The sequence below is a fragment of the Mus musculus genome, chromosome 9, assembly GCF_000001635.26.
Source record: "Mus musculus strain C57BL/6J chromosome 9, GRCm38.p6 C57BL/6J".
Classification (NCBI taxonomy): Eukaryota; Metazoa; Chordata; class Mammalia; order Rodentia; family Muridae; genus Mus; species Mus musculus.
Window position 1 is genome coordinate 118,341,005 of NC_000075.6, and position 243,793 is coordinate 118,584,797.

General features: G+C 45.0%; 2 protein-coding genes, 6 long non-coding RNA genes and 2 pseudogenes across 40 annotated transcripts, besides 1 other annotated feature; 5 read left to right on the top strand and 5 right to left on the bottom strand.

Annotated features, from left to right (window-relative positions):
- The first annotated feature begins 3,027 nt into the window (after nt 1-3,027).
- Nucleotides 3,028-5,185, top strand: Gm33088. Its single transcript, XR_379980.1, has 2 exons — nt 3,028-3,506; nt 5,130-5,185. It is a non-coding gene; the product is annotated as a predicted gene, 33088 (long non-coding RNA).
- Nucleotides 5,186-61,012: 55,827 nt separating this feature from the next.
- On the bottom strand, nt 61,013-106,173 carry Platr11. The gene is made up of 8 exons (XR_001779318.2): nt 104,759-106,173; nt 104,484-104,550; nt 100,225-100,325; nt 97,977-98,103; nt 96,653-96,796; nt 63,726-63,822; nt 63,300-63,420; nt 61,013-63,159 (listed from the first exon to the last, which is right to left on the bottom strand). It is a non-coding gene; the product is annotated as a pluripotency associated transcript 11 (long non-coding RNA).
- Nucleotides 64,911-65,480: a transcriptional cis regulatory region, noted in NCBI's record as "promoter|chr9:118315038-118316175 (MGSCv37/mm9 assembly coordinates) targeted for CRISPR interference". NCBI's record gives its function as "positively regulates expression of Eomes and Platr11, and negatively regulates expression of Vill, in mouse ES cells" and the evidence as "EXISTENCE:mutant phenotype evidence [ECO:0000015][PMID:27783602, PMID:31784727]".
- On the top strand, nt 88,835-96,044 carry 4933432G23Rik (RIKEN cDNA 4933432G23 gene). The gene is made up of 5 exons (NR_040716.1): nt 88,835-89,046; nt 94,608-94,669; nt 94,954-95,133; nt 95,350-95,472; nt 95,785-96,044. It is a non-coding gene; the product is annotated as an RIKEN cDNA 4933432G23 gene (long non-coding RNA).
- Nucleotides 100,076-105,005, top strand: Gm33285. Of its 2 annotated transcripts, none has more exons than XR_379986.3 (3): nt 100,076-100,337; nt 100,832-100,962; nt 104,919-105,005. It is a non-coding gene; the product is annotated as a predicted gene, 33285 (long non-coding RNA). The 2 variants fall into 2 exon arrangements; XR_871337.2 differs by lacking the exon at nt 104,919-105,005 and adding an exon at nt 104,503-104,585.
- A 63-nt stretch (nt 106,174-106,236) lies between the features above and the next one.
- Gm33408 lies at nt 106,237-137,728 on the bottom strand. Of its 4 annotated transcripts, none has more exons than XR_871338.1 (5): nt 137,556-137,644; nt 122,092-122,200; nt 107,290-107,418; nt 106,657-106,736; nt 106,237-106,479 (listed from the first exon to the last, which is right to left on the bottom strand). It is a non-coding gene; the product is annotated as a predicted gene, 33408 (long non-coding RNA). The 4 variants fall into 4 exon arrangements; XR_003948267.1 differs by having other exon boundaries at nt 122,092-122,204; nt 137,556-137,641; XR_871341.1 differs by lacking the exons at nt 106,237-106,479; nt 106,657-106,736; nt 107,290-107,418 and adding an exon at nt 116,309-116,525.
- On the bottom strand, nt 125,939-126,060 carry Gm22479 (annotated as a pseudogene).
- On the top strand, nt 137,182-145,128 carry Eomes (eomesodermin). 3 transcript variants are annotated; one of them, XM_006511940.4, is made up of 6 exons: nt 137,182-138,542; nt 139,463-139,617; nt 140,261-140,382; nt 140,985-141,143; nt 141,229-141,290; nt 143,469-145,119. In XM_006511940.4, exons 1-6 carry the CDS (start codon nt 137,656-137,658, stop codon nt 143,527-143,529), a joined length of 1,446 nt encoding a protein of 481 aa, XP_006512003.1. In that variant the 5' UTR covers nt 137,182-137,655; the 3' UTR covers nt 143,530-145,119. The 3 variants fall into 3 exon arrangements, with proteins under 3 accessions (XP_006512003.1, NP_034266.2, NP_001158261.1); NM_010136.3 differs by having other exon boundaries at nt 137,185-138,542; nt 143,270-145,128; NM_001164789.1 differs by having other exon boundaries at nt 137,185-138,542; nt 143,327-145,128.
- A 111-nt stretch (nt 145,129-145,239) lies between these two features.
- On the bottom strand, nt 145,240-148,775 carry Gm33460. Of its 4 annotated transcripts, none has more exons than XR_871343.1 (5): nt 148,597-148,775; nt 148,080-148,274; nt 147,770-147,933; nt 146,166-146,337; nt 145,240-145,895 (listed from the first exon to the last, which is right to left on the bottom strand). It is a non-coding gene; the product is annotated as a predicted gene, 33460 (long non-coding RNA). The 4 variants fall into 4 exon arrangements; XR_871344.2 differs by having other exon boundaries at nt 145,727-145,822; XR_379990.2 differs by having other exon boundaries at nt 145,240-146,337.
- A 16,416-nt stretch (nt 148,776-165,191) lies between these two features.
- Golga4 (golgi autoantigen, golgin subfamily a, 4) lies at nt 165,192-241,515 on the top strand. Of its 24 annotated transcripts, XR_379875.4 has the most exons (28): nt 165,254-165,553; nt 173,176-173,265; nt 178,082-178,180; nt 181,514-181,579; nt 186,006-186,317; nt 189,270-189,317; nt 191,540-191,596; nt 193,603-193,701; nt 194,338-194,470; nt 195,755-195,939; nt 196,238-196,321; nt 197,873-198,020; nt 207,619-207,797; nt 210,828-210,959; nt 212,431-212,586; nt 214,569-218,779; nt 219,298-219,419; nt 219,738-219,868; nt 224,553-224,663; nt 225,955-225,975; nt 226,177-226,245; nt 227,960-228,035; nt 231,914-232,017; nt 235,219-235,352; nt 235,445-235,505; nt 236,138-236,224; nt 238,538-238,602; nt 240,845-241,515. XR_379875.4 is itself a non-coding variant. In XM_006512187.4 (26 exons), exons 1-25 carry the CDS (start codon nt 165,482-165,484, stop codon nt 238,565-238,567), a joined length of 6,822 nt encoding a protein of 2,273 aa, XP_006512250.1. In that variant the 5' UTR covers nt 165,192-165,481; the 3' UTR covers nt 238,568-238,602; nt 240,845-241,515. The 24 variants fall into 24 exon arrangements, 16 of the variants coding, with proteins under 16 accessions (XP_006512250.1, XP_017168962.1, XP_017168964.1 ...); XR_003947953.1 differs by having other exon boundaries at nt 235,445-236,224; XR_001778939.2 differs by lacking the exon at nt 235,445-235,505.
- Gm18935 (predicted gene, 18935) lies at nt 230,604-231,267 on the bottom strand (annotated as a pseudogene).
- Nucleotides 241,516-243,793: the final 2,278 nt, after the last annotated feature.

Below are 243,793 nucleotides of genomic sequence, written 5' to 3' on the forward strand. Positions count from 1 at the left end.
TGAGCCAGGGCTGCTCTTCGTAGTAAAGTTTAGACTAGAGGATGAGAACGTAGCTCAGTCTGTAGAGTGCTTGCCTAGTGTGCACAGGGACCTGAATGCCATCCCGGGCACCATGTAAGGCAGGTAGGTGTCTGTGTCGACTCGTGTGCTGACACATATCTGCCATCCCAGCGTTTGGGAAGGAGAGGCAGAAGAATCAAGAGTTTAAGATCATCCTACGGAGAGAGTTTGAGACCAGCGTGGACTATGTGAGACTCTGTCTCAAAAACAACCAAACTTAATGGGTCGCAGAACAAACCCAAAAGTCATAGTCTGGAAGAGACCGGCAGGAATGGGAGGAGGGTTAGGGGAGGTGGGAGGAGCGACAGAGGAATCAAAACGCAGTACACACACGCATGAAATTGTCAGAGGGCAAAACTAGCTGATGAAAACTTAAAACAGTAATTAAGTAAAGCTTCGAGTAAGATTGGTTGGTAGGGTGACAGGATGGGCTATCCTGCCTTGGTAAGGAGAAAGGAAAAGGATAAAGAACGAGAGCCCTACAGAGCCACTGCGCAGCTCCACTGCGCAGCTCTGCAGGACTCACCGCCCTGCCTGCCCCAGGTTCACTGTCTTTTCCTGGCATGGCCCAGGCTGTCTACGCTATACTCTTCCTGACAGCGTGGAGGTGGCTGTCCTGGTGCATACTGCACAGAAGAGACATTTCCCTGCACCTGCGCGTCTGTGGGTGCCTCCAGCCACATCCCGCAGTTGAACCATTGTAATGCGGCTGACCTTCCGCAGACACCATTCACTCAACGGACTCACTGGTCCATCAGACAGCACCCTGGTGACATTCTTCCCAGCCGCTGGCAACGGCCTTTAATTCATCTGGTATTTACCCAGGGTGAAGCCTCCTCTGGCTATAACACCTTTGTTGGTGTGAGCTGAGCCTGGTTTATCTTCTGCCCCCTCACCTTCAGGGTTTCACACCAATTTGTCAGCGCAGAACACTCTCTCCATCCATTTTCGGTTTGTGCTTTTGCCTTTATTGCTCTTTGGTCAGTTTCTATCTGCCCAGAACCTTGCTGCAGCATCTGGACATCAGTGTTTACGATTCTAGGTCTTTCTCCTGGACAACCTTTGTGCCAGAGTTAGCTTCAAGGCTTATAACAGGTCATCATGGCGAGCTGGTAACCAGACTTAGAAATCACAAGAAATTTTATACTAGAATCTTAAATAAATAAATCCCATGATATTTTCAAAATACTCCAAGATATATGACTATGTTTGCATCCTTTTCCATAAAAACCTTGGGATGAGTTCTTAGGAAAGAGATCATTGGTCACTGTCTCTAAAGGTAGATTTTGGAATCAAAGCAGGGCCAGTCTCTAGAAACAAGGCTGGGGCTGGGAGCATACGCTGCACTTGAAGAGGACCAGAATTTGGTTCCAAGCACCTACATTGGGTGGCTCACAACCACTTGTGACTCTGGTGCTGGGGGATTCTTCTGGTGTCTGAGGTCAACTCAAGTGCACAGCTTTACACTCAGACAGATGCACATAATTAAAATCTTTTTTTTTAATCACTGCATCTGAGACCCAATGGATTAGGAAGCCCCAGTAGTGTAGCACAAATGTCTCCTGACAACTATGAAGGGAGGGACTACAGAATAGAACATTGATTGCCACCTGCTTCTCCACCCACGCCAGATGGTAGCAGCTGGCTCTAGGTTCTCACAGGCTGCATGAAATGAGTCAGCTACCTGGAGTCTTCCTACCTACGAAGAATCCTGGGAAATGACCATTTTTACTGTGACCCACAAAACGCAGTGAGACAGAATTTTAAGTTTTACTTGACCATGTCTAACACATAGACACATGCACACACACTGAGTGTGTCTAACACGTAGACACATGTACACACACTGAGTGTGTCCACACGTAGACACATGTACACACACTGAGTGTGTCTAACACATAGACACATGCACACACACTGAGTGTGTCTAACACGTAGACACATGCACACACACTGAGTGTGTCCACACGTAGACACATGTACACACATTGAGTGTGTCTAACACGTAGACACATGCACACACACTGAGTGTGTCCAGAGAGATGAGCCAAGGCTCAGCTGCCTCAAAGTATTTGCCATGTAAATATGGACCAGAATTTGATCCCAGAACATACCATAAAGAGAGCTGGGCACATTGGTACGCATTTGTAGTCCTAGGACTGTAGCACCAGTACCAGTTAGCTCCCTGGGGCTTGCTGGATAGCCAGGCTAGTCTACTTGCAAGTTCCAGAACACTGAAAGACCCTGTCTCAAAAATCAAGGTGGGTGGAACTTGAGTAACAAAGCCTGAGTCCAACCTCACACACACACACACACACACACACACACACACACACACATGCACACACACATGCACACACACATGCATGCACACACACGCACACACACTACATTGAACACCCCTAACACACTGAACATCATCACTCAGCAATAGGCCCACTGCATAGACCTTGCTGTACAGCCAACTGGAAGCTGGGTTCACTGCTACTATCAAGGATCTACTACTTTAAAAAATGGCCATCATTCAAAGTATGGATTCTATCGTCATGAGGTTCAAATCTGTAAGACAAGATGTCGTCCACGAAGGACAAGCTGAAGATCCTTCCTCCGATCTCTTTGAAGCCTAGAAACCTTCCTGCTTCAAAGCCTGCGATGTTCCGTTGGCCCCAGCGTCTGCTGCCTTCACACTGGCACCTGTCTTTGGAAACTTAGAGGAAGGCGGGAACAGGCAGGAAATTGTTTGGGAATAGCAGATCTTTTTCATAGTTTGTATTCAATACTATTGGTTTTGGAATTATAAGAACAAAATGCCACAGGTAGAGGTGTGTGTGTGTGTGTGTGTTTGTGTGCTCCACCTTGAGTGACTGTTGCCCACTATTAATAGATGTGGGGAAAGCACGTCGTGACTAAGCACCATCACTCACTCCACTGTGCAGTTTCAATGTGTAACTGAGTTACCCTCAGCTTTGGGCTGTTCGAGGAGGATGACCAGACCAGCAGACCACACCCCCTGCTTCACTTGAACATTAACTCGGGCATTATTTTCTCTTTCTCGTGGTTTTTCCAAATCTTCAGTTCTTTGAAGAGGTTAAGTGGGGCCCTGCTGAACCTCCCAGAATGCTCGACCTTATTCAGCAGCTGGAAGGCAGTCCAGAGTCCTTGGAGGTTTGTTCTCACCACACCATGATAGCTGGCGCTTTCTGCCTCCTCCTTCAGATGAGCTGTGGGGACTGGATGCCGATCTATGGAAATGGCTTTCTGTGAGCAGCATCTGTCTCCCCAGACAAGTCCTGGGGCTGTGCTGGCACGCTGGCCCACGGAGCGCCCTCAGCCTTGCAACTGTTTGCCTTCGCTCCAGCTGTTACTTCCCGGAGGAAAGCAACCTTTTCCAATCCAGCTCTCAGAATGAACGCCTTAAACTCTTCTCTCCACACTAGTTGTCAGTGGTAAGTTTATGTCCTTAATGTGGCGGGAATAGGGCTGCCAACACTTGCATTCTGAACCAATCCAGTGTAGAATATACTTCTGAAAGTATAAGAAGACTCGCTGCAAACCAGATTGGGTTTGCTGGGGCAGGGCCGAAGCATCAGATTTTCAAAATATGCAGGCGATTTGGTTCTGCAACCACAACTGAAAAACCCGGTAAGCAACTACAGTATGCAACTTGTCCATGTTTGCCCAGGAGTTTCCCGATCTTGAAACTGGAAAGTCTTGGTGAAAGTGAAGAGTACACGGGAAGGCTTGGGAGGTAGCTTGGTTGGCAGAGTTCTGGTCTTGCAAGAGTAGGGATCTGACGTCAATCCCCAGAACCCATTAAAAAAAAAAAAAAAAAGTCCAGGCATGGCATCACAGGCCTGCAATCTCAGTACTGATAAGGCAGAGACCGGCAGGTCGCTAGAGCGCACTAGCCAGCCAACTCTTCCTCATTGGTGAGCTGCTGGCCAGAGAGAGACCCTATGTCAACAAACACGGTGAGAAATACACCTGAGACTGTTCTCTGGTCTCTACATCCATGCATATACATATGCATACTATACTCCCAGAGATGAACACACACACAGGAGTACATACAGATATAAGCCTACAGACACGCTTACACACACACACACACACATTGGGCTAACTGGGAGAAGACAGGAAACCAGCTGCAGGAGGCAAGGAACACCTGTATGGGGATGGCATAGAGGGAAAAAAATGAATGATCTGTAATTCATATAATAAATATATAATATATAATATATATAAAGATGCCCTGAGAAAAACAATTAATTTGTATACTAGGCTAAAACAGTTTAAATACCCTGAGGGTCTCATGTCCCAGATTAGCCAGAAGAGCTGAGCACCCTAGTCTCTTAGCCTCCTGGAGAAGACCTGAGTCACTCCAGACTTGTAACCATTGTGAAGAAACAGCCCTCCGGCCCGAGCCTCCTAGCTTAAAGCATTAGTGCAGACACTCTTCAGCCCCTGTGGGACTAGAGATTGTATCTCTTAGACCAATCTGACTCTGCCCTGTCATTGTGGGAATCATCAAACGGCCCAAGAGGGCACAGACAGACAAATGGCGGTGTTGAGATCATTGTGTGGGTCGGGAGGATGCCCTGCTCCAGTGCCTGGCTGGGTTCAACGCCAGCTGCCCTGGTAAGACTCCTGGATGTTCACATCACAACCACAGGCTGAGAGCAGAGCCTAGAACCACCTGCTGGCCACATGCTCCCTTCAATGAGTGCATTTTATGGGCTTTTGTTTATTTTGAACCACTATCACCTATGTAAAATTTATTTGGAAAAAAAACGAATTAATTTGCTCAGGTTCTAGCTCCTGGGACTGGGTCTTTCACGTGCCTGACTGTGTATTCCCTCTCCCTGACCCTCTCCCTCCCCCTCTCCAATTCTAGAATGGGCCCAGGGATCTGTATGTGCCAGTGATCTTCAGGCACCACTAAGATCCACTATATTTATAGATATTTTTCCTACATGTGATTTTTTCCACATTTCATGTTTCTGCAAGTAAACATGAATGCTATACTCAATGTATCTATTTTATATGGTTATGTTCTTCTCTCTCCCCAGGCTGCCCCGTAATTCCTCGCTTGTCATATGCTGAATAAAGAAAATAATATCTAGGAGTTCAAAGTATTCCTTATGATCTAACCACCACCTCTGTGAAGAAGACTGGCGCAGAGATGATGAAGAAGTTCTGCCCACTGGTTTGGTTGCTCCTGGGCTCATAGCTAAGCCCCTCTCTTAGACCTTACAGGCTCATCTGCTCACAGTGGGCCTGGCTCTTCTCCATCAACCAACAACCAAGAGAACACTACACAGGTCTGATGGAGGCATATCCTCAACTGAGGTTCCATCCACCCAGATGACTCTAGTTTGTAACAAGTCAGCAAACGCCTATTGGGACAGCATCCTAGCTGCAGAATGTAATGTCTGTAGACACTGCTGCAAGTGAGAAAAGGAACTGAGGCCCCGAAACCTGGGGACTCCCAGAGGAGGAGTTTCCTGTCTAACATGGAGTTATTTGTCTTACACTCTTTGGGCCATAAACTTTCATCACACAATCCATACAAAAGTTGCAAGAGACAGCCGGCTCCTTGTTCAAACTCATCAGTCTGAGCTTGACAGAAACAACTCGCCCATCTGGAGCTGGAGGAAGAGGAATGAACAGATTTTTAAAATAATTATTCATAAGATGTCAGCTCTCATAACACTGTTTCTTGATTATCTGCCGACCTGAGGGGTCTTGCTCTGCTCCCAGAATAATGTGTGACACACTGGCATCCTGCTGGTCAGTGGTGACAAGATATTCTGGGGGTTGGAGGGGGCCTGTCAGGCAGGGCGGCCTGAGTGTCCTTTGTCTATAGTCCACGGGGAGGTTTGTTCAGTATATATCTGGGGCAGGAGGAGCTGTGTATGTAGACAAATGCCTTGAAAGTTAAGGGTCTAAGATCCTCAGTACCAGGTCCTGGAGAATAGGAGGCAGACAGTAAATAATGGTTCAATGGAATACATGGGTTCTCTTGGTGAAGTGATTTAGACATCACATAGGAAGTAGAGATTAAAACCAAATAGCTCAGAAAGAGGCATGATAGTGCATGCCTGTAATTCCAGAACTACAAAAGCCAAATCATTACTTTGACGTGGTACCAGTGCCTTTTGGTCTCTTTGGTTATTTAAATAACTTTACCCAAGAATTGTATGGCAAAGTTTATTGCTCAAGAACTGCAAGACAAATAACTCTGTGTGAGACATGTAACTCCTGTCTCCCCTGAGAGATCCTCACAGAGCCACTGGGCCTCAGTTCTTTTTTTCTTTTTTCAAAATCAACTATAGATACACTTAGTTAAAATCCAGTAGGTTATCCTACCACAAAACTCAATACCAACAGACACACTATGGAAAAAAGAAATTGCCCCCCAAAATTCTAGGAGGAATCCTAGAGGAGGCCAAGCATTTCCTTTTTACCCCCAGTTATTTGTGGGATAGTGTCCTGTTTGGTTTTACGAACTGACATCACTTGGTCTAATGGCTTCGATGAGAAGTGTCCCCCACAGGCTCAGGAACTTGAACACTTGGTCTCCAGTTGGTGGCGCTCTTTGAGGACATTGGGAGATCTGAAGGAAGGAAATTATTGGAAGGCAGCTTTGAGGGAGGATAGTCTTGTCCCAATATCTATCTGTCTGTCTATCTATCTATCTATCTATCTATCTATCTATCTATCTATCTATCTCTTCCTTCCTCCCTCCCTCCCTCCCTCCTTCCCTCCCCCCTCTCCCTCTCTCTGCTTTGTTCTTGCAGTTAAAGATGTAATTGCTCAGCTTCCTGCTCCTGCTGCTGTGCCTCCCTGTCATGAGGGACTCTCATTCCTCTGAAACTGTAAACCAAAAGCAAAAATAAAAGCAAAAACAGCAAAAACAAAACAACAGCAAAAAAACAAAACAAAACAAAACAAAACAAAACAAACACTTTTCTTCCACAAATCCCTTTTGGTCGTGGTTTTCTATCACAGCCACAGAGAAGTAACTGATACACCTAGGAACGGAGAAACTCAACTGAAGAATTGTCTCCATTAGACTGCCCTGTAGCCATGTCTGTGAGCAGTGGTTCTGACAGGTGATATGGGAGGGCCCATTCCACTGTGGGCAGCACCATCCCTATGTAGGTCTGGACTACAAATAAGAATGCTTAAACATTGCCGTGCAGTGGTGGCGTACGCCTTTAATCCCAGCACTTGGGGGGCAGAGGCAGGCGGATTTCTGAGTTCGAGGCCAGCCTGGTCTACAGAGTGAGTTCCATGACAGCCAGGGCTATACAGAGAAACCAACAAAAAGAATGCTTAAGCATGAGCCAGTGAGTGAGCCAGTGACCTGTGTTCCTCTGTGGTTTCTGCTTCAGTGCCCGCCCTGACTTTCTTCAATGGCCTGTGACCTGGAAGTGTAAGCTGAAATCAACCTTTTGCTCCCCTAAGTTGCTTATGGTCATACAGCAACAAGAAAGCAAACTAGAACACATAGTGTGACCGTCTCAAGAACAAAAGGCAAAAAAGAAAAGGCATTGCAGAAATCAATTTTAAATCCTGCCCTGTTGATATCGTAGCTGCGTGATGCTGAGCAGGTCACCTAACTCTTCTGAGCTTATGATTTTAATCTTTAAAAAGGAACAACACTCATCTCAAGTGAGATAGCTCAATCAAAGCCCTCCCCTCAGGGTTTAGGGGCCCATGTGAAGATGAGGTGGAAAGATTTAAGAGCCCTTGGTGATTGGGGCCACCAAGGAAACAAGACCCTCCAGACAAGCGACTGACATACAGAACTCACAGAACCTGTGACAGCACAGATGGGGTAGAGACCAGCACCGCACCAAGAGGGAAGGTGAACGCAGATTCCCACCCCCACCCCCACCCCCAGAAGCTATCTCCAATCGATAACCACTGCAGATGAAACCTCAGTTCTCCCCAATGGAGTCTCACTGGATACACAAACCACACTTAAGAGCAGGCACCGTGCCCAGCAGTACATGGCCAACACAAAACAAACTCAATAGTATTTTTGGGAGGGTTTTTGTTTTGTCTCATAATGCTTTGTCTGGGCTTTTTTTTTTTTTAACCTTGCAGTTCTTTTGCTTATATATTATGGTTTCCAGCTTTGTGTTTTTATGAGATGTTTGCGTGTGTGAATGTATGTGTCTCTGAGTTTCTATATATTTCTGTGCTCTTTGGCTCTTTTTTTTATTTTCTGTTTATTTTGTCCTATTATGGTCTGTTTTTATTTTATTTTTGTAAATGCCTGCTGTGGGTTTGGTCTAATGCTGCTTGTGTTATGTTAATCTGGGTCCCTCAAGTTGCACAAGAATCCGCATGAATCCGCACATAGGCAAGTGAGACACTGAGGGTCCCTGCCCCCAGTTGGTAAATAAAGTTGCCAGCTGTCAGTGGCTGGACAGAAAGACAGAGGCAGGACTTTTAGGATTCCTGGGTGGCAAGGGACCAAGGAAGGAGAAAAAGAGAAAGATCCGCCATGCTAGGAGGAGAAGAGAGACACCACGCTTGCTTGGGAGGTGTGGGTCAGAGAGCATAGCAGCCACGTAGGAGCCGCGGGATCGTGGCCCAAGGAGGCTGCACAGCTGAGTCTAGGGCACTAAAGAGGGAATATACTTTTTAGTAAGTAATAACTCAGCAATATTGGACAGGGGTGGGTTAGCCACACAGAAATTAGAAAGTGGCCCAGCCGTTGAGCTGTTTTAAGCATATAAAAATATAAAGGCTCTGTGTGTGTGTGTGTGTGTGTGTGTGTGTGTGTGTGTGTGTGTTCAAGCACCTCATTTGTGAATCCAGAACATTGGGGTGGGTAGCCGCCGCCGCCACCACCACAGCCACCAAAGCTGCTGGAATCAATTGAGTAGATCAATTGGGTATTACGACAAATGCCTGTTTGTTTTCTAATGGGAGAGGGGAAGGAGGGGTGTGGATTTGGATAGGTGGGGAGGAGGGAAGGATCTGAGAATCAAACTCCAGTCCTCTGCAAGATCAGCAAGAGCTCCTAAGCCCTGAGCCATCTCTCCAGCTCTGGAATCTTAGCCAGGGCCAGGTACTTGACCACAGCAATGAGAAAGCAATGAACACACATATCCACGCCCCTAAGAACAGCTCTGACCGTGTGATGTGTGTTCTGTCTGCAGGCAACGTGTGACAAAGGCCCTAGGAAACTGGGAGAGAGGACAACTGCGGGGAGAGGAAACTGATCAGAATATGTTGTATAAAAAAAATATATATTTTCAAGAAAAAGAAAAAAAAGACCATAATGCCTTACAAGGACCAAATGTGGTATGGTAGGCAACACATCACTCCACAGGGATACATTCCAAACACTATTGAGTTCACTTTAAACATAAGATATTTAAGATTAAGTGATATTTTCTATCTTGGACTTCTATAGTTTTGTTGAGTATCATATTTTATGTGGTATGCATGCTTTTAGGGTGTGTGTGTGTGTGTGTGTGTGTGTGTGTGTGTGTGTGTGTGTGTGTGTGTAAGTGCCCTCAGAGGCCAGAAGAGGGCACCAGAGACTCTGAAGCTGGATCTATGGCTATTTTGAGTCCCCCCAGGTAGAAGCTGGAGCTACTCCTCTGGCCTCTGTGAGAGCAGTGTGTGGCCCTGCCCTGAGCTGCAGGCACACTCCTGCAGGTGTGAATTCTGCCACACTTCCCTGCCACAATAAACTACGAGCTGCCTCACACCCCAAGCCAGACCGAATGCTTCCCTTTATGCAACCTCTCATGAGGTATTGAGTGCTTTGCATCCTGGAGTTTCCTAAGGCCTTTGTCACACGTTGCCTGCAGACAGAACAAACACACATCACACGGTCGGAGCTGCTCTTAGGGGCGTGGATATGTGTGTTCATTACTTTCTCATTGCTGTGGCCAAGCACCAGGCCCTGGTTGAGACTCCAGAGCTGTAGAGATGGCTAGGAGCTTAGGACCACTTACTGATCTTGCAGAGGAGTGGAGTTTGGATCTCAGCCCTCACTACCACCTGTAACCACCTGTAACTGCAGCTCCAGGAGATCCAATGACCTCTTCTTGTCCCCTGCAGACAGACAGACAGACAGACAGACAGACAGACACACACACACACAAAATACATTTTAATTTTTAAAAATTAAAGGCCAATCTCTGTGATTGTTTCTGTCCTTCTTGGTTAGTTTCTGATATGTTCCCACCCAATAGGAATAGAATTGTGTCTTCCCCCAATGGCTGGTTTCATCCATACGCAGACCCTGAGAAAAACACATGTGATTTATTTGGGAGAAAATGCTAGGAAGCAATGATGGATTTGGGGAGTGACCTAGGGAAGCAAGGAAACCGTTACAGGGTGTGTTAGAGAGCCAGTTGTCACTGTACAAACCTGAGTCTCTGTTCCCCCTGGGCAATCCCTGGGAGATGACACAGGATACTCCTTCCCTGGCACGTCTTATCATGGGGGTTCAACAAAGAGGGAGCACCACTGCTACAAAGGAGCCTTGTGTAACAGTATCACCACTGCGATGACACCTGTCACACCTGTCACGTCTGCCCCGGAAAGCAGCCTGCTTGAGGAATGAGTGCTGTCCTGTCACCTTTGACATATTGTATTGGTTGGATGCAAGTCACATGTCATACACACACTCAAGGAAGACAACACACAAAGGAGTGAACTACAGGGGTTGGGGAGTCATCGGGGGTCCCCTTGGGGTCTCTTGGCTGCACCTCCACAGTGCACACTGGGCAAATATGCATTTGCTGCCCAGCCTTTGTATTGTCTATTATTATGTATATTATTATCATCTCAATAAACATAAACCAGAATGAAGTCTCATAACACACACCGCCATCCTGGGGTTAAGAAAACACGGACATGACAGTTCCGTGGTGACAACAGCCTTGTCAGGTCGCATTACCACATGCACTTAGCACGCATTTAACATAGTGAAATGTGATGTCCGCATCGCAGGCATACTAAGAGGATGCTTTTAATTTGGGTGTACAGGAGAGCTGTGCTGACGACTTTGACTGCTGGCTAGACTTGGGGCCGGGGTGTTATATTCCCCTTCATGTCTACTACCAGGAGGAAGGCTTTGTGCTCTCTCTATCCTAAACCTTCCAAGCTACTGTGTCCAAGGTAACAAAGACTACCATTAGACAATGGGCCCTTTCATTTCTGTCATACGAGATTCCAGGTAAGCTACAGAAGTAGAGATGCGGCCACATCCAGGTTCTGGGAGCTCTTAAGTGGCAACTGAAATTTGGATTTCCTAAAGAGCTGTGGAGTTAAAGAGCTCATAAAGGCTCCTAGGCAGTTCCTCCGTGATGTCTCCTGAAAGTGTGCTGCAAAATGCTCTCTGTGCAAGCAGCCATTGTTTCTCACCTCTGTGTCCACAGGACTGAAGGGTCTCTCACTTATGAAGTCAGACCATGAGAGTTTTGTGCTTGGGCATAACACTGTAAGACAGACACCACCCAGATGGGAGAGATGAGTAGAATCTAAAACTGAGGGATCGTTACCCAATCTCTGTGTCAGGGGTCAGCTCAAGGATGCTGCAGGCGACAGGGCCACAGAGGATTGGTTTTTGTTAGTACAACTAGCCAAACGATTTAACAGTGAACTGGCAAAAGTGAGTATCACTCTGGTGCTTGACTGTGAACCTAACTAAATTAAAGAACACCTAAAGCCAGGCATGGTGGTGCACACCTGTGATCCCAGCACTCGGCAGAGGCAGAGGCAGAGGCAGAGGCAGAGGCAGAGGCAGAGGCAGAGGCAGAGGCAGAGGCAGAGGCAGAGGCAGAGGCAGAGGCAGAGGCAGAGGCAGAGGCAGAGGCAGAGGCAGAGGCAGAGGCAGAGGCAGAGGCAGAGGCAGAGGCAGAGGCAGAGGCAGAGGCAGAGGCAGAGGCAGAGGCAGAGGCAGAGGCAGAGGCAGGCAGATCCCTGAGTTCAGGGCCAGCTTTACAAAGTGAGTTCCAGGACCCTGTCTCAAACAAACAAAAAAACAATTAATTGTCTAAAAGGAGCCCACCTTGAATTCACAGCCTACACCCGAACAGGCTGGTCCAGACATTCAAGCTAGCTGGACATAGCACACTGTTATGTCATAGAATTATGAAACTGCTACTTTTTTCTTGTTTTATTTCATTTTTAACATCTTATTTTAAGTACGTGTGTGTGTGTGTGTGTGTGTGTGTGTGTGAGAGAGAGAGAGAGAGAGGGAGAGAGAGAGAGAGAGAGAGAGATTGTGCACATGAATGTAGATGCCCTCTAGGGGCCTCAGAGGTCGAGTCCTCTATAAGTGCAGTATCCACTCACGGCCAATGAGTCATCTCTCCAGCCCCTTGATTTGGTTTGATTTCTTGCTATTCATCGGGTTTGGACGGTTTTTCTGGCTAAGTAACCGACCTGTTATCAGTAGCTGTGAGGCCATCCATTGATGTGACTCCAAGGACGACAGCCTTCCTCAGCAAAATCATGGGTTTGAATGTTACGTGGGGCTGTTTTACCATTACATTTTCATTGGATACACGCTTGAATGGAATTCAATTAGACAGAAATGCCATTAAAAACTGACAGTTTTAGCCGGGCAGTGGTGGTGCACGCCTTTAATCCCAGCACTTGGGAGGCAGAGGCAGGTGGATTTCTGAGTTCGAGGCCAGCCTGGTCTACAAAGTGAGTTCCAGGACAGCCAGGGCTATAAAGAAAAACCCTGTCTCGAAAAACCAAAAACAAACAAACAAAAAACTTGACAGTTTTTTTTTCAGTACATTCATAGGCACGAGGAAGAACGCTTACAACAAAATATGTAAACGGCTATTTCTTGACTTCAGCTGGCCCTGAGTTGAATTCTATTTCTGTTACATACCACATAGTACCAACCAATTTAAACTCTCTGAGACTCTGTTTCCCTATCAGGATTAGGACTTCCATAGTTATTGCAGGAATTAAATTAAACCATCCATTCAAAATGCTAAACAGGAAACAAATGTCGTGTTGTTGTTGTTGTTCTTGTTCTTGTTACTACTTCAAATAAGCTAGAGCCAGAGATCTAGACTAGAAGAACAATCATCCTTTAAGACTAATGAGGAGGTGATATATGATATAAATGTCCTGTGAGCTGCGTGGATACTTAAGTGTTGTTTCCTAATGAAAACAGAGAAGGGGGGTCTGGGTGGGGGATGGCTCAGTCAGCAAAGTATTTATGATACAATCATAAGGACCCGAATTCAATCTTCAGCCGAGCTGGTGAGTTCTAGGTTCTCATAAAATAAGTGTTGGCCTCTGACCTCCGCATGCACACATATAAACACCATGCACACACACAAGAAGTGATGCAGCTGAAATTAAGAAATGCACTCTCACTATTTCAATATATTCTATATTTTAACAGATACCGAACGGAAAAAAAAACGTTACAAGGTACACTATACTTCACATGTCCTTCTGAAAATGATTTGATGTGCCATGCTGTGCGCTCTCCGGTGGAATTCCCACGGATGCCAGAAGAGGGCATCAGATCCCCGGAGCTGGAGTTACAGGTAGTTTGAGCCACCTGACATGGTGCTAGGGTTTGAACTCAGGACCTCTGCAAAAGCAGCCCGCGCTCTACAAACTGCTGAGCTATCGTTCCAGACCCAACATTTCTTTCTTACATCTTTAAAACCTTAGTGAGACCAGGTGGTGGTGGCATACACTTTTAATCCCAGCACTCTGGAGGCAGAGACAGGTTGATCTCTGTGAGTTTGAGGCCAGTCTGGTCTATATGAGCTCCAGGACAGCCAGGGCTACACAGAAACCCTGTCTAAAAATAAAAATAAAAAAAAAAAACACTGCCACCGCCGCCACCACCACCATCATCATCATCGAGCCTGTGTAGGAGGAATGACTCAGCATGTCCTGACTGGCTCTTGAAGGGGTTCACACATGCGCAGCAATTATTTCTGCGTTTACTAATCCTCAAACTTGCCTGAAATCCAAAGACAAATGACAGCAGAGGGTGTGGCCAGACCAACCAATCAGATGGTGCCAACTACATGGCCTGAGAAGTCGTGGACCAATAAGGCACAGGTGGAGGGTATAAAGGCACTCCCAGCTCCGCGTCTCACCAGGCTTCTGGAGTCTGTGTTGTTGGTTCTGTATCTTCTTTCCCAGCACCCCTGAGGACCATCCTGAAGGACCGAGGGCTAGGGCAACAAGCTGAGTATGTCAGACCCAAGCCCTACCGCATTTAAGATGCTCAACAGCCTCATGTGTCCCGCAGTCACTATCTTAAGGGCTAATGATCCAATACAGGTTCATAGAGAACCATGTATTTCTGCTGAGAGTGGAAAATGTGTTTGTGGGGCATTAGCCAACAGCTCTCAAATTTCAGCAGGCATGAGAGTTACCTGGTGCTACGACTGCTGATTATAACTTGACAGGACTAAGGAGCTCCTGAAGATGTTTCTGGGCTCCACCTGAGAGGCTGTCATCTCCTGAGAGGACTAATTGAAATGGAGAACACACATCCTCCCCAGTGAGGGGCACATTCCAAAGGCTGGCTCAGCTATACAGATGGCCAAGAAAACAAGCCATATGCCTGCCCACCTCTGCTTCTTCCTGAGCCTCGGTGTCTGCCTGCCCGCCTCTGGGTCTTCCTAAGCCTCGGTGTCCGCAGCAGTTGTTACTGCCACGTCCTGCTGGCACCAACTTTGGCCTTCTCCTGTGGAGTGAGTACTAGTGGCTCTCTTGCTGAGTTTTTGTCTTTTACTTTTCATTGTAATGCTAAGTGTTGGTCTCCAAGATCTGGAGTCTTCAAGTAGCCTCTGGGATCCAGACCCCAAGTTAATTCTGATTGGTGAATAAAAATGCCAGCTGGGGAGAAGAGACATAGGTGGGGTTGAGTTTTTTCGTGGGCTTGGAGAGAGGAAACCATGAGGAGAGAGGGAAAGCAAAAAGGAGCAAGCTGCCACGGAAGAAAAAACACGCAAGAGAGAGGAGAGAGCAATGTGATAGTTGAGCCATAAATAACATGGCCCTGTGGGCTGGTCAGTTGGAGGTAAGAGCAGCCCGGACAGAACATAGAAGTTATTGGTAGGAAAGTGGATTCTATCAGCATGGAGGGTAGGCAGTTGCCTAGCTATTGTGCTGCCTAAGGCATATTAAAATATAAAGGCTGTGTGTATGACTTTCATCTGGGAACATGAACTATTGAGGCAGGAAGGAACCCTAATATTTTTTTAATTTTTAAAAGATTTATTTATTTATTTATAACAAATAAATTAATTAATTAATTAAACAATATTTAATGAATGTGAGTACACTGTTGCTGTCTTCAGACACACCAGAAGAGGGCATCAGACCTCATTACAGATGGTTGTGAGCGACCATGTGGTTGTTGGGATTTGAACTCAGGACCTCTAGAAGAGCAGTCAGTGCTCTTAACCACTGAGCCATCTCTCCAGCCCCCAGAAACCTAATATTTTTACTACAGGTCTCGAGGAATCTCCCAGGCTCTTGGTGCTAAACTGGGTCAGCCAAGGTATGGAGTCTAGTGTGCTCAGCTGCCGCCAAGCTCACAGCCCTTCCAGCATGCAGACAGCTCCTAATAGACTACTTAGCAGGAAGCCTGTACACCAATCTAACCTTACCCCCCTTTTCTAACATATGCTCATTCTATAGGTCTGTTATGGTCTAGAGAGCCCTAAGCAATGCACATGAAGAAATCACAAGTTCCATAGTTGTGTTCTTTTAGCGAGCACTGAGCTGTGCACAGAAAGGACAGAATAGAATTTGGGAGTTCTCAATCTCTGATCTGTGGGGCCTGGGTCAGGCCATGAGTGTCAATTTCCAACTGATGCTGATGTTCTTGAACCATGAACCACAGTTTCTGTTTTCTTGGTACCAAATCTGCCATTTTGCTTCACTACCAAATTTGCTGTTTTCAAACAGAAAAGACTAGATGTAGCTGTCTGGGCCAAAGAGACAAAAATGAAGAGTAATTTCTGTGACACTTCTTGCGCGCGCTCGACTGGCCAGGAAGAACGACGCTGCAACAGGATCCTTCTGCACACGTTTATTGGGAGAGCTTGATTGTAGAGGCGAAAAGACTTCGAGCCCAGAACTGGTGCTGCTTTTATAGGCCTAGGAGGGGCGTGTCTCACACCCGGATTGGTTATGCACTAAGCCTCATTTGCATGTTCCTCATCTGATTGGCTACTCTCTCTCAGTACCTTACAGAACCTCATTATCATACCTCATTTGCATGTCTCACATCTGATTGGTTATACTCTCAGTACCTTACAGAACCTCATTATCATGCCTGGGCCAGGCAGTGTCTTTGCAAAAAACTTTACTGCATATGTACACATTGGTTGTTTGTCCAATCTTATGCGTGGTGGCCAGCAGTAGTCAGTGCCACTCTGCAACGGCACATGTGGCTTCCCACAGACACTGACTAGTCCCTGCTTGTGCCGGCCTTACACACTTTGAGTTGACACCTCTGCTCTTGTGGTCTACTCTGCCTTGTTTCTCGTGTGGTAACTAGAAACTGAGCCTCGCCACAGCGGGGCGGGAGGTGGGGGGAACTCAGCACACTCTTATTTGTAAACCTACTGGTTTAGCACACCGTGCATCCTGGGCTCTCTTGCTTAAACAGCATAAGATCTAGTGGTACTATATGTCATAGTTACCTTGGGCTGTCAGCTTGGCAGCCCTGTGAAGACAGGATCTCAACTGAGAGACTGCCCTATCTGATTGGCCTAGGATGTTGCACTGAGTACTTAAGGCAGTTTGATGTCGTGATGTTGATGAACTTATTCATGATTTGTCCCAAGACCACCCTAGTCGACAAACGTCTTCCTTCACAGTCCATGTTAATTACCTCACATTTGGCTATAGGTATCACCTGTAGTTGGGCATTAGATTGTTTGTATAAACAGGCATCTTCAGGTCAATTCACAGGGCGGATAATCTTCATGACTTCCTCTTGACCATTGCGCAGTAATGTTAAAGGACGATGATGGAAACTGTGAATTAGTCTCATGTCCATACGGTGAGCTAGTATCTCCCATGTTGTTTCACTCCAACATGGTTCCAGTAATTCAACTGCTCTATGGCTCCCCTGCTTTACGGCTCACCACGAAGTTCCTGCATGATAGTCAGAGGCTTAGGAATTTTCCTATTCTGTTTGGCAGAATTCTTATGTAAAAAGTTTCTTTTCAAAAAAAAAATCTATCTGTGCTTTGTTCTAGACAACAAGCCTGTTTTATTTGAGATAGGTTCTGCTTTCTAAATTTAGTATTACAGATAGACTCCGTGGCCCAGGCCTGTAATCCCAGATGCTCAGGAGGCTAGGAGAGAGGGATCCCAAGTTCAAGTCTTGCTTGGGCTACAGCATCAGTTCAAGGCCAGCCTAGGCAAGGTTTTAAGACCTTGTCTCAACGTGTATGTGTATATATAACAACGTGTTATTATATATATAATAACAATAGGTCTCAGGATATAGCTCAGTTTCTACATGTAAGTTTAGGTCTCAGTAACTCAAATGTAATTGATCATTAATTATAAAATTACATAGCTGAAACAAGGTTAACAGAGAACTGAGTCACGTGCTATTTCTCAGGATTGGTCTTTTGTTTGGTTAACACAGGTCTCATTATGTAGCGCTAGCTATCGTGGAACTCCCAAGAATCCATCTGCTTCTACCTCCCAAGTGCTGGGATTCTTGAAGGCATGAGCCACCAGGCCTGGTTGATTCATAGCTTTAAAAAGGAATCCATTAACTTTAGGAAGGAGGAACTGGATCCACCTCGTATCCTGCTCCCTAGAAAGTGTGAGGTCAGGTTTACTCTTAGATTGTTTATTCCTGGCTTTCAGTGGCCCAACTAATTTTCTGTCACTTTACTATTTAGTAACTTCACATTTTTTAAAAAAGATTTATCTACTTATTTTTATGTATGTGAATACACTGTAGCTGTCTTCAGACACACCAGAAGAGGGCACTGGATCCCATTACAGATGGTTGTGAGCCACCATGTGGCTGCTGGGGATGGAACTCAGGACCTCTGGCAGAGTAGTCAGTGCTCTAACCACTGAGCCATCTCTCCAGCCCTGTTACATCACATTTTCATTTTTTCTGATCAAAATATATTTATTGCTTTCTTACCTTTCAAATACCTAGATAAAATGATTGTTTAGCACACAAACTTTAGATTTGTAATATTTTAAAAATTGAAAGTGTCTAATGAGCCATTAAACTTGGACAGCAATTGAAATTGTATAGCAAAACTTTCTTAGCAGCCAATAAACATTCCTGTGATCTCACCCGAAGATTATTTTGTGATGACAGTAAACAAGCATCGCTTACAGAATGACTCACAATATCTGAAAATATTATTCATCTTAAAGCGAAGCCCAGCATCATTTTGGTAAAACAAACGGGTAAGAGTTGGATTGCAAAACGCACCTGACAAGTTAGCTGACTCCATCCTGGGTGTTCTCTAACGAGCAAATAAATGCTACTGTTGCACCCACAGACTTGGTTGAATTTGTTACGATTCTCATGAGTCAAAGCAGAGTAACAGGCTCATCTCCTGCTACAAAGTCCCTCTGCTGGAGTGCTTAGAGGACTGTTACAAGTATCCAAATAAACTTACCATAAAAATGTAAAGGCACCTCCCAGGAAAGCAGAGTACAGTGTGAACTGCATCATTTGGATGGGGCTGCCCACATGACTCTACAGATACCTGAAGCACACGTGCGGCAGGCAGCCTTGAGGCATACCCATAGATCTGAAACCACTGCACTAGCAACACCAGAGACTGTTGATATCATTAAAAAACAAACTAACCCAGGCACACACCTTTAGTCCGGCAATCATGAGGCAGAGCAACTGGATTTCTGTGAGTTTCAGGACAGCCTGGGCTATGTAGTGAGGCTGTCTCAAAAAATAATAATGATAATAAAGTGATAATAAAGTAAATAAATAAAAACAAAATTTAAGATAGTATATTTGATCAGTTTTTTTTTTCCTTCAAGAGTTCCTCCATTGGCTTTGCTATTTTCTGAGAACATTATTTCTGTGTCTATCAGTATATAAAGTTGCCTTCCTCCTTAAGTTTATAGCAGAGCTCTACATTTTGCTACTTTTATATTGAGAAAGATACCTCTTCAGCTCCATCGTAGTGCATAATTCATAGTAGGAGGCCCCCTTTCCCTGAAAGCTACATCCATAGTCACCCTCCATGTGACATTCTGATTATATGCTTATATCATTTTTATTGATTTTGTCATGTCTATTCATTTATCCTGAACACATATTTTCACTAATTTATAGACGTAGAAGAAATTTTATAGGTACTTTGCTTTGGCTTCTTCATCACGAAGTATTTTCATTCTCTTTTGACAGAAGAGGAGCTTTGAAACGGGGCCTGGTGATATAATCTGAACTGGCCTAGGATTTACTCTGTAGCCAAGAATGCCTCCATGTTCCACCTCCCAAGTGCTGGGTTTACACTTGTGAACCACCATGGCCTGCCTCACATAATACCTTCAGCCACAGGATTTTTTTCAGATGTGCAGCATAGGGTTGGAAGATCCTGAAGGGGGAAGAGTAGAAGATGGAGCAGCCAGGGTTAAGTGGATGCTGTGGGGACACAGAGCGATATGGAGAAGTAAAAAAGAGAAACATCCTTTGCTTGTCTCTTAGATCTTGCAGTTGGACTTGACCTGGATACCCAACTATCTGCATAAGGAGACTGGAGCAGGAGATTCCTAGCAAACAGTCTATGGAGTTGAGTTCTTGAGCATCTTACCACCTGTCTTTTACTTAATCTGCTTTGCTTACATAAAGCCAGGAGTGCTGCGTTCATCTGCAGCCCCAGCATCTGGGAGGCAGGCAGAGACTCTGACAGGATGCCGGCATCTCAAGAGAATGGCCAAAAAGAAGAATCAACCCAGTAAAGTCTGAAAAGAAATTGAAAATGAAGATTTTACTGTTCTTCTGATTTCTCCTAAATCTGGTTTTTGCTTCACACTGCCCCCCACAGAAACCCTTCCTCCCACCGGCTTTTGTGAAGTGTCATGTATTCTTTTTACTAAACTGGAATTGAGATTCAAAGAAGCCTTTGATTTCAAAATTGAGAGGTTTCGGTTTGGTTTCATATTTAGGTTTGGTGGGTTATAGGAACTCAGAACAAAATGAAAGCCCTAGAGAGCTCCAGCCTCCATGTTCAGGACAGACAGGAGTGGCAGTCCTAGTTGCTCTAAATGAGAGTTACATAACCTGACTTACCTGCACGTGGGTGACGTCAGTGTCATGCCCTGACTTTAATAGAAACAAAAGAACAAGGGGGAAGAAGTTGTCATCTTCTCATGTAAGAGCTTCAGAAAGTCACTCCTAAAGAGACACTGGAGTTGGTAGGTATTGGCAGCTCTAGATAGAAATTACCAAGAACAAGATAAATACAAACCATGGACAGGGAGCTGGTGCCTCAACAGCCAGAATGCTATGGCAGCAGGCAATGTCCAAGCGGGAACCAAACCCTGAATCGGCCCACAGTCTTCCTTGACTTTATGTAGCTGCACTGGAAAGGGCTAGTGTCTGTTAAAACAAGGAGCTTGCTCAGTGATACCCACCTGATTTCTCTAAAAAGACGGCTTGACATCCCCGAGCAACGTCCTCAGGAGCCTCTAATGGCATCACTATCATGAACAGAATGGAACAGACTGATCGACTGAAGCCCAAACGCGGCTGGTCAGAGCAACCACAGACAAAAGGAGATGCAGGAAAACACCAACCGAGATGTGACCTGAAACACCACCGATCCTAAACACACAGAAAGCCCAGCCCACGGAACTAAACGTGTACAATCAACAAGGAGCTAAAGTCATACATGGTCAGACATTAAAGAGAAAAAGAATGTAAGAGGAGAGCTCAGATCTGCAGGCACATAAAACATTTTCACTGACTAGGAGTTGATGTTTCATAACGGGACTTTTCTTTTGAGAAAAGGTCTCATGTACCCCAGGCTAGTCTCCCATTTGCTATGTAACCAAGGCTAACCTTGAACTTTTAAAAAATTAATTCATTTATTTTTATTTTATATACACTGGTGTTCTCCCTGCACATAGATCTGTGTGAGGGCGTCAGAGCCCCCTGGAACTGGAGTATAGATAGCTGTGAGCTGCCATGTGGGCACTGGGGATTGAACCCAGGTCCTTTGGAAGAACAGCCACTTAACCACTTAACCATCCACCTTAACCTCTGAGCCATCTCTCCAGCTCCCTGAACTGCTATTCCTCCCTCATCCACACACAACCATGCCCAGTTTTATTTGGTACTGAGGAAGGAGCCAGGAATTCCTGCACACTAGGGAAGTATGACCCAATGTGAGCCACATCCCCAGTCAGTGGGACATTTCTATTTATAACCATACACATAGAATGAGTGGTACGTAATCTGAGTTACATGTGCATTGCTATGTTCTTAATCTCGGGAAGTTTTACATACCACTAAGCCGAGCAGAAAGGGAGAGCCATTCTAAATTGTGTATATAGTATATATACGACATATATACACTATATGTGCGCATATGTTTATACATTGTCTATATGTACATATGTGCACCTATACACATACATGGATATATAGTAACTTAAAGATGAAATGCAGGGAAATACGAGCTGGGGAGCTCGGAATCAGAGACTCAGTTGTCCTGCCTTCTGTCCCCATCTATCGGGTCCTGAAACCGCTCCACACCATTCACCTCCCCTGCCCAGCCACTCCAGGGAAGCCATCACTCCGAGGCAGTCCTCTTCCCTTTCTGAATGGTTCTGACTGTGAAGAGGGCTGATAGCTCAGGTGGGAAAGCATTTTCCCTGCAAACACGAAGACCTGAGGTGGATCCTTAGAACGCGTGTGAAAGTCAGGAGCTGCGGTGCACACTGGGGCTCGGCTCTCTGGCCAATCAGCCTCACCTAACCAGAGTCCTAGGTCCCAATCAAGAGCTTGTCTCAAAAAGGAAGGTGGGTGGCTCTGGAGGAATGACTGCTAAACTTGCCCTCTTGCCTTTGTGCCTGCATGCACAGGCACATGTGTGTATACACACACGCGCGCACACACACACACACACACACACACACACACACTATACTTCAGAATCTGACAGGTGACCAAATAAAACAGGCAACCACAGATCAAAACCAAACTGCCGGCTGGCTCTGCTGCTTCTCAGCTGTATGGACTTGGGGAAGCTACTTACTTATCTGGGCCTCCACTTCCTCCCTTATAAATGGTAACTACAGTCCCATATGAGCTCTGGCCTTTGAGACATCAGAATAGAGGTTAAGTGCTGGGGACCATGGACACCGATCCTGTACATTTCTTATTGTGTCGTTAGTCTCTCCTCATCTGCATGGACTTCCAGTTTGCCACTGCCAATCTTCCAGTGCCAATCTTACCCGACATCTCGCCATCTTGGCCGACGCCCTCTACCCCCAGGAAGCCACAGGTATGTAACATCAGACCCCTCTTAATCCCTCAGTCCTTTGGGACACAGAGTGCATCTGTCTGTGGGTTTGTCCATCCTGAGGAGGAGGAGGAAGAGAAGGAGGAGGAAGACGAGAAGGAAGAGGAGGAAGAAGAGGAGGAGGAAGAGGAGGAGGAAGAGAAGGAGGACAAAGAGGAGGAAGACAAAGAGGAGGAGGAGGTGGTGGTAGACCTAGGCCCACCTGAAAACTTGACCACACTTTTTTCTTCTTGTTTCATTTTTTGTTTTTTGAGACAGGGTGTCTCTGTGTACTGGATTTGACTTGTAGACCAGGCTGACCTTGAACCCACAGAGATCCACCTGCCTCTGTCTTCTGAGTGCTATGATTAAAGGCCTATGCCACTACCCTGGCTCTTGACACTACTTCCTCCTATGATATCCTTTCTTTCTTGGGGAGATTATGCCCAACACTACAAGCTGGTTATTAAAAGAACAAGGGGAGAGCCAGAGGGGTGACTCAGAGGCCAAACCGCTTACTGCTGGCTCTGTTAACCTTAGTTCAATCCCCAGGAACCACAAGAGTGGATGGAGAGAACTTGCCCTGCCAGCTGTCCTCTGACCTTCATACATGACTCTGGGTGTGTGCACCCCACCGCACACTAAATAAATGGAATTTAAAACTAAAAGAGGAAATTGTGAGTAACAAGAAGTAAAAGGAGAAAGATATCAGAACTGTGAGTTAAAGGGATTCAGCTCTATGTCAAAATTATCTTCTTTTTCTTCGTTTGTTTGTTTGTTTGTTTGTTTGTTTGTTTGAGGCAGGGTTTCTCTTCATGACAGTCCTGGCTGTCCTGAAACTTGCTTTGTAGACCAAGCTGGCCTCAAATTCAGAGAGATCTGCCTGCCTCTGCCTATGGATTTAAAGTGAGCACCAGGATTAAAGGCATGCACCACCACACCTGCAAAATTGTTTTCTTCATGGCTACTGCTATGCTCTGTCGTACTTGAGCTATGAGGTGTTTAAAGATGAAGGAGACTCAAGTCTTATCTCCTACCACTCAACTGCATCCAGCCCTGTCTACTCCCCCTTCCATTCTGTTTCCTGGACATTCAGAGACTATATTCTTGCATATTTTCTACCTGCCTTCCTGCTACGAATATACTGCTGTTCGGTCCCATCATGCCCTTACACATTCTGAAACATAAGGCTGACAGTGTCCTCTCACCTAAGACTTACACATAATCTTCAGGAGTCCAGGGAGAAGACTTAGTGGTTAAGAGCACTTGCTCTTTCAGAGGGCTGGTGTTGGATCCCCTGTACCCACGTGGCGGCTCACAACGTCCTCCCGTCCCAGGGGATCTGACATCCAAGGGCACCAGACACACACAGGGTGGTCAGATCTACACACATGCAAAATTCCCATACACAGAAGTTTTGCTTGTTTGAAAAAAAATATCTAGGATAAAATGTCAAACCCAGTGTAATGCTGAAAATGTCTATTTCCTTAATTCTGAAAACAATCTGTCGGGTATCTTTTATGATCTCAGCTTTGTAAATAAGTAAGTAAAGTTCCAGGATCTTAAACCATCACGACTAAAACCACAAATCTGGGGGAACCTGGATTCACATTGGCTTTCTTATCTCTAGGCCCATTTATTTTAATATTAATGAGATTAATGTTCTGGTTTCTTTAGTAAAGTTTTCATCTCAGAAAATGGAATGTTCTGGAATAAGACTACAGCTCCCCTCCCTATCATTATTAATATCACTGCAGAAAGTAGCAGCACCGTGGCCTGACTCACTCCTGTCACAGAGAAGGAAGGAGAAAAGAGAAGACACTCACCTGGGTGACCAAGCCTGTAAGTGAGCTGAGCCTTCGCTGCCCACTGGTGATAAAAGGCGAGCTTGGAGACAAGGTCTTCTGGCTCACTCGTAATGTTCCTGAGAAGAGCCAGCAGAAACCCTGGTCTTGTACATCCCCTATCAGCACACCGGAGCGAGGCAGACCCATCCACAGCAGACACACTGAAACCCTGTGGTGAGTATCCAAATGCCCCAGGCGACCTTGCATGTTTGAAAGTTTTCAAATCTGACAGTTGATCACGTCTGCAGAGCTCTATAGCTGAATGGCGGTTCACAGGCCAACCTCAGAAACACCAGCGTTGCTTATAACACTTCACCCATTTTCTTCCCCAAGTGGCTTCAGTAGCTAGTTGGACTTAATGTTTTCCTTCTTACTTTTCTTCAGAAACTCAAGGCTCTTTTTTGCCTTTTTTTGCCCATGAGTGCTTCACATAAACTTGAATTTTTTTTTCTCCCAACATCATTCCCTCCGTGGCAACTTCTATACTGACCAGTGAGCTTTGTGTGTACAGAAAATAAAGTCAATATCCTGTGTGTTCAATGAAGGAAAAAATGCAGAGCATTTTATCTTTGAAAATATTTTAAGTAGAAAAGAATGTTTTACTTCCAAAAGATAAAAATACTTCAGGGGTTTGTTTGTTTGTTTGTTCGTTTGGTTGCTTGGTTGGGTTTTTTGTTTTGTTTTGTTTTGTCTAGTTTTGTTTTGCACCATACCAGCCTGCCTTCACACCCCGTGTGGGTCTCCCAGTTACTAGATTTTAGCTACTAAACAAGCTGTACACATTTTGTTATATTTCAGCTTGTTTTGAGTCAGGGACTCATGTACCCCAGGTTGACCTTGAACTCCCTATATAGCCAAGATTAACCTTGAATTGCTTGCCTGCCTGCTTCCACTTCCCCAATATGCTGGATTACAGGTGGGTACCACCATTCTGGGCTGTTCTGAGTTAGTGACTTTCAGTGAGGGGTTTAAATGGACCTATAGTATTTAAATACTTAAAACGTTGTCTACAAAAGCCTTCAATCCCAACACTTGAGAGGCAGAGGCAGGAGGAAAGCTATGAACTCAAGGCTGTCCTGCTCTGTACAGTGAGTTCCAGGTCAGCCAGGGCTACATAGTGAAACCTTGTCTCAGAAGAACACAAATAAAACAAAATAAAGTCATTGATAGAAAAACCGCACCTGAATTAAAGGAAAGATATACTATGTTCTTAAACTGAAAGACAACACATTTAAGATGTCGTGAATGTGAGGTACAACTTCCATGCAATGCAGTGGGAACTCCCCCAACATATTAAGAACAATCAATACCCTGATTTAAAACCAGAGAAGTAAGATTACCAGATTGCGAAGCCTATGACAAAGCTTATTAACAGTCAATACAGACTGGGTTAGAGGTCTAAATATAAAACCCCAAACAAAGAACTTCTAGAAGAAAACAGCGGGGAAGCTTGTTGATACAAGTGTATGCAGTGGCTTCTTGAATATCATATAAAACTCAGACAACAGAAGTGCCACTAGACCGGTAACCTCTCATTAAACGGAAAAGCTTCTGCGGGGCCAAGAGCGTAATCCCTGAGAAGAGGCAGTATATGGAACGGGGAGAATTTTTCAAATCATACATCTCAGAAAAGGTTAACACTCAGCATGTATAAAGACACAGACAAGCCAACAATAAGAAAATAATCTAATTAGAATGGATGAAATATCTGAATAGTTGTTTCTCAAAAATGAAGGGGGCCTGGAGAGATGGCTCATTGGTTAAGAACACTAACTGCTCTTCCACAGGTCCTGAGTTCAGTTCCCAGCAACCACATGATGGCTCACAACCATCTGTAATGGGATCCAATGCCCTCTTCTGGTGTGTCTGAAGACAGCGACAGTGTACTCGTATACATAAAAATAAATAAATAAATCTTAAAAAAAAAAGGATGTGGAAAAGGAAGAGAGAAGAAGAGGGGGGATAAGAAGGGAAGAGAAGAGGAGAAGGAGCAGAAAGGGAGGGGAGAAGAGGGGGAAGGGGAAGCCACCATACAGATGGCCAACAGGAAGATAAGCACACGCCCAGCTTCATTAATCATCGGGGAAATGCCGATTACAACCACAGCAGCCCATCACCCACACTTGCTAGAATGGCTATTACTAAAAAGAACAAGATACAAGTCCCAGGGAGGGCGTGGAGAAGACAGAACTCTTGTAAATTAGCATTGCCATGGGGCCACAACATGAAAGGGTTTCTTTAAAACAAGCCCATTAAAACTTCTCTCTTATTTAACAGTACTGCTGCTAGGTCTACAGCCGAAGAAAATGAAGTATTCTCTGCACCCCAGTGCTGATTGCACACAATTCCCAGCAGGCCAGACGAGTCAACCGACATGCTCATCAGTGAATATGTGGGAGGAGAACACGGTATGGTATGCTTCCAGGCTGAATATCTTCAGCCTCAAAAATTAAGGAAATGCCATTTGCACCATATGGAAAGGCTGGAGGTCATTGTGTTAAGTGAAAGAAGCCAGACCCAGAAAGACAAACGTCCATAATTTCATTTCCAAATGAGATCACCAATAGCTACAGACCTCATAGGGCAGTGGATCTCAACCTTCTTTTTTTTTTTTTTTTTTAAAGATTTATTTATTTATTATATGTAAGTACACTGTAGCTGTCTTCAGACACACCAGAAGAGGGAGTCAGATCTCATTAGGGATGGTTGTGAGCCACCATGTGGTTGCTGGGATTTGAACTCAGGACCTTCAGAAGAACAGTCGGGTGCTCTTACCTGCTGAGCCATCTCACCAGCCCCGATCTCAATCTTCTTAATGCTGAGACCCTCAAATGCAGTTCCTCATGTTGTGGTGACCCCTCCCCCACAAAATTACATTCATTGCTACTTCACAACTGTAATTTTGCTACTGTTATGAATTGAAATGTAAATATCTGAGATGTAGGCTATCTGATATCTGACTCCTGTGAGAGAGTCATTCAACCCCCAAAGGGGTTGCAACCCACAGGTTGAGAGCCGCCATCTTAGAGGCAGAGTGGAATGGTGGTCACCAAAGCCTGTGGTGAGGTCTAGAGAGCTGTCATTCAAATGATGTAAAGCTTTAGCTATATAGAATAAATTTAAAGTCTCTGCTGTTTGACACAGCCAGCACACTGTTACTATCACAGCATACTGTGTCCTTGAGAACTGCTAAGAAAGTAAGGAGGGAGAGATAGCTCAGCAGCTAAGAACAATACTGCTCTTGCAGACGAGGCAAAGTTAGTTCTCAGCTCCCAAAGCAGACCTGCACTCTCGTGCACATACTGACACACAGACACACAGACATATATAAGTACAAGTTTAAAAAAAAAGAGTCAGCCGGCCAGTGGTGGTGCATACCTTTAATCCCAGCACTTGGGAGGCAGAGGCAGGTGTATTTCTGAGTTCGAGGCCAGCCTGGTCTACAGAGTGAGTTCCAGGACAGCTAGGGCTACATAGAGAAACCCTGACTCAGGAAAAAAAAAAAGGTCAGGCTTGGTGGCAGGCTTGGTGGCATGTGCCTTTAATCCCAGGACTCCAGAAATGGATCATTATGAGCTCAAGGCCAGCCTGGACTACATAGGGAGTCCCAGAGCAGCCAGAACTACACAGTAAGACCCTGTGTAGTCCAGCTTCCCTGGTCTATGAGGTCAGTAGCTATTGGCGATCCCATTTGTAAGAAAGGAAGGAAATTACAAAGAAAATGGAGTCATGTATTTTTACAACAAGAGATAATAAATATGTGCAATAATTCCTGGGTCAATTAACTCCACTTGGCCATTCCAAATCGTATCAATATCTTTCAAAACATTTTGTATATAAAACACATAATTTTGTCAATACAAAATGCATAACTTTAAAAGACCTACAATAAGGGGGCTGGAGAGATTGTTCAGTGGTTTAGAGAACTTCCTCCTTTTCTAGAGGAATGGAGTTTGGTTCCCAGCACCTACAAGAGGCAGCTCACCACCTGTAATTCCAGCCTCAGTATGACACTGTTCTCTGGCCTCCAAAGGCATCTTGAATACATTGTGTGGTTGTGCTCGCACGTGCACACACACAATAAAAAAAAAAAAAAGAAATGTGAATAAATTCATCTCAAAGCTGTGGAAGTCAATTAACTAAGGACAGGGATTTTTGGCCCATTCATTCCTCTTGAATACCCAGGGACTCACATGGCAGGCAACCAGAACACTTCTTCAATGGCTGGATACCATTAAAACCTTGAACATTTTCTCTACCAAGTTGAAAGAATGTTGGATGAGCTTTGACTCCATGCATGGGCAGGGGATAAAGAAGAAACTCAGACCTACAAGAAGTCACAGTTGGCAGCTGGAGAGGTGGCTCAGTGGTTAGGAGCACTGCCTGGTTTTGAAGAGGACTTGGGTTTAGTTTCCAGCATCCACATGCAGGCTCCCAGCTACCTTCAACTGCAGTTCCAGGGAAATGAAATGCCTCCTGGCTTCTGCAGGCGCCGAGCACCCGTATGGAACATAAATATACACACGGGTGAGACATTCATGCATGTATAATAAAAGAAACCATAAAAGATATAAATCCAGTTAGTAGAGAGCTAGCTTAGCATGCACCAGGCATGGTATGCAGGCCTGTAAGCTCGGAATTCAGTGGTTCATGCCTGTAAGCTCAGAATTTGAAAAGCCAAATCACGACGGTCAGAAGTCCAAGATGATGCTCGGCTTCAGAGTGAGTTAAAGACCAGGCTGAGCTACGGGAGACCTTGTCAAAATAAAATAAAATAATGTAGAGATTCTGAATTGAAGTAGAGCATAGGCTTGAATGAGCTCTTTATATAAGTCCTAAGACATTTATTATGTCCCCACTGTACCTCCAACATGTGGCTCAAAAATTGGGTATTACTAAACAAGAACTCACTGTCAGAAAACACAAGCCCTGTGCACTCTGATTTTCATGCTCCTTCAACAAATTGCTGGATTAACCTCAAAGCATTACAGTTAAAAAAAATAAAACCTTTTGTTTTAGTGGTCCTCTTTAATTAATATCCAAATTATTAGACTAAGCTATAGGCCACTGTCAATCTTGTAGGTAGAAATGGCTGAGTATTCATGATTTCTAACAGTCACACATTATTCAATTGCCTTCTGGTAAATTCATGACATTTGAGAACCTCTGTGTGTTTCTAACTCCTTGCCCTGCCGATCCTAGCCAGCTATGAAGCAATTTCATATCAGACCCAGTGCAATATCTTTAAGTGTCCCAACCATGAGGGAGGGAGGAGAGCCTTCCCACAATCCCTTTCCCACTGGACCCCTGCCCTGGTCCCTGCTTGCCAAATCCTTTACTGTGGTTTTCTGATGTGAGCTATTATCCACATAAGAGAGTCCCAGAGCCGGGCTGAGAGCGCACTCTCAGAGAGCGCCACCACAATTCCCAGAAGTGAAGGCTTAAGTCTTTGACCCTCCAAACTCCCTCTTTTTGTACTTAATCAACTGGCTAAATCCTCCCAAGTGACAAGAACGCACATTTTGTCGTCTGTGACTTGCTGAGGCTGAACACTCCTCATGATGGCAAAGCCTATGTATCAAGGATGAGTGATTTCTCACACTTAATCTGTTTCGGGTCCACTGGGCCCCAGAATCCAGACAGACACTTCCCACACTTCCTGCCTCTTTTCTCCCATTGGTGTCCATTATTTATAGGCCTTGGAGTGCACCTGGGGTTACTCCCCAACTGGGCTTAAACTTTTCAGCCACCCTCCAAGCCCCAGTCTCTGTAGTTGGATATTGATAAGAGAGAGAACAACTTCTACCCTGGTTGTCCTGTGACTGGACTATTTCTAAGAACCAGGCCAGTAGCTTAGGAAATGAACAAGAGCTAACAGCAGGCATTCTAAGTTTGGCTCTACATAGCCAAAGAAGCCATCAACATAGTGAAGAGGCAGCCTGCAGAACAGGAGACAAACCATTCCCAGCCATGCATTCAATGGGGGATCAATATCCAGAATATATAAAGAACTCAAAAGTTGAGTTGTTGAGAGATGACACAGTTGGTAAAGCTCTACATGCACTGCAGTCACATGTGTGCACACATGCGCATCACACACACACACACACCACAATTTAATATATATATATACAACCTCAGAAGTTCATGGTAGCTGTGGGAGGTGGGGGTGGGACATGGCATGGGTTTCCCATGCTGGGGTGGATAGCCCCTACCCCTTGCACATACAGGCACTCTAATTAGACTACAGTGTGATTTTTAAAAAAGACATGAAAAGGGAGATGCTATGGAAGGGTCTGGGGAGGGTTGGAGGGGAAATGAAAGCTTCATATGATCATAATACTTGTATGGAACTCTCAGAGTACATTTTAAAGCAATAATGATTCTAGGAGTTGGAAAGATGGTTCAGAAGTTAAAAGCACTGGCTGCTTTCGCAGAAGACCCACACTCAGGTTCTAACACCCACACGGTGACTCACAACCATCTTTAACTCCAGTTCCAGGAGACTGGACACCCTCTTCTGGCCACTGTGGGCACTGCATACACAAACGGACATATGCAGGCAAAATACCACATATAAAATAGACATTAAAAAGCCATTTTGAAAAGTAAACTAGTAATGATGATGATAAATAATGAGTAAATTAAACAACTAAAACACAAATAACCCAAACAATAAATGGATAAGTTAGCTGATGGTGCTATTCAATGAGGAAATAGTGTGTGTGTGTATATGTGTGTGTGTGTGTGTGTATAGATAGATATCTTGATATAAATGAACAAGAGCTGACAACACGCATTGTAAATTATATATATATATACACACACATGTGTGTATATGTATATGTGTATATATACATATATACATGTATACATATATATGTATATACACATATACATACACAATATCCTTAGCCATTAGAGAATGAAATTGAAAACACCACTGAGGTTGCTTCACACAGCAGCCAGAGTGGCAGTGGCTAAGGTAACAAACAACTAAAAAGACCAGTGCACATAAGGAGGTGCAGGGCCAGGTACTGCTGGTAGGAGAGCCCAGCTACTGCAGAGATCAGTATAGAAATCCCTAAAGGACTGAAAATGAGGCACTGTCTGAACCAGTCACACCAGTGCTGGGCTATGCCTGGGGGATGTGAGCCTGCCATGGGGCACCTGCACATCGACGCCTGCGGCAGGGTCACAAGAACCAAGCTATGGGAGCCCAAGAGGAACGAGGACATGGCTTTGGGGGCCAGAGAATGGAGCCAGAGCTCATCGTGCTTGGTCAGTCTTACGGACCGGCTAACGACGTGGAAAGGGAAATGGAACAGAATTGCAAATAGCTAAGAAGTACATTAAAGAGGTTCAGCATCTTTAGTCACCAGGAGATGCAAACCGAAGCTCCACCACATTGGAGTGCCAATAGCTCAGTTGGTTAGCTCAACATACGTATACAAGATTCCATCTCACTAAATCAGATGGCTATCTTCAGGAAAGCCCAACCCGCAAATGTCGGTGGACATGCAGAGAGATGGAAAGAACCCTTATACATCCATCTCAACTCTGCCCACGGGTCTTGGTACCCTGTGGGGGGCTGGGTGAGGGGGGCTCGAAGCCATTGTTGGAGAAGTCATATACTGGGCATAGAGTCTGCCTGCTTAGTGCGACCTGACTGAGCTCTGTGACTGCTAAGTGTGTTGGTTTCTTTGTGCACTGCTGGGACAAGACACCTGACAGAAGAAACATAAGGAAGAACGAGTTTGTTTGGGATTGTATTTTTGTGGGTACAGTCGGTCCTTCATGGAGGCAGGATGATGGGCAGCTGGTCACAGTGCATCTTCAATCCTATGTGCATCCCCCTCCCCCTGCACACCACCTCCAGGTTCCTTCCTTCTTCTAGTGAATTCCCCAATGCTTGCTTATTATCACGTGTGCACCATTACCCTCCTATTCCCCACCCCCACTAAGCTCTCTTCTCCACTCTCATGATCTCCAGGCTCACAGCCTGATGTCCTAAGCACCATCCATACAGTCAAGTTCATCTTGCCTATTCAAACCGACTACTTCTGGGTTCTGTGCTGTGGTCTGGCGATAGCATGAGAACAGGATAGGGCTCTTCCCCTGACTGACACAGAGTCATTCGTTCCTTACAGGATGGCTACTCAGTTCTGGTCCATGTCACTGGCAGTATATCAAAAACAAAAACAAAACAAAAATAAACAAACAAACAAAAAACTGACGGTGATTCTCCCTGTAGCCTGGGGGTGGTTATTAATGGTTAAAGTTTGGGTTTCTTTGTTTTAGCAGTCTTGGGAATTGAAACTCGGGTCTTCCACATATAAGGCAGGTGCTCGCGCACTGAGCTATCTCCACAACTATCTGTTTATGTGTTTGTTTCCTTGTTTATATTACGTATTTATTTCCCTTTATTTTAAGACAGAGTCTTACTAAATTGCCAAGACTGGCCTTGAATTTACTCTGTGGTCCTGGCAGGCCTTGAACTTGCTATCCTGTTCCCTAAACTCCTTGAACAGCTGGAGTTAGAGGCCTGCACTACCAACACCAGCATAAGTGGTTCTATTTAAAGACCCCACTCTTATTTACCTTCTTTCAGGCACCAAGACTCTCGTCCACCTCCTGAAGGAAAGCCTTCTCCAGTCCTTCTGCAGCCTGGGAGGGTCTCTCACAGATGGCTGGCATCTGTGGCACGAGTACTGCATACCCTTCAGTTATGGCGAGAACATCAACTCTCTAAACAGCTGGAGATGTGGGGAGAGACTGAAAGGCTGCTCAAGATGAGAACTCCGAGGATCTGTTCTTTGGTCTTCGTTTGTAGAGTGCACGGGGATCAAAAGCTCCACAGGGCTGACTAGCACGATAAACTGATCAGCGCAAACACTCACCGGACACCCGACACCAATGCTTCCACCAGCAAGACAGTGACAAGACCCTCCATTTTTAACTCTCGAACCGCAAATGTAGATCACTCGCCCTGGTGGATTCCCAAGCAGCGCACAGTCAATATTAAAAAGTAAACCAAAGTCCTGAGAAATTTGCCAAACTCTCCCAGCTGCGGAGCAGTGACTTGGGAGATGAGGGAGCTGTGGTCAGCTCTCAGTGTTCTCCTGCTCCAAACCCACCCATAAGTATCACCACAGCATCCACAGCCAGGAGCCCTGCAACCGTGCCTGTTCAAGGGCAGGCTAGGACCCCAAGACAGGGCTCAACTCTTGCCCCCTAACGTGGTCATTTTTCATTGTTTAAACCTGAGTCAAAGGTGGGCTGGAAGTAAGTCAGCCTTTCAGAGCAATTAGGCGTGTGATGCAGGCTGTGGCCTGCAGCCCCTGCAAAGGCTCTGAGTTTTCATCTGCTCATTTTTAAGTGGTTTAATTTTGCCTCTGATTGCCAGGTGCTAAAATATGAACCTTCACACTTGTGAGTCACCCAATTTAACCACGCTGTGGCTCTACCCTCCGAGAGTTTCCTAGGTGCGAACCCAACTGTGCCCTAGACCCACAAAAACATTTTAGTCAAGATTTCCAGGGTAAATTCTAGCCCACCCTTGTCAAAACCACAAGGCTCCCACCTCACCTCCCTGCAGCCGACCCAGAGCTTGTCATTGAGCTCTGATCCTGTGGCTCTAAGTTGACTGTGGGAACTCAGGCAAGTGACTTCACCTTCCTGAGCCTCAGTTTCTTTCTTAGTGAAGTGTGTGCTGAAAATAACTCAAAATTAAATGGTGTGTCCAAGGCCTGCCAATGACTGGGTGCTCTCCTCCCCTCTGTGAGTTCTAGGACAGCCAAGGCTACACAGAGAGACCCTGCCTCAAAAACAAAAACAAAAAGTTTGCAGTAGTAGTTAGAAAATTGAAATATGCACATCAGAAGTCATGAAAAGATATGAAATAGATAAATGGCGGATGAGCTTCCGTCCTAGGATGCAGGATGACATCTCATTCATCTTATCTACCTACCACCAGTGTGTGTTTACTGTCTGTGTGCTGTGATCACAAGTATGTGTCACATGATTACGTGGGGTGTGTGTGTGTGTGTGTGTGTGTGTGTGTGTGTGCGTGCGCGCGCGCGCGTGCACGTGTATAGAGGTCAGAGGACAGCCTCTTGTATCTTTCCTTAGGAATGCTGTTGACCTATTGTAGGCAGGGCTTCCTACTTGGCCTAGAATTTGCCAATTCAGCTGGGCTACTTGGCCAGGGAGCCCCAGACACCTGCCTGTCTCCTCCTTCCCCTCCAGGGATGGGAGGGGTGTGACTGGGGTGGAGGTAGGGGTGGGGGAGAGTTAAAGCACACGCTGCCACACATAGCATTTTGCACAGATTCTGGGAATAAGTTAGGTCCTTGTGCTTGCATGGCAAGAGCTTGCTGACTGCACTGTCTCCAGCCTCAGCCTACTGACTACACTGTCTCCAGCCTCTACGATGCCTTGTCTTATAAAGCATCCTTGATTTCAATGATGTAAAATGTGAAGAAAACATGGATGTTAGGTAAACATTGGTATGGAGTCAGTAAGCCGTGGGAAGGGCGTCCTGCAGAGACTGGAGGAAAATGGGAAAGTAGACGCATGAAGGCCTGTTCTGAGTTTCCCCTTTCCCTTTAAATTCTTCTATTTCATTCCTTTATTTATTTGAGGGTAGGGACAGGCACAATTGGGAAGGCCAGAGACAATTTTTAGGAGTCCATTATGTCCTCCCACCACATGGAACACAAGAGCCAAACCTTTTCATGCTTAGCAGCCTTTAACTGCTGAGTGTTCTTCCTCTTCCTCATCTTCTTCCTCCTCTTCCTCATCCTTCTCTTTTTTTTTCTCCTCCTCCTCCCCCTCCTCCTTCTCCTCCTCTTTCTTCTTCTTCTCCCACTTTTTCTTCTTTTTCTGCTTAGTGCAATCCACATCTTTTTTTTTTTTTAAATCTGTCAGCTATCCTGGAAAGAAGGCAGCTTTCAGGATGAACAATGAGCTATCTCATCACACCAGCTTCAGCCCTAACCACCCCAGGAACAACCCATTAGTCTAAGAAAGGTAGTTCCCTGGGTCCATTGGAATATCATTTGTGGGCTCACAAACTGAGGGGAAGGAACTCATAGTTAAATCTCCTGCCAGTCTTGGCTCCCTCCTCATAGATGTGTTGATGGACAGAAGCAGAAGGCTTGCAAAATCTCAATCCATCTTCTTTTGCTTGGTTCACCATGACTAGCAGTCCCACAGGCAGGGACTCCTACATCTCCTGAGACAGCCATATTCATTGTACACACCTAGCCATACTGGCTGTGGTCTTAGACTTTCCATGTGCCCAGTCTGCAACATCTCATCACCCTGTGTCATAGTCACTTAAAGAAACCAGAACTCTTTCTCTGTCTCAACCCAGAGATACAAATTATCTCTGCCAATTGTCTCTGGAGTTTCAGAAACACTATAGCTGAGGAGAAAGAACTTTTTAAAAATATGGATGACTAGACCAAAAGAGTTGAATGGCAAATGGCCAGGGTCTAATGTAGTGGCTGATACACTTGTTTACCAAATACATGCATAAGAGCAGGCAAGCTGGAGGAGGAAACAACACAAGCAACTTGACTTTCAAGCACCCCATTCAGGATTTTTCACAGTTGAAATTGGGAGAAACTTGGCTACTCTTCCTTTCACAGAGACATCAATGTCTATGAGTGCTTTGACCTTAGGTGCTCAGGTATTTAGAACTTAGGTGTGCTCACTCCTTTTGGAATCTTCTCCAAAGAATGAAGTTTTGAATATGGATTCACAGATGTAAATATGATGGAATGGGGTGTGGGGGATAAATGGATGGATGAAGGATGGCTAAAATAGGTGAATGATGATGGATGGACAGATGGATGGATAGATGATGGATTGATGAAGGATAGCTAAATGAATGAATGAATGAATGAATGATGGATGGATGGACAGATGGATGATGGATGGATAGATGGAAGGATGGATGATGGGTGGATGGATGGATTATGGATAGATGGATAGATGAATGAATGGATGATGGATGGATAGATAGGTAGATGATGGATGGATGGATGGATAATGGGTGGATAAATGGATGATGGATGGTGGATGATGGATAGATGGATAGATTGATAGATGAATGAATGGATGATGGATGGTGTATAGATGGATGGATGGGTAGAATGATGATGAATGGATGGATGGGTGATGGATGGTGGATGGATGGATGGATGATGGATTGATGGATGATGGATGATGGATGGATGGATGGATAGATAGATAGATAGATAGATAGATAGATAGATAGATAGATAGATAGATAGATGATGGATGGATACTTGAAAGATGCAAGTCTGCTTAGTGTTGTAGCACTATGGTACTCCTTTCACACGTCTAGGATGTGAATCCCACTGTCCAGGTCTCTGTACTATCTGACCTTTACAACATTCATTCTATGTCATGGCATAGAAGACTGTCATGCAACCTTTTGTTGGTCAAGTAGCCAGAAACAAGTCGAGCAGTGGAATTGGGAGCCAGGCAAAGTGCACTGCTGGATAAAACTCATGTAGGAGAAAATCACCTTGCCCCAAGAGTACCACAGATAGAAACCTGTAAATAGATAGCAGACATCTCTATAAGAAGTGGTGACTCAGAGCCAAAAACAACAGAGGTGTAGAGGGCAGCCAACAAATATATATCATAGTCCTAACTGAAGCTGTGTTCCTGCCTCTGGGCCACTTCAGATAAAGAGGTGTGATCCTAATCAATACCAGCTAGGCTATAATAGCTAGGCATTTAATCAAATGCTAATTTATATGTGCTGATGTGAATATACTTTTATACATGGTTAACATTCATAATCTATTGATTTCATCCAGGGGATTAATCTTTAATTGAGCCAGTAGGTTTCATCTAATCCACGAAGGCCATAAGAAAAGAACCTGGAAAAGAGAAAAAAAAAATTTTAAGTTGAAAGTTCCTTTAAAAAAGGGGGGGGGGATTTACTTATTTATTTTATGTATGTAAGTACACTGTCCCTGTCTTCAGACACCCCAGAAGAGGGCATCAGATCCCATTACAGATCCCATTATGAGCCACCATGTGGTTGCTGGGAATTGAACTCTGGACCTCTGGAAGAGCAGTCAGTGCTCTTAACTGCTAAGCCATCTCTCCAGCCAAAAAATCAGAAATTTTATCTCAATACTACCAAGTCAAGTCTTGAGTTTCAAGTCTGCTGACCTGCACTAGAGACTCCAAGCTTACCACACAGTAGAGTGTATTGGTGTAGTGGTGAGCATAGCTACTTTCCAAACTTGCCACACACATCATAACACATGGACCAACTTCCTAAAGTAAATCTCTAAATAAGCAAGAGCCCTGTGCATGCATATGTGCATAAGTATGTGTGTGTCATAAACACGTATACACACACACACATATATACACACACACACACACCCAAACAAACACTTGCACACAAGCACACAAGCACACTTCATACTGGAGGTTTCTCTGGAGAAATTTGATTGCTATGGGAAAATACATATTATTAGAAGCCAGTGTGCCATAACCCTCCATTTGATTGCTGTAGGAAAATACATAGCATTAAAAAGTATTTCATAATCTTCCTTTGTCAGTCACCACATCTCTAAGTGCTTACTCTATATTAAGCAGAATAGGCAGCTCAGTATGTGTGCACAGAAGAGAAAGGGAGCTGGAAGAGCTTGTGGGAGCGGCAGTTCTAGCAAGAGACTGAGCTGTGTGGAGCTAGCCCCCTACTGTAAGAGCTGCATTGCTTTAAGCTGGGTTCAGCCTCACTGAGTTATCAGAAATCTAACTTGCCTGTGGGAATTTTCGCTGAGTCACTACCAACCATAATAGTCCCTGGTGTCACCTCTGTCCCTTCCCATCCCTCAGTCATCGTGCCAAACACACGTGTGAAGACAGAATTTCTTTCATGCTTGCTGAATGTGGAGTCTGCCTGAGTTTAGTGCAGCAGATTGCCGAATCCTTTGCTTTCTGATTTGAAATGGCTGAAGCAGCAGATAGATTACCGGTTCCTCTGGAGCTTGTGAGGGAAGATCTGTTAACCCCTCAGGTCCTGGGAAGGCTAGCTACCTCAGGAGCATGCCTGCAAAGTCAGAGGATGTGAACCCCAGCACAAGTGCCCACTCCTCCCACAAAATCCATAAACAAACATTTTAATAATCAGCGCACTTTAGAAATCACTTCTTCCCGTGGACCTTGGCATGTTTCACTATGTTGGATAGTGAAATCCATGTAATGTGAGATTTACCATTTTAGTCTTTTTAGCTTTTAGCATGTTTTTTGAGGATTTCATACATGACTACTGTATTCATATCACTTCAAACCCTTGCTTTCCCCATTCAAGGTCCTTCTATGTGAACCCAGCTCCCTCTTGTTATTGACTTTTTAAATTGATATTGTTTTACACATACACTCTCAAATGGGTGTGTACATAGGTAGGTATGTATGTGTGTGCATGTATGTATGTGTATATATGTATGTATGTGTATGTATATATGTGTGTGTATATATATGTATTATGTATGTACATATGCATGTGTTTATGTATGTGTGTATGTATATGTATGCATGTGTGTATTATGTATGTATGCATGTGTGTATTTATGTATATGTGTGTATGTGTGTATGTATATGTATGCATGTGTGTATTATGTATGTATGTGTGAATTTATGTACATGTGTGTGTATAATGTATGTGTGTATGTGTGCATGTGTGTGTATGTATGTATGTATGTATGTATGTATACACCCTGCTGAGTCTATTCAGTGTTGCCCATCTGTATGTATGCTTAGAGCTGCAGAGAAGACTGGTTTCCCCTCTCTCGGTTGTCATTAGTTGCCTTTGGCTCTTCACTTAGGAGTGGGGTGCCATGAGATGTACCCCACATCACATCTGGTGGTGTGACTGTGCAGGTCTTGTGTAAGTAACCCTGTTTTTAAGATTTTATGGGCTCAGTTTCCTGTCTCATGTAGGAGACACTGTCTTATATGAGGCATTATCTTGCATCAGGTGTCCTGGTACTTTGGCCTCTAGACTAGTCCCATCCTCTCTCCTTTCCTAAGCCTTAGGTGTAGGGGTTGTGTTGTAGATATCCTTGGATTGAGCACCCCATGGTCTTTACGTTGCTCTCTGCATTTTAACTAGTGAGTTTCTGCGATGCTCTACCTCTCCTGCAAATAGAAGCTTCTTTGATCAGAGGGATACATACTTATCTGTGGGTTTAGCAATCAGTTCTTCAAATACAGTTAGCAGTTATTTTAATTCATCAAAGTAGCTGTAGCAGTCTCTCTTTTAGGTTCCATGATATTACAGCCAAGGGTAGTTGGCTTACAGTACCTGGTGTGAACTCCCTCCAATTAAAGTATGCATTCCTTGCAGGGCATGGCAGTGCACATCTTTAATCCCAGCACTTGAAAAGCAGAGACAGAGCAATCTCTGTCTAGTTCTAGGACAGCCACCATCTTTAAAACCCAAAATAAAATAGGGCAGCACACTCCAGTAGTGTTACTACTTCACCATACTATACAACTGTCACATCTACTCTAGAGCTTTATCCTCAGGCCCATAAGGTGGCCCATGCTGACTAAGCAGTTATTATTCAGTATCCAACCCCTGTGTCCCTGTACTCACAACTTTGATTTCTGCCTCTATGGATAGACATTTCATAGGACAGGATGTGCACTGTGCACCTGGCTTCTGTAATGTTGTCAGGGCTCATTTCAGCCTAGTGTGGTTCACTACAACACATTGTTTGATAGCTGATCACGATCCTGTGTGTTGGATGTTACATGTGTTGTTTTCAATTCACCGTCTGAATTCAACACTTAGATTGTCTTCTTCTTTAACCTGTCTCGAATAAAGCCTCTCTGAATACCTAGGTGTAGGGTCAGTGAGAGGATTCGGTGGGCGTATGTGGTGGCTCAGCTCTGTAGCCCCAGTGCTTCTCTCCAGGGAGGTGAGCCAGGAAAGGCAGGGCAAGGGGCCATGAGCAAGGCCACACAGGAGGAAGACCCTGCACAGATACAATGTAAGGGCAGATCCAACTCCTCAAAAGTGTCTGCTGACCTCTTCACAAGAGTCTACACACACACACACACACACACACACACACACACACACACACATACTGCAATAAATCTTTCTAAAACTAAGCTGTCACTTAATACTCATTTTCAGTTCTTCCGGACTCCCTGGTCATGTGGTAACCCTGTCACACTGTCTTGCATGGAGGCTGAGGCTACACATTCTCCATCTCCTCTCTCAGGATGTGATGGTTTGGACATCTTGTTACCATGAGTTACAGCCACCTTCTAGTACTAAGAGGTCTCATGAGGTTTCAACATCCAGTTCCCTAATGACCAGGAGTACCGGCCACCTTTCCTTGTGATTTGTGCCCGTGTGTATAACTTCGGAGATGGAAATGTATATCCAAGTCTTTTGCCAACTTATCATTTACTGTCCCCTTTATATTTGGCAGGGGTTGGGGAAACAGGGGTGCACATCACAGCCAAACCACAGCACTTTTCCTTACATTGGTTAATTCAATGTTCTGGGTCCTGAGTTCGGATCATTTGCGTGTTTCTAAGAATCTGTCTACTTCATGTGAATTTTCTACTCTGTTGTGCGCCAGCTCATATTTTCTGTTTGAGACATTTTTACTTCTGTAAGGTTGGTAGTAGTGCCCACTTTCGCTTCTGATGTTGAGTTGAGTCATCATTTCGTCTTCTTCTAAGACGAGCTTTTGCTCATCCTTTCTGAGGAGCAACTCTGGTTTTCTTTGTTGTTTTCCATTCCCGCTCCACTGATTTTCACTTACAGTTCTTTCTGCAAGCATTACTTACAGTCTGCCTTTCATCCTCTAGCTTGCTGATTCTCACCCTCCTAACACTGTGACCCTTTAATATAGTCTCATGTTATGGTGACCCACAACCACAACATTATTTTTGATGCTACTTTTGTTTATTAACTGTAATTTTGTTAGTTATGAATTGTAATGTAAATAGCTATGTTTCCCCATGGCCTTAGGTGAACCCTGTGAAAGGGTTGTTCAACCCCTAAAGGAGTCACGACCCACAGGTTGAGAAATGCTGCTGGCTCTTGGTTGTATAAAGTCAGGTTATGGTCTATCTTCCTTCTATTTTTTAAGGATTTATTTCATTTACGCATATGGATATTCAGCTTGTGTGCTTTTCTGTGCACTACTGGTCTTCCTGGCTTATTGAGGGTCATAAACTGCTGTGCAATTTCTGCAGATTGAACCCGGGTCCTCCACAGGAGCAAAAACTCCTAAACTGCTGAGTCATCTCTCCAGTGATTTGGTTCCTTCTGAAAAATTCTTACTTGTTCAAAGCCAGCCTGGTCTATAGAGTGAGTTCGAGGACAGCCAGGGCTACACACACACACACACACACACACACACACACACACACAAACAAACAAAAAGAAAAAAGTCTTACTTGTATGTGGTTGGTTATGTGTGAGTATGTGTATAAGTGTGTGGTATTCCAAAATGCAGTCACACAGAGGGGTCATCTCACTCACACATGTAAATGACTGATACTTTTTTCTCCTTTAGAAAAATGACTTTGTAAATCAGAAAAGAATAAAGAAGTCCAGATGCCTTAAGAGGGGAAGAAAGAGGCAACAAAGCATGTTGCTGTTGGTGAAATGGCCTATCATTTTTCTAAGTCTGTGCTACATAACGTATAGTTTATGAGCCAGGAGTGGTGGTGGTACACACTTTTAATTCCAGCAGAGGCTGAGACGGGTGGATCTCTGTGAGTTTAAGGCAAGCCTGATCTACAAATGGAGCTCAGGACACCTGGTGTACACAGAGAAACCCAATCTTGGAGAAAAAAAAAAAAAAAAACAAGCCAACCACTCCCCAAAGTATAGTTTATAGATCACAAGTTATTGGATTTTTCCTGTTATATAACAATAATATTTCCTCATGTTGTGGTGTAGCACTTTGCTATTTATAATCCATCATCACAAAAGCTCTCTCTCTCTCCCTCCCCTCTTTGTCCCTCTCCCTCCTCACCTCTCCTTAACCCTCTCCCCTCCCCGTCCCCCTCTTTTTTACTACAAATTCTCAATTAGCTCTGACTGGCCCTGAACTAAGGATGGCCTCAACTACTGAGACTGCAGACATGTTCCTGATTTATGGGGTTCTAGGGATCCAACCCAGGGTCTTGCTAAGCAGGCATTCTACTGAGTTACATACCCAGGCTATGTATTCCTCTTTAGCAAATTAGAAAATATTTTAGAGTTTTGCAGTTCTACACAGGCATGCACAATTTAAGCTGAGTCCATCTACAGTACATCTTAGAACTATATGCCTGGCAGGCCTTTATAGTTTGCAAGATGAAGTGACCTTTGAAAGTTCTAGTTAATGTCTAACAACTTCTACGTCTCCAAGATCTACTTAGAATGGCTCTAGTAATTTAAACATGGGCTACCAAGTTGATTTGGAATCTATCTGCTAAATAAGCCCCATATCCACTACCATATATGCTACTTCAGTTTATTATAACAAAATTCCCTCCCTCCTGCAGCTCAACAGCCTATTGTGTTCCTATGACATTACATTTTCTAAAGCCTACTGTTTTATACGTGGCTCTGGCTGACTGCCTGAGGAAGTGACTCCCGTGCTGAGAACTGTTGGGTTTAAAGCTTGGCTCTCTCCACAATGGAGTTACAGTCAGCCATAAAGAACACGAACCTGTCATTTTCAGGAAAGAGAGTGAAGTTAGAGATTGTCCTATGAAGTAGAATAAGCCAGACACAGAGAGACCAGCAGTGCAAATTTTCTCATTTGTATAAATACATAGTCCACATGTGCATGTGTGTACAAACTCCAATTTACAACATAATTCTTCTGCAACTCTGAGTATACACGAACATACAGACATATGTGTGTGTGTGCGTGTGTGTGTGCATGTGGTGAGGAAGAGGAAAATCAAAAGGAGACTGGGGGAAGGAAGGAGAGCAGGAGGAGGGAAAAATGGAGGAGACCGAGGCAGGCATATGAGGGTGAGTATGGTCAGGATATATCATGTGCTTGAAGGAATTCATCTTTAGGGAGACTCATCACTTCATATAAGAAACATTAGAATTAATTTTTTAATGTGGTTACAAACTGGCTTTCTCCAATACAGTCATGAGTGATTTGACTTCATCTCTGCATCTCTCTGAGCTGAGTCAGAGCCTCCCATCCATTAAGAGCAAGAGGAGACTTTGCAAGGTTACTGTGAACATCAGATGTGAAATATCTTAACTATCCAAAGCCTGCCACATCAGTCCTCAACAAATGGCGTTTTCATAATGATGCTTCCTGTCTCCTGGTGTTAGAGTTCCTTTATCCCTTTCAAAGCTGCCCTCAAAGCTTCCTTATCTTGTGTAATCTTCACAAGGGAGGCAGGCTACAGGTTATCTCTACAAGCTGAAGTGCCAGACAGCTAATAGGATGGATTCGAGATAATTAGTCCTTCTCTGTATGAAACAATCCTGTAGAGGGAAGAATATGAAGCAGTCATCTAAACTGGGGAAACAAAACAAAACAACCCAAACAGCACAGGGCTAGACGCAGCCATCCACTCTGGTCGAACTGCAACCAAAATGCCAGGAGGAGACAAAAGTCACAAGCAAACACTGTGCACACAGCAGCAGAAACGCTTGTCACTAAATGAAGAGCGCCGCTGTGTTTGGGTGTCAGTGTGATGGGTAAAGGTTTCTTCCTTTCCTCCATCTTTAATTTTAACTCCTTCCTCCGTGATTAGGTAAAACCTGTTATCCTAGAGATGAGACAGCATACACACATAGTCATATTGATGTAAAATGTCTGCTTTTCTGTGAATATATGTGATGGAATTTATTTTCTAAACAATAATGGGAAACCATCCAGATTTGGATATTCATCCTCCCATTGACAAGAGTAAACATCTCAGAGCTCAAGCCTAGCTTGGTGGCTCCATCTTCTCCTGACTCAGCACAGACAGGGTGTGCCTGTGAGGACTGACAGAGGTTATCATATTATGCTTTTACAAATCACGATGTCCGGGGTGTAGTGGCATCTGCCTTTTTTAGTTCCAGCACTTGGGAGGCAGAGCTACTCAGATCTCTGTGAGTTCAAGTCCAGCCTGGTCTTGACAGCCAGAGCTACTTAGTAACACCTTGCCCCTGTCATTCTGATTCCAATGTCCAGGTCTCACACTAGAGCAAATGAATCCATATCTCAAAGGATGAGGGTGGGCTGTATCAGTAGCAAGTCATACCCCTGTGTGCCAGACCTGAGAACGTTGCCCTGTACCACAGCTCTGGACCAGACTGAACCTGCATCTGGATACCGCTCAGCTTCCCAACAATGGCTTCTCTTGGGCCTGGAACCACACTTAGTTAACAAAGGTATGTAAAAGTTCATAAGCATTTTTTTCCCAAAAATGTCTTTAGGTTCCTGCTATTGAGACTCCAAAAGTTTGGAGAAGATTGCCTCGATTTTATTGTCTCTGCAGAGTTGCATAGATTCTGACTAGCTCGGAGCAATCTTCTGTGAGCCTTGTCACTGAGCCTGGTCAGTGTTCACTGATCCTATAGAAACTGGACTCTGGCTCCAAGTCAGGGTTCTCAGCCTGAGAACCTGGCCTCAGGTTCTGAACTCTAAATAAAGGTTTTGAGACAGGACACACCTATGTCAGGGATGTTATTCTCTCTCATTCTCTCTCTCTCTCTCTCTCTCTCTCTCTCTCTCTCTCTGTCTCTCTCTCTCTGTCTGTCTCTGTGTGTGTGTATGTGTGAGAGACAGAGAGACAGAGAGGAAAAGAAGAAGAAGGAGAAGGAGAAAGAAGAAGAAGAAGAAGAAGAAGAAGAAGAAGAAGAAGAAGAAGAAGAAGAAGAAGAAGAAGAAGAAGAAGAAGAAGTCAAAAGACAACTTTCAAGGATTGGTTTTCTCCTTCCACCTTATGGGTTCTAGAAGTCTAGCCCAGGTCCTCAGGCATGACAGCAAATGCCTTTAGCCACTAAGTCATCCTGATAGCCCCTTGGAGCTAGCATACCAACTGATTTCCACTTTCTGAGGATTTTAAAAACTTTTTATTAAAATATAATTACATCATTTTCTTCCTTTCCTTTCATCCCTCCTACCCCTCCTGTGTCTTCTCCTCCTCTTTCTCTTCATACTGATGGCCTCTTTTTATTACGATTATTGTTGTTACTGCTGTTGTGTTATATATATATGTATAGATAGATAGATAGATAGATATAGATATAGATATAGATATAGATATAGATATAGATATAGATATAGATATAGATATAGATATAGATATAGATATAGATATAGATATAGATATGTGTGTGTGTGTGTGTGTGTGCGTGCATAGAAATATAAATACGTCTGCTGAGTCCATTTACTGCTGCTTATATGTACATGGTTGCAGGGCTGACGGCTTGGTGCCGGATAAACAATTAGCAAGCTCATCCATGGGAGAGATGAGTTCTCCCTCTTGCCCAGCAGTCTTTGGTTGCCAGTTCTTCTGTCTAAGGTGGAGTCAGGGGAATTCTTGATACCATCTTCCAAATACTGTATACATCATATATCATGATGATTTAAGTCCAGCATGAAATCCAAGGACCTACATTTTGACAAGAACAGCCATCTCCCAGGTGGTTCTAATGCACAGCCTAATGGAGGCTCCTTTAAAGGATAGGGCTAGAGGCCGGCAACCTCTAGGATTTGGTTCCTAATTCTTCCACTAGATATTTCTTTCTTTTTTTTTTTAAGGTTTATTTATTTATTTATTACATGTAAGTACACTGTAGCTGTCTTCAGACAGTCCAGAAGAGGGAGTCAGATCTCATTACGGGTGGTTGTAAGCCACCATGTGGTTGCTGGGATTTGAACTTCGGACCTTCAGAAAAGCAGTCAGGTGCTCTTACCCAATGAGCCATCTCACCAGCCCCCACTAGATATTTCTATGTCCTCATTCATTCTTATTTGTTAACAATTAATCAATACCAGGATACTACCCTATGTCCATTCTAGTCTCTAGAGACTTAGCAGCAAGCAAAGTAGATGGTAAGCCCTTCCTTGGTGAAGTCTGCATTCAGGCATAGCACTGATGTAATAAGGGGAAATTAAGTAACAATGTACACAGAAGAGTCACAGCTGCAGCCGGGCCAGAGGAACTTCTACTGGGAAGATAACATTGGAATGAAGATTTGAAAGAAGCAGGTGGGATCTTCAGAGAGAGGAAGGAACACCTGAGGAGTGGGGGAGTCTGGGGAGGGAGGGGGACTGGAGGCACGAAGGCTCTGAAGTGAGAGCGTGCTTGGAGTGGAGCTAGTCTTTGAGATCTCTGTGATAAAATGCCTGACAGAAACAACTTAAGAAGTCAGCTTCGCTTGTGGTTTCAGAGGATCGCAGTTCACGGGGCAGGGAAAGTGAAGAGAAGAGGCTTCACCTATGGAGGTAGGAGCGCAATTGGCACACCACAGAGGCAGGGCAGAAGTCAGCGATTCTCATTCCTAGCGCTCTCCTTCCACCATCCTGCTTCCAAAAGAAAGGCCCCTCAGTCTTTAAAATAGTGCCACCTGAGGGGACCAAGCATTGAGAACACGAGACTATGGGGAGCTCAGAAAATGAGACTAAGTATTTCAGAGTCCTAATATTTGGTGCATTCAGAGTGATAAGATTAGCACAAGGTAGAAGGAACTGAGCAAGTCAGAGGGAGAATTCACACAGAATGTCCTAAGCCACCAAAGGATTCTGGGAAAGGACAGAGAGCTATTGCAGGGGTGGGGTGGGGTGGGGGCGGGGAATGGATATCATCTGACCTGTTTTGTGTTTTTAGGGGTTTCTGGGTTGCTACATTGATACAAACTGTCAGGTGAAGGCTGAAAAATGGAGACCAGATCAGAGACCTCTACAGCTGTACAAGTAGCAGGACACATGTCTCTGTACTCCAATGGCAGGGGTACAGGCAGTGATGTGTGTGTGTGTGTGTGTGTGTGTGTGTGTGTGTGTGTGTGTGTGTATACACATATATATGTGATTTATTGATGTATTTATTTAATGTGTGAAAGTACACCCACATGTCAGAAGAGGGTTGTGAGCCACCATGTGGTTGCTGGGAATTGAGCTCAGGACCTCAGAAAGAGCAGCCAGTGCTCTTAACCTCTGAGCCATCTCTCCGGCCCAGGAGGAATATATTTTGAATAAATTTGGAAAGTCAAGGAACACATGGTTTTCTAAAGGTTTGTGTTGTAAGACTAGGAAGTCAAAGATCTCCTGTAGTAAAAATTACTTCATTCATTAATTCATTTTATTTGTACTTAATTTATTCGTATCTTTTATCTTGTCTCATGAATAGGCATAGGGTCTTATGAACCTCAGACTGAGCTCTAAGTGGCCCTGTGACAGGAATTTTAGGATGCCAGGCATGTGTAACCACATTTGACTTAAGCAGTGCTGGAGATTAAACCTAAGATTGTGCATGGTCGGCAAACACGCTACCAATCAAACTACAGCCTTGGTTGATTCATCGTGCAAAGCCTTAGGTATATTGATAAACTCGATTCTGGTGACACAGGGACAGTAAATATTCACCTGAGTGTCAGGACAGCCAGAGCCATATGCTGGGTTACAATTCAGAGAAGTACTACTACTACACTGGACCCTTAGCAAATATGAAAGTGTATTTAGGTTACAGAGGTCCGTGGGGGTGAAATGCAAGGGACATGGAGTAGAAATACAGTCCAGGGAGGAGAGTGGGGACATCAGTCTGTTTCTATTGCTGCGAATTCCCCAAAAACTAAGATTCTTGTGTGTTTGTTTGTTTGTTTGTTTGTTTGTTTGTTTGATTTCCTTTTTGTGGACGGTGTGGTTAAGGTCAGGAATGCATAACCATGAAGTGTGAGGTCTCCCGCTAGGAAAGGTTTGGGGGTGCCTTTGAGGGCTAGGATGGTGTTGCTTTTCAAGGTGACATCGTTGCTGGGATTAGAAACCCCGCCTGTGGTGAGTTGCGACTCCTGGAAATTATCTGAGTAGTGATGAGTGGGGTTGGGAGAGGGATGTGCGGCGCAGCTAAAGGAGAGATGGGAAGGAATGCTGCCAAAGGTCCCGGAACAGATCGGACATTCCTATCTTCCCCCGTCATCGTTGCAGGAGCATCCAATGGCAGCCACTCCCGAGGCCGAAACCACAAAATAAAGAAACCACCCCAAACCAAATAACACAGTAGGCAACGTGAGGGAAATAGTGTAGTCCCATCCACGAGTGTCACAGATTCTCTTCCGCTGATGAGAAACCGTCGTGTGGCGCCTTGGATTTGGTTCCAGACGTGGCGTTCCTCGGAGGCGGCTTCCATTCTTCCGCGCCGACTTCCCCTAAGAGAAAGGAAGTAGCTTTCTTTTTGTTGAGAGGTCTTGAGTAAGTTGGGTCCAGGCGAATCTGTTTGAAGAAGTTTTATTCTGGAGAAATTAACGGGCAGCCATGCACAAGAAAAGAGACAAATTGTTCTTTTGCTTCCAAATAAATGGTTGTTTTTGTGACACTGCCTGAATTTAAATGGTCTTCAGTTTGACTGTGAAATTAACACCTCTTTGAGGTTAATGGTGGGGGTGGGGTGTCATTCACACCTCTTCCAAAGCTATTGTTTGTCTGGAATGCAGAGGGAGCAGCAGCAGGCAGGCCCCTTCCCTAACCTCCTCTCCGGCATTGACCAAAGCTGCCTTCTGGTCCCTAGAGCTCTCGCAGAGGCTCTGCCTCATCTCTAGTGTTTGAGTTCCACACAAGAGGTGTCTGTGCCCTGTGCTCACAAAGCCAGGAGCGGAGAGCCTAGCTTGACGTCCTGGCTAGTGGCTAAGTGCCTCTGGGAAATCTTCAGACTCTAGACCCATCCAAGTTGGATTTGAGGTCTTGTTATTGTTGTTTCTTAACTTTTGCTTTTTTTATTGACACGTTATTTCTTTGTACATGGTGTTGGGCTTCATAAGCCATGACTTTAAAATCATGTGTTTTAATTGATTCACTAGAGTCCCTCCCATTCGCTCCCCATCTCCCCATCCTCCTGTCTCCTTCCTATGTTTACCTTATTCCAGTCTGTTTTCATGTCCTGGGACAGACAGACAGACAGACACACATATACACACAGAGTCTCACACTTGTAGCACAGGCTGGCTTTGAACTCACACTTCTCAGCCTCTGGAGTTCTGGGATTACAGATGTGGATTGTTACACATGGCCTTATCCTGTGATTTTTTTTTTTTCCCAAGATTCCTTCCTTGACTAAAACTCTAGGAGTTTACAGACCCTAGAATCGATGCTTTCAACCTGGAGAGCCTTAAGCCCCACGTCCTGGTGCACTTCCTGTGAGGTAAGGTTAGGTCAGGCCATGAAACAATGGTAAACAAATGGTCTCTATGAGCAGTAGACTTGTAAAGTAACATTTTCTTCTGAGGGAAGTTCTGTGGAGTTGAACGTCATCAGCTGCAAAGGGGCCTACAGCATGCAGTGGGCTCTGTTTGTGTGTCACAGCACCCACCTTTGAAAGCTGATAGAGACTCACAGTAAGCAGAGGTTCAAGCTGTCACCAAGTGAATGCCCCTGTCCTTTGAAGACTCAAGAAAGGGCTATCAAGGCTACCATAGGGAGAGAAAGAAAGGGGGTAATATGCTGACGGCGCATTTTGTTGTAAAGATGATAGTATATGTTTATAACATAAAACTGATAGTTTATTTTTTCTCTGCTATCAGTGAAATAAACCAATTCAAACCAGATTAGATTAGATTAAAGGCGGGTTTATTGAGAAACTGCTCTCTGAGTTCACTGGCCTAAAGAATTGAAGCCAGAAGAGTCGCCATAGTTAGGGGGAGAGAAAGAGAGAAAGGGCCGGCTCTCAGAGAGAGAAGGAGAAGATGAGACCAAAATGTATCGATTATATAGGGAGGAGCCTCTGGGGGAAGGGCAGCCTAGTCCCTGGGCTGGGAAGTTCAGAGTTGGGATCTGGGGTATGCTGGGAAGGGACAGAGGAATGCTGGGAGACCCTGAAGGCCAGGTCTGCTATGATATGTAAAATGTGCACCTCAGTCCCTCGTCCTGGGGTCTTAAACCAAGCAAAAACTTAAGAAAGATATCAGACAACGAGAAGAAAATTAAGTAATCTATAAGATGCACATTTGAGCCGGGCGTGGTGGCACACACCTTTAGTTCCAGCACTCGGAAGGCAGAGGCAAGTGAATTTCTGAGTTCGAGGCCAGCCTGGTCTACAAAGTGAGTTCCAGGACAGCCAGGGCTACACAGAGAAACCCTGTCTCGAAGAAAAGAAAAAAACGCACATTTGACTTCCAAGGACTTGATTGCTCCTGTTCAGATATTTTTCCAGGAATATACTTTTTTGAAGAAAACATTCTGGGCCTGAGAGATGACTCAGCAGATACTGGCGCTTGTTGAGTCAGCTTGAAGGCCTCAGTTCCATCCTCAGAGCCTTGCAGAGGTGGAAGGACAGCGGGAGTCCGCTAGGCAGCGCTCTAACCTCTGCACTCAGGTCGAGGTACTTAAGCCTCCCCAGCATGCCCCCCCATCTCTCCCTCTCTCTCTCTCTCTCTCTATCTCTCTCTTGTACACTCACACACCCCACATGACCTTAGCAAATGCAACCAATCATAAAAATCAAGAAGTCATAGCCTTCAGACAATCTTTTATCCATTTCCTTCATCTACACACACACACACACACACACACACACGCACACCATAAATAAAAATCTACCCTGGATTTATAAATTCTTATTACACAACTTTGAGCGATTCTCATCTTTCTCCCTTTTGGTTTTAGATGTTTTTTTTTGCTTGTTTTTGTTTGTTCTTGAAACAGCCTGGTGTAATCCAGGTTAGGTTCTTTTTTCTTTTAAACAAAATTATTATTTATTTTATGTGAATGAGTATTTTGCCTGCATGTATGACTGCGCACCACATTCATGCCTGTGAAGGCCAGAAGAGGGTGTCAGAGCTCTTGGAACTGGAATTACAGGTGGTTAGAATCCATGGTGTGGCTGCTAGGGATTGGACTTGAGTCCTTTGGCAAAACAGTCAGCTTGCTTAACCTCTGAGCCATCTCTCCAGCCCCCGGGTCAGTCTCAAACTCAGACTCACTAGAAGTCGAGGCTAACCTTGAACTCCTGACCTTCCAAGCCTGCCAAGTTCTGGGTACATAGGTACAAGGCAACATTTCTGGCTTCTACATATCTACTGATAGAAACTTACCTGCAGTTAGTACCTTGTTACTTCATGTTGTGGACACATTTAATTTACTTATAACAAATTCCTTTGTGTCACTGTTGACAAGATGGGAGTGTCCCTCTTAGGTTGTTGGCACATGTTACAGGCCATTCCTTAAAGTCCACACTAATGTCATCTCTCCAACCCCAGGTGACTGACAGGTGAAACTTGGAGGGCTCCTGTGGCATTTCAAGCACAGAAAGTCTTTGAAAATACATCAAGGGTTTAAGAAGTGAAGTTGGTTGGTTGACTAATGCCTCACAAACTGCCTCAAAAATCTCAACGGTGACATTTATAAAGAGTAAATTTGGTGTTCTTATGATCTCTGGTAAAGAAGTGGGTGTCAATCAAATAGAAAGGGCTTTCCCTCTGGGGAGCCAAAAAACCACCTTTGACACATAACAGACTTCAGTTAGAAAGCTTAAAGCAACAATAAATTTGGCTTAATTAAATTACAGACAGATTTTTAAATAAGTAAATGTTACATCCTAGAACTTATTTATGTTACATTTTTGAGATAAGGTATCATCAGTGTGCGGTTCAGATGACCTTGAAGGACCTTCCTGGAGTCTCTTACGTGCTGGTGGATCATGCCCAATTTGAAATTCTTTGTTTTGTTTCGTTCTATGAGATTTCATTGACTAGGCCAATAGAGCTCCTGACTCTCTTCCCTCGGCTTGCCAAATGGCTGAGGGTAGTTACAGATGTATTCTTTTAAACCCCAGCTTTGAAAAATCTCATTTCTAACTCATGGAGCAAAAAGAGCTAGAAGCAGCCTAAATGTCCATCATTAGGGGAAAGATAATTTGATCATGCCTTAAGTGTGTGGTAGAATGTGACTCCGCAGATACAATCACAAGCTCTGTTTGCTTATCTGTTTTTTTGAAATGATGTCCCCTGTGTAGCTGGCCTGGCCTGGTTACTCTTTTGTCAACTGGAAACAAACTAGAGTCACCCAGGAGGAAGGACTGTTGATTGTGAGATCCCTTCCTAAGATTGCCCTGGGTGCATGTCTGTGGGACATTTTCTTGATTAATGATTGACATTTGAGGGCTCAGGCCACTGGGGGTGGGGCCATCCCCGAGGCAGGTGGTCCTGGATCATAGAAGCAAGCAAGCTTAGCAAACACTGCGAACAAGTCTGCAAGCCGTGTTCCTCCCTCCGAGGTCTGGTGTCTGCTTTGATTCTTGCCTCCAGCTTCCTGCCCTGCTTGAATTCCTCCCCTGGCTTTCCTCAGTGGTGAACTGTGAAATGGGTAAGCTGAGTTAACCCTTTTCTTCCTAAATTTACTACTGGTTGTGAAGTGTTTTATCACAGTAATGGAAAGCAAACTAATACACCAACATTCCACTTGATCATCCTGCCGCAGGCTCCCTAATGCTGGGGTTATAGGTGTATCACACACACACACACCACACACACCACACACATCACACACATCACCATAGATATACACATACATACACCACACACACACACACACACACACACAAGTAGAAAGGCTGCCAGGAGGGAAGAGGTCCAAGGAGAGAGGATGAGGTAAAAGAAAAGCCATGGAGTACCTGGGTCACAAAAGGAGAGACACCTGGGGAAAAAGAAGGTTATCAGCACGAGGGTTAGGGTAAACATGAAGTATAATGAAAGACATGTATCCCAGTGACGCACATTCTATATGAATGGTAACCAAAAATATTAGTAAAAAGATATGAAAATTTTAACATCGCTCGGGTTCATCATACGTAAACTATCTTCAAACCTTCTAGACTGTCCATGTCCCTCTGGAGGAAAGCTGCCATGAGATGCCATTGACTTTAAAAGGCATCTTATTTCAGAGACACAAGGATATGAAAGATGGGGGACGTCCTGTCTGTGTAAAGGCCGTGATGTAAAGGCCAAAGGCTCATCTGCTCATGCAAGGAGCAGCTGGCTATGTGGGTTTGGGATATAAAAGTTCCTAAACGTTTGTTTGTTTTTTGTTTTGTTTTTGTTTTTTGAGTTTTTGAGACAGGGTCCCTCTGTGTAGCCCTGGGTGTCCTGGACTTTAATAGACCAGGCTGGCCTCGAACTTCCTGAGATCTTCCTGCCTCTGCCTCCCAACCGCCCTGCCTGTCTGTAAACTTCTAAAAGCTGTTTTCAAAGGGGAAATCGATGAAGTATTGTAGGCATCCAGTCTCTGTATAATGTGTTAGTTTTCCTCTTACACAGCTCCGCCCCTGTCACAACTGTTATTGCCAGTACTCTGCAGGGGAATTAAGACATGGAGAAAGTCACGTTCTCAAAGCTCTGTTCAGAACCGCTTGACCTGTCATTTATACACTAACATTCATTCACAAAATACTTGCTGTCTGAGGTCCTCTCAGCTTAGAAGAGCAATCTCCAAGTCCTCAGTAGAAATACAATTCATGAGCCTAAGTCCTGGCTTTCTACCTCACCACATCTAGGTAGCGAGCTGTGAGTGAGCTCAGGTTATTCCAGCTTGCTGATCACTCGCTGGCCAGTCAGTGGCTGCTCTCCTGAGTTCGCTGTGAACCTCTTGTACTGGGTCAAAATGAAAACTAACCTGCTGGTCACATTTTCAATCTTCCCTTGGCTTAAACAAATGTTCATTGTTGGGGAAGTATTCAAAAAAAATGAGAGAGAAAGAAAGAGAGAGACAGAGGCAGAGACAGAGAGAGACAGAGAACTAACAAGCCTCACCAGACAAAATAAAGACCCTTAGTCACATCTTGATTTCAGAAAGGGAAATGTATTTGTATGAGCCTGCACCCTGGAATCTCAGGTAAAACGGCAACATTTTGCCTTAAATGTTCACTATCATAACGCGGGAGGTTATGTGAGATGTATTTACATGAAACTATGTATATCTGAAATTTACATTTTAACTATGCTTTTCTTCTCGAAATATAGTAAACCCAGGTAAAAGTTATCAGTGAAAGAAAACCAACAACCGAGGCTGTGAGAGGGCTCCTCTGACACTGCAGAGTCTACTGACTTGAGTTTGCTCCCTGGGATCCACAAGGTGAAAGGAAAGAACTCACTCACTCCAGAAGGTTGTCCTCTGACCTTCACACACACACACACACACACACACACAGAGAGAGAGAGAGAGAGAGAGAGAGAGAGATAGAGAGAGAGCGCTCTGCACGCCCCCACCCCAAATAAATGAATACTTTTTTTTTTTTAAAGAAAAAACAAAATGAACTGGAAGCTAAGTATGAGAACTAGAGAAGCGGCCAGAAGTGGTTACTAGAAAGGAGACAGCAAAGAAAGTCAGCAGCGCTCTGGAGCCGACACGGTCGAGAGCTAGAAGCTGTGCACAGTTGTTCTGTTACCTACTGGCACGGAGAGACCCATTTGAAACTGTGTCCGTTTTCAAACCACTGAGCAGTGAACTTTAGCCACAGCCACCAGATTTACCATTTGGGGGCCTGTCTGATCCATGTGTCGCCAAGGGTTTTCCTGGCCTCTGCAAGGGAAAGCCAACGCCCCCCCTCCCCCCCCCCCCCCCCCAGGGAGAGCCGTGCAGTGGACAGGTTGGAACCCTGGCTGCTGTCTCCTTCACTGGCTAAAGGATCTTGGGGTCATTTTTTAAGCGTGGATGTGTGTGTCCTATCAACGGAGCTGAGGATCCTCTCACTGCCTTGACAGTCTGGAAGCCTCTGTAGTCCTTGCCCGGGGTTGCGCCCCTTCTCTGTGGCAAGTTCAACATCATAAGCATCTAGAACCCCGGCAGAACCATAGTGCTCAAAAACACAAAGTCAAAAAGGCCTCTTCCTGTTCCTCTGTAGGTTACAAAAATAGAAGAAAGTGGGGTGCAGGGAGGCAGAAGAGGGGTGTCAAGCAGACATTCCTGGGTCTAAGGCCTCACACACTCCAGTCTCACACCTTCCCTGGGCTGTGTGGAGAGTTGCTGCTGTGTTCTAGGCCTGCTGCAAGGCCTGCAGGTTGAGGAAACTTCTCTCTGGTTTAGCTTGCTGTAGTTGTTGAGGTGAGAACTTAGTTACTGGGCTGCTTTCAACCAGATGTTTTCATCTCACTGGGTTTAAAGTTACTTTCACTTTTGTGAACATAACTGCTCTGGCTGGAGGCAAGCATTCAAGACACCCCACCCCACCCCCAACTCAGGGACCCTAGGAAAGGAGCCTTGGGTCGCTGCTAACTTACCAGGTGCAGGTGAAGTTGGGGAGGCAGTATGTCCCTACTTTTGAGTGTGTGTTGGGGGGTGGGGTGGGCAGTGTCATGGGTGTGCCAGAAAGTCAAGTCAATTGTTAATCCTTGTTTGTGAAACAGGGTCTCTCACAGCCTTAGAGCTTGACAGTTTATCTAGGCTGGCTGGTGGGAGAGCCCCACGAATCAGCCCTGGTGAATACATGGGGAACCATCATGCCTGGCTTTTAAATTTTTTATTGTGTTTGGAGTAAGTATGAGCATGGGCTCCCACGTGTCTCACACACCCGTGGAGGTCAGAGGACAACTCCCAAGAGTTAGTTTTCTATTTCCACGATGGGTTTCAGAGATCGAACCCAAACATGTGAGGCATGTGTTTGTAATCACTGAGCCATTTCTCGGGGCCTTCCATGTCTGGTTTTTTACAAAAAAAGGAGTTCCAGGGACTTATACTCAAGTGCTAACAAGGCAAGCACTTTACCAACCGAGCCCCATCGCCAGCTCCATTTACCTACTTGTCTCAGGAAGAAACTGAGACTGGGCTAGGTAGCAAGGACAAAGGTAGAGGTAAAAAAATAAAATAAAATAAAATAAAATAAAATAAAATAAAATAATAATAATAATAATAATAATAATAATAATAATAGAGAGAGATTGACAATTGACATTTAAAAAGTATGAAACCAACCGGCGGTAAATTGAAACGGAGAGGATATTAGCTCTCCAAAACTGCTCTCAGAGATTTGTGCTGCTTACAGATGTGAGGCGGAGGACCAGGAGCGACACCCAGGACCAGCAACAGAGGGAGCTCAGGCTTCCCTTAGAACCTGGCTCTGCACATTTCCTAGTGCTGAGGGCTTAGTGCATGGTGACCTCTCCTACCATGTGGGTCCCAAGGACACTCCTATAAGGAAGGACAGGCAGCCCCAGCCCGAGAAAACCTAGTGTGTTGAACAAAAGTTCAATGTGGCCCAAGAGCCTTCAGAGAGTAAGACTCAAGGAAAACTGCCTATTCCTGCGTCCACTTCCGTCCCCTGGAGAGGGGACCGGTGGCTCACGGTTCACACTCTCCAGGTACGGGTTCCAGGGAAAAGCCCTCCAGGACTGTCTTTCCAGATTCCTCCTGGCTTTCTTTCCAGTGAAGCAATCTTCCTTTGCTCCCGGGCATGGGAGGGTCCTGGGGAGTGGAACTTTATGGGCCAGGGAGAGAATGGGCCTAGGTTTTCAGGTAGAACAGTCCTGGCTCTTATGACTAGCCTTGGGGCATTGGAATTTGGTTTGTGGTTCACTGTTGGGGACCGAGAGGGTTGGGAGGAAATGAGATGGGAGAGAGCCTGAAAGGACTCCCTCCTGAGGCCGCACAGGGCCCGCAGGGTGCTGTTTCCTGAGTTCTTGTATAAGGTGTCATCAGAACCCAGTCAGTCTGGATAAGCAAGCAAGGCTCCTGGTCTTCCTCCGTCCGTTCGTCCGTCCGTCCGTCCGTCCGGTGACCTGTCTCGGTTGCAAAGGCCGCATTCCAACAAAGGGGAAGAAAGAGGAGACATCTTTATTCGCCGACATATGTTTTCATTTTAACTTTTTAAATTAAAATTTTAGTATTTCATACATGAATACTGTATTTACATTATTCCCATCCCTCCAACTCTCCTGTGCCCCTCACCAAGTCTCTTTTGAGCTCATGACTTCTATAATTAATACACACACACACTCACACAAACACATACCACTAAGCCCCATTCATTTAGCGTTACTGACCTACAGAGGATGCTAGAAGCAGTCCTTTGGACTGAGAGAGGATTGCTGGCATTATGTCTGTAAGGGAAGTTCTCCATTTATGAATGTAATGAAAAGAAAGCTGGGAGGTTAGAACCCAGGAGAGAGAGAGAGAGAGAGAGAGACAGACAGACAGACAGACAGACAGACAGACAGAGACAGAGACAGAGACAGAGACAGAGACAGAGAGAGAAACAGGAGTCTGACTGAGCAGAGCAAGGAAAAGCAGGCATGGTGGAGCTCACTTGGAACCCAGTGCTTGGGATGGACCAGCAGGGAAATGAAGAAGATCCTTGAAAATCAGAGATGCAAGAGCCCCCACAAGGTTAAGGAGCACAGCTCCGCGGTACAATGTTTGCCCAGCGTGCCTGAGGCCCTGGGTCTAAGGCCTCAGCTCTGTTACAAAAACAAAAGCCAGAAGACTAAGCATCTCAATAAAATTATAGACAGAACAGGGAATTGAAAAATTGCTTTTTAAATTTTCTTCATAATTAAACGCCGTATTGAGGTCGCTATCGAGAAGAAAGCACAGCTCCACTAAGCGCCATCTGCGTTATTTCTGAGTACTAGAACCAGAGGGGAAAATCCCAATGCTTCCAAAATGAAAAGCAAAAGTTAACACAGCCAAGGTTCAGAGCAGTAAAACTGCGGAGGGCGGGGGGAGGGGGGGGGTTTGGGGAGAGGAGGAAGGGGTGGTGGGGGGGAACATAACTGGAGAAATTTCTCAGTGAGCGAGCGTGGTTTCCAGTTTAGAATTCCCGGCCGGGAGAAACAGCTACAGGTCAGCAAAGGTGAAGGACACGTTTACAGATATCAGATCTTAAATCTCTTATTTCCCAAGTGCTTTCTCCCGGGCTGGGGGTGGGGCTGGGGGTGGGGAGGATGACCGGAGACCAGACTCGGGAGAAAAGCAGAGAAAGACCCGGAACTCCTCAACTGGGGTAGCCAGGATCCTAGCGCCCTGGCTGAGGACAGGCACGCTTGTTTGTTTTCTGTTCAGTTATCTGCGTCATTCATTGAACCATATAGTTTACAAGAGTTATTCTACGCTATCAGCCCCCTAGGCTGTATTCTTTTCCCCACTACTTCCTACACTCCCCTCGGTGCTGGGAATCAAACCCGGGCCTTGTACTCCCTAGGCAAACACTCTCCCACTCCGAATAGCCCTTCCTACCCTTAGGAAGCACCAGACTCATTTCCCGTTGGTCGTGGTCGCAGCCTCTTCAGCCTTGGCCTTCTCACAGTGAAACAACATGCTTATTCGGATTTTCTCCTACGTGTGTGTGTGTGTGTGTGTGTGTGTGTGTGTGTGTGTGTGTGTGTGTAAAATACTCTCTGTCATTCTTTGGGTGCCATGCACTATTTTATTTTATTTTATTTTATTTTGTTTTATTTTATAGACACGGTTTCTCACTAGCCTTGAATCCACCGCGTAAGCCCCAGGGACCTAGCTGCCTGTTTCCACCTCCCTAGCTCTGGGATTATAAGTATGCGCTCCCAGGCCAGAGTTCCTACATTACTTATTGATTTAGCAACTGAGTTCTGGAAATTGAACTCAGGTCCCCATGACTGCAATGTACTTTATAGGCTGAGCCATCTCCCCGGCCCTCAGTTTCCCAGTTTAGCCTTTTCCTGCTCTGGAACTTAGTGGTCAGCTTGGTCTCCATGACCTGGTCTCCATGGCCCTGCCAAGCACTAGTCCCTCACTCCTTAAACAGGCCCCTCTCTGAATCATGCAAGCAACTGCATAGTCTCAGTTTCCTCTGCACGGGCTTTTGATTCCTGACATTCAAGGTGGTTTTGTTTTGTTTTATACATCCTGGTGGTGGAGTCAATGGGTTTGAAGTAAGCCAAAGGCAGAGAAGTAAAAAATAAAATTGTTTATAATCAAGGTGTGCACACAAGTGTGTGAATAAGACTTTCAACAGGGACACAGGAGACCATGAAGGCTGTAGGACCCATCCAGAGAAAGCCATGATAAGCAGATTTATCAGGGCAGCACACATAAGAAATAAAAGTTCAAGATGAAAGAAGCCCAGCCTTTCCTACTTCACACACAAATTGGCAATTAGCCTAGCCCACCTTCCGCAGCAACCACAGAAGGGCTATGCCAGGCAAACAGGAAGTACCCGCCTCAGAAGCTTAAAAGCCCCCCATGGAAACTTGTAGTCTTTTATCTGCCCAAGGCCTCTCTCACCTTTGCAGGAACAGACCCCCTCCGAATTCTTTTCTCTGAAGGCTGACCAGATAGCTCCTGTGGAGACAGCTGGTCCTATCAACACTGTGTTCCTCAGCCTATAGGTAGGCATGAGGCCCACAGCTATGTGGTGGAAAATCTTCTCCCAGGATTTTTAAAGATCTTACAGATGGGTATAGGTGTTCAGGAAGCCCTCTGCTCTGATGTACTGACAACAGTGGGTACAGGGACGGACGGCCTGTCCCTGTTTCTTCTACCCAAGCACAGATGCTTGGAAAAGGGACCCAAATTCACTGCCTCACACTGCACAGGGCCTCACACACTGCACACTGCCTCACACTGCACATTGCCTCACACACTGCACACTGTCTCACACATTGTACACTGACTCACACTGAACACTGCCTCACACACTGCACACTGCCTTACACTGCATAGGGACACACACTGTACACTGCCTCACACTGCACATGGCACAGTGTCATATACCCTGCACACTGCTTTACACTGCACACTGCCTCACACATACTGCATACTGCCTTACACTGCATAGGGACACACACTGTACACTGCCTCACACTGCACACTGCCTCACACATACTGCACACTGCCTCACACACACTGCCCACTGCCTCACACACACTGCATACTGCCTCACACACACTGCACACTGCCTCACACACTGTATACCACCTCACATATACTGCTCACTGCTTTACACTGCATGCTGTTTCACATACACTGCCTCACACACACTGCACACATACATACCACACACATATACAAAATACATACATATGCACACTACACAAAAAAATAGGCACATATATATGCATGCATACATACATTCCCCCTTTAGCACACACATATAAATACCATACCACCCACCCATTTCCCAAATACATACATATGTGCATGTACACACACACATATGAAATCATACATAATCACATATCCATATCCATCCACACATATACAAGCCACATACACATAGCTTCACACACACATTTGTAAACCACTCCTCCTCACATCACACATGCTTACATATCATATACATATACATGCATATATACATACTACACATACATACACACACAAATATGAAAGTTTCTTTTGGTTCCTTGGGACAGGGTTTCTCTGTGTAGCCTTGGTTGTCCTGGAATTCACTCTGTAGACCAGAGTGGCCTCAGACTCAATGGTCGGCCTACCTCCGCCTCCCAAATGCTGGGATGATTAAAGATGTGTGCCACCACCCCTGCCTAAGTGACAAGGTTTTAGAGTTTCTAAATCCCTCTGGTTTTATAGGTATTGACTTCCATCCCTGTGACAACCATGAGCCATGAGTTCTGTCTCAGCTGCCAATCTGTCTTTTAGCAGTCACCTCATGCACTTGGGTATCAAGCGCTCAGAGGGTAGAGGGAAAGTCTTTCTACACAAGCTCCTGTGCCTAAGAAACAGAATTGACCGAGTATGTGAGGGGACACTGAGGATATCGGGAACAGCTAGCAGCCTCTGTCACAGTTGTCTACAAGATATCACTCCACAGAAGTTTCCCTGCCTCCCTAGGAGGAGGGACCATCAAAGAATAATGCAGCTTTTCTGTGCGTGGGCTCCATGCTACTTATTGCTACTTTATTGAACATATAAAGGCTTCTCATGTTTGAGGAGTTGGATTAAAGATGAAGCCAAAGGCCAGAGACCAGAGCAGGATTTAAAAAGCAGGGAGAGAAGGGAGGCAAGCCTGTGGATACAGAAATAGTACATCTTGTTTGTACATGCTTGGGTAGTGGGTGGGCTGAGGGCTAGCTAGGTGTTAGAATGGTCATTTTGTACTGGAAATAGCCCTTAAGAGGTACCAAAGAAGGCAGAGTTAGTCGCTCATGGAGATGCCAGAAGACCCTGAGCATACAGCTGTGGTTAAACAAGTTGCAGGTTATCTCTGGTGACATCTCCTGCCCTTCCCTTAAGCTCCTGCTTTATGTAGGCCAGCTTGGCATCCTTTCTCACTTTAGAATTTATCATCTCTTTAAGGAGGGATTTCAATATGCAGGATCACCAAGAAGCTACATATTAACACCCAGTCCATGACACTGGAGTCTCCCTGGCTCTTCAACAGTGGAGACACAGGAGATAAAGAAGAGGGAAGAAGGGGGATTGGGGGTGTTGTTAGCGCTGGAGAGAGATAATCTGTGGGTGCCTACCATGCTGTGATAACTTCTTCATCAGGACCATGTAGAACCTGTGTAAGCTGGACCTGCCTCTGCACTTCAAGGCCAGTGAAGGGGCATCCACACGCACTGTAAACAGAGAACTGAATGTTTGTCTAGAGCTGCCGACATTCTGAGCCCTGGGACTCAACATCCCTCACTATGGATAATCGTGGGGTCTTCAGAGTTCTCAGAGATCCTTGAACTGTGAAACAGAGGTGACTCTTAGTTGACTCACACTCGAGGGAGTCAATGCAGACTGTGTGGTTGGGTGTCTGACCCCCTTCTAGGACATCCAAAGTGTGAAGAGCCAAGTAGTACTTAATCGCTTAGTATCACGTTTTTCTGGTCCACCCTGGTTAGTCAATCAAGAAAGACGGAGTCCTCCTTAGTTTTAACTGTCAACTTGACACAACCTAGGAGCAGCCAAGAAGACAGTCTCATTTGTGGAACTGCCCAGATTAGGTTTGTCTGTGGGCATGCGTGTGGGGAATTGTCTTCATTTTTAATTGACGCGGGAAGACCCAGCCCTTTGCGGGTGGCGTCACTCCCTAGGCAGAGGCTCCTGAGCTGAATGAGACAGGAGAGAGCCAGATGCAGCATGGTGCACTCATGCCTCTCCGCTCTTGACTGTGGATATGGTGTGATCAGCAACTTGAGTTCTTGACTGGACTCCCCAGAAATAATGGACTGCAGTTGTGAAGTTGCCAAATAAACCCTTCATGTCCTGAGTTGTTGGGCTGGTGTGTTTAATTGACGCAACATAAATAAAGCCGGAAGAGATGAGATTTCTTTATGTTTTAAAGGCTGAACAGTGCTACTTTGTAGCTATGTATATGTGCTATATATACATGGAATCATGTGTATGCCATCTTTTTCTGCATTTCATCCATTGGTTACATGTCTTGCTGGTTTAGATACTGCGGCAGCGAATGTGGACTGGTACACTGATATCCTTTGGATAAATCTGTTGTCATAATATTGCCGGATGGATCATTTGGTTGGCTTTCTGATGCAGTAGGAGATACTCTTCCGAGAGTAGAGTGGTTAGACTAAGGTGGGAAGGCCCGCCCTGAATGTAAGCTCCACAGACTGAGACCTTGACCGAATACAAAGTAACAGTAGAGACAGTAATCAATGCCAGCATTCACATCTCACTGCTTCTGACTGTAGATGCTAGGTGAACCACCTCCTCGTGCTCCTGCAACCAAAGCTAGGGCGCCATTTATACCACCTTACCTCCCCTGTCAGCATAGCTTTTCACATTCCCTTCCTTAAGTTGCTCCGGTCAGAGGTTTTGTTCCAGGAGTGAGACAAGCACGAATGAGATCCATCACAATCCAGCAGTGGGAAGCAGAGGCTGCGGGTCAGATGTTTAAGGTTATCCTTGAGGTTCAGGTCACTCTGGAACACATGAGAGCCTCTCTCAAAAGAAAAAGGAGGTTGGGGGTAGGGGGAAGAGTCAATGAAGAAAACTAAGCCGTTCTTGCTTGTATCATCCTGTTCTCATGACCCCAGAGGCCCTCCTACCTTTTTTTAAAAGTAATTAAAATAATTTTAATAGTTAAATTCCTCTTAAATATACATAATATCTTCTGAAGCTAAAAGTAATATGCACTCAACCAGTTTTTAAAATCTATTTGGTGTATTAAACATCCCTCCTACCTTCTTCCTAGAGGGTCTCATCTTCCAGGAGCATCATAAGAAAGTCAGACAGAGCATCCATCCTCCAAAGCTACTGCAATCAGTACTCAATTCCTGCCTGAAACAAAACACTGTAACTAGTTTCTGCAAGTTCAGGATAAATAATGACACGCCGTCCTTCTCTTTACCACATGACTTGTACTAGCCTCTTGGAATTAAATAAGATTTCGGCCAGAAGTTTCCAAGGCAGAACTCCCAAGCAACAAGTTCCCTGAACAACCATCTGCTCCTGTCCAATGAGAGGCCCACATGGATGCTCTGGGATGCTCTCGATTTAGAACAAAGGACCTCAAGCTAGGCAGTTCAGCCCCACCTAAGATTGATTGACCACAAGCTGCAGCTCTTTTGAAAGTCACCGCTGAGAAAGTGGTAGCACTGGAGTGGGTGAGCAGAGGCCCTGAAGCTGCTTACCTCACACGCATGCCCATGGCAGCTCCCCAAACAAAAGGCCTCCAGCTACCCATGCTGTTTGCAAAGGCCTGTTAGCAAAGGCCTAGGAACTTTGGCTTGTCAGAATCTAGAAACTTCTTGATTTTTTAGCCGCACTTCCTAGACAAGCATGTTGCACTGAACCCTTTGATTCTCTCCCCATCTCTCTGGCTCTGACAAACAGCTACTTCAAAATAGCAACATGCAAAATCTATCTTAAACACACCAGTCAAGAGATTCAGAGCTAAGATTTTAAAAATTCGAGGCTGGCACTCTGCTGTTAAAAAAAGACAAGGCCTTGAAGGTGCCAGGGTGTGAGCTGGAGACAAAGTGTCAAGCCAGACTTTTAACTCCAGCCTTGCTACTTTTTGGCTTTTGTGGGCTCAGGTCAGACTCTGCCATCCTGGGGTGGCTGCTCTGTGGTTTCCTTCCGAGTTCCATAGAACTCGAAGAAACAAACACTGGCCGTATTTAAAGCAGGCCTTGGGTGACAGAGGCATGAGCTATTTATAGTTTAGAATCTTCATTTTAAAATGCGTCTTTAAAAGGAAAGTGGGATATGGTATTTAATGCTCTAGAAAGGGTCTTCACACTTAAAACATGAGCTATTACTTACTACACCAATCCATTGCTCATTCATTTGCAAAGGTTATACTTGCAAAGACATGATAGTATATGTTGCCGTGAACATTATTCGGGGGGGGGGGGGGTTCTACCCCACCTGAGATCATTTGGTTCCCAAATAAAAGCACTTAAAGCCTTAGAGCACTAGAGCTGGGCAGATACCAACCCTCTGTGCTATTTTGTCTACTTCCCTGTCGATAACCCAGAGATATCACTTGCCATGCTCTGCCTGGGCCGCTCTTTCTCTAGCAGGCCAGTCCTCATGTCCGTGAGCTCAGGATCTGCTTATGCCATAGTGACTTCTTCTGTCTCTTCCTTCGCGTTCTCTGCCTCGGACCCCAAGCCTGGGAACCGAGCTCCACCTACCTCTCTTCTGCTCAGCTATAGGCTGTAGGCATCTTTAATCAACCAATAGTTTTGGCTGTGGGCATCTTTATTCAGCAGATAGTTTTAAATTAAGGAGCAAGGTTTGCACAACAAAAGCTGGCATACGTGAGAATTCACTCATCTGCCAGTAGGCCTTGGGATACCTAATTTAGCATTACAATACAATACAATAGCAACAGACCAAACCCCAACTAGTACAGCTGAAAAGCTCGGTAGTAAGAGGTGGGGATTGGGGGAAGGCTATCTCTACTGTATGCTTTCTGAAGCAACTCCCTAAGTCTTCTTAGTTGCCTTCTCCTATAAAAGGGAGAGGAAAATAATTTCTACCTGATGAGCAGATGTTTCATATATCTACCAGAAGTGCTAAAGGGATGATGTAATCTATAAAGTGCTTGCCTATAAGCTTGAGGATCTGAGTTCAAATCCCCAGTCATCACATTAAAAAAACAAAGGCGGACATGATGGTACATGCCTATTATCTCAGTACTGGGAAGGTAGAGACAGGCAGGTTCCTGAGGCTCCACGGACAGCCAGCTTGGCCCAAGGGTGAGTTTCAGATCAGCGATGATCCTGTCTCCAAAAATAAAAGTAAGTAATGTTCTGCGGAAGACTCAAGATTGGCCTATAGCTTACACACACATGCATACCCATATACACTTGTGAACTCAAGTTCACACGCGCACACACACACACACACACAATTAAATGCCAACAAGGATTCTGGTACCTGGAGGATTTCTATAGACATTAAGTCCTTATTAAAGAGCAGTGGTTCCAGAAAGACATGCACATCAATGGGACAATGGGACAATGGAAAGAGTGCTTCTAGGACATGTGCAAGACCCTGGGCTCAAGCATCCTGAAAAAGTAGGCACAGTCCTGCATGCCTGTCACCCCAGCCTGTGGGAGACGGAGACAGGAGGGTCAGAAATCCAAGATCATTCTTGACTTACATAGGGAGTTCGAGGCTAGCTTGGGTTAGAGATAGCAGAGAAATGAAAGGGAAAGGAAAGGAAAGGAAAGGAGATGTCTTTCTTTGGTGGTAGAGTTAAATTATAAATGTAAGGAAAGGAAAACAAGAAACTAGAAGCCAGGATAATACGGTGACTTCTGAGGACAGAAGCTAGGCTGAGGTAGAGGAGCCAGGAGCATCTTAAGGGTGTGAATAGAAATGAAAGGGAGGGTGGGAGCCAGGCTGGTCTGTGCCAGAGCGCAGTGCAGTCATGAGGCTGCAAACCTGAGTGGAACGTAGGATCTGTTTCTCCTTATAAAGCAGACAGGCCCGCAGCTCAGCCTGGAAGCTTTCTTTCATGGACTCCTAGAGTCATGGAGTTTAGTTCCAGACTGGAGGTTGGGTTTGGGTTTTATTCTTGAGTGCTAATTCAGAGTCGGGGGGGCAGCAGGAATTCAGAGTCTGTTCTCACGAAACAATCCCTTAAGGACAACCCTGAATCCTGCTATAACCATGCATTTTCTCTTCAGAGCAAATTACACTGTGGTAAAGAAACAGGCTCAGTAAAAGGTCATAGAGAGAAGAAAGAGAAAGGTCTGTACCCTAAGCGTCTCATGGGAAAGAAGGGTAAGATGGACAATGGCCTCTAAGCCAAGCTCATTTTAGGGCAGATCTTAAACATGGAAGCAACTGCTTATTTTATTTTATTTTATTTTATTTTATTTTATTTTATTTTATTTTATTTTATTTTTGGTTTTGTTGAGAGAGGGTTTCTCTGTGCAGCCCTGGCTGTCCTAGAATTCACTCTGTAGACCAGGCAGGCCTTGAACTCACAGAGATCCACCTGCCTCTGCCTCCCGAGTGCTGAAACTAAAGATGTGTGTCACCACTACCCCGACTGAAAGCAACTGCTTTAACGAATGGTCACGATAGGATACCAGGGGCCACTCAGAGGAGGAACTGGTCAAGGGATCCAGGGAACTAAGAAGACTTTGAACATGGCCTTGAAGGGGTGAGTTTCTTGGTGGTTGGTGTGGGTAAGAATAAGGGAAGGGATCACTTCAGGCAGCCCCTGGAATGGGAACGCTTGGGTCTTGCAGCCTAGTTTGGTAGAACTTCGTAACAGTATATATGTTTTTATTGACCATATATCGTGTGCCAGACACAGTGCTGGGAATTTCCCTCCTAACTTTTCACAACAAAGGCAGGATCAGTATTTTTGTCTCCATCTTGAAGATGAGGTAGCAGGTTAAGAAAGTTGACCGAGGTCACGTCGTGGTTAGAAAGCGGTAAAATCCGAAGCTGGGTCACGGTGGTTATCTTCAGAGTCCACCGTGGGTTGATGTTCGTTTATTTCTTTGTTCCTTACTCCACTGTACGGCAGAGATGTTCATGGTTCCTTTTGTACTTTAATACATTCAAGCTATTTATTGATGTCTCTTGGAAAGCTTGCCATGTGGCACTGCAGTTCATTAGTCATGGCTTTCTGCTTCTCCCTGGCCCAACAACACCGCAAATGGGAAGAGAAGAGGAGACAAGCACAGGTTCTATGAGGTAGATACAGGCAAACTGCACAGTATTCACGAATGTAAATGCCATGGTGAAACCTACCACTTCTTATACACACTACTGATTAAAGGATAACTGTTTAAAAATAAGGACTTGAGCTGGAGGTGGGGGTGCACCCCTTTAATCCCAGCACTCAGGAGGCAGAGACAGGAGGCTCTCTGTGAGTTCAAGGCCAGTGTAGCCTACAAAGGGAACTCCAGAACACCCAGGGATACCCAAAGAAACTGTCTCAGAAAATCCAAAACCAAATAGATGATGATACGACGACGATGATGACGATGATGACGATGATGGCAGAGGTGGCAGCGGTGGCATGATAATAAAAATAAGCACTTGAGGTTGTTTGTAGAAACATGTACCTGGAGTTGAAGATGTCCCTCCCTGTAGTTGTAACACTAAGCAGATATTGCTCAACCAGGAACAGGCTATACCCTAAGGCTCTTCTCTATGACCAGAAAAGAGAATATCAGTTCAACGAACACTTAAAGATTTAGCCTCTTGATTATTACATCTCTGGGCTAACTAGTCACCCCGTAGTCACCATCCACAGTGTTGAAACTCAGTGTCTAGAAGTTGGAAGTCATCCACCCGCCTCGCGCACACCTCCATCTGTAGCTCAGTCATTTGAACCTCAGGGGTCTCATTCATCTCCTCCATGTCTCCCTAAATAGTTAATTTTTGAACTAGCTAAATGTCTTTCTGTGTGGGGCAACCGACATAGAGAAGAAAAAAGCATGCCCCGCTGACTGATCCCTGGAGGATATGCCAAGGGGAAGGAACATAAAATCCTGGCAAGGGTAAGATGTAAGGTCTTCTTGATGCATCAGCAGAGATGGTTTATCCTGGATGAGTTAGGAAAGGCAGGGTGTTTGGGGAGACTGGAGGGATGATTCACCAGTCAGAGCAGAGGACCAGAGTTCAGTTCCCAGCACACACATGGTTCCAGTTACACCTCCAGGCCCAGAGGATCCAGTGCCCTCTCCTGACTAGCAGGGACCAGGCGTACATGTAGTACACATACATATATGCTGGCAGATACTCATACACATAATATAAAATAAATTAACTAAACAAACAAACAAACAAAAAAACCTTCCTTTCATATAAAAATCAAGCAAAGATGAGGGGTGAGTCTCCCCATTGGCCTTAGATGGGAAGAAAGGAAACCTACATTTCTTTCCCTTGAGTGAATCTGTAAACCTTTCCTGGTCCTCTTTGAGGAAGAGGCCCAGTGACTGAGCAGGTCAGCATTTAGCAAATGCCAGCCCTGGTATATGGGACAGTGGACTATAGCCACGACAGTATACCTCCTTCTGTATCCCACATCTGTCTATCTTTCTTCCTTTCTTTCTTCCTTTCTTTCTTCCTTTCTTCCTTTCTTCCTTCCTTCCTTTCTTTCTTTCTTTCTTTCTTTCCTTCTTTCCTTTCTTTCTTCTTTCTTTCTTTCTTTCTTTCTTTCTTTCTTTCTTCCTTCCTTCCTTCCTTCCTTCCTTCCTTCTTTTGTTCTTTCTCTCTCTCTCCCTCCCTCCTTCCTTCCTACCTTCTTTCTTTTAAAGATTTGTTTATTTTATGTATCTGAGTACACTGTTGCTGTCTTCAAACACATCAGAAGAGAGCATCAGATCCCATTACAGAGAGTTGTAAACCACCATGTGCTTGCTAGGACCTCTGGAAGAGCAGTCAGTGCTCTTAATTGCTGAGCTCTGTCTCCAGGCCCCATCCACAGTTATTTTCAAGACACGTATTTGTTTTTACTTTTCTAATCACTGGTTGCTTAAAAGTTGCCATTTTGACAATCTTTATCTTTTTCTCTCTCTTAGATTTTATTAAACCTGAAATTGGGAATGAGCTAAATAAATAAACAAACACACATGATCAAATAAACCTTGTGTATTTTAGAGGTGATTTCACACAGATCCCCAGAAAGCCGATACACCACTCAGTTACAGAAGGGATGAAACTGTGGCCTGGTGCTCATCATAGTTGACTTGGGAGGAACTCACAGGACAATATGTAAAGCATGTGAAATTAAAAAAAAAAAAAAAAGTGGGTTGGGGAGATGGCTCAGTGGGTAAAACTCTTGCAGCACAAGCCCAGGGGCCTGAGTTCGGATCCCCAGAGCCCATGGTAACAATCTCTTCACAGGTGATTGTAGGTTGTGCCAAACTGAGTCAAAACCACCCAGCTCACTTGCCTTCCATTTTGTTGCTCCCTACTGGGGAGGCCTCAAGCTTTTGTCAATTTTTTTGTCCCTGGCTCCCATCGCTTCCTAGAGTAGAATAGGAATTACGGCAGTAGAAAAGGAGATATTAAAAATACCTTACATAACATTATTCAGACAAATGTGGCAACCATGTTTGCTGGTTCTACCTCTCTCTGCTGCCTCTCTCCTTTCTCTGCAGATGTAGAGTCTGGTCCCCTGTAAGGCCAATCTCTGTGTTGCTTTGAACCCAGGGATTTCCCATATGACCTCGGAGGCTATTTGACATCTGAACTTTTCGGCAATTGCTTGCTTGCTTGCTTGGCGTACCACGGCTTCTGGGGCTGCATCTTCTCGACTGAGACCACAGGTTTCAGCATCTCTGTGATGTAGGAGGCTTCTACTGGCCCTGGTGCACCCCAAAGTATAGGACACTCATTTGACAACTGGGGGGTTAGGAATGAAGCTCCCGGCTGAGATGTTGACAAAGTGTATATCTTGAAGCAAGTTCAGCCCTATGGTCCAGTACCCTAGACTGAGCTTGAACTCACTCATGATCTTCCTAGTTCCACCTCTCTAGTGTTGGAGTAAGGAACACGTTCCCCAACACCCAGCTCTAGAAAGTTATGACGACATAGATCTTTCTGATCACTAGGTCCACACTAAAATGCAACTAAACTAAAGGCCTCTCACACTAGAATCTGGATAAGTCCCCCCAGGGGGAAAAAATCAAGATAAGATAAACCCTTCCCAGCCCTGGTTACGTCAGAGATCTTTGCCCCTAACCCAGGGCCTTGACTCATCCAAGTGGCCGAGATAGCCTGCAATAGCACAAATTCAAGTCCACTGATCTCTGTCTCCATTCCTCTCCCTCTGCTGTCCTATAGCAGAAACCTGTATTTTCCTTCCATTTCACCTGCTTTGGAAAGATAGAATAAAACCTCCACCTGTTCTCAAAAACAAAACACAACAGATAACCCAAAGTGTGAAGCCAAGGCTATGTGAATAACTGCCTTGAGAGATGCACAGCCCATTTGGAGTGGAAATACGTGGGCTGGCTGACAGTGGGAGTTTCTCACCGTGGAGTGTTTTTACAGAGACGTTTGCAAAAGGGAAAAAGAGGAGGTGAAGTGTGGAGATGGGTCTGTGATTTCTCTAAACATCAGATTGCTAGTAATCTATGGAAATGCCACTTGCAAATATTGAAAACCCCCTTCTTAAAGTGTCCATGTTGATCTGATATGAAATGGTACCCATCGACATGTCAGTCACATGTGGGGAAAGATGGGTGCCGACTGTACAGGAAGGGAAAGTGATTCGGTCATGAAGGAATGCAGGATCATTTGAGATGTGTGATTGTCTACAATGGCAACAGGAAGGGGTTTGAGGGCTTCTGAGTTCATCGCTGATACTGGATCTTTGATTGGCAACAGTTGTAATGGGTCCTATTTTAGGATCTACTGAATCATTGGCATCCTACAGGCAGGTTAAGCATTATTTTTGGTGACATGTTGTAAATCAGACATGGAATTAGTTCAAGGTTTACAGTGAAGACCCTTACATGGCCTTTCTATTTGGCTTTGTTTTTGCATTGTTATCTGAGTATGCCAGAGGTCATCCTGACCCCTTGGTGTTAGTGAGATAACAAAACTTTGGTTTTTTTGACCTACTCCCTCATCTGAGGAGTTTTCCATTTGACTTTGCTTTGTGTGAGTGTTTGAGCACATGCAGCACAGCACATGTGTGGAGCTCAGAAGACAAACGGCGTGCCTGCTCCTCTCTTTCTACCATGTGGGTCCCAGGAATGGAACTCAAGTCATCATAATTAGGAGCAAGTACCCTGGCTCAATGAGTCACCTCGACAGCCCTTGTAAGGATTTTAAGGCATGATATACAACATCCAAAGCTGCCTTTCTTTTGGGGGAATTATGGATTAGATTCCCACTTCTGCTTTGTTCTTTTTCTGAAAACTCACACATTTGTATACTATGTTCTGGCACACATGCAAGCCCATGTGCTGTGCTAACAAAACAACATCTCAGAGGTCAGCGCACATCAGCAAGGTTTCTTTGGTTGAGAAAAAAATTCAATGACCCCTAAAGTCTACTGGCAGAGTTATATGTAAAATCCCTAATAAATGGGGTCAAGAAAGCAAAAGCAAGATATGTGTGTATGTATGTATGTCTATGTATGTTTGTATGGTTCCTGCGTGTATGCACATATGCCTATATCTGTGTGCCTGTGTACCTCTGTGCCTGTCTCTGTGTTGTGTCTATCTGTATCTGTGTGAGTGCACATGTGTATTTGTGTGTGTGTGTGTGTGTGTGTGTATTTGTGTGTATAAATTCGACAATTTTGGTCAGTCTTTTTTTTTTTAAAGGTTTATTTATTTATTTTATGTATATGAGTACACTATCATTCTCTTCAGACACCAGAACACTGGACCCCATTACGGATGGTTGTGAGCCACCATGTGGTTGCTAAGAATTGAACTCGGGACCTCTGGAAGAGCAGTCGATGCTCTTCACCACTGAGCCATCTCTCCAGCCCTTGGTCAACTCTTCTCATTGGCATCTGCCTCTCTTTGACTCCATCTTGGTACCTTTGGCCATGTCTCAGTTCCCCCTCAACATTCTCTCTCAAAGCATTTGACAGTTGAGAGCAGCTAGGGGAGGAGTCATCCTCCCTTAGGGGTGTGATCCCTGGTCGATTGAGCACACACTAGTGTGGCCTCACACCTATGCCTATGTGGGCAGCACTGGTTATATTCCATGGCAGCAGGGTGTGAGATTGGGAAGAGGCCATGGGAAGATCTAAGAAGTTAGAGAGGGAAGATAGAAATAAATATGATAGAATATGTTATGTGCATGTGTGATATTCTTAGAGAATAAAGAAAAAAGGAAAACTCTTCCTCAGAGATTAATACTGTGTAAATATGTTCCGGGCACCCTCGAGCGTGGTAGCCAAGCAAGGATTCTGTGAGGGCTGTGCCATGGCATAAGGGCTTTACCTCAGGCTTTATGAGCAACATTCTGTATGCACTGCAGATGATGGCTGTGGTTTGGAGTCCTCTACATATACTCCTGTTATACTTGGGTGTACATAGCTATGTTAGGGAGTACCAGGGACTGGAAGAAAGGAGAAGAAGGGAGGCACCGCAAACATACAGATGGATGGAACCACTGCAGACAGTGGGGCTCAGCCCTCTCTCATCAGAGACTGCACATAGCACAGTCATTCAACTAAGAACAAGGAACAGAGGTCCAAGCCTATGATCACAGCACTCAGAAGATGGAAACAGGGGGATCAGGAGTTCAAGATCATCTTCAACTACTCAGCCAGTTTGAGGCCAGCCTGGACTATAAGGAATTCCCTCTGAAGACGCCTCCATATGCTCAAGGAGAGAGAGAGAGAGAGAGAGAGAGAGAGAGAGAGAGAGGAGAGAGACTATGAAGAAGCAAGGAATCTGAGCAGTTATCTACTAAATCACATTCTTAGATGATTGAGGATCCACCCAGAATATGGAGACCAAAGCTCTCCCGTGAGGCCAGAAAACACACCAAGGCAGAAGTCATTAGAAGCCAAGGCAGAAGTCATTAGAAGCCCAGCTATGTGACAAGCTATCTGCAGCTGACTTCAGGGAAGTATGGGTGGGTCACCAAGGCAGGAATAAGGAAGGGGACAAAGACAACATCTTATCTCACACTCACTATGCTTATAGAAGTGTGTCTGTGTGTGTGTGTGTGTGTGTGTGTGTGTGTATGTATATGTATATATACACACACATGTGCACAGATATAATCCCTAACATAATTTAAAATCCATCAAAGGTGCCTACATGCCTGCAATCCCAGCATTTATGAGACAGAGACCTCTAAATTTTACTGAGTTCCAAGAAAGGATTGACAGTCAGAGACCAGTTTAAGCTCTACAGTGGCACTGTGAAAGACAGGAAGAAAGGAAGAAAGGAAGAAAGGAAGAAAGGAAGAAAGGAAGGAAGGAAGGAAGGAAGAAAGAAAGAAAGAAAGAAAGAAAGAAAGAAAGAAAGAAAGGAAGAAAGAAAGAAAGAAAGAGAAGCAAAGAAAGAAACAAAGACAGACAGAGGGGGAGAGACAAAGAAAGGAAAGAAAGAAAGAAAAAAGAAAGAAAGAGAAACAAAGAAAGAAACAAAGACAGACAGAGGTGGGAGAGACAGAGAAAGGAAAGAAAGAAAGGAAGAAAACAGAAAGAAAGAAAACAGAAAGAAAGGAAGAAAGAAAGAAAGAAAGAAAGAAAGAGAGAGACAGAGAAAGGAAGAAAAGAAGAAAGACAGGGAGAGACAGAAAGAAGAAAAAATAAGAAAGGAAGGAAGGAAGGAAGGAAGAAAGAAAGAAAGAAAGAAAGAAAGAAAGAAAGAAAGAAAGAAAGAAAGAAAGGGAAAGAGAAGGGTGTTAAGGAGAGGACGGGAAGAGGGGGAGAAAGAGAAAGAAGGTGAAGGTTGAACTTGACCCACTTAGTAATGAGTACCTACTGCAGTGCCTCCAGCTTCCTGCACTGGAATTATGGGAGTGAACAAGAGTCGTTGACCTGGAGCTGGCCAGAGAGGTGACTCAGCAAGTAACCTGTTCTAATGACTGAGTCCCATCCCTTAGACCTACATAGTGGAAGGAGAGAACTGGCCACTGTAAGCTGTCTCCTGGCTGGTGATCACACCAGGTGTACACAAAAGAAGGGAGGGAGGGAGACTCAGGGAAGAAGGGAAGCGAAACAAAGTTCAAATAAAAGAGTCCTTGGCCTCGTGGTGTTTACATTCTAGAACTACAAAGTACTACACAAACGGTGCTTGCTGTCTGTCCGGTGCTTGCTGTCTGTCCGCTGTCCCCTGGTCTTGCTTAGTCACTCACTCACGGATTTGTAGATTGATGCCTGAACTTTGAATCCACTTTGCTTAGTTTTTATATCCAAGAGTGATGACTCAGATTTGAGAAAAACTTCCAGCTGGTTCTTAGCTGGCAGATGGGACACGGGCCACTTTTTGAGCTGTTTCTTGCTGTCATTTATAGATTTGCAGGTACCTCAGCACAGAGATTAAATGTGGAGCGACTTGGTACCTCACTACACACTTGTGTCTCTCACCTCCCTTTCAGGCCCTTCACTGGGGACTCTGAGCCTCTACTTTGCTCTTTCTCTAGAGTTGTGTTCTTGTCAGCCTGGTAAGTGCTAGACCAACACTTGTCAAACTGACAAGAGTTGTCACTCTGAGAGTGACACCCTCCGATCCTGCCTAGTCACTCTTACGTATTTTGATTGCCTGTCACACAGACTTAACACTCAACAGACTCCCAGAAGATAGGCACTCCACCTCTTTCATAGCTGCCCTGGTCTGGCGTCAGCATGAGAGGGTTGGGTAACCCTATAGATAGAGGATGGCCTCAGCTTGGTAGAACAGCACAGGCTTACAGATGAGAAGCAGCTAACACGCTTACATCCTCATCCTCTCAAATGCTCAACTGGCTGGACCAGATCCACGTGGGTCTCCTTGCTACCTCTCTGAACAATCATAGAAGCATCCCATGGAGCCTGCACAGTCCACTCTTAACCCTTTGACTTCCCTTTGCACTATCTCACCTCTGTTCTCGTTCCCTTTGCTCCAGCCACATCAAGACTAGCACATTCTGAAATGTTCTAGCCACATATCCCCACAGCCCATCCATCCATCCGTTGCTTGTGTCACACCCGACAAGCCTTCCCCATCCCTCTACCTCGCAGAGCACTTCCTCTTCCGCTCACCCACCAGTGCCTGGTTCTCTGCTTTGCCACAGCATTATCACACCTTGGTTTTTCTCTTGCTTGGTTTTGTTTTTTCCTCCCCACTAGAACGTAGGCACTGGTACTCTGGCCAGTTCTAATCACTCTCACCAGCACCCAGGATAATGATGAGTTGGTGAAAGAGAGGCAGGATACTGGGAGTGTGTGTCTTAAACACACTGGACTTGAGAGATTTGAGGTGAACACTTATTAGCATGAGCTGTTCCCAAGATTCCTTTTTATACGTAAAAGGCAACCGTAAGTACAGTATGTGGCACCCACCTGCTTTTCGTTGGTTAAGTTCCATATACTAGAAGGCCAGATCCCAAAGTGTTCACAGGACTCATCTCCTGGTCACAGAATCACCAGAGATTCTAATTTTTTCCCCCATTGCCTGTACTTTCTAAATGTTTCATTTCCTCTATATTGACTATTTTTTCTTTGATTATTATGCAGTACTTGCCAAACTTATTACACAAAATACCATGCAAACTATCCTGAAAAGACAAGAGTCAATCGTCATGCAAGGCTTATGTGGGGAATTTTAAAAAACACTGGTAAGTGAAATTAAAAAAAAAATGAAGTGAAACCCGTTGTCAGTAGAGATGATTATAGCTGATGTAATAATAATGCTAAACACTAGTAGCTAGTTTTGGCAGTAGATAATTTAATTACAAAAAATAAAGGAGACGCTCTCCCTCTCCATTTCTTTATTAATGCAGCTCCCACACTGTGTGAGTAGGGCTACCCAGTACCTTGTCACACCAAACTCGACAGACTGTAGAATACAGAGTGTCGGGACTCCGTAGGAGACAGCCAACTTTGGGTTCTCTTAGCTGGGCATCTCCAGGGTAGCAACTCTGTAAGATAATACCATTGAGGCCATCTGTGGTCCCCAGGAGCCCCCAGCAAGCCTCATGGTAAAAGGCTGTGGGGTGCAGTATAGACCTAGAGTCTTTAGTGTTTGACCTGAGCCCTGTAGACTCTTCCCAGCTCAGGGAGGAGACTAGAGAGATCCTATCTCATTCTGATCTAAAACAGTTAGGCCAGGGCTCTGTACTGAAGATAGCCACCTAGAGGGTAGCTGAGAGTGCTGGGCCAGATCCTGAGAGCTCTTCTTCCAACCAATCTGTTGATAATAAATACTATTATCCAATGTAGATGGGACTTTCTAATTCACTGCTTGGAAATGCTATCACATTTAGTTTTCTTAACACAGCAATGTCAGTAATAGAGTTCTGTTCTCAAAGGCAGAGAATTGAGCACATCACATCACATACTTTACAACTCATGACCATCAAGACTATTTCAGTATTGAACTTAGGATCAGAACTCTACATGTGCACAGGGTATTGTCTCCTTTTTTCATGCTGAGTTGGAGGTGATACAGAAATGGGTAGATCTGAGAGTTGTTAAGGGGTGGCGTTGGGCATGAATATGATCAAGTTACATTTTATAGGAATCTCAAAAAAATTAGTAAAAACATGAAATTCTCAAAAAATAGAAAATGTATGTCGCTGAATCAAGATGCAAATTTTACTCACTCTACCAAGACCAGGGAGAAAGTATAAATTTCACTAATTGTACCAACATCAGGGGAACTGCAGTTAAAGTGGTTTGAGCCTAACTAGAAAGCCATCGGTGTTATATTTTTAGTTCATATCTTCTGATATAATCAGTAAGATGCTAGTTTTTAACAGATTAAAAGACACAAATGTTTTCCACTTTTTTGGTTCCTTTCCCCCTTTTTATAAATAATTCATCGTTGTTGACATCAACGGAACAGAAAAGGAATCACAAAAACATAGTTCTTACTTTGAAAGTTTTATTAATTTTTGAGAATTTTGGATATTTTGATTACATTTACCCCATCCTTCTACTCCTCCAGATTCGCCTTCATCCCTACCCACCCAACTTCGTATCCTCATCTTTAAGAAAGAGAAAAACGTGCTCAACTTGTGATGCCTGCATACTCCTGGGTGTGTGGCTTTCCCCTGCACTGTGGCCAACCTACCGCAGTCACACCCTTACAGAAAACTGACCTCTAACAGCAGCTAGGAACTAGCTCCTCTGTTAGGGGAAGGACTTCAGGCCATCTGTGCCCTCCATGTAGGAATTTGTCTGGCTTAAGCTTGTGCAGGCCTTGTGTGTGATGTCACACCTACTATGAGTTCATGTGTACAGCAGACAGGAAGGCTGGGTGGCATCAGGTACCAGACCCAAATGCATCATTTTCTTACCGTCTAGACACTCTCAATGGTGACCCACCGCCTTCATTTTCCTTCCTCTCTTCTTCTTTCATTTCTTTCTTTTTTTTTTTTTTCAAGTGAAGATACATCCATGCCCATTCAAGATTTGTGCAACTCATGCTGACCCTTAGGTCCAATTCACTTCATGGAGGAAAATATTTTTCCCACGGGATCTAGTAGTATTGACACATCAAGCTTGAGGATATTCAGATGCAAGGAAAGATCCACGCAGACGCAGCATCCTGCTGTGTCTGCCTTGTTTTCAGTCCCAACACCTTCTCTTAACGCTAAATCCCACATTTGTTTATTAAATTATTCAATGATAAATATATACATAGGATGCCTGCTAGACTGCAAGGGCTATCTAGGTATTAATGTATAACATTGGTTAATTACTAAGACAAGATACCTTACAAACATAAGAATAATGGGCAAAGTAGGAAAAACATATTTTGGATATGTTTGGATAGCAGTACATGCTAACTGAGGAACTGAAGCATATTTCAAAAATATCTTTAGAATCTAAAAATCTACAGGAGCATAAAGCAGAAGCCTTGAATACACAGAAAGCTTGGATATTTGTTGATGGGACTATAAACATTTTCCATCCCCTGAGACATTTCAAATGGCCTTAAAACTCTTTCCTTTGTCAAAGGAAGACTGGGGTTAATATTCTATGGTGGGAATAAGGTAGGATATGCTAAGGCATGCCTTTAATCCCAGCACTCAGGAGGCAGAGGAAGGCAGATCTCTGTGAGTTTGAGGCTATTCAGGACTACATAGCAACCTCCAGAGTCGCCACTGCCAAGTGGTGACACACTCTCTCAAAAAGGCTCAGCAGTTAAGAGCACAGGATGGTCTTCCACAGGACCCTGGTTCAGTTCCCAGCACCCACATGGCAGCTCACAATCATCTGTAAGTCTAGCTCCAGGAGATCTGATGCTGCTCTGATGTCTGGGATCCTGCACATAGCTGGTGCACATGCATTCTCTCAGGCACACGAACATACATATAAAATAAGACAAATATTTATACTTTTAAAAGCTATTCAATGAAATAACCCCAGCTGTGAAGGCCCCAACACAGAAATAAAAGTCAGGGCAGTGTGATAGCTCTCATTCCTGAACACAAATATCAACCCCACAGCAGTGGTTCCCAGGGATAGTGAAGGACATGAAATCCAGACAAAGGCTTAGAAGGGAGATTCTAGGAATAATTAATGAAATCAAAGGGGGCAGAAACAAACTCATAAAGCAATTCAAATAGACAGCTGAAGAAGAAGAAGAAGAAGAAGAAGAAGAAGAAGAAGAAGAAGAAGAAGAAGAAGAAGAAGAAGAAGAAGAAGAAGAAGAAGTTGTTGTTGAAGCTAGGCATAGTAGCACACACCTTTAACCCCAGCACTTGGGAGGCAGAGACAAACAGATCTCTGAGTTTGAGGCCAACCTGGTCTACATAATAAGTTCCAGGACAGCCAGAGCTACATAGTTAGACCCTGTCTCAAAACAAAACAAAAAAACTTAAAGGAAGGAAGGAGGGAGGGAGGAAGAAAGAAAGAGAATTTCAGTGCAGGGGTTAGTGAAATGGCTTAGTGGTTAAGAGCACTGGCCATTCCTCCAGAGGACCCAGGTTTGATTCCTAGAACCCACATGGTGGCTTACAACTGTCTGCAACTCCAATTCCAGAGGATCTGATGCCCTCTTCTGGTCCTCATGGGCACCAGACACATAAATGATAGACATGCATGCAAGCAAAACACCCACATCCATCATACATATAAAATAATAATATATCAAAAACACACAAGATAAATAAAGTCAGTACAGGAAATGACAATGTACAGGAGTACAATAAAGACATAGAAACACTAAAACTAACAATAAACATGAATTAAAAGTAGAATCTATTTCTTGGCCTCGAATCTGAACTTGTAACTGTAGTAGACGTGACATGATTCAGAGACAGGCTCTCCAAGGTCAGGGCAATCAGGGACTATCTGGTTTTCTTGGAAAGCTGGCTCTAAGAACCCAGCCTCCAGGGTGTGATAAGACCCATGGAGCCTCAGGACTTAAAGGCAAGCTTCAAGATGGCTTTGATTTCTCAACTCTCTTTCTTCACCTCCTCTCTCCCAGTGGTTGCAAATTTCTCACACTCTATATTAAGACTGTCTTCTATGGCTCCCGAGAACGCATAGTAGATGTGAAACCATCAGAAGCCACAGTGGCACCTCTAGCTGGCTTCCTAAACCATAGATCACAGACTTGAGTGTCTACTCTACACTTGGGCCCTAAGTCAGTTCCCCTACAAAGTCTATTCTTGAGTTCTGAGAGACATGTTCCTCTTTTTTATATATTCCTATTGTTATGTGTATTGTCCATACGTATGCTATGGGAGAGTCACATACCACAGCATGTCAGAGGTCAGGGGATAACTTTGTGCAATCTGTTCTCTCCTTCCTCCCTTTCATGGGTCTAAGAGATCAAACTTTTTGCCAGGCTTGTGTGACAATTGTCTTTACCCGCTGAGTCATCTTGCCCGCCCTAAGGCTCAGATTCCTAAGCACTTCAGATTAAGCAACTTCTTCAGCCCTTCCAAAGATTTTTACCAACGCCCTGTTCCTTGTGCTTTTCCACACTATGCACAAAAGTGTTTGGAACTGATTCTATTGCTGCACTAGAACCTGATTCAGTCTGCCAGGTGAACTCTCAAAATTCTTAGCACAACATGTAATTATAGGTTTTGTTATGGGGTAGTTTATTTCTGCCTGGGTTTCTGCTGTGTCTCTAGCACCTTGGATAGAGCCAGGTATGCAAAAAAAAAAAGGAGATTAATAAACATTTGCCAAGCCAACAACAGAATTTAGCACCTTCAACCATGTGGGTAATTCATTTGTCAACTAATCACAGAGATAATTAGATTCACACCTCAGTTACCTATCAGATCTTTAAACAATAACAAAATTGCAAAATATTTAAGAGGAATGCAGATATAGTTCTGACTCTAGTTGAATACAAACTGTCTAAAGGGGCTGAAAATGGACTCGGCAGTTAAGAGTGTCTGCTGCTCCTACAAAGAGCCTGAGTCTGGTTCCTAGCACCACATCGGGCTGCTCACGAACACCGGTAGCTCCAGCTCTGTGCTCCAGTCCTCTTTCCCTCCGCTGGCACCCAACCACACACACTTTTATCCACACATGCAGACAGGCACACCTAGAGGTCTAAGAGAGCTGATAACGCAATCTCACAGACTAATTCCCCTCTCAGCAAACCTGCCGGAGCTAATGCTGGTTCCTCGGGAGATCGCTCCTGCTCACTGGGGAAGGACTAGGACAGCCAGCTCAGTGGCTCCAGTTGGGCTGCAGTTAAATCAAAGGGGCGTTCTTGACCAACTTATTCTTAGTACAAAACTGGCAATTCTCTAAAGCCAGGACTGGAGAGTCAGCTCATCTGCTCTTTCAGAGGCCCTGGGTTGGATTCGCAGCTCACAATCATCTGTAACTCAGGCCCCAGAGGATGCCATGCCCTCCTCTGGTCCCTGCAGTGACTTTGTGCATCTATTGCACAGACAGATATGCAGGCAGACTGTTCAAACACACACAAAGTAAATCTTTATAAAGAAATGATTACTGTGGTAAGGATCTATGCAATAAGAAAGGTCTCTGCATCAAATGTGGGATTTGGAAGGGAGAGCAAGCAGATGCCATCTGCTCCCCAGGCTCAGGTTACTCCCTAGAACCAAATGCTTCTTTAAAAGCAACGGGTAAGTGCTCACGTCTGTCCAAGCACAGCAGTGCTTCCTAAGCAAGGGGCATGAAGCAGGCAGCACAGCAGGGGCCTGGGTGCTCTGGCTGATGCTCAGGCTCTGAACTACATAAACCTAGTAGATTGCATGAGCATGTGCATTGTGCACACATACACACACACACCATACCACACACACGCATACACATACCACACACATACAACACATCACACAGACATATACGTGTACACACACTTACCACATTGCACACATACCACACATACACCACACATATGCACATACACACAGGTGCACACACAAACACCACACACATATACATACCACACACACATGCTACATACAACATTACACACACACACACACACACACACACACACACACACACACACACACACACACACGCACACACGCACGCACGCAGGTGCGCGCACTGCATCCAGAACAACCTGAGAAGAAAAGCCTTTGACAAGTTTCTCCCTATTCTTCACCCATCACACTCTCCAGAATGCAGAAAATAACCGCAAAAGCAAACGTGAGATATCTGAACATCCGATTGTTTTCTATTTTTCTCTCTTTTCAAAATTCTGAGTTGTCCATTCGATTTATATTGAAAAAGTACATTTGTGATTTAAAAAAGAAAACGCTAGGCCAGTTTAAAGAGGAAAAAGCTAGCAAGCCTGCACACTGAATCTGTGAACTCCTCGTGTGTACAGAGTGAAGCCACGCAGAACGGAAGGTGGCCGTGCTGGTGGCCGTGCTGGCGCTGCCCCACTTGTTTCTCTCGAATGTGAGCTTGCAGGGCAAGTGTTAGAATGGCCGTCAACATTTCACACCTTTGTGCAAGATGATTTATGGGTACTTAATGAGGTCAAAGGGTGCCAGCAGAAGTTCAGTTTTAAAGAATGAGTTCACAGGGCCAGTGGCAAGCTGGGCAAGCACCCTCCACGGGGTTCCCAGGCCTTGGGGGCAGGGCCCTGAGGAAGGCGATGGATTTTCCATTTCTGCAGGACAACTAGTCTCTGGACTTCTTGAAAAGAACTAAGCATGACCTCACCAACCAAGGCAAGGAGATTTTCCCCAGTAGCCACTAGTCTCTACATCCCTTTTGGAAATAGCCTGACAACAATAATCTAGTAACTAATACTCACCATGATACCTCTTAAAACTGTGTGTGTGCCACGTGTGTGTGGATGCTTATGGTGGCCAGAGAAGGTCTGGGATCCCCTGGAGTTGCAGTTACAAAACAGTTGTGAGCACCGTGATAGGGGTGTTGGGGTGCGAACTTGGGTGCTCTGAAAGAGCAGTCCACTTGTGATCACGGAGCCATCTCCCCAGCCCATATACAGTAATGTCTTTGTGTGGAAATCTCCTATGATTGAATAATTAACAGAAGAAAATTGGAGCCAATATCAATGGAAACAAGAGGAAGCATTCGCTTCCCAAAGTTTTCTCTCTCTTTTTTTTCAGCAGACATAAATTGAGCTCCTACTGAATCCAGACTGTGAGCTCAGTGCTGGGAGGTGAAGGGTGACCCACACTTTCCTGGAGGTGCACTCCAGCGGAACTGGCAGGGGGAAATGAACTATCACCATTGTGGTCAAGGGTAGGAGGTATTCAGAGAAAGCTGCCAACCAGAAAATGTAGTTTTGTTTCAAGAACTGAGACCTGAAAGAGAAGGTAAGCCAAGACTAGGCCCTGTAGAGCCTTGACCTCCAGGAGGCATGGGTGGTTGAGGACGTTATAGACAAGGGTCACTAAACTGACAGGGTAGAGACTCCTGTTGAGATGCCCGTGAGGCAGGAAGAAGGAGGCAGCTTTAATGAAGTAGGAAACAGCTGGTCACAGCACCGCAGGCTGCGGTAGAGAGCCTTGAGTGAAGGCCCAGGTGAATTCAGAGCTGGCTCTGCTCTTGTGACCACAAGTGGACTGCTCCTGTGACCTATAGCACTGGGGAGATTCGGAGTCTCTCGGTACCCTCATTTCCAGCCTCCCATGAGGAAGAGCAGTATACAGACTCAGTTCTCTTGAAGCCTAAAGCTAAGGAAGTCATTATGGTTTGGGAAGTAGTGGCTGAAGGACCAGGAGGCCAGGGCCATCCAGACCCTCATAGGAAGTTCTGAGCCAGTCTAGACCATGTCTTGAAAATGGTTACAAGGTCCGAGGAGGTGGTTCAGTTGGTAAAGTCCTTGCCATGCAATCGTGAGGACCCAGAACCAGGAGGGTGGGGATGGGAGCACACTTGAAGCTTGCTGGTTCACCAGAGTATCCAATTAATAAATTTCAGGTTCAGTGAAAATGAAGGGTGATGCTTGAGGGCTTGATTACATAGGCTTTAAAAAAGAACTGATGCTACCCCAAGATGTTGATTTGGGGGTAAAGGTAAGAGGGTCATGAGTTCGACGTCATCCACAGCTACACGGTAAGTTCCAGAAGACCTTGGCGACAGGAGTGTCTGTCTCAAAAGTATCCCAAGGACTGGGGAGACCATGGAATGAACAGAGAAATAAGCAAACCTGAGAAGTATAGTGTCGAGGGAGGGGACCAAACTCAGAAAAAGGCAAGCAAACAGGTCACGTATTCCCCTGTATATATGCCCACTAGCGTAATATACTATATAATAATATATGCCACAATACATGTATTAGTGAACTGGTATAAGTGTAAGCTAGTATAACCTTTAGAAAGGAAGCTGAGAGGTGACAGCGGCCAGGCAGTGAAGAACAGAGAAAGGCAGGCAAAGGGGCAGGTGAGCTGGGGAAGGGATTCAAAGATGGTTTCTTCCAGTTTTTTTTTTTTTTAAAGGATATTAAACCATTTTGTATGGTTCAGACTATAGACATACACACACACACACACACACACACAAGTATTGAGTTACTGTTGGGTGGTGCCTTGGCCCTCCTGCACCTCATGTTGTGGTGGCCCCCAACCATAAATTTATTTTTGTTGCTAGTTCACAAGTATAATTTTGCTACTGTCATGATCGTATATAAATTTCATATATGCAGTATATCTGATATGCCAAAGCTGTGAAAGGTTTGTTTGACACCCCCTCTCAAGGGGTCTCAACCCAGAGGTTGAGAACAACTGCTCTAGTCCATTCTGGGATACAGAATGAGACTCAATATTTTGGGGTGGGGGAGCAAGGAGTTCAAGACAGAGTTTCTCTGTATAGCTCCAGAACTCCCTCTATAGAACAGGCTAGCCTCAAACTCAGATCTACCTGCCTGTGCCTCCTGAGCGCTAAGGTTGAAGGCATATTCCACCATGCCTATCTTGAAAAAAAGAAAAAAAGCATAGCCTCTGAGAGAGAGAAAAGCTTAGCCTGTTCTACAGAGGGAGTTCTAGGGCTACACAGAGAAACTCTACCCTGAACTCTCACCACCAAAAAAGACTGGGTCTCATTCTGTACCCAAGAATGGACTAGATTACATAGAAAACTAAGTCAAACTACACTGAAAAGCTTTACCCTGACCAGGCCTGCAGTCCCCTCCTAACAGGTAAGCTCCCACAGGGCCAACTCAGACTGATCCAACATGACCTAGCTGTCTACTGAATATGCTCCCAGCCCCCAGACGCACAGGACGTGGGTATTGTCCAGGTGGCTCTGCCACTAAGACCAAGTGTAAAGGAGATGACAGCTGACCAGAGGCTATAGACAGACCACACCCTCCTTGAAGGAGGATCTGGGGCATACACTCATGGTTGCCACAAAGACTGTAGTTCTAGCAAGTAAATATAACTGAAGCCCAAATAATGTCGATGCCTCAAAGCAAGTGCGCTCACAGTCAGCTGCCTCTGTGCTCAGCAGCATCCATTCAAGAGATTCTTGCTGTCTTTATTTTTATCATGTTTTTATTTCATTCATTCATTCACTCATCCATTCGTTTGTTTGTTTGTTTGTTTGTTTGGGGTTTTTTTGTTTTTTTTTTTATTTTTTTTTTTTTTTTTGTTTTTTTGGTTTTTCAAGACAGGGTTTCTCTGTATAGCCCTGGCTGTCCTGGAACTCACTTTGTAGACCAGGCTGGCCTCGAACTCAGAAATCCGCCTACCTCTGCCTCCCGAGTGCTGGGATTAAAGGCATGCACCACCACGCCCAGCCATTCATTTGTTTTTTAAGAATCTCCTGTAGTCCGGGCTGGCTTCAAATTCTATGTAGCTGAAGATGACCTTGAATTCTTGATCCCCCTGCCTCCACCTCCAGAGCGCTGGGATTCAGATGCTGGCTCTCCCTCAAGCCTATCTTAAGTCTCCACGCTTTGCTCATTTTGCACCAAGTTCTCAAACTCCTGTGCCTTCTCGTCCCTCATAGCTTCCCAGATCTCACCACCTTAAGGGATTATTACGATAATCATTTCACCCTCTGGTCCACTGCGCCTGGGAATATACAATAAAAATAACTTTATTTCTAGGCTTATCTTCTTTCTTTTGGAGCTTTCCCTGAGCCACTTCCTCCTGAGCCCTAGTGTACTACAGCAGCCTGCACATGCCATCTCCAACCCTGACTTCTAGTGTGGTCCATTTGCTATCTCCAAGACATCCTGTCTCCCCAGAAAATGGAGATAGTAACTTCCTGACATGTGAATTGAGATCTCTCCCCTCCCAAGTGCAGCTCAGGGTGTTTAGCAGTTTGAACTGGATGGAGCTGCGCTGAATCGAATGAAACGAGGTTTATCCTGTGTTGTTGGCTCTCCTAATGAAAAGCTAAGCGCTTAGACTAACAGGGAATTCTTTCACTTGAACTACTAAGCTAATTCAAATGCGCCATGAAAGGTACTGCAGTATAATCCTGCGCACAGACAGAAGAAAGACTCTGTTAAGACAGCTTTCAGATTTGCTCTCTCAGCCATGACTGCGCCACCCCAGAGAGCTCATTGGTAAAGAAGCTGAAGCTAGGGCTGGGGAGAAGGCTCAGTGGATGAGTTAGAACCTCAGCACTGAGTCAAAAGTCAGGCCTGGCTGTGCATGGCTGAGCCCCAGCATTGGGGAGCTGAGACTGGCAGTTCTGGGAGCTTGCTGGTCAATAAGTGTAGCTAAGGTGAGATCACCATTCTGTGAGAGACCCTGGACTCAAGGTCCTAAGTCAGAGATCAACAGAGGAAACCACCTGATGGTTTATTCTGGTCTCTACTCACTGGTGCTTGGGCATGCTTACATTCACATGTATAAACCATACACAGTAAAGAAATAGACAGAGATAGATAGATAGATAGATAGATAGATAGATAGATAGATAGATGAATGTATGGTGATGATAATGTTGATGGTGGTGATAGTGATGAAGAAGAAGAAGAAAGCTAGTTCAACTCAAATTCAGTTGGTGGGTGGAGCTTATTGCCAGCGGATAGTCATACGGGGATCAAGATCCTGTAGATAATGGGTAAGTTCTCTCCCTCCAGATCTAGTGGTCATCCAGGAAGCGTGAACAGCAGGTGAGTCGCTGAGGGGTATGAAGTACAGATACATTATGACCATGAACCAGGTAGAGGGAAGAAATGTGTTGAAATTGAAGTTGGGACAGGGCCAAAGCCCTTGAAGTACCTTGAAGAAGTTCAACCAAGAGCCTCAGGGAGATCACAAGTAGATGAGGTCGGACCAGTGGGGGGAGGTAGAGGAAGGACCTGCAGGGCTCTGTGTAAGTTGAGCCTTTATGCTGAGGACTTCAGGGAAGCCACTGAAGGGTAATACGCAACAGAGAGGCGCCATCAGGTCTGTGTTTGCTTCCTGCATGATGGCAGTGGGTATGTGTCTAAGGATGCCGAACGGACATAATACCTTTCTTTCCCAAGAAGGGAAACCAGACTTTAATATTGCTATTTTATGAATTACTTCAGGCAATCGATACATCACAGAAAGAACTGCTGTAATTCCTCACACATAAAATAGGAGGTGTGGACATTTCTAGAAAGAAGTCTCTTAAGAATGGGTTCAAAATCTAGGGTATAGGTACATGTGCGCACATGCGCACACACACCCTAGACATGAAAATGGAGAGGAAGAGAGGGAAGGAGAAGGACCAGAGGAAAGGGAGAAAAACCAGAAGGCAGAGGAATGTGAGCATAGAGTACATGATGTATTTATTTGATCAAATTGTCTTCATGAAATCATTGTTTGAACAACCAGTGTTTGTCACTTTGGAAAGCAAGCTAGGAATGACTTTCAAGACCCTTTAGTGTTTACCCAGGGTAAGATGTAAGGGTTGGCGAGATGGTAGGGTGGGTAAAGGAACATGTGGCCAGCCCTGACACCTCGAGTTCAATCCCTGGGATCCATGTGATGGAAGGAAAGAGATGACCCCCAAACATGTAAAGATGCCAATGAAACCCAAAGACACAGCAACATAAAAATCCCATAGCCACTTTTGTGTATATCCCTCTAGTTCATAAACTTGGAGAATTATACCAAAAAAAAAAAAACCTTAGAAATGATCTAGTCCAGCAGCTCTCAAGCATCCTGCCCTTGGGAGCTCTGATACTCTTAAAAATAGTTACTGAACTCACGGGGATTTGGGTTTTGTGTGTTACTGCTACTAAGGCAGATTTTGCATTGGAAAAGTTAAAGGCGAGAAAATTTGAAAGCAGCAGAATGGACAGTCACTGGTTCCTTTCCTTCGTGTCATATCTCATTATTATCTTCAAGAAAATCCCCCATACACCCTGAGGGTGAGAGAACGGTAATGTAATAATTTACATTATTATGAACAGTCTTGTCCTTGTGGGAGACATACACCCTCTAAGGAGATCAGGAAACCTCATGATTACTGGACCACATTCTGAGCATCTTTCATCTACTCCAGCCAGAATAGCAGGCCAAGACCCTGCATCCGGTTACATGGTTGCTGGAGGTGGGAGTTGGAGAGAGTCCCTGATGTTTAATATATCTGCCCATTGACAACATGGCTACCTGTTCTACAGTTCCTTCACATGGTGGAGTAAGATTGGTGGATTGCATTTCTTGGGATATAAAACATGATGCCCTGCGATCTCTGGTCTTTGGATACTGAGTGTCTTTGAAAGAACAAGAATGACCTTAGACTCTGACCTTTCTCTGTCCTTTCTTCAGGCCTCTGTCTCCTGAAAGGAGCCACTGACCCAGAGTTCTCCTCCCCAAGGCTAGTTGGAGGGGTTAAGACTCTCTCCCCTAAAGCAAGCCATAAAGCTGGGGCAGAAAGTCATTCCAGAAGGGTTCTGCCCCATCCCCGGGGGTAAGGAATGCTGCATAAAGAGGCCAAGAAGAATCTGAGCAGACAGGCCTTGCTGGGTTCCCCGCTGGTCTATCACCAACCGTGAATCTATACAGCTGTCCACTCTTCCTTCTTCCTCAAACGTAAGCACAAATGCATTCGTCCCAGGTAAAGAGTCTTCCTGTCTGAAAGCTTTTGCATTCCACTAAATGCTGATTAAATGATTCAAGATGTGAGTCTATACTTTGATACAGGAGGGTTGTTGAAGGCCCTTACTGTTGGTGTAGGAAGATATCTCACCTTTTGGTCTTCAGTGACAGAGTAACTACAAATTTGTACTGACTTACTTAATATTCACAGTTATCCAATAGTGGTGCTCTTGACCAGTCAGCATCTCCTAGAGTGGTTAGCCATCCTGCTTGGAGATGTCACAGTTTTAACACTGAGAATCCCATGGCCAGGGTACTCCCTCAGTGCTGGGCAAACCAGGAAAAATTGAGCACAGTACTGTCCCCTAGGACTGTGGAGCCTTCTGCATCCAAATAGTAGAAAATGAAAGAAATCAGAAAGCACATCTGCCTTAGTCAGGGTTTCTATTCCTGCACAAACATCATGACCAAGAAGCAAGTTGGAGAGGAAGGGGTTTATTCGGCTTACACTTCCATGCTGCTGTTCATCACCAAAGGAAGTCAGGACTGGAACTCAAGCAGGGCAGGGAGCAGGAGCTGATGCAGAGGCCATGGAGGGATGTTCCTTACTGGCTTGCTTCCCCTGGCTTACTCAGCCTGCTCTCTTATAGAACCCAAGACTACCAGCCCAGAGATGGCACCACCCACAAGGGGCCTTTCCCCCTTGATCACTAATTGAGAAAATGCCTTACAGTTGGATCTCATGGAGGCATTTCCTCAACTGAAGCTCCTGTCTCTGTGATAACTACAGCTGTGTCAAGTTGACACAAAACTAGCCAGTACAACATCTAACTCCTAAATCTTCAACTCCCCACCAAAAAAAAAAAAAAACCATCTCGTCTACTTACATGTTGTGATAGGTAGTAGCTATGTGGACGGGTGGAAGGGGGCTGGTTTGGGAAGAGTAGATAAACAGCTGGAGTCTTAGGAGGGAGGGAAGAATATACATACCTATTGAGTGGATTTTTGGATGATTTTTTTTAAACTTCTTTTAGATTTATTTATTTTATGTGTGTGAATATTTGTGGGTATGTATGTATGTATGTATGTATGTATGTATGTATGTATGTATGTGTACCACATGTAAGCAGTGCCTGCAAGATCAGAATTTGGCATCCAGTTGGCATGAGTTGAAGATGGTTATAAGCTTCTATGTGTGTACTGACTGGTTTTGTGTGTCAACTTGACACAGGCTGGAGTTATCACAGAGAAAGGAGCTTCAGTTGGGGAAATGCCTCCATGAGATCCAGCTGTAAAGCATTTTCTCAATTAGTGATCAAGGAGGAGGGCCCATTGTGGGTGGGGCCATCCCTGGGCTGGTGGTCTTGGGTTCTATAAGCGAGCAGGCTGAGCAAGCCAGGGAAAGCAAGCCAGTAAAGAACATCCCTCCATGGCCTCTGCATCAGCTCCTGCTTCCTGACCAGCTTGAGTTCCAGTCCCAAGTTCCTTTGGTGATGAACAGCAGTGTGGAAGTGTAAGCTGAATAAACCCTTTGCTCCCCAACTTGCTTCTGCAAGAGTTGTTGACACTGAGCCATCTCTTCAGTCCCAACTAACTCACATAGATATTGACATACTAATTAAATTAACTGTGAGGCTGGAGAGCCAGCTCAGTGGGTAATTGTGCTGGCTGTGCTTCTGGAGGTCCCAAGTTCCTTTCCTGGCACCCAGAGGATCTGATGTCCTCTTCTGGTCTCTGTGGGCACCTACACTTATGTGCACATTGCACAACACACACACACGGTTGAACTTATATTTACATTACTTTTGATCTAAGAAGCAGTGGCCAGAAGCCTAAATATTGAGGGTCGTAATGCTTAAAGGACACAATCTTCTTACATAGATGTGTAGAGAATTTTGGCTCATGCTTAGGCCTATCTTGTCTAAGAGAATCGGTTGCTTTAAAATGACTTTTTTTTTAAAAAAGACACTCTCTTTATGGTCTTTGTTGGAACTTTTTATTTGAAATAAAACTTGTCCAGAGCACATAAATAGAAAAAAAATGGCAGTTCTTTCTGTATGATTTGCTCACAGGGTCTCAAGAATTGTGTGTTTGGAAATATGTACTATATTGATAAATGAAATTAAAATGGAAGGTAAATAGGATTTACATAGTATATGTATCTAAATGGTATATATCTACACAGTGTAGGGTTGGGGTTTTTTTTTTTTTTTTTGACAACTTTCTGAGCCTGACACACCAAGTCACAATGAAATATAAATTTTGACAAAAGAAAGACTTGTGGCAAAAATTAGATTAGAATATTGTGTGTGGCGTCTTTAAGTGAGAAGGAGACTTTTACTACTGTCTGAAGCAATGGTGCTCTGACAGGATGCTGACTTAGGCGTGGGTTAACTGCTGCCTGAGGGTTTTTCAAAGGGGGAGTGAGATTTGGTTGATGGGGTTTTTTCTCTCTTATTTTTATGTTACAAAATAGTCAGAATTGAACAACAAACTCTCTAGAAAGTATAGGAGGAAAAAAGAAGAGAGAGAAAGAGAAGGGAGGGAGGGCAGATGGAAGGAAGGGATGAAGACAGACAACAAGGACTGCTCTCTTCGGTTCCTAAATAAATAAATAAATAAATAAATAATGCTTCTTTCAAAGACAACAACAAAAGCTGTCTCTTAACCTTTTCATGGCTCTGAGAAGTGAATAGAACTTGCAGACTTAAAGAGCAATTGGTATTCATTTATTTTATTTTTCAAAATCCACAAGAGAACAGCTCCTTTGATATTCTACTAAAACCACAGGTAAAAAAGAGGTGAAGGTTAGCCAGCCCAGCGGAGATCGGATAGACCTTCCTCAGCATTTAAAAGCCCCACAGGCAGCTCCTGGCTTCTAAAATGGAGATGGACCACCTCCAGTCGGGAGTCTGGCTTCCTCCCTAATTCTCACCAAACATTACCACCCAATCAATTGTGTATTCATCTCCCTAGCCCTTCTATATTGGGTTTAGCCATACAGACTTAGCCCCTTGTCTCCATGAGAAAAGAAACTGGCTCCCTGAAGGCATCCCCGGGTCCCTGAGCTGTTTGTAGATGTGCCCTGCCAAATGCCTTTCCTGAGTCCAGATGTCCCACACTGGAACTTGAGAGTTAAGGTCTGGGTATCACTGGGAATTCCTGTGGATGAGGTCTCTTCATGCTGAAATGGGCACAGACAGACAGACAGACAGACAGCAGGCTGGCTGTTGTCACCACTGGTAGCCACCTCGTGGGAATAGATACAGGGAGGTAGGACATGAAATTAAGTTCTTTGAGTCTCTAAAAGGATCTCAGAGCCTCACTGGCTACCTTCAAGATTGTTTTATAAAAGAGTTGAGAATAAAACATCTTTCACAAATAGAAGAAAATTGAGGTTTGGGCCATCGAGGTGACCCAGTAAATTAAAGTGCTTGCCACTCAGCCTTGTCACCCAAGTCCTGTCGCTGAGTTTTCACATGAAGGAAGAAAAGAACTGACTCTTGAAAGTTGACCTCTAACCTCCACAATCACGCAGTGACACACACAGGGGAGGGAGGTGGTATGTATGTATTATGTATGTATGTATGTATGTATGTATGTATGTATGTATGTATTTTAAAAGAAAATCAAGGCTTCTTGAGATCCCATCTCCATGAAGATCGGGATTCCAAGCATCTAATTCCCAGATCAATTGAGTAATGTGTGTTTGTTGATTGTCTGCAATGGGGACGCCTTCCACAAGCAATGGCAGTGTGCAGGGGGGCCTCTGCCTACATCACACTACATTTGCACAAAAATGACCCTGTATAACCCTACATAATAGACCACTCTTCAAAGAAGAAGTGGGGCTGAGGAGGCAGCACCCATTTTAGTAGGAACAGAAAAATCCGAAAGAAGCCAATCTGGTTTTGACCAATCACAAAGGTGTATATATAGTACTGCTAGGTTGCCTTCTGTGCCCCTCTCAGTGTTCAAAGCACAGTGATTTGAGAGATTAAATGCATGCCTTCCAACCAAAGGCAGGAACTTTCTAGTGAAATAAACTTTAAAGAGAGCTGGCTAGATCTCAGACCACCTTCCCTTTGGGACGTGCTGTAGAGACTAGCTTCTCTCTTACGGAGACCTTTCAGTTGTTGTGATGAAGAGTCCTAACAGTCATCTTGACTAAGACTCGACCTGGCCTTTTGCTGGGGTGGGGGAGAGAAAGGGACCACCCTCCCTCTCCTGGAGTTTCCTACTTTCATTTTAAGGGTAATGATTCCCAGAGCAACCACCCTATTTGGCTTTCACACTTCCCTCGGTTGAGGAAAAGAAGGAAAGGCCCTACTCTGCCCTCCAAAGCGGTAACAACCTGGGAGCAGATTTGGAAAGCTTCAAGCTCTATCTATGACTGCATCTATGGAATAAGAATGACCTGCCACCCTCCAGCACTGGACACCCTTCTCGTGAAGTTTTCTGACCCGATGTCCTTTCTCTGAGGCCACTAAGATGTCTCAGCTCTGTCTCTGTATCCCTTGCCTCCCTGCGGTCTTTAGAGTTTTGTCTCATGTCTACATCCCCAGCTCTTCATTAACACACAAAACTAGTAACACCCACACAATAGCTAGTTAAATCCACGATAAAAAAGACCATCAGGGCCTCAGCAAAAGCTTAGCCAGACAGTGGGATTCAGGCACTAATCAAACAATCAGACAGATTTGATGAGGAGTCACAGGGTACCTGACCAGGATGACCACAGAAAGGGAATGGTCTGGGACATGTAGGAACAGGCAAAGAATGAATCAACCTTGACTGTGGAAAAGAGAGAACATTAAGGCCCCACCCTTTTTTTTTTTAACCATGTAGCTGGTTAGGCAGTAGTATTTCGCCAGTGATGGAAAACTCTGAAGGCCAAATCTGAGTGACCACCATGGATGTGACTTGTTGTGTCGATTTGAGGCCACTCTAGGACACTCAACCAGATCTGTGAGCTGAGTGATACACTGGACACTCAGATCTCTTTGCCCATATAAGGATTAAATATTGCTATTTTGGACTCTTCACAATAAGCTGGGTCAGATAATATATAATAACCCCCCTCCTCTGCAGACACCACCAAGTAACATAAAATAATCATCAGAAAGCATTTTAGAAATCAGGCTACTTTCAGCAATTATATCCATCCATCCAGACACATGCCTGAATGATATCATGTGCTGAATAAATAGATATTGTAATTTTGTTATAAGAATATATAATTGACCTGAAAATACTGTCAGACACTTAGGTAATAATGTCTGTATGTGTGTGTGTGCTCATGTGTGTGTGTGTGTGCTCGTGTGTGTGTGTGTGTGTGTGTGTGTGTGTGTACATGGTGTCTGTGTACATGTGTGCATGTCTGTGTATATCTGTTTTTGTGTCTGTGTATATGGGTATTGAGTTTGAGTGCTGTGTTTGTGTACTAAATTATTTACTCAAGAAACATCCTGAAACACAATACATTTAAACATGAACATATGAATATCAATGTGCATGTATATAAGCCTGAGATATCCATATGTTGTATTTATCAGGAGCAGAGAGTGCTGGCGTTTCTGAGATGTGGGCAAGTTTTGATCGTATCCTTTAACCAGAGGTCAGTATCATTTACTTAATGATGGTTATCTTAAGCTTCCTTCATCAAATGCAGTATCAAGGCACCCCCACTCAACAGGACCCCTGCTCACCCATTCATAATCAGGTTGCTCTTTGCTAACAAACCCCAAGTGGTTTTCATGGGCAATGGGTTGACGGATCCTCCCTGACACATTGCACACAGGGAACATGCTCAACTCGGTCTTGCAGCCCTCGGGCAGTCAGGGATTGCAGGGGCCGTCATCCGTGCCTGCCAAGCACACAGGTACCTTTTTCTGTAACCAGGGGCAATGGGTTTGTAACTGAACATCAACACTAAACAGAAGTTTATGAAGTCACGAGTGTCCTTCTCAGTCTCTAGAGGGGTTCATCTATAACCTTAACACAGCATTGATGGCGGTGATGAAGGATCCTGCCCGTCCTCCCAGAGCATCGAGAGCTCTCATTCTGAGAATCAGGCGAAGTGTGAGTTAATAACAAAATTTTTATTTTCATCTTAATAGAAAAGCACAATGAAGAAGCAAAGCAGGGTATACACAGGCCAGTAATTATTTTGGCAGGATGAGTTTTGAATAAATTTTAAATTTTATTTGTCGTTCATATTGGAGCTCACTGGGTATATACTCCAGGCTAGCCTTCAATGAACAATTGTCTTTCATCTCACCCTTCCTCCCACCCCAGGGCTAGGACTACAGTGATTTGATTATTCCTGTATATACAATTTTCAAGCTCCGTGCCTAGAGCGTGCATGCAGTTGCTGCATTCCTTTGAGAAGACCCAGATTGTCAAGGGGAAACCTTTCTGGTATGCAGCTGCTTCCCAGAGTTGTCCCTGAGCCAGGAGGTGTGTGGTGAATGGTAGCCACCAGTGAGAGATGCCAGGGGAGGCAGAGCCACGAAAGTGAGCGTGCCGAGCAAAACTGGCAGACTAATTTCCACAGAAAAGGGAATGAAACATTTCCTAGGGGGAAGGTTAGGAAGAGTGAGGCAAGAGAGAAGTGGGAGGGACCTGAAGAATACAAACAGCGAGAGACAACTAGAAAAAGTCTTACTGTGACTTAGCAAGAAAAATCTCTTACTTTGTTACCTTTTAAATATTTTAAATTTTCATTATTAGGAGAGAGAGCAAGAACAACACACTTCGTGGAGGTCAGAGGACAACTTTGTGCAGTCAGTTTTTTGCCTTCTGATCCTATGTGAGCATCAGCCTTATCCTGCCAACAGCGTTACCCACTGAGCCACCTCGACTGCTAACTTGGGGACTTATTTCAGGGACTTATTATCTCTGTGCTTGATTTCATTGACTCTGGCCATCAGAATTTATGTCTGTCTGGGTTTTATGATTACAGGAGGAATAAAGGAAATAGGGTCACTGAGACCCCCACACATGTGATCAGAAGTCAAGTGTGATACCAAGAAAGTTTAGCTGCTGCAACATTTAATAGTATTTGTTAACAGCAGCTGGTAATTGTGGGCCATAGAAGATGGATGCCCCCAATCTGGGCTAAAGGTAACTTTACCTCTTTTGGCAATCAAGAAGGGACTCAGTGTAACTAAAACAGACAGGAATCTTACAAACTCCTTACCCTTCTTTCATTTATTTATTCAACAGCTTTGAGCAATATGTATAGAGACATATACATATATAAATATCCTTTGGTCATGGTTTAGATGTGAATTTTGGAGCCAGGCTGACTGATCCTGAATCCCTGTGTTAGCCTTTCCTAGTCAGGTGTCCTTGAATTCTCATCTCTAGAATGGTTGTTGAAAGGAGGCTCAAATAACGTTTGTACCTGAGTTTTGCCATATGTATGTGGCTGAAAAAAATGGTGGTCTATTGCTTTCAGCAAGAAATTACCTCCAAAACCTTCTACTGATAAAAGCCAAGGACACCACGACACACATTGCTTTTTCAAAACTGGGACCAAAACTGCTTCAGATTTTACTTGCATACACGTGAGTTCTAAAATACCTTTTATACTTACTTTTAAATATCTGTGTACCATCCAGCAAAGGCCACCCTGCAGCATCCACGAGTAGTCACAGGACAACTTGCAGGAGTTGGCTTTCCCTTTCCATCACATGGATCCGGGCATCAAACTCAAGTCATCAAGACTGGAAGCAAGTACCTGATTGTAGAATTGAAAATCAGAGCCGGGCGTGGTGGCGCATGCCTTTAATCCCAGCACTTGAGAGGCAGAGGCAGGCGGATTTCTGAGTTCGAGGCCAGCCTGGTCTACAAAGTGAGTTCCAGGACAGCCAGGGCTATACAGAGAAACCCTGTCTTGAAAAACCAAAAAAAAAAAAAAAAAAAAAAAAGAATTTAAAAGAATTGAAAATCAACCCAACTAAGAAACACACACACACACACACACACACACACACACACACACACACACACACACGTGCAGGCTGGAAAGATGGTTCAGTGATTAAGAGTAAAGATTGCTCTTTCAGAGATCCTAAGTTCTATGCTCAGCACCCATACAGCAGCTCACAACCATCTGTGACTCCTCTTCCAGGAGATCCAACATCTTCTTCTGGCCTCTGAGGACACCATTCACACAGACATATATGTGGGCAAAATATCTACCCACATAAAATGAGTAAATAATTGTAAATAAGAATAATAAAATAGTTTCAGATTTCTGAGCATTTGAGACTTCAGATGTGGGGAATAGGGGCATTCAACCTCTATGCTATTGTGGGCCATGTTTAAGGGGTTCTCTCTCTCTCTCTCTCTCTCTCTCTGTCTGTCTCTCTCTCTCTCTCTTCCTCTCAGAGCTTAGGGTCTGATGCTGGCCATCAAGTGGGGTTGGTCTACTTTATCATACACTCTACACAGTGCACTCTACTCTCTGATGGAAAGAGAAGCAACAGTGTTACTAGCCTTGAAATCAACAGAGTGAAGGAGCCATCCCTAGGGGCTGGGAGAAGGCTCCCTGGGGTATATTGTAAGCATGAGGACCTGAGTTCAAATCCCAGGACCCATGTAAAAGCCCTTGCAGTAGCATTACTTGTAATCCCAGCACTGAGGGAGGGCAGAGACAGATGACCTCTTGGGCTCACTGGCCAGCCAGTCTGGCTTTGATGAACTCTAGGTTCGTTGAGAGATTGCTGTCTCAGAAAACAATGAAAGAAGACATGTAACACCAACCTCTGGTCTGCACTACTGCACTAACATGGGTGAGCACACAGGCACACGCGCACATGCATATACCACACACACACGTATATACACACTCACACATGCACGTACTACACTTTCATGCACACACACAAAGAGGAACCACTGACCAAGATTAATACCTAGTACAGGTAGAATCTACATCGCACCCAGGAGAATCTTTAAAAAAAAAATGTGGAGTGCTTCCTGAATCTGCATGTCATCTTTGTGCAGTATCCGTGCAAGCTCTGTATCATATGACTTCGGTATCTATGTTGCAGAAGTGAGAACAGGGAATCATTTTAAACACACAAAACCAAAACAGACAGTGAAGAAATTAGGGGGATAGATGGTCAGTGGGGGCTGAAGAGATGGCTCCACAGTTAAGAGCACTGGCTAATCTTCCAGCAGACCGAGCCTCAGTTCCCAGCACCCACACAGCAGCTTACAACTGTCTGTAATTGCAGCTCCAGGGGATCCAAAACCCTCACCTCACACAGACATACAGACAGACAATACAGACTGACAAAATACCAATGTGTATAAAAACAATAAAAATAAAATCATTAAAAATAAAAGATTGTTAGTAGTAAGCTGGGTGGTAGTGGTGCACACTTTTAATCCCAGGATTTAGGAGTCAGAGGCCCAAGAATTTCTGAGTTTGAGGCCATCCTGGTCTACAAAGTGAGTTCCAGGACAGCCAGAGTTACTCAGAGAAACCCTGTCTTGAAACCCCAACCCCCCAAAAAAGATTGTCAGTGGTAGACATTTTTAATTATTCCTTAGTCTTGACTCCCAGACAGTCAATGCTTTAAGCAGCACATACCTGGGATTGTCTGACCTTTGCAGGCTTGGACAGGCTACCTGAGATACAGCAGCAAGCGAGCCAAGAAGATCATACTGAGGGCTGAATAGCATCACTTCATTTTCAATGAGTCAAGATGATGCCAATGGGTTGAGGACACGGCTCAGCTGCTAGAGTTTGTCTGGCTTCCAACAGGGCTCTGGGTTCAATTCCCAGTATTACAGTGGTCCTGCTTGATGCCTGAAATCCCAGGACTGAGGAACTAGAGGCAGGAGGCTCAAAGTCCTGGGTCATCCTTGACTACATAGCTAACTTGAGGCTAACCTGGGCTACTCAAGACAATGTCTCAAAGAGAGAGAGAGAGACAGAGAGAGAGAGAGACAGAGAGAGAGACAGAGACAGAGACAGAGAGAGAGAGAGAGAGAGAGAGAGAGAGAGGAGAAAAGAAAAGAAAAGAAAAGAAAAGAAAAGAAAAGAAAAGAGAAAGGAAAAGAAAAAAAGAAAAAGAGAAAGAAAGAAGAAGAAGAAGAAGAAGAAGAAGAAGAAGAAGAAGAAGAAGAAGAAGAAGAAGAAGAAGAAGAAGAAGAAGAAGAAGAAGAAGAAAAATGCCAAGGAAGTAGGGGCTGAGGTGTAGCTCAGCAGGGAAGCCCAAGCTTAGCATGAGAACAATGAGCTGAAGGCCTCTCTTGGGGATTAAAGGTGTGCGCCATCACTGCTGGGCCAGAGGCCTCTTTCAAAGATGATTGTTTCTCAGCCACTTATGCCTTCTAGAATCACACTTTTAAGTAGCCTGCTGTCACTAGGAGCTAACACTTTCATTTATTCTCTGACAATGTGTATCTGTCATATCTACCCCAACCCACCACCCCTCCCCCAATGTACCCTAACACACCCCTCCCACCTTCCCGTCTTCTCCTTTTGCGTGTATATAACTCCCTGAGTCCAGTTAGGACTAGAATGTCCACTGACCCGTGCAGACCATGTGCGCAGTGGTGCCTTGTGTCCGGAAGACGACATTTCACAGCCCAGCCCCCCTCAGATCTACAGGTTCTAACCTTTCCTTCCCTCTTCTGTGATGTTCCCTGAACCTCCGGGTGGGGGTGGGGTGAGGTGTAGCCGGTCCACTTACAAGTGAGCATTGAACAGTCATTTATTCTCAGCACACTGCCCAGTAAGCATGTTTTCTTACTGTGATGTCTTAATAAACTGGTTTATTTAAAACAAGTTCAGTCATAGATAAAACTTCTACATATCAACATAGGCAGGGTTAGATTTCAACCTCTCTTAGCTGGATCACTGATCAGATTTCTGTAGCTTTTATTTTTACATCCTTAAGCATAGAGCCTAGTCCTCTCCAGGATAAATAGTTTCCATGCTGGAATTTTCCATGAGGTTCTATTGTTTGTGACTTGGGTCTTCAGAACCTCATTCGCTCATTTTCTTCCAGTACGTACCCTGCACAGATATTTTATACTTAATAATTTTACATTCCAAGTCATTATTGTACTCAAGTTATTGGGCTGATACTTCCCTAGAATCTCCAAGACCCCATGTTGACACAGAACCGATCAATGGAATTCTCTCACTTGGGGTTCCTTGAAGTCCCCGTGCTGAGACGGCCACACGCCAGAGACACCAATGGAGAACATTTTCACATATTTTGTTTGCTTCCCATCCACCACCTCTCCTGCCAAAAGAGGTACGCTGTTTATTTGCCAAGTCATGGCGAGAAGAAATGGTAGAATTTAGAGCTATCCAAGGGGCTGGGAGATGGTTCGGTCAGTGAGAGAACTTATGCAAGCTGGAGGATCTGAGTTCAAATCCCAGGAACTGGTGTAAAGAGTCACGCTGAGACTCCAGCACTGGGCAAGAGGCCACAGAGAAGAAGATCTCTGGGGCTCACTGTCCCTAAGGCCAGCTTCAAAGGTAGAGAGCAGTGTGCTTGAGTATCCTCCTCTATGCTGGCTTCTGTGTATGCACACACGAGCATACCACGTACACACACACACACACACACACACACACACACACACACACACACACCTGGAGAGAAAAGGCATGGGAATGGGTACTAATAGCTTTGTCTGATAGTTATAACCCCCCAGACTGAATAAAAAATGCTGTAACTTAATCAACTTGATGAAGATTTAGTTAAAATATAAATAGTCCTATTATGGGTTCCTACTGTTCCAGACCAGCATTTATGTATGGAATATGACCTCGAGGTGACACCTCCTGAGATACTGAGGTGAAGGAACTAAAGAGTCAGGGTAAAACAGTGCATCACCAACCCTCAGCACACAGGGAGGACACCTGACTGTCAGGTAAGGAGTTGGGACCTTTTATGATAAATGTCAAAGGTTTGATGCTTACATAGGAGCCAGGTAAATTCTAGAAGAAAACTGGACTGTGCACTATATGAGAGAGCTGGAGATGGGTAGTGGAGAGCTGGGGGCTGCACAGGAAACTAGAATGCTAACAAACAGATCGCTCAGGCCTACTTCACCCCAAGTAAAACAGAATCCAATCAGATAGTAGGTTTTCACCATGTGTCTGAAAGAAGACATGCTTTCAGGATCTACTCATTTCCGTGTGTGTGTGTGTGTGTGTGTGTGTGTGTGTGTGTGTGTGTGTGAGAGAGTGTGTGTGTATGTATATGTTTATGTGTGTATATGTTCATGTGTGTATGTGTGTGCACATGTGTCCATATGTGTTTGTGCGTATGTGTGTGCATATGTGTGCACGTGAGTACATGTGTGTATTGAGTGTGGGTATATGGGTGTGTGCATGCATGTGTGTTATGTATGTGAGTTTGTATGGGTATATGCATGTGTGTGAGTGTGTGTGCATGTGTGTGCATGTGTGTGTGAGTGGGTATATGTATGAGTGTGTGGGAGAGTGTGTGTATAGGTGTGTGCATGTATGTATGAGTGTGTGTGCATGAGTGTATGTGAGTATATGTATTGTCTGTAAGTGTGTGTGCATCTGTGTGCATGTGTGTGTGAGTAGGTATGTGTATGAGTGTGTGGGAGAGTGTGTGTATGGGTATCTGCATGCAAGTATGAGTGTGTGTGCATGTGTGTGTGCATGAGTGTGTGTGTATGTATGCATGTTTGTGCATACATGTATGTGCACATGTGTGTGAATGGGTATGTGTATGAGTGGGGGGAGTGTGTGTATGGGTGTGTGCATACATATGTGTGCATATGTACATGAGTGTGTGTGTGTATGTGTGTACATATGTGTGCATTTTCGGGCATGCATGTGTGCATAAGTCTGTGAGTGTGTATGCATGTGTGCATGTGTGTATGCATGTGTGTAAGTGTGTGCATATGTGTGCATGTGTGTGTAGGTGCATTTGTATATGTAGCTGCAGGAATCCTGTCTCTGCTCCCCTCCAGTGCTGCGATTACAATGATTGCCACCACACTCAGCTTTTTTTAACCATGGTTTCTGGGGATCAAATTCAGGCCCTTGCAAGATGAGCATCTCTGTGCCATCCCATTTCTAGGCTTCTAGGCTTCTACTGCCGAGATTTTCTCAGTCGTTAGCCAGCAAACTAAAGCACGCTGACTCTGAGGCTCTCCCTAGCCAAACTTGTTCTCATTCTGATCTCTAACGTGGTTTTGGCAACGCTGCACCTTCCTTACAGTCTATTCTCTGGAAAATGATTATCACCATCTTTGCATTATTGAGTGCTGTGCTGTGGCACCTCCGTCACTGTGGGGCCTACCAGGGAAAGCTCGAGAAAGCGTTAACACGTGTTAAATGCAGACTTTCATGCCTGTCTCAGTGATCAGCCACAGACTCCAGTTAGTGAAGGAGGAAAAGGAAGGCGGGCAGGAGAGGAGAGAAAATATGCTTTCTAATGTCAGGAGACACCGATTTAATCTGTTCTATGTCCTTCTAATTGTGCGTCACCTTGGGGAAAAGACTTCATCTCTCTGGTCTGGGGCATTCGCAACTGGAGGATGATGGCAAACATTGCTGATCTCATAGAGATGTTTTTATGGCTCCCAGAGAGGATTCATTATAAGCTACTAATGTTCTTCCCTAGGAGCTCTGGGATTTTTGAGAAAGGAAGAGAGCCTCGCCTATTCAACATGGCTATCAGAACATGGGAAGGTTATAAATGCCATTAGATGTAACAAACTTTGAGTAACCAAGACACTGGGGGTTAAAATAGTAAGGACAGGGGCTGGAGAGATGGCTCAGCGGTTAAGAGCACTGACTGCTCTTCCAGAGGTGCTGAGTTCAATTCCCAGCAATCACATGGTGGCTCACAACCATCTGTAATGGGATCTGATGCTCTCTTCTAGTGTGTCTGAAGGCAGCTACAGTGTACTCATATACATAAAATAAATAAACAATTATTTTTTTAAAATTGCATTAAAAAAAATGTCCCGGACAATCCTTACCTATGACTAAGAGTCCCTGGCTAGTTGAGACACAATGCCTTCTCTGGGAGACTCTTGTGAAAAGTTTGGTGTTGATCTAGAACAGGGGTAACAAAGTGGGGGCCTATTGTTGGCCTGCCTATCTGACCTGCAGAAGTATTAAACTTACATTATTTTTCTCCTCAAAAATATGGCATCTGGGGACTAGCAAGATGGCTTAGTAGTGAAGAGCCTTTGCTACTCGTCAGAGAGAAGCCAAGTTTGGTTCCCAAGAATTCTATTGGATAGCTCATAGCTGACTACAAACCAAGCTCTAGGGAATTGTCTGGCCTCAACAGGCATTCACACACATGTCACACACACACACATACACTTTTTTTAAAATAGGAAATTGAAAATTTGCACTGACTAGAAACATAGCTCAGTGAGATGTTCACCCAGCACGTATAAGGCCCCATCTGACCAACAACTCAGTGAAATTTTTCATTTAAAAAAAAAATCCACATTCTTGAGTAGGCCATAATAAACCAGCACTGGAAATGCAGATCTCTGTGATTCCAGGCCAGCCTGGTCTACGTGGCTAATCCCCAGCCAGACAGAGACCCTGTCTCAAGAGAAAATTAAGATTTCCAGATTCCTGGAAACTTCTTTAAGATCTGGCAGCTGAGGACCCTGTTTCTGTATGAAACAGTCTGACAGCATTTTGGGCAGCCAGACTTTAGGTGTGTGCTCTGCCTCCTGCAGGCCCCTAGGGCTCCCTGTCTTCTCCCGCCACATGGCTCAACTGATTTTAAGATCATCACACTGAATGAACTCTGTAGGTCATTCTGGTGGGGGGTTGAGGGGGGGGGGGAATGGAGCCAGCGCTGCTGAGGGTGTGGATTCTGATAAGGCGGCAAGGACACACAGGGGATGTCTGCTGTCCTCTTGGAGCCCGAGAGCCTCCAGCCACATTCCTTTCCTCTTCTAATTGCCACACGCTGAGGTTTCACAATAAGGACATTAAGCTGTGCTGGATAGATGTTCCTGGCATGTGCTGTACGGAAGCGTTATCGCTCCTGGAAAGTCTCCACGTTTTAGAGAACCCAAAGGCCTGGTTCTCCTTCCAGAAACATCTTAGAAAGACACTTTGGAGATGAAATAGTGAAGGGTACCCAACCTCCAGGGAGACACCGGCTCTTTGCCCTTCCTGCCTCTCTGGGACAGGTTCAGTCTGAGCTTACAAAAGTGATAAGACCTCAGAACGCCTCACCAGAGAGACAGTGTGGAAACGGGCTTTGGGGCTCTGGATTGGTCTTGGTGACTGTTCATGTGGCCTTCAAGGCTTCCTCTCTAGCCAGCAATCTATACAAGTGAATTCAAACCATCAGGGCATTTGTCCTGTGTGCTGCGAGCAGATCCACTGGGGTGGGGGTACTCTGGATCGCACCTGGGGCCTGGCTACTTACTCCGAGTTCTTCACCTCAGCTTCCTGTCAGGCCCATGAATTCCTCGGGGAAGACTCAGATTCCTGTACTGGACACCCACACAAAGCCGTGAAGAGAGGCAAAGAACGCACATTGGGGCTGGGGTGGGAGGTGGGGATGGGGGGAGGAGAGCAGACATGGGTGAAGGAGAAAAGCTGGGGGCGGGGGGGGGGGGTTGGAATATGCCGTGGTGGTTAAATCGTTATCTTCTTTGAATTCTTTTAAAATAAATATAAAAAGACAAGTAATTTTCTCACCTAATTTGCTGGTGGAGCTGATAATTAAGTGTCGCCCGCCTGCATCACCAGAATGAGTTCGTGATATTTGCTGCAGTGGCTTTGCATATTTAAGGAGGGAAATGTTCTTTGTAGCACGGTAAAAATATCGTTTTTTTTTTTTTATGAAACTCTCCCTCAGGCGGTCCTGTAGCCTCCATTCCCTGTTTAAGGCCCTGTGAGACTCTGAGATAAGACAAGATTAACTTGACGCCTAAATGCTCTGTTGGTCCACTTTCTGGAGGAAAATCCTGGACTCGGGGATCTACAGAAATTCCAGCTGTTTCCAGAAAAATCTGTTCCCTGTGCATCTATGTGTGTCTCTCTTTCTAAATCCTTGGAGGTCAAATATTAATAGAGATAGAAGACAGCACAATGGTAAGGTGCTCCAGCAGCCTGTGTGGGAAGCCTAGAGCCCTGTGCACACACTGGGGTATGTTATTCAAGTTCCTGAGCCTGTCTCTTCCTCCCCAAACAGAAAGTATAGCTCACAGAGACTGGGTCAGGTTGCATTGAAATGATTGAATATAATCTAGAGAGAATCAGACAGCTGCAAAGAGTAGCTATGTGCTTGCTTACTTACCATCATCACCAATATCCTAGGTGAGCCCACAGTGGTGGCATGCCAGGATAACCAGAGGAAATCTTAAACAATATCACCACCAGTGGCTTTCACACTTAACCAAGAGGGGGCTCCCAAGTGTGTCCTGGTGAGCTCTCTTAAGGTCTCTGTGGATAAATGCTCAGAGAGGCCTGGGAAGCATGGTACTGGGCACTCTTTCACAAGTTGGAGGGAATAAGGGTTAGGACAGCAATGGTCCCTGGAGTACTCCCTTCAAAAGCAGTCTAAGGACCCAGCTCTTCCTCCCCGAAGCGTTTACTTTAAGTCTGACAAATGCCATGTTTATAGTGGTGGTTGCATGTAAGGGAGATATCTCTCAGTTCCCAGATTCTCTTTGTTTGTCTTCTGTTTTGTTTCTAAGATGGAAGGGCCTTATATCTCATGTGTCACCTTGAGCCTGCTGATGGCTCTGCCTCTACTGCATATGCCTGGGATCACATCCACTTTATGTAAGGCTGAAGAGTGAACCCAGAGCTCTGTGTATGGTGGGCTAGAGCTTTTAGTGAGATCTGCAGCCCAGCAAGCAGCTAATCTTGGACGTCGCTCTTTAGCAGTAATTCCCCTCTAGAGCAGGAATTTGATTCCAAGACAACATCTGGAGATACCTATTAAAGCACGGGAGGCAAGGAGCTGATTGCAAAAGGCATCTGGTACTTAGAGGCGAGAGGTACTGTTACCATCCTGAAATGCACAATGCCCCTAATAATTATCTTACCTCAGGTAGAAACAGAACCAAGGCTGAAGACTCTGCCTGCAGATAAGCCTATAAGATAGAGCTCCCCACCCCCACCCCACCCCCACCCCCACCCCACCCCACCCCCACTAAGGTCCTCAGGCTCCTCTGTGTGGTAGCACCCTCATCTGCACCCCTTCAAAACCTAAATGTTACTTAGCAGCCAGCGATGTTCACTGTTGGCTTGTCAGGCAGCCTTCAGGGCAGGAGACAATCTTTAACAGAAATCTCTTCCCTCTGCTGGGTTAGTCGCCTGCATTTCAGGATGTCTTAAAGGGTGACAGTGACTCAGTAGTTTGGAAGTGTCGAAGACCTTTTCCAGAATCCTACAGTGCACACCTCGAGTGCCTGATAAAAATGAAAAAGATGAGCAAATAGGGTGCAATTTGCACTGCTCTTCTGCGTTTGGAATACGGTAATCAACAATCGACGAGGGGGGAGGGCTGTTAAAGAGGTGGTGTGTGGACTCTCAACAAGTGGAGGTTTAACTGTTGGACAATTGGCTGATGTGCGTGGCCAGCCCACCTGCTGCTGTAGCTCTTCTTACGACTCAGTGGCTGTGCCGCCATTAGGAATCGCATGCTCCACGCTCAGCTCCAGGAACACTTTTAAAATACAAAAGGAATATGTGAGGGCTGGTGAGATGGCTCAGAGTGGGAGGGCACTGGCTGCTCAAGCTTAAGGGTATAAGTTCAAATCCCAAGCATTCATGTAAAAAACCAGGCATGGCCTCCTGTGTGCCCGGAACCTTGTAAGGAACAGTCACAGGCAGATGGTTAGGGCTTGCCGATTGCCACCGTAGCTCTGGGTTCAGAGAAACCCTGCCTCAAGGGAATACAGCAAAGAGAGATGGAGCAGAACACTCAGTGTTCTCCTTTGGATTCCACTCACACACACACACACACACTCATACACACACACACTCACACACACATACACACACACACACTCACACACACACTCACACACACGTATTCACTCTTACACACATGCACGTTAACATAGACATACATACACACAAATGAAATAAAATTTAAAATTTCAAAGGCTGTCTGAAAACTGTGAGCCGTATCATCAGTGCTAATGTAAATACCATGGAGGAGATTTGGGTCCAAATCTGGAAGGCTTAAGGGTATAAGTTCAAATTATATACTTAACTCTGTCCACATCTGCTTCCCTGAAACCTTCATTTTCACCAAACAATCCAGTGTTTCTTTTGCAGCTAGGAAAAAGGATGACTGTGACTCTGAGTCAACCATCAGCCAGGGGACATCTGCTCTGAGTCAGCTGCGGGGAAAGAGGAGACAAAAGAATCACTTGGAGTCGCCATCAAACAAAATGTATGTGGTGGTCTCCTCTGCTGCCCTGTTAAGACGCCGATGACGAGTACACAGCATATCCTTGTCTCTACTTTGATCAATCGGAGTTTTTGCTTGCTTTGAGCTTGTTCAAGGAGACCATGCCACCTCAGTGGTGAGCAAGGCCATGACATGAGACCTCTGCCAAGTCTGAAAGCCAATGCGCATGGTAGCGGGTCAAGTTGTCGGGTCCCCTCTGAGACTCCCTCTTCTCCCAAGAGAGAGTCACAGGAGTGTATGCCATTAATTGTATAGTCTTCCTCCCTTTCCCAGTTTGGAAAAGACTCATGGAAGCTTCCAGAAGCACTTCTCCATGGCTTCTTGACTTCTTCCTGTAGAATCTATCGCTGCTGCCATTTGTTTTACCTGTTTTGAGATGGACTCTCATGTAGCCCAGGCTAGTTTCACTTCTGATGCTCCCATCTCTACCTCTCAAGTGCCAAGTGCTACAGGTGTAGCTCATACAGTGTGCTGAGGACCCATCTAGGGCATTGTACATTCAAAGCAGGGTACCAAGAGGGCCTCACATCCACCCTTATTTAATAATCCTAGCATCCTGTATTAGTCAATCCTGTTCTGCTTCCTATCAGCAGTTACTGGTACTTAGAGTATTTCCTTGTGTACATTAGGTTCTCAGCAAATTTTTGTCAGTGGAAATAAAAGCATAAAATAATGGCTGAGGATAAAGGGGAAATATAAAAGATTATGGGAACCAAATTTACTGTAATAATTTTTCTTTTGATTTTGGTAACACCAACCCTACCACTTAAGCTGCCACACCCTTGAAATAAGTGACCCAAGTGTGTGCAGATATGTGTGTGTTACAAAAACAAAGGAGAAGCCACCTCTCTTAGCTTGTTGCTCAGCCACCCTCCCAGGTTCAGGGAGTCTGCAATTCATAAATGATCGTGGGGTTTGCTGCATAGGATGTTTGCTGCATGCGTGTCTGTGTGCTGGCTCAGAAGCCTTGGCGATCCACAAATTTCTGTCATGGGTCCTGCTGCTTATCCACTCTGACAACAATATGGTGAGATTTCCCTCCCTCTGGCCGAGGGCCACCATCGCCATCAGAGCACACTCAGACTTGGAGTAGATGCTATAGTAGGAGAAGTTCGGGATGACTCTCACTACTACAGAAAGATGCTTCCTCCCAGGACCGGGAGCTGGCTCAGGGGCAAAACAACTGTCTGACAAGCCTGAGAGCCTGCGTTTGAATCCTCAGCACCCACATAAAAAGTCAGGCAGATAGGGCAGGAAGACAGATTGGCAACAGCTAAAGGGCTTACTGTGTCCCTGTGACACCCTAAGTTTAATTACTGGAGCCTACAGAAAGATGGAAGGACAGAACCAACTCCATAAAGTTGTCCTCTGACCTCTACATGCTCGCAGGGCACACATATACACAAATAATAATTTTATTTTTAATTAGAAAAAACTCAGGTGCTTATAATATCAGCACTGTATCAAAGAGCCAGGCAGATCTTAAGAGCCCTCTCTGTCCAGCCCGCCTAGCTACAGAGCAACAAGCTTCCATCTGGGGAGAGACCTGATCTTAAAAAAACAACAGAGAATGATAAAGGCCAATGGTGTCCAGTTCTGGCCTCTGCATTGGCATGTATATGTACACACACACACACAGGACAGGAGTGTGCATTGGAGAGAGATACAGAGATAAAGACTGAGACAGACAGACAGAGATACAGAGATAGAGACTGAGACAGACAGACAGAAAGAGAAACAGAGAAACAGAGAAGGCCAATTCTTTGTTTTTCATTTTTTAATCTTTTATTTAAAGATTTTTCTCTTTTTGAGTGGATTAGTAAGATCACAGAGGATACAGGTGATGGAAGAGACCTTCCTTAAAATGGACAAGCCATGGAATATAGCTATTCACTTTTGCTGTAAACCCTAAAATTTAGTGACTTAAAACAAAGCCATTTCTTTACATCACATTTCTGTGGGTCAACCATCTGGATGGCTCTGGGCTGGGCAGTTACACCCCCCCCCATCCCTGTGTGTGTGTGTGTGTGTGTGTGTGTGTGTGTGTGTGTGTGTGTGTGTGTGTGAGAGAGAGAGAGAGAGAGAGAGAGACAGAGACAGAGACAGAGACAGAGACAGAGACAGAGACAGAGAGAGGCAGAGAGAGACAGAGAGAGAGAGCTATAATATAGTCCAGACTAGCTGGCTCAAGAAGATTTGTGGGTACTATTTCCTGTCTCCACTTCTTTTCTCTGCTCCAGGATTATAAAAGCACACCCCACAGTTTTAAGTGGGTTCCAGAGATTTGAACTTGTGTCCCTGCTTTTGCACAACAAGCCCTTTACTCTCTGAATCACTTCCCCAGAGCTGTCCATGCTTTTTAATCCACTCAACTGGTCTGTATCTCCCATATGAAGTCCTATAGGTTGCCCACTATGAATAGACTGACTATGATACAAATCTATGTTTCTTCTTGAGGTGCCACGGACACTGTCTGTCTCTGTCCAGCCTTATGAAATACTGCGCAGTGCCCAGTGACAGGACAGCTAGCTGAGAGTAGTCCTTACTCAAGGTTTGTTTCTGACAGAAACAGAAAGCAGGTTAATGACTGACATAAACATTGTGATTACTTTCAACTCTGATAGGCATCAGCGTCAGCGTGGTGTAAATGACTGGGTTAGAGCTATTTTTACTTTCATTAGACCCTTGTCAGAAAGCATGATTCTAGTAAGTGCCAAGTCCAAGCTCAGTTTTCAGCCTATTTAGGTTGCTAATATTCTTCAACCTGAAATATTCATGGTAATTTTTACAGTCAGATCAAGATACAAGGTATGCTTGGATGTCCTTTAAGTTAGAGAAACAATGTGTCAAAAGATGATATTAACTATATACAAGTAGATGGCTTTTCAGTGTTATAACCTTGTAACCTGTTGGATACCAGTAAGAAACAAGGTACAATTATTTTGACACTTTGTACAAAGGAAGAAACTAAAGCCTAGTAAGGATGAAAGGGGAGCATACTGTGTGAGGTCATTTCCTGTATCAAGTCTGATTTTGGCTGTACCCCACATAGGTCCTTAACAATCACTTTCCATATGGAGCAATCAGTTGTCATTCCTGTTCTCGCCCAGTCAGACTATGGAAAGCAGGCATCAGGAGTAAAGGGCTGTGGGTTGTATGAGGAGTTTATCATCGGTAAGATCAACAGGCAGTGGAAACCACGCCACAGTACAAGCCTTGTTTACTGCAACTTTAATTTTTAAATCACATTTATTCCCACCCACCCCCCTTTTTTGCTTTTTCTTTTTGGTTTTTGGTTTTTGTTTGCTATGTTTGTTTTTGGTTTTGGATTTTCAAGATAGGGTTCTCTGTTTTAGCCTTGACTGTCCTGGAACTCACTCTGTAGATGAGCCTGGCCTTAAACTCATGTAGATCTGCCTGCCTCTGTCTCCCCAAGTGTTGGGGTTAAAGGCATGTGACACCACTGCCCTGCACATTTATTCATTTATTATGGGGCTACACGTGCCACAGCATGCATGTGGAGGTCAGAGCTCAACTTGCTAAAGTCTACTATCTCCCACCACTGTGCAGGGCCAGGCTCAAGCCATTAAGCTTGGCAGCAAGCACTTTTACCCCTACCTCAACCCCTTTAGTGCACTATTGAAGGACACATTGTATATCCCTATTCTCAGGCTCTAATCAACAAGTGAACTTCCCAAGTCAGAGAGCAAGGAGGAACTTTACACAAAAAACTCTGGATCCGGTAAAAATTCAAAAGCGTGGTTTGCTTGTCTAACTTGTACTGAACATAGTACTCAATTACCACTTGCTTCCTCAAAAGGAGTAAGCTGTTTTGTTACTGATTATACCTGGAGCAGTGTCTGGACATGGAAGGTACTAAAGACACTGAGTGCTTAATTGATTAATTTGGCTAAGCAAGTAGATCCTGGCATGCTGGGTGGGCGAATGTGAGACTAAGTTAGATGGCGATTATGTATGAAGGTCTATAGCTGAGATCTCCCTACAAGATGACAGGGGAAAAGCCTACCATAGCCCCTATAACTAGGGCCCAAGCCTTACCCTGGGTGTGCCGCAGTCACGCATGTGAGTTATCTTCTTCCACCCACTGTGGAATCCTGAGGATTGATCTTGGATCATCAGGCTTGGATACAAGTTGTTTTACTCAGTGAATGATCTCACTAGCCCTGGACACTTCTTATACGTCCCTCTGGCCATTAAACATAAAAAACGAATGATTCTGGAAGATGCTTATATGAGGCCACAGAGCCATATCATAGAAGTCTAGTGGGTTAAAATAATTTATAAGCTATTCCCAGATCCCTAGCGTCTAACTCCCGTAAGAGACCGGCTGGTTAGTTCGCTTCCCGTCATACCTTTGCACCTATCACTGCGCCTCATCAGCCAGTCAAAAATATTGAAAGACGCGTCTGACTATCTGATGGGTTCCCCCTTGCCAATAGAATTATACTGAAGATCAACTCAAGGTCATAACCGTGGGAGAGCATGAAAAAGTCAAAGAAGGATTTAGAGGGGCATGACGTTTAGAACTGTAGCTTAGAAAAGTCATTTCAGTACCTGCGAGCTGGCTCAACAGGTAAAGAAGCTTGCTGCCAAGTCTGAGGACCTGAGCTTTGATCTCCAGAACTTACCATGCGAGAAGGGAAATAGTGCCCACAAGGTGTCTTCTGACCTCTACACATGCACTGTGCAGGAGTGCTCACACACACACACACACTCAAACAATATTTAAAAAAGAGAGAGAGAGAGAGAGAAAGAAGAAAAATAATTCTGGCAAATCAATAAAGCCCCTCTGTAGCTTTAATGTCTCCAAATCCCACGTTATGCAGCCACTTTAATCATGTTCGGTGTTTCCTTTTCTGATTAAGCTGGGAGAAAAGAAATCACAGGCCTGCATGCCCCTGTTTCTTCTATTTGCCAGCGTTTAAGACTGTACTAAGAACAGGGAGGCCAGATTTGAAGTCTCCGAGTTTCAATGATGAAAGAAGATAGGAAGATTTGGATACATTTCCTCCCGCTCCTTGGGCATCCTGAGCTCCTACTGTCCACGGACTCTCCTCAGCAGGTCTCAGTTCAGACTGTTGCCAGGAAGCATGTAAGGAGTCAGCGTGAGAGTGTCGGTGCCTGCTTGCAGACTGAAGTCGGAGGGGGCGCAGGCTTGTGTGGATGGCTCAGAACAGAAAGCAAGCGTTCTGGTGGGATGCAGCACCCTGGGGTCTGGGCAGATGGTGAGGTTTCTACTTTTAGTTATTAAAAGGGGGGTACATATTAATGTTTTACTTCTCAGGAAACAGTATTCTGGGTTTGTTCAAAGCGAAAGTGCCTGACACAGAAGCTTGAGGACCGGAGTTCAGATCCAAAGTTCCCACATGAAAATGACAGCCTGGTCCCTGCCCTGTAGCTCCTGTAGTGGCTGGCGCCTGGGTCGGGGGGTGGGGGGGGGTGGGGGGTGGGGGAGTCAGAGTCGAACAAATCTCGGAGGCGTGACAGTCAGTCTATCGAAAACGGCAAGTTCTATGGAGAGAGAGAGAGAGAGAGAGAGAGAGAGAGAGAGAGAGAGAGAGAGAGACCTTGTCCAAAAGTAAGGTACAGATGGCTCAGAAAGTAAAAACACCAAGGACTTGCACTCCACCCTGGGATCCCACGGTGGGCAGTGGGCAGAAGGAGAGACCAGCTCCTACAAGCAGCCTCTGACTTCACACATGCTCTGTGGCATGCAAGCACCCACACTCGCACATGTATCATACATAGGCACACACTAGATAAAACAGAAATTATTTTAAAATTTCCTAATAAGGAGGAAAGTGATTGCAAATAGCATCCTGACACTGACCACTGGCGCTCACCAGGTAAGAACTATGCCGTACCTATATGTGGGGCCGGTGGGGAGGACATTAAGAGAGAGCCAATGTTCTGCTGGAAATTTGACTCAGTACAAAAATTCTGTAGGTTAGAAAGGGGGAAAAAAATCAACCAAGAGACATAACTACATGCCTAAGACTTACACAAGAAGTCTATCAAGCTAGCACAAAACTCAGCGTGAATGAGAGAGGAGAAATCCCACCCCTAACTAAGAAGCTATTGGCAATTGATGGCTCTGGGCTCTGGGGAAAGGGACAATCCATTCTCTTCTGGGAGACAGTCTCTGACAGTCTACACATGCCCCAGTAGATGGTCCTGTGCACACACAGGCAGGGTTTAAGTGGATGACCCAATGGAATACACACACACACACACACACACACACACACACACACACATACACACATATATATTTTATATTATTGGGAGCAGGGCAGCTAGGGGCCTAATTGGAGGACCAGGATTTTGAAGGGTGGGTTTGACCCAAGCATGTTATATGAATTATGAAATTGTCAAACAAACAACAACAAAACCAAACTGCAAGTTAAGTGTTCTGGTTCCGGAGGCTAAAGAGCCCACAGTGGAGGCTGATACAGACTCCGAGTCCAGTGAAGCATGCTTTCTGATTTGTACAGACCTTCTGTTTAAACTCTTTTTATATCATTAATAGCCCCATTCCTGGGTACTCTACCTTCATAACCTTTTTATTTCCCAGAGACACCTCAGATACCCCAACAGTGGGAGCTGGGTTTTAGTAGAAGGACTGAGGGAGACGGAAACTTTCCATCTATCTCAGTAATTCTTATATTTGTAAAGGAGTCTGCTGGGACAATCATTTTCTGATATTTCTTCATCTGAAATCTGCCATAGGAAGAGCTAAACCACTGAGCTGAATTCCCCGTGGGAACACTGAATTCATTAGCTGAGTTCTGCCTTGGGAATAAGGAAGAGGATGCCAGGCAGAGTTCTTTATGCTAATACATAAGATGTATGTGGCTTTCTAATCATGAGACTGCTTAGCTATTCTGTGTTGTGTGTTTTAAGCCTATGGCGCAGCCATCTGAGAAATCTGCCATCTTTTCCCCCCTTAAATGGAAGAATTTTGGCTTCCCAGTCACATTAGGAAATTCATGACAACCTCTGCTGGGAAATTCACAGAAAGAAGACAAGCGGTTTGCCCTGGCAGAGAGCAGTCTCAACAACGACATGCCTTCAATGTGTTGTTTGTGTTTCTCTTCTTACAGCTTCCTCGCCCATACGGAGAGAACATATTTCCGTGCAAACTGAAATATGGTCATATCAACATTTGTCTGAGGCTCTGTCACAGCGCTTGCTCACTCTTGGCATTAGCAGCAGACTCCCCACGTTTACAGAGTCAGCTGTGCTCCTGGAGTCTTGTTGATTTTTGCAAAATGGTTTTATTGAACTGTCAATAGTGGAGCCTGTGGAGGCAGTCCCTTCATTTTCTCTCTTTCTTTCCTCCCCTTCTCAACAAGCTCGTGCTCACACATACATACATGCACTCACACCCACATAGACACACATGCACACACACTATATACATAGATATATGCACACATAGACACACACACATACACAATTCTACAAAAGAAGTTTTAAAACATGCCAACACAGTGTTTTTCCTTTGTTTTTATTTGTTTTCCATCTTATGTGTGAGTGTGGTGTGCTTGCGTGTGTACATGCGTGAGGAGTTGGTTCTCTCCCCCACCCCCACCATGTGGATCCAAGGCTGGAATCCACATTGTCAGGCTTGTGCTGCGGAATCAGCATGCTGTCCCAGTTCATTCATTTAAAGGAGAAAGAAGACAGAACCGGCTCTGGAGGGACGACACCCAAGATTGACCTCTGACCTCCACACAGAGCATACAAGTGAACCCACACCAGTCTAAGCACGAACACCAGCAGCAGCAGCATCAATGAAACATACTATAAGGCCAACTACCAAATGTGGGCACCTGAAGCTTAATCCTATTTAGGGCCAGCATAGAACCCTCATTTTCATGTTATCTCTAAGAATCTGCACATCAAACGCTGTCAGCGACTGGAAAAGACCTCTGCAGGAGGCACTGTGATACCCTGTCTGTCTGTCCGTCCAAAGGTAAGGCTGGTCCCAGTGAAAGCAGCCTTTCTTCAGTTTGTTTGGTCATTCTGAAATTTTTGAGAACTGCTTCTGCACAGGGTTTGAGGAAACAGGAAGTAACAGTAGGGCTACAGTTCTACACAGCTGAAGGAGGCAGTGGGGGCCAGGCATAGACCCGACCCACCATGTTGAAGGAAAGCTGGACCTGTCCCCCACTGTGGAGAGAAGATAAACTGCCAGACATCCTTCAGAAGGGAAGGGGGTGACTGCCTCCAGGAGGAGGGGAAGAAGGAAGGAGTCGGGAGGGGGGGGGGCGGGGAGGCTGATCTCAATAGTTCTGTGAACTATGTTCCCAGAGGCAGCTGGCTACAGCCACTAGAAGGGAGCAAAAAGTCAGGCTCTAGGCTTAAGCAGTTGCCATATAGAGATGGCTGCTGTCTCTCCAGTCCTGGAGCTAAAGTCCTGCGTGGACTGTAGCAGAGAGACACACTGCTTTGTGCAGAGGGTTGTTACTTAGAGCGCTGCAGAGAACAGACAAGGACTCGGTGCCCCGCCAGATTGCTTTGCCTTTGCTCTTAAAAGTGCTGGGTTTTGGCCGGAGGCTGTGCTCTTCTGCTCTAAGCAGGGTGAGAGAAAGTCTTCTCAGGAGCTGGGGGCACTGGAGAGCCTGGGGGGGGGGGCTGGGAGGGGGCCTGGGGGTGCGCCTCAAAGGATCAGGAGCCACAAGAGATGGACGTGTTCCAAGCAGCTTTAATAAACACAGAAGTTACACTCAGGATGCAGAGACAGGTGGATCTCTGTGAGTTCAAGACCAGCCTGGTCTACAGAGTAAGTTCTAGGATGGCCAAGGCTATACAAGAGAAACCCTGTCTCAAACTCCCCACCCCTCCCCAAATAACCAACCAAACAGAAATTAGCTGAAATCCACGAGTCAGTTCAGAGTGCAAAGATCATAGAATTGGTGACAAGCAAGATGGGAAGTGGCTGCTCTTGGCTTTTTTTGTGGAAGTTGAAGGCACCATGTTGCACACACTCAGTGAGCAATGCTCACCGTGCTGGGGAAAGAGGAAAGGGTGGTGAGAAAGGGGAGAAAAATCAGTTCCGCAGCCTCAGAACACCCACCTAGAAGGTCGGTCACGATCTGTGACAGTTAACGTTTGGGTTCACTGTGGCTGTGGCTATGAGGGTGCCCAGGGTACCACAGTGGTGTGCCATTAATTCCTCAGGGCGCGCTCTCCCTCTCTCCCTCTCTCCCTCTCTCCCTCTCCCCCTCTCCCCCTCTCCCCCTCTCCCCCTCTCCCCCTCTCCCCCTCTCCCCCTCTCCCCCTCTCCCCCTCTCCCCCTCTCCCCCTCTCCCCCCCTCCCCCCCTCCCCCCTCCCCCCTCCCCCCCTCCCTCCCTCCCTCCCTCCCTCCTCTCTGGAAGCGCACACACTAGCTCCCTGCCCTACCTCAGCTGTGCCCCCTCATAGAACCCACAGCCTCAAGGCTGGTTTGTGCGAGGAAGAGACCTGACCCTTTGATCTTTCCGGGGGGACAGTAGTGAGTCCCACCCCCCTCTGGGTGCCCAGCACCTCTTCCTGCCAGGAGAGGAAATCCCCACTGATCTTTATTTGTGCCCCCCTCCTAGGAAAAGAGGGCAAATGTTTTTACCATCACTCACTCCCTGAATTTCAAAAATAAGACCCTGATGACTTCAATGCTCTGCCGCAAATACAAGCAACAGACGAATTAACTTCCAGAGAAGCCCGGGCAGCCAACATCCTGGCTGATTCCCAACCCAGGCAGGTCGACGGGGAGGATGACCTACCACACTGATGGAGACACAGGATGAGGGTAAATTTCCATCTAAGACTCTTGAGCACAGACTAAATAGGTATCTAAATATATCCACATCTATTTATTTGTATTTTATTGTTTTCAAGTATTTAAAACAATGTGTAAAAAATAAATATAAAATAATTAAACTAACTATAAAGTGGATAGGAGAAATTAGACACAGCCTGGGTATTTCTCTGCCATCTTATTTGTTGTTTTTTTTTTTCTCCAAACTATAATGTAAATTATTTTTAAATTTTTAAATTACATTTTAGTGTGTGTGTGTGTGTGTGTGTGTGTGTGTGTGTGTGTGTGAACAGTGCCGTATCACATGCTTGGAGGTCAGAGGAGAGTTTACTAGAGTCCTTTCTTTCTTTCCACTGTGTGAGTCCCGAGATCAAACTCAGGTTGTCAGTTCGGTGGCAAGTGCCTTTTCTGCACTGAGCCATCTCACCACCCCCCCCATACAATGTAAATTCTATTAAGGGCAGAAATTCATCTATTATAATGCTGTTTGCCATAATTAAATAATAACAATGATCACTAATAATAAAATTGCTATAGTGGAAATAGCTTTGGCTTCAAACATGAGGAAAATGCACATGTGTGTGTGTGTGTGTGTATGTGTGCACACTCGTATACACGTATCTGTACACACTCATATCTATGCTTATCCTTTTCCAAAGACCCACGTGAGTCCCCCATATTCTACTTTATTCAGTGCATCCTCACTTGGAATATTTGTGTATGTTGACTTTAGTGGCATGATGTACTGAGTAATTAACTGTTCAGCTTCTCAGTGAAATGGAATCTTCCCTGGTAAGACAGGAATTGCTGCCCCACTCTGAGAGCAGATGATCCCGGCTTCCTCCTCCCTCTCCTGATGCCCCATATGAAATACTGAATGAGTTTCCATGGTGCAGAGCAAGAGGACTCCAGGCGGCTCTGGTTTCTGCTGTAGTTGGGACCACTTAGTTAACTCTCCCCGCCACCCGCCATGCTCTATAATTCTTCCACCGGCAGACGGATCAGCTATGGTGCATCTGTGGACTCCAGTGACACCGTGCAGTGTTCACAGAAAACAAGCATTCATAACCACTAGTCCTGCCTCTCTGATCGCATAAGAGCTACACTTATATGTGCATGGCATTTGTGTTGTGTCTACCTTATTCATCTTCCATTGTGTTTATTTCACACGTTCCTTCCAATATTTCTCTCATCATTATGGTTTGTATGTGCTCAGCCCAGGGACTGGCACTATTAGAAGGTGTGGCCCTGTTGGACTAGGTGTATCACTGTGGGTGTGGACTTTAAGACCCTCATCCTAGCTGCCTGGAAGTCAGTATTCCACTAGCAGCCTTCAGATGAAGATGTAGAACTCTCAGCTCCTCCTGCACCATGCCTGCCTGGATGCTGCCATGTACCTACCTTGATGATAATGGACTGAATATCTGAACCTGTAAGCCAGCCCCAATTAAATGTTGTCCTTATAAGACTTGCCTTGGTCATGGTGTCTGTCCACAGCAGTAAAATCCCTAACTAAGACACTTATCAACAAGAAGGGAGAGAACTGGGGAGTGGGACGATGGCTTACTTGGAAAGTGCTTGCTGTGCGGGCATGAGGACCTGAGTTTAATCCTCACAATCCATGTTAAAGCAGGTAGGTGTGGTGGTACATGTTCAGGAGGCAGAGACAAGAGGATAGTTGGGGCTTTACTGGTCAACCAGATTAACCTACTTGGAGAGCTCTAGGCCAGTGAGAAATTCTGATTCAAAACAAACAAACAAACAGAGACTGAAAAGCATCATCCAAGGCTGAATGCTGGCCTCCACATGTGTGTGTACACATGTATACTCATGCACATGCATGTGCACACCACACCCACAGTACACAAACATGCTCACACATACCAACACATCATAAACACAAAAACATGTACACATATACATGAAAGAAAATGGCCTGTGAGGTTGTCTCTTCCTGTCTTTGCTAGGAAATGGCTTAGGCAGCAGCAGCATGGGGTGCGAGCTCACAGGCCAGACGATGAATGAAGAATGACATTGAAAGACTCTTCACTCTGCATCAAGACCTGCATCTGTGTTTCCTAATGGCTGCAGTCATCATCTGACATTTGCTTTAAATAGGATCTTTAAGGGACATCAATATCACCCCATTGGGGGAAAACCTTCCACAGCTTCCTCCTTAAAGAAAGCCCCAACTGGGCGGTGGTGGTGCACTCCTTTAATCCCATCACTTGGGAGGCAGAGACAGGCGGATTTCTGAGTTTGAGGCCAGCCTGGTCTACAGAGTGAGTTCCAGGACAGCCAGGGCTATACAGAGAAACCCTGTCTCAAAAAACCAAAAAAATAAAATATAAAATAAAAATAATTAAAGAAAGAAAGGAAGGAAGGAAGGAAGGAAGGAAGGAAGGAAGGAAGAAAGAAAGAAAGAAAGAAAGAAAGAAAGAAAGAAAGAAAGAAAGAAAGAAAGAAAGAAAGAAAGTCCCAATCACTTGCCCTTCTCTGTAGGCAGCCGAAGCCTAAAATATGGCGCCAGGTTTTGGTTAAACCATGGCCATAAACAACCTTACTGCGCCTGCGTACTTGGCGCCAACCCCTCCCGAGTGGGTGCATGCTAATGAAGTGTCGACAGGCCGACCAATCCCAGGAGGACACATAGCCCTCCCCAGTGCTGGGGTGTATATAAGCAGTCCTCCCTGGGTGCCCGGGGTCCCTGCAGCATCGAGGCGTTCCTGTAATAAAGCTGTTGAGAAGAATCCAACCGTGTTGTGTCTTCCTTGCTGGACTAGGTGGGCGCGACACTCCTCAGTTTACCATTTGCATCTATTGAAGACACCAGGAGAATACTTTACAGGATTACGCATTATGTCTCTCCTTCCCAAGGTACGAAGGACGTAAGAGAGTTTGAGTTCATATCAGCAGGTTCTAATCCCTAACCCTCCCCAAAGCTCAGCTGAGCTGCAACGGGTGCCATTTTTAGTGCCCTGATTGCCGAGTGCATCTAAGAAGAGGACTCTTCCCTTTATTCCATCCCCTTAGCCACCAAGTGGACATGCAAACTCTCACCTATAGAATGCACATTGTGACATTCTTTTAAAACCAGCATCAGATAACAGAACAATTAAAAAGTTACTCGCCAGGAAACTGAAGCTGAGAATTCTAACAAGTGGCTTGTTGGTAGCAACCGTCCAGGCTGAAGTCTGGGACGCACTTACCACTTTCCCCCCCATCCTCTGAGGAGTGTCGCTCGGGAGGACAAAATGAGTGCAGCCCTCCTGGGTCTCCCTTTAAGAGTTTAAAAGCAACATATTGATTTTTGAGTTACCCTGCTTCAACTCAGCTTGGCTCTCATGATATTTTTATTCCCTTGTAGATTCTTAAGTCCATTTGTTGCCGATTTTAAAAAAGTAAATCACTGTGAGTCTGTGGTGTGCCCATGTACCATTTCTACACCTACGAATGTGGTCAGTTGACACCTTGAAGGTTTCCATGCAGCTCTAACTCCTAGTGACATTTCTTGCTGCAGCCCCAGTTTGTTCAAAGCAGATAAAGTGGATGGATTGATTTTAGTTGTATAAAAACCCTGATGAAATCTCTCTGTGGCCAGTCCCACAGTCTCTTGATGATTTAGAAAGGATTTACTTAAGGCACAAATGTGAGCCTTCTGCTCTTCCCCATTCTCCCTTTCTGCTGGGTCCATGGTGAATTTCCCGAGACTAGCAGATGAACAGAAGAAAACTCTTAGGGAAGCCGGGCTGGCTACAGAGCTCTTTGACAATGTGTGTTCAAAAGCACGAGGGCCCCGCTTCGTGTTGTCATGGGTATTCTCAGCACAGAGCCTTGCACTGGTCCAATTAGGGTTTTTAATTACAGGTGCTACTTTTTAAAAGGACCAGGGAGATGTTGAGTCAGGTTTGCAGCTCTGGCACCGCTGTGGAGGGCTAATAGCTCAGTGGTAGAGCTCTTGCTTAGCGTGCATGAAGCCCTTGGTTCAATCCATAGCATTGTTAGGGGTCAAAGGAGGAGGAGGAGGAGGAGGAGGAGGAGGAGGAGGAGGAAATGAGGCAAGACTGAGATGCTAAAATGGGGAGTACCTTAAGAATGATTGTGGGGAGAGAATGATTCATGACTATCTTATGGACTTTTCCATTATCCTATTTGATTAATAACCTACTTTCTTATTAGGACTAATTTCTAAGAAATACATGACTCTCATGATTAGTGTTCACAGAGTTTCCCTGTATGCAGAGATGGAATGGTTCTAGGTTATGGGTTTGCACCCCTCAGTTGTTTTTGTCAACCTGGCACAATCTTGAGTCATCTCCAGGAGCCTCAGTTCAGAAAACGCCTCCATCAGATCGGTGTGCGGAGAAATTGTCATCTTAATTAATGATTGATGTGGAGGGATCCAGTTCACTGTGGATGGTGCTACCCATGAGCAGGTGGTCCTGGGTAGTGTAAGAAATCAAACTGAGCAAACCATGAGGAGGGAGCCAGAAGGCAGCACCCTACCATGGCCACTGCTTCAGTTCCTGCCTCCACCTTCCTGCCTTGAGTTCCTGCCCCGCCCTCCCTTGATGGGAGACTATAAACGGTAAGGTGACATTAACCCTTTCCTTCCCAAGTTGCTTTCAGGCATGGTATTTATCACAGCAACTGAAAACAAATTAAGACAGGGATACAGCTTAGAATTTAGTTGTAGATATAAAGCATATGTCACATATGCTTATGGAAAAGGCAACCCTACATGAATTAGAAAAAAAAAAAATCTGAAGACATAGTACCTGTAGTCCCAACGCTGAGGAAGTCGATGCAGGGGGAGAATGAGAGGAGAAGGAGCTCAAGGGCCTCCTCAGCTTCGTAGTTCAAGGCCAGCCCGGGATATTCGAAACCCTGCCTCAAAAAGGAAATAGAGGAAAAAAAGAGTAAAAATCTCTCCAGGCGTGGTGGTGCACACCTTCAATCCCAGCCCTCAGGAGGCAGAAGCAAGTGGACCTCTGTGGGTTAGAGGCCAGTCTGGTCTTCATGGAAAGTTCCAAGCCAGCCAATACTATGTAGTGAGCCCCTATCTCAAAGTATAATAGTAATAGTGATAATAATAATAATAATACAGAGTAAGACATGATCTCAAAAAATAATCATTTTCAAAATAAATAAATGTCTAATACCAAACTGAAATGTGTTGCCACAAGAAAAAAAAATCTGAAGGTGATACTTTCTTTCTTTCTTTCTTTCTTTCTTTCTTTCTTTCTTTCTTTCTTTCTTTCTTTCCTTCTTTCTTTCAAAGGAAAACCAAAATATAAGCTTAAGCTAAACAGGGGAAACATTATAGGGAGAGAGGCTGTTAGAGGTCTGTGTGGGGAAATAAAGGGGAGAGGCTATTGGGGGGGGCATCAGAGGGAAGGGAGAGGGACCAAAATAGACAATGTACATGTATGAAATTATAAAATAACAAAATGCATTAATAAATTAAAAAAGAACAAACTGAACTGTTTTGGTCTTTCACCATAAACTAAATGACCACTTCTTCTACTAAGAGCAGTAACAGGGTCATGTTGTAAAATTTGTTCCAAAGAGAGGCTTTCAATGTCCTTGACTCTGGTGGGAAGACATGAGGAGGGTTGCCTCCTGCTGTAAGGCACAGGTAGCCAAGCAGCGCTCCCTTTCATGGTGACAAACAAGAAAATATTCTATTTCTCTCTCTCTCTCTCTCTCTCTCTCTTTCTCTCTCCACCCACCATCCCACACACATTATATACATACACACACACACACACACACACACACATATACACACACACAGACATGCACACACACTCATCTTTGAATGCTAGCACCCTGGCACATAGACAATGTTGTTGGTATTTCTGGGGCATCCTCAACTTGTTCCAAAAAGAAAGTGATTCATTTCTGCCCTTTAGGAACCAGGAATGGTTTTTACATTGTAAAGTCTTGGCAAAGGTTTCCTCTTCTCAATAGGCAGGGGGAGAAGGCTGCATTAGCTACCATCTGTCAATGATAAACCCTTCAAAACTGGGAATGACAACAAGCTAAAACATGTCGTGTAAATGTGAATAATCACTCATTCTGTGTATAGCCCTCTTAGGTAAGGCAGAGGCAACTCCACACTGCCTTCCTTCTTATTTCTTAGTGACGTTAAAATATTTCGTATCTTCTCATGTATCTTAGTCCTTTCCTGCTAGTTACTAAAATTAAAATGCTTTGACAAATGACTATTTCTGTTCCATTGATACGCGACTCAGCCATTAGGAAATGTCAATGTTAAATGTCAAGAAGTGAAACTAGTACTATAGATTATCATAAGACGTCTAATTAGCTTTATTAAGCAAAATCTCTGGGAAAATTAACACATCAGCATGTTTTAGCTGTAAACTACACAATTCTAACTGATTGTGGTTTAAAAGCCTAAATAGTGAGAGGCTCTGGGGGAACATACGGTCTCTGGTCAGAAAACGCCTTTACTTAGGTCTCCAAGTCTGTCACTGAAATGTACTCATTGTGCAATTTATCTCTGCCCTGGATGAAAATAGTCAGCTCATGTTAGTTCTCATAACTCTGAGGATAGATAGGTAGGCAGGTAGATGATAGGAAAACTGATACTAGATGATAGAGAGACAATGGATTGATAGATGATTGATAGATAGATAGATAGATAGATAGATAGATAGATAGATGAAAGATATGTATTAATAGATAGATTAGGTTGATGATAGACAGACAGACAGACAGACAGATAGATAGATAGAGATAGATGATAGATAGATAGATAAATAGATGATAGATTGAAGGTAGATGATAGATAGATAGATAGATAGATAGATAGATAGATTGATTGATTGATAGATTGATAGATAGTAGATAGGTGATGGCTATGTATTGATAGATTAGATTGATAATACTAGATAGAAAATAGATAGTAGATTGACAGATAGATGGAAGATAGATTGATGATAGATAAATTGATAGAAGATAGATAGATGATAGATTGATAAAAGGTCAATTGATTGATAGAAGATTGATTGATAGAAGATAGATGATAGGTTGATAGACAATAGATAGATGATAGATAGATAGATATGACAGATAGAAGATAGATAATAGGAAGATAATGAGATAGAGAAATATGCAGATAGATGATGGGTTGCATAAATTTAAAATTAGAAAACATAGTCAAGCTTCATAATTCACAATTAAATGTAATCATGACAGCTCAGAATGCCATTGTAAGTTAGAATTATCCCTTCTTAACTCTAGAAGCAGAGGCTAGAGAACTGTTTCAGCATATGGGTTCAAAGCGAGTCTGGGCAGCATAGCCATACCTCATCTCTGGAAAGACAAACACAATTACAGAAAGAAAAGGAAGCCCTCCCTGGATGCTAGAGGATGCTCTCTCAGAGCCAGAAAGCTGAGAAGTCCTGAGCCTGTTCAAGTCTCTTCTCCATCCCTTTAAGGGGCCAACGCAACAGGGAGAGGAAGAGTATGGTGACAGAGACAATAATCCTCGCCTGCCTGTCACTGTTCTCTGATGTCACTGGACTGAGTCAATGGGGAGAGCAGGTCATGCCCTCCAGACTTGTCACAGTGTGTTCAGAGACCCCATGGGGGCAATGTTACATCTATGAAACTAGGAAGCGCCTTCGCTCCCTTTGCCACCAGACTGTCAAAAGCTGCTTGAGTCAGTCTCTCTTGGGTGTAGCCCGTTGACCTTCTAGATCATTCCTCACATTGTATAAGATTTAAATTGGATCCAACCACGAAGATATTTTAGGCCTCTGTACTCTACAACCTGTCTCATCTTTGGTGTCTTAGTCCACTCAGGTATAACAACGTGCCACAGATTGGGGGTGGGAGGCATTTAAACATCAGAAGTTTATTTCTGGCAGTTCCAGAGCCTGAGAAGTCTAAGCTTCAGGTGTTGGAAGATGCAACATCTTGCACAGGCTAGTTCTTGTTAGATGATTTGGATACTGTCTTCCTGCTTCTCAGTGTGGTAGTAGGGACCAGTAGACTCCCTCGGACCTCCTTTTTGGGAGTATTTATCACATTCATGAAGGCTCATCTCTCATAATCTAACCACATTCCAATGGTGGCACCTCTTAGAGCCACCAGCTGGGGAGTTAAATTGTCTTCTTCTGGATTCTGCACACACATACACAGGCACACACATACATAAGCATCATACACACACACACACACACAGAGAGGCATACAATACACACATACCCATGCACTACATACAAGGAAGGGAGGGCAGTACATCTTTTTAATAAATTTTAAGTGGTTATTGTTTGAAATAATCAGATTTTTGACGCTAAGTTTAATTTTCTTCCCAGTGATCAAAAAACGAAACATTACTTCCTTAACTGTTTTGGTAAGAAAAGAGAAATTTGATGACTTCTTTTGGAGTCAGACTTGGTCTTAAACTTGTATTTTGTAGTCCAGGCTAACCCCACCCTTACAATTCTCCCGCATCAGCCTTCCACATGCTGGGTGACAGGCACATTGCACCAAGCTCAGCTTGAATATTTCTTTATAAAGGATTTCAACAATGATTTGTATAATGTTATCAAATATTTTAACAATACTACCCATTTTCATTATGCCATTACACAGACAACGCATATCTGTAAACATAAATATTAACTTAAATTCCAACATGTCAAAATTTTAATTAGCAATAATTGTACCTTGGATAACTCTCATTGGCTACAATACTGCCACCGTGCAAAGCTTCATTAAGTCAAAAGACAAATAATAAAGTGAGAGGAGATGTTTGCAATGCCCGACAAAATGCAGCTCTGTATTATAGCCAAGGACCTCTCAATAAACTTCAGTAGGATGGATGCTCATGAAGGTTCAGAAATGCAAACGAGGATCCCTTTGCCCCAGGACTAAGAGAGAAGTAATACTATAAACATGATATGAGAGATGGCTCAGAGGTGAAGACCATGCTGGCTGCACTTCCAGAGGACGCCATTCAATTCCCAGCACCCACATGGCAGCTCACAAGCCTCTCTGACTCCAGTTCAGGGGATGTGACCCACAGGATATAATACACAGACATACATGAAGACAAAGCACTCGTGCTACACATAAAATAATAATAAAAATAGCACTTCACATCGGAGTGAATAATACTTTTCCCGTGGCTATAAACAAACTCGTTGAAAATCCAAACTTAGACATTGTTATTATCATATGCTAATGGCATGAAGTAAGACGTTTCAATAGGGTGGCTCTATACAGGTGTTATTTATCTTGTTACTCTGAATGTGGAGGGAGGAAGATCAGGCGTCCAAGGTCATCTTTGACTGCATAATGAGCTGGAGGCCAGCCTGATCTACCTGAGGCCTTGTCTTAAAAATAAAAATAAATTAGTAAATAAGAAAATCCCTCTTTCTCATTCTTTTGTCAATACTAGATTACCAACAAATGCAGGCTGGGCCAGGAACTCTTTCAGGCTTTCTCCCGCAGTTACCTCCCCTTCCCCAGGTCAACTCTACCGACAGGCCTCCCCCATAAAACCCATAAACTTAACCCACCTTCAACTCCAATGCAAGTTATAATCTTTATTAAAAAAATAAAAGCAAAACCAAGTACCTGGGTCTCATCCACAGAAATTCTGTTTTAATTGTTCTTGAGTGGTCCCCAAGCACCGGGACTTTTAATAACTACAGATTATTTTAATAATATACAGCCTGTATATTACTATATTAATATTAATATTAATAATATTATATTAATAATATTACCCTGTTTGACTATGTTCTTCGGTTCTCTCATCGGTGGACTTGAAACTATTTGTAACTCCCACCAGCTTCCCCCAGGACCTGGGCCTGACCTTGCTACCATGCAGTATGCACTCTGGCACCCCACGATGGCCGGCACATACGCTACTCCATAGGTTAAAATGCATAGAGTGTTCCATCTCTCAAAAGGATTTGGGGTGGGATTTACAAATTTGCTGGCCTCTCCTAGGACCGGCTCACCACTTCAACCCCCAGCAGCCAAGCCCAGCGGGATGTTAATACTGTTAAAGGTCTCTTCCAGGCTCTCCGCTTTGATGTGAGCTGGGGCAGTTTGGGGGTGGGGGGTGCTGTCTAGCAGATAGCTCCTCCTCTACCAGCGTTGGGAGCTCAGGACCTAGTCCCAGACCTTGTTTACCAGCTTCTGGGGGTCTCAGAGGGTTTTCTCTTCTAAAGGGAAACTCCTACAGTGAGATCCGGGTGGGGATTCTGTGCGCTCTGGGCAAGTGGGGCGCAGCGCCTTGAGTAAGCTCTAAGCTGGCATCTCCGGGAGCTTCGCGCAGCATTCAGGATAGGACTACAACTTGGATGCGCAGCTGCACCCGGAGCTATCAAATCATCGAGCCAATACAGAATTTTGTTTAATTAAAAACGTTTACACACAACCTATTTTGATCATGTTCTTTCTCCTTCCGTTACTAAACCTTTAAAGCGCTTCTAATTACATGCTTAGATATGCAAACGCGCTGGCCTTCCCAAGCTCCAACTAGAAGATGTTTTTTTAAGTGAAAACTGACACAAGGTGCGGATAAAGCAATCGGATGGGTGGGGACAGTTCAGGCCCGCCCTTGTCCTGTATACAGGTAGCCTCAGAAAGGAAACACGATCGGAAATGATCCTGTTTGCCTAGGTTCTTGACACTGGGAAAAGCAGTGACCAGGCGACAAAAATGAAAGAGAAAAACAGAAAAAAGAAGAAGGGGGAGAGGAGGGGAAGAAGGAGAAAAGGGAAAAAAAGGAAGAAACTTCTGCCAAATATTGCCAAGAACATTTTAAGTATATATTAAATTTATGTTTAATTAACGTGTTACTACGTATAACATTGTATTTTTGTTAGCGTGTCCTCCTACTGTTGTGAACTCCAAGACGTCTAGTTACCATCTGCCATGGAGGCAGGAAAAACAAAACAAAAACAAAACCAAAAAAAAAACCACTTCACTGAGATAGTCAGGGTTCTGTTTCTCATGACTTTTCCAGCCAGATAATCTGAGCTAGGCGGGCGTTTGTGTAGGCATGGTAAAAGGCGTGCTCCAATATTGGTGTGTGGTCCAAGATGTAAGTCGTGGGTCTGGTCACCGTTCTGCACAGTGGACTTATGCGCTGGAAGCCCAAGGCTGTAATTAACCCACCGCCCCCATACCACACACTGCTGGCTCAGACGGGAGAAAGAGCTGGTTGTCCAACCCGGAGCCCTGCTAGTGCGGAAAGGAACTGGCTTAACAGCTTCTATGCCTCTGTGCTCTATGTGTGCTTCCCTGCATTTTGTGTGTGTGTGTGTGTGTGTGTGCGCGCGCGCGCGTGGGGAGGGGGTGGGGGGTGGGATTCATACCAACTGCAGAATCCCAGGAACAGGGCAAAGGACAGCCTCTGGTTTCCTGCTGTCAGATCAGGCTAAGAAACTGGAAGTGGCATCTCAAGATCCCCAAGCAAACCCTAGCCTAGGAGCAAGCCTTGGGGTCAGAGGTGGGGACCCCCATTTGGGAGAGTGAAGAGAGAAGGAACGTTGAGGAAGGGTGGGTCAGAGAGTGAGCTGGCTATTGCCTCCATACAGCACCCATTGCAAATGCCCCACAAAATATCTCCAGGCCTCCTCTAGTCCGTCCATCCGTCCTTCCTTCCTTCCTTCCTTCCTTCCTTCCTTCCTTCCCTCTCCTCCCTCTCTCTCTTTCTTTCTTTTCTCCTTCCTTCATTTCTTTCTTTTTTTGTGGGTTCCTTTGTTTCTGTTAAGGGCTTCAGAGTTTGAAGGAAAAGCAAAGATGTCTCCCTAGCTTCCGGTTCCACCTGGCCTTGCTACTCACAGGTTACACACCCTTCAGTTGGTCACATCATGTCACCTCCCCTCAGCTTCTTTACCCATGAAACAGAGTCTCTTGTGCATGAAATGATGAAGGTGTCTGACACAGGTAAAAGGAGAGACTTCATAGGAGAAGGTTTGCCAAGACCTTTGCCTAGTAGCTCCAGCTGGCTGAGCAGTCCCCTCATGATAGAGTTATTTCTACTTGGGATAAACTGGAGTTATAGGCCCATCATTGTTGTGTCACATCTGTAATCCAAGTATTTGAGGGGGCAGAGAGATATCTGGAGTCGCAGGCTAATCTGGGCTACATAGTGAGATCCTGACAAAATACACATACATACATACATACATACATACATACATACATACATACATACATACATACATAGCTATGGGTTGCAGATCTTCCCAAAGAATGGGCGGTGGGACTTGGGGATATAGCTTACTTGACAGAATGCTTGCCAGGATGCAGGAGACCCTGGATTCCATCCCAGTGCTATATCAAAATGGGGCCAGGGTGGCTACAAAATAAAGAGTGGGCACCGAATGTTGTCAGTTTGTTTTCTCCCAAAGCTACATCCCCATGTTCCCAAGCCCAAGGACTCACACTCCATGGCATTTCTGCCCATTTAACCCCTCCTCTGAGGCTCTCCCAGCCCAGACCTTGCAGACCTACTTTCTCTGCTGCCCTTTCCAGCTGTACACTGAGCACACAGGTTCCCCTCACGGGTCTAAGCAAGCATGATGGCTCATGTATGAAATGCAGTCAGTGACCACCAGGGACCTTATATCAAAGATGCTGCAGGGAGGCCGGGCACCTACAGTGGGCAGCTACACTGACTTTCTTTCTTGTGCATTTGGGAAGTCAGTCCCCCGCTGTGTGCAGAGTGCTCTGGGATGACCTGAGTGCTCCTTCCCTGTGTGTCTTTCCTCATCCCTGGGTGGATGCCTTCCCATGCACCTTTCCAGGCCCTACAGAGACTTCTGGCCACCCTGGCCATAAGTAGATCCGCGCTGCCCGTCTCCTTTTGAGGATGCTACCTCCAAGGTTCACAGGAACTCACAGGGAGGTGATCCAGTAGGAGAATTTTTGCACATCCTCTCCTGGGTTCATTCTGAAGCCAGCATTCACCCCAAGCTTCCCATTTCTCAACCTCTTCCAGGTCTGGCCTGTAACCAATAGGTGGAGAAGAAACCCTAATCTTAAGGCCCCATTTCCTGAAGTAAAGTCCCCGGTTTGGGTGGGGTGGGAGGAGGCCCTGGGAAAAACAGAATGCTAATGACCTTTTGAGTAGACGGAAGGCAATGCCAGGGTTTGGGCCCCAGACCATTGCCTCCCTTTGAAGTGCATCTTCCTAGCCTTGCTCCCTAGAGAGGTCTCAGAATTCCTGCCCTCCATCCCAGAAATGGAAGGGAGGGGCTAGACCAGCTGGGGATGCCCTTCTACACTTCAGAGTTACTCATGCTTCCTGTTGCCTTTGACCTCTCCCCGCCCCCCACCAGACTGGGGGTCCCTGGGAAGAAACAAACTGGGGCTTGATTAGTTTCACTTAGCCTCAGCTCCTGTCTTAGCAAGAAGGGGAAAAAGAAAAGAAAGGCTGGGTGTCTGTCTAATGGGAAATAACAGAGTCTTCCTTTGGGCTGTTGTTCTCACTGTGTGCTGTTTCTGCCTTATCAGTACAGGGGAATTGAGAGGTCCTTGGGGTCTTTAGGTTTCTTCGGTTTGGTTTGGTTTTTCAAGAAAGGGTTTCTCTGGTTGTCCTGGAACTCCCTCTGTAAACCAGACTGGCCTGATCTGCCTGCCTCTGCCTCAGGAGTCAGGAGTGCTGGGATTAAAGGCCAGCACTACCATGGGCCCAGTGAGGCGCTTGTGGATTATTTAAGGAGCTTCCTCAGAGCCACACATATCTGAAATGCTTTGTCTTAAGAGTCTAGAAAGGAAAAAAAGATTCAAGAACAATCTTTGCGTTTGTTGGGTTTTGGTTTTTGTTTTGTTTTTTCCCCTGTGAACTGGTTCGTGTTCTCTCTCTCTCTCTCTCTCTCTCTCTGTCTCTCTCTCTCTCTCTGTGTCTCTCTCTCTGTCTCTCTGTCTCTCTGTCTCTCTCTCTCTCTCTCTCTCTCTCTCTCTCTCTCTCTCTCTCTCTCTCTTCCTTGGTTATCTGAGGGCCGGGTATTTCTATCAAGTCTTTGCCTCCAACACAGACTTACCCTCTTTCCATTTCTAGCTCGGGGCCTGGATAAAGATTCTCTCTGCCCATGTCATTTGGAGCCTTGGTTCAATGGAACGGGAGTGGGTGGGTACCCAATGTGCAGAGGCATCCTGAGAACCTGTGCCAGGAGAGACTTGTGAAGGAGCATTTCCAAAGCTCTGCCTACTCTCCCAGTGATGGGCACTGGTATTTGTACCTGGAGACAAGATAGTGCTCTTAACAATCAACACTATAATAATTCCAGCAATATCTGCCCCCCCCCCTCTATTTTTCCTACAGGAAATATTAGCACTGAAATACATTTAAAAAAAAAAAGGGCATGCAGAAGCACATGTGTAGTCTTTGAGGGTAGAAAGGGTCTTTTAAAAATAGTTTTTATCTTTAAGTCTAAATAGGGTGCAAGTGTCACGCCTACTAATTTGGAAGGGTTTGTTTTCTTGTTCTAAGTACAAAAGTCCCCACCATAATCTCACTTGAGTCCTCCTGCTTACAGCAGAGGGCCTGGCTGGAGCTCTGCTAGTTATTCCAGTTCAGATGGAGTGGCTCTCTTTCCCTTGACAGGTGAGCACCAAGCAAGTGCCAGGCGGATCGAGGAAGCAGAGTAAGGGGGACATATGGGGTTCACACAGCTCCCCTACCTTAGGGTTGCAATAATCAACCAAACACTCAAACAATGCATTTGCTGAGAGCATTTTGGTTTTTCACCTCACATGGTTTCTCTTATTTGTGTGAATAAAAGCTCTCCTAAGTTGGGCGTGGTGGCGCACGCCTTTAATCCCAGCACTCAGAAGGCAGTGGCAGGCAGATTTCTGAGTTGGAGGCCAGCCTGGTCTACAGAGTGAGTTCCAGGACAGCCAGGGCTACACAGAGAAACCCTGTCTTGAAAAAAAAAAAAAAAAAGTTCTCCTAAAACAGGATGACGAGGGAAGATGTGATAACTGAGCAGCAACTAAATCTTGAAATTCACTTACAGTTAAAGAAAAGAACAGCTGGGCAGTGGTGGTGCACACCTTTAATCCCAGCACTGGGGAGGCGGAGGCAGAGACAGGCAGATTTCTGAGTTCCAGGCCAGCCTGGTCTACACAGTGATTTCCAGGATGGCCAGGGCTATACAGAGAAACCCTGTCTCAAAAAAAACCAAAACAAAACAAAAAAACCAAAATCAACAACAATACAAACTTTCATAAGAAATGTAAATGAAGATTATAGACCTCCTGTCAGAGATTCTTGACTATACTATACGATGCTAAATACTATAGTATATATGTTATATATACTATATGTGCTATATTTACTATATATAATATATACTATATATACTAGATACTATATATACTATATACAATATATAATATGATATATAGTAAGGGTAAGGTAAGGGTAATACATAGTGTATTATATACTATATATAGTATATATAGTATATGTAATATAGTATATAGACTATATGTACTATAAATATATACTACACCATACCATGCTATACCATAGGAAAAGTTATTTGTAAAAAGCAAATTTCAACATATGAGTTAACTTTCATTCCAGGAGTCTCCCTCCTCTTCATACCTCCACACAATTATACCAGCGAAGGTAACAATTTCACTTGCTTATTTTTGTTTGAAAAGGATAAGTGAATTTATCATAATCCTTTGCTGCACACAGTTGTAGGTCTGGAGATTTATTTATTTTTATTTTTAAAAATAAATATGATCACATCACTTTCTTCTCTCCCTTTCCTCCCTCTAACCCCACCCAGGTATCCCCCTCTCAAATTCATGGCCTCTGGCCTCCTTTTAATTATGTATGTATGTATGTATGTATGTATGTATGTATGTATGTATGTATATATGTATGCATGCATGCATATGTGTGTATGAAGATATATATACATATACATACATATATACATACATATATACATATGAGTGATCTACCTCAATATGTATACTAATGTTTTGTTTTTAAGCAAAGCTATCCATTTATATCAATGTCCCAATAGGAAAAACCTTAAATATATCCTCACAAAAGTGAAGTTGTCTGGGTGAGCTCTCGCAAGGATGGCTTGTCCTTGTTAAAATGTTTATTTTGTAGGACATTTTCTAGAAGGGAAAAAGGGGGATACGGAGAGGAAGGATGGGAGGAAGGAAGGAAGGAAGGAAGGAAGGAAGGAAGGAAGGCAGGGCAGGCAGGCAGGCAGGCAGGCAGGCAGGCAGGCAGGCAGGCCAGCTTGCAGTAGAGAAAGCTCCCTCTCCCTCTGGGAAACAGGGCAGAAGTAGCAGATCTGGCCATCAGAGAACAAAGGGCCAAACAGTGAACCTGAGATGGTGAAATAAAATGTAACATCAACAAAGAGAGGGCCATAGATAAATAGTAAAAGGACCAACTTGCCACAAAAAACCCATTGACATTTTTCCAGAGTCCAGGCAAAGTGCTGGTGACCCGTTAATGTTGGAATGTTTTCCTAGGGTTAAAAGGAGAGCATGCAGCAAGCCTGTTCAGAATTTACAAAGTGTTTGAATAACATGGACCATGTTTTGATAACACATTTTTAGTGAGGGTGAAAATAATAGAATTTATTGGGGCATTTATATGGGCCCCCTTGGTTGTCTGGGGGATGGGGAGTGGATGGGCTCTAACCTATATATCATTGCACTGATCTATAATTCTCCTTTGAAATTTATTTATGCCACGTGCACGTGCGCGCGCGCGCGCGTGTGTGTGTGTGTGTGTGTGAGTGAGTGTGTGTGTATGTTACACATGATATTGCTGTGGTCCCCAAAGCCTCTTAGTTTTACTTTTAACAAATTCAAGCATTGCTATGGGTTACCTATAAGAAGAAAAGACAAGAGACCACAGGCCAAGATGGTATCATCACCAAGATGTGATCTGGTGGTACAAAGTTGGTATTGTTTGGAACAAGTGCAAGGTCTTTAATATGCTCACACCTAGACTTGGCCTTGGCTTCCTTCAGCTTCCAGAGGTTCCTGCTTGCCCCATCTCAGGCTGCAAAGAGCTATTTGAATTAACCCAGCCACAGCTGGGGTCTGGTACTGCCAGGGATCTCCTCCCCACTGTTGATGTTTTTGTTCAATGTATCACTGTCCGTTAAGCCACGGAAAACCAGGCACCTTTCAATAAATGTCTCGCTTGGATTTCATGAAGCTTGGGGTGTAATTGAAATCAAACAGCATACAGCATGGAAGGTCCTGCTGTTTGTGCACCCAGGCTACAGGAGGTGCTGCCTGACATGTGCCCTCGCTTTGTTTTCTCTTCTTACTTCTGGAAAAGAGGTCTTGGATTTTAAAGTGTGCCTGAGACACCAGAAAACATTGATTTTTATCTCTCTTTCTCTATAAGTATTAATGAGCCAGGAAAAAAAAAAAAAGCCCATCCCAAGTAGAAAATCATAGATTTGTCCTCCACCGTGTTCCAGAACTTGGGACTAATGTAGTCCAGAAGTATCAGTAATAAAATGTAAGTTAATTAACATAAAATATTTGATTTTTTTGTCTCTATGAAGCTAGGAAAAATATGTTTAGTTGAAACGGTGCTTTTCACCATTTTAAAGGGAAAGTCTTCACGATCTGACAGTTACACTAATGCGTCCTAACAACACTAATGTTAACCCTAATAAACTTCCCATATCTCAAAAATCCCAGGTCCCAAAAGACTTTCCTAGCGCTCTTGTTTTTGATTCTTTTTGGATTTATCTTTATTTCTGTAAAATGTGTCAGAAATCGGATGAAAGTGTATTTACTGAGGTGGGGTTCCAGGAATCCGTTCAAATTCTAGTTACACAGATTGAATTACACCGAGTTAATAATTTGATGGCACTAGAAACGAACCTATGCGCCTTCCTTCATGAGCTTGCTCTAGGGGTAGGATAGAATGAACCCGATTCTGATGTGGTTAGGGAGACAGCTGGTCTGAGTTACTTGCGCCAGAGTGGGTCTGAACGGTGCCCGTTGCCTGTGTGGCACTGTGCCACGCCAGCGTTTCCCCGGTCTCTTCAAAGTATTTTGAAGGGACCTTACTTCTGGCTGTGTTATAATACAAAACTGACATATAACTTCAGTCACCCCATCTGCAGATAACGTGAGATTCAGTCTCACACCTACATCTCCCTCAGACATCCTGCAGCTCAGGGCCAGGCTAACGAAGACTCCAGGTTGAGTCCCCAGCGCAGTGAGGCCCTTTTCTTGGAACTCGCATCCCCCTTGTGGAATCCTCACGTTCAATATCTCGCACCCTTTGAGGGGAATAAAAATTAATCCCAAAGGCTTCGCTGCATCAAAACAAAACAAAAACATGCGGGACGGAGCCCGAGACCAAATCGGAGCTGGGATCTCTGGACTGATCGCGCAGGATGTCAGCCCGAGTTCTCTGAGCCAAAATTGACAAGGTTGTTGTTCCAAAACACTTGAAAAGCTTTGCGAGCGCCCAAGACCCACTACGCTATTCTATCAAAACCCCACACAGCATCCAAGTCCATGAAGGATCGCTCCACTCCCTAACACGGGCGTGCCCACGTTCGTGATTCGCGGGGTTTGGACCCAGGTTGGAAAGCTTCGCGCGGATCTGCTGCTGGCGTCTGAGCGCTTAGCAGATCCCGCGGCCACCTCATCTGTTCTCGGCAAAAGTTTCCCGTGTGATCGCATTGGGTTGGGGGAAGCAGAGTCCCTACATCTCGACCGGAAAATGCGCTCCTGGAGCGACTACTGCAGGCGTCCGTAATTGCTTATTAGAGGAGAATGTACAGGCTTCTCATCGTCAACGAAACGTGTTCCCCCTTCTGTAATAATAAAACAATAAAATATGACGGCCCCGTCCTTGACTGTTTGCGGAAACGCAGGGGGGAAAAACAGGCAGCTGGAGCAAAGGAGCTTAATTCAATATCAAACTGATTATTTCACTAATTATTCTGCCTTCTGTATTGTGCCGCAGAGAGGCGCAGGGAATCTTAACTGCACAGCTGCTAGGGAACCTTTGTGTCTTAGTGTCAGTCCCCACCAAAGATGTTGGCGAAAGCGGGGGCTGGGGGAGGTAGGAAACATCCAGTGTTTAGAAAAAACCGAGCAGAGGGAATTCTGAGTAATGAAAGTGACGGCCTCGGGGAAGCCGGTGTTTTAGCGCGGTTGTAATACTGAGTGTTTGGTTCGTCCGGTCAGGCTCATGTTGGGTCTTCAGAAGCCCACTTCAGAAGCTAGAAGCTGGAGTCTCTGATTCAGACGCGGAATCCTTTTGCCATCTCTGGAATCCCAAAAACTGAACGCGAGGTTTCTCTCCACCAAGTCTTTACGCTAAAAGATGGGACAGGACAAAAAGCGGTTCCTGTGTGCTGAAGGCCAGGAAGTCAGAAGGAGGGTGTGCGCAGAGACTTCGGGTCGCTCTCCAGCCCTCCCCTAGATTTGCACCCCCGGGGACCTGAGCCTTCCTGCGAGCAGGGAGCTTGTAAAGACGCCTTCACGGGCCTCTGGGACCTGCCAAACTAGACCCGAACTCAGGAATGATTCCTATGCCGTGGGTAGACCATGTTCGCAGACTTCAAACCCGTTTCTCCGGCGCCATAGAGCCACCGGGTACACCAGGATTGATTCTCAGTGGGATATAGTTCTCCCAAAGACGCTTAAAGAAACACCAAACCAGCAATAACAGCCAAATAAGCTAAGAGAAAATGAAACTCGCAGGCGACCCGATCCAATTAATAAATACTTAATTGAATTAGTGTCACCTCTAACAGCCAATAGCAAAGTCCCCTAGCCATGGGGCTGCGAAGCCCCTCCCTGGCCGCACATATATAAGCAGCCAACCACCGCTCACAAGTTTCCAAGCGGTCAAGTATGCCTAGAGTTTAGCAGAGCCAGCCGAGAGGAAATGGCTGGTTGCTAAATGGGAACTCAGAGCTAAGTCCTCTTCTTCCTTAGTGTGAGTGTAGGGGTCCTGAGAGGTTAGACAAGGAGGGAAGGAAGAAAAGAAGGAAGGAAGGAAGGAAGGAAGGAAGGAAGGAAGGAAGGAAGGAAGGAAGGAAGGAGAGAGACACCTACAACCCGGGGTTTGTTTTCTTGCGGAAGGAAAGGGGCACCTACAATCCCGAGTTTGTTCCCTTGAGGGAAGGACGCTAAATTGGGCGCGCGCTGAAGCCGCCCCGCAGGTCCGCAGGTGGGTAGCCTAGGCGAGGGAGGAAGGGGACATTACCTTCCCCTCGGAAGAGGGCGCTGGCTCCCCCAACTGGCCTTTATAACCAGGCCGCGGGAGGCGAGGAGGCAGCCGGTTGCCGTCTGCGATTCGCTAAAGCATGCAGTTGGGAGAGCAGCTCCTGGTGAGCTCGGTGAACCTGCCCGGCGCGCACTTCTACTCGCTGGAGAGTGCTCGCGGAGGAGGAGGAGGAGGAGGCGGAGGAGGAGGGGGAGGCGGAGGGAGCGTCAGCCTCCTCCCCGGTGCTGCCCCCTCGCCCCAGAGGCTGGACTTAGACAAAGCGTCCAAGAAGTTTCCGGGCAGTCTCCCGTGCCAGGCGGGGAGCGCAGAACCCGCAGGCGCCGGCGCGGGGGCCCCCGCGGCCATGCTCAGTGACGCGGACGCTGGGGACACCTTCGGGAGCACCTCGGCGGTGGCCAAGCCCGGGCCCCCGGACGGCCGCAAGGGCTCCCCGTGCGCGGAGGAGGAGCTGCCCTCCGCCGCCACCGCCGCGGCCACCGCGCGCTACTCCATGGACAGCCTGAGCTCCGAGCGCTACTACCTCCCGTCGCCGGGACCGCAGGGCTCCGAGCTCGCCGCGCCCTGCTCGCTCTTCCAGTACCCGGCGGCGGCCGGAGCAGCCCACGGACCCGTGTACCCCGCGTCCAATGGCGCGCGCTACCCCTACGGCTCCATGCTGCCCCCCGGTGGATTCCCCGCCGCCGTGTGCCCGCCCGCGAGGGCGCAGTTCGGCCCCGCTGCGGGTTCGGGGAGCGGCGCTGGTAGCAGCGGCGGTGGTGCCGGCGGTCCTGGCGCCTATCCCTACGGCCAGGGTTCTCCGCTCTACGGGCCATACGCCGGAACCTCAGCGGCCGGGTCTTGTGGAGGATTGGGGGGCCTAGGGGTGCCTGGCTCCGGCTTCCGCGCCCACGTCTACCTGTGCAACCGGCCCCTATGGCTCAAATTCCACCGGCACCAAACTGAGATGATCATCACCAAACAGGGCAGGTGAGTGCAGGGTGGAGGGACCCCAGGCGCCTGGTTGTCCGCACACTGCGGGCTCTGCTTAGGGTGTTTAAGTGGTACATCATATCTCCAAAGTCGTGTCCCTTACTTCCTAAGGCACACCTGTAGCTTGGGCTCCGAGCCCACGTTACTCTCCTCTCTAGTCACCTTCACCGGGATTGACTGGGAGGAGGAGGAGGCGGAGATGGAAATTTGGGAATGAACCCTTGAGGGCAGATCTACGTGACCCGCTGGCTCCTGGGTTTGCAGCAGGCGATTTGTGGGCTGCATAGCGAAAGAGGGCTAGCTGGAGCTGGCTGCGGCCTGCGCACAAGTGTTTGAAAAGAAGCTTTTTAAAGCTCCTTGGTTTGGTGGGGCTCTTCTGTAAGAAGAGCAGAAAGAAGTCGGTTTGAGCTGGTGACTAGGTAGACAGTTTTTGGAGCCAGATGTTTGGGGGAGGGGGCTCTGCTTGCGGGGAAGGGACCAGAAAGTTCAGGCACACCTTCAAATTGTCATCAGCTACTTCTTGAGGAAGTGAGGAGTGGATATTGGGAGACAGGGACCCAAAGAGGGCTCGTTGAGAGAGAGAGAGAGAGAGAGAGAGAGAGAGAGTGCAAGAAGGCGCGCTCCGGCCTAATGTTCTCAGTCACCTATGTCTTTAAAAATAATTTTAGACATTTCAGAAAGAAACCTAGTAGATACCTGAAAATAGATGGATGTCTCAGAAAAGAAGCACGCGAATTAGGGAAAATACTGATTTGGAGGCTGTTCCAAATAAATATGTCAATTTAAAACCATTTTCTTAGTTTCAGGCCGTAGTAGCCATTTTTGTTTGTTTGCTGTTTATTGCAGACCCCCCATGTGTCCGGGAGGGACCAGAGCCGCTACTTAAATAATTTCCTCTGGTTCTGTTCTTTGCACAGGCGCATGTTTCCTTTCTTGAGCTTCAACATAAACGGACTCAACCCCACCGCCCACTACAATGTTTTCGTGGAAGTGGTTCTGGCCGACCCTAACCACTGGCGCTTCCAGGGGGGCAAGTGGGTGACCTGCGGCAAAGCGGACAATAACATGCAGGGTGAGGAGAGAGGGGGCCTGGACCGGGAAGAGGTCGGAGCCTCAGTGTTGGACCGGCCACATTTAAATCAAGCATGTCACCCCAACCTGGGGCATGGGGATGTTAGCATGTGCTGCCTTCTGCTGCTGGGGAGAAATTTACTCCGTCCTTTTTCTTGTTTCTCATTATATATCAAACCTTGACCTTGACCCTATGAGGGCTATGTTTGAGAAATGAATAGCCAAGTGAAGTTCTGGGTTTGGGGAAAGTTCCTGGTAAATGATCCTGGCATTTTAGAATTCTCTTGAGAAAGCCCAGGCCACCTTTAACTTAATCTATAAAAGTTAAGGACTCGATGAGGCACTTCCCCTCCAGCTTAAGGTCTCAGACCAACAATCAAGAACCATCCTCTCTCCTCTCAACTCTGTTTTTTAAGTTTGGAGAGGCTGGTGATTGGAATACCATGATTAAGGAAGGCTGGATGCACCCTGGCCCGGGGGAGTGACTGGAGTCCCGCTGGGATCCACTGATTTCAGTCGACTGACCTCCCAGGAGGAGGTTGCTACAGCAAACCCAAGCCTAGCTAACAGACATCCTCTCCAACCTGCCTGGGTGAAGGCTGTCTCCTTTCATTTGCTTATGTTTCCTTTCCTTTTCCTCTTAGGCAATAAGATGTACGTTCACCCAGAATCTCCTAACACTGGCTCCCACTGGATGAGGCAGGAGATTTCCTTTGGGAAGTTAAAACTCACCAATAACAAAGGTGCAAACAACAACAACACACAGGTAGGGAGACTGGAAAAGCCTGTGTCTTCTGGTCGGGGTCTCTTGGACAGCTCATCCTTTTGTCACTGTGCTTAGCTAAGTATTTACAGTTGTGACTTTGCTCAATTTTAAATTTATGTATTTACCTGTGTCATTTGTACTTTCTTACTACTATGCATAGAAACATCAAATTTTAGGGGGGGACTTGGGGAGCCAAAAGGAAAGAGTATCTATCAAATACACAGACACTCTGTTTTTGTTTTGGTTGTTGTTTGTTTGTTTGTTTGTTTGTTTCTTATCTTGGGGAGTGGGTCTTGTATACCTAGCTCGGGCTGGCCTTGAACTGCTGACCCTCTTACTTCTCAGTCTCAGATGCTGCGGTTACAGATGTGCTCTGACATTCCAGAATCAGAGTTAGGACTTTAAGTCGAAATTGTTAATCCCGAGGATCTTAAATCTTAAAACAGAATCTTTAATAAAACCAAATAAACAAAGAAAATCCCCCTCAAAAACAAAAAAGAAAGCTGTAGTAGGGAGCAAACAGAAGTCCTGTCTCAAAATGTACAGTCTGTTAAAAATCTACTTTTGAGACCTATGAAAGTCTCTCTTTTCTCTATCCCCAGATGATAGTGTTGCAGTCTCTGCACAAATACCAACCGAGGCTGCACATCGTGGAAGTGACAGAGGACGGTGTGGAGGACTTGAATGAACCTTCCAAGACTCAGACCTTCACCTTCTCAGAGACACAGTTCATCGCTGTGACGGCCTACCAAAACACGGATGTGAGTGCCCCGTGAGCCACAGGAGCCTCTCAAGTTAGGTCTATTGAGATAAAGCACTCAGTTACTATTCTTCTCCCCTATCTAGATCACCCAGCTAAAGATCGACCATAACCCCTTCGCCAAAGGCTTCCGGGACAACTACGATTCGTAAGTACTGCTTTTCTTCGAGCACGGGTCATCTCCCTCTAAGAGACAAGAGTAAAAGACTCCAGGCTGCCTGCAACTTGCTGTGAAGTTGACGTGACCTTGAATTTAGGATCTTTCTGCCTCAGTCCCCCTAGCCCCGAGCTCACCAGCATGGGCTGCCACACCCAGGCTTTGTGTGAGCTAGACAATCATTTGGTCAATGGAGTTTCATCTTCGAGCCCATTTGCTGGGTCACCTTTAACAGGAAATGAGTCATCATCTCCCTGAGGACATATTTAGTATGACATTTTATATTTGGGATTTTTTTTTTCTTACCTGTTTTTCTGCTTAATTTTCTGAAACACACACACATGCTGGAGATTGAACTCAGGGCTTTGTATGTGCAAGACAAGCACTCTACCATTGAGCTATAGCCCTAGCCCTGTTTTTGCATATATTGGCCTCGAACATTCTTGCTTCAATTAAAAAAAAAAAAAAAAAAAAAACTGGTTTAGTTAAAGAATGTTTAAGACTTAAACATGAAGTTTTTTTTTCTTTTCTGCACTTAAGTAGGGATTTGAATTATTTTAGAATCTCCATTACTTATGTCCATTTGTTGTGATTATAAAAAGATAAAGAAATATAAGAATATATTCTATGGGGGTGTGGTGACGTGTGGGGGAAAGGGATGTCTCAGCAGGCTCATGTAGAGGCATCCCGGCACCCTGAGGGACCAGCCACAAGATGGAATAGTATAGAATAGAGTTTATTTAGGGCATGGGGAGGGAGGTTAAGAGGGTAGTAGAGGCAGAGAGAGGAAGAGAGTAGAGAAGTAGAGGCCGGCCATGACCACATGGAGAGAGGCAGGGAAGGGAATGGGGAGAGAGGAGGAACAAGTGAGCAAGAGGCAAGAGAGAGAGGAGGGGGCAAGGAGACCCTTTTACAGTGGGCCAGGCCTACCTGGCTGTTGCCAGGTAACTGTGGGGGCGGAGCTTAGACGGAATGCTAACCCCTTTCCCTTTTTACATTTATTTACCTATTTATTTATTTATTTTTTACTGTTTTGAGTCATTGTTTATCCATGTTGAGTCAGTGTGTAGCCCTGGCTGTCCTGGAACTCTCTCTGTAGACCAGGATGGCCTAGAACTCAGATCCACCTGCCTCTGCCCCCGAAAGCTGGGATCAAAGGTGGGTGCTGACACCTTCCAGCCCAATTTTTATTTTTTTAAAAAAGGTTTTATTTTTAATTATGTACATTTGTGTCTCTGTGTGGGTATGTGCATGTGGGTGCCAGTAGGCCAAAGGTTTCAGGTCCCTTAGAGCAGGAGTGACAGGTGGCTGTCAGTCAGCTGATGTGTGTGCTTCCAACCAAACTCTAGTCTTCCTCAAAAGCAGTTCTTGACCTTCCAGCTCCTGATCCAACTTTTAAAAAAGCATCACTAGCAGATTTTTTCCCCCTCCTTACGTGTCACAAGAGAAAAAAACCCCGAAAGGATACTGTTTTTCACAACATTTGACTCTCACGGCCCTGCATTCCGTCCGCCCCGTTGATTAGGGAGGGTTGTTCTAGTCCCTCGTGTTCGAAGACTGCTACAGTAGATTTTCCATATTTATTTATTTTGAGACAGGGTCTCATGTGATCAAACTCAAACCGGCTCTGTAGCTCCAATGACCTTTCACCTCTGACCTCCAGCTTCCACCTCCCCAGTACCGGGATTACAGGCCTCGGCCACCTCTGATTTATGTTGAGCTTCAGAGAGACACCCAGGCCTGTCTGTGTCAATGCTGTTGAGGCTCGCCTTCGACCCCATGATATAGCCACAGATCCCAGTTTCCCATAGGAAATATCTGACCCCTGGAGGAAGTGTCCTCTTAAGGGGTGGGGAATCCACTCTGTTCTCACAGTCGGCAGCACAACTCTCTAGCTTCTGGGAGGCAGCTTGTTTGGGGACAACGTGAGGGTTGTTTTTTATTTTTAAGTGTCTCTCTTTATATTGTAGCATGTACACGGCTTCAGAAAATGACAGGTTAACTCCATCTCCCACGGATTCCCCTAGATCCCATCAGATTGTCCCTGGAGGTCGGTACGGCGTTCAAAACTTCTTCCCGGAGCCCTTTGTCAACACTTTGCCTCAAGCCCGATATTATAACGGTGAGAGAACCGTGCCACAGACCAACGGCCTCCTCTCACCCCAACAGAGCGAAGAGGTGGCCAACCCTCCCCAGCGGTGGCTTGTCACGCCTGTCCAGCAACCTGTGACCAACAAGCTAGACATCGGTTCTTATGAATCTGAATATACTTCCAGTACCTTGCTCCCATATGGTATTAAGTCCTTGCCCCTGCAGACATCCCATGCCCTGGGGTATTACCCTGACCCGACCTTCCCTGCTATGGCAGGGTGGGGAGGCCGTGGCGCTTATCAGAGGAAGATGGCAGCTGGACTACCATGGACATCCAGAATGAGCCCACCTGTCTTCCCAGAAGATCAGCTTGCCAAGGAAAAAGTTAAAGAAGAGATTAGTTCCTCCTGGATAGAGACTCCCCCCTCCATCAAGTCTCTAGACTCCAGCGACTCCGGGGTGTACAACAGCGCTTGCAAGAGAAAGCGCCTGTCTCCCAGCACCCCCAGCAATGGAAACTCGCCCCCCATAAAGTGTGAGGACATTAACACTGAAGAGTACAGTAAAGACACCTCCAAAGGCATGGGGGCTTATTATGCTTTTTACACAAGTCCCTAGAGCATTATTTTAACCTTTAACCTTTCCAGATGGACCTGGTGGTGTTTTGTTGTGTTCTTTGCCTAGGTTACCAAAAAGACTTTTGCCTTCCACCTTTGATGTATCCTGTTTTGTGCAATTCTCTGAGAGAAGGCGCCAAAGCTTTGCCACGGCCGCAGGTAACTAAACTGAAGCAGACCTAGCATTGGTTTTAAAGTGACTGGAGGACGCAGGAGTGTTTTTAAAACTGAAAAGGTCGTTCAAGGTGCTGGATTGATTCATTTATGGGAAACGAGAAATGTTCAGAAAAAGCAGGCTATGAAGAACGAGTGCCCGGTGCTATTAAATGAATTTCAAAGACAAGAAAACATGACAGAAAAAAACAAAACAAAACAAACTTTGGCTCTTATTTCTACTCATAAATCTTTAAGCAAACAGCAGCCCAGAGGGTTAAAATATTTTTGCTTCGGGAAGAGAAGGGTTGGACCTTGAGTTAACAGTGGGCTCTTCACAGATATCTTCTGCCAGGGCCTATAGAGGCTGAGCCTGAGAGTCAAGCGGGGAAAACAAACAAACAAACAAACTGATGTTTAAGTGGCTAGCTAGTACTCACTGCCTTCAATTCCTTGCAGAATTTTGGAATAAACCATTTGTTGTAGGGCTGGCTCTGTGTGGCTGGGATGACCTGTAGAAGGCAGGAGGATCAGAAAGAAAGGGAGAAGTTAAGTGTACAATTGTATGTTTAGACACCTTAGAATATTCTGGAATATATTGTACAAATTCAACTGCCTAGGTATCAGATAAAAATAATGTAAATTTGGTGCTTTGGCGTTGTAAAGAATTTGCAAAACCACAACTGCAGTTAAGAGGAGGGATTCATATCTTGGAGATATTCTGTCCACTTCGCTAAGTACTCAGCTGCCTCCGTACTTGCTTCTACACACTTAAGGAAAAACCCTGCTTAATCCTCTTTCCTTGGTCATCCCCACTTCCCCCTTCAGTAAATGTGAAAAAAAAAATTGCAGTATGATGTCACAGTTCCTATAGGCTTTTTAGAGATTCTGAATTTTTATGTACAGTCATAAGTCATTTTTAATAAATGTGGTTCAATAAGGGACCAGGTATAGCTCTGTCTTCTGTACTATGGATTTTATTTATTTAACTGTTTCTTTCTGCCCCCTTTCCAGAGTGAACAGTCTCTCTCTCTCTGTCTCTGTCTCTGTCTCTCTCTCTCTCTCAGTCTCTCTCTCTCTCTCTCTCTCTCTCTCTCTCTCTCTCTCTCACATACACACACACACACACACACACACACCCCTTCCCCCTCCACAGAAGGCTCTATAATCTTTTAACTAGCTACTGATATCGTTGAGTGGTGAGCAGGGAGTGCTTCTGTTTATTTCCCCAACCCCACAGATGAACAGGATCTACTTCCTCGCCCCACTAGGAAGTGTGGACAGTGGGTGTTGGCTGGGGTTGGGGAAGGAGTGTTTGCCCTGGAGATGCAAGATTGTGCTCTGCAGGCTTAATCCTAGCTTCCTATCCTCCCCCCTGGCCCTTAGTCATTTAGTTCTTTTCCTGGGTTTACTTTAGGCGACCAGTTCGTAGACCCACGTAAGCGCCATGGGAACCCCCGTGGCCATTCGAGAGTTCCGGGTCCCTTAAGCACCGCAGCGGCGAGATGTTAGCGCACCCTATTGCGCCCATTTACGGTTTTCCGTGGATGTCCTCGCTCGCCTTACCCTCAGCTAAATTTCATCCAGGACTCAGGATTTGGGCGCGGCAGCCACAAAGAAGTATTCCATTTGTCTGGTACACTGCAGTTCTGCAAACAGCATCTGGACAGCGGTGCATCACGGTTTTAGTTATTAATCCCGGACGGGGAAGGGCACCCCAGGCCCTCACTGAATCCTAGGTGTGCGGAAGACTAAGCAGTTAGGGGAAGAGGGCTCTCCCCGCCCCCTGCCAGACGTCCCGCCGGGCTATCTGCAGACGGCTTAAAGCCCAGCTTGCAAACCCTTGAAGCCCCTTCTCATCCTGGGGTAAAGGTCTAGCTGGGAGGGTCATTTTAACTGCGGAGCGCGGAAATGCAGCTGCTAAGAGGATTAGCTGTGGGGAGGCAAGCAATCAGGCGGGCCCTCCTCCCCTTCTGCGCCCAATTAAGGTTGCCAGAAGATATACCTGAGCTGTGGACAGTCTTTCCCGTCCTCCAAACTTCTGGGACCAGAGCACCGCCACGAACTTGGGGGGCCCACAAACTCCGCATTTCCAAGACTCTTTGGCAAAGCCGCCCCGACTTTTCCCAGAATGCCAGGTGTGTGTAGTCTCTAGAGATTTGCTTTTTAATGTGTTCCTGTGGGCAGGGGATTTGGGAGAAAGACGTATAGTTGGCCCAACCTAGTCAGTACCAACTTACTGCACCCACGTCCAACGGTTGGTGTATCTGGAGTGTCAAATGATGCTCTGCTGTTTCTGTCTTAAAAAAAAGAAAAGAAGAAAAAAAAAAAAAGAAAGAAAGAAAATGCTAATCGCACGCCGGGATAAAGAGGACTCTGGCCCTAGTCTATTTCAAGTCTTGTATATTTTTGCACCGTACAGTAAAAAGAATCCGGTACTTGTGAAAAGTCCCTCACAGTGTTTAATAGAAACGTAAATGGCTGAGTGGCCCCAATTAACACCTTGTGATAAGGCATTCCTAAGATGGAGTGTCAGACACCAAATTGTGAAGAGATGTATCTAATTAATCCTCCTAGGATGACACCGATAAACAAGCCTCCATTTAAATAAAGATCAAGGTCTGGGAACCCGGCCGGCTTGTTTACACTCCCCACCCGGGCCCTGCGCGCTTTTGCGCGGGCACAGGGCCGTTCGCCGGCGCGAGGCTGAAAGAGCGGCTGGGGGTGAGTGGAGGAGTCTGCCGGGTCGCCCAAGTTCGCTTGTCCTCAGCTCTTGCTATAAACAAAAACATTCACTTAAACAGACAAACTGAACCGGACGAGTAAAACTCGGCACAAACCCAAAAAGATTCGTGGTTGGAAATATGTATTCGTCGCTAAACAGTCTGGTTTTCTAGATAAAAAGGAAAGGTATAAAAAAGCGCGTCAGCAATCCCCGTATTCCTTGTTTTACTTTGGGGGAAACTCGGACCAGGACCTCCCTCCCTCGCTCGCTCCCTCCCTCATCCCGGCGCAGGTTACTTCTCGGTGGATGCAGGTTTTCTATGCCTCGGTGCAAAGGTCAAGAATTACTGGGTGGAGGGTTGTGCCCCTGAGCGTGGGCGGGAGGATACTTCCGATACCTGGAAGGAAAACCGGGGAAGGCGGGAAGAACCCCAAAAGAGTTTGGGGTCCAAAGGGAAAGCTGCTGGTCAGTTGACCTTCATCTTGACCGGTGTTCCGGCTGCGGTTGGAGCGGGCTCACCGCTGTAATTTATGACTCAACCTCAAGGGGTGCTGATGCTCCAAATTTCCTGTTAGTCTGACCCTGTTTCCCTCCTTTCTAACTAAGCTTTAAAGCCGGAATGAAGAAGGCGGGAGGCTCAAACCCGAGTAGAGGGTGGGTGTGGGGGGAAGACATGCAACAGAGGCAGAGGGAGGGAAGGAGGGAGAAAGGGAGGGAGGGAGGAGGAGACAGAGAGAGAGACAGACAGAGAGAGAAAAAGAGAGGCAGAGAGGGAGAGAGAAGAGAGAGAGAGAGAGAGAGAGAGAGAGAGAGAGAGAGAGAGAGAGAGATCCCTGCAGGTGTCTTGGAAATGCTGGCGAATGGAAAAGTCCCAGATACTCTACCCACATTCTGCCGCCGGTAGGGACACTAACTTCCTGGCTTTAAAGTCCTGGCTGTTTACACTTTCGGACGTTGCTTCCACATGCTTCCTGGGACGCGCCTCCGATTGTCCTCCACTCCGCTGTGTTCAGATTTCAAAAATCACGCTTTCACCCGGTGGAGATTTCTAAACAACCAGACGAATTTTAAAATCGCACTTGAAAAGAACAAACAAACAAAAAGCAAAAAAACAAAACAAAAAACAAACAAACAAAACCCTATTGTTGCTGCACCCGAAGGAACCCCTCCACACTCCCAGCCACACCCTCATACCTCAAGTTTGGAATTTCAGACAACAGCTTGAGACTGACTTGAGAGGACCCGTCCTGCTGTGGTCCATGAGGCTAACCGGATCCCTTCCCGCCTGCGCAGACACCAGGCGGGCTCGCTCCGGGCTTGCATCAGGGCCGCCTGGGCGAGCCCAAGGTGGGCTTCATTTCTTCAGCGCTCAAGCTAAGCGATCACAGTCTGAAAGTGTGAAGTGGCAGACACCTTCTTTTCACTTTGCTTTTTTCTTCCTTCCTTCCTTTCTTTTTTTTTTTTTTTTTTTTTTTTTTTTTTTTTTTGAGACAGGGCCTCGAGCAGCCCTGCTTGTCTTTTAACTCGGCTGGGGCTTGGGGCGGGGTGGGGGGTTTAACTGAGGATGACTCTGAACCCTTCATCTTCCTGCTTCTCATTTTTTGAGACAGGTTCTCACACTAGGCTGGTCTCAAAGTCAAGGTCATCCCCCTCCTCACTTCCGGTATGCTGAGATTACAAGGGTGAGCCACCTCGGGGGAACCTCACACACCTCTTTGGTCCTGTGCATGGAGCACACTCATGCAGCTCTCCAAGAGAAAAGTTGGGTCCCCAGAGTACTCAGTGCCAGATGAAGCTCTGCCGCCGATGCCCGCCAGGGTAGCTGTTTATTTTAGGCAGCACTCACACCCCTAACCCTTTCAAACACCCAAAACGTGCGTTTACAAAGCCGGGTCTCGGGGTGTGGATGACTTCCCAAAGCTCCCTGCCTGGGCCGCTCTGCTTCCAGCCGCGGGTGCTCTCCGCCATCTGGTGGCCACAGCGAGTAACTCTCCCAGCTAAAAAACAAACCGATTTCTTCCCACTAGACAGAGGGCAAACCCCGTGTAGGTATCTTTGTTCATCCCAGCTTACAGTAGCTTACATGCTTCTTAGAATAGGGAAGGAGCCCGTGATTTAGACCCTTACACCAGTTTTCTTGGCTGCAATGTCTGCCGCTCAGGTTTGTTTCCTCATGCAAGGGTGACACGGAAGGGTTTGTCTGTAGCTAGGCTGGCCTCAGACTATTCTTGGACTGCCTCTGCTGCCTGAGTGCTGGGGTTAAAGGCAGGCATCACCGTGCCTGGGTTAAATTCCTAGTTTGTTTTACAGCAATGATCGTTATTGCATGTTAACTGAACATACTAGGGGACTTCACTAGTTCATTTCCAAACATACACTTCAGTCATGCCATCCTCCCAACTACATTTTATCCCCATCTCTCACCCACATACTCCTTCCCAAAGATCCCTGTACCATCCGGGTCATTTTCTTTGCTCCTAGTCCTAGTTCCTGCATGTGAGAAGAAACTTGAAACATTGTCTTTCTGTATCTGGTTTATTTTTCTCCAGACGATGACCTCTAGTTCCAACCCTGTAAATGGCACGCTTCCTTCTCCATGCCTGAGTAATTCCATGTTGTGTAAACACACCATATTTTCTTTATTAGCTAATCTGTTGATGGACACCTAAGCTGACCCACGGCTTGGCTACTGTCAGTAGAGCAGCAATAGCTGCAGGTGTACGTGTGTCTCTATTTTATATATCTCTAGTTTGAAAAAGGATTATTTTTTGTTTCTAAGTGCATGCCCCCACATACCCATGTATACTGTGTGCATGCCTAGAAGATAGCATCAGATCCCTGGGAGCTGCAGTTACAGGTGTTTGTGAGCCATCTGATATGGACACTGGGAACAGAACTGGGTTCTATGCCAAGAGCTGCAAGCACACTTAACCACTAAAGAAACTATTGCAGCTCCCCAGCTGCCTTAGTCAGGGTTTCTATTCCTGCACAAACATCATGACCAAGAAGCAAGTTGGGGAGGAAAGGGTTTATTCGGCTTACACTTCCATACTGCTGTTCATCACCAAGGAAGTCAGGACTGGAACTCAAGCAGGTCAGAAAGCAGGAGCCGATGCAGAGGCCATGGAAGGATGTTCTTTCCTGGCTTGCCTCCCCTGGCTTGCTCAGCCTGCTCTCTTATAGAACCCAAGACTAGCAGCCCAGAGATGGTCCCACCCACAAGGGGCCTTTCCCCCTTGATCACTAATTGAGAAAATGCCTTAGAGTTGGATCTCATGGAGGCATTTCCTCAACTGAAGCTCCTTTCTCTGTGATAACCCCAGCTGTGTCAAGTTGACACAAAACTAGCCAGTACACCAGCCAATGTAACTTTTTATGAATGTAAGATCATGTACAGTTAGACACCTTCTGAGTCCCTCTGCTTCAGAACTACTGTTATGAACATCGTATAAAGGGAAGTTACAAAGAAGAATCCCATTCTGGTGTTTGAAAACCTTATCATCCCACCCCACACCCTTTAATGCAGGCATGTCCCACTGCAGGAGCTCCCCACCTGCCTGGGTTTCAGAATTGCTTTAAGAAGCGTTTTCATAATGGAGTGTATTTACAACTTAGGCGCAAAGCAGAGAGTGACTGACAAACTGCATGGTAATCGGAAATTTTATCATCCCAATGTTTTCCCTTGAAAGCAGTCTTCTCTCAGGCTCTGAATCTTTTGGATATCTGTGTTTGATGGGTGCTCCTGTAAGCTTTCTTACAATCGTGCATATTTGCATCTCATGACTAGAGAGAGAATATGGGGGAAATAAAACTGTAAGCCTGGTACTTCCGAGCTTTAGCAATCCCAACGGCTCTTACAGATTTGTTTCTAACACGGAATGAACACTGGCTCCAAATGAACAGTATAGAGAAAGTGCCTATGATGGTTGGCTTTCATTGTCAGTTTGGTACAGTCTAGAATCACCTGGGAAGAAAGTCTCAGTGAGGGACATTAGGTTGGCCTGTGGGCAAGTCTGTGGGTGAAGTGTCTTTATTAAGCTTACCGATAAGAGACAACCCAGCCCATTGTGGGCAGCATCATTCCCTAGCAGCCGCCTCCCCTCCATCCCCCACAAAACTGTATGGGAGTAGAGAAACAGAGCTGAGCACAAGCAAGCAAGTGAACACCCATACATTTAGTTCTCTCTACTCTTGACAGTATGTGATGTGACCAGGCCACTCAAGCTCCTGCCCCTGTGACTTTTCCACAAGTAATGAACTATAACCTGGAGTTGTAAGCTACAATAAACTCTTTCTCCTGTAGAGAGAAAGATTCTGAGATAGAGCCAAGAGGGAGATTTGTCCCAGAAAATGTGAGGAGCTAGACACATGGTACCTGACCACAGGTAACCAGACTTGTGGCAGAATGTAGGCTAAAATAAGTGGGATATTTTAAGTTAGGTCTAGCCATAGAAGAGCCTAGCCATATGGCCAAAGTATATGTAAGTATGTTTTGAGTCTGAGTCTTATTTCTGGGAGCATGGGACTGGGAGAAAGAACTGGATCTAACTTCTACATTCTCCCTTGAATTGCTTTATGACAGGGTATTTTATCAGATATGTAACTACTACGATAGGCTCAATTCCCAACACCCACATGGCAGCTCACAGCCATCTGTATCTCTAGTACCAGGGGATCCAACACCTTCTTTTGGCCTCCCCAGGCACTAGGCAAGCACATGGCATATGCAGGCAAAACATAGTATTAAAAAAAATAAAATCAAGCCAGGAGTGGTAGGGCACACCTTAATCCTAGCACTCAGGAGGCTGAAGTAGATGGATCTCTGTGAGTTGGAGGCTAGCTGGTCTACATATCAGTTCCAAGCTATCCAGAGCTACGTAAGTCAGGCTCTGAAGAGACAGAGAAAGACAGATACACAGAGACAGAGAGAAACAAAAAGGGAGACAGAGATAGAGAAAGACAGAGACAGACACACACAGAAAGATGGAGAGAGAGAGACAGAAAGACAGAGACCGACACACAGAGAAAAAAGAGAGACAAATACACACACAGAAGCAGAGAGAAAGACAGACAGAGAAAAGACAGACATATAGACAGACACATACGCACGCACGCGCGCACACACACACACATACACACACACACACAGAGAGAGAGAGAGAGAGAGAGGACTGACTCAAGGTCTAGTGAGATGATCTACTGGGTAAAGAAACCTGCCATTTAAACCTAGCAACCTGAGTTCTAAGTTTACAGCTATTTACTCAGGGTATCAGATACAGTATCCCAGCTTGCTGCCTTTTAAGATTTATGAGGAGAGACCTGACATTATTCTGATAAGCTCGTTTTGTCTCTATCCTCTTGAGTTTTGATATTCTTTACTTAATTTTGGCATTTTACTCCCCTTTCCTCCCTCTTGGAATGGTGATGTATATCCTGTGCCATTGAATGTTGGAAGTATGTGATCTGCTTTTTCATTTTGATTTTACAGGGGGTTGCTGTTAAGAGATTGCGTTGAGTCTCAGAAGAAACTTTGAACTTTGGACTTTTAAACAGTGTTGATACTATTGTATGGTCACAAGCCTGTGGGGGCCACGGAGTAGAGTGTAGTTGTTTGACTAAAAATGGCCCTCATAAACCCATAGAGAGTGGCACTACTAGGAGGTGTGGCTTTGTTAGAGAAGGTGTCCCCTTGTTGTCTCCTAGGAGTGACACATAGGAAGTGTGTCAGTGGAGGTAGACTTTGAGGTTTTAGATGCTCAAGCCAAGCCTAATGTCACTTTTTCCTTGCTACCTGCCAATCAAGGTGTAAAGCTCTTAGCTCTCTCTCTAGCACCATGTTTGCCTGCATACTGCCATGCTTCCCACCATGACAATCATGGGCTTAAACCTCTGTACTGTAAGCCAGCCCCAATTAAATGCCTTCCTTTATAAGAGTGGCCATGGTCACAGTGTCTCTTCACAGCAGTAGAACCCTGACTAAGACCCCTGGCCTGGAACTCACAGAGGTCTGCCACCTCTGCCTAAGTGCTGGGACTGGAGGCACATACCACCACCCGAGTCAAACTGGTTCAGTTGACCATGTGCTGTTTATTTGAACTTCTAAGTGCTTCTACGTGTATGCCCGCGTCTTTCCCTCAATTTGGCAAATGCTTCTTGTAATCTCACTGAACAGTTTCTGACTTTCCATCCCACTCATCCTGAGATTTGACATCTTGATATGTGTCAGAATTATTTAAAACTGTGGTCAACCATTGATTTTTTTAAAAATTGTTATCCAAATGAAGTATTTCCTAACCTTAGTTATTCTGGTCTTTCAGGCTTTGTGGGGGATGTTTTTATTCTATGTGTGTGCTGCCTGTGTGTATGTACGCCATGTGTATGCAGTACCTATAGAGGCCAGAAGAGGGCGTCAGATTCCCCCTGGGGTTGTGAGCAGTTCTGAGCGACTGTGTGCTGAGAACTGAACGGAGCAAGGTCCTCTGTAAGAACACCCCGTATGCTTAACCTCTGAGCCATCTCTTTAACCTCCTGGCATTTTTCCTTTTGCTTGCTCTAGTCTGTCAGCCAAGCTCCAGACTGTGGCTGTCCTTCAGTTGAATGATACCCTCCCAGCCTCTCTGCTTTTGTTGTTTAGTTTCTAGCTGTTTCCTTTGGATGAGTGTTTGTCCGTCATTTTGCTTACTTTGTCTCTTCACTTCCTACTGAGCCCATAATACACTTATTTGAACCTGCTCACTCCGTTGATGTCGGTTGGTTTGAGACAGTGTATCTCTATGTAACCCTGGCTATCCTGGAACTCACTATGCAAACCAGGCTGGCCTCAAGCTCACAGAAATCTGCCTTGCTTCTTCTGGGATTAAAGGCTGCGCCCCCATGTCTGGCAACTGGCCATATTTTACAGTATGGATTAGAAGGGTTTCTCCTTTGTTTCAATCCATTTGCTATGTTGATGTTGATGGTTGAGGAATTGTGACCAATCCTTTTCACGTTGGCTTGATTTTTCTTATTGTTTGTTTTCTATGTGCTGTGACTTGAGCATCTGTTGGGATAGATCTATCTCCCCCCCCCCCCCGCCCCGCCCTCCCCCCACACTCTATTTAACATTTAAGAAAATGTTTACTTATGTATGTGTGTGGGCCTGTATCCCATTGGGCGGATGGAGGTCGGAGTGCAGTGTGTGGGAGTTGGTCTCTCCTCCTACAGTTTGAGTTCCGGAGTTCAAACTCAGGTCATCAGGTTTGGTAGCAAACACCTTTACCCACTGAGACACCTTGCTGGGTTTTTTCACCTATTAATTTTGTTTTATTTTATGAGGGTCTTCTTTTTACATTGTTTTATGTGTATGGCTGTTTTGACTGCATGGATATCTCTATACCTGTATATATGTTTGGTGCTATGGAGGACAGAAAAGCCTGGTGCCCACAGGGACCAGAAGAGGGAGTCAGATCTTCTGGAGCGGGAGTCACCATATGGGGAGTAGAAATTGAACCAGGGTCCTCTGGGAGAACAGCCAGTACACTTAGCCTCTAAGCCGTCTCTCCAGCCCCCTTGTGTGGGCCTTAATGGGTATTTGCCTCTTGGACTTACAATCCTCATTGTTATTTAGAGAGAAAAAAGACAGAAATGACAAAGACCATGATTTGACATCAATCTAGGTAGGGCCTTGTTGCCGACTCAGTAGGTAATGGTGCTTGCCATGAGAGCCTGACTACTCGAATAGGTGCCGTGATGCAGTGGCACACATCTGTGATCCCAGAGGAGATGGCAGGTAGAAGCTTGCAGGCCAGCTAGCCTGGGGTGTACAGCAACAGAAATGATGACGGGCCTGCCCCAACTAAGTGGAAGGCAAGATCTCTGACCTTTAGGCTAAAGAGATGGCTGGGGGTGGGGGTAGGGGCTTGTTAAGAGCATTGGCTCCTCTTCCAAAGGACCTGAACTCACATGGCAGCTCATAACTGTCTATAACTCCAGTTCCAGGGGATCTGACACCTTCACACACAGAAGACAGGCATGCAGGCAAAACACCAATATAAATAAATAAATAAATAAATACTCCTTTAAAAAAGGGATCTCTGACCTTCACACAAAGTTCTGTGACATAGGTACACCTCCTCCACACAAAATAAAGAACTGATTGTTTTTAAAATGCACCAGGAAGCACCTGGGTCTTTGTTATGTCCTTGTACAAATGGGTTGCATCACCACTCAGTCTAGAGGTTTGGTTTTCCAAAAACATAGATAACTAGCTCCCTCTAGTATGGGTGTTGCTCCTGGCTGATATGTGTAGATATTAGTGAACAAGGGGGCGGGGAAAGAGAAGGTGAACACTGGACAGATAGACAAGGCGCCTCAGGGGAAGGTGACCGGGAACAATGGCAGAATGATAACCTGTGAGCACTTTTCTGGGCATTTGATGTCAGTTTCCCTCCACAATAATGTCCTTTACCCTAAGGCAGAGGGTGAGAGGTATTTATGAACAGAGAAAGGTGAGGCAGCAGAGGGAGGTGGTCTTTCTGCCCAGAAGTGATACTCATTGGATGCTAGTCAGCACTATTATTGTCCAGTTGCCTGTTGTGTGTGTGTGTGTGTGTGTGTGTGTGTGTGTTTCAAAGTTGTACCACAACAGAAACATCTTTATCTTGGAACAGGTTGGGGACATTTTCTTTGGCTGCACCCAGAACCAGCCTGGGTTAGGCCAGCTGCTCAATTGTCACAGTAGGTGGTGGTTAGGGACTATTGTTAAATGTCAACCTTACGGTGCTGGGCTGTGGCCTCTGTTCCTGTTCCCTTGGGAGGACAAACAAGTCTCACACATAATAGGAAAAGATACTCTCTTTTTCTCCCAAGGACTGTTGGAGGCTGAAGCAGGTCAGGGCACTCTGAATAATGGACTTTCAAACGGAGAGCAGCGGAAACGTGAGATACCAGCTTGCTGAGTGTGCTTTCTGCAAGACGTCATGCCATGAAACCTAAGCCTCAAAGTGAAGAGTGCTTGTGTGTGTATGTGTGAGTGTAAATGCGTGTGTCAGAACACTGCATGCATGTCTCTGTGTGGATTAAGTTCCTCGTGATCCAGACAGAAGATTGCCCTGCACCTGAAGCAGGCAAATGCCAAAGCTGAGGGGACAGGGCTCACAGAAAGTTCTAGGAGGAAAGATGGCCATTGATTGGTCCAGGTATCTGTCAGTCTCTCTGGAAGCTGAATGTGAAACTGAGGTCTTTGGGTGGACCCACTGTGCAAGCTGACAGACTGGAGCCTGGGGTGTGGTCTGCTTGGTGGCTGTTTGGAGGAAGGAATGCTGAGGTGTAGTTTGTCCTGGGTGTGGAGAGGGTGGAGCAGTTGCCTTACAGGTGAGCAGAGTGACCCTATACTCTCCCCCACCATGATGACCTCAGTTACCGCGGGAACTACCAAAGGTAACTGATAGGAAGGTACACACTCCTCTGACTTTCCCAGAATGCATTGCCATTTCCCTCTTGGGTCCAAGTCAAGTCTGACTTTTACTAAAGCTACATAAGCTTGGATTTTCTCTGTCCTTAAAAACAAAACAAAACCACAATGAATTTAATTGTGTGTGTGTGTATTCGTGCGCGTACATGTGGGTATGTCCACCTATGTGCCTGGTGCCTTCGGAGGTCAGAACAGGCATTGAATCCCTTGAAACTGGAGTGACAGTGGGTTGTGAGCCACCATGTAGATTCTGGGGACCAAATTCTGGGTCCTCTGAATGAGCAGCCAGAGAGTCCCCTTTCCTGCTGAGTGAGCTAGACAGCCCCTCATTTACAGAAGTGTAGCACCTAAAAACTATCTTTAATATTAAAGGTCCTTTGGCATTGAAGAATCTATTTCCTATGATGAGGAAAGGTCAGGTTAGGAGTCATTTTTGTTTGTTTGTTTGTTTTGCGGTTTGTTGTTCCTAAGTTAAAAGGGCGACCCTTTAAACATCAATGGTAAAAAAAAAAAGTCTTCCTTTTCTCCTTTGAAAATAATTTAGGAGTCACTCCAGTATAGATGATTTTGAAAAGAAAACAAAGGAATTTAGAGGTTCTTTTGTTTGTCAAGGGTAACATTAACCTTTTCTGACTAAAGGACAGAGCCCAGTGGCAGATGCAAGAATACGGGACTTGAGGGGTTGGGGGGTGGGGTCCGGTCTGGGACAGAAGGCTGAGCCAAACTGGGAACGGGTACTGGAGAGGATCAGATAGTGACTCGGGGGCTGGTGGAGTGGTACAAGTTAAAAGGCGTTTTAAATAAACTTTCATTTTTAAATTTATTTTTGTATGTATGAGCATTTTGCCTGCATGTTCATGTGTGCACTATACAGTGCCTTCAGAGGCCGGAAGAGGGAGATCGAACTCCTGAAACTGGAGTTTCTAACCAGCTGTGAGCCACCAGGTGAATGCTGGGAATCAAACCTCCGCAGGAACAGCAAGGATTCTTTCTTAACCACTGAGCCATCTCTTCAGTCCTAAGACATTTTTAATAAGATTATTTGGAGTGAAATACTGTATTCGTTACCTATTCTCATTGCTCTGACAGAAGCAGGTTAAAGAGGAAAGAGTTTATTTTGGCTCACAGTGTAGGGACACAGTCTGTCACAGTTGTACTCGGAAGCAACTGGACCGCAGCATCCACAGAAAGCAGAGACTGACAAAGGCTGGCGTGCAGCCTGCTTTCTCCTTTTTAAGTCCACAAACCCAGCCCACAGGATTCCCACCCACATTCCTGGTGGGTTTCCCTCCTGTATTAAATCAGCATAGAAATGGCCCCACAAACACAGCCAGAGGCATGCCTCCTGTGAGATTCTAAGTCCCATCATGCTAGCAACCAAGGACTGTGCACTATACACTTTCAGCCATGCCTTTTTCCCAAAGACAGCCTAGGGTTTAGCAACGCTACACTCTACTGTGGAATATTCTGAGTCTGTTTCCTTTAGCAGATTCTGCCAAAGTTCTGAAATTCCCAATTCTGTTCCTATTCTGAGGTCAAGACAGGAAAAGGAGACTGTTTCTCCTGTTCAGCTCCCTGTTGGCAAAAGAAAAGAATTAAATTCTCATTATAAACATTCAAAACACGCAAAAACACACAAAACAAACACACAAGATAGAAATCACACTGCTTCAGTTGCCCTGTGTAATTACACCATCCAAGGTTGGCAGGTTTGACACTAATAGTACATAACTATGATTTTTCTCTAAGCATTTATGGATACACACACACTTATTATTTATTCAAAAATTAATTCAAGGGGTAAAATCATTTTTTCTATTTTCTTCAACATGTTAAAATAATTTTTGGAGGAGGTAAGGCATGCTTAGGGTATAAATTTAAAATATATGAGAGATATAAAAGTAATTACCATTACTGATCCTTCCAGCTGCCTAGTCTTTCAGCTGGGGGCAAACACTGTGAGTGGTTTCTTATTTATCTTTCCAGATATAGTCTTTAATATGTATGTTAAACCTTATAAAATTAATATTCTAAAGTAAAATCAAATTCTCTGAGGCTCATATATTTGTTGTGTGTACATACATATTTTGTTTTGTTTTGATTTTTGATTTTTTTTTTTTTTTTGAGACAGGGTTTCTCTGTATAGCCCTGGCTGTCCTGGAACTCACTTTGTAGACCAGGCTGGCCTCAAACTCAGAAAGCCACCACGCCCGGCTGACATTTTTATTTAAATAATGGTTTCACTATATATCAGTATATACATTCGTGTGTGTGTGTGTGTGTGTGTGTGTGTGTGTGTGTATGCTGGCATGACTAAGTATTCAACTCTGTGTGTGTGTATACGTACTGGCATCACTAAGTAGTAAACCTTGGGCCTTATGAATGTTAGACAAGTGTTCTACCACTGAGCTATAGCACCATCTCATTTAAAATATTTTTAATTGAAGTCGGGGGTTTTGCTGACTTGCTCAAGCTGGCCTTGAGTCATAATCCTTCTGCCTCAGTTCCCTAAGTATCTGGGGTTACCAGACCTGGCTTCTAGTCCTTTAAGACTGCTTTAGATTTTTCTGTCATCCTGGAGCTTGAACCCAGGGCCCAGAGCAGGTGAGGCAAGCTCTCTAGCCTAAGCTACTCCCCAGCCTTCTAAGACTATAACAATGTCATGTTTAGGAATCTTCTAAGACAACTTATAATCTTAATAATCACTTTGTTCTCTGAGGAACTTTGGGATGGTCATTATTTTAGAGTAAAAAAAATAAGTAAAAAAAAAAGTTAGGTAAAGCAGTGAGCGCCTCGAGTCCCAGCGGCTCTGGTGTCTCAGTTTTGTTTTGTTTTTTAAAGAAAGATGGAAAGAAAAGAAGAGAAAGAGGGAGGCAGTGGAGTTCAGGCACTTTCTTCTACCACAGGTAAAACGTAGCAAGCTTGTGGGCTCAGGCCTATCAGTCGCCTTCCTGTCGGTTTGGTTGACCTGTCAACATGGCCGTCCACTACACCTCTCTCTCTTTCTTAATGATTATATGTGTGTGTGTGTGTGTGCGTGCGTGTGTGTGTGTGTGTGTGTGTGTGTGCACCACATGTGCGCCTGGTGCCCCCCCAGAGGCCAGAGGCACTGGAACCAGAGTGACAGTCACCTCTCCAAACCCACACTCACTCTCTTTATAGAATCTAATGGCAACACAAAGCAAGCTTTTCTTTGTTTTTAAATCACACACCCAGAGTTTAAACATTTAAAAGAGTGAATCTGTGTGCTTTAAGGTCTGGATAGCAAGTATTTATAAAGGAACAGGGAATGCCCCTTCTTACCCCATTTCACTTCATCAACCCTGCTTAGCAAAAGACCGCCCCTTTCTCTTCCCTTCCCTTCCCTTCCCTTCCCTTCCCTTCCCTTCCCTTCCCTTCCCTTCCCTTCCCTTCCCTTCCCTTCCCTTCCCTCCCCTCCCCTCCCCTCCCCTCCCCTCCCCTCCCCTTCCCCTTCCCCTCCCCCCCTCCCCTTCCCCTTCCCCTTCCTTCCTCCCTCCCTCCCTTCCTTTTTTCCTTCCTTCCTTCCTTCCTTCCTTCCTTCCTTCCTTCCTTCCTTCTCTCCTTCTCTCCTTCCCTCCTTTGACACAGGGTTTGTCTGTGTAGCCTTGTCCGTCCTAGAACCCACTCTGTTGACCAGGATGGCCTCAGACTCAGAGATCGCCTGCCTCTGCCCCCTGAGAGCTGGGATTATGTGCACCATCACCGCCCTGCCAAAGACCTCATTCTTAAAATAAGACCTGCATCTCAGCTCTGTGGCGTGGATTTCCCCTTCAAATGGGTGTTATAACAGAATTTTTGAGTCATTAGCTTTGCATCTATTTCTGGAACATGCCATGTAACTAAATACCAACGTGTTAATAACTAAGTTGAATAGCTTAAAAACAAAAAGCAAACAAACAAAAAAACAGCCAGGTGTATCTCAAAAGAGACAAGAAAGTACTAAGCCTGGGAATCAGATAAATGACAAGAGGTGGCACCTGCTTACCAGCGGCCCCTCTCTCCCTTAACTCTGTGCCTATCATATGACATGATCACATAAGGTCCTTGCTTTTCCTAGTCTGTTCACGGTTGACCTACAATGGGAATTAATTTAAAAGTGAAGAGTAGGGGGAAAGAAATCCTCTAAAGAAAAGTTACTCCAGGCCTCCAGGTCCAGTCACCATCTAAGCTTAGACTCTGATGCAGAGGCCTGGCTCCTGAGGGAGCTTTTCCAAGGTGTTTGTTTTTGGCTTTTTGTTTTTGGTTTTTGAGGACAGAGTTTCTCTGTATAGCCCTGGCTGTCCTGGTACTCTGTAGACTAGGCTGTCTTTGAACTCAGAGATCCGCCTGCTTCTGCCTCCCGAGTGTTGGGACTAAAGTACCACGATATGCGAAAATGTCTATGAATGTTCAGATGAAAAACATTCTAACAGATAGAAATACCGACATTGTGATCTCCCGGTCTCTGTTGGTCTCTGTTAGCTACTCTAATAAACACTGGGTTATAGCCCAGTGTCTAGGGTAGTCCTCACCAGCATGGGTAAGGCCCTGGAGTCCATTCCCAGCACACACATGTGCGTGTGCACACACACGTGGTTTCTATCTTCCCTTCCTCTAATATACTTGTGTGTATATGATGTGGAATTTCTTCCCTGATGAGATAAAAGTGTTAGGGAACCTGGTATGTAAAGAAAATGCAGTCGACAAGCGTTTACATTTAAGGATACTTATCTGAATGCAGGATTAAATGCTGCAGCCCCCCCCCCCCAAAAAAAAAACCCTGCTAGATGGATGGGGAGAATGGAATGTCAGCCACTCAGGTTTTTTTGAGCAGAGTTGGCGAACTTGGAGAACTCAGTGTCACGGGGAGACTGGAGGCTGATGGGAAGGGACGCAGGGGTGATGTAAGCAGTCGTGTGGGTGTGGGCTTCACTGGCATGAAACTCAAGTTCAGTCACTGCCTCAATGGTGTGTGAGCTCCAAACTTTGTCTCTGTAACTCCTTGCATGGGTGTTTTGTTCCCACTTCTAAGGAGGGGCATAGTGTCCACACTTCAGTCTTCATTTTTCTTGAGTTTCATGTGTTTAGGAAATTGTATCTTATATCTTGGGTATCCTAGGTTTTGGGCTAATATCCACTTATCAGTGAGTACATATTGTGTGAGTTCCTTTGTGATTGGGTTACCTCACTCAGGATGATGCCCTCCAGGTCCATCCATTTGGCTAGGAATTTCATAAATTCATTCTTTTTAATAGCTGAGTAGTACTCCATTGTGTAGATGTACCACATTTTCTGTATCCATTCCTCTGTTGAGGGGCATCCATGTAGAGACTGCCATATCCAGGGATCCACCCCATAATCAGCATCCAAACGCTGACACCATTGCATACACTAGCAAGATTTTATCGAAAGGACCCAGATGTAGCTGTCTCTTGTGAGACTATGCCGGGGCCTAGCAAACACAGAAGTGGATGCTCACAGTCAGCTAATGGATGGATCACAGGGCTCCCAATGGAGGAGCTAGAGAAAGTACCCAAGGAGCTAAAGGGATCTGCAACCCTATAGGTGGAACAACATTATGAACTAACCAGTACCCCGGAGCTCTCGACTCTAGCTGCATATGTATCAAAAGATGGCCTAGTCGGCCATCACTGGAAAGAGAGGCCCATTGGACACGCAAACTTTATATGCCCCAGTACAGGGGAACTCCAGGGCCAAAAAGGGGGAGTGGGTGGGTAGGGGAGTGGGGGTGGGTGGGTATGGGGGACTTTTGGTATAGCATTGGAAATGTAAATGAGCTAAATACCTAATAAAAAATGGAAAAAAATGGTGTGTGAGCTATATGACCTTGGGTAAGATGTTTGACCTCTCTCTGAGTCTTGGGATTTATATTTTAATTTCGTTATTGCATTTACTTGTGTATGTGCTTTAGAAGTTCTCCTGTTGTTATTTTAAGATTTACATGGGTTTGTGTTTGCCTGCACAATGTGTATGTGTGCCAGCCATTTCCACAGTGTCAACTCTGTGGCTCCATGGGGAGGGGAGGGGAGGAGAGGGGAGAGCCTGCTGGCTTCTAGTGTCCTTTTCAACTTCTCTCTGCAGTGTTTTTACATCTTTCCTTGCAGGCATCTCTTGCTCTCTGATTGGCTCTCCTCCTAGGTGGCCTGTTTGTTTTGTTTTGCTTGGTTACTATAAAGGGAATCCTCTCCAGATTTCTTCCTCTTAAAGTTCACATCATTGGGATGTTGAAAACTACAGATTATTGATGTTCATTTTATATCCTATGGCTTGACTGTAAGTATTTATTTCTTCAATCTAAGAATTCAGATGAAGTCTTCAGGGTCTCTGAGATACTGGATCACATCTGTGAATAGGAAATGTTTGACTTCTTCCTTTTCTGTCCGGATCCCTTTTCTTTCTTTTCTCTTAGCGCCCCATGCTGCACTCCCAACTCTGCAGGACATGTTTCCTGCTCTCCTCCATTTAGAATAAATTTAGAGTTTAGATGTTTGTAGCGTGTAGCTTTAAGAGCTTTTGTTTTCCTGTGTGTGGGTATTTCGCCTGCATTTCTGATTGTGCACCACATGTATATCTGCTGTCCTCAGAGGTCAAAAGAGAGTCTTAGAGCCCCCAGAACTGGAGTTACAGATGGTTGTGAATCACCATGTGGTTTGGGTGCTGGGAACCAAACCAAGGTCCTATGCAAAAGCATCGAATGCTCTTATCTGATCTGTATTGTGTTGAGAAATTTTGTGCCTTTGTTCATCAGGGAACTTGGCATGCAGTGTTCTTTGTGTGTGTGTTCTTATCTAGTTTGGGCATTAGTGTAATACTAACGAGCTGTGCTCCTTCCAGGTTGTCGAGATTGCCAATTTCTGAAAAGTATGGTAGAGTTCAGCTGTGAGCCTGTTTAGTTCTGGGCTTTTCTTTGTTGGTGGACTCTGCTACTGTGTGTGAGGGAGAATTGTGGAGATCAGCCACATCTGGACAGCCCTCACATCTGGACAGCCCTCACATCTGGACAGACCTTGTTGGGCTACCCAGGCCACGGTCTGTCAGTCAGACTAATACATCCCATGTGTCTATATATCCACTCCATTGGCTCTGCTCCTTTAGAGAAAGAACTCTGACCCAAACACTGCCCATCTCTAGTTTTATTCATGTGGAATCACCCCATTGGTTATTTTTGCTAGAGTATTTCTGTTTGCTTGTTGTTCTTGTTTTTTTGTTTGCTTGTTTGCTTGTTTGTTTGACACGGTTTCTCTGTCTTAGCTTTGGCTGTCCTGGAATTCACTCTGTAGACCAGGCTGGCCTCAAACTTAAGAAATCCAAGTGCCTCTGCTTCCTTAGTGTTGGGATTAAAGTTGTGCACCACCACCACCGCCATCTGGTTAAAATGTAAGCTCTCATAACCTTTCCTGTAAGCAATTCTGTGGAGGCATTGTCTTGTTTAATGATTGATAGTGTGAGGGTCCAGCTTAATGTGGGTGGTTCTACCCCAGGTAGGTGGTGTTGGGTTGTATAAGAAAGCAAGCTGAGCGATCCACTGGGAACAGGACAGCAAGCACCACTCCCCCTTTGGCTCTGCTTCAGTTCTTGTCTCCAGCTTTCTGACTTGAATTCTTGCAGGCAAACTAAGACAAGGTAGTATATATGCCCAGAGACAGGACTCCTTCACTTAGGTTTTTGACTACGAATCTCCTCCTCTGGCATGTGACTGGCATTGGAAGTCTTGTGGGACTGAGGCCTAAACCTGTGGATCTGGTTTTCTCTGTCTCTCTGTCTCTCTCTCTGTCTCTGTCTGTCTCTGTCTGTCTCTGTCTGTCTCTGTCTGTCTCTGTCTCTGTCTCTGTCTCTGTCTCTCTCTCTCTCTCTCTGAGTCAGGGTGTCCCTATGTAACATAGGCCCATCTGGCCTGGAACTCGGAGATCACCTGGCCTCAGCCTCCCAGGTGCTGGGATTAAAGGTGTACACCCCCATGCACCAGTTCTTAATGTTCTGTTCAAAGAATCAGAACTGAATGGATGCCATCCAGGTAGTAGCTTGTGCAGAACCCAGAGTTTCGAGGTCATATGGGTCTTTGTGAGCAGAGGTTTCAGAAATATTCTATGTTGTGCAAGTGTAGGGGGTTCTCAGCAGATGGAAAAGTCTAGGTAGGGGAAGACAGCTCCTTTGGAGTGCAGCCACAGATATTAAGCACTAAAGGCAGATAATTCTGACTAGGCAGAAAATTGTGCACCTGTAGGCCTCAGCTATTCTGGAGGCAGGAAAATCACTTTAGTTAACAAATTCAAGGCCAGTCTGCCTAATTCAGCCAGACTATTTATGTTTGAGACAGGATCTCACTGTAGCTCAGACTGGCCTTAAATTCATATAGGCAAGAATGACCTTGAACTTCTCGTCCTACTGCTTCTACCTCTGGATGCTGGGATTACAGGTATACACCATCACACCCAGTTTATGCGATGCTGAGGCTAGAGCCAATCCTTCCTGCATATGCTAGGTAAACAAACGTTCTACACCCTCAGCCCCAGATTTTCTCTTTAAACCAACCAACCAACCAACCAATGAACCAATGAACCAACGAACCAACTAGCTGGCCAACCAGCGAACCAACTAGTCATCTATACCATCCAACCCACTATCCAAAAACCTTTCGAGAGAATTCTAAACGATCGTGCCACACGACACTGAATACACTTCTGCATTCCTAGCTCTATCCTCTCTCACCCCAGCCTTCTTCACTGTGGTGCTCAGTGGTGGGATGCTCCCTATTTGACAGCACAGCTCCAAGACTCCCGCTAGAGTCAGCGCAGACGCCACTGTGCACGCGCGTTCACCCGCACCGCCTCCATATTGTCCGCCGCGGCGCTCCGTAGCAAGCCCCTGGCAAGCTCCACGTCGACCGCGCAGGCGCCCGGGGCGCGTTCACCTGCTGCCGTTGTCGCCGCCGCCGCCGCCGCTGACGGGGCTGGATGGGGGGCCGAGGCCAGCCAGGGGCACCCAGAAAGAAGAGACGCGGCGGCGGCGACGCCGACACCCGCACGACGAGCGCCCCGAGGTGCCCGCCAGCTCCACAGGAAGGCGGCGAGGCCCGGGCCCGGCCGCCCCGCGGGTAGAGACGCTGCCGGCCCCTCGCCGCGCCATGTTCAAGAAGCTGAAGCAGAAGATCAGCGAGGAGCAGCAGCAGCTGCAGCAGGCGTTAGCCCCTGCTCAGGTACGTCGTCCCCCTGCGCCGAGGCCCGGGAAGCGGGCGAAAGTTCCCCATGACCTTTGACCTCCGCCCCAGGAACACCCCCCCCCCCCAAACCGTAGCCCTGGAAGGTTTGGGACCACCCAGCCGGTGTAGGAACCCTGGCCTGGTTTCTCCCAAAACTCCGTCCCTGTGCAGGGTGACGGGACCGGTCGGGACATTTGACTTCGGAGTTTCCCCTCTAAGGACCGACCCGGTCTGACAGATGGGTGCGATGGGTTCGGGTCCTGCGTGGGGAGCTTCTCTCGCCCGTCAGAGACCCTGACTCTAGAGTGGTGACGGGGGCGGGGCAACCCAGATCCTTTGTGATATGTGACCTCTGCCCTCTGCCCCATATATGACCAATGTCCTCTGGGTTCCCTGGACATCGCACCCGGAATGACCAGGTCCCTGTAAGTCTCCTGCTTCCAAACCCTGATCGAGGCAGAGAGTCGAGCCTGCCCGGGCCAGGCTGCTCGCAGGAGCCGAGGGCGGCGGTCCAGCGACCAAGCCTGTCACGAGTTAGTCACTTCGTGTAACTTGGGTGATGGCGGACAGGGCTCAGGGGCAGACACTGAACGGGACGGGCACCGAGCCTGTCAGCAACCGGGCTCTTGCATCTTTTCTGGAAGGTCGTTGCTTTTTAAGGGAGTATGGTTTCGGGCTGGGAAAAGGGGGCGTGTTCGTGTTAGAAACAAACTACCCCTCTCCAGCACTCAGGGTGTGAAGGACGGGAGGGGAGGGTTTCTGCTGAATCTCTCCCCAGTCTCCCTGAATATCAGTAGATTGAACACGAACGTCTTTTCTTTTATGGTTAGAAACCTGGAAAGCCCATGGCTCAAGAAAGGTCGTAGTTTGGCTAAGTGGGAAGCAGTTTGGGTGTTTAAATATAACGACCCAGCATTCTGTTTCTAGAAACATAGTCTGAGAAGATTTAGGATGCAAAAACATTTAGTTACACGATTTCTTTTTTCTTGTGTGCGCGCGTGGGCAGGTGGCAGCCAGAAGACAACCATGGTGTCGTCATTCCTCATCCCTCGGGCTTTATTCTTTTTATTTTACTATTTAAAAAAGATTTCTGGATTTCTTTATGTGAGTGTCTTGTCTGTCTGTATGTCTGTACACTGTGTGAGGCCAGAAGATAGTGTTGGATCCCAGGGAACTTGTCATGCATGGTTGAACCATTATGTGGGTTGGTCCTCTGCAAGAGCAACAATTGCTCTTAACCTCTGAGCCATTTCTCCAGCACACCCCCTGGCCTGGAACTCACCAAATAGGCTGGGCTCAATGGCCAGCAGGCCGAGGGAATCCACCTTTCTGCCTCCTGAGCACTGGGGTACAAGAGTGTGCCACCACAGCTGTCTTTTTTAACCTGGATTCTGAGATGGAAACTCAGGCAAGCATTTTACCATCTGAACTGTCTTGCTAGCCCTGGCGCTGTTTTAATGGTAGCACTCTGGGGCCAGTAAAGAATTGGCTGGATACATTCTTACCAGGGGGCTGATTATTATACAGCGCTAAAAAGAAACAACGTTGATTTGGATCTCTGCTCCACATTTATTTAGTAGTTAGTATAGATTACTTAGACCTCATAAACCTATGAGGTAAATATTATTCCTCCTATAGATGAAAATGTGATGAGACCCAAAGGCAACTGCTACATAGAATCAGAGCTGCAGGCAAATATTGTCTACATAGACTGAGAGATGCTACAAGAGACAAATTAAGTGCAGCATATGAATTGTGACCCACTTTTTATGGCAATAAGAAATGTATTTTTAGGAGTGAAGCACAGCAATCTTCCACTGTAGCACTATAGACCCTCCCACTCCAGACTCACCCCCAGGGAGTGAGGGAAGCTTCTGCTCTACACCGCAGCGCATCCTTCAGGCCTTTGGCCTTATCTGTGTACTTTGTCCTTATCCCCATCTTACTTTGTTATTGTTGCCCTGCCTGAAGCCTCATTGTTCGGGAGAGAAGCCTGATGTTCCTGCCACTGGCAGTGTAGAGAGAGACAGGAGAGCTCAGGGCTTGTGAGTTTCTGAGCTTGCCTCTTTATTTTTAAATAAAGATATTATATTTAAAGCTGGCTCATACCTTTTGCTTTAAGACCTGAGGCTTTCTAAGAATCTGGGATGAACGCTGCTTTGTTTCCATGGCAGCAGTACCTTGTGTGGGTCCTGGCGTTGCAGTACCTCAGCTCTGCTGAACTTGGTACCGCTTCTGCTTCTCGTTCATCTCCAGTCTTCTGAAAATTGCTTGAGACTTACTAACTCTGTGGAGGACGCCATATGTAGCTCATATGCCGTATTTAACTGGAAGCTGCCTTATTTTTGGATGGCTGAATTTCACATAGAAGAAGACCATCTTTAGGAGGTGAAGTATTTATACCATAAGAACGATGGTTCATTTCTGGAACAACCACTGTAGATTGCAAAATGACAAAGATGCTCGATTAAGGGCATGCTGAAAAGTTCCCACTAGTGATTGAAATGCAGATGTTGTGTGAAGACTAAGCCCATGGTAGGTAACCCTTCCTACTCTGGAATGTCAAGTTGATTCGCAGTGATTGGAGCAGTGTTGTAGTGAGGACAGGTCCAGTGGCCTGTCCCTGGCCTAGGTGTGTGTGTGGGGGGGAGGAGTTACTGAGCAGGTGTGCTGTATGTTGGTGCAAGCCAAAGCCACACCTGTTTCTTAAAGTGTATCTGCTTGGGCAGAACTTAAGGGGCAGGAGCTTAGTCAAAAGGCTCATGAGCATCCTGCTAGTGAGTCCATAGCTGCTATAAATTGCTCATGAGAAAACATTGAAAACCCCTCATTTTGATATTTCTCATACTTGTCTACAGCTCCAATAATTAGAGCAGTCCAGTTCCTAGTGGCAGGCTGTAATAGATGAGAGGACTTCCTGTAGTAACTAGCTGACCAAAAAATACTGTGAATGTTGCTTCCTTTTCTCTTAGAAAGCTGGGATTAGTTGATTTCAGAGTTACTAATTCACAGTAATTAAACTTCACTGATACTTAAAGAGATTTGAAAGTGTAGAATTGTACCTGTTTTTCTAACAATTTATTCTGGAGTGTTTGTGAGCCTTCCAGGTAATGCGGCCTCTAGTACAGTAAATTTAAAATAGCATATCCTACTAATATGAATATTCAAATTTTGTGTTTTTCCTATCTTTAAATCATGTTGTTCAACCTGGGATTAATACTTTTAATTCCTGTTTTTTTTTTAAACCATAGTTAAAAGTATGAAATACATTGAAGTATGTAGATTTGAGACTTGGTTGCCAGATAGAAGAACTTCAAGGTTACAGAGATAGATAGCATGGCACAGTGAAAGTAGTACTCCAGGTGGCTTGTGAGTTGGACCTGGAAGTCACACAGGTTAGAAGACAGAGACAATTAGAGGAGGGTCTCTAGGATCCACTCCTCAGTAAGCAGCTATTGCCAGTTGATAGCTGCAGGGGGGGGGGGGGGGATGGGCGCGGAGAGGGGAGCATCTGTGGAAGCTCTTATTTATGGTAGGCTTCTCACACTTTACTGGATGCCTCACACCGGTACTCAGACGGGCAGCACTGGTGAGCTTAGAGGGGGGTGGTCTGGGGAGGGGGAAATGGATGACGGATATGATCATGTTTCATTGTGTGTGTGTGTGTGTGTGTGTGTGAAGAATAGAAAAAAGAAAAGAAAAAGAAATTATGTCTCCTGCTACAGAATCTACGTACTGTGAAGACTGTGCGTGTAGCTCAGCCATCGGGTGATTGGCTAGATGTTGGACACCTGGGCTTGAGGCCTCTATACCCTGCACTAATTAAAACAAAAGATGGTAAAAGCTTTTGTTTTAGGGGTGTCTCTATGTGAATTGGGTGGAAATATGGTGACATTATTAATATTATTATTACTATTTTTACTGTGAGTCCAGAGAAGTTCGAGAGCTAGTCATCTAAAGTGAAGTGGTAAGGTGGACAGGGAGTTAGGAGGTCTGTGCTAACCTCGTTCTTGAAGTGTCTAACCTGGGCAGTCGTGTAAACATTCTACGCGTCTAATCGGATCAGGAAATTGGGTATGACTTTGTGTGCTCTTTGCACCTTTCAGATTGATTGTGAAGACCCAGAGTGAGAAACTGCAAGAAGCCATTCGTATTGGTCAACACTGTTTTCACTTAACAGGGCCTACAGGTGCTGCGCTGGGTGTTACGTTTGCCTCGCATGGCTGAGAAGGGTGCTCACAAGGTGCATGGCGTGCCTGTGGGGAAATACTGAGGAGGAGCCTCTGACAGGGAACGAAAAGCAAAGGGTAGGCACTGGCACTCAAAGCTTACCACCCGGAAGGTCCCTGCTTGTTTTCACATGCTGAGAAGAAGTCGCCGTGGCTATAGGGCTTCTTAGCCTAGCGACGGCATGGTTCTGTTGGTCAGAACCAGGTCTCTGTTCTAAGGCTGTCAAGGTGTGTCCAGGTTGTTTTCTGCCCTTCATGCCCATGTGCTTAGGGTAGAGTTCAGTCGGTGCTGGGGGCCTTGTCCGCTCTCTGGGCGATGCAGAGGTGGCGTTCAGCAGTTCTCGCTGTGTGTTCAGTAGGATTTTGTTTTTATTGAGCATAGCGAGAGCACAGGTCGCTAGCCTCGGTCTCCTTCCTGTAGACCAGGATTTGAAGGGCTTATGTAAGCAGTTAAACTTACTTGGGTAATTTTTTTTTTTTTTAAGTTTAGAGTAAACTCATTTTCAGCTAAGAATCATGCTTTCAGAACCCCATTTCCATCTATGGTAATACAGTTGTGAGAGTTATGTTATTCCTAGGGCAAGGGTCATGCGGGGCCTACCACACTAGGCTGGTTTTTCTTATACGAAGGTGAGGCTCTGGTCAGCTGATGATCAGCTGTCAGGCAGTGAAACGTGAGTGTGAGCCTGGAGAGCAGCACCAGTTTTCTTAGCAAATAACTTGCACCCCTCCCCCAACCCTCATGGAATCCAGGGCTTTGCCCATGTCAGGCAAGTGCTCTACCACTGAGCTGTGTCTTCAGCCCTTTAAATTCACGTGTCTCCAAGTGAGAGAGGCCATTAAAGATCCGGGTCCCCTGAGACCACTGCTTCTCCTGTGCTTCTCTTGTGGCTTCAGAGCACGGTCCGTGACTGGGCTGAATGTTGCCAGGCACTGGACTTTTCTGGGTGCTTCAGTGCTTATTCCTCATCTGTGTACACCTTTAACAGTTTCAATCACTTATTCCTCATCTGTGTACACCTTTAACAGTTTCAATCACTTTGTTTTGTGTTTATCCACAGTTGATGAGGCCTTCTGATTAGACTCATAGGAGGCGGAGATGTAAGGCCCATTTTAAAATTCACATTGAGATATACTTTCATGTGAGTAAAGGTCTCTCTAGGCATTTGGTCCTTTCTTGGCATTTGGGTATTTGGAGAGCTGAATTAATAACCCAAAGGTTTCTCAGACCTTATAGGATCACAGCCGGGAATTGGTTGGTCAGGAGGCATTTCCTCTAGTCAGTAGTAGTTTGTAACCACTCTTCTAACGTTTTATCACCTCAGTCCAGCGAGGGGCTCTTCCCTTCCCGTGGTGGCCGCTGCAGTCTCTCACTCAGCCTTTGCAGCCAGCTTGTTTGAGAATTGGCCCTAGATGTAAGAAGAGTTACAGATGTGAACTGTGTTGCCCCACACTTCACATGGATGCCAGGCCTCCGAAACTCAGGCCTCCATGCTTGTATAGCAGGCACCTTGCCCTTCAGTTTCCCTCGACTTGGATGAAAGCTGTCTGTGGAGTAAACAGAGTTTAGTGGCTACCATTTTCAAAACACACAGACTTCATTATGTGTAGGCTAGATGCCTAAGCCATTGATAAAGATTTATGGCACATTCGCCTATTTACCTATTTAAAAACTTTATGTCCTGGCTTATGTTGTCTTGTCTTGAATGGTAATGGATATCTTATCCCTTAAGGTGACTTGCATATAGCTGATTTTAGTGGATTGTATGCTGATTTTCAGGTCTATTTTAGAAGGGACATGTGTTAGAATTCAGTTTAGGCAAGAGGAAGAGGAATTTATTATAAATACTTGGTAGCTGATAGTTTCTCCAGGGCTCTGTAGCCTGGGCCAATTGCTACATCCTAGACTCTTAATAAAAATGTTGCAAATGTTCTCACCTGGCTCCAGCATGGCACCTCCCACTGCACTGCACCACTCCCTTGGCTGTTTCCAGGTCTGTCCCCATGCTTACTAAAGGGTGACCTTAAACTTTACATGTCTATTTTCTTACTTGTGACTCAGCCTCACGTGGGTGTGACTGATGATAGATCTCAGGTTCCCTGTTGCAGATAAAGGCAGGACTGAGCTAGTAAGTTTCAAGGGCTTTATGAGAGCTGTTTATTGAAGAAAGTTATTAACCATGGGTATGTAGATGTGTCCTTCTTGTCGTTTAAATTCACTCTCAGTTCTGCTTTTGACACAAACATTACTCCTGTTCAGAGATGAACTTTCCTACCTTTTCTAGCCTGGATGACCAACATGTGCCCTGATGTGAAGTGTAGCTTACATGTTTGTTTTTCTCTGTGTATATGCAGTGCTCGTTTGTGTGTATGTGTGTGCACTGTGCTTATGACTCAGCTCTACCCAGACAGGGACAGTGTTCACACACAGGTGACAGTTCCATTTGTCCACTTGTTGCTCAAGTGGATGACAGGTTTTTATTAATTGTTTTTCTCTGTAAAGCTGTGTAGATGTGGAAGTATAAGGAAGCAAGCGGTGAGTGAGGCCAGAGCTATTTGTTACAGTTCAGAGGGTCTTGATGCTTTGGTTTCATGCTTTCAGGACTGCTTTTAGCTCACAGTAGAGTAGACTTCAGACATCAGGTTTGGTATTTGTGTCTTTGTCAGTGTTGATGATTCTGGTAACTGGGCTAATAACATCTCAGTACCTAGCTGTGCTGTGGAAGTAGGTTCAGAGAAAGACTTCTAACTAGAAAGGTGGGCCCTGCTATTTAACTGTAAACTTCATAGTATTAAATGTTTCAGGGACTTTAAAGTTGAAATTGATAACCTTCTTGGTTTTTTTGTTTGTTTGTTTGTTTGTTTGGTTTTTGTTTTATTTTCAAGACAGGGTTTCTCTGTGTAGCCCTGGCTGTCCTAGAACTCAATCTGTAGACCAGGCTGGCCTCCAACTCAGAAATCCGCCTGCCTCTGCCTCCCAAGTGCTGGGATTAAAGGCGTGTGCCACCACTGCCCGGCAACCTTTTTGTTTTTAATGAACTTAAATTTTGAATCATTTTGTTTTATAGAAAAGTGACAAAGATAGTAGAGTTTTCATATTCTCTTCCCTGGGCTTCAGTTCCCCAATATTATATCATCCTAAATATAACCACACCCTTACCATGTGTTCTGCTAAAACATTCTGCTAAATTGATGGATGGTCCGGTCAAAGACCCAGTGACTAGTAGCTAAGTCTTGCAGTTGATTCTTCTGTGGTTATTCTTTCCTGCTCTTGTAATCTGTCCCTTTCCTGTTTTGAGTTCCTGGGCATGGAATGAGAAGAGAACCTCTCAGGGAATAGTATACTAGCCACTGCTGTCTTCTAATCTGTACAATCATTTTTCAATGTAGGCTTCCTCCAGCTCTTCAACACCAACAAGGACAAGAAGCAGGACATCTTCATTTACAGACCAGCTTGATGACGTGACACCCAACAGAGAGGTTAGTGCAGCGCTCTGATGTGCTCTCAGGGAGCTGAGCTGTGTGCTGGGTGGCATCCAGGGAAACAGTGTTGACGAGTCACTTACTTAATTTCTGTTTATTAATAATTCAACTGGTCTTTTTCTTTCTTTTTTTGTTTTTAAACACAAATAGCAGTTAGCTCTTGCAAACTGTTTCTTGGAGAAAATTAAAGAGGATAGGTGTGTTTATTTCGTATATGGAGCTATCAGAATAATTCAGTAATATTTTGTTCAACATAGCATCAAATGGAGAAAGGCCCTATATTTTTAAGCCGGTGGTTAGAAACTAGAAAGTAGCAACACATTACCTATAACAACTGACGTGAAATATTCATCTTTTTTGTATCTCTTTTCCTGTGAAGTATACTATAAATACGGGAGGTGTGAGGGGGACTGATGAGATCGCTCAGTCCAGAGCATTGGCTGCTTTTGCACTGGATCTTAGTATTTGTGTCTTTGTCCGAGTAGACTTAATTTTTTTCAAAATCTACTTTAATTTAGGGTTCTTAAACACTTCAACCTCCCTTCTAGCCCACCAACCAGAAGTAGGGGAGAAAGAAGGTTAATAGGAAAAGGTGGTTGTTGACCTGTTTAGAAGTAGTTCTTTGTGGCCATTCCACTCTTTGTCATCAGGATACCAGCAGTCCAGGTTCATAGTAAACACCAAATACAAACCAGTAGCCAAGCCGTGGCTCTGCTCGATCCAGCAGAAACAGCACAGGCCAATGGAAGTGGCCAGAATCTGCCGGAACACCATGAGAAGTTCTTTAGCGAGTTTCTCTCTACAAAGTGGAGACCAGCAAAGAAGCAGCAATGCAAGAGTATTCTCGCTCTGTTTGCGGGGTTCTGTTTATAGTCTTTCTAAACATCACGGGCCCTCTCAAGTGTCTGTTTTCAGCCAAACATCACATACCCTCTCACAAGATAGCATCCAGAAAAATATCACGTGTCATGACTGAGTTGTTAAGGAAACCAAAATTTCCACTTCAGTTTGGTTCCAAGCACTCACATGGGGACACACACTGTCATCACTCCAGTTTTAGGGGTTCTGACTCTCTAGAAGGCACTGCCAGAGAGTAATGGATCTGCTATCTGCAGTTACAGGTGTTCTTAACCACTCCTTTTCTAGCAGTTATTTTATTTTACATTTATGGTTTATGTCTCTGTGCCATATGTGTACCTGGTACTCATGGAAGTCAAGTATCAGGTCTCCTGGAACCGGAGTTAAGGATGATTGTGATGAGTCCACCACATGGGTGCCAGGAATCGAACGTGGGTCCTCTGAAGAGCAGCCTGTGCTCGTAGCCTCTGAGTCATCTCTGTCTATCTCCTCTTCCCCCACTCTTGACCCTAAAATACTTATTTATTTTTAGAGTCTGCTTGCATGCACGTAAGTGCATCATGTGTGGAAATTGCAGTTTGCTTATCTGTTGGGATGGTTGTCTCTTGTGAGCAGCTTTCTCTTGAGGGCTCAGTGCTCAGCAGCACTTCAGAAGGAGAGAAGAATTCGTTGTTATAGCAACAACTTGGAAGTAAAACAGATATGGAGGTTTAAAATCAACTAAAGATACCTACTATACCATTTGAGCCAGGATTTCTGAGACCGTCTAGGGCATCACAGAGACTCTACCTCAAAAACAAACAAACCAAAACAACTATATTTAAGTGTTTTTTTTTTTTTTTCTCTCTTAAGAGCAGGCGAGGCAAGTGTGTGTTATTTTCTTTGACTTTTTAGTGTGGGTGCTGGGCAGGACACATAACAAAGATGTAGGCTAAAGGGGGCATAAAATCATGTCCTTTGCAGAGGACTTACATATAGAAAGTTACAAGGATTCCAGTAAAAAACTATTAGAGCTAATAAATGAGTTTAGCAAGTAAATGCAGATAAGAAGTTAAATTACATTACATTTCCTTGGAATAGTAATTTTAAGACATCCCAAAGTGAATTCGAGGACAGAGGAAGGTGTTTGACAAAATCTGACTCTAGTTTATGATAGAAACAGAGTAGGAGAGGAAGGAACCTCGGTCACATGGTAACGGTTAAGTTACCCACAGCTTACCTCCAGAATGGGAAAAGACCTCATAGTAAAAATGTTTATCACTTTATCTGTTCTGTGGGTGTGGGGTGTATGTGTGCACATCAGAGTGTGCATGTGGAAGTCAGAAGACAACTTGGAGTCTAGTTCTCTCTTCCACAATGCAGGTCTAAGGGTTGAACTCAGGGGGCTCCCCTGCAAAGATAACTGCCCACTTGGCATCTGTAGTCTCACACAGTTCTTCCAAGTGTACTGAGGAGGGTCACGGTTTTATCTGTTAGCCTGTAGACTGTGACCCTTGTAATTAATTTTGGATGTTGCAGTTATGTGTCCTTGCTTCCTGCAGGACTCTGGTCTGACCACGGCACCATTTCTGGTGTGTGGCTTGAGTTGCCTTTGAAGATTCTCATGTGTTCAGAAGGGATGCTTGTCTGCAGTTGGCTCTTTTGCTTTTTGGTTTCTGATTTTGTTATCAGGATGCATTGACTTCATAGAACAGATTAGTACTCTCCTTTTGTACTTTTTGGAAACATTTGAGAAGAATTTGATCTGGCCTTGGGTAGTTGTAACTGCCTTCATTCCCCCCAGTATTTTTATGCATGGTTTGATTACTAATTTAATCTATAGCCTTTTCAGATTTATTCAGTTTTCTTTGTTTCTTCCTGTCAAATTTGAAAAGTTGTTTGCATTCCATCTAAATTATCTTATGTTAGCAGTAAGAGCCTCACTGTCTTGTTTTCTCTTCTACCTCAGCTAAGGGTTTGTTTCTTTTGTAACATTACCTCTCTGTTACACCTTCTGGTTTGGTGATGAGCATTTTCAGAGTAGGGATGGCAAGTAATGTTTGAAATCTTATTTTTCTCAAGTCTTAGGAACCTTGAGTGAACCCTCTTGCAGTCTTTATTGGATCATTTCTCTCCATCTTTTTACAACTTGGTGTTTCTGTTGGGGCTGGGGAAAGTCACATGAACTTGCTTTTGTTTGTAAAGATTGTGTGTGAAACAGAGCTGGCCTTGTAGACAGGAGAACCTAAACTGGGGTGTTGGATGTGAGCGACATGACTCAGTCAGTCTACCCACATCAGTCTCCTGCAGTTGTGCCATCTCAGACCCTTGTTCAGGCACGTATGTTCTGAGTAAGAACATACGCCTTTAGTTGGCCCTTCAGACATTAGTATGTGTGGTGTGACAGGGGTCACCAGCTTCTGAGGCCCTGAATTCCTTAGCACAGCTCCCCCACTATTCTTTGTGAGAGATGGCAATCAGATTTGTGAATAAAAATAATAAAACGAAATTTAAAAGTTTCTTGGAATTAGTGATGGTTTCTCAGGGAATTTCCGAGACGCCCTTGGCAAAGCTGCTGGCTGTAGAAGCAGGCCTGCTATGTAGAGCCTTCGCCTGGACAACGTGTGGTCCCATCATCCCTTCTTATGTGTCATAGACACAGACATAGAAAAAAAGATTTTACAGTGTTAACTGGCCAGACCCCCCCCCCCGCCCCCCCCCCCCCCCGGAGCTCCCGGGGACTGGACCACCAACTAAAGAATATGCATGGAGGGACCCATGGCTCTGGCTGCATAAGTGGCAGAAGATGGGCTTGTTGAACATCAGTTGGAGGAGTGGACCTTGGGCCTGAGGGTGTTCGATGCCCCAGTGTAGGGGAACACAAGGGGGCAGACAAAGTTGGGATGCCTGTGGTCGTCTGGCTAGCTGTCGCTTAGCTGGAATTGGCAAGCTCCAAGCTCTGAGCGAGATCCCGCTTCAGTAGATAGAGTGGAGAGCAGTCAGGAAAGACAACTGAGGTTAACATACACATGCAAAGGAATCACTGAACATAAAATTTGGTATATATCTAATTCATGATTATTGCTATTTTGATGTAATAGGTTCTGAAAGAAAAAGCACAAAAGAATGTGTATTAAAAGAACTATTCTTATAGATTTTATTTCAGAAGTTTCTTGTGTATGTACTTTTGATAAAAATGATTTTGCACATAAGTAATAATAAGGTTCTTTGTATGTGTTTTATCATTTCTGTATACTTCAGTGCTCTCTTTTGTACCTAAAGAATCCATTTTAGTATTTATGAAAGTTATCCTAAGTGTTTGTGTCATTTACATTTGTCGTTAAGCCACTTTTCCTGTGGTATGATTGACATTAAAGTTACCTGTACCTGGTATCCACAGTGAGTGGAGGATAGATGTGTGAAGTTGGCAGTGTTGGCTACAGTTATGCTCCATACCCATCACCTCCTGGTGTTTCCTCCTCTCATTATTTTGTCGTTGCTGCTGCTGCTGAGGAGGAGAGTGGTGTCTAGTAAAGAGTTAATGTAGTGTGTAAGCTATAGCCTCCTGGAACAGTTGGAGTGTGCAGTATTGTTGGCTGTGGCCATTGTTCTCTGTAGATCGTCAGAGCTTCTTTATCACACACTACTGACCCTCTGCACTTTTGTGCATTGTTTATGTTAGAATGGACTTTATGCCATGTTGCCAGATATATTGGGTGACAGGATGCCTGCTGTAGGCATCATATGTACATCAGTTAGCAAGTGGCTTCCAGGTTGGCCTTCGAAGTCCTAAACTCACTGTTCATCCCATTCCGGGTCTGTCCCAGCAGCTTACAGTTTCTTGGGGGAGGGTGACCGTCATGACGGTGGCTGTAGTATTGAGTGCTGTCGTGTTTTGCTTTGAGATCATGCTATGATTTGTATTTCATCATTTGTTTTGTTTTTGTGCCTCTGCTTGTTACACTGACTGAGACAGCTACTAGCCGGGATGGTAGCAGAGCCTGCCTTTCTCTCTGAATACACTATCTTTGCTTTGGATTCCTCCAAACAGCCCAAAACACAGACTGGCAGTGTGGTGAGTCCTTGCACCGCTTTCTGCATTCCCTTGTGGGGAATCTCCACGTTTGGGCAGCTGCAGCACGGAGTCTCATGTGGTTTCTCACTTACGCTCCCTCAGAGTGTCTTCAGTGTTGTGTTGCTAACCCTGCTCTAAAACCTCAGAGAACAAGTTGCTGAGTTTTGTGTCCGGTAACTAACTGCACTGCAGTAGCACTCCCCTTCCACTAACGTAATGTGGGCCTTCTTTACTTGTTAGAACTACCTACTGCTTACGTTTTGTCCCTTGGAAATGTTTGCTCATACTGGAAAAACCCAGTATACGTGGTTAGAAATCTGTTTTCCTGTTGGGAGGAATCCTAGAGTGTTTGAGACACGACTGACTTTTTTTTTTTTTTTTTTTTTTTTTTTTAAGGAAAATAATGTGTTGTGTAAATAAAAAATTAACAGCATTGCATAGATAGGTGAATTCTTTTATAGCATGTTCATTTCTTTATTTAGAAACTATAGGTAAGAAGTAAGCACAAAGTACATTGTGTTTTTAATTATTGTTTTTTTAAGAATGAAAGGAAACAGTTTTCTCTTTTAATGAATGAATTCATTTTAACTTTTTAAACTTAATTTTAACTTGATATATGTTTTATTTTGGGAAAGGAGACATTGTTTTCTATCTGGAGTATCTGGTAAACTGATGATTTAATAAATTAAAATGTGGCAGGATTCACTTTCTAAGGCTCGCTTGTGGTGCTCCCTTGGAGGATGGCTGAACGGGGTCTGCAGTTTCTCGAAGTGTTGAGAATTGGTTTAACTCGGTAGCTAGTGGAGAAAGCAGAACGTTTTTCTTCTTAAACCGAGTCCGTGTGAAGGCTTGGTGTACTTAGAGCCAGCAGTGCTCTTCAGGTCTAGTTTAAACTTGAGAGAAGGAAGCAGCTCAGGGGGAAGATGCGTTGTGAAGTGACATTTGGAAAGCTGGTTTCTCTGTGGCTCTGGCTACAAGGAACGCTGGCTGTTTACGGAGATTTGAAGCTGAGCCAGGAGTCTCAGCTGTCCAGACTGACAGGGAGATAGAGAAGCACAGGCTGTGTAGACTGCATTGAGGGAGATAGAGAGGCACAGGCTGTGTAGACTGCATTGAGGGGAGTGTAAACTTAAAAGGCACACTAACTTTTCACGAGTACAGACTATAAAATAATTTATTTTCAAGTCTTATCCGATTGTAAAAAATGCTGTAACGTAAGAAGGAGTACTTTAAACTATTTAGAATAAACTTCAGAAGACTAGAAAAACTACTCATATAAATTTTATGTTCATGATTAACAGTTTAAATCTCTCTGTGAGACAAAGGGAAGCCATAGGATAGTTATTTGTATAATATAAACATTTAGTGGGGATTAATTACAAGTTCATCAAGAGCTGAATTTCCTTAATTTACTTTTTTAAAGGTTTTAATTTATTTCCTGGGGATGGGCAGTATCTCTATTATTAGCCCTGGCTGTCTTTACTTGCTATGTAGACCATGCTGGCCTTGAACTTACAGAGATCCCCCTCTTTCCAAGTGCCAGGGTTAAAAGCACATGCCACCCTGCTGGGGCTTAATTTAGCTTTTAAAACATATTTCTCTCTTTAACTTAAACAAAACAGCTGTATCCTTAGTGCCCAGGAGCCAAAAAAAATGGTTATAGAAAGATTGAAAAAAGTATAATTGAGCAGATTGCAGATAAATGAAAACAACTTAACTGAAGACAAGTTTGGCAGAGAAGTGAAGCTGCAGAGTCCAGTCAGCCGAGCAGAGACAGTTGTCAGAGAATTCCCTCAGACAAAGCGCTGGTGACCTGGAGTGTCAGTATCAGATTGCAGTGAGTTCTTCCCACCTCTGGGGAGGAGGGCCCTGAGAGCTCTTATGCTGAAGGAATTCTAGGCTGGAACCAGCACTGGGTGTCAGCACAGGGCACAGGAGATTGTGGCCTGCCCTCTGGGAGCTGCTGCTTTAGTGTGGGGACAGAGATGCCCAGGTATATGTACAGCACAAAGGCATCTAAACGTTGGAGAAGAAAATATGTGGCATAGAGGGTGTTGACTCTGCAGGTGAGCCAGATGGGGATTGAAAGCTGAGCATGGAGCACAGCAGAAAGGAGGACTCTGTAGATAGTGGCAAAAATCTCAGGCTCTGCTGACTCAAGTTTACATGGTGTAGTAACCAGTGCTCCTTAGCTAAACTCTACATACTCAGCTTCCAACTTGCACACACATCCCCCACTTTGGACATTTTCAGGAACTTAAATCCTAAAGCTGGAGTGGTGGTGCTATGGAGTGGTGGTGCTATGGCAGGAGAGGGTCCTTTGAACTGAGGAGTTTTAAGACTAGCCTGGGCAGTTCAGCGAGGCCCTGTTTCATAAAACTAGAATACCGAAGAAATCCTTCATTTGTAAATATTTTGCTTTCTTTCCTGAAAATAAGGTTAAATCATATGGTACAATAAATTTATAATACCAAAGATTAACCTAGTTTATCTTGAGAAACTTGAGAATACGTTAGACAAGCATTCATTTCTCCTTTGATCTTCCCTTGGGCTACCTGTAAAGGCAGAGGAGGCTACCATGCCAGACTACAGAGGCCGTGACTCCTGCTGTGCATGCCTGGTGCAGTTCTGCTGTGATTTTCCCATGAGCCCCTTCTGTGGGTGATGAAAGGTAGAGCAGTGCTCAGGACAGAGCTCCGAAGCTCCGAGGTTCCTAGGGCGGCTCTGCAGTCGCAGCAGGAGGTAGCCAGTGAGCGGTCTTCCTTGGAGCACTCCGCTCACCAACACAAGGAAACAGAAAGCCAGTATGTGTGGAAGAAATTTTCACTAACATTTTTCTCAAAATGTTGACACTGGTTTCATTTAAGTTGCTGGCTTAAAGTGAATGAGGCATTTCAATTTTTAATTTATTTTTATTTTTTGTAACTTTGCCCAGATAATTTTAATTTGAATGGTTTTACTGCAGAGAGCAGTTGACATGACTTCTTTTTGGATAGTTTTCTATTTTAGTGAGCTTTGCTGATTGACTCCCTGTTAGTTTTTGTCATGGAAACTGAATTGGGAACATAAGGGCTTGCAGAGGTGTGTGATTAGCTTGAAATATATTTGCTACTCACTAATTTTTGCTATTGATTTCATGTTTAATTTAATAGCAAAGTGATTTTCTAAAATACTTAACCACACTACTTTTTGCCCTGCATGAAAATATTCTAATTAGCAATTACTAATTTTGTTCAGTAGATGCAAGTGTCTACTAGGTCTTACTAGTTTAACAGGTTTAAAACTTTAGTTTACTTTAGTTCACTTTTTAATGATGTTCTTTCTTGTCCTTAGAATGCATCAACTCAAGCAACAAAATCTCCAGATGGTGTCAGTAAAGATGAGTCGTCCCCCTCTCAGGTTGGTTGGTTACTTACACTACCAGGCCTTTCACAGAAGTGGCCTGTCGGTTGTTACTAGTGTGTGGCTGTCTGAAAGGGTGCTGTCAGATGCTAAGTGGCTAAAATCTTGCTCTGAGACCACATAGCATCTTTGCTCGGGTAAGACAGTTACTATTCCCATTTACAGATGCATGTTGCACAGGGACCCTTTTCCTATAACTTCCCCTCTCCGTCTGTTTAAAAACCACCCCTCCATGCCACTTCACAAACATAGGTTGGCCTTCAAGAAATCACATCTCTGTTCTAGCATGTTCTATCAGTAGAATGATAGCTATACCAAAAAGTCCCAGCCTGAGGATTTTCTTTTATAGTATCTGTTATCAGCTCTGCAGAGTCTCAGAGAATCTATTAAAGCAATACTAATCAAAAATTAAAAGTATGAAACTTTAATATCTATAGAAAAGTATGACATATTTACCCTACAAATAGACCTTTGTAATCAAGGCAGACAAAGTGGCTCAGCAGGTAAAGGTGCTTGCCACTAAGCCTGACTGAGTCTGATTCTTGGGACCCACTGGTGCAGGGAGGGAATTGGCTCCCCACAAATTGTCTTTTGACTTATGTGCTCTGTATCCTGATATGCATAAATGAATTTATAGATATAATAAAAAATTAAAAACAAAAAAATCCCATAACCAGAAATTAATGGTGCTCTAAAAGCCTTTAGCTCCGTCTGGTCCCTTACCTCATCCTCAGAGGTCACCACCGCTCTTTCTTTAGTACTACAAGTTAATTTGACCTTCATGTAAAGTGTTTGCTTGCCTGCCTGCCTGCCTGCCTGCCTGCCTGCCTGCTTCCTCACTTCTTTCCTTTTTTCCTCCCTCCCTCCCTCCTCCCTCCCTCCCTCCCTCCCTCCATTTCTTCCTTCCATTTAGACTTGCAGTTCTCAACTTGTGGGTCATGAACCCTTTGAGGAATCTAATGACCTTTTCTTGGGGTTTTGCATATCAGATATCCTGCATATCACATATTTACGTTATGTCTTATAACAGTAGCAAATTTACAGCTATGAAGTACCGATGAAATAATTTTATGGTTGGTGGTCACCACAATGTATTAACCGTATTAAAGGGTCTAAGCATTAGGAAGGTTGAGAACTGTGGGGCCATGGGTGTAGGGGAAGAGGGGGGAGGGAGAGAGCCGCATCTAGTGGACGCAGGACTGCCAGATGCTTTCCATGTGGCCCTAGATGGGCATCTGGCTGTGTGAAGCCACTGACCCCACACAGCGGGGAGTGGACAAGGGGCAGTCCCCGGTCCCAGGTTCTCAGTCTCTGGCATCCCACGATGGATACGACAGAGGAGCTGAGAACAGAATGGGGGTCCCGGGGCAGCACTCGGCCCCAGAGATATGGGAAGAGAGGGCAGGAGGGGAGGGGGGCACTGGGTGGTTCCCATGCAGGCAAGAGTCCTTAGTATGGTTTGTGGCTGCAGCGTAGCATGGCCTTCTGTCGGGAGATTATACACAGCTCTTTAGGAGAAAGCCCATCCCATTGTTCAAGCATGACGGGCCTTGATGGTCAGAGACAGTCTATGGTTTTAGAGCTTTATTGTAGAAAGGCAGGGAGAAAGAGAAGGTAGAAAGAGAGAGAGACCAGCCATGGCCAAGAGGAGAGAAGAGAGAGAAAAAAGGAGAGTTAGAGAGTAAGAAAGCTTAAGGCTTAGAAAGAGAGAAGTAAAAGCTTAGAGAGTAAGAGAGCGAGAGGGGCCAAACAGCCCCTCTTGTAGTGGGCTTGTTATCTTGCTGTTGCTAGGTAACTGTGGAGAGGAGTCTAGCCAGAAGGCCAGAAGCTTGGAAAGTTGTCTACGTGACTAATAGCCACATGCCCCTCCTGTGGGGGCTGTAGGAGCAGTAACTTCAATAGGAGCCAGGGGTCCAGGAGCCGTGATCGAATGCCTACCATTCCATGTAGGTGGAAATTACCACCCATTGGGTACCACCGGGGTTCAAGATCTCAACTCAGGCAGTGTGCGCATAGCCTATTGCCCCACAGAGAACCACTGCATTAGATAGTTGCACATCTCACCTTGGCTGGTCTAGAACTTACTGTGTAAGCCGGGCTGGTTTCAAACCAGCAGCTGCCTCCTGAGTACTGAACTTACAGTACGAGCCACCATGCCCAGCATGCCTGGCTTCTTCTGTTCATACTCTATGAGATTTATCTACAGTGTTGCTATAATTTCAAGTCTTTTTCATTGATTTCTCGTATTCCATTGGTGAACGTGATAGTTGGCTGATATTCCAATGGTGAACAAAACAATTAAAAAAAAAAAGAAGCCCTGATTAAGAGGCTAATCTGACTTGGTGCTCGTTTTGAATGGTCGTTTGCTGACCATTTACACGTGCCTGTTGGTGCAGGTGTAGGGATGGACTTGGTGGTTTGGAGAGGGTGCTTCTGTTTAGCTTCAACCACAGTTTGTGGTTGATCACTATAAATCACTCCCTGTCCTCATGCTGTGTATTACCATAGTTTTAATTAGCCATCTCCTGGTCAGGAAGTGTTTTGTACTTCAAGAAAACCTGGGTATGGTAGAAAAGAAGAAGGGAAGCTTGGATGTCAGGTGAAGGTAGTCTGCCTTAGGTGAGCTTAACTTCTCAACCCAGGTTAGATTATTACCTCCACAACCACCTCATGAAGAGGGTGCTGCTGGCTTTGTCTTACACAGACAGAGACAAACAGAAGGAGGTTGTGTCACTTAACCAAAGCCACCTACTTACTGTGGAAAAGCTCAGTCAGGTCCCATAGCCAAGACCCTTAGGTCTTCTAACTGTAAGAGGACTGCTCTGCAGGGAGCTACATCTAACACCGTGATGAGTCTCTTATTTCTGCATTTGCTTTTGTTTGTGATTGTGCCTCTTTATCTCCTGTCTCTTCATGCTAATTGTTGCTGCATGTTGTATTAACTTATTCATTCTCTATGGCCTTCATAGTAGTCATCATCATCTTCATCATTGTCATCGTCGTCATCATGTTTTCTGTCCCCATTTTACAGAGGAAGCAGGACTATAGAGCTGCTTGCTCGAGGTTCTATAGAACAACTACTGAGTTGTAGTGAGACTGACTCTCCCATTGAAGGGATGAGTCACTTAGTTCAGGGACTGAGATCGAGGGGGAGTGGGACACGCTTGGCCAACATGTGTAGGTCCTGTAGTACTCCCTAGCTCCAAGAACAAACAAACAAAGTTACTGCGGGTCGTAGTAGACACGGCGGATAAGATGACTAGGGTCTGCAGATGCAGGCTTTGGCTGTTCACTAGCTTCTGGAGACCCTACAAGGCCAACTGTCTTCAGTGTTTCTTCACATGTACTTTATATGTCTAGTCTAGGGTCTTTTGTAAGGATGCTGTATGCTAGGGAACTCAAGCAATTTTCACATGAGCCAGAGGTGACCCAAATAGAATTGCCAGTGAAAGCAGTTGTCAGAGGTTTTGTACAAGAAGTACTCCTCGTCCTTCTGTTCCTCCCTCCACCATAAGGGTAGAACTTGCACATCATGAAAACAAGCTAGAAAGTACAGAGTGACATAACACAAAACTAATTCCACCTCAAAGTCTGCCACACGAGGACACTCTTTACCTCTGCATGTGTCTGTCCTTCATGTCTTCTTCTGATGGCATGTGTGAAAATATACATACAAATTAAAAAGTATTTATAGACAAGTCAAATTGAGCTCATGGTGCATACTGCTTTCTAACTAGACCTTTTACGTTGAGCAGTGTATTGTGAACTTCTATATATCACCAGGTGTGTTCTCTGCTGTGAATATATGGGTGATTCTAGGGTGTACTGTTCCAAACAGCTTGAGTTCATAGGATGGAGCTCCAGCAGACCTGTGTATTACTGGTCCGCTCCACACCAGTTGCCTTCTAAACAGAACTGTCTGGTTAGTACATTACCCTCTCTCTCAGCCTGTATTCTGTCTCTTGAAAAGAGAATCTGGAATCATTAAATCCATGAGCTCACTAGTTAAAACAGACTTGAATTGAGCCTCACACTTCAGCCTGGATGCCCACACTTGAGGCACAATGTGTAATAAAGGATCTAACAAGTGCGTGGGTGGGTGGGACTCCACAGCAGCCCTGTAGGGTCAGCCTGATAAACATGCTTCCTTTTGTACAGATGGGCAGACTGAAGGGCAGCAACTTACTGAAGGCACTGTACTGCCAGGCGATGGCCCGAGAATCAGAGCCCAATTCTCTGACTCCAGGTCTAGACTTTTTACAGAAATTACTAGTGTTTTTCATTTTTCAGAAAACAGTGATTTGCGTGACTTATTTGGAATGCACATTGCATTTGTTTGTGTCTTTTCCAGACCTGTGCTGATGACAGGGCAGTAGGTGTCTGAGTGTGTATTTAACTCATGCTCTGTTGGCTTCTGTTACAGTCGGGTGACACACAGACTTTTGCGCAGAAGCTCCAGCTCCGAGTACCTTCCATGGAGTCTCTGTTTCGAAGTCCCATAAAGGAATCCCTGTTTCGGTCTTCTAAAGAGCCTTTGGTCCGGACGTCCTCCAGAGAGTCCTTGAACCAGCTTGACCTGGACTGTTCTGCTGCGGCCTTTGACCCCCCTTCTGATATGGAGAGCGAGGCTGAAGACGCACCATGGAACTCAGACGGTCTCAGCAGAGAGCAGCTGCTTCAGCGGCTGCGCAGAATGGAGCGAAGCCTAAGTAGCTACAGAGGGAAGTACTCCGAGGTAGGAGCGCGGTGGGTGTTGGCATACACAAAACGCGCCCCTTGGTCGTGTCCATAGCGCTGCATTGTTCTTACCCTGAGGCTGGCCCTGGCCCTGGTCACTGAGGGTGGATAGCTGGTGGCAGACCTAGCTCAGGTCTTTCTGTGGTCCACATCCCTTGCAGCAGATTGGCATTTTGGTTTTCACGTTCTCTGCTGTGTCTGTGGACACCTAGGTCAAAGGTCAGTCTTTGTTTTCTGTGTTCCCCATGCGACTCATCTCTGACTAGAGTAACTTTAGAAGTCAGACCGACTTCTCAGACAGTCATGGTTACGTAGTCTGATGTCCTCAGCGATTTGGCTCATTCTCATTGTACCAATATGTAAATTTAAAATTTTTATTTTCTTTCATGTGTCTGTATGTGCATGCATGAATACATGCCATAACACATGGGAGGAGAGGCTAGAGAAAGTCTCGTGGGAGCTGGTTCTCTCATTCTACCTTATAGACTTCAGGGATTAAGCTCACACAGGCAGTGCCCTCGGCCACAAATACCCTTGCCCACTGAGCCATTTGACCAGGCTTTTTTTTATTTTTTGGACATTTAATTTTTTGCCTAACATGAATCTTTACAAACCTTAATTTTTATTTTAATGTATGAGTGTTTTGCTTGTTTGTATGTGTGTGTGTGTGTATATATATATATATGTATATATGTATATATGTATATATGTATATATGTATATGTATGTATGTATATATGCACCACTTGTGTGATTGGGACTCTTGGAGATCAGAAGAAGACGTCAGATCCCCTGGAACTGGAGTTATGATATGTTCAATTGTGAGCTGCCATGTGGCTGTAAAGAATTGAACCGGGGTCCTCTGAAAGGTTAGGAGCAGCTCGGTGCTCTCGGCTGCTGAGCCGGCTCTCTGGCCTCCTGACACTGCTTTTAGTTCCTAGGTCACTGTCTGGGGTAAGTGAGGAAGCAATGGTGCCCTTTTGCTTTTGAAACAGAGTACTTTGGGAACTAAAAACACATGTTTTGCCTTTCTTGAGTCCCTTTCTGTCAAGTGCAGTTAAGAAATTCTCCTTCGGTTATCAGCTCTTTGTTATCAGTGGCTTTTGTTTGTGATGCTCAGTATGCATCATTTTATTTTGACATGGCTAGTAAATATTACATTCAATTTTAATGAATGTTGCACTTCAGGGTTAAGTGTAAAGTTAGTCCAGGTTTCGCTGTCCGTGTAGCTAGTTTACTGTCTACACTGCCCAAACCAAAAGGAAATGAAAACCTTGATGACATAGATAAATTGCCTTTTTATTAAAATTATAAATGGTGGCAAGCTAGAAAGGAATCCCATGAACTCTGGAGGTGTAAATGGGGCACTGAGACCAGGTCTCTCTCATAGCTGTGGAACTAGGTAAGTTTTCCCTCAATTTTTAAAAATTATTATTTCTAACTGCTAGTAATATGTTGATCATGGTCATAATTGTGATTGCTTATCTTTATGCTATGTTTATAGATTTATCCAGTTTTAGATCTGCATCTTGAGCAACAGGACAGTTAGCATTGATGTATGCCAGATGCTGTTTGCATTTAATTTTGTACCATCCTTATGAAGCGAGCGTAAATTTGCTTATTCTTGTAGAAAACAGACTGGGGGTCCATAGAGACTGAGTCACTTACTTAAGGCCACAGAGCAGTTGGCAGAGTCTGTTTGGTGCTCAGTTCCTCTGGGTGTCCCCCACTCCAGGCTACCTTAGGGTCAAACAGCTTCTCAGGAATAGGAGAGGTCCTAGCCCGGGCGGCCACTTTTCCTGGGGTGACGCGAAGCCAGGCCTAGGTGCCTCCTAACTCTTGTGCTGTTCTTCCTCACCCCCACTCTTTTTTCTGAGCCTGGAGTTAATAAGGCAGGTCTACTGGTCAGTAAGCAGAACTTGTTCCCAGATTCCGAGGTCTGTTCCTAGACTCCCGTCCCCTTACATTGCTAACTGCTTCTTGACTCTGTCACTAGCAGTGACATTTAGGAGCACAGATCACCTTTCCAGGGAAGGTGGAGCGGGGATTACTGGGCCGTGCTTCTCTCAGAGCTGCACTGCGCTCTGCTGACGTAGGTCCCAGTAGTGTGTTGAGTGTCACTGTTGGCTGTGAAAGGCTTACAGGGCTAAAAAGATGTGACTCAGCCTAGCAGTGGTGGCGCACACCTTTAGTCCCAGCTCTGGGAGGCAGAGGCAGGTGGATCTCTGAATTCAAGGACAGCCTAGTCTACAGAGTGAGTTTCAGGACAGCCAGGGCTACACAGAGAAACCCTGTCTCAAAAACAAAACAACCCAAAAAACAAACAAAAAAACTTCCAAAACAACAGCAACAACAAAGCTGCTACTCCATGACTTCATCAGAGTGTTCTTGAATGTTCATTCTGATTAGGGTTAGGGCTTGGATTCCTCATTTCTTTCTGTTAGTTATATATTTCTTTTATCAGATTTTCATTATTGTTTAATCTTGTAGCCCAAAACAAGTTACCTTGAGAGTTTTTAAAAACAGGTTCCTGTCTCTCCACCATGTTCCTCTGCTCTCCGTGAGTCTGTTTTGGGTCAGGCCCTGGAATGTGTTTCCAGCAAACACTTGCATAATGTTGGTTGCAGATGTAGTCAGTCTGTGACTCTGACAGATAGGTGCCCTTCCACCTCAGGCGAGTTGGCAGCAGTTCTCACCTTTAAATTGTGTGTTGAAATCTAAAGTGTGTGAAGATTCACTGGCTTACAGTCAGCTTCCATCCTCTATTCTAGATATGGACTTAGTGGGTTATTTCCTTTCCTTACGGATTGAGTTAGGTCAGTTGTCTATACAGGACTGTTCTGATTGGTTTTCCACCTTTATAAAGAGCAAGGTTTCAGCAGCAATTAGAATAGTGAGTTGTATGTATTGAGAAGTAACTAATCTTATCTCGGTGGTTGCTTTGTTTTAGCTCGTCACAGCGTTTCAGACTCTTCAGAGAGAGAAGAAAAAGCTTCAAGTGAGTGACTGACCGACCATCGCTGACTCATCCGTGCTTTAAGTCAGAGAAGCTCTCACGGATATTAACTTTCCCTCTTAACTAGTCTACGTAATTTCAGATCTTACCATTGCTAGAGGTTTGGTAAAGAGTAAGTGATGGAGACCCTGGAGATGGTTTCCGTGTTACATCCGTGTTTCCTTGAGTTCCAGGCCCCCACTGCAGAAGATTTTGATTTAGGATGTTTGCCTCTTTGAAGCACCTTTTCTGCCACTTTGGTCTGCAAGGGTGTGTGTGTGTGTGTGTGTGTGTGTGTGTGTGTGTGTGTGTGTGTGTGTGTGTGTGTGCGCGCGCGCGAGCTTGTGTATGTCAGTGTACAGACACACTCAGCTTTATGAGTATTTTCAGCTACTCGGTACTTGAGCCTGTTCCTTGGTACTAGGAGCCAGCTGCTGCTTCCTTTGGCCTTTGGATATAGCTTTACACAAAACTATAAAATCTCCAAGGAGTTTATTGACTCTGCTGGCAGCCCGGTCCCCTCAGCCCTTCTCTCCGGGAGCTCTGTGCTCCGAGCTAACCCTTCATGTGCCCTCTTGTCACTAGTGTTGTTGCTGCCACTTCAACTGTCTCCCCACTGGCAGCTCAGTGCTTGTGGCTAATGATAAAGATCACGAGTAGGTAAGGCAACCTCAGTAGCCAAGTTCCTGCTACTAAGACTGATGCAACACCTAGGGCAGCACAGGTCGAGCCACATAGTGTGCCTGCACAAACCAGAAGGTGTGGTCATAGTGTCTGCACCAGTCATAGCAGACCTTCATGCAGAATTGCATTCATTGTAGTCGTGGCAAAGGAGGGACTGCATTTACACTGTCGCAGCCCCTCCAGGCAAGAATGGAGGATTATATTTGCACCAATCATGTAGTTTTTGTTGGGCCACTAGGGGAATTATTCTCTTTTATGCAAATAACTACTGGTCAACTACAGTTTACCAAGTACAGTTCGCTTTTTGCTTATAGGGTCAAAAAGGCCAAGACAAATTAAACCGTCGTGGCTAGGACAAGGACCTTCAGTAGACACAAGCTCCATAATGTCTATGAAGTGTTCAGAGTAGCTGATGCTGGTCAGGATGGCTGTCTAACTGCTTGGCTGATAGTCTTTCATGGGCCCAGGTTACCAGGAAGTGTCTAAAGCTGACAATAAGTCCCAGTGCTCCAGCTCCCAACATTTTAGCTTGTTTAAAAGAATAAACACTAAAAGTGCTTATGATAAGTTTATCACTAAGAGCAACAGTAGTCTGCAGTATTTAAATTCTGCTCTGGGGCCTCAAAGAGGCAGATCCTGCTAATCCATATTGATAACAGACATTTTATCTACCTAGTTCCTTTTTCTTATTGATTTATTTATTTTTGTTCTTATTGTTAGACACACAAATCCAAGAAGCTACAAGTTACCCCATTTCTCTTGTTTTCCTGAGACAGGGCCTGTGTAGCTATCGTCCTGCCTCAGCTTCCTGAGTGCTGTGATTGCAGGCATGCACCATCGATCTCCTTAGTTCTTTACTTCTGTATCTGATGACAGGAGCACACAGTCACTCTGTTTTCATGGACTGCAGCTGGCCATTCATTCTCTGTACTAGTGAGAACACCCTGCCACCCTCCAAAGTGTGAGGCATACACCTTTTAGTAGGTTACTCTTTTAATTTGATTAAAATTATTTTTTAAAAAATTAATTATTTTTATGAGTATGGGTGTTTTGCCTGCATGCCTGTCTGTGACTATATGTGTGTCTAGTGCCAGCAGAGACTTGTAGAAGGTGTCAGATCCCCTGATCTGGAACTCCAGACAATTGTGAGCTGTCATGTGGGTGCTGAGAATTGAACCTGGGTCCTCTGGAAGAACAGAGTGCTCTTAACCAGTGAGCCGTCTCTCTTGGACTTGATTCCTTCTTAATGGACAGTTACTAATCTAACCATTTGTAATGCTGTTCATGAGAATTAGATTTTTTAAGAACAGAAACTTTAACAACAGATAATGATAATTAACGTGGTCTTTGTACTCTATTATAGTGAAATCATTTGCTTTTGAACTTTGAGTTTATTTTACAAATCTGTTTATAGTTTGACTTCTGTGTTTATGCATTTTAGTAAATGTAACTATTGACATAGATTAGACTTTTTTTTAACTTTTTGCATGAATATGCCCTGTAGATGTTTAACTAACTTTTTTTTTTTTTTTAAATTAAAGGGTATATTGAGTCAGAGTCAAGATAAATCACTTCGGAGAATTTCAGAATTAAGAGAGGTAAGTTTAGTGATTGGTACTTTGAGAACAGTGATTGAACTTCCTCGTTAGTAGAGGTGTTTTGTTACACACCCGGCTGACCTGTGTGTAATAGGAAGTGACCAGAGTCTACCTGGCTTGTGAGCTCACACTGCACATCTGTGGTTTTGTTTGTGTAGCTTTCCTGGGTACATGCTGTTGCTGTTAGAATTAATGAAATAGAAATGTATCCGCCTGCAGTGTAAGCAGTCAGTATCAACTTGCAAGGTTTAGTTGTTTGTACTGTTAAATATTCTAGGTTTCTTTTTGCCTTTCCTGTTGAGCATATTGTTGTTGAAACAAAATGACTTGCAATTTGGAGTGGTGAGTCACTACAGGGTTAGCTTGAGCTCCTTGATGTCATGGCGTGGCAGCGTTTCTGCCCTGGCAGTGGGGAGGCTTTTCAGATACCCCTTCATTGCTACTCCCTGCTCCTCTGCCCTGTCCTGCCCTGTGCCCAGCAACAAGCTTTGCGCCTGCTGCAGTACTGCTGGAAGCACCTTGTTGCCTGCTTTTGTAGGAATGTTCTTCATGGGTATCAGTTTTAAGAGCTTTGAAGTAAGTGATTTCAGGAAAGATAAGAGTAGTTTAGAATTTTATATAACCTGAGTAGAATTTTGTTTGTGGAATTTATTAGTTTAGGATATATAGTATGTTAAAAGTACAAATATCTTTAAAAAAATAGCAGACTGGTAAATGACAAGTCGCAATTGCTAGTATAAGGCTGGGAATATAGCTTAGTGGTAGAACAGTGCTGGAGGTGGGAGAGGAAGAGAGGGAAGGGCAGAGAGGGAAAGAGAGGGAAGCTAAGCTTCGTCTGCCAGGAGGCAGAGCAGTGCAGCAGTTTTTCCTGTGAGTCATCCCAGCCCTGTTGTCCCTTCATTATTTTTAATGACACATTATCCATATTACTCATTACATTCTTGTATCACATTGTAATTTCACTTGTACTGAAATTGTGCTTAATTTCTAATTTCTTCTTACATTTTGTATACACCTAGCTCTTATTGTTTTGTCCTTTAAAACATTCTTTTTTTTAAAATATTTTTTTATTACGTATTTTCCTCAATTACATTTCCATCTTTAAAACATTCTAAACATTGTTACTGCACCAAGAACGAACATTGACCCTTACTATACAGATAACGGTAGGGTAGCCAGTTTTCCTTTGTGAAACTTGTTTTGAGCCCTAGACTAATTCCTTCTCCCTATGAAGTGATGGTGAAGGGACAAAGCCTCACCCCAGGCTGGCTTCTGAGGCTGCATTGCTGGTTTGACCTGGAGGACAGTTGGTGCTGAGGGTGCAGGGAGAGAAATCACCTTGAAGTTTTTTCAAGCTGCCTTTACTTCTTCTAGAGGGACAAATCATGTCTTTCTGCTTAATGTATTACTTGTTCATTTTCTTGCATTTTGATAATAATAATAAATGAAGGTCATTGATGGACTCTTATTTGGGACAAGAAATATACTGTCCAGGTTTTCTGTACTTAGTGATTAGATACACTTGTCGTTGGCGGGCAGCCTTGCCTGCATTCAGAGAATGGACAGTCGAGGTGGGCGGAGTTTCGAGGGTCCTTTAAGAAGTGGCATTTGCACTTCAGGAACTGGACGTTTCTTACTTGGTGTCAGCAGGTAGGTTGGGAGTGCTGGTGACTCAGCCTGTATCGTGGGTGATGCTGCTGGTGCTGTTCGTCCCGTTACAGCTCAGTCGAAGGCTTTCATCTTAAGCTCCATTTCCTTTGTACATCACTATTGTCTACCATTGCAGTTCTTTAAGACGATGTTCTCATTGGAGACCCTTATATTGTTTAAGGAACAAAATTATTGATGTTACGGTTTTAAATGTTAATGTCTTAAGCATTGAGGGTTCTCTAAGTACTCTGTACTTTTATCTTAAGAGTGAGTCAAATCTGAAGTGATGATGCTGTGAACTTGTTGCGACTGTTGTTTTATATAGAAAATTACCTGTGATCCCTTCTATGCTATAGGAGCTGCAAATGGACCAGCAAGCAAAGAAACATCTTCAGGACGAGTTTGATGCATGTTTGGAGGAGAAAGATCAGTATATCAGTGTTCTCCAGACTCAGGTAAAAGAATGGGTCAGAACATGGAAGCCTTTGATAAAGTGATAGTCTGATAGCTGAAGAGTTTCAAATGTCAAGAGAAAAAAACTTGATTTAAAACTCTGTCTTTCTTCCATTTTAAGAGCATATTTAGTTTATTGTACCTTTTGACTGATTGTGGCAGCAACACTAATGTAATGGCACATGCAGCAAAGAGCTGCACTGCAAGTCTGCTCTCTTCACTGTAGCGAACATATCGTTCCCTCTCTCCCACTCCCTCTCTCCTCTCTCCTCTCTCCTCTCTCCTCTCTCCTCTCTCCTCTCTCCTCTCTCCTCTCTCCTCTCCCCTCACCCTCTCCCTCTCTCCTCTCTCCTCTCCCCTTCCTCCCTCCCTCCCTCTCCTCCCCCTCTGGTTTTTGTTTTGTTTTTTGAGATACTTTCTCTGTGTATCCTTGGCTGCCCTGGATTTTGCTATGTAGACCAGGCTGGACTTGAAATTAGGGATCGGCTTGCTTCTGCTCCCAAGTGCTGGGATTAAAGGTTTGCAGCTCCGCCTGGCTTCACCCTATTTCTTACAAAATTTAAAGAAAATATTTCTGTTGTACTTTTTTTTTCCTAGTAATGAACTTCTTTTCCTTTCTTTCTTTCTTTTTTTTTAAGGTTTCTCTTCTAAAGCAGCGATTACAGAATGGCCCAATGAATGTTGATGCTCCCAAACCCCTCCCTCCCGGGGAGCTCCAGGCAGAAGTGCACGGTGACACGGAGAAGATGGAGGGCGTCGGGGAACCAGTGGGTAAGCTCCTGTGTCAGAGCATAGTTCAAACATGAGATGACAGTGTCGAGCATTCAGGATTCAGGCTGAAAGAACAGACCCTAGCATTTCTCCACCTATTCAATTTGTTTGTTTGTTTGTTTGTTTGTTTGTTTTTAAATTGACTTTTTAGCTAGGTAGTGTTAGTGCTTGCCTTTAATCCCAGCACTTGGGAGGCAGAGACAGGAGAATCTCTTGAGTTCGATGCCATCCTGTTCTGCACTGTGAGTTCTAGGACAGCCAGAGCTATACAGAGAAACCTTGTCTTGGAAAAACCAACCAGCAAATAAAAAACCAACCGATTTATTTATTTATTTATTTATTTATATTCAGAAAAAGGGCAATTGATTTGAGACTAAAAAATTGCATAAACTTTAAGGAGAGCAAACATTTTAAAATAATTGAAGTATATAAATTATGTCATACTATTTTGGTTTTTTTGAGACAGGGTCTCATTATATAACCTGTATTGCTCAAGTTGTGATTTTTTTTTTCAGCCTTAGCCTTCCAAGACCAGGCTTACAGGTTTGCATCCACATCTGCCTTATGTCTTCGTTGTCTTACCAAGAGACTCACAGTAGACTTTGGTTCCGTTAGAGGCAAAATAAGTTGTGAGCAGCTGGCCATCTGAGTGATGAGCCTACAAGGGACTGCAGTTCCTGTAGGTATGAGGACGGACTCAAACGTAGGCGGTAAAGCCTATAGTAACTAGAACTCCTTTCAGGAGGAGAGTAGGACTAGAAAGAGCACTCAGTACTTTTGGGATGGAACTTATCAGGGCTTGGGGTGGCCCCCCTCCCCTCAGTTTTGACTTTTAAGTAGGCTAGATCCAGTTAATGCCAGTGTCTGTGCCATTCCAGGGTAAGGAGTTCATTTTATACTTGATTCTTCATCTAAGCATCACACAGTAACCAAGAGTATTTTGAAGAATGCCACTTGCATACGGGGGTGTTCCTTCTCAGTGTAGAAGAAGGCTGTGCAGGGACTGGGCTGTAGCTCCGTGGTAGAGTGTGTGTTGAGCTTGCAGAAGACTCAGCAAAGCTCTCCAGATCCCTGCCCTCCTCATCCCCTAAAAAGATGTCACTGTTGGCAGAGTTCCTTGTAACCCTTAGGCTTTTTAAGCTCATCTCCTCAGTGTTGGTGTGCATGTGGAGGTCAGAGGACCTCGCCAGCACGTGGGTCCTTCGCACACTAGGCCATCTCATGTCTCCTCACTTGTGTGTTTAGTGACTGCCCTGCTGATGCTGATGCTGCTTTACCTTGTAGGAGGTGGGACTTCCGCTAAAACCCTGGAAATGCTCCAGCAAAGAGTGAAACGTCAGGAGAATCTGCTTCAGCGCTGTAAGGAGACAATTGGGTCCCACAAGGAGCAGTGCGCACTGCTGCTGAGTGAGAAGGAGGCACTGCAGGAGCAGTTGGATGAAAGGCTGCAGGAGCTGGAAAAGATGAAGGTAAGAGACAGCTGACCTCTGCTCTGTGAGTGTGTGAAGCCAGATCAGCAGGCTCGTGCGTGGCCTGTGCTTCCTCTGGGAAGCTGCCTTCATCCTCCTGTCCGTAGGCATGGTGGAGAGGGTGTCCTGGTGTGAGCACCCAAGTGCTCTGGGTCTATAGCATTTACCATACATTTGAGATTTCCTGTGTATTCCTCATTACACCATAAGGGCTGTTTAGATTAGATAAGCTGCGTTGAGTTCTCATAGGAGGTGAAGCGTTATTAGAGATGGAAATGAATTTCTAAAACTTTTTTAGGAGCTTCATATGGCTGAGAAGACTAAACTTATCACTCAGTTGCGTGATGCAAAGAACTTAATTGAACAGCTTGAACAAGATAAGGTAAAACTCCCAAATGTATGATAATGAAATTTGTCAGGGGCCCCTGAATTTGCTTTGAAAGCAGTTAGAAGCATTTATATATACACCAGCTTTTCAGATTTTCATAGCTGCTTTCATGAAAACTATTTTTAATTTCTAGGTTTGTGCAGTATTAGCATTAGTAAGCCTGGTTTTCTGCCGTCAGTGCTCTGCCATAGACACAGCAGGAAAGGTGCTCACAGCCCATACCCGTCTCGGTTAAGACTGCTGCTGCGTGTGAATGGTTTCAGGGTTTTAGTTTACACATTATAGAAGTAGATTGATTGATCATTGCCTGAAAGGTAAAGAAGGGCTAATGTATATGTTAGCATAAGACTGCACATGTGGATCTAGGATGCCTAGGAGACTGGAGGATGCAGGAAGGGCTGAGACAGAGAGCAGCCAGCACCTAGCAGGCAGCTTCGAGATTCACAGCTGGATAAACAGCTTTGTCCTGCTTGACCCCAAACCCTCTGGCCCTTTTGTAATACAAAATGTGTTCATTTCACATCTTGGTTGATGAATGTAGTATTTTAACCTAGCTTTGAATACCCTTTATTTTCAAAAAAGTACAACCACCTAATGATCACACCTACCAGTTTAACTGTAATTCATGATACCATCTGCTATCTTATTACGGACCAGATAAATTCTTTCATTGTGATTAATGTGATTAAGATTTCTTTTAATGTATAGGTTTATCTGTCCTTCCTTTCTGACATTTTCTCTCCTTTGTGATGTGAGTTTTGGAGACAATGGAGACCTACCACCATGTTTTACATTTTCTTAACTCTGCTGCACTTCCTCATTGTTAACATTAACTCTGGCTGTCCGGCAGTCACACCCCAGAGCAGGTTCAGCAGACCCTGCTGGTGAGGGAGGGCTGAGCATTTTAGAGACACTAGCTCAACTACACAGGTTTTGTTTTTGTCCGTGGTGATTTGATAATTTTCCACACATTTCCTTCATTTCTGTGTGGATTCTCCGCTGAGAGGAGAGAAACCTCTGGAAAAGTGGAGGGATGGCAGGTCTTTACTTAGCGTAGTTAGGGGGTAGTGATGGAGCCAGAGGAAGGCACATGAGAAAAGAAGAACGAGGCACAGCTGGGCTCTAGCAGTGGTCCACAGCTGTGGTAGCAACTACCCAACATAGCATCTGGGAGTATTTATGTGTGAAAATGCAGATACTAACTGTGGCTTATTCTGGTCGCTAGTTACATTCAGAGGCTAGTTTTGTTTGTTACTATTTACTAAGATGGAAATTACCATACATCTATGTAAGATTGTACGATAAATCTTATAACTGAAACTCGTTCTGATGCTTAAGGGACCAAACTTACTATTAAAATATTGACACACCCTGGTCTGCTGAGGTAGAGTGAAGACTGACTTCAGTATGTGAGCTACTAAAGAGAGTCTTGCACTGTCCTTAGTAAGAGATGTTTGTTCTGCTTCCCACACCATTTGAGCTGTACTGTGTGTTGGTGAAGCAGTTTTGTTGTGCAAATGGTTTAGAGTCTGCACTTCTGTTCAGGGGATGGTAATAACCGAGACGAAGCGGCAAATGCTTGAGACCCTGGAACTGAAAGAAGATGAAATTGCTCAGCTTCGTAGTCATATCAAACAGATGACTACCCAGGGAGAGGAACTGCGGGAACAGAAAGAAAAGTCTGAAAGAGCTGGTAAGAACTCAGGGGTTTGTATTTGATATCAACCCAAAGTCAGAGCATTTTAACAAGTGAGTTAGTTGTCGTTATAGATGCTTAACCATAGGGACTCCTGATGAGAAAGTGCTGTTTGGAGAAAGCCTCCATGGGACTAAGGCAAGCCACAGCCTTCAAGCTGAGAGAGATGCACACACTCACGCACGCATGCATATACGTACGTACATACATACATACATACATACATACATACATACTTGTAACAGGTAGAAGAAAATGTGATAGAGACCATACATGAAGTATTAATATCTAACTATTACAGAAAATGTTTGCTGACCTCTGCCTTAGAGTATTATAATTTAGGTTTCAGGAACTTACAAGTTGTCAAAGCTTGGGGCTTATTTAAAATAATTGCTTCCTTACAGGTGATAGAGGGTGAACAGAAAACGTAAAGTATATATCTGCTTCCAATGGTATCAGCAAACAGTTTGGTATTAAACATGCCAATTGACTAGAATACAGGCCAGTGTTGTAGTCATTGCGTTCTGTCCTGAGTTGTGCTAAGAAAGGCTGTTAGAAGGGAAAGGAAAGTAAGCAGGTCAGGAACAGGTCAGGACGCCTCAGTTAATGAGCTGCACAGTGGAATTAAATAAAGAGAGGCGAGGCTGTAGATATGTCAGTCACTGCAGGACTATAACCAGGCAGAGGATCTGGTGGGGTCAGCTAGAAATGATGCTTGCTGATGTGGGAAATGCGTTGGATTTTGAAGGCGCTGGCTATTGGCTTCTTACCATGTGAATAGCTGCATTTATGCTTGTGCATGTAGGGCAATAGCAAGCAGTAGGTGAGCACAGTGTGACGGGAGCTTGTGTCTTACGTGGAGAGGAAATGAAGTTGGACGCAGAAGCAGGACATCCAGGTTTGAGGAACAGAACACATTGGGTGCCTAGGTTGGTGGCTCGGGAGAGGAGCAGAAGGGAAGTCAGAATCTAAGATGGCCACACATTTTAATAGAGCGAGTAGTGGGTAGTGGTAAGGGGCTCTGAATTGGGAACTTGGGGGTTGATCCTAGAAGGTTTGTTTAAGATTTTTTGAATTTGAATTAGCCATGGCTTTCCCAGTGGAATTGTCTTGTAGGCATGTGGAGAGCTAAGACAGTGGAGTACCTTGTAAGAATCATTAGCCTGTGGTTAAGCCTGCAGAGAGGCTGACGGAGGTGGCCATAGTTTTTGTGCTGAGGCCAGAGTTGCTTTAGTGTTTATTGCTGCTGGTGTGTGTTAGTCCTAGTCCTGCTGTGGCTGGCAGTCCTTCCCAGCAGTCCTTGCAGTCTCATAGCAAGGCTCTGTTGATACTGTTGCTCTTTTACTCCCATTTAATCCTTACATTCTGTCAAACAGGACCATTCCTATTCTCATTTACAACTAGGAGAACCTAAGGCTATACTTTAAGTAATTTGTTTCCATTTATGCACAGAAAGTAAATGTGTGGTCAGAATTTAAGTTGAACATTGTGGCTTCAGAGTATAGGTTGAGAGGTCCTGAGTTTGACTGATAGAAATAAATGAGAGGAGAGAAGTCAGCCCAGGACGTCACAGAGCTGTGAGTATTGGCTTTAGGGGGAGTACAGCAGCTGTTTCCTCCAGCCAGGGAGAGGGGATGAAGCTTTACAGTGGCCTTTGAGTTGATAAGGATTTGATTCCTAGGACACAGTTTTGAGAAATTATCTTAGAAAACATATTGTAAGGTACCAACAGGGAAATGGAGCCGCGTATGAGAAATACTTGGTTAGTAACCTCTGTACTTGTAGGTGCATGTCTGTCTCTATTGCGTTGTTTAATGAAGTGATTTGGAGATTTTAGTTGAACTTGTTCTCATTAAACCTAAGAAAATTTCCTGTCAGGGAGTAATGGTTACTTTGAGAATCTAAGTTCCTGAAAGACAAGCAAAGTGAGCTACTGCAGACAGGTTGGCTTTCAGTGCACAGGAGCCCAGTGTGTGCTCTGAGAGCACAGAGAGCCCAGTGTGCAGTCTCAGCACACAGAATCCTGTGTGTGGCCATAGTGCAGAGAAGCCCAGTGCAGTCTCAGTACCTAGCAGCCAGTGTGTGTGCACATATAAACTAGCCACAATGCACTGATGCCCAGTGTGTAGCTACAGTGCACAGGAGCTAGTGTGTGGCCGCAGTATACAGAAGCGTGCCAATATCAGAAGAGTACAAATTAATAAATAGTGATGGAGAGAACTGAGATTTAAATTATTTAATGGGTACATTGATTTTGGAAAACACCCAGACAACATAGTTAGTTGCATATGTTTTCATTTGCAGTACTAACTCTTGAGTGCCATGGTAGAAGTTTGTAGGAAGACTGGTTCTACACCGATGAACTAAATCTGTAATGGAAACTAGTTCTGCAGACCAGCTGCACCCCAGCTGATGGTCTTAATTGAGAAGAACAATCCAACAGAAATTGGTTCTAGTCACAAATGTAAAGCACAGAAAATAATCAAAGGGAAACTCTAGATGAGTGCCTAATATGGGAGACAGTCAGTGGTCAACAATCCAAGCTTCCATAAGCAATCTGTGAACATCATCTGGGTTTTGTAGAGTTCAGTTGCTTTCTTAGACATCTGTCTTCTGTCCTTGGACACAAAAGGAAACAGTACTATCCTTACAGCTGGCTGTTGGGATTTTAGAAGCAGGTATATCTACATAAAATTGTTACCAAAGAAACTGTCCGGATGCATTTTCTACTGTAAAGACTTGGATTGTGATAGTATCTCTGGACATGGGACTGTTGATAGGTAACTTGATAGACAGTCGACGCCTTCTCTCTGGGCGTTAGTTAGCCCTGACCAGAGCACATTCGGAGTTGCTTTTCTTGAGGCTCAGGTGTACCGCACTGTTCCTAATCTGTAAACTCATGCTGCCACTTGGTGTAGGACAAAGTCTGTTTCCTATGCTAAGGCATAAGCTGGGGACATGCTGAGTAAGTAAAGCTCTTGCCCCAGAAAGCCGAGAAGCACAGCTCCAATCCCCGAGAACCCATGCAAAAGCCAGGCATGCGTGGCCAGAGCTGTAATCCCGGTGTTGAGGAGACCCAGGGGTAAGCGGGCTAGCTGGACTGGCTGCAGTTAGAAACCCCAGGCTCAGTAAGATCCTGCCTCAGTAAATAGAGTGGATACGAATGGAGGAACATGTGAGGCCATCTTCAGGCTTCAACACAAATGTGTACATGTTTATACATGCCCACATGTGCTCAAATACACGAACACACATGCACACACCCCACACACACACACACGTGTAAAAATTACTAAGGCATGAGTGTAATGATGTGCTTCCACCAGGACACTACAGTCTACGTCTCACGCTTGAACAGCCTCCTGGGAAGGGCGGGAGCGGTTCTGAAGTCTCTCACTACAGCACTCTTGCTTTGTTGAAAATGATTCATTTTAACAGCTAAAGAGAATACCCCTGTTAGAAGCCCTGTGCAGCAACTGTTGATTTCTGCTTTCATACTTTGTGGTGTCAGTTCAGATGAGTGGTGAAATAGAAGTGTACCATTGAGTGTATCGCTTTTAGGCTTTATGTAATCCATAGTCTTATATTCCAGTCGTATTGTGTATTTAACTTTGTATGTTTTTATGCCACCATTTAGCACTATACTAGGAATTCTTATATATAATGCTAAGGTACTAACATGATTGAATGTTTTGTGTCATATTGAATACACATCATTTCCTTCATAACCATTCCTCTGTTGATAACTAGTAGCTTTTAAACTATTTTTAAGCTTTTACTCTTCAAAAACACTGTAACAGTTCTCCAATACAGATTAGTTTTTAATCTTTGATTTTTTTCTTCTCTCACATCATTTTTATCTATATAAGGCTTTAGTCTTTTTTTTTTATTAGTTAGGTGATTCAAATATAGCTATAGCTAAAGAGAAATCATGAGTCACAGCGTTAAGTTTCTCCCCAAGTAAAGGAGAGAGCTCAAGTCGTGATGTGCTTGCCACAGGAGGATGGGAGAAGTTCCAATCCCTAGCACCTGTAGAAGCTGACATGTAGTTTGTACTCGTTAATCCCAGTGCTGGAGAGGTGGGGGCAGGCAGGTGTCTGGGGCTTGTTCCCAACCATGTCAACCTGCTTGATGGGCTCCTGGCCAGTGTTAGAGAACCTGTTTCAAAAAAGCAAGTCGGATGGCTTCTGAGGAACAAAATCTGAGATTAATCTCTGCCCTCTACGTGAATATACACAAGCCTGCACACAAACACACACACACACACACACACACACACACACACACACACACACACACTTATAATTATGTAATGTGTAGAATATTTCACATGGACTAGGAGGTTTCTCAGAGTGCACTAACTTTCATAAGCCTTGGTTTTTTTTTCTACACCCCATCTCTGCTGAATTTATGTGTTTATTAAATGATTGGCTGCATGTAAAAACTTGGGTTAAGTCATGAGATTCTGTGCTTTGTTACTGCCGAGTTATATTTTCTTTTGTATGGTCCAGCCTGATAAGCCTGACAGAAGAACATGTGCACTTGAAGTCTGGGCAAACATTTGAAATAAGGCAGATTTGTGCATAGACAAGACAAAACCACCTGTGTGTTTAATGCTGTGTTAGCTGTTGATGTGTATGTAACAGTTTCCTTGAATCTCAAGTCTCACTGAACATCTTATTTTTGTGCATCCACACATGCCAATAAGTGAATCCCGGTGCCTTTCCCAAGCCTTGTATGAACAGGACTGGGGTAAGGCTGGCTTTCTTTTCTGTTTTTTCTTATCATGGGTACTTAGTAGAATGAGCCTTTAAAAGAAAATTCCATGTTTCTCAGGCAAAAAATAAAAAGTCTTGAGTTGAAGTAGATTTATGCTGTTTGGAAGTAATGTATTTATATTTAATACTCAATGAATACCTGTTAGGAAGATGTATTGTTTTAAACAGACTGTTACTGGGTTTATGCTCAAAACCCAATCATTGTGGCTGGGAAGCTTCAGCATCTGCAAGAACAGCTTCATGACCAGTCAGTTAAGGTTGCTTTGCTTTGCTTTGATGTGATATGTTTCAAGGCTAAAGACTTTTAAGGTATTTGATGTTTAAAACACCCCAACATACTGGATAGGTCTGCAGGTGTATTAAAGTCAGGACACAGTGGAGGAGCCTAATTATATGCTTTGGGGAGTGGCTTAGGAAGTCACTTTGAATTGGAGATGCATGGTCTCTTACACTTGTGAAAGCCCTGGTTCACATGTGAGCATTTCACTACATTGAGTATGTATGCCCAAAGTGGTAGTGCTTTCTTTTCATTCACATAAACTGTAGAGCTTTTTAATCTTGGATAGGGACCTTGTCACACACTTAAAACTCAGGGCAGTTCCAGGTCCACTGTAGTAAGTAATTCAAACTGAAAATGTTTTAAAGTTTTCACTTCTTTCCCTTCCCTTCCTCCTTCTTCCTTCCTCCCTTCCTTTCTTCCTTCCTTCCTTCCTTCCTTCTTTCCTTCCTTTCAGATTTATTTATTTTATGTATATGAGCAAACTGTTATTCTCTTCAGACACACCAGAAGAGGGCATCAGATCTCATTACAGACGGTTGTGAGCCACCATGTGGTTACTGGGAATTGAACTAAGGACCTCTGGAAGAGCAGTCAGTGCTCTTAATTGCTGAGCCATCTCTTCAGCCTTTCACTTATTTTCAAAATAAAAACATATGCCTGTCACATGTTAGCATAGGCTTTTATGAAATGTAACTACTTTTCAAAATAAAATCTAGTGTGTATTTGTTTATTGTGTTACTTGGCATGATGGAGCACAAGTGGATTTTTGTGCCCCTTTTTGTCTGCAGTCAGTCAATTGACATGTAATACATGAAGAAAGCCTGCTTCATATGGGTAGCTGTGTGGAAAGGAAAGCACCCCCTCCCTGCCCCGGTCCTCTGAAGGGTCTCGCTCCTGGGAACCCACGGCTTTGCTATTTGTAGAGTACATCTGTTGATTGGGTGGTACTAATGCAAGTCTTTGTTGTTTTTAGTATTGATTTGCATTTCATTCACTTTGTAGTAGTTTGTTCTATCACCTAACGACACTTGTGTTTTGGCAGGGATTTTTGTCAGCTTTCTCCTCAGGAATAAAGACATAGGCCCAGCCTACTCATTTTAAAGTGGTTACCCAGTGTCTTAGGGTGAACAGTTAATGTGGAGGTTGGCCCGTTTATTCCCTGAGATGGAAGACCGGGTCCTGTGAGCCTTCTGTGGAGTGCTCTCTAGGGTGGGAGCCTCACTGCCTCACTCTGGGGCTCTGGAGCTACAGCCGGCTGAGTACAGTGTTCCCATGAGCGAGCGGGGAAGGTGATAGAAAACGCTGGGTTCTCTGAGGATTCTTTTTTTAATTTCCTTTGTCTACTTACTGGTTTGGCTGTGTTTGTGAAGTATTTCCTGTATATCACTCACTCTCTAACTTACACTGTGTGTGTGTGTGTGGCATGTGGCAAACATCCTATGAGAATGTGGGAAGTGGTGGGATTGTTGAGCTGTAGATTGCCAGTCCTGCCCCCGAGGCTCTTTTAGAATCTCATAGGCAGGATGGGCCTCATCTGAAGTGGAAAGTGAAGAGCTTGCACTTGGGTCACCCCCAGCACCTTGTTTAGCTCACAGAGGCTTACACACACTTAGTTGGTTACACTTTTGCCTGCAGAGTTTTGAAAGTATATTCAGAATGTTATATTTTCCTTTCCTTTTTAAAAATAAGAATTGCCTGAGGTACATTGAATTTTGCTTTGGAAGAACACAGTGTGTGTTTCCAACACTGCGGCCCTTGGTGCTTAGCCTTCCTGTCCAGTGTGTGCCTTGACTGGTTTTCTGCACTGCTGCATGCTAGTGAAGACTACTCAGGGCCGGCTGGGGCTGATGTTCGCTTTCTGTCTGCTCACTTGTCCTTTGTTGTAACTAACAAATGAATGATGTAGCACTTCAAAACGTGCTTCTGCAGTGCTGTCACTTGGGAACTCGTGTACATTACTGTAGGTCGTGGCTACCATGTTATTGTGTGTGCTGTTTGCAGAGTCACACAAAACATCTGGTTCCTCAGTGCACTCTCACCACCTCCTGAGTAAACACTGAAGTGGGATTCACTGTTAGAAGCAGGGTTCCTGTGAGAAAATGGTTCTCATCGTGCTGTAGTGTAGAGTCTGCAGTAGGTGTGAATATGTTTCATCTGTTTATTATATTGGATATTTGGATTTGTTTTAATGCTTTGGGAAGAGTACTTAATATTTCTTTAAAGTAGGGGGTAGATAGCAGACAGTGAGTTTTATGTCTGTCAGCATGTAACACGGTCCATCTTTCTGAGACCTGAAAGCCTCTTGTAGTCGTCAAGTTAGAAATCCTGGCTATGAGAGAGATTGGGCTGAGCTTGGGCACTATCAGCAATACTTACAATTTCAAAATGGTGCAAAGCAAGGGTATTTTTCCAATTTAAGGTTCTCCCATCGAGCCTGTATGTTAAATTATTGCATTTAACTGAGGATATTAGGTTAGAAGATTACAAAAAAATTATTTCTAGCTGTGAAATTATTTCGTTCTCTGCCATATCAGGAAGTAATTTAAGTGAAAACACTGTGGATTCAAATCTACTCTCCCTTTATCATTTCTTCTAGATTCTGAACGAATGTCAAAGCCATGTTCAGGTTCTACAGAGTTAGTGTAAGAGATTTCTGTGGTGTAGACTGGAAGGTTGATGGTCGGATCCCTGTGGGACAATGAGAGTGTACTGGTGACTTCGGAGTGCTAGGGACCATTCCTGTTCCAATTCCCACTTTCTCAGTTTTAAGTCTTCAACACAAAGTGATCCGTGAGCACTCTTGGATCGTCTCCCACACTCAGGCCAGGCTCTAAGTGAGGAGACTAATGTTTTAATAGTAGCAATAGCTCGCTGTTGCTGTGTGTCTGACACTAGAATTTATAGTGAAAACAGAGCTACAAAAGGCAAAGATAGTGTTTTTCTTAGATATTTTACTTTTTAGTACCTTGATGTCTTAAAGAATTATTCTGGTATTTACAGGCAAGTGTAAAGTTAAACTGAGACCATAGTGGTGCTTGCTACCTTTAATCCCAGCACTCAGAAGGCAGAGGCAGAGGCAGGTGGATCTCTGAGTTCAAGGACAGCCCAAACTACAGAACAAGTTCCAGGACAGCCAGGGCTACACAGAGAAACCCTGTCTTGAAATAACAAAGAAATTGCTTTAGAATAGGTGTTTGTTTTCAGGTATAGTTCTGGTGCCTAAACCATTGTCTGAAGCTAGTGTGGGGTCAGCAAAAGGCCTTTTTACTAAAATGCAGTTGAAGCACCCAAAGTTCTTAACCAACTTTGTTGTACAAGATACATTGTATTTGTTGGTGAAGTGTTCCCTGTGGACTGTCTCTTGATGGAATTGTCAACACTTCTTGACCACTGAGTGTACAGTAGGAAGTCTCAGGGCTTCTATAAGGGTTAAAGGAAATAATCTAGGAGGGCAATAGCAATAGGATTTTCACAGGGTTTTCATTCATGTGTATATGGATCTTCACATACACACATGCATATGGTGTGCACACATACATCCGTAGGCTCACATGACCACACAATTGTACCAAGGAACCCAGCTGTTGTACCCATTGTGTCTGACTTGGTTGGCATGCTGGATGAATGATTTGTTTCTCCCTTAGACTTAAAGGAGGTTATGACTACAGGACCTGGGTTTACCTGACCTGTTAGCTGTTGGTAGTACCTTTTTATATGCCACTGAGTTAGGTAGTTTCCTTTCTAGTTAGCTGAAAACAGCTCTTTTTAAACTTAAATAAATAGTAGGTTTCATTTCAGAGGAATTGTCTAAGTATGTGATTAAGTACTTACCACCCATTAAATATTTTAAAAAAAGAAACAAAACCCCATACTCTTTTATATTATGATTAAAATGCCTGAAAATAAGATTTTCCAAAGAACTGTTTTTCCATTCTTAAAAATGTCCTAGTGAGCCAGGCATAGTGGCACATGCCTGTAACCCCAGCACTCAGGAAGAGGATGCAGGAGGATTGCAAGTTGGAATCCAGCCGGGCTACATAGTGAGACCCTGACTCAAAAAACAAAAAAGAAAAAGAGAGTCCTAGTGAGTACCCGATGGCATTATCTGATTTGATGACAGAGAGCCTGAGTACGGTAGATCTAACAGTGCGGTTGAAGTTGCATAGTGCACAAGTGGTGGCCTGGCCTGGCTCTTGAGTCTGTTAGCCATAGAACCCTTGGTGGGCAGAGCAGGGAAATGTTAGTGATTTAATATATAATTTTCAAAGTTCTAAACTTAGGCTTGTGTAAGCATCCTTATATTCTTCTTTAGAATTCAGCAATAAAATTGATTTCAGTGACAGGACACTTCCTTAAGGCTCTGGTGCACAGCTTAGAAGTGTCCCTTGGCGTAGAGCAGTGCTGCATCTTCTAGCCTGTGCTGCTGCTGCTGCTGCTGCTGCTGCAGCTGCTCTTAGAGCCTGTAGACTCACTGTGAGACAGGGAGCTCATGGAGAGGAGCTCCTGAGATACTTGTTTTCTGCTCTTTTCATTGCAGCTTTTGAGGAACTTGAAAAAGCCTTGAGTACAGCCCAAAAAACTGAAGATGCACAGAGAAGAATGAAGATGGAGATGGATGAACAGATGAAGGCTGTTGAGAGAGCGAGCGAGGAGGAGCGCCTCCGCCTTCAGCATGAGCTGAGTCGGGTGAGGCAGGAGGCTGCCAGCATGGCAAAGGTAAGGACAGCTTAGATCAGCATGGCTGCGGTCCGATGTTCGTTCCCCACGTCTTTGTAAGAGAGAGTCAGTTCACATTGTAGAACCTGAGCGTTTGTTGCACTTCAAGCACCTTGGCAGGGACTGTCACACTTAAACCACCTTGCCCCTCTCCAGTTCCTGCGCTTCTCATTGGCTCGCTGACCTGAGGCTCCTGAGCTAGGTGCTTACCTGCTTCAGTGCACCCTCAGAACTCAGTCAAGAAGGCTTCTCCAACTTGGGAGTACGCAACCGAGGTTGGGTATTTAAAGGTTTCAAAGGATAATTACTCATTTACTTGGTTTTCAGGTACTGGTAGGGATCAAATATTTGACTTCACATATGGCAAACACTTGTTTTACCACTGAGCTACATTCTCAGACCCTTAAAGGATAGTTATCAATTCTCTGGTTACACTTAAAAATACAATGTTTTTAAATTTTTTTTTTTTAAGATTTATTTATTTATTTATTAGTAAGTATACTGTAGCTATCTTCAGACACTCCAGAAGAGGGCGTCAGATCTTGTTACAGATGGTTGTGAGCCACCATGTGGTTGCTGGGATTTGAACTCTGGACCTTTGGAAGAGCAGTCGGGTGCTCTTACCCACTGAGCCATCTCACCAGCCCCGTTTTTAAAATTTTTAATTTGTATAAAAAGTTGTCTTTTGAGAACTTAAAATTTTTCTGCATTTGTATATATGTATAAGAAAGTCCCACAGCATATGTGTGGAGCTCAGTACACGTGAGAGTTGGTTCTCTCCATCACTGTGTGGGTTCCACAGATTGAACCCAGGTCATCAAGCTGTGAGCAGGGTTTTTCCTGCTAAGAGCTCTCACAGGCCTGTACAGTGCCTTTGATGAAGACATTTGGGGCTGTTGTGAAGGTCAGTAGGTGAGCGTGCCTGTTCTGCAAGCATGAAGACCTGAGTTTGAGTCCCCAGCACCGGAGGGAGGAGCTGGGCGTGGCTGTAGATTGGGAGACCCCGAGAGCTGGCCAGCCAGCCTGACTGTAACCTGCAGACTTCAAGGTTCAGTGCAGTAACTTGTAGGCTGAGAGGAAGACTCCCAGTGCCATGCAATATCCTTATTGCACATAAGTGTACAGAGGGGGAAATTAAATAAGTTTACACATTTACTTCCTTCTATGGGACTATAAACGTGTAGGAAAGTATCAATTATGACCTGTTACTGGATATACATTTGTGTGTGTGGGGGGGGGAGGGTAGCCATACCCACACTCACGTGCAAGCACTACACACACAGAGCACACAGATACACAAGGAAAAGAAACAATAAGTAATTTTCAAAATCCCATAGGTTTCCAGTCTTACTACCAAGAGTACAGGCAATGAATGAATTAATGAATGATGGCGCCCGACCCCTGTTCCCACTCCAGCTCTTCCCGTCATTCCATGCTTTCCTTAACTACGTCTCCATTCTACTCATTTAGTGACTCCTCATTTGTGTTACTGGATATACACAGCTTTGGCCCAAATTCTTTTTATTGTAGAAACGTTTTCCTGATAGTGGGAGCTAGCCTTTTAGATAGAAGGAACTTATTCAAACACTCTGTTTTCTGTTGAAAAGAAAGTTTTCTTCCTTGGTATTTAAGGTTACTTAAATAAGGTTATTTAATTTTAATTACATTTTTTTGTTTAGTGTTCATGTACAGGTGTGCGATAGAGGATGTAGTAGTGATGGAATTGGTTCTCTTACACTACATGGACGCCAGGGCTCAAACTCAGGTTGTAAGTTTGGCTGCACGTGCCATAAAGTGCTGAGCACCTCAGAGGTTCTAGCACACCTGTGGGACTGTGGCTGTAAGCTCGTGCCAGGGCACACTCCTAGTGTTTGCAAGACTGGGCTCAGTCCCAGCTATTACAAAAACTAAAACACATACATGCCCAATTCTGAGACACTGGTTTTTCTTTTGTCCTTTATGTGTTTTTATTTGGGGTTTGAGGAGGGATTCACCATGTAGGCTAAGCCAGCCCCTAAGTGCCTGCCCTGCGTCAGCCTCCCAAATTCCAGGGTTACAGTCGTGAATCACCGTGCTTTATGGATTATTGTTGTTCTAGGCCTGTTGTTTCCTTTTGACTAGGATGCATCCATTTGCTTATGGTTATACCCTTGCTCTGATTGGACTTTATTTGGTATGAGGAATAAGCTTGAAATTCAACTTAGTTTTTTGCCAGGGGACTGCTTTCACACCCTAATTTAATAGTATTTAATAGTATAGCCTTTGTCCCCTGACATGTCGTTATCACTATTACATAGTAAATATGTAAGATGCTGGCAGGTGTCCTCCTCACCCCACCTTGACTGCGACAGTGGACGGCTGTGTTGTCACTGCATTGTCACTGTGTCTGAGGAGCTGCTCCCTGCCTGCCACTCCTTCCCCACTGTTTGTTTTGGTAGTGGTGATGGGGTATTCCTAACCACTGAGCTGTCTCTCTGTGGACCCTAATTTTTGGCTCTTGTAACATGTAAGTTTAGTCTCAATGGCCTCCCTCATTCTTTTTGTGTTTCATTACATTAACTTTTTAGATTTATGTAGGGAACATTGATAGTTTTGTAAAATTGAGTTTTCCTTTCTGAGAAAGAACAAAGCCAATAACTCTTAAACAAATAATGATTTCCTGGAAAGCCTGGCACACCCTGACCATAGTGAGGGTCTGTCTTGAGAGCAGCCTTCCTCGTCTCCTGTCTCCTGTCTTCCACCCCTCCCCTCTCCTTATCCTAACCACTGGGGATCTAGTACAGGTTATGAAAATGTAGCTTCAAGCCCCACTGGACCCCGCGCAGCCCTTAGTTTCATTAATCAAGAGCCAACCGTTTGGGCTTTCATTTAACTGCTCTGACTTTGGAGCTGATTCTTGTCTCCTCTTAAGAAGTTGCTAGTGTGGTTAATCGCCAGTCAGCAGCGCGACTTAGCTGTGAGGTGTGTGGCTTCTGGCTGTAGTTACGTGGCTTTTATGGCAGTTTGCATTTACCTTTTGGTTCTTTTCAGAAGAACTCAGAAGAACAAGTTGCTGCACTCCAGAAGCTGCATGCAGAGGAGCTCGCCAGCAAAGAGCAGGAGCTGAGCAGGAGGCTTGAGGCCCGGGAAAGGGAGCTGCAGGAGCAGATGAGAATAGCTCTCGTAAGTGCTGTCTAGTACACCTCAGAGCTGCCGTCTGCTCAGGTGAGGTGGTGGATAAAAGGACAGGAGGAACCCAAGGGGGCCACTAGTTCAGTACTCGTCACATGAGGTCAGGGGTCCATCAGTCTGTGCGTGAGATGACGACGGCACAGTTGTCTCAGAGCCTAGCATACTGGCTTCCCAAAATTTATTCTGAACCGAAGTTTAAAGAGCAAAACTTGGAATTTATATGATGTTTAAAAAATAGAGTTAAAGAACTAACAAACTACTGAACTAACAAAATAATAGTGAGAAAAGCAAAGATTCAGACTTTTGCTGAAAAGGATGTGACTTGAAAATTTAAAACAAAAGGTAATTTTCCTCATTTGTGAGAACCTTTTATGTGAGTTACCACAAAGTTGTTTTCATGAAATTATCAAGAAAGTACATGAAATTATCATCCATAAAATAATATATATGATTTTTAAACATGTTTCATGCAAAAGGATTGGAAATGCTACCTGGGTCTGACTCTAAGTTGTCTGAGCATCTCAAGCCATATTGATTCTTGCCTGAGGCAACACGTTTTCTAATCTCTGGAAGCAAAATTGGCACTTGGATTTAGAGTACACTTATACACGGCTAGGAAAATAGTGTGGCGGAAACTCTGCCCAGGGGTGGTGCTGCATGCCTTTGATCTCAGCAGAGGCAGGGGAATCTCTGATTTTAAGGCCAGTCTGGTCTATATAGTGAGATCCAGGATAGTCAGTGCTACACAGAGAAACCTTGTCTCAAAGCAAGGAAAAAACAAATAAACAAAAACAAAACAAAACAAAAAACCACAGAACACAAAATTATAACTATTAAGGTACTTATAAGAATATTTATTTCAGCATAAAATATAAGTAGTTGCATGGAGATCAGAGAACAATGTGGAATGTAAAGGAAGGGCTGCTGTGTCCACGCACTGGCGTCCACGGTGCTTTCTGGGAATTGACACATTCAGCTGTATTTCAAGTGGAGGGAAAAAAAGATAAATGCATACATACACATGGAGCTCTAGCTTCTTAATTCAGCAGACTTGAAAATTTCTTCTATTAATATACCTAAAAATACTGAAATCAAGATTGTGAATAATTCTATCTAAATATTTCATATTTCAGTCTATCCTGTAATATGAAATCATTTTGTACAGCCCTGTGTGTCACCATGCTATATATAGTATGTCTAAGTACCACATCAATGCTTGCTTTTTAAGCAACAGTATACAGAAACATGCCTAAAGTTAGAGTATAATCTAGAAATTACAGTTTAGTGTGCTAGTTTAATGTTAAAAGTGCTTGTAACCTTTGCCATGGGTGTTGTCCTGTATAAGAATGGAGAATTTTCAGAGCTGGCTACACTGGAAAGCCTCAGAGCCCGGGTTCTGCAGATGAGGTGTTGCTTTGGGATTTATGTGGGATTGAGGTGGTATCAATTGTTTTTGGCACAGGAAAAGAGTCGATCAGAATATTTGAAGCTCACCCAAGAAAAAGAGCAGCAAGAATCCTTGGCTTTAGAAGAGTTAGAGCTGCAGAAAAAAGCCATCCTTACAGAGAGTGAAAATAAACTCCAGGAACTTGGGCAAGAAGCAGAGGCTTACCGAACCGTAAGTTCACGTGCTGTGTGGGCTCCAGAGCTGGGGATGTGTGTGTCTGTGAGACTGTCCCCAGAGCTGGGGGTGTGTGTGTCTGTGAGACTGTCCCCAGAGCTGGGTGTGTGTATGTCTGTGAGACTGTCCCCAGAGCTGGGGGTGTGTGTGTCTGTGAGACTGTCCCCAGAGCTGGGTGTGTGTGTGTCTGTGAGACTGTCCCCAGAGCTGGGTGTGTGTGTGTCTGTGAGACTGTCCCCAGAGCTGGGGGTGTGTGTGTCTGTGAGACTGTCCCCAGAGCTGGGGATGTGTGTGTCTGTGAGACTGTCCCCAGAGCTGGGGGTGTGTGTGTCTGTGAGACTGTCCCCAGAGCTGGGGGTGTGTGTGTCTGTGAGACTGTCCCCAGAGCTGGGGGTGTGTGTGTTTGTGAGACTGTCCCCAGAGCTGGGGTGTGTGTGTGTCTGTGAGACTGTCCCTAGAGCTGGGGATGTGTGTGTCTGTGAGACTGTCCCCAGAGCTGGGGATGTGTGTGTCTGTGAGACTGTCCCCAGAGCTGGGGGTGTGTGTGTCTGTGAGACTGTCCCCAGAGCTGGGGGTGTGTGTGTCTGTGAGACTGTCCCCAGAGCTGGGGGTGTGTGTGTCTGTGAGACTGTCCCCAGAGCTGGGGTGTGTGTGTGTCTGTGAGACTGTCCCTAGAGCTGGGGTGTGTGTGTGTCTGTGAGACTGTCCCTAGAGCTGGGGATGTGTGTGTCTGTGAGACTGTCCCCAGAGCTGGGGGTGTGTGTAGGGATGCATGTGTCCCTGAAGACATTTCTCTAGTCCTGGAATGAAGTATTTGTTATAGTGTAAGTGTATGTAGTTTTCTGCCCTTTTCTTGTCACTGTTAGAGATGTGTGACCTGCCACAGGAACGTGCTGACGGTATTTAGATCTGTCAGTCTTGTTAGGCCATGCAACAGTCACACTTCCCATAGTTGTAAGTTCATCTTTGCTCTTCCTTTACGGACAGTTCAGACACTGACGTGGTGCGGTGAGATGGCATTGACGCGGCTGAATCTGCACTGCTGTCTCTGCAGTGCATCTCTGCAGTCACCAAGGGGCTGGACCTGTCAGTGTCTTAGGACTGTTCCAGTCTGACGCTGTTCAGAGTGAAGAATTAATATTCTGTGAGAGAACAGCAACCTTTGGTTAAATATGGTTAAGAATATTCTTTAAGGAAAAACAAAACAAAACTGTGCAGGTTGGTGATGAGACAGCTCAGGATAATGTGTTTGCTGTACAGTCCTGGCCATCTGAACCTGATCCCCAACCACAGTGCAGAAAGAGAGCCAGCTTCCTGCTTCCCTGCCCTCTGCAGCCACAGCTGCACCCTCCTCCTCTTCCTCCTCCTCTTCCTTTTCTTCTTTCTCCTCTTCTTCTTCCTCTTCCTCCTCATGTCCTGTTCTTCCTCCTCCTCATCCTCTTCTTCCTCCTCTTCCTCTTCCTCCTCTTCTTCCTCCTCCTCCTCCTCACCCCCCACTTATGTGTATATGCACTTATATGTGTATATACACTTATGTGTATATGAATAATAAAATTTTAAAAGCTTTTAAGTATTTGCCTTTGGGGGTAGAAAACTGAGATTTTTTTTCCCCTCAAAATTGTTATAAAAGTAATAAAATACTATTATAAACCTAAAAGCATAGAGTGTGGAGATCCATCTTCCTACCAAGCTTGCTATCATTATTTGTTTTGTGGTTTATTTTCTTTTTGACTATCCCATTAGAATTTTTTGACTAGAGATACTGAGATCATTATGGGATGGTAAATAGAGGAAGTGCAGAGCTGAGTGTGTTCATGACTGCATTGGTGACTGAGCACAGCAGATTGTCGCCCTTTTCTTATGTTTGGTCTGCTATGTGAGGCATTCAAAGAACAGCCTTTAGATAGGCCCTGCAGTCTTTTATCATCACTAGTAAACAAGTATGCTGTTAGTAAAATACACCCAATTTTCATTAACAGAGAATTCTTGAATTGGAAACCTCTTTGGAAAAAAGTTTACAAGAAAGCAAAACACAGTCAGAGCATCTGGCTGTTCATCTGGAAGCTGAGAAGAATAAGCACAATAAAGAACTCACAGCCCTGGCTGAGCAGCATAGGACAGAAGTGGAGGGCCTCCAGCAGCAGCAGGACAGCCTGTGGACTGAGAGACTCCAAAGCCTCTCTCAGCAGCATCAGGCTGCTGTGGAGGAGCTCAGAGAGAAGTATCAGCAAGAGAAAGATGCACTACTGAAGGAGAAGGAGAGTCTCTTCCAGGCCCACATACAAGACATGAATGAAAAGACCTTGGAGAAGCTTGACAAGAAGCAAATGGAACTGGAATCTGTCTCTTCTGAGCTGTCAGAAGCACTGAGAGCTCGGGACCAGCTTGCAGAGGAGCTTTCTGTCCTAAGAGGTGATGCAGATAAAATGAAACAGGCTTTAGAGGCCGAGCTGGAGGAGCAGCGGCGTCACCACCAGCGTGAGGTTGGCAGCATCAGTGAGCAACAAGAACTAACCGTCCGCAGAGCTGAGAAGGCACTGAAAGATGAGCTCAGTCGGCTGGGGGCTCTGCTGGACGAGAGGGACGAGCACCTGAGAGAGCGGCAGGCCCGGGTGCAGGACCTGGAAGCTCATCTTCAGAAGTCTGCCGGGGAGCTCCAGCAGGCCTTGGCCAAACTAGATCTCTTGCACTCTGAGCAGAGCGCCGCACGCGAGCAGGCAGGTGCGTATGAGGAGCAGCTGGCCCAAATGCAGCAAAAGGTGTTAGACCTGGAAACAGAGAAGAGCCTTCTTACCAAGCAGGTAGTGGAGATGGAAACACACAAAAAGCATGTGTGTGAGGAATTAGATGCTCAGAGAGCTCAAGTGCAGCAGCTGGAGAGACAGAGGAGTGAGCTGGAGGAGAAGGTCAGGTCGCTAGCCCAGCTCCAGGACTCACAGCTCAAGAACAGTACTGTGGAGAAGGAGCAGGCTCGGCAAAGCCTGATGGAAAAGGAAAACATCATCTTACAGATGCGAGAGGAGCAGGCCAAGGAAATCGAGATCCTCAAACAGACATTGTCTTCTAAAGAAGAGAGCATTAGTATTTTGCATGAAGAATATGAAACCAAATTTAAAAATCAGGAAAAAAGAATGGAAAAAATTAAGCAGAAAGCAAAAGAAATGCAAGAAACAAAGAAAAAGTTGTTGGATCAGGAAGCCAAACTTAAAAAAGAGCTTGAAAATACTGTCCTAGAGCTTAGTCAGAAAGAGAAGCAGTTCAATGCGCAGATCCTGGAAATGGCACAGGCTAACTCAGCTGGAATCAGCGACACGGTGTCGAGACTGGAGGAGAACCAGAGGCAGCAGATAGAAAGCCTGACCGGGGCTCATCAGCGAAAACTTGATGATGTCATAGAGGCCTGGGAAAAGAAGCTGAGTCAGCAAGCTGCAGAGCTCCGGGACAAGCATGCAGAGCAGATGGAGGAGAAGGAGCAGGGGCTGGGAGAGCTGAGGCAGAAGGTCCGCATAGTCCAGTCTGAAAAAGAGGAGCTGACTAAGGAGGTGGCGCGATTGAAAGAGGCGGTCAGTGGGCAGGACGTGGCACTAGCTGGCCTGCAGGGACAGCTGGAGCAGAAGTCTGCTGTCATCGTTTCCCTTTCGGAGCGTGAATCTCAGCTGCAGTCACAAGTGGAAAAGCTGGAAGCTGATTTGGGTTGTTCTCTGAGTGAAAAGCTTTCCCTTCAAGAAGAGCTGGCTGAGCTGAAACTGCTGGCAGACAAGAGTCAGCTGAGGGTCTCCGAGCTGACGGGCCAGGTGCAGGCTGCGGAGAAGGAGCTCCAGAGCTGTAAGTCTCTGCATGAGCTCAGCAAGAAGAGCCTGGAGGACAAGAGCTTGAACCTCAAAAGCTTGCTTGAGGAGCTAGCATCTCAGCTAGACAGTCGCTGTGAGAGAACCAAAGCTCTGTTAGAAGCCAAGACGAACGAACTAGTGTGCACCAGCCGTGACAAAGCCGACGCTATTCTCGCTAGGCTGTCCCAATGCCAGCGCCACACAGCCACAGTTGGGGAGGCGCTGCTCAGGAGAATGGGCCAGGTTTCTGAGTTAGAAGCACAACTTACACAGCTGACAGAGGAGCAGCGCACACTAAAGAGCTCTTTTCAGCAGGTTACCAATCAGCTGGAAGAGAAAGAGAAGCAGATTAAGACCATGAAGGCTGACATTGAAGGTCTTCTCACAGAAAAAGAAGCCTTACAGCAAGAAGGAGGCCAGCAGCGGCAGGCGGCCTCTGAGAAGGAGTCCTGCATCACACAGCTGAAGAAGGAGTTAGCGGAGAACATCAATGCCGTCACACTACTGAGAGAAGAGCTGTCGGAGAAGAAGTCTGAGATTGCCAGTCTTAGCAAGCAGTTAAGTGATCTCGGTGCTCAGCTGGAGAGCAGCATCAGCCCGAGTGACAAGGCCGAAGCCATCTCTGCCCTGAGCAAGCAGCACGAGGAACAAGAGCTGCAGCTGCAAGCTCAGCTTCAGGAGCTGTCTCTGAAAGTCGATGCTCTGAGTAAAGAGAAAATGTCTGCCCTTGAGCAGGTGGATCATTGGTCCAACAAGTTCTCAGAGTGGAAGAAAAAAGCACAGTCCAGACTTGCCCAGCACCAAAGCACTATTAAAGACTTGCAGGCACAGCTAGACGTAAAAGCCACGGACGCTCGTGAGAAGGAGGAGCAGATATGTTTACTGAAGGAAGACCTTGATCGGCAGAATAAAAAGTTTGAATGTTTAAAAGGCGAGATGGAAGTCAGGAAGAGCAAGATGGAGAAAAAGGAGTGTGACTTAGAGACTGCGTTAAAGACTCAGACAGCAAGGGTCGTTGAATTAGAAGACTGCGTTACTCAGAGGAAAAAAGAAGTTGAGTCCCTAAATGAAACACTTAAGAATTACAACCAGCAGAGGGACACTGAGCACAGTGGGCTGGTTCAGAGACTTCAGCACTTGGAAGAGTTGGGAGAAGAGAAAGACAACAAGGTTAGGGAGGCTGAAGAGACCGTCCTGAGACTACGAGAGCACGTGTCCTCGCTGGAAGCTGAACTTGGAACTGTGAAGAAGGAACTAGAACATGTAAATTCAAGTGTGAAAAGCAGAGATGGGGAGCTGAAAGCTTTAGAAGACAAACTTGAGTTAGAAAGTGCTGCAAAAGTGGAGCTGAAGAGGAAGGCCGAGCAGAAGATCGCTGCCATCAGGAAGCAGCTCTTGTCTCAGATGGAAGAGAAAACCCAGCGGTATGCGAAGGACACAGAGAACCGACTGAGTGAGCTGAGTGCACAATTAAAAGAAAGAGAAAAGCAAGTTCACAGCCTAGAAGACAAACTTAAAAACCTGGAGAGTTCTCCACACCCAGAAGTGCCAGCGGTGTCCAGATCTATGCAAAGTGTGGCAGCGTCTCCCGAGCAAGAGGCTCCAGATTCCCAGGACTGCACACACAAGGCCTGTAAAGAAAGACTCTGCATGCTGCAAAGACGTTTAAGTGAAAAAGAGAAGCTGCTGCGCAGGCTGGAGCAGGGCGAAGGCGAGGCGAGGCCATCGCAGCCTGAGGCTCAGCACAGGGCGCTCTCTGGAAAGTTAGACTGCACTAGAGCCAGGCAGCTTGAAGATCACGTTTTGATAGGATGTCTTCCAGAAGAACTCGAAGAAAAGATGAAATGTTCCTTAATTGTGTCTCAGCCCATGGGAGAAGAAACTGGTAACAACACAGGGGTGAAGCAGAATTGGGCAAGTGTGGTTGACAGTGTTCAGAAAACCCTCCAGGAAAAGGAGCTCACTTGCCAGGCCCTAGAGCAAAGGGTGAAAGAACTGGAGTCGGACTTAGTAAGAGAGAGGGGCGCCCATAGACTTGAAGTGGAAAAGTTGACCTTAAAATATGAAAAATCGCAATCTTCCCAGCAAGAAATGGATGGGGAAAATAAATGTGTAGAAGTGTTGGAAGACAGGCCTGAGGAAAACTCCCAATCCCATGAGATCCAGTCAAACGTGGGGACCGTGGACGGCCTGCGCAGCGACCTGGAGTCCAAGTTGACAGGAGCGGAGCGGGACAAGCAGAAGCTGAGCAAGGAGGTGGCGAGGCTGCAGAAGGAGCTGCGAGCTCTGCGGAGGGAGCACCAGCAGGAGCTGGACATCCTGAAGAGGGAGTGCGAGCAGGAGGCCGAGGAAAAGCTCAAGTAAGTGCTGTGCCCATGTGCCTGCGTGCGTGCGTGTGTGCGGTGTATCGTATAGACACTTTTACCTGCCCAAAGTGTTCCATAAGCCTCGTAAGTTAAGTACTGAGGAGAAATGATCATTTTGGCCTGGATACAGTGTCATTCCATGTTCGTTTAGGGGACATGGCTCCTCTTGCAGGTAAGATCACAGCTGCTGGCTGCGCGTCTGGAGTAACGATCTCATTGCTGTTCTCTTAGTCGTAGCCTTGTGACTGTAGCATGCAGGTCTAGGGGAGAAGTTTACAGTAGGAAGGAACAGTTCTCCAGAGCCCAGGTTAGTGCTGAGGGTAGTTATAGTTCATCAGTCTCACTTTGTATGCGCTGTTCTCTTTACACACACACATACACACACACACACACACACATACACACACACTCAGAGTGGTTTCCCCAGCAGTGAAGTCCCATTCTTCTGAAGCCTGGTCCCTGTTTGCTCTGTGGAGGCAGCAGCAGTCACCGCTGTCCACTCTTGTTCTCAGACAGGAGCAAGAGGATCTTGAGTTGAAGCACACGTCCACACTGAAGCAGCTGATGCGGGAGTTTAACACACAACTGGCACAGAAGGAGCAGGAGCTGGAAAGAACTGTCCAGGAGACCATTGGTAAGCACAGCTTTGAGCTCGGCAGGGACACCACCCTCAGGGAGCCCACAGTTGAAGCTTACTCTCCTTTCCCATGTGGTAGGTGCTGTGTGTCATTAAACTCAGGGAAAACGGTCCTTGTCCAGAAAGTGCACTTGTCCTCCTGAACGTCCTCTAACCTGCCTCGCCATCACTCACTGGCCTTTGGCGAGAAGCAGCGCCTCCCCACGCCTGCTCTGCTGCATTTCATCAGCATTAATTTGAAATGAGAAGTTCCTATTGCCGTTGGCATATAGTCACAAACATGATTTCTCATTTATGTCCCTTTTCTTTTATTAGATAAGGCCCAAGAGGTGGAAGCCGAACTTCTGGAAAGCCACCAAGAAGAGACACAGCAGTTGCATAGAAAGATCGCGGAGAAAGAGGATGATCTGAGAAGGACAGCCAGGAGATACGAGGAGATACTCGATGTACCTTGGTTTCCTTCTCTTTTGAAGTGTAGCAGTGTTTTACGGTAGCGCTGAATATTCTGGCTTCTCACATGGAGAGACGTCTTTGAGAAGCTAAAGTGAGGCTTTGTGCTTGGGTTAAGTCTGGGAGCAAGTGCAGCCTGTGTCTGAGGCGGCTCACCCTAGCCATAGTCTTCCCAGGACAGTAGCCAACCTCCTTCCTCGCCACTCGCTGCAGAATTTGATGGTCCAGGGTGGACTGTATAGGAAAAGGAGATTTATCAGCTAAGTGTTTTGTGTTCAGTAGATGCTGTTTCAGAGTATGTAATACAGTGGCATTGCAGTAGCAGAGTAAAAGAGACCACAAACGAGGGTCAGAACTTGGACCCCATGGATGTTTTCAGACACAGCACTGTCACTTATTCTCTGTTGGCGTATTACGTAAGATAACCTTACTGCGTCACACGCCGGGAGACACTTGTTGTTCCAGAAGAGCCGTACTTCAGCTGCGTCAGCACTGCATGTGAGGGAGGGATAGATGGTGACAGTCATTGTTTTAAATGTAATCAAATTGAGTGAAATTTCAGGATATGGAATGCCACCTTTGTGCAGTGTGCAAGGTTTAAATCTCATTAGGAAAATTAAAATAATTGCACATTTTCTTAGGCTTTCAGAGTATATTTGTGCTGAGTTTTTAAAAATACAGCCAGGGAGCTGGAGTGATGGCTCAGTGGTTAAGAGCTCTGACTGCTCCTGCAGAGCGAGCATCCAGGTTCAGTTCCCAGCGCCTATGTGGTGGCTCACAGCTAACTGTAACTCCAGTTCCAGAGCACCCGGTGTTCTCTTCTGTGCTCTGTGGGCACTGCACATGCATGGTACACATAAATTCATGGGCATTTCAATGCACATGGTACATCTGGTCTCATGTAGACACATAGATAATAAATGCATTTTTAACAATCCCATTGAGGTGTTGGTGCCTATGATCCTGGCACACTTCAGGAGCTGGGTTAGGAGCATCAGGAGTTCAAGGCCAGCCCTGGGCATAAGACTTTGTCTCAATATAAATAAATACAGTCACTTTTTGACTCCTTATGGAATTTTTTATGGTCTAGTATATCTAGTATACCTGATAAACATAGTTTAGTTCTGTCTTCTGGTATTTGTTACTGTGCTTTTGTTTTCTTTTGTTTTTATACAGAAGGGAAGGCAGCCTTAGTTAAATGATTTGCCTAACACTATCTATTGAGTTCTAGAATAAAGATTCGTCATTACCTTCACATATTTCATAAATAAAACCCAAGAAAGGAACTTTAAGAAGGTAACAGCTATTTTTTGGTGTGAGAAAATTCAAGCCTGGCAGCTTCAGAGAGAGAAATAGCTCTTTTGTGTAATTCCTCCTCTGTATATGGGTATATGGGTGCTAAGGGAGTATATGTATATGGGTATATGGGTTCTAAGGGAGTGTATTAGTCAGGGTTTCTATTCCTGCACAAACATCATGACCAAGAAGCAAGTTGGGGAGGAAAGGGTTTATTCGGCTTACACTTCCACACTGCTGTTCATCACCAAAGGAGGTCAGGACTGGAACTCAAGCAGGTCAGAAAGCAGGAGCTGATGCAGAGGCCATGGAGGGATGTTCTTTACTGGCTTGCCTTCCCTGGCTCGCTCAGCCTGCTCTCTTATAGAACCCAAGACTACCAGCCCAGAGGTGGTCCCACCCACAAGGGGCCTTTCCCCCTTGATCACTAATTGAGAAAATGCCTTACAGCTGGATCTCACGGAGGCATTTCCCCAACTGAAGCTCCTTTCTCTGTGATAACTCCAGCTGTGTCAAGTTGACACAAAACTAGCCAGTACAGGGAGTATATTTATATGGGTATTTGGGTGCTAAGGGAGTAGACTGTTCGCCACTGTGACAGCCCTCTGTGGGTCTAGGGTGAGGAACAGGAAGATAGGTAACTGTAGTCCTCTGGAGGCTGTGTGAAGGGAGCTGCCCTCCAAGCTGAGCTGTGGGACAGCAGTGTGGGACCAACTGAGCTGACTCTTTCGCAGGCTCCTTCCTGAGCCTGATAGCTAGAGCTCGCTGCCTTATGCACTGAGTGCCTGGGCATCTTCTAGTAACTGCGTTTTCAGAAAGGGGAGCTTTAATTGAATAATAGTGTGTGTCAACTGGCTTAACGAATCAGATGGGAGCGCTTGCCCTTAAGTCAGCATAATGGGCAGTCCAGGCTTCAGGACTCAGAGCAAAACTGCTCTGTTCTCCTCTCTTCCTCTTCCCTCCCCCCTTTACCTCTGACCATGGGATACTGCGCTTTCCCCATCCTTCATGGTCGCTCTGAGATGTTGTAATAACAAATGTAAGCACAAAATGTTTCAGGTTCCCTCCTGATCATAGATGTTTCTTTCTGTTGTTGGTTTGGGTTTTTGAGACATGGTCCTATGTAGCTCATGCCGCCATGATCTTACCGTGAAAATGACTTTGATCACCAGCTTCCACCTTCCATGCCAGGGTTGCTGGTTCAGGTACCATTCATACTTCCCACACATGAAGAATGGAACCTTGCTTTTGCTTCAGATGTCTTTAGGCCCCTCACACACAAGTGCATTCCCTTAGTTAGGGTGACAGTTGTGCGTGTATCCCCGGCATGGTGCTGGCATATGCTGGTTCCCTATCTCCTCTGCTGTCTGTGACAGTGTAAGTGCCTAGCGAGGCTGCACTCTCTGTGAGGTCCGCACACGTAACTCAGCCGGAGCCGCTTCTTCACGGTTCTTCACGTGCATTACCTCTGCCCATGCTCTGAGTCTTCCTTCACCACTGCTGCTCTGTGCGGCTTATGTGGCTGTGCTGGTTGGAATAAGAATGGTCCCTGTAGGCTCCCGTATTTGAATGTCTAGTCCAGTTGGTGGATGTTTGAGTAGGATTAGTAGGAGGTATGGCTTTATTGGAGAGGGTGTGTCACTGCGAGTAGCTTTGAGGTTTCAAAAGTCCATGCCAGGTCCAGTCCTAGATCTCTGCCAGTTGCCTTTGGATCAGGCTGTGGTGGATCTGAGCCACTGCTCCAAGGCCACACATGCTGCCATTGCTCCCACCATGATGAAGACAGACAAACCCTCTGAAACTGTAAGCAAACCTCAAGTAGTTCTTTGTAAGAGTTGCCATGGTCATGGTGTGTACAGTGACCCTGTCACAGCAACGGACACATAGCGGCATACACATGTCAGGCATCTTCCTCAGTCGCTCCCCATCTTGCTTCCTGTGGCTCAGTCACTCACTGAAGCTGGAACTCCCGTGGTGGATTGACCCTCGGGAACGTCCCACCAAGACGTGGGGTATGGACCTGTACCACCAAACCTGGCTTTTCCCTGTGAATCAGGGCTGTGTAGCAGACACTTTATCTGCTGAGTCAGCCCCTGGCCTCTCTGTGCTGCATCTTTAAAAGGTTTTCACTTTAATTTTTATTTAGAAAAGCTTGAATCAATATAGTGAGAATCACTTTCATTCTTGTTTGTTGTTTTTAAGGGACAGAACCTCTGCTTGTCTCTCTCCTCCTTCCCTCTTCCTCCTTTTCTTCTTTCTGTTTTGATAAACTAGGGATTTGCACAGGGCCTGGTGGTACCTTGTTGGTGGCTCCAGGTCCAGAGCTATTTTTAAGTTCTGGACAATGTATTGGGATTTTTTTCTAATGCTTAGAAGGCTTGCCTTAGCTTATTTGGTAATCTGCAGCTATCAAAGGAAGTGTCGGACATAGCTGAATGTCTGAATGTGCCTGAGTAAGTAGCTATGGAGTCTGGGTAGCCACAGGGATGTGCAGGTGGACTCAAAGCAGCCAAGGCCTCGGACAGTGACCTTTCAGTTACAGGGCAATGGTATTGCGTGCGGGGCTAGGTCGGTGTACCTCGCTGAGGAGACGTCTGATGCCCAGCACCACAGCCTGGGCTCTGCTGCTTTGTTTCCCGTAGCTTCGGAAAGTTTCATGAGAAGAATCGGATTTTTCAAGTGTCCTGTGCTCATCACACTGTTTGTGCCTAGCCTTCTGCTTGTCTTTGAGAACGGTGCTTCCCAGGCGTCTGACAGTCCGCTCCTGTTCAGTGACGCCTAGAGGCGGTGCTCACTCAGCGAGATCAGTTAGCACAGAGGTCTCGCATGATGTCTGACTGAGGCAAGATCTGAGTGCCCTTAGAACACAACAGAAGGTGATCTGTGTGTCAGACTTCTAAGCAGGACCGTGGGGACAAAAGTCATCTAAGTCTTTTCTGGTTCAGCCTTGTCTATTTTTCGTTTGTTGTATTATGTTACTTGAGCACTGCCGGCGTGATGTGAGGACGGATGGGTATGAAATGTGCAGGTCAGTAGACAAGCTTCAAGGACCAACTCGTGAGTTACCCAGTGGGAAAGTACTCCCTTATTTCCTGAGTATCTGTAGGAACCCCACTATAGACAGCACCCAGCCTTAAACCCTAGGATCTGTGCACAGTCAGACCTGATGATACCATGGGGGAAGCAGCTGCTGGCCTTGGTTGACAGGGACAGAGGCAGTGTATGGGAGCCATGGCATTCCAAGAAGAGTGAGCAGCGCTGGTCCAGCCTTAGATTGGGTCAGGAAGGAGTGACGAGTTCTGTGTCCCACACATGTGTGACTGTTGGGTAACTCTCCCTCTGCCTGCTTTTTAACATTGCCACATTGCTGTTTTCATGCTGAAGGCCCGTGAAGAAGAAATGACTGGCAAAGTGACGGACCTGCAGACCCAGCTCGAGGAGCTCCAGAAGAAATACCAGCAGAGGCTGGAGCAGGAGGAGAGCACCAAGGACAGTGTGAGCTGCTTCTCGGGGGTCTGGGAAGTGTGGCCATTTCCTCAGCTTGGCTTGCCCACTGCCACACATTCAGCTCATTTGACCCAAGGGCCTTTGAGAACTCAAGTTCCTTTTTCACTCAATGCAATTAAAACCAAATGTTCAGATCTCATGTTAAGTGCAGTACTGGAATTTAAATCCAGGCTTCCACATTCAAAGCTAAACTTTGCTGTTTCTCAGTGCTTCCTGGCCTTTCCACAGACAATCTAGCAGACTGCAACTCCACCCTTGAGATTTCTTACAGGTTATCAGTCACTGAGGGCTGCAGTTTCTCAACAGCCAGCTACGTGGCTCTCCTTTCCAGAGTGCAGGGACGAAGCCTCTAAAAGCCTGTCTGAGCAGCACCCCTCACTAGCGACCAAGTGAAAAGGGCCTTTTTCCTGTTACAGAGAGCTGTGAACAAGTTCTGTCTGTCTGCTTAGCGTGTGGCTGTGGGTGAGGGCACACCTTTGCTGTTAAGTACTGCTTCTATGAAAACACGTGTCTTCGTACCAGGAGCTTCCCTGGCCTCAAGAGTATTGATGCTGTATCCTCACTGACAGAGTGTTGGTGCATTGTGAAGCCGACACAGATGCTGAGTTCTTATCCTTGTCTCAGAAGAGGGAAGAGACTATCCATACACAGAACTGTTCCCGTAGTCTCTCCATTCTCAATGTTTTGACTTTGTTTTACTTGAGATGGTAGGTCCTGCCATGTTTCCCAGGCTTGAGCCTTGAGTTTAGTCAGCTTCTGCTCAAGCCGTCTTCCCAGCTCCGCCTCCCAAATCGCTGGCATCAAGCTGATGCAGTGTTCCTTCTAAGTTCTAAGGCTTTGAGTGCTGAGTTCCATGAGAAATACTGTGTAGTCAGAGCCTAGCATGGGCCTCAGAGGTTGTGCTCAGAAATGTGTTACAGGACTTTGAAAGATGGGACATATGTACCCACGAAGTTAAGTGCATGATGGACAAACATATTCCTGTGTCAGTAATTCTGAAGGATAGAGATTACCACTTGTGTTGGGCATCTGTCCCCCTTTCTGACATGACAGCTACTGTGAGAGCTGTCGCAGCCTTCCAGTCCTTTCCTCTGTGTTATGTATGTTTGCATGTGGACAGTTTGGGTAACAGAAATAGACCAGGTTAGAAACAATGAATTGAAGTTGCTTTATTTAAGACCTGCTCGCTTCTTGTTTTCTCATCATTTCATGGTGCTCTGTTTTATAGTTTCCTCTACCTGTGGGTTTTATAGCTTATATTCTTTTCTTTAATCTCCAGGTAACAATTTTGGAGCTACAGGTAAGATTAGTTTTTCATTGAAGATTACTGAAGCTAGTACATTTTAGGAACACCAGCTCCTCCCTCCCCCCAGCCCTCTCCAATTTAGCAAGTTAAAACGTAGATACTGTTTCTACAAAGAACGTTTTTTGCAACAGAAAGAAGTAGGCCCAGGCATTGAGGGACACACTCCTTTCCATCTGGCTTCTTCTGCTCTTTCAGACACAACTAGCGCAGAAGACCACTCTGATCAGCGACTCCAAGCTGAAGGAGCAGGAGTTGAGAGAACAGGTACAGGCACGCGTGGCTGATGTGTGATGACGACTTCATAGTTGCTCTGAAGTTTTATTTCCAAATTCACGAGTGCATGAGACCTTACATCTGTAATTGCATATATTTATACTGGAACACTAGGGTTTTTTTTTTTTTTTTTAAGGTTAATTTATTCTATTTGTATAGGTATTTTGCTTGCATGCTTATATCTGTACACAATGTGCATACCTGTTGCCATGGACCCCATGAAATAAGTTACAGGTGTGAACTGCCATGTGGGCACTAGGAATTGAACCCTGGTCCTCTAGCAGAGCAGCCAGTGCTCCTGAGCCCTGAGCCATTCCTCCAGGCCCAAACTGGAACATTGCATTAATCGTTTTTATTGTGGTAAAGTTCACATAACGTAAATTCATCGTTTTCATCGTTTTACACTTCTATTTGGATCTGTTTCAACTTTATACTTAACTGTCATTCCTTCTTGCTGTCTCCCTTCCGACTCTGACAGCCACTACTCTGCTTTCTGTTGCTGTGATTTGCATGCTGCACGCATTTCAGTGAATGGAACCATACAGTACACAACCTGTGATGGCAGCTTCAGTAGTGAGGCAGCTTATGGTCTCTGTCCATTCATGTTGGCTGTCTTTTACTGTGTAGTCCTGGCCGAGATAAGAGGCACGGGCTACTGCTCCCAGCTGCCTCATACTTAACTCCTCCTGTGAGCAGTATATGAATCCTATCTCATGGTATAGAGCCATCTGCCAGTTTATACACATTTGGGTTGTTTTCACCTTTGTCTGTAGCAAGTAGTGCTGTTAGGAGCATTTGTGTTGTGTATCCCTTCTTGTTTTCTCTTGTGAGCCAGGGTTTCTCTGTGCAGTGCTGCCAGTCCTGAAGCTCACTCTGTAAACCAGCCTGGCACAGACAGGTATCCTCCTGCCTGAGCGCTGGGATTGAAGGAGCATGCTACAGTGCCTGACCTTGTGTGTCCCTTTTTGTTTGGGCACTTGCTGTTCTTTTAGGTAGATGTCTGGGAAGGAGTACAGTGGCTTTCTATATTAAAACTTCTTGAGAAATGGCCACACTGTTTTTCATAGCAACTGCTCCATGCTGAATCACGTCACTGGTTTATCAGGACTCCATTTTTTTACATCCTTATCAACAGGGTTCTGATTGTAGCCATGTGAGGAGGTAGCATACATCATTTCATGTGGTGTCAGTTTACCTTGTTTCTAGTGATTAATGACACTAACCACTTGTTGGCTTGTTGGCTCTTTGTATCTCTTCTGTGGAGTGATGTAGTATTCATTGATTGTTTTTGGATTTCTGTTTTCTTTTTGTTGTTGAGATGTAAGGACTTATGTGTCTAGACACACATTCCTTATCAGACATGTGATTTGTAAATATTTCTCCTGTTTTACAATTTGTCTTTTCACATTTTTGATACAGTCTTTTGACACACAAAAGTTTTTGATTTTAATAAAATTCAATTTATGTAGTTTTCCTTTCATTAAATATGCTTTTAGTTTCTACCGAGGAAACGATTTCTTTTAATTTTATCTGTATATACTGTTCATTGTATCTGTATATACTGTTCATTGTATCTGTATATACTGTTCATTGTATCTGTATATCCTGTTCCTTTAGCAGTAGGAAAGGCAGTGACTGTAGCTTTCTTTTCATTCCTTGTGATTTCCATGTTAATTTTATGGTATGGCTTGAATATTATTTTTAGGTCCATAATTTAGAAGACCGTTTGAAAAGATATGAAAAGAATGCATGTGCAGCAACTGTGGGGACACCTTACAAAGGTGAGCTGACTTCTGCCATATTCAGTTCATATTCTTCTCTTATTTTATTATGTATCTTTGTTAGTAGTTGACAAGTACAGATTATGTATACTTCCTGTACCATGATGCTTTTGCAGTTATTCACTGTGCAATGCACAAGTTGAGCTCACTGGTACATATTGTTGTGAGTCTTAGTTACTGTTCTGCGGTGAAGAGACAACTGGACTTGCTTCCAGTTTCGTATGATGATCATGTCTGGGACATGGGAACAAGCAGGCAGGCATAGGCAGCAGTGGGGAAGAAGGTGAGGATTTAGAGCCACAGACAGGAGGTAGAGAGAGACCCTGGGCTTGCTGTGGTTTTTGAAATTTCAAAGTCTACTCCACAGTGTCACACCACCTCCAGTGAGGCCACACCTCCTACTTCTTCCCAAAACAAGTTCCAGAGCTGGGGACCAAATGTTCAAGTCCATGAGTTTGTGTGTTCTGTTCTCATCCAGCCAAGCGCATGGTGGGAATGCTTTAAACCCAGTCCTGCCAACTCGCATAATATAATACATCACTGTCCCCAGTGTAATAGCCATCTGTCTTGAAGGGATTTCTACTGTGATGCCGGAATCTGCCTCCTTTGAACAATGAGCAGCTCCTTCCCACCTTCCCTCCCAGCCCATGGCAACTTCCGTCTCGGCCTGTTCTTCCCCGAGCCTGTGTAGGTTTCCTTTGGGAGTGAGACCTGCAGCGCTTGTCAGTCCATGCCTGCCGTGTCTTTAGCCGTGTGTCTCAGGTACACGACACTAAGTTTCAGTGCCAGACTTTGTTTTCACACATTGCATGTATCAGCACATTTAAATGATGAAAGGAATCTAAGAAGCCTAATGGGCTGTGCACACATCTCTCCTCCATGCTGCTGCTTTAAGGAGTAACATTTGAATACCCACCTCCCGTGGTGCCATCTGAGTGCCCACCTCCTGTAGGGAGAGGTGAAGCATCTCTGTTCCCACTGAGCTCTAGGTGTACCTGTGTAATAATAAACTCAGCACCTTATGGTGCTGAATCCCTCTGAGGCCGTGATACTCAGTCTTCTGTCCTCTTATTTAACATCTGTCTATAAAGTTTCTGGAAACATGGTATTTAGATTTACCAAGTTAGGGAATTTACATGATCCATTTCTTTTGCTTAATGTGTGAGTCATCTAGGTTGTGTATTTTATTCTGTTAGTCTGGTACATGCTCATACACGTGTTCCATAGTCTGCATGTGAAAGATTTCCTGGGAAATAATAGGACTGAGAAGAGAACTGACATGTCATAAGGTACACCTAGATGTTTCTGTATTTGTTCCATAATGCCTGACCCTGGGCACCCCAGTGGCCTCTCTACTGCTGCGTGTATCGTGGCTGAAGACACTTGGTACAGCATTTTAACTGTGTAGGTTGAGCCTCACTAGGGACTGTTGTGCCCCTCCTTGGTTTAGCAGCATGCACTCCTTCCTTGGTGGAGGGCCTTATGTTTCCATGTCCTTGAAAGTTAACTTGCCATTTTCTTTTCCATAAGTTGTTAAATACCCTGATTATTTGCCTTGTTTTGTTTTTTATTAGTATATATTAATTATACAAATTAATGAGCTTTCAGGACATTTCCATGTATGCATACAATATACTTTTAGCAAATCCATTACTATTACTCTTATCTCCTCTTTCTTTCTTTCTTTCTTTCTTTCTTTCTTTCTTTCTTTCTTTCTTTCTTTCTTTCTTTCCTTCCTTCCTTCCTTCCTTCCTTCCTTCCTTCCTTCCTTCCTTCCTTCCTTCCTTCCTTCCCTCCTTCTTCTTCTTCTTCTTCTTCTTCTTCTTCTTCTTCTTCTTCTTCTTCTTCTTCTTCTTCTTCTTTAGAAAGCAAGCTTTTATTATGAAAAACAATGTGATCTATGAAACTGACACACTAGTATCTTTGTAATAAAATAGCATAGCAGATGACTTAAATAATTTACAAAGAGAAGACACTGCTTTCGAACAGGGTTCCCCTCCCTGCATACCACAGTGCCCCCACGTGGAGCTTTGAAGTAGGCTTTATGAGCTGAGGCTTGCAGTCTGCAAATATATCCTCTCTTCCTGTGGGGGCCTGGGGGTGAGGAGCAGCGGTGAAAGTGGGTCCTCCTGAATCTCTGCCCTAGGAATATAGGGCGAGGGTTCATGGGATGACTCCTGCCAGGCCTTGGTTCTGGTTTCCAGACTCAGAACTGTCTGCCATCTTCTGGTACATTCCTAATATGGATGGACAACTATGAGGCTGGAGAGCCAGGAGAGTGTGCCAGAGTCCAAGAGTCCCCTGGGGGAACATGGGCAGTTCCCACCACCTCTTCAAGGTCTTCCAAAATAACTCTCAGGCTGTGGCCAGTGGTTACCAGTGGGCCCAGATATAGTGAAGTAGAAGGGTTCTGGACCCCATGTTAGTTAAGTCCTTGTTAGCAGTGGCCTGGGGATGCTGATAAACCCAATGCCACCTCCAGGAAGTTCATGGGTTGGGTGGCATGGACATCCTGGTGGTTTGGTGGCTAGACAGAGCCGGCTTCCTGTAGGATACTTGCTGTCCTCATTCATGGATAAGGGAGACGGTCATGTCACCCTCTCTTCAGCCTTCATGGCTCTGTCCAGCTTTTGAGACAGCTGAAGATGCTGGATTCCAGCTCCCACAGGCTCTAGGTCACTGTCAGACTCACTGGGAGAGCAGAGAGGATCTGTAGAGGAACAGGGGCTCTGGAGGGCAGCCTCTCTCCTTAGCTGCTGATGACAATGGGCTTGTGGAGCCATCTGCCCAGAGAGGCGAGGGTGTCCCCCTCTGAAGCATTCTAGTGTTTCTGCATAGCCAAGTGTTTTTTTGGCTCAAACTGGGTGGTGGCGACCATCTGTCTTTCTGGGCTCCTGGCTTCCTCCTCACTTTCACCTGTGTCTCCATTAGCCACTTGGTGCCACTGACAGGACTCCTGGATCCTATGGGACATAGCACGGAAGGCACTTTTGGCTGAGCGAGCTGCAGCCTGAAGACCTTGCTGCCCTGGCTCTGGACTTTCCAGGCCTATCCAGGAGGGGCCATTTCCAAGGTCCAGGCTGACCGCTCTCAGTGGCAGCCTCCTTTAGAATGGTCTGCACAGGGAGCCCAAGGGACCGGTCTCCAGATGACCCCCAGCAGACCGGGTCACCTCCTCTAGCTGTTCCTCCTTTAGGAATAACTGTCTGTGCACAGAGGTCTCCATGCCCTGCCGCGGAAACATAATATGCTTGGTCCAGTTTCTGCTGTCTTTGATACCCGGACCCAAAGATCGACCTTATCTCCTCTTTCTGTTTCCTCCCTTCATATACTCAATAATCTACTAGAGGTCTCACATGGCTGGGATTTCAGGCTGTGCCACTGGGCCCAGTTCACATGAAAGTCTTTTAAAAATCACTATGATACTGCGACTTTACACACTTCTGGTTTCTTATTTGTGTTTCAAAGCATTTTTGAAAATGTGATTGAAACTAAGTACTTTAATATTGGGATGCTTAAAAAGAAACTAAAAATGTCTTAAATCCTTGATAACATGAAAATGGTCATGTTAGCCACTGGAATATCTCAGGTCATCCATGTACTATTTAGTAGAGAAATACCACAGTTAAGGAGCTTGTATGCTTGTTGTATGCTCTTGTAGGAGAAGAATGCATACAGGAAATAGAAAATTTACAACAGTTCTAATTTTTGCTTCTACTATAGTAGTTGGGATATCCATAGTGTGAGCATGTGCACAGCACAGGGCAGCTAATGGGGCACAAGCCTCTTTCTGGCCCCTTGCTTCCTGATGTGTCTGTTTACTGAGTGATTAGCTATTTGGGTTTCCTTTTGTAATTTGATTTTGTCTTTTTTGACAGGTGGCAATTTGTACCACACTGAGGTCTCACTCTTCGGAGAACCTACCGAGTTTGAGTATTTGCGAAAAGTGATGTTTGAATATATGATGGGTCGCGAGACTAAGGTATAGATCCCGCCTCGTGACTTCTACGAGATTGCTTTTAGCACACACACTGATAGTATGTACACCAGTAGGTCGTATGGGCAGATTGTGTTCACAAAAATGAACTGTGTGTGTGTGTGTGTGTGTGTGTGTTATTTTAGATCTTAAAAGTAGGAAAAGCAATTGTATTTTAAGGAGGTTTTAGGGCCCTGCAGATAGATAGCACTGTGAATCATCATTCTATCTCCATGACAGTGACTGCTAAGAAACACTGAGGGATAATTTAATCTGTTACAAGTCGTTTCTACATATGCTGGATATTGATCATGTTTAAATGACCATGCTAATGCAAGTAGGAACTGTTGGTCAATTTGTTCTCTAGAACATAGCTCCTACATAAGGTTCTTGATACAGAGCCGTACTTTACTATATGTGACTTGTTTATTTTAAACCTTAAGTTAGACATCTGGTAAATATATCTTGAGTGGAATGAACGGAGTTAGGGAAGTTCATGAGCTTCTTTATCGGTAAAAATTTCCACTGCAATCAGTTTCTGCTTTTGATGCTTGTAGACTCCTCATGGGATTTACATCGTCTGCATATCATGACTGTGACTTTGTGTGAGTTATAGAGATGCTAATCCAGAGAGTGATACGGAAAATACATATAAAACCAAAGAGAGCAAGGGTAGAGATAAAGACCTAAAGATAGTATTACAGCTTTGTGGGATACATAGAGAAGCGTCAGTATATATCTTAGTATATATAGACATTAAGGGGGTTTTTTGTTGTTGTTTTTTTTTTTAATCAAACAAGTTTAGGGAGGTGTTATACACACACACACTCCCTTGGTTTTGGTTTTGGACTTTTGAGGCAACGTCTTGCTGTGTGATGACCTGCTTTGCCTCCCAGGAGCTGGAATTCTAGGTATATACCCCCATGTGTGGCCATCAGACCCTTTGAGTTATGTTAAAGTAATCAACCGTGAGCATGTGTCACAGAGCAGGGTCTGTTAGTTCATTGTGGCCCAGTGCCTTTCCTTGGTTCATCTCTCCTCATAAAGCAAAGGCACTGAATGACTCTGTTCTCATGCTGTGCTCTCACAGGGGCTAAAGCAGCCTGGATTTGCAGCTTGGTGGATGGGTAACATTTTGAGCATATGTACTGGGTGGAAGGCTGAGCTCTCAGGACTGTAGACACTTTAGACTCTAATGTTGTGGTTCAAGTGTTGTGGCTAACAGATCGTGGCCTTCCTGAGTCTAACATGCTAGCTGCAGCCTGTTGCTCCCGGGAAGTGTAGTGCTTGGGAAGTGTGGTTTCCAAGTTTGAGCCTCTGGAAGAGAGACACAGCCCAAGCCAAATATAACCTTGTCCTCTGTGAGCCTTCATTCACTTTGAGTCACAGCTTGGAAGGCCGCTGCCTCAGTGACCCAGCTCTTCATCCACCTTTGTCTGTGTTTGTTGTGATTATCTGGCTAAGGATGAACAGTCTATGAGTCTTCATCACATTTCACAAGTAAACTTTGAAACTGACGCTTAATCTACTGTCCATTCATTGCTATATGGACTGTCATAGTAGGTAGTGATGTGGACGCCAATGCTGTTGCTGACTGGAATTGAACAGTGCCTAGTTCTTAGTTAAGCAGGCTGTGGAGCAGAGTGCAGGGTAAGGACTTAAGGCTTCACTTGTGGAGGGTCAAGGTAGACTGGGCTCTAAGCAAGGGGAGAAGTAGGTTTTGATAGGGAGTCCTCAGCACTTGTGCAAGGTGGGCAGCAGCTAAGTGAAGGCCCAAGAAAGCCATGTGTGAGCTCCCTGAGTCCCAGGAGTCTGGTCCAGCTGAACTCTACCTGTGAAGCCCAAGAGTTCCCAGCTAGGACCACACAGTCTGGAAGGCTAGAGGATCTGAAGTGCTTCCAGAATTTTACCTGTGTGTATGTATCACAGAGAAGATAGTTCTGAAATGGCCAACAAGAATAGAGCTGGTTTTAGGTGCATCTGTTGTGGCTTGCTTTAACAAAGAACTCAGAAGTGGCCAGCAGCCTTCGGAGGAAGGACTTGGCGCTGTGCTGCCTGCCTGCATCGGCAGTCCCCATGAGTCACCACCTGCTTCTCTTCACCTCCTTTGGCTGCAGCATCCTTTCTGAGGCAGGTGCTTGGAGGAGCTGCACATGCTCTGTGCACATGCTCTTACCTTATGGAGCTACTTCAGCCCTGCTTTCTTCCTCTTCGTGGGCTTTGGTCCTCTGCTTCCTCATTGATACTGAAATCCAGTCTACCTTCCGTTTTGCTCTGTAAGTGTCATTGAAGAGGCATCTCCTGAGGAGACATCAGCTGAAGAGCCTGCTCATTAAAGCAGGTGGCTCATTTGAACTTTGCCTTCCTAACTAACTAGGACCTGAGGATGTGGTTTGGAGAGTAGACAGTCTGATTTCTTTCCACAGTGTAGCAAGAGCCAGCTGGAGGCCTTATGGTTGTCAGGTATGGATTCTGGGCCACTGATGAACTTAGGGATGGATTTTCCATTTAGTGGTGTCTGTAAGTGGGAAGAGACAGCTAGTCACAGTTCACGGTTGTGTCTTTGTAAACATGTTTGAACATGCCTGTGTGGTTTCAGAATGAAAGCTTTGATACATATGATACTGAAAATAAGGAAATGTTCTATATAACTGAACCTTTGAATTTTAGATTTTTGGTACCTGGAGGGGAGGGGAATCTTAATAGTAATACAGAAGAAGTCCTCTCTGTGTAAAAAGAAAATACTGAAATAGTTTCTACTTCTTACTTCTTTTTGCCAGTTCATGACACATATACCTGATCTCTATACTCAAGTTTAACACACTAGCTTGTGTTCTGTCTGTTAATATAATTTAAGGAGGTGTTGTCAACGCCTCACAGATCCTCCAAGAATGTGGTTGTTTTAAATGGCATTTTAAAAATATTGTTAAAGCCATTAAAATGGCAAAGCCAAAACCAAGAAAGATGTCTGAAACTAAAGTCATTGTATGTGGGGTTTGCAGCTGAAAACAGTCTCAGTTGAGCTGGTTGAGCTATTGTTAGGAATATGCACTGTTCTGCCTCAGCTCTCTACAGGTAATAGGAATTTAAAGATGTTAGTTTCTTCCCTTTTTGTTATTAATTAAATTTTTTCTGGTGATATGAATATAGTTCCAAAATTTTGGGTTGATAATATTGTGCTGATTTTTTTCCTACAACTTTTCCCAGAGCCCCACTGCTGCCACCAAACACACAGGCCTACACACAGAGTTCATGTAGCCATGGGCACTGGTTCCCTCTTCTGGGATGCTCTACCATGTTCTCTAGGAGTCCCCAGGAGAGAGCACCACCTGACCTGAGATGTAAGCACTGAGCTCATTACCATTCTCACCTCATGTTGACATCTTCTCTCCTCTCTGTCTGCCTAACCACATCTCATCTTGATACACAATAGGGAGTTTTCAACCTTTGAGGAGAATTTTCCAGGAGCTTTTGGGGTGACAGTCTGACTTACGGTATATTTATTCTGATCTGCACAGTTTATGATCTTGTTTTGCAAACTCCCATGTGTAATGTTTTGATTCATCATGTGTTCTACCAAACACAACATCTGTGTTCCTTTAATATGTGATTTCTATTAGGCTGACATGCTGCATGTCTTGAAAAGTAACTTCTGAGCATGTTCATGTCCATGCAGTAGCCCATGTCTACGAGACATATGATGTGACTTAGTTAGAGCCTCTAATCCCAGTTACCTAGAGCATCTGTTTTGGCAATGTATCTAATTACCTAGAGCATCTGTTTTGGCAATGTATCCTGTAGGTTACTGCAAATATAAGGCTGTTCAGATGAATTCGTGATGAAGTTTCATCTTAATGAGATAAAAAATTAACAGTTAGATCTTTATTCAGCTTCATGCTATTGGAGATACGTTATCTGAAGTAATTCAAAGGTAGAGCTTGTAAGAAGCCCTCTTAAATTGAGACGCTAGTGCTGGTCTTTACTTCCTTGACTGACACCTTCACATCATACTTCTTTGTCCGTGACTTCCATTGAGAGCACTAAGGAATCCTGCAGAACATGTCCGAATGCTGTGAGACTTGTTTGCCTCGTCCTCTGCCAATGATCCCTTTCCTGTTGCTTCTAGACCATGGCCAAAGTTATAACCACTGTCCTGAAATTCCCTGATGATCAGGCTCAGAAAATTTTGGAAAGAGAAGATGCTCGTCTGATGGTAAGTTCCAGAAGTCAGCTGTAGGGAGACAGCTTTCTTACAGTTTATAGCCTGCCTCGTTTGTGGAGCCTTTCTCTTTGTAAAAGAACTTGCAAGTTTTTGAATGTCTTTTGTACCACGACTCAGCAGTGGCAGTGGATAGGCATTAAGAAAGTTAATCCCAGGCAGGTTTGATGGGGACTCTCAAGGGAAAGAGTTCTTAGTGGGACAGTTGATGCCACATTTGTGGTGTGGGGGTTCCCAGAGCTTGAGTAAAGCAGCATTCATCCTAGGAAGGGGTGAAGCGTGTGTCATGGCCCTTGGCTGGCTGAATACATTGAGTCTGCAGCCATCTGCTCCTGGAGTTGTTACAGAGAATGTAGGAAATTTGAAGTTATGAAGAATATGGAAGCGTTACTTTTAGGGATAAATGGTAACTCCCATTTAATTATATGTGAATGACAGATAGGCCCAGCAGACCATTCGAATGATGAAATAGATGTGTAGGAAATGTGAAGTAATGTATGGGCATGAAGTGGGGTACATCCTGTAAGTTGAAAACTAATCAAATTGACTGATCTTTTTATCAGTCTAAAGAGTCTTGATATTTGTACAGGATCCTTTCCTGTATCTTTAAGAGAATTTCATTTATAAAGTATAATGTAATTGGCTGAAATTGGAATCAAGAGAGTCTTTTGTTATAGAGAAGCCTGTTCTTAATTTTTCCTAAAAGCGCACTTTCTCACTAAAGTGCTACAGACCCCGGAATCATAAACCCACATGTCTGCTCCCCCCCCCGCCCCCCCCCCCCCCCGCCCCGCTCTGCCAGGGTTTGCTTTCCTTGCTCACTTGCTCGCTGTGCTCACTCGTCTTCCATGTTGTCTGTTGCTCCCGTGCTTTGTGGTACTGGAGACTGAAACCAGAGCCTTATGTGTGCTGGAGCCCTGGCCACCGAGCTACGTCCCCAGCCTCATGTGTAGTTGGGATTGGTCCTTGACAGACCATGGTGGCTTTGTTGGTCTCGCTCGTTTCCCCTAAGTTAATAAATCATCAGCACCTTATAGCACTTGAGATGAAGGCTTCCACCCCACCATGAGACTTAGCAGACCCTGGCATGTAGCAAGATGTCTGCCAGGTGGGCTGGAGAACAAATGCAAATACAAATGGTGCTTCATGAAAACAATGCATATGCTAATATGTTTTTAATTGAGAAAGTGGTTTGGCTGACATTGTTAGGATAAGAAATGACAGATCACTTTCTAAAATGTTATAAACAATTCAGGAAAATTACTTAGGAAATCTTCCATAATCTTCAACATGAGACTATTGGCTCCATGCCAAGATTATGACTGTGGCAGGCCAGGGGACATGCCTATGATCCCAGCACTTAGAGGTTGGAGCAGAAGAAGTCCCGCTCAATGTTGTTGTGGGTCACATAAAGCATTGACTAGTTCCACCTGACTCCTCTTTATTCAATTCTCTAATAAGAGGTTCCTAACCTTAGAAGAATAGACATGGGATGTCCACATTCCTGTCTGTGTGCTTCTGCAGATTCTCTTGCGCAAAATACTAACCTTAGGATGCTGTGTGTGGTGAAACATTGTCCTAGTTTGTTTCATTGTGCTCCTTTTTACTAACTTCATTGTGTATACACACACACACACACACTTCGAGGCTTGTCACACCATCCAGAAATGAGCTCAGCTCTGGTTAACAGCCTTTGCTGTCATACTGCCATTGCAAAGCAAACCATGATGTGAGTTAATGATGTTGGATGGTGGCTGGCCTTCTGAAACTCGGCCGTGGGATCTACTCAAGAAGCTTGCTACGGTGAACCGCGCTGACATCGAGTTCCTTTGCATTAGAATCGCAGCATGGTGCAGCTGCTCCTGACAGTCTGTTGAATTATGAGGGAATTATTCAGTGATAAAATTGACACCTTTTAGGAATGAGAATTCAATATACAGGTGTATTGCATATATGAATTTCAAATTCATTGACTTCTAAAAATTCATGGGGGTAAGCTGAAATTATGTAAATCAAATTTTAATGTGTATGGTAATGGAATTACAACAAAAGTCACTTCATAATATAAACCCCTGTAATTTACTTGGCAGTTAATGCACCTTTCAGCATTTAAACCTTTAAGGGAACATTGACAGTAAGAACCTAGGATGGGGAAGTATTACATACTCCTTATGCTTTGCCCGGTGACCCTGAATTTGAAATGACTGAGGTACCATCTGTAGTTCTGTCCGCTTCATATGCACACTGTAACCACTGCACTACTTGTCTGAAAACTAACCCAATAAGCTTTTCCTCTTGGCTTTGTAGTTCACCTCACCTCGCAGTGGCATCTTCTGATACCCGTCAGTCAGGCTGTGCTTAGTAAGCATGTGGTGAGTGGACAGCCATGTTTGTATCTTTGGTACAGAGATCACGTGTATTGTATGCCAGCAACCATTTTGCTGGGATTATTTTGTTCTTTTTAATGGACATGATTATGACATTGGGTTCATGTAGTTGCTTTCTGTTGATTCTGTGAAATAGACTGATACATGGACTAACAGCCACCAAGAATGGCTGCAGATTATGATGGAGAGATGAAGGATACTTGTGGGTGCAAGTGAGGATGTGCTGTGCTGTGCTTCAGATTCAAGTGAAGAGAGCCCACGTTCTGCAGAGCCTAATGAGAATGCTAGGTTGAAAGAAAAAAAAGAGAGAACTAATAAAGTTGATTAAAACTAAACACAGTTTTATTGCATCCCAAGATCACACAGCTCACTTGAAGACAGCGCGTATGTATGTTCTGTGGGTGTTCCTCAGCAGCCTGGTTTAATTGAATATGGCTGTCTCTGGTGAGCATTTATTACGAGGAAATGTAATTGTCTAAAATGTTTCCCACCGTTTACTAGTCCTCAACATTTAAGGATCCCCAGACTCACACAGTAGTCGTTGTCATTAGCTTGATTGAACATTGCCATAAACACTTGGGGTGCACATTTACCTTAAACTTGCTGTAATTCTCATGAATCACAGCTAAGTTGAATCTCAGTGACTAACATCTGACTATACCCGATGATAATGGACTCTGAGCTACCATGTGGGCATTGGGACCCGAACTCAGATCCTCTTCCAAGAGTGGCCAGTGCTTTTAAGCAGCCTCTGATTTTCTTTGTTTGTTTTTAAATTTTGTTTGCCTTTTTAAAAACAAAAACAAACAAACAAAAAAACCGCCTGCATTGAGGCTCCTTTTGATTTAATTTGCTTTCAAGGTTATCTGGAGCTGAGTCATTCCAGTGTGCTCCATGGGGCTGGTTTCATTAGTTTGCTTTAATAGTAAGCGATGAGACCTGGCCAGCAGTGAGTCCTGAGAGCTGTGCCACACTGCAGCGCTGCAGACAGCTGCTCTCTTACACTGGGAACGTGTGCTCAGCATCGCTGTTGACTGATTGCTTGTCCATTTGACTTCTGGTTTGAAACCTAAGCTTTGCAAAAATACCTGAGTGAATGCCCACATCTGCCATCACTTTTACGTTTCTAACATTTTGTGAAAGTCTCTCCCTGTTGTCACTCTTGGTTTCTCTCCATGTATCTCCCGTTTGTGAAACATTGGCAGTTACCTGTAAACATCATGCTTACAGCAAGCATTCGACAGACATAAGGGCAGACATAAGTGGATAGTGAGTGCATCTTAACGTCAGTAGGATTACCACACTTGATAAACTCACTAGCTAGAGAACACTTGTTATTTGATACTATACGTAATAAATGTTCAATTTTCCCATTTTTCAAATGAAACCTCTTGTAAATATTTAAGATCTCAGGTTCCACAGAGAGCACACACAACACTGAGTGGTCATGCTCTTGGGTCCCTGGTCTTTGCTTTCATAGCACTGGTTTGTGAGCTCGGTTGAGCCCACTTTTGTTTCCTAAGTGGGTACAAGCCAAGGTTTCAAAATAATCATTGAAAAGAAGCAACCTTATCAGAAGGTTTTTGTTTTTTGTTTTTTCCATTTCTCCATCAGGTTCCCAGGGCCAGCATGATTGTTGGGCCAGCTTTGTGAATACTCAGAATGCCTTACCATGTCCCCTGCTGAGTGTCAATGGGCAGTTTGTTGACTTCTCTTAAACTACTCAGATCTGAGTCCCTGCATTTAACAATTGAATCCAGGAAATTCTTAGGAAAAGTCTGGGTTTGTCTCAGCGTTTTTTAAGTTTTAATGAACTTCCAGTGAAGCTTAGCCTTTTACACCACAGCGCATCTGTCTTGCTGCGAGCATTCCAGAGAGTGTAGCAAATGCACATACTGGCATGGTGGGACCAAGGCCTTCACTGTAAGCCCTGTCTGAAGAGCTGCCTTGGTGGGAGTGCCCACACAGCACAGGCTGTGCCCGGGCTCTTGTCAGCGCTCAGCAGCACTGCCTTCTGGGATTGCTGACAATCAATCATTTGATTGACAGTTTAAATCATTCTAGAATATTCCAACAGGAATTAACATTTGTACTTTTTTACTGTCATCCCTAGAGTGTGAATTTACCTTATCTTGAAGAAACAAAACAGATCTCACACAAGCTGGCTGTAGGAGCTTACTTGTTTGTTTCCTTATTTCACCCTAGTGTCCTTTTTTCTTCCTTTCAGTCATGGCTCCGAACCTCATCTTGAAGAAATGGAGAGAGTGAGGCTGGGCAGCCGCTGCCTGGGAAGCTGTCCACCTGTGGGGCTTTTAGAGAATGGCGCTGTCATTACAGGCCATTGGTGTAGCTTGAAGGCAGATGCTACTCTGGCCTCAGATACATTGCTGTGGAAGCAGGCGCTTTTGGTGGGGAGATGGTGGTGGGTTTGTCCTTTTTTATTCAGTTTTTTCTTGGGAAGTTTTCTGTGGTTTAAAGGCTGTTCTGACTGGCCCCACCTGGCTTGGCTCTTCAGTGTCTTTTTCTTGTGTTCTCCCTCTCTTTAAAGAACTGTCCATCTTCCTTATTTATTTTAGGGTGGTTTCTTTTTCTTCCTAAAGACTTGTGCAATATATTTTGAGGTGAAACTTAGTGAATTTTTTTCTGATAAATTAGAGATTTTAATTGACTGTTTCACAGATTGATTTTTTGAATATTTGCTAAAGCCTAGTTCTTTATGCTATGATAAGTCCCAAATGGCAGTACCTCATGTTTACCTAGCTTTTGGACTTATATTATTTTTCAGAGGAAAAAATACTACTGTAAATTGTAAATAGTACATAATCCTATTGTCTGCAGCTCTGTGACTGTTGGCCATGTCATCTCAGAGGATCAGATAAATAAAGTTTATTTCCTATATAATAGTGTTCATTGTGCTTCTTTTTAAGTTGAAATCACTTCAAGATGGCTAAGCACCCGTGTTCCAGTTCAGGTTGGTAATGGAGTGAGGGCTGTCAGGCCAGCTGACTGCTGGTCAGTAGGACAGATGTGCGTGTGTATGTTCAAAGCCACACGAGCAATGAGGAGGATATGGACACACACACACACACACACACGCACACACACACACACACGTTATAGGAGGGTTTCTGCTCTGGGAGTCACTGATTGTTCTTATGCCTAATGAAAGGAAGTTTCTGGGCGGGAAGCTGTGAGAACTGCTCAGAAGGGTCCACACACTCCTCACATCCGGGGGAACATGGTTCTCAGACTCTTAGATCTGTAAAACCTCTGCACGGGATGGAATGTTGGTTATCCAGCCAGCCTGCCACCCTCTTGGGGTTTCCTGCGCTGTGAGGGAGGGGCCACCCACACCCTACAACTGTAGCTCCCTTCTTGTCTTTTATGCCTCTTCCGAGGGTAGGAGTTTGGCCTCTTAGTGCTCTCCACACAACTTCCTGTAATTTCTCCTTAACCCCTTCTGCAGATACCCCAGTGTAAGGGAGCAGGGTCAGTTGGCAAAGGTTTTCTCTAAAGGGCCAGTTAGCGAGCATATTTAGTCATAGAGGCCATGTGCTTTTGTTGTAGTCAGAGCAACTATAGACAATTCTTAAGTGAGTGAACATAGTGTGTTTCAGTAAAATTTTATTTGTATTAAATATTTCATGTTTGTACACATGCATAAATGTGTTTAGATGCTGTCCACCTTCCCAGTCCCTTTCCCTCCCAACTTCATGTGCTCTCTTTTAAAGTCATTACTCATTTAATACCCACCAAGTTCATTAGTGCTGCCTGCATGTTCATGGGTGTGGGGCCGTCCTCTGGAGTATGGGCAGCCTCTCAGGACTCGCATCCCCAAAGGAAACTGACCCCCTTCCAACCCAGTAGCCATCAACTGCCAGTAGCTCTTCAGAAATGGAACTTCATGGACCCCTCCCATAATGTTGGGGTCTTGGCTGGCTTGATCTTGTACAAGCCTTATGCTTACAGCCCCAGGCTTTGTGAGTTCATACATGCAGCTGTGCTGCTGTGTCCCACAAATACCGTTTAAAATGTTATTTTCAAAGAAGGTGTCAGGAAGTCGAGGGTCGAGGGATATCTTGGCAGTTAAGAGTTCTTGCTGCCCTTGCAGAGGATATAGGTTCAGTTCCAGCACCCACTTACTGGCTTACAACAATCTGTAATTCTAGTTCCAGAAGATCCAACATCTTCCTCTGACTTCCGTTGGCACCAGGCACACACGTGGTGCACATACATACATTCAGACAAAAAAATAAATCTTAGAAAAAGTTCTAAACGGGATTTTGGTTCTCAGGTATAGTTTGCCGGCTCCTGTGAAGCCAGTCAAGCTGCGCTCTAAGCATGGAGTCAGGAGAGGAGTAGGAGCGCATACAGCAAGCAGGGGTTGCTGGCTCTTCCTCCGTGCCTCACCTGCCGCAGCCCACTTGACTTACCCCAGTGGGAAGAAGAACATTTGCTTATATTCATGTTAGCACCTTGGGCCAGGTGAGACTTTCAGCAACCCTTCCTGATTGGAAGTTGGGAGATATCCGACTTTTATCTAGGATAATTATAGGACTTGTTGGCATCACAGATGTCAGCTCAGGGCTGGGTACTTTTTCTCCCATTCTCTGAAGCTTGAGAAACGAAAGTTTATCATGGCTGCAGGTCAACTCCAGACCACAGAGAAAGAGCTGTGACCTCAGGGTTCAGTCCAGACCTAGCCAGAGGCTGGCTAGCCTCATGACTGCTGTCAAAAACCCTGCTGCCAAGAAAGCAGCTCTCCTCGGCGGAAGCTGGGAGGAGTTTATTGGTTGACACGTTGGCACAGCCTTTACCTGCAGTCACTGTAATTTGTGCTACTTTGTTTATGTGGATGCATGTAGAGCTTGGTAGGGAATGGCTCGAAATGATTGAACTTGGCATTTCTAAATTAAAGGGTGTGAGCAGTATTTTTTAGATTTTGCTATGTATATGTAGCCCTTTTAAGCAGTTTTTAATGTTACCATATGCACATTTGTACTTCATGATCATGGGTGCATGTCATGGCTCATGGGTGGAGTCAGTTCTCAGGTCAATGGGCTTTCACGGCAAGTAACTCTACCCACTGAGCCATCTCACCACCACCCTAGCCTGTTTCTTGTTTAAAAACCCAGGCGAGAGGAGAGAGGTCCCGGTCCCTCCCAGGTCTCTCTGG

Coding starts and splice junctions, on each gene's coding strand:
- Golga4 (XM_006512187.4), top strand. CDS start 165,482: ATGTTCAAGAAGCTGAAGCAGAAGATCAGCGAGGAGCAGCAGCAGCTG. Junction 173,266..178,081: donor ACGTGACACCCAACAGAGAG/GTTAGTGCAGCG, acceptor TGACTGAGACAG/CTACTAGCCGGGATGGTAGC. Junction 210,960..212,430: donor AGCAGATGAGAATAGCTCTC/GTAAGTGCTGTC, acceptor TTTTTGGCACAG/GAAAAGAGTCGATCAGAATA.
- Eomes (NM_010136.3), top strand. CDS start 137,656: ATGCAGTTGGGAGAGCAGCTCCTGGTGAGCTCGGTGAACCTGCCCGGC. Junction 139,618..140,260: donor AGCGGACAATAACATGCAGG/GTGAGGAGAGAG, acceptor TTTTCCTCTTAG/GCAATAAGATGTACGTTCAC. Junction 140,383..140,984: donor CAAACAACAACAACACACAG/GTAGGGAGACTG, acceptor CTCTATCCCCAG/ATGATAGTGTTGCAGTCTCT.